This window comes from Coffea arabica, chromosome 4e, assembly GCF_036785885.1.
Source record: "Coffea arabica cultivar ET-39 chromosome 4e, Coffea Arabica ET-39 HiFi, whole genome shotgun sequence".
Classification (NCBI taxonomy): domain Eukaryota; kingdom Viridiplantae; phylum Streptophyta; class Magnoliopsida; order Gentianales; family Rubiaceae; genus Coffea; species Coffea arabica.
In genome coordinates this window covers 5,601,382-5,819,799 of record NC_092317.1, presented here as the reverse complement: position 1 = coordinate 5,819,799, position 218,418 = coordinate 5,601,382, and the positions used below count along the sequence as shown (strand labels likewise).

At 37.9% G+C, this 218,418-nt stretch overlaps 18 protein-coding genes, 3 long non-coding RNA genes and 4 other non-coding genes across 34 annotated transcripts; 12 read left to right on the top strand and 13 right to left on the bottom strand.

The window, feature by feature from the left end:
• Positions 1 to 7,821: 7,821 nt before the first annotated feature.
• On the bottom strand, positions 7,822 to 8,258 carry LOC140005692 (uncharacterized). Its single transcript, XR_011813263.1, has 2 exons — positions 8,041 to 8,258; positions 7,822 to 7,959 (listed from the first exon to the last, which is right to left on the bottom strand). It is a non-coding gene; the product is annotated as an uncharacterized lncRNA (long non-coding RNA).
• Positions 8,259 to 13,944: 5,686 nt separating this feature from the next.
• LOC113742507 (protein CDI) lies at positions 13,945 to 16,689 on the bottom strand. Its single transcript, XM_072046796.1, has 2 exons — positions 16,604 to 16,689; positions 13,945 to 14,863 (listed from the first exon to the last, which is right to left on the bottom strand). Exons 1-2 carry the CDS (start codon positions 16,687 to 16,689, stop codon positions 14,143 to 14,145), a joined length of 807 nt encoding a protein of 268 aa, XP_071902897.1. The 3' UTR covers positions 13,945 to 14,142.
• Positions 16,690 to 20,943: 4,254 nt separating this feature from the next.
• LOC113742593 (protein ASPARTIC PROTEASE IN GUARD CELL 1) lies at positions 20,944 to 88,497 on the top strand. Of its 6 annotated transcripts, none has more exons than XM_027270465.2 (2): positions 20,944 to 22,464; positions 88,107 to 88,497. In XM_027270465.2, exons 1-2 carry the CDS (start codon positions 21,046 to 21,048, stop codon positions 88,164 to 88,166), a joined length of 1,479 nt encoding a protein of 492 aa, XP_027126266.1. In that variant the 5' UTR covers positions 20,944 to 21,045; the 3' UTR covers positions 88,167 to 88,497. The 6 variants fall into 6 exon arrangements, 3 of the variants coding, with proteins under 3 accessions (XP_027126266.1, XP_027126268.1, XP_027126267.1); XM_027270467.2 differs by having other exon boundaries at positions 20,945 to 22,464; positions 88,075 to 88,497; XM_027270466.2 differs by having other exon boundaries at positions 20,945 to 22,464; positions 88,063 to 88,497.
• Positions 25,084 to 28,942, top strand: LOC113742504 (protein FAR1-RELATED SEQUENCE 5-like). Its single transcript, XM_072046722.1, has 2 exons — positions 25,084 to 27,916; positions 28,182 to 28,942. Exons 1-2 carry the CDS (start codon positions 25,683 to 25,685, stop codon positions 28,414 to 28,416), a joined length of 2,469 nt encoding a protein of 822 aa, XP_071902823.1. The 5' UTR covers positions 25,084 to 25,682; the 3' UTR covers positions 28,417 to 28,942.
• LOC113741200 (uncharacterized) lies at positions 58,228 to 61,756 on the top strand. 2 transcript variants are annotated; one of them, XR_011813262.1, is made up of 6 exons: positions 58,228 to 58,308; positions 58,574 to 58,673; positions 58,747 to 58,995; positions 59,406 to 59,468; positions 59,546 to 59,638; positions 61,407 to 61,756. It is a non-coding gene; the product is annotated as an uncharacterized lncRNA (long non-coding RNA). The 2 variants fall into 2 exon arrangements; XR_003460559.2 differs by lacking the exon at positions 58,228 to 58,308 and having other exon boundaries at positions 58,490 to 58,673.
• Positions 65,733 to 65,839, bottom strand: LOC113743124 (small nucleolar RNA R71). The gene has a single exon (XR_003461009.1). It is a non-coding gene; the product is annotated as a small nucleolar RNA R71 (small nucleolar RNA).
• Positions 88,498 to 91,090: 2,593 nt separating the features above from the next.
• Positions 91,091 to 92,663, top strand: LOC113742300 (protein ASPARTIC PROTEASE IN GUARD CELL 1-like). The gene has a single exon (XM_027270113.2). The coding sequence runs from the start codon at positions 91,130 to 91,132 to the stop codon at positions 92,549 to 92,551; it is 1,422 nt and encodes a 473-aa protein (XP_027125914.1). The 5' UTR covers positions 91,091 to 91,129; the 3' UTR covers positions 92,552 to 92,663.
• Positions 92,664 to 100,219: 7,556 nt separating this feature from the next.
• Positions 100,220 to 103,741, top strand: LOC113742298 (uncharacterized). The gene is made up of 5 exons (XM_027270110.2): positions 100,220 to 100,356; positions 100,504 to 100,554; positions 100,953 to 102,184; positions 103,111 to 103,287; positions 103,387 to 103,741. The coding sequence occupies exons 2-5, from the start codon at positions 100,545 to 100,547 to the stop codon at positions 103,597 to 103,599; spliced, it is 1,632 nt and encodes a 543-aa protein (XP_027125911.2). The 5' UTR covers positions 100,220 to 100,356; positions 100,504 to 100,544; the 3' UTR covers positions 103,600 to 103,741.
• Positions 103,742 to 108,292: 4,551 nt separating this feature from the next.
• Positions 108,293 to 110,556, top strand: LOC113741908 (F-box/LRR-repeat protein At3g03360). The gene is made up of 4 exons (XM_027269568.2): positions 108,293 to 109,735; positions 109,908 to 109,937; positions 110,049 to 110,078; positions 110,293 to 110,556. Exons 1-4 carry the CDS (start codon positions 108,293 to 108,295, stop codon positions 110,503 to 110,505), a joined length of 1,716 nt encoding a protein of 571 aa, XP_027125369.2. The 3' UTR covers positions 110,506 to 110,556.
• A 4,984-nt stretch (positions 110,557 to 115,540) lies between these two features.
• LOC113742441 (protein ASPARTIC PROTEASE IN GUARD CELL 1-like) lies at positions 115,541 to 117,235 on the top strand. The gene has a single exon (XM_027270273.2). It carries the CDS (start codon positions 115,600 to 115,602, stop codon positions 117,076 to 117,078), a length of 1,479 nt encoding a protein of 492 aa, XP_027126074.2. The 5' UTR covers positions 115,541 to 115,599; the 3' UTR covers positions 117,079 to 117,235.
• A 2,765-nt stretch (positions 117,236 to 120,000) lies between these two features.
• LOC140006167 (U1 spliceosomal RNA) lies at positions 120,001 to 120,162 on the bottom strand. The gene has a single exon (XR_011813806.1). It is a non-coding gene; the product is annotated as a U1 spliceosomal RNA (small nuclear RNA).
• A 1,228-nt stretch (positions 120,163 to 121,390) lies between these two features.
• On the top strand, positions 121,391 to 125,227 carry LOC113742082 (F-box/LRR-repeat protein At3g03360). Its single transcript, XM_027269785.2, has 6 exons — positions 121,391 to 121,660; positions 122,886 to 122,936; positions 123,041 to 124,374; positions 124,580 to 124,609; positions 124,730 to 124,759; positions 124,858 to 125,227. Exons 2-6 carry the CDS (start codon positions 122,927 to 122,929, stop codon positions 125,044 to 125,046), a joined length of 1,593 nt encoding a protein of 530 aa, XP_027125586.1. The 5' UTR covers positions 121,391 to 121,660; positions 122,886 to 122,926; the 3' UTR covers positions 125,047 to 125,227.
• A 498-nt stretch (positions 125,228 to 125,725) lies between these two features.
• On the bottom strand, positions 125,726 to 125,887 carry LOC113743066 (U1 spliceosomal RNA). Its single transcript, XR_003460956.1, has one exon. It is a non-coding gene; the product is annotated as a U1 spliceosomal RNA (small nuclear RNA).
• A 1,294-nt stretch (positions 125,888 to 127,181) lies between these two features.
• On the bottom strand, positions 127,182 to 129,939 carry LOC113741523 (peptidyl-tRNA hydrolase, mitochondrial). Of its 2 annotated transcripts, XM_027269053.2 has the most exons (8): positions 129,462 to 129,939; positions 129,289 to 129,373; positions 129,032 to 129,099; positions 128,870 to 128,920; positions 128,659 to 128,732; positions 127,821 to 127,879; positions 127,661 to 127,737; positions 127,182 to 127,537 (listed from the first exon to the last, which is right to left on the bottom strand). In XM_027269053.2, the coding sequence occupies exons 1-8, from the start codon at positions 129,792 to 129,794 to the stop codon at positions 127,424 to 127,426; spliced, it is 861 nt and encodes a 286-aa protein (XP_027124854.1). In that variant the 5' UTR covers positions 129,795 to 129,939; the 3' UTR covers positions 127,182 to 127,423. The 2 variants fall into 2 exon arrangements, with proteins under 2 accessions (XP_027124854.1, XP_071903469.1); XM_072047368.1 differs by lacking the exon at positions 128,870 to 128,920.
• Positions 129,940 to 130,092: 153 nt separating this feature from the next.
• On the bottom strand, positions 130,093 to 130,164 carry TRNAD-GUC (transfer RNA aspartic acid (anticodon GUC)). Its single transcript has one exon. It is a non-coding gene; the product is annotated as a tRNA-Asp (tRNA).
• Positions 130,165 to 130,925: 761 nt separating this feature from the next.
• LOC113742695 (protein CASP-like) lies at positions 130,926 to 141,721 on the bottom strand. Of its 2 annotated transcripts, XM_027270603.2 has the most exons (19): positions 141,420 to 141,721; positions 140,259 to 140,369; positions 139,913 to 140,091; positions 138,888 to 139,037; positions 138,098 to 138,186; positions 137,846 to 137,955; positions 137,629 to 137,723; positions 137,005 to 137,060; positions 136,203 to 136,368; positions 135,025 to 135,117; positions 134,340 to 134,468; positions 134,068 to 134,187; positions 133,731 to 133,811; positions 133,061 to 133,168; positions 132,794 to 132,937; positions 132,609 to 132,710; positions 132,074 to 132,153; positions 131,274 to 131,366; positions 130,926 to 131,168 (listed from the first exon to the last, which is right to left on the bottom strand). In XM_027270603.2, the coding sequence occupies exons 1-19, from the start codon at positions 141,505 to 141,507 to the stop codon at positions 131,108 to 131,110; spliced, it is 2,055 nt and encodes a 684-aa protein (XP_027126404.1). In that variant the 5' UTR covers positions 141,508 to 141,721; the 3' UTR covers positions 130,926 to 131,107. The 2 variants fall into 2 exon arrangements, with proteins under 2 accessions (XP_027126404.1, XP_071903468.1); XM_072047367.1 differs by lacking the exon at positions 132,074 to 132,153.
• Positions 141,722 to 143,119: 1,398 nt separating this feature from the next.
• On the bottom strand, positions 143,120 to 144,804 carry LOC113741650 (protein PLANT CADMIUM RESISTANCE 7-like). The gene is made up of 4 exons (XM_027269235.2): positions 144,551 to 144,804; positions 144,372 to 144,443; positions 143,782 to 143,991; positions 143,120 to 143,426 (listed from the first exon to the last, which is right to left on the bottom strand). The coding sequence occupies exons 1-4, from the start codon at positions 144,696 to 144,698 to the stop codon at positions 143,341 to 143,343; spliced, it is 516 nt and encodes a 171-aa protein (XP_027125036.1). The 5' UTR covers positions 144,699 to 144,804; the 3' UTR covers positions 143,120 to 143,340.
• A 2,752-nt stretch (positions 144,805 to 147,556) lies between these two features.
• LOC113741936 (uncharacterized) lies at positions 147,557 to 150,562 on the top strand. The gene is made up of 4 exons (XM_027269606.2): positions 147,557 to 148,475; positions 148,971 to 149,042; positions 149,350 to 149,562; positions 150,267 to 150,562. The coding sequence occupies exons 1-4, from the start codon at positions 147,692 to 147,694 to the stop codon at positions 150,341 to 150,343; spliced, it is 1,146 nt and encodes a 381-aa protein (XP_027125407.2). The 5' UTR covers positions 147,557 to 147,691; the 3' UTR covers positions 150,344 to 150,562.
• A 611-nt stretch (positions 150,563 to 151,173) lies between these two features.
• Positions 151,174 to 167,891, bottom strand: LOC140005969 (DENN domain and WD repeat-containing protein SCD1-like). The gene is made up of 31 exons (XM_072047366.1): positions 167,236 to 167,891; positions 165,221 to 165,314; positions 164,856 to 165,057; positions 163,398 to 163,539; positions 163,177 to 163,277; positions 162,917 to 162,980; positions 162,648 to 162,761; positions 162,126 to 162,346; positions 161,560 to 161,614; positions 161,386 to 161,469; positions 160,968 to 161,163; positions 160,729 to 160,858; positions 160,569 to 160,632; positions 160,438 to 160,482; positions 159,217 to 159,292; positions 159,010 to 159,083; positions 158,877 to 158,927; positions 158,277 to 158,434; positions 157,639 to 157,686; positions 156,638 to 156,695; positions 156,404 to 156,487; positions 155,990 to 156,239; positions 155,718 to 155,908; positions 155,027 to 155,091; positions 154,739 to 154,862; positions 153,355 to 153,536; positions 153,198 to 153,269; positions 152,955 to 153,115; positions 152,834 to 152,875; positions 151,612 to 151,820; positions 151,174 to 151,461 (listed from the first exon to the last, which is right to left on the bottom strand). The coding sequence occupies exons 1-31, from the start codon at positions 167,410 to 167,412 to the stop codon at positions 151,366 to 151,368; spliced, it is 3,630 nt and encodes a 1,209-aa protein (XP_071903467.1). The 5' UTR covers positions 167,413 to 167,891; the 3' UTR covers positions 151,174 to 151,365.
• A 693-nt stretch (positions 167,892 to 168,584) lies between these two features.
• Positions 168,585 to 174,686, top strand: LOC113742350 (aspartyl protease APCB1). The gene is made up of 10 exons (XM_027270180.2): positions 168,585 to 169,337; positions 170,497 to 170,614; positions 170,853 to 171,079; positions 171,162 to 171,401; positions 172,175 to 172,322; positions 172,406 to 172,491; positions 173,279 to 173,393; positions 173,476 to 173,548; positions 174,183 to 174,296; positions 174,388 to 174,686. The coding sequence occupies exons 1-9, from the start codon at positions 168,751 to 168,753 to the stop codon at positions 174,293 to 174,295; spliced, it is 1,707 nt and encodes a 568-aa protein (XP_027125981.2). The 5' UTR covers positions 168,585 to 168,750; the 3' UTR covers position 174,296; positions 174,388 to 174,686.
• Positions 174,687 to 176,495: 1,809 nt separating this feature from the next.
• On the bottom strand, positions 176,496 to 184,003 carry LOC113742556 (uncharacterized). The gene is made up of 12 exons (XM_027270416.2): positions 183,459 to 184,003; positions 181,472 to 181,718; positions 180,786 to 180,898; positions 180,324 to 180,403; positions 180,058 to 180,199; positions 179,826 to 179,906; positions 178,964 to 179,068; positions 178,649 to 178,831; positions 177,751 to 177,843; positions 177,257 to 177,396; positions 177,110 to 177,176; positions 176,496 to 176,742 (listed from the first exon to the last, which is right to left on the bottom strand). Exons 1-12 carry the CDS (start codon positions 183,849 to 183,851, stop codon positions 176,623 to 176,625), a joined length of 1,764 nt encoding a protein of 587 aa, XP_027126217.1. The 5' UTR covers positions 183,852 to 184,003; the 3' UTR covers positions 176,496 to 176,622.
• A 951-nt stretch (positions 184,004 to 184,954) lies between these two features.
• LOC113742619 (aluminum-activated malate transporter 9-like) lies at positions 184,955 to 188,883 on the bottom strand. The gene is made up of 6 exons (XM_027270497.2): positions 188,260 to 188,883; positions 187,364 to 187,501; positions 187,001 to 187,270; positions 186,765 to 186,901; positions 186,529 to 186,675; positions 184,955 to 186,059 (listed from the first exon to the last, which is right to left on the bottom strand). Exons 1-6 carry the CDS (start codon positions 188,654 to 188,656, stop codon positions 185,376 to 185,378), a joined length of 1,773 nt encoding a protein of 590 aa, XP_027126298.1. The 5' UTR covers positions 188,657 to 188,883; the 3' UTR covers positions 184,955 to 185,375.
• A 7,034-nt stretch (positions 188,884 to 195,917) lies between these two features.
• LOC113742501 (non-specific lipid transfer protein GPI-anchored 10-like) lies at positions 195,918 to 196,872 on the top strand (the record flags this gene model as incomplete). Its single annotated transcript, XM_072046794.1, has 3 exons — positions 195,918 to 196,278; positions 196,449 to 196,532; positions 196,787 to 196,872. Coding segments are annotated over exons 1-3 (531 nt in total), but the record flags the coding sequence as incomplete, so codon positions are not given.
• Positions 196,873 to 196,877: 5 nt separating this feature from the next.
• LOC140005968 (uncharacterized) lies at positions 196,878 to 197,779 on the top strand. Its single transcript, XR_011813509.1, has 2 exons — positions 196,878 to 196,966; positions 197,749 to 197,779. It is a non-coding gene; the product is annotated as an uncharacterized lncRNA (long non-coding RNA).
• Positions 197,444 to 200,445, bottom strand: LOC113742600 (uncharacterized). 2 transcript variants are annotated; one of them, XM_027270475.2, is made up of 3 exons: positions 199,979 to 200,445; positions 198,295 to 198,511; positions 197,444 to 197,939 (listed from the first exon to the last, which is right to left on the bottom strand). In XM_027270475.2, exons 1-2 carry the CDS (start codon positions 200,384 to 200,386, stop codon positions 198,338 to 198,340), a joined length of 582 nt encoding a protein of 193 aa, XP_027126276.1. In that variant the 5' UTR covers positions 200,387 to 200,445; the 3' UTR covers positions 197,444 to 197,939; positions 198,295 to 198,337. The 2 variants fall into 2 exon arrangements, with proteins under 2 accessions (XP_027126276.1, XP_071903466.1); XM_072047365.1 differs by lacking the exon at positions 197,444 to 197,939 and adding an exon at positions 197,981 to 198,125.
• Between the last annotated feature and the right edge of the window lie 17,973 nt (positions 200,446 to 218,418).

The following is a 218,418-nucleotide window of genomic DNA, read 5'->3' as shown; positions in this document are numbered from 1 at the left end:
ATGGATAAATTTAATTAAGTGGGTTGATTTGCCACCTCTAGTTAGTAGTTATTTGATAGTAAGAAACTTACAAAGAATTAAAATATAATTTTTGTGCAGGAAAAAAATAGTTATATAATAAAAAATGAAATAGGATAGAAAAAAAAATCATATTGGAAACAAAAAATGTAATAAAGAAAGACCAAAGTTTTCTACTGTAATCGAACATTTGAACTTATCCGAATCCATTAGTTGTATCCTAAAACAAAAGAATGTGAACGCAACTTCATCTTACCAACCCCTCCATGCAGATCGACGTGCATATAAACCCATGCTCATCTCCCAAACTTCTCATCACCAAAACCACAAACATGGCTCGAAAAGCTCAAAGGCCATTTCCTTCCGCTAACCTCTTCATCATCCTCTCCTTCTTCTCCTTCACCCTCAGTCCTTTTTCACCTCAAGTTGTCTCTGCTTCAGCTTTCAAGAGGCTTCAACTCTTCTCAACAGAAAAAACTCAGCCTAGCTCAACCTCCTCCGTCTTGTCACTCTCCCTACATCCTCATTCCTCCATCATAAAGCCACCATACAATAACTACTCCGACCTCGTACTCTCCCGACTCGCGAGTGACCGAGCCCGAGCCAAGCTCATCAACTCCAACATCGAACGGGCTGTCTCCACCTTCAACCGCCGTCATGCTGTTAAATCGGACGTACAAGTCAAGCCGGAGGACCTCGAAACTCCACTGACTCATTCTGAGGGAGGGTACTTAGCTCAGATCGGAGTGGGTCAACCCGTGAAAGAATTCTACCTGGTAGCAGATACGGGTAGCCAAATCAACTGGCTCCAATGTCTGCCCTGCGATGCATGCTTTAACCAATCCGACCCGTTCTTTGACCCATCCGGGTCTTCATCTTATAGTCCTTTATCCTGTGCATCGCAGGAGTGTACCTCCCTGGGCACGAACCAAAATTGCACAGCTGACCCGTGCACGTATGAGGCGTCGTACGGAGATAACTCCAGTACTACGGGAGAATTCGCCACCGAAACGCTGTCGTTTGGAAGTTCGGGTTCGGTTGATAAAGTAGTCATCGGGTGCGGGCATACGAATCAGGGCGGGTTTGGTGGGGCAGCTGGGATACTTGGTCTTGGGGGCACTCCTGTAGGCTTTCCTTCTCAAATTAGAGCCACGTCGTTCTCCTACTGCCTTGTGGATATGGACTCGAACTCGTCCTCGAGTCTTGAGTTTAACTCAGCTCCACCAGGGGACTCAGTCTTCGTTCCCTTGATAATTAACCCAATTATTGAGGTTTATTATTACGTGGAACTCACGGGGGTCACTATTAATGGAGAAAAAGTATCCATTCCGCCATCAGATTATCAGATAGACCACGATGGACTTGGGGGAATCATAATTGACTCGGGCACCACGATAACTGAGTTCCCAACTCAGGTTTATAACTCGTTCCGCGATACGTTTGTTAAGTACGCTCAAGCCTTGCCTCCGACGAGTGGGTTCGACGATGGTCTAGTTAAATTTGACACTTGCTATGATCTATCATCTGAGCCCACAGATGGCTATCCAACGATGTCGTTTGAATTCCACGGGAGCAAAACGCTGTCGCTGAGGCCTGCAAATTATTTGGTTCGTGTTGATAGCAGAGGCAAGCACTGTTTGGCTTTTACCAGCACTTCGGAACGGGTGTCAATAATTGGGAACATACAGCAGCAAGGGATGCGGGTCACTTACGACCTTACCAATATGGTGATTGGTTTTAGTCCGAATCAATGTTAAGACTAAGAGCACCGTCTCTTATTGCTAGTACGAGAATATATTTGATTTGAACCAAAATACTGTCCCTTCCTTCAAGAGGACATCCGAAGATATTGGAACCAAAATATTAAATTCATACTAATGCTGCTTCGTTTCAGATATTACAAAAACAGATTTAAGATTAAAAAAATGAGGATAGAGAATAATGAGAATATTAGTAAAATTTATTTTTTTGATTGATTGTGAATTTTAGTTTTTTTAATATTAAAAATAAAAATTTGTATAATTAAAATAAACAAAACTATCACATGTAAGTCTGTTTGGATTGTGAATTATTAGAGATATTTTTACTGTAGTACTTTTTTGTGATGTGATGTATGTGAGATAAAAAGGTAATTGGGAAGGTAAAAAGGTGTATTGAAAATTGTAATGATGATGTAAGCAAATAAATTTGGGGAAATAAAGCCCAATCCAAACAAACCTCAGAATTCATAATTAGCTAAAGTAATCAATCAAGAATAAGTCTTTAGTGACCTAAGACAAGTCATTATGGGACGAATTTACACTAAATGTAATAAGAATCGTGTAAACTAATTTGTAAGAGACAAAACTCAACTTTGAGATGCCTGGTCTCCGAAATTGTTGGGGCGACAAGGATAATCTACCTATTATATAAGAAGAAAGTAGAGTTACTATAGCAACTCCAATGATTGCCAAGTGGATCCCTCTCATTTTGACACGATTCAGTAAAAAATAAATAAATACAGTAATACAAAAGGAAGAAATTAATTAGATATACAGACCAAGCATAGAGGCAGCCTTTATGTCGCTGCTTAACATGATCGTTGCAGAGGCCCCGTTCCGGGCCCAGACACGTGGCAGCCCAGGAATGGCCGAGCTGGGCCTTGACCCTCAGACCCCTGGGAGCAGCCCCGGGCCGTACCGACTAGGGCTCCCAGGGGAGGCGAAGGTCCATCCCGAAGAGGTCGGGGGAAGTCCCCCCCCGAGTGCGGGACACTATCTATACCGGGCAAGTCCCGCGTCGTGCGGAGGTCGGACTCTCTCGCAGGTATAAATAATAGCACACATCTACTGTACAAAGGAGGGTGATTACTCGGCTAATACACTCTGACTAAGTTAATCCCCGTGAACCCTACTCACCGGAAAACTAACTTGACCGTCGGAGTGCCCTCGGGGACCACCTCAGGGCCCCCTCTGTTAGCTCATCTTCTCTGTTTTGCAGGTCTTGGATCAGCTCTCCCATCGACACCCCGAGCTGATCAGGTCAGCTCTCCTCGGGGAAGCCTCTGCGCTTCTTCAGTTGGCGCCGTCTGTGGGAATCGAACCCACGACCTACAATGTGTTCTTGGGAAGACCCGCCCTGAACGCCCTCCGAGCTGTCTCCTCTACTTTCCACCTCAGCATCAAGTTCCCCACCCCTGGGGGGGTAGCCGAGGTGCGCGGCGACCCAGCGGTAGCCAGGGCATGCTACCTGGCCACGCTTCGGGGGCATGAGAAGGTGGTCGCCCAGACAACCTGTTTGGAACCCTACATCCCAGGGGATGAGGCCCAGCAGCTAAGCACCCAAGATGAGATGGAGGAGTTCCCCCTAAGGGAGGATCGGCCCGATCAGATTCTCCGCATTGGAGCCCTGTTGCCCGCCAAGGAGAAGGAGAGTTTGAAAGCTCTGTTGAGGGAATACTCCCAGGTCTTCGCCTGGTCGGTGGACGACATGCCCGGGATCCCCACGGACCTGGCGGTCCATCACCTCGACGTGGACCCTCACTTCAAGCCAGTAAAGCAAAAGAAAAGGAGTTTCGCCCCCGAGAGAAATGATGTGATCAGGGCGGAGGTCGGCAAGTTGTTGGAGTCCAAGATTATCCTGGAGGTCTACTACCCGACCTGGCTGGCCAACCCCGTCCTGGTCAAGAAGGAGGACCTGACCTGGAGGATGTGTGTAGACTTCACAGACCTTAACAAAGCCTGCCCAAAGGACTGCTTTCCCCTGCCTCGAATTGACAGGTTAGTAGACTCTACTGTGGGCTTTGACGTTTTATGCTTTCTGGATGCCTTTAAGGGGTATCACCAGATAGAGATGGCCGAGGAGGACCGGGACAAGACCTCCTTCATCACCGAGGAGGGAACCTACTGCTACAGGACCATGCCCTTCGGATTGAAGAATGCGGGAGCAACTTACCAGCGCCTGGTGAACAAGCTATTCCGAAACCAGGTCGGCAGGAGCATGGAGGTTTATGTGGACGACATGATCGTCAAAAGTCGAACTGACCAACGCCTCATACCCGACCTGCGGGAGGTCCTGGACATCCTACTGAAGAGCCGGATGCGCTTAAATCCGAAGAAGTGCACTTTTGGGGTCAGATCGGGAAGGTTTCTCGGTTTCCTGGTGTCCCGAGACGGAATCCGGGCCAACCCGGATAAACTCCAGGCCATCATGGACATGGCCCCTCCGAGGAGCGTGAAGGAGGTCCAACGGCTAACGGGAAGGATGGCCGCCCTGAATAGGTTTCTCTCGCGCTCCGCGGTCCGGGGGCTGCCCTTCTTCCGAGTACTGAAAGCGCCGAAAAACTTCCACTGGACTGAGGAGTGCCAGAAGGCCTTCATCGACCTAAAAACATACTTGGCCGAGCTACCATCTCTGACAGCCCCAGAGCCGGGGGAGACCTTATTCCTATACCTATCCGCCTGCAACGAGGCCGTCAGCGCGGTCCTGGTGCGGGAGGATGAGGGGGCTCAGAGGCCGGTGTATTACGTAAGCCGAGCTCTACAGGGGCCAGAGACACGATACTCGCCAGCCGAGAAGTTGGTCCTTGCCTTGGTACATGCGGCACGCAAGCTCCGCCCTTACTTTCAGGCTCACGGCATTGTAGTCCTGACTGACCAGCCCCTGCGTCAGATACTCACCAAGCCAGAGGTCTCGGGCAGAATGACCAAATGGGCTGTCGAGCTAGCCGAGCACGACATCGGCTATCAGCCCCGCAAAGCCATCAAGGCCCAGGCCTTAGCGGATTTCCTTGCTGAAGGGGCTAGCTTGAGTCTAACCGAGCTAAGCCCCCAACACGAGGAGCGGCTGCCGAAGGAGCCCTGGGTGCTGTTCGTGGACGGGGCCTCCAGCAAGGAAGGAAGCGGGGCTGGTCTGCTACTCATTTCACCCACCGGGGAAGAACTGACCTACGCCCTCCGATTGGACTTCCCCGCGTCCAACAATGAGGCCGAGTACGAGGCCCTGCTCACAGGATTGCGGATAGCCCACCAGATGGGAATAACCGCGATCCAGGCCAGGAGCGACTCGCAGCTCGTCGTCCTTCAAGTCCTTGGGGAGTACGAAGCCAAGGACGAGGTTATGAAGAAGTACCTGACCAAAGTACGAGAGGCGGTGGCCTTGTTCCAAACGTTCGAAATCGAGCGGGTGCCAAGGTCCCAGAACAAGCGGGCAGACGCCCTTTCAAAGTTGGCATCCTCCTCATTTGCCCACCTGAGCAAGGAGGTATGGGTGGAGGTGCTAAAGCAGAAAAGTATCGATCAGGTCCAGGTCCTGACTATAGACAGCTCGGCCACCTGGATGACGCCCCTCATTGACTTCCTCAGCTCGGGTGCCCTCCCCGAAAATAAAGCCGAGGCACGCCGAATCCAGCTCCGGGCTGCCAAGTACATGTACATCGGGGGTACCCTCTATAGGAGGTCGTATTTGTCCCCCTGGTTAAAGTGCGTGACTCCCGGGGAAGGTGATTACGTCCTGCGCGAAGTCCACGAAGGAATATGTGCGGCACACGTGGGATCTCGGGTGTTGGCCAAAAAGTGCCTCCTTTTGGGCTACTACTGGCCCTCTGTCTTCCGAGACGCAGCGGACCTGGTCCGGAAATGCCGAGCTTGCCAGGTACACGCCTCGTTGCGTCATCAGCCAGCTCAGGAGATGATTCCCATCCATAGTCCTTGGCCCTTCGCTCAATGGGGGATAGACCTCCTGGGTCCCTTCCCCCGAGCCCCGGGAAGATATGAGCAACTCGTGGTAGCCATAGACTACTTCACAAAATGGGTGGAAGCGGAGCCCCTGGTCTCTATCTCGGGGAAGGCAATTCAGAAATTCTTTTGGAAGAGCATAGTTTGCCGGTTTGGGATTTCGCATGCCCTGATATCCGACAACGGCCGCCAGTTCGCCGAGAACCCTTTCCGCAGCTGGTGCGCTGAGCTCGGAATCAACCAACACTTCACGTCGGTTGGCCACCCCCAGGCCAATGGCCAGGTGGAGAACGCTAACCGAACTGTCCTGCAAGGGTTGAAGGCTAGACTGGAGTCCGCCCAATCAAGCTGGCTGGATGAGCTCCCCAGTGTCCTCTGGGCTTACCGCACTACGCCCAGGACGGCTACTCACGAGACCCCGTTCTCCCTAACATACGGAGTAGAGGCCGTGGTGCCCGCGGAGGTCGGTCTTCCCTCACCCAGAACACAGAACTTCGTGGCAACATCCAACGAGGAAGAGCTTAGGTGCAACCTGGACATGCTCGAAGTCAGGCGGGAGGAAGCGGCTATTCGAATGGCTAAGTATAAAAGCCAGCTCGCTCGCTATCACAACGCCAAAGTAAAGACTATACAGTACCAGCCAGGAGACCTCGTCCTGAGGAAGAACTCGATAAGCCGGGTACACGGCTCCAACAAGCTCGACCCAAATTGGGAGGGCCCCTACAAGGTCCTTGAGGCGAGCCGAGCTGGCTATTGCAAGCTCGCTAAGATGGATGGATCTGAAGTACCTCGGACATGGCATATCTCCAATTTGCGATTGTTTGTAGCGTAGGTAAAATCAGGATGACCAGTTGCTTGTTCTCTAGGTCCGGATTTTTGTTTTCTCATTCAATCACAGCTCGTTTTCATTTTCCATTGTACTTGTTTCATTTTACAATTTTCAAACCTGCACCTTACACTAGCACATTCAGCACTCCCTCGCTCAACGTCCTAGTGGGGGGCTAGGGGTGGTGGGTGAAGTGATGGGTGTGTTCGGCCCAGGAGGTCGGCAGGTGAAGTGTGAAGTGTTCGGCCCAGGAGGTCGGCACGAACGCACTTAATGCTTAAAATACTGAAGTGTGAAGTGTTCGGCCCAGGAGGTCGGCAAGAACGCACTTAATGCTTAAAGTACTCGGTCGGAAGTGCGAATTGCTCGACCTAGGTCGGCAAGGACGCGCTTAATATTTAAAGCACTCAGCCCCAAGGGGGTGAGGTGTGAGGTGTTCGACCCCGGAGGTTGGCACATAGCATTGCGAGTGGGCGAGGAAAGAAGAAAATAACTTCGAAATCTTATGTATACATTGCAAGCCTATCTATTACAGAGCTTTCGAGCTGCCTATCTACCGTAAAACTTCCGAGCTGGTAATCTCCTTCGATGTCTGTTCTACCTGCTGGTGGCCCGACCGGGGTGGAAGCTGAAAGTACACCTCAAGCATGTTGAGAGGCGTATGGTGAAGGCTATTCAGGAGCCCGGAAGCAGGAAACCCATTCCGTCCTGGATGGACCTCCAAGAGCATTTTCAACTGGAGCATGGTCACATCCTTACAAAAAGACAGAAAGGGCTTCTGGAGTGGCCACCGCCCTAGGCCACCGGCTCTTTCCCGGCCGCTCTGCCTGGAGACCCGTCCTCCTCCAGGGGAACCTCCTCTAGGTCTGCTCCTACGTCGGTTCGGCGGACCAGGCTCTTCAAGGCATGCCCCTTCCGGTACCCATCGAAGAGCCAGTCCAGCCTATCCTCGGCCGCAGGATCGTAGTCCTTGAAGTCCGCCACGTTGAAGCCGGGTAGGTTAAGGCCCTGCACCTGGGTCAGGGCCCGCGTAGAGCCAACCTGGAGGATGGGCCGGTTGAGGAGGGCGATGTCCACCTCGAACTGATCGGAGGAGATAAACTCCCGAACAGCCTTCTTCCGCTCTCGGCTGACGGTGCCGGAGAGCTCTACGGCATGTTCCTCCTTCAGCCTGGCCGCACCAGCCCTCTCCTGGTCGAGCTCCGACCTGGTTGAGGCGAGCTGGACCTGGGCGGCATCCATCTCCTTCTCGGCCTTGTCTAATTTGGCCTTAAGGGAGCTGGCCTCCTGGAGGGCCTGGGAAAGCTTCCTCTCCACCTCCAGGTTCTTCTTCCTCAACTTCTCCAGGTCGGGAGACAGCTCGGAGAAGCGGGTAGCCAAGGCGGCACCGGCAGCGTTGGACTGGAAAAGAGAGAGCAGATCAGCATGTCACATCACTTAACCCAGACACGGGGGTGAAATTAACCCAGGGGCGATACTTACTTGGGCCTGGGCGGTGTAGTACGCGTCCAAGAGCTCGGAGGGGCTGGCCAGCTCCATCCACTTCCTGTCCCTAGGAAGGACCGAGCCCACCATCAGCTCGCGAGCCACCTCGGGGAACTGGGCTCGGTCGTTGATGGAGAGTTTCCAGGACGGACAGAAGTGGCGGGGGTCATGCATCGTGGGGGCTTGGCCTGGCTTTAGGGGAGCTACGTGGCGGAAGTGCCACAAGCTCGGGGGAGTCGACTCCTGGACTTGCTCCCCGGCAGAGCCCACGCCCAGGTGGACTGGTCCCCCGGAGACCCGCGCAAGAGAAGGAGGCTGTGCGGAGACCAGGGCGTGCCTCTTCTGCCCAGCCTGAGAGGGCTCGTCCCCTCTGCCCCTCTTCTGTCCGGCCGCCTTCTTTTTGCTGGCGGCCTGCTGGGAGGGGGATGGTTGTGATATCTCCTTCTGGGGGGCTGAGCCGCCCCCCGGGGTGGAAGACCCACCTGGGGACCCCCGAGCAGCTCCGGGCTGGGGGTCGGGAGTGGCCTCCTCGAGAGATGCGCCCAACAGCTGGGAGAGCTTCCTCACTGAAATGAACACCAGGTCAGCCAAACGAAAGACAGTAAAAGGCAAAAAAGGGAAAATCTATACGCTATGAATAAAGACAGGGACAGAGCCAGCGTTACAGGTGTCGAGTTTGGGCTGGGGGGTCGCCACTTCCCCAGAAGATCCGGACAACGTCCCCATCAGCCCTGCTGCGGAGATCTGCTCGGTAGAGATCCTGGTAACATCGAGCTTCACCTTGGAGCCCAACAGCGGGCTGAGGGTCTCGTAGCCCAGGTCCTTTGGGTAGGGGTCGGCCTTGACCCCCCCAACCTTCCACACATTGGGGGGAAAATGTGTGGATCTGACAAAGAAGAAATCCTCCTTCCAATCCTTAACGGAGGAGGGGAGGCCGAAGAACAACTCCTGGGCCCCTTTCCCTCCCTTGGTCTGGGGGCTCCGACGGGAGAAGTAGTACCACCCCGGAAGGGAGGACTTAAGAATGAAGGCGGCTCGGAAAAGGGAGAGAGAGTAGGGGATGTCGCAGAGAAGGTAGTAAATCAGGAATCCGGTGATGATCCTGATGGAGGTAGGGTGAAGTTGGGTGATTCTGAGCCCCTAGTAGGTCAGAATATTGGTCAGAGCTGGATGGATGGGGAGACGGAGCCCTGCGATGAGCTGCTCCCTGTAGATGGTCACGAAGCCTGGGGGAGGTCGGCAGGCTCGGTCGTCGGGCCCGGCCGCCCTCGGCTCGAAGGCCGGAGGGATGGAGTACGACTCGGCCAGCTCGGTCACGTCCTGGGGCAATAGGGTGGCCTCCTGTAGGTCTGGGTAACCGTAGGAGAATTCGGGATCCTCCTCCTGCTTCGAGGTAGAGGTCCCCTCAGAGGGATCCCTGTCTTCCCCAGTTCCGCCCTGGGCCCTGCCAGGGGAATCATGGGGGGACTGGGGAGGGGAGGTGGTTGCGGCCTCTCGCTCGAGGTAGGCGTCGAGCTCAGCCGTTTCCTCTAGAGCGCGGGCAGAAAAAGGATGGGATGAAGGAGACTGGGGTGGAGGAGAGCTCATGGTGTCAGTAGGCTCGAGCAGGTCTGAGGTATGGAAGCTGGGACTAGAAGCAGAAGAAGGGGAAAGAGGGGGAGGAGAAGATGGTGACGAAGATGAGGGAGAAGGCGAGGAAAGGGCGATGATTCGGGGAGCTCTGCGGCGGACTGATACTATAACAACAGAGGAGGAAGAATGATCCGACATAAAAAGTAGGAGGTAGCAGAGGGCAAAAAAAGACACTGCAGAGGGGGAAGATGAATCGCAGAAAGGACTTACTGAGAACGGCAGAAGAAGGACTGAAGGCTCGCCGGAATCTGGGCACAGGACGCCGGAGGTTGCTGGAAAATGGAAATGTGAGTGCACAGGGAGCGTGATAACTTGAAATGCACAAGAAGAAGCGGAAATGGCAAATGGGACAGATGAGAATTTGGCATCCCCTATTTATAGGGGGAAGAGTGGAGGGAAAACGGTTGCGTGAATTTGAACCGACCCCCATGTGAACGCATTTAATGCTGGTACGAAAACCGAAGAGGCGGGACAGCTGAAAGGACGCGGGCACAGCGTCCCTGTGACAGCACTGTACCAGAAGTGACCTCGGCAGAGTAGTGCGCGGTTCTGGCCTTCCACGTGGCGGAGGTAGATTAGGTCTGCCTGACAGTCCTACCTAATCTAGGGGGCTAGTGCAGAGGCCCCGTTCCGGGCCCAGACACGTGGCAGCCCAGGAATGGCCGAGCTGGGCCTTGACCCTCAGACCCCTGGGAGCAGCCCCGTGCCGTACCGACTAGGGCTCCCAGGGGAGGCGAAGGTCCATCCCGAAGAGGTCGGGGGAAGTCCCCCCCCGAGTGCGGGACACTATCTATACCGGGCAAGTCCCGCGTCGTGCGGAGGTCGGACTCCCTCGCAGGTATAAATAATAGCACACATCTACTGTACAAAGGAGGGTGATTACTCGGCTAATACACTCTGACTAAGTTAATCCCCGTGAACCCTACTCACCGGAAAACTAACTTGACCGTCGGAGTGCCCTCGGGGACCACCTCAGGGCCCCCTCTGTTAGCTCATCTTCTCTGTTTTGCAGGTCTTGGATCAGCTCTCCCATCGACACCCCGAGCTGATCAGGTCAGCTCTCCTCGGGGAAGCCTCTGCGCTTCTTCAATCGTAGTAAGACATCTCTTGAGAGACCAGCGGGGCATCCATCTTCAACTAGTTCTACTACTGCTACTGCTACTACTGCTTTTGCTTTCTTATACACAGCAGCTTTTAGCTAGACTGCTTCAGAGTGAAGCTATTATTGCTATCAAATTCTAGTTAAAAGTCATAAGCCAAGCCTGTGCTCTTTAAATTTGTAACGTGTGGGTGCGTTTGATAAAACTGAAATTTGAAATCTAAAACATGAAATCTGAATCCATTAAATTATTAAATTGTTAAGTTTTAAATTTAATATATTTGAGTGCATATCATATTCAGTGATAAGTGAATAACTTATAATTTAATTTTGGGAGCAAGTTTTGCCTAGAAAAATTCAGGGTCATTTAATTAATTCAAATGTTCAATTTTTTTTCATTAAACATAATTTGAATTCATTAAATTTAACTGCTGAATTGAGTTATCAAATAAGATTGAAAATAAAAGACGTGGACTTGGCATATTGGCGCTTAGGGATGGATGCTCTGGCATTTTGGCATATTCCTCTCTTTAGTCTTCACAATCACATCCGCCTGCCTCAGTTTCGTGTTCTGATGAGTTTCTATTATTCCACAGCACAAATAAGTCCTTTACATTGTAGTCCTTTACATTGTGTTGACACAAAAAAAAAAAAAAAAAGTCCTTTACATTGTAGTCGTGGATAAGCCTATTATACACGTGTCTTTGTTCTATCACACAAGCGTGCCGTGTGTCTCCTATCTCACCTTTAATTTAATTTATTTGTGTGTTGTTTAAATATTATAATAGTATATGAAAACTTGTCAAGCTAATTAAGAGAAAGTAGTGTTTTGCACGTTTTTGAGGTTTCATGAATTGAGAGAAATCAATCATCTAAGACCAGTCTAATCATCTAATAGCATTTGTCCTTTCGGCCGGGGCTGTCATTTTCATTACGGCGGATATCATCATATTGATATTATTCTACCTACGGTGATGCTCGGAAATCTATCGCTCAACAGAGTTCAAGAAACAAACCAACAAGAATGGCCCCTCACTTCTTTGCTTCCTCTCCTCCCATGGCGATTTCATTTCACTAACTTAATACAGCAAAGTTGTGCAGTCAAAATAGGAGGAGAGAGAAAGAGGAAGATGATGGCAGCAGCGGAGGAGAGGAGAGGATTGGTGGCTATGGAGGAGAGAGGAGGGGTGGTAGGAAATTTTTTACAAGCTTTTAAAAAATATCTCAATAAAATTTTAAATTTTAAAATACCTCAAAATATATTTAATTCAAATGAATTATCTACAATATAAAATTTTTAATATACACTGTTATAATAAAATTTTTAAAAAATATCCAAAAAAAAACACCTAATCCGTCCCGAGTCGTAATTGTTAAAGTTGTGGCCAAAACAATGGTTGAACCAATCAATTTTTTTTTTTTTTTAAAAAGGCTGGTCATTGACTTTTTAACTGATTTCTTCCTTATTTGGTCCAATTATCAACTCGGTTGGGTTGAGCAGCCAGTTCACTGGCCAACTGACTGACCCGTCACGGCTAGACCGGGGTTCTGTAACTATGCCTCGCAAATACGAACTTGTTTGGCCCCGTCACCACGGTTTATGCAACCGGTGAATGCTGCTGCCGCATCATTTAAAAGCGAACAACTTAAACCAGTCAATTCGCCGTGTTCTATCAGAGCAGATCCTCTGTCCAATATTTTGTGTCCAATTTCCTGTCCAATGTGAAACTACGTAGTTTTACTTATTATATCTGCTGATATGGCAACTAAAAATAGGTGGTTGTTTGGCTGCCTTGTACTTCTTTTTCTTTCTTCTTTTTTGGGTTTCCTTTGTTTACACAACTTTGTTACAATTCTCATCTTTTTAAAACAAAGTATTAAGGATTTCAAATACAAAAGAATATTTAAAAAAGATGAGAATTGTAACAAAGTTGTGTAAACAAAGGAAACCCAAAAAAAAAGAAAGAAAAAGAAGTACAAGGCAGCCAAACAACCACCTATTTTTAGTTGTCATATCAGCAGATATAATAAGTAAAACTACGTAGTTTCACATTGGACAGGAAATTGGACACAATATATTGGACAGAGGATCTGCTCTCGTGTTCTATCATAGCTGTACTGGAACAGAGCAGAGACTTTTCCGTGCGCAATGAGCAATATTATTGACTAAGAATAGCATTATATGATTGAATACTAATGCCGCTGTTAGAAGAAAACATAGATAGGACAGGAACATATAATCAAGAATCAGGACTGTATTAGGTCCTTCCATTAGTTCTAGTTCGTTTCTACAAGTAAAGTCTCGCTCTCACTCTTTTTTGCCAAGCAGAAATTGCATACAAGGAGTGCATTAAGCACGTAAGAACGTGAATGCAATATTGCCATGTATTTATAGCTTCGGCAATATTATTGGCTCTATTTGTTTCCCTTTTGTAAAGCAAACCAGAGTTTGTAAGCCTAGAACAAAAAATTTCTCCGAGGACAAAAAGCAACCAAGATGCCACATAGCGGAATACTGAACATAAAGAGATATAATTCTTAGTCAGGTTGATTGAATTAGATGTCCAATCTTCTTGCTGAGATGAATACTCGAGTAGAATTTGGAACAGCAGGGAAAAGGAATTACAATTGTGGAAGAGGAGTAGATATGCATACATGATGAAACTGCATCTTGTATGGAATTTCTGCCTGACTCTTAAATGTCATGCATCTGATGGGGGAGAAACCAGGTTTTTCTGGGGTTAAGCCTGAGATTGTAGCGCAAAAGTTGAAACACTACAGTTGTCCCTCTTGTAGAAACTACTACCATATATAAGTACCACAGGTGATCTCCAAAAGGCATGCTTGTAGCTCCGCATACGGATGAGAAAACATACTAGTCTAAACACATAAACTCTGCATCCTATTTGATCCAGGAGCAACCACGAAAGCGATGATGTGCCAACAAAGTGCGGTCCTAAAGATCATAACATCAGTTACTTCTCCAGTAAGATCAACTACTCAACCAGGAATCAAGACAAAAACAGTAGTACCTAAAACAGGATGCAATGTGCAAACGGGCAAGCAACCAAAGCAATCTCAAGAGTTCAAGAAAGAGAAAGTGGATAAGCGTCAAATTGTTTCCAACAAATAGCTGGTCAATTGTAAGAAAGAAATATGGAAACTAGTAGTAAATCCGGAGAACTAATAGCATCATTCTTCAATAAGAAACTGCTAGAAATTGAATAATACAACTATTACATCGAAATGACCCCTAAAGGGGAGCAACTCTACAAGCCTAGCAAGAATAATTGGGATAACAAATGGAAACCAAATGGTAATCTCAGTGTGGAATTAAACAGTAATCAAACAATGTTTTGAACTACATTTTAGCTATCTACCTTCTTCTCTTTCGCCTTCTTATACTCCTCAAGCTCCTTCAACCACAAGTCTCCAAACTCACAATCCTTCCATGCCTCGAACCATGGGCCTCCTAATGTATAATGTATTGCCTTAGGGAATGTGCTTGAATCGCCCTCAACAACCCTGTTATGCCCCACAAGAAAATTCCACACGAACGGAATCTCCCCAATCTCATCATCCTCCAACCACTGAAACCTATGCAAAAATGCCCCTGATTCTGTGTTCACCACCTCAGGAGTCAAGATCCTATTTTTAGGGTGACTACAATTGTACAAAACCATGGAAGACCAATTCTTCCTCGGATAAACCGTCTGCACAGCCCCATCCATTTTGGTTGTTTCTTTAGGGGCATAATCATGTTGTACACACATTATAGCAAATTTATCATCAATCAAATCGGTTAATTCCTTTATATCACCAAGGTACAGAAAATCACAATCAACAAACATGGCCCAACCTTCATAATCAGCTAAATGGGGAGTCAAAAACCGCGAAAACGAAAATTCAGTGCTCTCTAGCTTCCCTCTTTCACGCCAATAAAGACCCTTTCCCCTCAATTCAGATTGTTTAATTGGGGTAATCTCAACCGGGATAGAAGATCTTTTCAGCAATGAATAACGGCAAACCTCGTAAGCGATGTCCTCACGGGGATCATACCCAATAAAGATCTTCAATTTGGATATGTAACTGTTTCAGTGTACAATACAATATGTTTTTAAAGTTCTAAAAAGTTTAGGCTAGGGACAAATATGTAGAAGCAATTATACATTTACAGATTTGGCGACTAGACAATTAAAGTTTTTGATAAATGAGTTCAAATGAAGGCCATTTGTTCTTTTTTTTTTTTTAACGTACCAAAAATTTAAAGTTTCTTCTTTTATTTAAAGAACTAGAAAGAGCATTAACGAATGACGACTAGAGTTTCTCTAGGTTAATTCAAATGGACAAGAAGACGAAATGGTCTGATTGGTTGACGAATGGTAAAAGTGCAGCTGTTTTCATGCTGCGTACCGTTGACCGCTAATTAGTCGCCTAATATGCATGCGATACCGAAAGGGAGTTTCTGCATGAATGAAAGACGATTATCTGAATTTTCAACTTTGATTTCAAGTATGGTTTATGTGTCAAGATGAACGTCTACGGTATTTGGTGAATCGCCTCTTTGCAGGATTTTTCTCTGTTCAAAGAAAGTGCCATCGCATTCATTATACAAAAATTGCAATTGTACTGACTCTTCTTCGAGATGGAGCTGGACCACGCAGGTAAAATTGTGGACCGTGTGAGTTTAGAGAGCCACATAATTCCTTGTGTTCCACAACTCTTGGGGAAAGAATTTGCGTGTAAAATCCGCAGCAGGTCTTCTGTCTCATAACCTTTGCCACTCTCTATCTCACTTTTTATTATATTACTATTTCTCCTACATAAACATCATATTTTAGTTCTTGTTTGTTTCCTTAAAATTCAATAGCTATTAATTGAATAAAAAATAAATACAACAGTTCAAAAAAGTAATATATAATAGAAAATTTAAAAATGCATCAAAAAATTCATAAAAATCTTTTTATGCATTTTGATTTTTTGAGTTTGTTAAATTTTGTGTATTATTCAATTAATAGTTATTGGATTTTAAGAAAATAAAAAAGAACTAAAACATGATGTTTATGTAAGAGAAATAACAATATAATAAAAAATAGGATAGAAAGTGGTATAGGGTGTGGGACAGAAGATCCGTTGCATGTAAAACCTTTGAAGACCTTTTTTTTTTTTTTTTTTACGTAAAACCCTTAAAGATTTCTTTACGAAAAATTATTACTTGCATATATTAATCCATAGCACCCACCATTATTACTTGTTTAATTTTCTCTTCATTTCTTCAGGGAAGAAGGGTCTGGTTGTGTCTGATGCTGTTCTTGCGGATTTAACATGAATAAAAATTCCTTATTAAGCTTCAAAGAATTTTTTTTTTGAAAAAAAAAGGTCTCTTCATTCTTCTTCTAGACTCTTGTCTCGTAACAAGGAATATCAGTTATTCTACATTCTCCAAACATATGTCTTCATTTGAAGGACTAGTAAATGTAAATGTACCCTTTGTAAAATAGTGAATGCAGCCATGTCTTACTTAACCACATGCCCTCCATGCAGATCGACGTGTATATAAACCCTTGCTCGTTCCAAACTTCTCATCACTTCTCTTCTGCTCTCAAAGGCCATTTCCTTCCATTAACATCTTCATCATCCTCTTCTTCTTCTTCTTCGCCCTCAGTCCCTTTTCACCTCAAGCAGTCTCTGCTTCAGTTTTCAAAAGACTTCAGCTCTTCTCAACAGAAAAAGCTCAGCCCACCTCGACCTCCTCCGTTTTGTCCCTCTCCTTACATCCTTATTCATCCATCATAAAGCCGCCAAACAACAACTACTCCGACCTCGTACGCTCCCGACTGGCGAGTGACCGAGCCCGAGCCAAGCTCATCAACTCCAAAATTGAGCGGGCTCTCTCCACCTTCAACCGCCCTCATGACGTTAAACCGGACGCCCAAGTCCAACCGGAGGACCTAGAAACTACGCTGACTCCATTTGGAGGAGGGTACATAGCTCAGGTCGGAGTGGGCCAACCAGTAAAAGAATTCTTCCTGCTAGCGGATACGGGTAGCCAAATCAACTGGCTCCAATGCCTACCCTGCGATGGATGTTCTAGCGTGTCCGGTTCGGTCTTTGACCCATCTGGGTCTTCATCTTATAGTCTTTTATCCTGCGCATCCCAGGAATGTGCCTCCCTGGGCGGAAACAAAAATTGCACTGCTGACCCGTGTATGTTTAGAGCGGGCTACGGAGATAGATCCACTGTTGTGGGAGAATTCGCCACTGAAACGGTGTCATTTGGAAGTTCAGGTTCGGTTGATAAAGTAGCCCTGGGTGCGCCCATACAAATCAACGCGCGGGGGCGTCGGGAATACTTGGTCTTGGGGGCACTCCTGTAAGCTTTCCTTCTCTAATTAGAGCGACGTCGTTCTCCTACTGCCTTGTGGATATGGACTCGGGCAGTCCTCCAGTCTCGAGTTTAACTCAGCCCCACCTCCACCTGGTGACTCAGTCCTCGTTCCCTTGATAATTAATCGAAGAAATGAGGTTTTTTACTACGTGGAGCTCACGGGGATTACCATTAATGGAGAACAAGTACCCATTCCGGCATCAGCTTACCAAATAGGCCAAGATGGACGTGGGGGAATTGTAGTTGACTCGGGCACCACCATAACTCAGTTGCCAGATGAGGTTTATAACTCGGTCCGCGATACGTTTGTTAAGAACGCTCAAGCCTTGCCTCGCACGAGCGGGTACGCTAATGACATAGTTAAATTGGACGTTTGCTATGATCTATCCTCAAACCCCACAGATGGCTATCCAACGATGTCGCTTGATTTCTCTGGGGGCAAAACGCTGCCGTTGAGGCCTGCAAATTACTTGTTTCGTGTTGATACCAGTGGCAAGCACTGTTTGGCTTTTACTGTCGCTACGCTGCCTATGTCAATACTTGGGAATATACAGCAGCAAGGGATGAGGGTTAATTACGACCTTGCCAATAAGATGATTGGTTTTAGTTTTGATATTTTGAGGATCTCATCGTCTACCTTTGTTCTAAAGTACTTTCTTTTCTCAACCAAACTAACTTTTGTGATTCTTAGTAATTAGATCCTTTTCTTTTTCCTTTTAGGTCCTTTTCTTTCTTTAATTAGTATGCTAATGACTTCTTTGAGAACGAAAAAGTGGTTGTACCGTGAAAACCAGGGCAGAGCTATACTTGGGCATGTTGCATGTTTACCCTGAAATTGAATTGATTGAAAATGTAATCAATTTATAAGACTTGCATTAATCTACTCGAGAATCACATTTTGGAGTTTCAAAGAAATTTCTCCCATCTATTATATCTATTTCACGTTTTGATGTATTTACTGTCATTAGTTTATTTTTTTTTTTGGGAAAAAAAAAAGATGGCACTTTGCTCCCACTTTTAGGTTTTGATTTAAATTCTAATTTTGATGTTAGACATTTGAACAGACAAGAAAATTTAATGACCGAGCAGCAATTAATTGCTAGCAAAACACTACTTGCATGTAACATAGCAAGGCTGATTGGTTTCAGCCCAAACAAAATTTTTTATGCATTGCTAATTTGTTATTTGGCAGAGTTTTTTAGGCATTGCTATGTGGCGATATTTATGGTCACATGTTCTACAACTTTGTTAGTAGATTGGATCTATCCAAATATTTTCCTTGGCATTTTGTAGGACTCCATGTTCCTAAACATTGTTGATAGCTCGAGAGCTTGCTGTCTTCATTTTAATTTAAAGTAAATTGGCAAAGACTTGTATAGATCCGATCCACCACTGGAAAATAGACCTTGTAGACATAAATAAATCACATCACTCTTTTGCTTTATAATTTTCCACAAAGAATAAATAACGTTACCTTTTTGCTTTATAATCTTTTCACAAAAAAGTGATGTAGCGTTGTTTATGGTCACATGGTCTATAACCTTGTCGGTGAACCAAGTCTATCCAAGTATTTGGCGAGTTATGTTAAGTCTTGATTGTTCTTGTTGATTTAATACTTGAGTTAGCTTTTCTAGCAAAATGAACCACACATACTCGGTCGTGTCAATTAAGGTATATCTACAGGAAGAAAACCTCTCCATTATATTCGTCATAATTTGTCAGTTGCTCGTCAAGGAGAATTATACCCATCAAAACCTCCATAACCCCCGAACTACCGAACTAGAAAGATAATTTTCTTACTATAGAGAGCTCTTTGCATAGAATTTATGGAAGAGACAATTTCTTCTAGTCCTAATTAATCCTAGCTTGGTCTAGAATCCTACCAGTTATTCCTTAGCCTGGAAATATGGCAGTGCAACTAAATCTCGTGCATGAAATTCTTCTGTTGTCACTAGTTATACATTTTTAGATTAGAGATAAAGATTAGTAAAACGTAATCGCAAGCACCACTTATTGTGTAAATAGTTTTTCTTGAAAAAAGTCATTATCCAAATTATCTTTGCAGCAAGCATAAATGATCCTCGGGCAAGATGTTCCCCCGAAGACTACAACTCTACAAACAGCATTTTTTCGTTTCTTTTTCTCAATTTTTTTTTAATTTCAAAACTTTTATGAATAACAATCTTTTGGTCAAAAACTCTATAAACAACCAGAGCTTGTATATAAAAGGAAAAAAAATGAAATTCCAAATTCCTTACATATAAAAGGAAAAGTTTGGTTATGTTATACAAAAGCCTCCCGAATAGGACTGTCAATAGGGCTGGGCCAGCCCGAGCTCGGCTCGCTCGGCCCGACAGAAAGTTCGATGAGTCCGATCATTTAGTGAACCGGTCTGAACCTAAGTCTAAAAAATAGGCCCGAATTAAATGTGAGTCGAGCTTGGGCCTTATTAGGCTCAAACCCGATATAGGTCCGACCCTTTAATTACCCATATATATAATATTTATTTTGATATTATGTATAATTATATATCCAAATATATTATTACTAAATACTAAATATATACATAAATTACCAAACACAAAAATACATCTAAAAACTCTTTAATGAGCTTTCTTGAGAGCCAATATTGGTAATGCATAACTAAATCTCTAATTTTTCTTATCGGTTGAGTAAATTTTTGTATTGGCATAATATTGGTTGATTTTTTTTTGGTCTACAAACACAAAAATCATCAAGCATATTTGGATTTAAATCACAAGATTATAAAAAAAGTTTCAACTTTTAAAGATGTATTGGCTTATGATCGCATGTTTTATTACTATTTTTCATGCATTTTGAATGGATTAAATATAAATATTGTTGAAATTTTTTTTGTTTATATACGTTTTAAGAACTATTATTTGTTCATGTTTAGTTTTAATATTATAGTTTTGTAAATGTTAAATTGGTTTTACAACTTAATAGTTATAGTAATTATATTAAGAAAATTAAGGAGTAATAAGTGAGTTTGGGCTAAACCCAATTAAGGCTCACAACCCGAATATTATGTGAGCTGAGTATGAGATTCAAATTTACGAACCCGAAACTCATAGCTCGAAGCCCAAAAATGATTCAAATTAAATGAGTTGAGTTTGATCTCATCAAAACCCGGCTCATTAGGTCCGATTGACAGGCCTACTCCCGAATATTGCATAGGAAACTTTTTATATGGACCTGGTCCATATGGCTGAACTTGTGAGCTTCAAGAGCCACGTCCTTGTGTCCCGCACCTCTTTAGGGAAAGAATTTGCATGTAAAGCCCTTAAAGAATGCTTTATGAAAAATTATTAGCAATCATATTTAACTTTAGATAACAAAGCCGTGATTGCAGGAAAAAGAAGTCACAGTGACCCTGCAGTCATATTGAGTTGGCCACCACATTAATCGTGCGGTGGGAGGTCAAAGTTTTAAATCTTATCTCCCATCAATGTGCCTCTATATGAGATTTGTTTTAGATTCATACGACTGCATGGTGTATCCGTCTAGTCTGATGTCAGTTCAGTCCCCGTTAGATTTCCCCAACTCAATTGGGCTATTCTATGATGGTGGTTCAGTCCCATTTGGCCCATCTATCTTGAAAAACATTTGTATGTGTTAGTTGTTAATTGAACGTGAGAAAATAAAAAAGAATTAAAATATGATTTTTGTGAAGAAAAAAATAATAATACAATAAAAAATGAAATAGGGTAGAACAGAGTCATACTGCAAACAAAAAATATATAATAAAGAAAGACCAAAGTTTCTACTGTGATCGGACATTTGAACTTATCCGGATCCGTTAGTTGTATCCTAAACCAAAGCAACTTCATCTCCCAAACTTCTCATCACCAAAACCACAAACATGTACATGGCTCGAAAAGCTCAAAGGCCATTTCCATCCGTTAACATCTTCATCATCGGCCTCTCCTTCTTCTCTTTCACCCTCAGTCCTTTTTCACCTCAAGTTGTCTCTGCTTCAGCTTTCAAGAGGCTTCAACTCTTCTCAACCGAAGAAGCTCAGCCTAGCTCAACCTCCTCCGTCTTGTCACTCTCCCTACATCCTCATTCCTCCATCATAAAGCTGCCATACGACAACTACTCTGACCTGGTACTCTCCCGACTCGCGAGTGACCGAGCCCGAGCCAAGCTCATCAACTCCAACATCGAACGGGCTGTCTCCACCTTCAACCGCCGTCATGCTGTTAAACCGGACGTACAAGTCCAGCCGGAGGACCTCAAAACTCCACTGACTCATTCTGAGGGAGGGTACTTAGCTCGGATCGGAGTGGGCCGACCCGTGAAAGAATTCCACCTGATAGCGGATACGGGTAGCCAAATCACCTGGCTCCAATGCCTGCCCTGCGATCCATGCTACGAACAATCCGACCCGATCTTTGACCCATCCGGGTCTTCATCTTTTAGTCCTTTATCCTGTGCATCGCAGGAGTGTACCTCCCTGGGAAAAAACCAAAATTGCAAAGCTGACCCGTGTACGTATAAAGCGTCGTACGGAGATAACTTCAGTAGCATGGGCGAATTCGCCACCGAAACGGTATCGTTTGGAAGTTCGGGCTCGGTTGACAAAGTAGCCATCGGGTGCGGGCATACGAACCAGGGCGGGTTTGGCGGGGCAGATGGGATACTTGGTCTTGGGGGCACTCCTGTAGGCTTCCCTTCTCAAATTACAGCGACGTCGTTCTCCTACTGCCTTGTGGATATGGACTCGAACTCGTCCTCGAGTCTTGAGTTTAACTCAACTCCACCTGGTGACTCAGTCTTCGTTCCCTTGATAATTAACCCAAGAATTGAGGCTTATTACTACGTGGAACTCACGGGGGTCACTATTAATGGAGAAAAAGTATCCATCCCGGCATCAGATTACCAAATAGGCGAAGATGGACGCGGGGGAATCTTAGTTGACTCGGGCACCACGATAACTGAGTTCCCAACTCAGGTTTATTACTCGGTCCGCGATACGTTTGTTAAGTACGCTCGAGCCTTGCCTCCCGCGAGCGGGTTCGACTATGGTCCAGTTAAACTTGACACTTGCTATGATCTATCATCTGAACCCACAGATGGCTATCCAACGATGTCGTTTGAATTCCATGGGGGCCAAACGCTGTCGCTGAGGCCTGCAAATTATTTGATTCGTGTTGATACCAGTGGCAAGCACTGTTTGGCTTTCACCGGCAGTTCGGAACGGGTGTCTTCGGAACGGGTGTCAATAATTGGGAACATACAGCAGCAAGGGATGCGGGTCACTTACGACCTTACCAATAAGGTGATTGGTTTTAGTCCGAATCAATGTTAAGACCACTCTCTCATATTGCTAGTACGAGAGTATATTTGATTTGAACCAAAATATTGTCCCTTCCTTCGAGAGGACATCCGAAGAAATTGGAACCAAAATATTTGTAAATTCATACTAATACTGCTTGGTTTCAGATTTTACAAAATCAGATTAAGATTAAAAAAAATGACTATAGAGAATAATGAGAATTAGTAAAATTTAATTTTTTGAATGATTATGAATTTCAGTTTTTTTAATATTAAAAATAAAAAAATTGTATAATTAAAATAAATAAAAATATCAAAGAAACTGATTATCTAATATTAGAATCCATAATTAGCTAAAGTAATCAATCAAGAATAAGTCTTTGATGACCTAAGACAACTCATTATGGGACGAATTTATATGAATTTCAGTTTTTTTAATATTAAAAATAAAAAAATTGTATAATTAAAATAAATAAAAGTATCAAAGAAACTGATTATCTAACTTCTTTGGATGTCTGATTGATCGACTAGTCGCCATTCACTCATTTGGCTTTACTTGCAGAATGATTCAACACATAACGGAAGAGTACAACGTTAGTTTATGAAACTTGATAATATTTGATAATATCAACGGAAATTTACAACTTCAACTTGATAGTAATTTTCTAGTTGGCCTTTCGTTCTTTCTCTTCTATTGCTTTGGTCTAGGTGTTTTTTTTTTTTTTTTTTTTTTTGCTTAATAGCAAATAGAGCTAATAATTCAAAATGCTAATTAATTAGTTTATGAAACTTGCATTAGTCTACTTGAGAATCACAATTTGGATTGTCTTAATTCTTCGAAACAGAAGAAAATTCCTTCTGTCTGTTGCATTCCTTGCACATTTTGATGTTATTTACTGCTATTAGTGCAATTTTCATTGAATGAAAATTATCTTGCTGTTTATCCCCAAATTAAAAAAGAAAAGAAAAGGCAAAAGGGAGAATTTCTTTTCATTTTAGGTTTTAATTCAATCCTGTTAGACATTTGAGCTAGAAAGAGCATTAACGAATGACGACTAGACTTTCTCTAGGTTAAGTGGAGAAGAAGACGAAATGGTCTGATTGGCTGACGAGTGGACTAAATGGTAAATGTGGAACTATTTTGATTACCTAATCCGCACGGCATGAAAAACGATTATCTGAATTTTAGACTCCACTCCCTTGATTTTATTGTTCAAATCAATAATACTAGCCCTGATGCATGGGATATTACTTTGATTTCAAGTATGGCTTATATGTCAAGATGAACGTCTACGGTATTTGGTGATTGGCCTCTTTGCAGAATTTTTCTCTGTTCAAAGAAAGTGCCATCGCATTCATTATATTATACAAAAAAAAATTACTGAGGTAATTTCTGTAGTGCATTCACAAAGTTGGAAGATACGTGTGGAAAGCAGATAATATGGCAAAGAAGCCTCCACGTTGCAGGCTGACAAGTACGGACCCGAAAGGGAATAATTCCAGAAAAGGAAGTGATGACCTATAACCGCGGTTTGGACATTGGAAATGTAGCGTACTGCACAAGCTGGAAATGCATTGGGGTGAAACGGAATTAACATAAATATAATGGGCTAAGGAGTAAAAATAAACCCGTAACTTTATTAAAACAACCCCAATTTTCAACTCTTTCGTCCATAATAACAACGGAATAACCCATTTTCGTTGAATACAAATGTTAGCGATTGCATTTTAAATGCATTTTAACAACGGAATATCATATTTAAATGCATTTTTGAATAAACAGCCAACTCTTTACGGCTTTCCTGGACTACAACTAAAGATTAAATCCATTTTGAGGACCATTATTATATTCAAACGTGTGTCTCAGTTCAAAAGTTTCATCTCCCCTTGGCTTTTTTCCATTACAACAACATAATACCCAAGGTGCCATAAAGACAGACTGATTTATCGGATGAAATGCAATTAAACCCGTTGGTGAGTAAAAGACCAGCTCTTTGTGCCTTTCAACCATTACAATGACAGAGTACCCAACGTGCCTTAAATACAAATGTTGGGTTATGGGATAAAATGTAGTTAAAACGGTTGTCTTATAAACGACCAGCTCTTTACGGCTTTCGTCCATCACACAGTTAGGAGAACCCAATTTCCTTGAAAAAAAAATAATTTATCGGAAAGCATAAAAATTGCGGTGTCGGTTCTGTTGTATGAAACACCGAAGACGAAGCCTAAGCGGTACTAAACAAAGCCATGGTGGGGCCACCGAAGAGGAAGCGTATTAGGTACTAAACACAGAGCCATGTTGGGGCCCGCGGTGATGCGTGTGTTTGAAGACAGGTGGCGAGGTCGGAATGGTAGGCAAAAATTTGGTAAAGAGGTGGTGTCTACTGGCGTAAATTCAGGCGCAGGCGGTGACGGTAGATACATCTGAGGAAGGCCCTTCCGAAGCTGTGGTGACAGACTGCAGCGGCGTGGAACAGAAGCAGAGAAATCAAAGGTGAGTACTTTTGTCCACAACTTTGAAAAATGGATTAGAATAACGAGTAAAGTACGTCTAGTAGGGTGATTTCTACAGTTGTTGTAAGAGGCAATGATAGAGGAATAAGGAATACGAAATACGGGGTGTAAGACCCTGCGTCTTCGAACAAAGATGAAACGAAACCGGGATATTATCGTAGTTTGTTTGTGCACCGAGCTTTGTGTACGTACGTAAGAAATGTTGGTCCTCTAATTTGTATTAAATTGTGTAAAGGAAATTAAGCAGAAATGAGTGAAGACGTGAAGAAGACGTTGTAACAGGACTAAAGTCTTAAAACAGAGTGATTTGGATGGCCGTGTGGACATGGATAATGGCCCCCATACTGCATTGCGAATGCTTATGTGAAAAGAATTAAAGAAACACACAGTAGAGGTTGAGTTTGTGGGTGTTAATGAAAATGCATGTCGATAGTGGTATTTTATGCTAAAGGTTGATATAATTGCATCAGCCACACTTATAAAAACTGTGTATATGAATGTGAGAGTAATGTTTATCGGGTGCATTTTGTGAAAGTTGTGAGGTAAAGTATGGTTTGTTAACTGAAATGATCGTGTATATATGTTTTGTTCCATTAGTAGACGAGCAGTATTTATGTTACAAACGAAAGCATATGGGGAGGCTGAAAAGAAAATGTTAAGCGACCATGGTTAGAAAAAACATTGAACAACCACACAGGGGTTGTAACTATGGGGCAGGATGGGGCGCTTAAAACTCAACTCATGACATGGTGCAGGAAACAGAGAATTAATCAAATGGCGTTGGATGTTTGCGGCAGGTTAAGGTCATTTGACCTTAACCAAGAACCTGAGTGTGACCGAGACACATTCATTGAAGAAAGCGGTGGTTCAATAGGAGGACACGAAGATGAGGAGGCAGATGAATTGGTGGGCGCAATAGGCGTGGATGACGTAATGAAATTAACATTTGACACGGAAGAAGAAGCTGGGGAATTCTATAATTTGTATGCGAAACTAAGCGGATTTGGGATTCGTAAAAGTAATGCCAAACGAGATGCAGATGGCATTTCAAGATTTAGAAAATGGGTATGTTGCTGTGAAGGTTACAGGAATGAAAAGTGGTTTAATTATGAAGACCGGAAAAGAGAAGCAAAACCAATCACAAGAACCGGGTGTGGGGCTTGCTTTCGCGTGAAATATGACATAGAATCGGTAAAGTATGTGGTGACACGTTTCATTATGGAGCACAATCACCCGCTGGCATCAGAGGCAAGTGTGCAACACATTAGGTCGCATAGAAAAGTGAGCGATGCAGAATATGCGCAGGCAAAAAGTCTAAAGTTGGTTGGGGCCAGAATATGCCAGATAATGAAACATTTTGTTATCAAAGCCGGAGGGTATAGTAACGTGGGATTTTGCATTAAGGATTTGTATAACCGAATGGACGAGGAACGTAGAAAAGATATTTTTAATGGCGATGCAGAAGGGGCACTTGGGTTCTTGGCAGCGAAGAAGGATGCCGATGACATGTTCTTTTATAAATATCATGTAGATAACGAAGGAAGATTGGCAATGTTGTTTTGGGCAGATTCTAAATCTCGTGCGGACTTCAGTGTATTTGGAGATGTATTGGTGTTTGATACAACATACAAAACAAATAAATACCGCAAGCCACTAGTTGTACTTGCAGGGGTAAACAACCATTTGAACAGTACTGTTTTTGGCTGTGCACTGCTATCAGATGAGAGGATTGAAACATATGAATGGGTGCTAAGTACATTTGTAGAGGCTATGAAAGGTAGAAAGCCAGTAGCAGTGATGACAGATGGGGACAGTGCAATGAGAAGAGCTATAAAGAATCTTCTCCCGGATGCTTGTCACAGGCTATGTTCGTGGCACTTGCATAGAAATGCACGGAGTAATATTCGCTGCGAGGAGTTTAATAACAGGTTCTATAACCTGATGGCGAGAAAGTGTAGCACTCTTGAGTTTGAGGATCGGTGGGCTAGGTTGGTTAATGAATGTGGGGTGGTAGAGAATGAGTGGGTGAAGAAATTGTACCGTAGGAGAAGGTTATGGGCAGAGGCCTATTTACGCGGTCATTTTTTTGCAGGTATGAGAAGTACTCAAAGGTGTGAGAAAATGAATGCTTTTTTGAACGAGTACTTGAATGAAAAAATGCGACTATATGAATTCGTTAGAAGTTTTGATTTGGCAATAGCATGGCTTCGACATACCGAGAGCAAAGCAGTTCACACAAGCGAAAACACAAAACCAGTCTTAACCACAATCCTGCCCGAATTAGAGGGGAGCGCAGCGGAGGTGTTTACAAGGAATGTGTTCTTCATGGTGAGGAAGCATTTGAACAGGCAAGGACTTCTAATTTCTGAGGGCTGGAGCGAGGATGGAGGGAATCGTACATATTATTACTCGAAATATGGTGGACACGAAATAAGTTGGAGGGTGGATTATGATAGGTCAATGGAGAAGCTAATCTGCTCTTGCATGAAATTCGAGTCAAAGGGGATTCCTTGTGCTCACATGTTTCGCGTGATGGTGGTAGAAGGAATGAACAGGATCCCAGAAGCATGCATTTCGAAGCGGTGGACAAAGGGAGTTCACTGTAGTAATAATGGAATGAAAGAATTTGTTGCAGACGAACAGCTGACACAAATGGCCAGATATGGCACTTTAAAGTCCAGCTGTAATACTATGTGTTACTATGCCTCCTACATGGATGATGCGTTTAATGACCTGCAACAGATGTTTGACAAGCATTCTGTGGACCTAAAGGAGAAGTGGATTGATAGGGGATATGGGGGAGATGGATTTGCAATGGATTCAAGAGTGAGGAACGATAGAAGTAGAAGAACATTCGGGCTGTTAGATCCTAGGGTGTCCCGGTGTAAAGGTGATCACAAGCATGCAGAAGCAAAGAAGAAAAGAAAGTGTGGTCATTGCAGGTACTATCGGAATTGCATACGTAGTTATACAGTAGTTAATTGATAAAATACATGAAGTGGACAGCGAAGGTAATAATGAAGAAGTGGGTATTTTTCGTTCTTATTAACAACAGTAGTAAATAAACACATAATTAAAAGTGCATACAAAGTATACAAAGTTATTGGCAATGCAAGAAAGTTGAAGTGGTGTAATGTTAGCACTGTGCTCGGTTAACGTGATTACTTGCAGTCACAAATGATTTGACATGTGATATATGGGTTGAAGATTGCAGGCAGGCCACAACCAACGAACATGCCCATACAAAAAGAATTCGCACAACACAGCAGTTGATGATGATTATATGGAAAACTGTTTGGATGACTCGCTGGAAAAATCATTTGAAATTGGTACGGGCTGCAGCGACTCAGGCGAATGGAGAGGACAAGCATTTGTACCACAACCATTCGGTAGCGGTGGAAGGGACACAGGTGGCCAACAAAGAAGTCCAGGAGAAAGATGAGGCACTACTGTTGTGATGCTTCGGTTTGCAGTTACGCAATAAATAAGGCAGGTTTTGGTGAGTCGAGGTGCAAGAGTAGTCTTTCCATGAAACAAGTACGAAATTGTAGAAGGGGAAGGGTTTGTATCTTTCCTTCGCATTAATTTGTCTTGAGCATGAGAAGGCTACAAGGTATTCGTGAATGCGGGGAAAGCTGGGTATATTGTTTAAAAAAATTTGATTCCGTTACCATTGAAGTGTAAATAATGTAAGTTTGAATGTGTCATGGGCCATTGTAAGCTGTTATCACCACAGCCACTGAAAGGTTGTAAACAGTCATTGTACTGATGCAGTACCTGTTGGTAAATGGCTTTGTTGTTCTTATTTCACTGCCGTTGCGTGTGTAAATCCTATTATATATTCTTCTAGGTGTGAAATGCAGAGGTTGAAAGAGATGGTATGGTTGTGCATGGAAGTAGCAGCCGTGACGACAGACAGGTTATAGAGCAACACCGGCTTTAGGGATTGTGTTTTGTTATGTATCGGTGGGGTGAAGATTATTCAAGGTTGCTAGGTGTAGATGGGTAAGTCATTGTAGTTCCACCGAAGGGGTCATGCACAGAAGGATCACAAGATGCATGACTGTCAAGGTTGCGTCGTAAGCACTGCTGTAGCAAATACCGCTACTGCACTTGGTTAATAGGAGAGTAAGTAGTTGACAAATTGTTTATTAGACGAGCCAAACTTGTTCCTTTTTTTGTAAATACGAAATTAAGTGGAAGCGTATGTTGCGCAAAATCTCTTCGTGGGATAGACGTTTTCCGAAGTGGCTACCTGGGAATCAGCTTCAGTTGCCCAGCTTTTGTAAACTGGTGCCGTACGCTGCTGCTATAAACTGCTTTTACGATTGGGCTGTTTGTTCCTCGGCTTGCTATCCTAACCAATGACCATAAGGCCCAACGCCTTTTCTTTTGCCCATCGTTCCATTCATGTGTAGGAACAGTAACTTCTGTTTCTCCCCATCTATTTTCATTGCTCACAATGCTTATGCGTCTCTTCAGTGCACCAATAACAATGGTATTATTAGTTATATGTATTATATATGTACATTAATTTATGTAATATAATTAATATTATGAATTATACTACTAATTATACATATTTACTAATAGAAATTATTAATTAGTTCGAGTAACTTTAGTAATACATTTGTACCAATATATTTAATTAGCCAATAACTATCAATTACAATGTGGTTTGTAATATATTTATTAGGGATAATTTAAGAAACCTCCCCTGAGATTTGTGACACTTTCACTGGCACCCCCTGAAGTTGTCAAAATTTGACTGACCTCCCTTGCCTTTGAGTTATTGGGTCCCTTAGCTGACATCATGAAGGCCAAAATTACAAATATATGGTATGAACTTGGGATTTATTACTGATGTTGGGGTTTATTATTACCGTTTAGTCGGAGAAAAAGGAATGTACAGTGATTAATGAAGCCTAACAACAATAACACAAACTGTGAGAGTAATACATGAAGTAAAGCTGGATTAGGGAGTAAGGCACCTTTTTTGTGCCATTATTGTGGGTGCTGTTTCAGTTAGAAATGTTTTTGAAATGCCATTCAAAAAATGGTACAGTAATTTGTTATGTAAAAAAAAATGGTAGGTTATCTACGTAATATATGTTCAGAATAGTTTAAAAAGGAAATATCCCATAAAGTACCAACTCTTTATGCCTTCTCTGTATTACATGAATGAAGTACCACGTTTTGTATGAACCTTTTATTATAAATCATTTAATTTTCATAAAAATTTGCAAATAAAATTCAAAAGCCGTTACAGAAACATCTTTACGAAAGGAAAACTAGCATTTTTTGAATTATTTAATATAAATGAAATATTTTAAAGTAAACAACAAAAATTGTTTGCTATAATATACCAGTTCTTTACGGGTTTGTTCCATTATATGAATTAAGCAGTAGCTGTTTAAGAGTAGTTGACTTCGAAATAGAAGCGCAACTTTGAAACACGCTATTTTAATTTTAGTAAAAGCTGTTTAAGAGTAGTTGACTTTGAAATAGAAGCGCAACTTTGAAACACGCTATTTTAATTTTAGTAAATTTGTTTATATATGAAAAATTGGTTAACTAGCGCAGTGAATTTTTGACCCTGCTTATGTATCGGGTAAAAAAAGTACTCCAGGTCTGCACTAAAACACCAGCTCTTTATGCCTTTTCTCCATAAATCATCCGTTTTCCCATTTTTCCACAAGCTAATTCAGGGGATGTTTCTGAAATTAGCCCTTACAATATATATGTGTATGTAAGATTAATAATTCATATAATAATAAATATGTTTATTATTATGCATATAAGGTTGCAAAATGATTTAATTTAATCTTATATACGTTATAACTGTGTAAAATATTAGTTAATTAGTAATTATATATATTATGTAATTATAGATAGGGATGTTGCTGCAGTAGGAGCTTAGTCTCGGAAATTTGCAGAGGAAGTTGTTGAAGTGAAAGAAAAAGGGAAATGTGTCTTGTGCACAAAGTAACGAAACAGAGCTGAAAACGATTAATTTTTTTTACACCATTTGTACATTTCGAATGGAGTACAATATTTCAAGTAACTAGTTTGCACAAACTTGAACTCATATTCTTGTGTTGGAGTTGCATTCATACAAAAGGCTTTTCCGTCATTTCATATAAATAAGTTCGAAAATTGTAATGCATTAAATGTGATAGATTTATAATAACAACAACTTCCATTTAAATTGTTTTGTTGTAAATATTTAATTTCACTGCAAACTTGAATTGTAGGTGAAGAACAATCTGGGACAGACGAAAAATAAGAACAGGGCTATAAATTAGTTGTGGGAATTATCTGTCAACTGTTAACATTTTCCGTGTTCAAGTTTAAAATTGTATCAGAATTACGCAACACACGTGGCGATTGCTCACAGCTTAGCTTTGTTGGTGGGCAGTACCAAGAAGTTTGCATACTCATTCCTCCGGCTACACAACCTTGTTTGCGGTTTGGGGCCATGGGTGCTCAGTCTTTGGCATTATGAATTCCCTGACTTTCGTGAGCTTTGGCTCTACCAAGCTCATCCGTAAATGTCTGCGTCCCGGCACTTGTGTTGGGACGCTTACAAACACAGGATTTCCGGCCACCAAGTTCACCGCGAAGGCAGCGTTTCCCTGTCCCCTTTTGGAGCTTCAATGCACTTTCCAAAATTACCTGTATTTGATGTAGCCTTTGGTCCACCACTTGTGTGTTGTCCGACACATTGGATGCCAAACGAAATATTTCTGCACTTTTTTCTAAGACTTTCTTTCTCAGGCCCATGCACTGAACAAGCAGGTCCTCGTACCAGTGTCTAGGCACCTAAGCGGAAACAACACAGATGGCTGTATTAATTGTACACAAATTGCGCAAATTAAATGGCGGGTGAAGTACAGGGCGAAGAATGCCATACCACATCACCAACAGCACATGGAAGAGGCAACCCTATTACATCGCCACCAACTCTGTGAATGCCCTCTTGCTCCAGTGATCCATCAGTTTGTATGCACAACACAGACCAGGGAGGGTAATTAATTGGATGTTTCAGTGACGGTGTTGTGGCCTCACTTAGTGGCAACTGGTCACATATATGAATTACGCACTCCTTCCCACTGGGTGCCAACGTGGAGGAAGTCATTGGTCTCATTAGCCTGCTGCACACAAACTCCTCATACGTAGCATATGGAGGGGGATCTGGGTATAGGCTTGCAATGGGCAGTCCACGAAGCACATCATGTAGCATGTTTCCCGAAATTGTATCAGTGCTGTACATATCTGATGGCCGATGGGGAGGTTGCTTTGCACATACACCTGCATACACCTGCCTAATAACCCTCTCGCCCAGGTAGTAAAATCTTCCCATGGGGCCATCCAAAAGCAATCTCGTTGCAGTTAGTTCCTTGGATTTGAGATACCGACTGGGCAATGCCATTGCAGGGAAGGGCAGCCAGTTCACCTATGACACACAATTAACAAGCGATGTAACATTGGTTTGTTCCACAGGCGGAACAAATTCATAACAACTGTTAACACTTAGGCGGTAGAAACTATTGGATGTTCTAAGTAGGGGAACTAACGTTTTCCGGGTCAATGGTGTCAATTGCGCGGCGAAAATTTTCGACCGTAGACGGTGCTAGTCGATTGGCTCTATTACACGAGCGCCATCGCCACATTCTGGGCAATACGTCCCTCTCGTCCCGTTTCAGTTTATACGGACTTAACTGAAGAATTTCGTAAGCCCACACCTACACGTGGTCGTACAAATTATGTCCACCGTTCGAGATGAACACTAACTGCTAGAAAAGTTTATGTAACGGAACATGGAAATGTCGAATTGACACAAAGTGAAGGCAAATCTGGACTTACCTCCCAAACGAAGCTGTAGCCGCCTAGGCTTTTCGTCAGGCGTCGGGAGACGGCGGACATAAATCTGTACAAGGTTGCCATCCCCGCCCCTCCCCAGTTATAATCCCCTATACGATCTACGTCCTCCAGCGCTGGCAGACAGCACAGGTGAATTGTTTCGGCCGTGTTGCTAAGTAAAGTGCGGCCAAGCATGTATAGAAAGAAAGCTCTAGTCAGATGTGCCAGCTGGACGTCGTCGTTCTCGTCAATCGCCTTGTCTTTGTAGAATGACAATATATCGGTAACTCTGATGGCACCGGCAGAAGCAAAAGCTGGCACCCAACCCAATTGCTCCTTGATGTAATTGGCATTTTCCCTAACATTGTAATCCCACGGAATGGGCAAGCCGCCCACTGCAACACCGGTTATACAGGTGAAGTCCAAGGGTGTCAGTGTCATCTCTCCGAAAGGCAAATGGAAGGAGTTTGTTGAGTCCCACCATCGCTCCGCAAGTGCGACAGGCAACTTCCTATCTCTATCGGCCACGGGCAAGTGGCTCAGAAAATCCCCAAACCCAGCACTAACAACTTTCGCGGCCACCTTACGAGGCAGCCTCTTCCACCACTCCATAATTTCGACTGACGACCCTCTAGGATAAATTGAATAGACTTCCTGTGCATTAATGTAGAACCAATTCAGCCATTTTTATATATGTATAAACCAAATGAGGACTTAGGGCAAAATAAGCACAAGTAATTGTCGACATTGATTCTGCAACATTTACCCCCTGTGCAAGGAAAATGTGTGATATGTGGCTTTTCCGATCAACCAGCAGTTGTTGCGAGTGTTCTTCATCACGCGGAGGCCGGTAGCGATGGAGCCTGCCCATCGCACGGCTGTTGGAGTTGGATTTTGGACGAATATTGTGACGGCGCAGGCTATCACAAAATCCCTGTCGCCCCACCCGCGATTATGAACAGCTTTGCCGTTAAGTGTTGCGGCCTTGTATGTGCGTAGGCATCTTTCTTCGCTCAGAAATTTGAAGTGCAAGACATTTTGGACGGCTGTGGCCAGGTTGGGCGTGCAATGCCCTTGTACCTTCTAAGTAGGGTTGCAAATTGGGAAATTTGTGTTACAGTGACGGTCGGCGCGTGTAAAATATCGTGTTTTCATTGGCCTTTACATACATACCCTTTTCAGTTTTACTTGGACGACTACGGAAACAGTATTGTGGCCAACCTCCGCGTCCTAAGCAATGAAATGTCTCCGAACGTTTCATTATAGCAAGGGGGGAATTGGATTAGAAAAGATGCAAAATTTTGAATTTAAAAACACAAACCGCAATTTCGGGACATTAACAGCTCAAATTGAAAAGCAACTTGGCATGGATGGTCCGGACGATAAACGAATACGGGTTGCCACAACTCCAATGACAGTACTATGTTGACACGGGTTAATATTTCAAAAAAAAAAGTAACATTCCGCATATATTCATACTAGAGGCCAAAACCACCAGCTCTTGGGCTGGTGGCCAGCACCGAGGCCTTGAGGCTTTGGTGGGGTGGGAGGTTTGCTTCCCACAAAAAATGTGTGTTAGTGGCTCTGCTTCAAAGGGATAATTTCAGAAACTAACCTCTCCTGTGATTTGACCAATTACACTGATCTCATTCCATTTGTTACTAATCCTTTACAAATTCAGTCCAAACGATTAAAACATTGTTTTAGAGAGTGAAATTAGGATTTTGTACCTGATTTGTCCTTTCTGCTACAGGTCCAAAGAATGACAAAGTATTTCAAAATAATTAACAATTAATAAACTTTAAAAAGCGTAGTTTATAGGCAAATATGTATTATTTATTTAAAGTACCAACTCTTTACAGGTATTTTACTTTCAAACATTTACTTTATTACAAATATTTATTCTCAAATACAGATTTGTATTTACCCTCAAATATTTAATTTTTGTTAAATACAAAATCTACCAGTTTTTCTTCCATAGAAATATGAATATAACACTTTTTCAATTTGCTGTGAAAAGAAACTTCTGGCTTATAAAAAGTTAACCCCAATTTATTGTACAATGGAAAAAGAATTTTTAACCACTATTATCGAAAAGGAATGATACCAAAAAAGAAAAGAAAGCACATCCATTATGAGTGCATTATCGGTTTAATAGCAGCATAGTTTTAGTTGTAATTAAATAATGAGTAGTGATAATGTTTCTAAAATTTTAATAATTAGAAAAAATATAGAAACCCACAAAAACTTAACTGTCACTATCTGCAACATCAATAAAAAAAATACAGACTTGCATATTTTTCTTTCTTTTTTGAGAGAAATAGCAAGTTAAGCTATCCATTTAAATCATGTCTAATAGCATTACAAATAGATGAAAACATTTCTGGCTGAACTTGTTATAGAATATGTATTGCAAGTTTAAATAAAAACATGAATTGCCATATTTGTAAATCTACATATGCAAATTAAAATCCAACAATTTGTAATATTGCAAAAATGTCTTCTTAAGCAAAATAGAATTTTGTAATAATATTTTGTAGAGTGACACTCTAAGCTAAAAGCCTGAATAATAACTTCCACCACCAAATGCATTGCTTCGAAAACTGCAATTGTTTTAGCTAGTCAAATGAACAAATTATTATTAACTTCTTTAGCCAAATAGTAATGACATGTCCATTTCTATGCCTAACAATCAGCTGAAACTCTAATTACATTATCTATCATTATGGACAATATAAAAGGATAAGAGTAAGTCATGTACAACCAGTTTCAGTAAAAGATGACATTATCTAATTTTGCATTTCTTTTATTTCCAAGCTATCATTTCCTAAAATTAAAACCATGAAAATTTTGCTACCTATCATGGATACAAGCTAGTCATCTACACATTCTAAATTGCTAGCCCCAACATTTATTTTACACGTCATCCACCTTATCCATTTTCTGAGCATTTTTAACAATTAATAAACTTTATATAAATTAAAATATAATTACCTATCCATAAATGAAGAGATTCTGATTATTTTTTAATTTAATAAGCATCATATTTTTGTGACTGATCATCGTTTACCTTCGATTTTCATTTATTAGATTTTTTTGTCCTCTATTGTAGTACTATCACCTCTAGTGCAAGTTTAGATTTTTAATACTGCCATGTTTGTTGATCTTTTAAATGCATGACATTATTTCCCTTTTATTTGCTAGTTAAACTCGCACTCTTATAAAGGTATGTCTATTTCATAAATATGTAGCATAGTTATAACTAAAATTAAGATAAGAAATAACATTTGATTAAATATCTTATAACATCACAAACCACTTAAGTTGCACATAATGAGAAGATGCTCCAATATGTTACCTGTGCAAAAACAAAAAGACGGAGCTGTAATATAAACATAATTATTTTCAATTAAAAAAAGATAAAAGTTATGTTAATATACCTTGAAATTTCATCCTCTTTTATTAAAAATAAATTGAGTTTTACGTTCTTTCATAGAACTAAATTCATCTCTAATTGAATCAATGCTAAATTTCAAGGAAACTTCCTTTTTTTATGTACATTGTTAGGCAATCATTCAAGAAATGATCTTTTATCTTGTTTTGGGGCTTTATTTTGATTGTTTTGATAAGTGAAAATGTCCATTCCATAACTATAACAGGATATATCACTCAATTTCTTGTCTTCACCAAGCCTTCAAGTAATTATTTGTATATTTGTATATGAGTCAACAAGAGGATAGATCACTAAGTTTAAATTTTTGGTTCAATTAGGCTAAGGTGTATATTTGTATATGGACCAATAAAGTAATTATTTTTATTGTAGCCCATTGATAATTATGAATTAAGTCTTTTATTATAATACATCAAATTTGGTAAATATGATACGATGGATCATCAAATTATATAATTTTTTGAATGTTAAATAATTAGTACAATTAAAAATAAATAACTTTTTTTTGAACAAAAAATTATATCAAAAGGTGGTAATTCACACACACAGACACACAGATATATATAATATGTATATTAACTGTCATAATATAAACTAAATTTCTAAAAAATTAGGGGGGGCCAACTTTGACTTATACATATATTTACATATTATGAATTAAATTTTTCAAAACTTAGGGGGGGCCATGGCCCCCCTCTGCCCCCTTGGCTCCATCATTGCAAATAAATAAAATGAACAACCCATTTGCTGAACCCAACTCTTTAATTCTTTCGCTAATCTTCACAAGCCGCGAATTGTGAATTAGTAACACTTAAGTTTATCAAATGTAAAGAAAACTGTGAATTTTGCTGATTTGTCATGATTCTCATGAATGATATCGGCTGCCACTGTTCCGCCCATGGCCTGCAAAGATAACCACAAATTTTTTGGGCGGGAACATGGTCTTGTATCCTTCGCCATACGGGATAGGGAGCCGCCAGTGTTTCCCCCCAGTTTCGCATATGTGAAGGGCCATGGTTCAGTAGTCAATCAAAAGCTTCACACTGATCTTTTCACAACAAGCAAAGGTGGGCTCCCCTCCACGCACGACCGTTCATTATCTGACGAAATTGTACAACTCTTGCATCTTCTCCTGTAAGAAAGACTGGCGCCAGTCTTGTCCGCACCAGATTTACACTCCAACCGAGCAAATGGAGACTCCTCTAACATAAGGTCCCTGTAAAAAAAAAAATCTATTATCTCCCTGTAAACCATGTGAGTCTTATGATTAAGAGAGCCAAATTTTCTGCCGGCTTAAAAAAAAAGCCAGTGTTGTGCCTTACACCAACCTCTCTACCAAGTTGGGTAGTATTAACCGCTTAAAAAATGCAATCTTCTTTTTTATTTATATTTTATCCGTTAAATTAAGTTGTGTATGGAAAAATTTGTACTCTTTTGTTGTAATGGAGGAATGTCTAACAGCTGCAATTTTCTTCGAAAACGGTTGCATTGTTATTCAGGGGACAACTAAATGTATTTGTAGAAGGGGCTCTGAGTACCCAATTTTCCATAAATAAATTTTTTTATACGTTAAATTTTTTTTTTTTACGTTAATTGACCAGCTCTTTATGGTTTTCCGCCACTATAAGTACAGAGTACCCATTTAAGGAGCATAAATAAAGTTTGTATCGGGTAAAAAACTTCCTTATTTATCGATTTACGTTAATTGACCTGATCTTTATGGCTTTACGCCATTATAAGAACAGAGTACCCATTAAGGAGCATAAATAAAATTTTTATCGGGAACAAATTTTATAAAATCAATTTTCCCATTAATTGACCAGCTCTTTACGGCTTTCCTCCATTATAGAAACAGAGTACCCATTTTTCCATTAATAAAATTTTTGGTCGGGTGTCAAAAAAATTACAATCCATTTACGTCAATTGACCAGCTCTTTATGGCTTTCCTCCATTATAAGAACAGAGTACCAATTTTTCCATAAAAAAATTTTTTAATATCGGGTACAAATAAAATTAAAATCGATTTACGTCAATTGACCAGCTCTTTATGGCAATTTTTCCATTATAAGAACATAGTATCCATCGTACCCTTATGTCCTCCTATAAAAGCTTCACACAACTAAACTTCTTCCTTGCATGCCCATTCACCCCGGCGTTGGTTTCGCACAACAGAGAACCCTATTGCATGCCGCTTGAGCTTCATACAACCCCGTTGTATCAGTTTCGCATCTTCCTTTTACCACCCGTAACATGTAAGTACTGGTATATTCTCATAGGGTTCTGTATGTTTATTTCCTGAACCGACCCTTCATTCCTCGTAACATAATCGATTTTCAGACTGACTCATGGCAGGGTATGGACGACTTCCTGAAATGCATGTCCTCAACAACGGAGGCATGGTCGCCTACTTTCAACACGAGCTCTTACCACTTCACCACATTGGCGTGAAGTGGATAGTTGAGGAGGCGCTGGTGCGGTTAGATAGGTTTCCGGGACCGGACTTTCCGCAGTCGATGCTGGTGTCATGCATACCGGTTCGCAACCCCATTGCGAACGAGGAAGTATTCCGTTCGCTGGTCAAGTGGCGCCGTCGTCCACTCCCCCTTATGCAGAACCTGAAGGCGTTTTACATCATGACCTACAATGCCTGGTTTGTGGGCAAGGAGGAATTTGTTGCACATTTCCTCGGTCAAAAACCACTGCTCCATACCGACGTGTGGATCCTCTTCGGCGCCAACTTTGAAGACTGGTCTGTAACACGGTTTCTTGCTGAAGAGGGGTATGCCGCCAGCTTGACACGTAACGTTGCCATTGCGGACAACCTTCACACCGCAACCATTTGCTGGAATCCATCAGCTGTAGAGATCACGTTTGAAGACAGAGATGCTATTGACAGCCTTCTCCTCACTGTGCGGCGCAAGAAATACCGCAGCTTTCTCAGGGTAGCTACCACCGTTGCCTCCTTAAACCCTATGTTTGGTCTTATTGTGGAGCGTTTCGAGTGAACGTTCGCAGTTACAGCGGTGTGCTTTTAATTTTTTTTGTTGAACATCATATTTGGAGGTTGGGCGGTTTTTTGTTCTTGGCCCTTGGTGTTGTTGGGCGTACCATGCATGGTTTTGATTGTAAGCGTACGAAGGGTAGGGGTTAGGGGATGATATTATGCAAGGCCTGAAAATGTAAGCCGTGCACCGTATTGTCGGATATGTAAGCAGTAAGCGGATGTACTTAAATCCAAATATATAAGTAAGAACTTGTTTAGGTCGTTCAACTCCACAAATTTCGCATCCGTAAACCTAACAATGCTGTGCCACATCCCAATTGGTAAGCTTCAACTTGTTCAGTTGGCTGGCTAAGCTGAAGTTCATATTTAACAACGCAGCGGTTGCCATCGCAGTGACTAATGACGTTCATCGATCCATCTACGATCCGTAGTACCTCATCCGCACACACATTGCGGGGGACAAAGGGAACAGGCGTTTCGGAAAAACACATCATGCACAATGTAAACAAAAACCAAATACGGAAACCTAGTATGTTATATAAGGGAAAATCTTAAATTACACAGTATCACTCCGCCGGTTTGGCCAACTCAGTCGCATATGCGGCAACCACCGGTTGACAACGGATGGACAAAAGGCAATGCCACAGCAGTAGCAACCACAAAAATACAAGAGGCTGTAAACGAGCCTAAATGCCCATTCTATCCTTATTGGGACCATACAAACAGTACTGCAACGGGGGGGGCATCGAGGGGATGCAATCAACGGGAACACATTCATTCACGGTTTCAGAACTAGAACAAGGACTACCGCCACCACAGCTACCACAGCAATGTTAAGGATCGTCACGTTTCTTTGCATGCTTCTCAGTTCAGCATTGATGGCAGACACCTCCGCCGCGGGTCTAATGCTGACGGGGGCGGTACTTGACGGGGCGGGATCGGGAACTTCAAACCCCGTTGCTCGAGCAAACTCATCACACCAGCCAATGAACGTTCGACAGGGCCTCTGCAATAGAACCACGTTAGCAATCTGAAATATTTGTTCGGAACAGTTGTACCGTGGAACTTACCAGGGCGTTAGCGCAGCGATAGTAGTGGCGCCCCCTGTTTGCTTCAGACTTCCAGACAACGCGAACTGCACAGCTTCGACCACAATTGCAATATAATGTAGGCCAGACCGTGCTATTGGCCGACCCGGCTGAAGACGAAGAAGCCATTCGCAAAGGTTTATCTCCTCCGGTACACCGCCTAACTTTATCCCTGCCAAACACAAGCTGAAGCGCCGCTCCCACGGTGTCCACGGACACCGCCCTTAACAATAATTTGGGGGTTGGAAGGAAGGAATAGGTTTTACTTCACAGTAGTCAACACATTTGTTTGCTCCTTATGTTGACGTTTCGGAACGAATACAGTAAATATGAATAATGTCACAAATTTGTCCCTGAGGTTTCTGACACTTTCACTGGCAACCCCTGAGCTTGTCAAGATTTCACTGACCTCCCTTAATTTTAAGTTTTTTGTAACAATGCAGTCCAAATCTGATTACAATATTATTTTCATCTGTGAGAAGGTATTTTTATATATTTTGTATGCCCCGTTTGGTCCTTGTATTGGTAGAAGATTGAAAGAAAAATAAATTATTGGAATGATTACTGAAGTTGAGGGGTTATAAGTACAATACAAAAAAATTGTAGAGGTCCGGATGTGGCAGGAAAATTGCCGATTTTCACAAATTTAAAGTCACCTTGTAGGTTACCTATTTACCATAAAATAAGTGACTAATTAGACTAATTAAATGGAAGAAACTCGTAATAGTGGAAACCTATACAAAACGGATATATTACTGGGCAATCACCTTTTTTTTTTTTACTTTCACGTATTTAAATCATGTTAAATACAAAACCTATTACTTTTCCTTTCGTAAAAATATTAGTATATCACCTTTTAAATTTTACTTACGCTAAGTAATTGCCAAAAGTATCTGGCGGTTGGTAATTACATTTAACTAGAATTTTGCAAAATTTAATATCTACTGAAGGTGATTAAAAAATTATTACTCGTAGGCGGCAATAGAAGAAGTAATTTGGCGCCAATTTGTGAAAGTTAAATTTATGTATTTAACATACCAGCTCTTTATGGCTCTTTATTGGTTTTTTATGTGTAAAATACCGGCTTTTTATGGGAAACATACCAGGTCTTTATATCCAAATTTTGGTTACATAGCGGCCAAAGGAAAACTAGTATGTTTTGTACCAACTTTTTATGGGCAACATACTACCTCTTTATAGCAGCAAATACTGGCCAAGACAGAACTAGTATGGTTTTTATTAGGAAACATTGAACATACAACGCATACTATACCAGCGCTGAATGGGAAACTGGCATGTTTTGTAGTACGATTTGTCTCCGCTTTTTTGCTGGCAACATACCAGCTCTTTATAGGGAAAATGGGTTTAATAGCGGGCAAAAGGAAACCCGACGTCTGTTTTCTGTGTAACATAAATCAAATATGTGAAAGTTACATAAAATAAAAAATGTTATGAAACAACAATTTGTGAGTAGAGGTCCCTACGTATTCCCAAGAGGATTAATTCATGAAATATTGCTATAGTATGTATAGAAGTTACAATCCATTATAGGTACAATCCTGTACTCATTTTCTCTCATAATTGAATTGAATTATAGTATTTCATGAATTTTAGTTTATAACAAAAAAAATACATAATCATATTATAATAGAGAAAAGGCTTACAAAGGATAAACACCAGCTCTTTATTACTTTTAACCCACTTGGCGAATAAACACCGGCTCTTTATGCCTCTTCTCAATTAATGGGTGACAGACTCCACAAATACATCCGTGGCAGCATACGAGGAGTCAGGCTTGCGGGAGTATATGCATTCAACATCACCTTTTGCCCTTTCGGTTGCCATTTCACCCGCCGGACCTCTCTGCCAAATCTGTGATAGCGACCATTTCCCATACCAGCTCTGGTTGCCGACCCATTACAGCTACGAACTAAGGCTCCCTGTTTATCACTGTGGAAGCTCCTTTGCTCTGCGATGAACGTCGACCAATTTACGATGTAGGTGTACATCGTGACTGTTCATGGTCCCTTGCTACCGGTGTTTTGTTACGGTGCGTATGAAATAACCGTATTGGAATAATACGTTGGTCGGTTTGTAAAATTGTTTCGGATGACTGTTTTTTGACGACAGAATGTTGCGTCGTTTGCAGGAGAAGTTGTGCCTTTCCAAATTTCTGTTCGTTTATCGCTACGGTTACTCGGTCTCCCACAAACAGGGCTATATATTACACCTTATCAATCATTATTGGATTTGATTAGGAAGTAGGTGTTGTTTGAAGTTTACTCCATTCTTGGGCGTTCGACGGATTCACTCGACTGTGGCCAGTAAAAGAAATTAACCGGACATGGCCAACGAACAAAAAGGGCGTTCAACAACCTGCATCCTGTCCCTTCCGACCGAGGTGCTATCCGAGGTGCTTGCACGTGTCGCATCTTGTTCATCCACTGATCTTTTCCGGGCAAAACTATGGTTCGTTCTGGTATTGGTGATAGAAACAGGAAGAGGCGTTTAAAATATATGACATGTTACAATCGTTTGCGTTTAATGGATCATTTCTCTTATTTTGCAGCTGTAAGTTGTTTTACGAAGTTTCGGAAGCAGACAACATTTACCACCGGGTGTCAATGGATAAGTTTGAAATCGTGCCGTGGTCAAAAAACGACCAAGTGTCGAGGTTCTTGAAGAAGTGTAGAGAAAGCAAAAATCCAGAAGCCTTGTATCGAAAAGGAGTGGTAAGCATTGGGCCGAAGTCCCGTTTGCTCGAAATTTTCTAGACTAAGCTGAGGTCATCTATATCATTTGAACTTGATGATGATTTTGGTCTGCACACTTTACCCCAAAACGTATATATACAACAGGTTACTGCAGCTTTCTGCCCCAGTAAATAATTATTGTCCCGCCGCCTTGGATGTTCACGAAGCACTTTTTTTGATTTTTTCGTTACTATTTCCCCGATGACTTTTACGGAAGAGTGTAATATCAACCTTGCACTGTTTAGGTTGATTATTTTACGGACAAGCATGAGGACTCAGCATTGGAATGCCTGGAAGAAGCTGCCATTTCAGGCCATGCGGATGCGGCATATGCGTTGGGAATAATTTACATCTTTCTTGGTGGGGACGAGTTAAAGCGCAAAGGTATGCGACTGCTGAGCGGGTTGAAGAAATCCAGAATTCTTTATGCCAAACAATTTCATCCTCGTCACAATTTGCGAGCGCTGCTGAGGATGATATGGGTCAAGAACCCTTTGTTTCTAAAGCCAACGCCCATTTGTTGTGCCATGACACACGAGAGGAAAACATCTTCATGGCCTATGGATGCCGATGACGTGGAGGAGGAGAGTACATGTGAAGCCTGCGCTTGCGATGAAGAAATTGGAGCAATTTGTGCTGCCCTACCTTATCGTTAGTGTATAAGATTGAATGTTGACAACTCCTTTTGATGCACAAATTTGTCACCATGGTGTACAAATTAATTATGTTTTTTCAGTAAATTGACCGCTACTTCTTACTCTGTTAATATTACTGGTATGAAAAGCTAAATAGCTTATCTTCAATATGTTCTGTTCTGTAAAGTATCACTTTACGTCAATTGACCAGCTCTTTATGGCTTTCCTCCATTATAAGAACAGAGTATCCATTTTGCCATAAATAAAGTTTTTTATCGGGTAAAAAAAAAAAATCCATTTACGTTAATTGACCAGCTCTTTATGGCTCTACTTCATTATACTTCATTATAAGAACAGAGTACCCAGTTTTTCGTAAAAAAAATTTTTTGTTGGGTTTAAAAAAAAATTCTAAGCGATTTACGTCAATTGACCAGCTCTTTATTTCTTTCCTCCATTATAAGAACAGAGTACCCATTTTTCCATAAATAAAATCCAAACATCGGGTAAAAAAAAAAAAACGATTTACAATAATTGACCAGCTCTTTATGGCTTTCCTCCATTATAAGAACAGAGTACCCATTTTTAGATAAATAAAATTTTGTATCGGGTAAAAATAAAATAAAATCGATTTACATTAATTGACCAGCTCTTTATGCCTTTCCTCCATTATAACAACGGAGTACCCATTTTTCCATAAATAAATTGTTCACTCCGATGAAATAAAAATTTAATCGATTTACGTTGATGTTTCTGAACTCTTTATGGCTTTCCTCCATTATAACAACAGAGTACACTCTCGGACATAACTAAATTTATTTATCGGAAAAAATGTAAAAAATAAACTCGATTTACAATAAAAGACGGACCTTTATATGGCTTTCCTTTACAATAAAGTCGATTTACGTAAACAAATTTATTTATGGGATTAAATGAAAATAAACAAGTTCCTGAATAAAACACGAGCTCTTTTTGGCTATCGTCCATAAAGATAATGTTTCTGATTTTTCCATAAGCTAATTCAGGGGAGGTTTGTGAAAGTATCCCTTATAATATATGTGTATATAATATTAATAAATTATATAAATACATAATTACATTTGTTATTATGAATAGATTGTAATATAACCCCTTGTAATTTGCCTTCCGCATAACCCGCTTCGGAATAGACGCTGGAATACCGAATCGGGTTTATCTTGATTTGACCAAATCGGGTTTGCCTCCCCTCCACGCCCGTCCCCGCCTGATCAATTATCCCACAAAAAGCTCGTCTTTGCTGAACTTCTCATACTTTCTCCTGTTTAGCCCATTAAAAGCTCCGTTGTTGTGTAAACACACTTGAAAAGCTTCGGTTTAAACTTTCCCCCCTCCCCCCCTTCTGAAATTTGGAGCAGTTCAGGCGGCAAGGTCCAAATAAATCGGATTTTTCGCGTTCGGTTCCTCTGTTGCTCAACGTACTCAACAATTGAACCGCAGCCCGAAGCAAGCATAGGCAGTAAAATGGAGGCCTGTATGAGTCTTCCAGTGTATGCAGGCATGTGGGTCGACGTACAAGCTCTCGCTGGTGAGTGTATCGATATCACGGAATATCTTAATGCCCAAAATTTGTTAAATTTGCTGGGAAATAATGACAAGTGCTATGATGCAATGGTTAGGGAATTCTATGCTAACTGTAGGGCAAATAAGCAGAAGTCTGTTCTGCGTTCAGTGGTTAGGAATGTACACATGGAATTGTCTGCTGAGGTTTTGTGTTCAGAGTTTGGGTTGGTTGACAGTGGATACACTGTTGACTATAGACGGATTAGCGCAAAGAATGTAGATAAGGTTGCTGTGAAGGGGTACAATGACCTAGAATTTCTTGGAGAGATTCGGCTAAATGGTTACAGAGTTATGAACTTGGGCAAAAAGAATAAGTTTTATGCGCCGTATATGAAAGTGGTCCCACGGCTGTTACATCTGATAATAACGCATAGCATTGTACCTAAAGCCGGAAGTATCACTTCCGTTAGTGCATTAGAAAGAGTTATACTGTGGCATATGTTACACAAACAACCTGTAAACATAGGCAATTTGATCATTGCAACTATGCTCAACAGGATTAGGAAGATTAAGAGCAGGGAGAATAAGAGAACACATCTCCCTTTTGGTATGTTGCTGACCAGGCTGTTTAGGCGCTTTGATGTGCCATTCTTGGCTGACCATGTTGACAAAGGATTTTACGGCCACAAAATGGGAGTATCGTACATCAAAAGACTGGCAGTCAAAGGTGAAGATGGTGGTTGGATGTGGAAGAAATCCTATACCTCTGATGCTGTCATTGGTCAGAATGGGGACGCGAATAGAAAACTTGTAGAAATAAAAGAGATGGATAAGCAGGGGAAGTGTGCTGGGGTCGAGGTGCGGCCGGTTGTGGGGGAAAAAGCACACCTTGAAGAAGTTGTCATACTATATGAACAGACCAGAAAAGGGGCAACTGTATGTGACATTGTTATTTTACTCCTTGTTTCTTCTTCTCGATGGCAACCCAGGAGGATAACCCAATATTTGTATGACTAGGTTGTGGATAAAGTGAAACAAATTTTACAAGGGGTTGGTGCCATCAAAGTGAAGGACTGCGGATTTGAGACATTGCCATTTCTACGAGATGTAAGACATGCTCCTGCGCTTTCCTGTAATCCCCTTTATATATGCTAATACCTTAATTTATTGTCCAGTGTCTACCACAAACTTCCGGCGTACCACCTGATGAATTGAAAGAAGCCGTATGCTTTCATGTCAGACAACTCGTCCCGCAGATGTATGTTAAACTATCGGTACTGTCAATGGCTAACAATGGTCTCGCTTTCATCTCTTTATTGTAATCATGTCAATCATTGTTCACAGCTGTGCCAGTACACTAGATAGGCAGCATCTCTTTGATATTACTAGAGAAGAACTGGAGCAAGTGATGCTTCAGGAGACATGTCTCAGTGACAAAGTAAGTTTTTATGCGATTGCACAGGCCTACCTTGTTCACTGATCTGGCTTTGTATTTCCACTCTTATTCAATGTTTGAATTTGTTCCATTCTGTGAAGGTTGTGACCCAGTACCTTCACTTACTCCAGAAACAATATAAGCAATTTGTTTTCTTCAATCCTATGTTTTGGGTACGTAATGTTAAATTATTGTATGTGCTGTTGTGCCTTGCAAAATGTGGAACTAATACTTGCTTCTCAATCACTTCGTTGTAGCTGAAATGTGTGTTAGACTATCCATGCATATCTCCCGCAACCAAAAAGCCATTCGTTGATCAAAGCAATGACGACTCCATGACAAATCCTGAAAAGGTAAACATTACCTATCATTCTCGCCTTAACATTCTTATACAATATGAGTAGCAGCTGCATGTTAGTGGAATTGGATTCAGCCTAATATGCCTTAGCTTTTAACACATTCGACATTGCTCGTTGTATGCGATTGCAGATTTTTTTCCCAATCATTTATTCAAATCATTGGTTGCTCATGATTGCACATGTCAAGGACAAAGAAGTGTACATTGTTGATTCTATGGACAATTACAAAAGCTTCTACCAAGGTTTGATGCAATCTGTGGTGAGTAAACATCGAAATCGTACCTTAGCTTCATTTCCGAAGAAGGTAACATATTTCTAACATTCGATACCTGCTGTATTTATTTCCTTCTTAGGAATGGATTTTGATGGAAATTTTCCACCAAAATCAACCCTGGACATTTATTCTTGTAAAACACAAACTAAAACAGACAGACGCGGCGAGTTGCGGGGTTTTCACCTTGAAGTTTGCGCAATGTTGGGCAAAGGGGTGTCGGCCACAATTTGTAAGTGCACAAGTATACAACCCCTTGTGGCAAGCTCACTTTATTGCGTCTGACATCATTTCTGAATGTATGTACAGCTTGATGCTGTCATTGCTAGAAAATTTATTGCCTGGGAGATCGCTTTGGGGAAACTTGCGGACCCGTTCGCTTATGCTGCGTTCCTGATAGAAAATAAACAGGCACATGAGGCTGTAACCAGAGGAGATTTGCAAAATGATGCTACCAACGATGTGGGGCATCAGGAAACAGGGAACGGTACATTATGTCTCGCCTTTACTGTAATTGGTTCGTTGCATATGAAGGCAATATTAAATTTTAAATTCTTTAGGGCATTTGCAAATTATTGGTACGAAATTAATCTTGTATAAAGGAAACCATAAAAAGTGTACGTACCTCTGTTCCGATGCATCTCCCCGTGACCATCGCATTCACAAATTGCTTTTCTACTCCCGCTATTCCATTATTAATTGACTTCTGCTCACGACATTGTAATAAATTCTCGACCCCAGATCTTTGCTTTACACTTTCCAATTCCTCTTGTTTGATTTCGCATTATGACATTCAAATTGGATCTCACATGCAAAATCCATGTGCTGAAAAATTGTATGCCTTCATTTTTTCCCCAGTCGAAGGTACAAGGGTAACAAAAAGCCCGCCAGAACTTGCGTCCGCCAATGATTCAAAGAAGAAGCTTCTTATTGTTGATTTGAATGGAGTGGTTCTGGGCAGTGCATTTCGCCATTCGACCAGAAATCGGGAGTTCAACTTCAGGCCACATTGCTTTGAATTTTTGAAGGTGTGTCTGTCATATTTTGAGGTGGCTGTTTGGTCATCGAAGCTAAGGTATCCGCGAACCTATATTTGAATTACTTCATTAACTGGAACTTCAATACAAGTTTTTGTGTTATCATTCGAATTGAAGACATTTGTGTTTTCTGCAGCCACAATATTCAACCAGTGTTGGACAGTCTATCCAAAAAAATGAATGAACGTTTGGAGCAGAGACTGTTATTTGTTTGGGTGAGATGTAATTCACAAATTACTTCGATTGTGTGTAGTCAGTCCGTGTGCAAGACTTCTGATAAAGGAAAGTCGGGAACAATCAATATTGTGCAGGATCAGTCGCGGTGCACTATGACACAAACCAGCCTTAGGGAAAATCCAAGCAAAACGGTCATGTTTAAGGACCTAAAACATGTGTGGGGAGAATACAAGTCGTACAACAGCTCTAACACGATATTAGTCGATGATTCTCCGTATAAATCATTCCTTAATTCTGTAAGTGCACCATACCCACTGATCGTTATGATGTATATGTTCCGGTATGCACAAATATGTGTATAAGGGCTAACTGTTTCCATATTACTCATTCTTCAGCCGTACAATGCAATCTTCCCCACCTCTTATACATCTTACACTGTAGAAGACAATTATTTGGGTAAAACGCGGTTCGCGATGCTTTGAAATGTGGCTTTTGCTACGGTAAGCACAGCCTGTTCAGCTAGCCTGACACAAAACATATTTGCAGATCCTGAAGGAGATTTTGTACGACACCTGAAGAAATTGGCCAGTGCTGATAATGTACGAGATTTCATTAAGCGAAACCGTTTTGGACAATCACCTGTAACAGAAGGCAGTGTGGATTGGCACTTTTATGTTAATGTTGTCAGCAAGCTTGGACTGCATAACACAACAAAGCAAGTGACGCGCAAACGGGAAGCCCCAAACAGATATTCTCCGGAGGTATCCATTGCATTCATGTTCAGGAATATGTTCACAATAGTTCAACACCTCGTTATGATAGCTAAAATTGCGTCTGATCATATGCACAGAGCAAGAAAAAAAGGAAAATTTGAAAGCATGAGGAAGATCAGTTTATGGACCGTTCACTGTACGGAGGCTTCTCCAAACCATTGGAAGGAGAGAACCTCTCTTCTGATGGGACACACAAGCAAAACTGTTGTGCTTTAGTGAGACACTGGGCCTGTCTAATTCATATATGTTGGTACTACTTTCTTCCCCTACTTCTGTTTTTGTTTGCAAAGGATACAAGCTGAGTTTTTTTTATGCAAATTCTAACACTGCCGGCAGTTGGAAATCACCCTATTGTCTGCAGGTTATTGCATTTGGATGAGCAAAAATTATCAGATAATGGCTGTAATTGCTGTCAAATGCAGGATGCGTCAGCCATATACTCCTGCTACAAACGTTGGCATGTAGTAACTTTAGCCTGTTAGTATTGTAATTGTTTGTTGGCAACTTCTCGTCTAAACATTAAGGATCTAAATGTCACACACTAAATCTGTCCGTCTGCTTAACCTCTCGGATACGTGCAATACTAACAGTTGGTCAGGGAGCAATGGTTCACATTAATTGAGCTAGGCTCCTTGCTTTGCGTCTGTACCAAAATAAAGTCCAGCAATGGAATCTGTTAACCAACACGAAGTCTGTATGAGTTGGAGAGATGTGGAAAGACAGAATTTTATGAGAATGCAACTTTACATATTTGCCCTTTCAATTTTTAAATCAAAGTCCAAAGATTAGTTTTCTTGTTCCAATAAATAGAATATTTGAGCAAGACAAATTTCTAAAACGATTGCATATGCATTCCTACAAGGTGAATAATAATAAGTTGTGTTTCCAAATAATAAGTTGCTATTTTTTTCTTGCATCTTGACCTATTTGCCCAATTTTACTCAAAATGTTAACCTTCAGCTCATTGACATTCCACATATATACTTATAAATGTATATTATATGTGCATATATTTATAATATATATGTGTATGTGGTAATAATATATTATATAATTATACTTATATTTGTTATTATAAATATACTAAAAATTATACTACTTAATATATAATATTCTCTATAATTATAAAAAATATTAGTACAATTACATAATGTATTATATAAATAAATATTATAATTATTTAAATAAATAAATAAACTAATTCTAAATATTTTGGGATAATTTCATAACACAACAATCCCGGTCACTTTCGTAATGTATCACTTTCCCATAAAAGACCAGCTCTTTATGACCTTCCTCCATTATAAGAACAAAGCACCCCTTTTTCCATTAATAGATTTATTTATCGGATAAAATATATTAAAACTCGTTTTCCAATAAAAACCCAGCTCTTTATGGCTTTTGTCCATTATAAGAACAGAGTACCCTTTTCCATAAAAGAATTTATTTATCGAATAAAAATAAATCAGTTGTCTGATAAAACACCAGCTCTTTATGGCTTTCGTTCATAAATTATCCAGTTTCCCATTTTTCCATACGCTAATTCAGGGGAGGTTTGTGAAATTATCCCGTATAATGTATATGTGTATATAATATTAATAAATTATATAATTTTAATTATATAAAATATTAGTTATGGGTGAAGAACGGAACAAGAGAATTACGGGTGAATTATAGGTGAAGAACGTTAAAATTTTAGTTATTGGTGAATTATGGGTGACGAACGGAACAAAGCCCAGTTTTGTGATTCCTCGACTTGCTCGAATTTGAGAAAGTACATGACACAGTGACAGCGCCACCGAGAAAGCTTTGCAGTGCATTTAGAAATTTATTTTAGGATATAGTGGGAAATTTAGGAAATTTCCGAATTTATTAAAGGCGTTGTGTTATAAAAGTCAACCTCTTTATGCCTTTCTTCCTTCATACAGTCACCTAATTACCCAAGTTCCTCAGCTACAAATTCATTTATCGAAAAGCAAAAAAATAGACCCGTTGTTGATTAAAGAATAGCTCTTTAAGGCTTTCTTCCGTTAAACTGACACAGTCCCCGACGTGCATCAAATACAAATGTATTTATCGGACGAAATTGCTGTTAAACCCGTTGTTGAAAACTGTCGATCAGCTCTTTATGGCTTGCGACCCTGTTACACTGACAGAGTAGTATCCAGGTGCCTTAAACACAAATGTATTTACCGGATGAAATATAGTTAAAGCCGTTGTTGAATAAAGATCAGCTCTTTGTAAAAGAGCAGCTCTTTATGGCTTTCTCCGTACTAGGTTACCATTTTCCGTAAAAAAAAAATTCATTTATCGGCTAAATGTAAATTAAACCCCTTTTCCAATAAGCTCTTTAAACAATTTCCTCCGCTATGACAACAGAGTACCAATATCCCATACTTACAATTTTACTTATCGGATAAACTTTAATTCAACACGGTTTGCAATAAAACACCAGCTATGTATGGCCTAATTTATTTGTTCGATAAATCGGATCGATATTATACTTGACTTCCGTTTACCCGTTAGCATAGAATGCAAAGCAAGAAACTAACCTATTGCAGGTTTAAACTCCGTTTTAAGACAAATTGTTTCGGATACGTCAACACACCTAATTCATAAACTCTCGCGAAACATATATTTAAACGCGTTAATTATTAATTACCACAAATCAAATATTTCAATCTTTTTCCATTTCTTTCTAATGAGTGCATACAATGGATCACTGTGCGGTTGTCATAACCAACCACGAATCTTCTCTTAACTCTCCACCACATGAACATTGTGGTACTCGTTATCCCCATTGCAGGGTCTCCCCACACCACCGCCGGCGAGTTTGCTCGGTTGAACTTTGCTTTCCCTTCCTCTAATGAAACTCATACATACACACCAACCGCTTGCCTTACTATGCCAGCTTTTGCACTGTCTCCGTCTTCTACATTTTGGGCTACGACGACGTGCATCCGAGTATGACAACCCCTATTACATGCCCCTTTCCACAAAATGCCGCTACTTTGTCTCTCTATCTTGCCACCTTCATCCAACCTCAACTTTATTCATCTCCAACCGGGTGTGCATGTTCGCTTTCCGCATAATTTGATGACGGACAACGTTGGCATCATCCAGAACCAAAGACAGTGCTACTTTGCGCCGCTCCTGCTCCGAATTGTACTGCACCGATAAATTTGTTACTATCTCCATCGTTCGCAACCAAAGCAAGCAAACACAACTGTTACACCACAGGGCGCCATTCCTTTTTGCTTACCTCATTCCATTTCCAGCTTCCAATTCCACTTGATAACATATCCATGTACTTCAGCATGAATAACCCACAATCCCACCTGCATTACAAACCATAACCGCAAATTTAGACACAACCGTTGCTGAACCATGTCAAAAACTTCCAAACCTATGCACGTGCAACTTACGCATTCCGTTGCTGTGGACATGTGGCTGCAGCTTTTATTTTGTACAGCCAAAGGCATGACGAATACTGCCCCTCCAAACCATAAGTCAGCGCTGCTTCCAACCTTTCAATCTTAGGGCCATACAACAAAAACATATGCGATTTTAAGTATACTGCCACCAATTGTAAAGGTGATGGTCGTGTTCATGAAATGTTTGACAAACCAACTTAGTTTACCATTGTCTCCACGGAGCTGCGCCTATTAATTTCCGTTTCCTCGTGTCCTCTCATTGAATCATAAATTAATACTTCTTCGCTTGCCATGTCCACCACACACATATACCAATGCTCATTGTGCCACATTGGCACGAATATCTGAAGCATAACGGCGGTTAGTTGGTCATCGTCATGGGAATCTGTATCTATTCCATTATGCTACATAACAGGGCAGCTTCTCGTACCTTCTCACACTTTTTTATATTACCTCCTACTTTACATTCCTGTAGATATGTACAGTAGAGCTCGTCTGCTGATTTGTTGAACTCCAAAATCTCTTGCTACAACACGACAGTAAAATATGACATTTTAATATGAATGTACGTACTCACACCCCCCAACTTTGGCCGAACACTTGTACCTGAAACCAAGTTGGCATGAACCACCATCGAATAGACTGATCTACAGCACGCCTTTGCTGCCTTGCTGTTTTCATCGCACAATAGCAATTTATTATCTGCACCAAACTCAAGTCACATCACTTCGTCCTCCATGAAACAGTCCACATAACACCACCCAATTTCAATCCCTCGATTTACTCACATCGCATGCCATGGGTTTTTCAGGAAGCAAGGACCCCATTGCATCCCGGCTTGCTGTCTGCCCCTTAATTGACACCAGTACTTCCCTGTCATTACAACAGGGTACATTAATCTTTTCCCTATTTGTATTACGGTTTCATAATCTACAAACTTGATATCATCATTTTCAATGATGAGAGTTAAAACGGCCAGAGTTGGTTCGCTCTTCCTCACTAATACAACCAGCAATCACGGTTTCAATGACTCAATCAGTCCTTAGGGTCATTGAGTTAGCCTAAGGCGGTTATGTACTCACCATAAGGGTCATTGAGTTATCATTGTAGTTCCATTCTCAAACTTCTTGAATACTCACCTTTTTTTCTATATGTTCACCTAAGTTACCTACCCTTGCTTTTTATATAAGCAGGCATGATTGACAGCACACAAAATGTAAGTTCTATGCTCACTTGTAAACCAATTTTAACTGCTTCCAACATTTTCGTTGCTATGCCCTCTCCCCTATGGGGATAATCATACTACATATTTAGTCAACCTTATAATTGCAAATACTTTTCTGTCCCTTTTGCCATTGCAATTTCAAATAAAGGATAAAACAAAATAGAACTGTTGATTTAACAAATCCAGTACATACCCTTGCGACAGCTGAGTGTCAAACAAGAACTTCAGTATTTTTGCTCGTCCCTCACTCAATTTTTCGCCGATAGATGCCAGCCTCGTTTCCTGCTACCACAAAAATATTTCATCTTTCATTGTCTATATTTTCCCATACTTTATTAATTCTGGAACGTTGGAATACTCACCTTTGCCAATAAAGCAACCATCTTCGTTTGACGCTCGTTCATCCCACTGCTATCCATCTGTACATAAAACTACAATTTATACTTTACTTTTCTAATGCTACGAAATACCTTGCCACAAACCGATGCATACCTTTATTCTTTTACCTTGCCTTCTGTTTTGTTTGTCTTCCCACACAGGCTTCTCCGTATTGTCCATCCTTAGTCTCTTTCTACTCCTCCACTTTGTAATTTTTTATGCACTCTTTTCACCCATTTCAGTACTATTCGTAGTTACTCTATCATTTTCACTCCTGCTTTTGGACCTAACATCTGGCGTTGTAGGACTAATCTTATGTAACTCACTCCCTCTTTTAACATTACCACGCCAATCGTCCTTCTGCCCACCCTCCACACCAAGTGCCCGGTTTGTTTTGCACACCCTTCCACTTTCATACATGCTCCTCAGCCTTTCGAAACGACATTCAATCATTGCTTCCATTCTACCAATACTATCCTTCACATCTTTATTACCACATTCAATTTCAATCAGTCTTCTATCGATGTCTTCTCTACAGCTTATGTTATTGTAAAACTGCACATTGCCCTGTTACTACAAGCCTTCAGTTTTGTACTACTAGTAACGTCACAAAATGCAGCTTGCAATTTCAACAACAATTCACACGAAAGGATTTTACATTACCTGTTCCCCCTCAAATATGTGATTCCTCCTCAATATTCGCACGCTTTCATTAATCTCGTACCTTCCCCAAAACCTTAGCCTCGGCCCTCTCGGCTGGAACTTGCGAAACTCGTTCTCACCCTCGATATAGAATCGTTCCAGATAGTAAATCTGCATGGACAAACACGCCTACCATCATTTACAGGTCCTTTATATCAAACTATAATTTCATTATTCCAGCAATTCCTTTCTCTAATACAAAATGGTGCGTATTTCTTATACCATCAAGAAAAGTGCACATCCCGCTATTCCGTTGCCGTCTCTATCACGGATGCTCTTCACCAAATTGTCTAATATGAATTTCGACCAGTTCAAATTTTTCATATTCTCCTCTGTAGCCACTACAGCCACCAGATCCCGGCTCACTGTGTCATCCAAACTTGGTGCTAACAACCTACCAACAACAAACAGTACGAACTTCACTTTGAATTCTAAGCCTTCGTTATGCAAACTACATATACTGTGCCTCAATTCCTCCACTACAATTTCACCGCTATTTATTCTGATATTCAATTCTCTTTCCAACTCTGTATCCATCTCTTGCCTTCGCTTTTCGCTTTCAATATCTTTCCCACGGCTGCTCAAGCCAAGTACACATTCCACATCCTCGGCTGTCACCTGTAGACAGTACCCATGAACGTTCAGTGTCCTCCGATCTACATCAAAGTTATCCACCAGCCAGTTCAACATCTCTTCGTCAACCTCTACTCCCTTCACATTCAAAATTGGACCGAATCCAAAGTCTCTGACAGCCTGCCGCTGCTCATCCGAGAGCCAATCCACCATATTCTTCACGGAATGAGTTGAGTGGCTTACCATTGTTTCCGCCGTCCGACGAATGCCCTTCCTTTCACTGCTGCAACTTTTATAATTCGAAGGTGTTCCACTCTCATGCATCAGCGATACTACATTTTCGCTTTCTCCTTCGCTATCCCACTGCATATCCGAAGCATCTATTTCGGCCGCCAGCTCCATAACAAATCCCTATCTTCTGCTATTCCTCCTGCTCCGGTTTTGGCGCTTCTTCCTTTCTAATACGCCTGCTCTTGTTAGCTTATCCAGTAAGCTTCGCGCCTACTTTCCCTCCCGTACTTTCGCGTACAAACCCTCACTTTGCCAGTTGCTTAATTTCGCCCCCTCCACATTTCACGTGCGCACATGGAGTCCCCTTCAACGCCCAATAGCTCTTCCGGTTACAAGTCACAAAAGCCCTTTCCACGTGCCCAGCCAACACACTTCCCCTGCCGTTTGTGGCCACAAATGCTTCAATGTCTTTTCCCTTAACTTTCCACACCTCTGTTTTGACATCTAAACATCCATAACCATGATTGTGTTTATAAACTAGGCGATTTACCGCAGCAGTCAAGCCGTATATGATGCAAACGAAATTACAGTCATTGCTGGCCCCTCTACCTTGACAGCCTTTGTCTGGAGAAAAATATATTCCTCACTACAAAGAATCAAACATCGCGAACCCTCCAATGCCTGCCCAGCGATCCATGCTTTAACCAATCCGACCCGATCTTCGACCCATCCGGATCCTCATCTTACAGCCCTTTATCCTGCACATCGCAGCAGTGCACCGGCTTGAGCCCGGATTACAAGTGCGGCCAAAACAACACTTGCATCTACGGAGCGTTGTACGGGGATAATTCCGTCAGTATTGGAGAATTTGCCACTGAAACAGTGTCGTTCGGGAGTTCGGGTTCGGTTCAGAAAGTGGCTATCGGGTGCGGGCTTGAGAATCAAGGCCGATTTGGCAAGGCAGCTGGCATACTTGGCCTTGGGGGCACTGCAGTAGGCTTTCCTTCTCAAATTCAGGCGAAGTCTTTCTCCTACTGCCTCGTGGATTTGGACTCCAGCTCGTCCTCGACTCTCGAGTTTAACTCAGCTCCACCCGGTGACTCAATCCTCGTTCCCTTGATTATGAACCCAAAATCTGAGATTTATTACTACGTGGAACTCAGGGGGATCACTATTAATGGAGAACAAGTGCCCATTCCTGCATCGGATTATCAAATAGGCGAAGATGGGCGTGGGGGAATCATCGTCGACTCGGGTACCACCATCACGGCGTTGCCAGCTCAGGTATATAACTCGGTTCGCGACACCTTTGTTAAGTACGCTAAAAACTTGCCTCCCGCCGCTGGAATCGGTGATCTCGACACTTGTTATGATCTATCCTCTACGCCCACCAGAGATGGCTTCCCAATGATGTCGTTTCAGTTCTCCGGGGGCAAGACGCTGTCGCTGAAACCTCAAAATTACCTGTTTCGTGCTGGTTCCAACGGCACGTTCTGTTTGGCTTTTAAGACCACTTCTCAAAGTGTCTCAATAATCGGCAACACGCAGCAGCAGGGGTTTCGGGTTACTTACGACCTTGCCAACAAGATGTTTGGTTTCAGCCCAAATAAATGTTAAAAAGCATATAGGTGTTGATTTGATTTCAACCCAAATAAAATGCTGTTTATGAAAACATACTTCTAATATTGCTTAAACAATAACATGGGTACTTGGTAATCTCTTTATTAGACGTCTTTGAAGAAATTTTGTTGCTTGGATATCACCTTTGCTGAAAGAGTTGGAATTCAAAAACTTAACATATAGTCTGATCTGATGATGACAACAATATATCGTTAATATAACACATAGACCCCGTTATATTGGAAATACACGATTAAATCTTTTGGCTGCTAATTCAACGTAAAAATGACTTGAGTTATTTCCAAGGGATTAAATCAAGTCACTTATTGATGTTAAAGATTGAATTGAGATTTTTTTTTCAACATATCAACATAAGTAGATAAAGAGCGAAGAGCTCTGATGACCTGGATGGTTTTCGTCGTCCTCTCACGTGCGCTGTGCGTGGTTCCTGACGACGTCGTTTTGTGTTGTTCGCAATGTGTTTCTCGCGCATGACTCTTCGAACTCTAACCCTAGGTCAGACCAAAACGCCGCCTCTCTTCCCTTCCCTTTCTTCTCCTCGTCTCTCTCCTCAACCTTTCTCTCCGATCATTCTTCTTCCTCTCTCTCTCTCTCTCTCACTCGATCTTGACCTCTTTATTTTCTCCTCTGACTTTCTCCACCACACCGTCTCCCTCTCCTCTAAGAGGTGTGTCCATTTTCTTTCTCGGCTTAGGGTTAGCCGCATAAAACACAAGAATCTCTCGGCCGCTTCTTTCTTCCGCCGTCTCTTCTCCAGATCTTTCCACCGTCTTCGTTTCTCTCTCTCTGTTCCTTTAATCATCCTTTTCTTCCACATTTTTTTTGTGCATTCTTGTTCTTGTCAGATCTTACCGTCTCTTCTTGTCAGATCTTGCATTTTTTTTTTTAAAAATAGACAATGAGTACACTATCTGTTCTTGTCGGATATTTTTTTTTTTTTTGCTTTTTTTCCCTTTTCTGATTGCTACTACTATTTTGTTGTTTATGAGGATTATGTTATTCTTTTTAATTTTTAGATTTTTTATTTCTGTAGCTTGGATGAGCCCGTGAGGTGGGGTTTCAAAGATTTCCACTTTATTGATGCAAGAATTGGATGTTGGGTACTAGCACTTGAAGATATATGCTTTAGATTGGTATTTCAATATTTCCTCCGTTTCCCTCTTCTTTTTTTTTTATTTTTTTTTAACAAGCTCCTCTTTTCTGCAGATCCTTTTACGTGCGAGGTCTGATAGGAGTTTCTTCCGTCAAGTAATTTTTTTGTTCTTATTTTTCTTGCAAATTCTATTTGTCTCTGTCTTTCAGTTTTGCTATATTTGTCATTCTTTATTGACTTCCTTTTATTTTGTTTTCTTTTCTGGGTGCTGAGCTGTGTGTTAGGTTGAGCAATGTATAAATGAGGAGAAAGCAAGAGCTTGTCATTTTCTCTGCTCACCTTCAATTGAGAAGATGTTGTGGGTAAGCTTTTCTGTGGCATCGGGAATAATTCTGTTTCATTTTTCTGTTGTTGCATCACGAATCAAGAGCAGTTCAAGTTCCTATTCTGAGATTTTCTTGTGTTGTTTGGTTCTTAGTATTGTAAAAGGTCACTTTTCCATGTTTTAGTCCAAACACCATGATGACAGAATAGTATTCATATTATCATAACAATTGCATCAAGTACAAAACATTTTTTGAGCCAAAACTTCTCAATTTCACTGATTATACACCGAGTTTAGTTCCCTTTTACTCTTCTGTTTTGTGGCACTATTACCTACTGTCATGTTGTTGGTCGAAAGCACTTTAGCCTCAGTTTTTTGCACTTTTTTGGTCTTCCAATTAGTTAGATCATTCTTGATTAATTACAGCTGTTTTGGCCTTTCTTGCAGTAATGCCTACAGTTATAGAAATAATAGTAGATATACCTGAGGATTCACAAGTGACACTTACAGGTAAGTTCATGTTCTAGCCTTCTGCCAATTCTGTTAACACCACCAAAGTGCACCAATTGGAGGACATTTTACTGCAGGGAATATCGACGAACAAGATTTTGGATGCGAGAGAGCTTTTAGCGGTCCATGTTCAGACATGCCATCTAACCAATTACTCCATGTCTCACGTGGTCAGTTCCTTTACCTTCGTACTGCATTCTTCATTCTTCGTACTACGTTTTCTTATTACGTATTACACTAAGAATTGATGGACTCTAAACATAAGATAAGACACAACCTTTCATCTATCATCTATCATCTTCCTGCCCCGAAATGAAAAAGGGTACAGTCAAATCTTAGATACCATGAAGTTAGGATTTGTGGTTAATACCATCTGGTCTACGTGTATGGTGATATGGTTACCTGTGAATGTATTATGTGTAATTTTTATGGGCCTTAATGAAACTAAAGGCCTGAATAAACTTAACAAGTTGTCTGTAGGAGAATGACAAAATAAAATAAAAAAGTTTGGTTTCTATTGACAAACTTAACCACGGATCCTTTTTCGGTGCTTTATGCTAAAAAATATCTTTTGTATTGCTTTATGCCATGGTTTCTATTGTAATAAATAAGAGAGCTCGTTCCTAATTTTTCAGCCTTTGACAATGGATTTCTGGTTTACTGGTTAGTTGTTTTAATCAAGAAATGTTTGGATACTAAGTTTGTGGATATTCATGATTTTGGCATATGATTTGAGCAACTTCACTAACTTCATTAGTTAGATTAAAACCTGAAAAAGGGAGTTTAGACATCAAACTGCTATTTTGTTAAGAATTTCAGTATATTTGATAGCAATTCCATTGAGTGTTTAGCTTTAGCGAAAATCTGGCAGCTAAAGTTAAAAGGTAAAACTTAGTCACCATTAATTTTCTTGGTATTCTCCCATGGTGGACATATTTTCCCTCAAGATTTGTGAAATTTTCGAGCCTTCTGTACCAAAAATTGTATGTTGATTAATTGTCTTGACATTTTTCCAGGAATGAGTTATGTTCAGAGGGGATTTTTATTATGTGCTTAATCTTTTGAATTGTTGCTTTGATCTAGACTTGTTGGTTGTATTTTTTCCCCGGGGAGATTCTTTAATTGGGTGATTTAGCATTTTTTGCTTGGTTTCCTCATCTCTTCTCATTTCTGTGCATGCGAGGCTGTCTTTTTCTTTTTTTTTTGTTATGTTTTGCTTTGGTGCTTAGTGGTTCTGAGGCTTGAAGGATCAGTCATTTGCAATTAATGAGTGGATTCCATCAGAAATTTTGTACTGGTGACTATTGTAATCGGTTAAATTTTGTCATTGCTTTGAGTTGCTTTTGGTGTTTGAGATTGTGATGTGTGAAGGAAATTTTGTGCTTGTTGTCTGTTGATTTTGTGTAAACCTCAAATTCTGTGTGTTTCTCTTCTTTTATTGAAGGAATAGAATTTGGATTACGAAAAAATGACATGAGTTAATGGTTTTTATGGTTTGTATTGTGGGACTAATCCTTTTAGGCAGACTAACAGTTATTTTCTTCTCTAAAAGAGATTTTTCCTGATTTAGGCTTTGTGAATGTTCTGGCTTTTTGCAGCTAAGCCGTGCGATTGATTAGCTTGGCTGCTTTTCATGTTTATGAAGTTAAACATGAGGTATATTAGGATTGTTTTTGTATTTTATATTTTGTTTGATTATTTATGCTTATGTAGTTATGTTTATGTCTCTGTTTTCATCGCTGTAGAATGTTAGACTAAGTGATCTTGTGTTAGGCATTCATCTGGTTTGATTAGGGATGGCTCACTGTTAAATTGGTTATTGTAAGACAGCTAAGGGTTTGGATTTTGACTATGAATAAGTAGTGTGTGCAGACTAGCAATGTATTGTTTGTTCATACTTATGCAGTTTATGACTATGCTTTTGAGTTTTTGCTGCAGAACGTTGAATTGAGTGATCGTGTCACTGGGCGGCTAAGAGGAAAGAATCTGTTGTCCTGCCTGTGTGACACATTCATGTTTTCTGATTAGGAATGCAGCTCAATGTTAAATTGATTATTGTAATCTTTTATTTTTTTTTAGCCTTTTTCTAGATAACAATTTTATTAGACGTTTTTAGTTAATGTCTAATATGTATTTATCATTGTTAAAGAACTTAACTGCAGAAACTTTTGTAGTAGCTAGGTTGCTAATTGATATGGCTCAATTGCCATTTCAGTTTGTACATGGCTTACGTTTTGTATATGTATCTAATTATTTATGGAACATGATGCTTTTCCGTTCTATGACAATTTGTTTTGTGGATGATTATTTGTAACTACCAAATTCTTGGCTGTTTTTTGCAATAAATGAACTATAGCCATATAAATGAACTGTCCATAGTTGACTTTGGCTGGGGAGGTTGCATTACAGTTTTTCCTTTGTTAAAAAAACTGCTTGGAAGTGTTGTGCCCTGTTTCTTTTGCCCTATTCTTCGGCAAATGAAGGGAAAAATGATAGTTTTAAGCATTATGTGTATTTGCAAGAGCATGCTGCGTCAGGTTTTAGAGAAGACAAGGATAAATTGAAGAATTTAGAGCCTAGATTCCTTTGAATGAAAGGGTTTCTTGTTATCTTTGTCTATGTTCCTGTTGAATTCAAGAGGTTTCAACTTTGTGAAATTGACAAGTCTTGTAATATGGGTCTCATGTTGCTCCACATAGCAGATTTTGTACTGTGTTTTTTTGTTCATTTACTTTTTTTATTCTGCACTTCATTAAACCAAGAAATGAAACAAGACAAAACAACTTGGTTTGCTTTTACTCCTTTTTCTCCATTCAAAGCACTAGAAGTTTAATGTTCAACAAGTTATTGCATTTGTTTAGCAATTCAGGCTTTGCTAATGGGTGTTTAGCCACAAAATTGATGTTAACCTACTTGCTGCACTCATCAAGCTTTAGTAGTGAATGTTTGCAAAGTTTCTTTGGTTACTTTGATGTCCTCTCTATCTTTTTAACTAATAATTAGTCATTGCAGTTCCTTTGGGATGAATATGATTTGCAAACACCAAAGGAGCCAAACTTTTTGTCTAAATATTCCTTGGTAATGTGTTTTTGGCTTCATCTGCATGGAAATACCAAAAAAATGTGTGGACAAGAATCAACAGAAAATAAGAGGAAAGTACATCATTGCACCCTCCAGTATGTTAATGGAAACTCTGGACTATCTACACTGAAATTACTACGTAGTAATTCAAAATAATTTACCAAGAAATGAAGAAATATTTTCAACTATAAATATTTTTACTGGATTTGGTGGTCCTTCGTGGCATGAAAATTATTAAGGACACTTTCTGCATCAAAAGAAATTTTATCTGTGAAACGCACTTTATGTATGAAGGATCCCATTAAAATAAAGATAAGAATTACGCCATATGATTACATATGAATTATATCCCTCTTGGCATCTACAGATTTAGAGCACAGGCTCTAACTATCTAAACTTGTGAAATGCCTATACTAAAAATGTACTTTTTCTACATAAATTACAATTTTTATTGCTTCAAAATTGGGCAGGACATTTTACATTTTCATCGCGCGAAGCGCGTTTATCCCTCCTAGTTGAAGTATAACGAGGCAACTTGACTGGTTTAGCCAAAATAATCATGGCAGTTGTCAAACAATTAAGGCCTTCACAATCAAAAGTTTAAAATGCTGACAATCATGATTTAATTCACTTCAAGCTAATTGAGTACATATTTTCCTATAAAATACTAGAATAAAGTCAGTTCTACATGTGATGATTGTTCAAGTTGCATAGCCAAGCGTCCGGATACCTGATTGATAATGTGCATTTGAAGCGTACAAGTGAAACGCCAAATTGCACTAGCCTATCAAACGAGTACTTTAGACTATAATCTTTGTTACCTTCTCATTTTACAATTTCATTACGTATTGCTTTTCTTAAACCAAAATTATGGTTTTTATGAGTAAATAAAATTCTTAACATCATATATTCATATGAAAAGAAGTTATCAATTTTATTGCTTTTTGGCTTTCGAACAACTCCTTCCACTTTTTCCTTTTCTAAAAACAAAAGGAAAAAAATTAGGATTTTGGATTTTTTTTCTTGAAAAATGATAGGTGTTAATTGTTAGTAATTTTATTATTAATTTTTCTCTTTGTCCTTGCCAAATATTGTTTAAATTGTTAATATATACTTATATTTGTTATTTGGACCTATCTACAGGGAAGTTGAACTTAAACATGCTAAAAAGGGGGATCTGTTGAAGAAAATTACTCCACACGTGGGAGACTCCAAAGAGCTTCACAAACCCTGGCCCACAGGGTGCCACAGACGGATTGCATTTCTTTTGCTGATTAGAAAAGTTGCTGACTAGGAGTTTTCCTATGAAGAGGAAACTAAAAACAAGGATTTCGGCAGAGCTCCAATTCTTTGGCCCTTTGACTCTCAATTCGGTGGGGACCACGGAGATAAGAAGGAGGAGTCAATTGTTTTAGAAAAAAAAACGTACAGAGGCTAGGATAGCTTAGGAGCAATAGTTTTAGTTTTCTTTTTTTGGTCTTTAACGCATTCCAGGTGTTCGACAACATTTCCCAACGGGAAGAATATCTTTTACTTCTTACTTTCTAGTGAAAAACGTGATGCCTTTGCAATCAATTAATTTGCGTGGAGATTTATTTATGCGGCGTGGCTAAGCCTTTCATCTAGTCAAGGATCAACTCGACGGCGCAATTCCAAATATCTGTGAGATCTAATTAGTTTTCACGCGTTCCTTAATTTATTAATATTTGCACGTTGTCTATTTGAATTGTCGTGGGATTATTTTGTTAAGTGGATGTCAAGGGCCCGATGTTCAATGCAACTTATTAATCTCTTGCCAAATTGGTCAATTAAATCCGTAATTGTTTGATTGATTAATATTAGTGGCAACTGGAGTGTTTACACACTAGGGGAACGTGCAATCTAATTTAAATAACTCTCGTAGCGTGTTATTGATTGGGATTAGGATTTTCTAGTTCTTAATGCAATTGAAAAATTAATTCCTACGATCGTACCTAGGAGTATTTTCTGGTTAGGGGTAATCAATGGTCGCACCTTGGTTATCAATAAATTAAGGAAAAATTGGTTGTTAGAGTTTGTCGGCGACTATAACTAGCATATTAATAAATTAAGTGAACCTCCCTTGCATCAATGATCGAGTAAGTGGACTGTGTCTGAATAGTTGTATCATTGGTTAGAATTTATCTATCCTTGATTTAATTCATGCCTGTATTCGTGCTAGTTAATTATTTATTTTTAGTTGAATTGCTTAATTATTTTTAGTTGCATTCTGATAAAATTCCCCTTTTACCAATTGGAATCTCAAAGAGACAAATATCCTCAGTCCCTGAGGAGACGACCCTGCTTGCCACTGTCTACTATTTAGTAAATTTTGTCAATTAATTAATTCTGGTATATTGGATTAAGTAAACTCTTCGGAAACAGAGTGAATCAAGTAACCCATTGCACACCTAGAGTCCCTACTCCAGTACCTAGGATTAATTATTGACTGCTTTTAGTGGTAGTTAGATTATTATTATTATTATTGCAGAGATTTGGCACCTGTTAATTTTTAGCGCCGTTGCCGGGGACTGGCATTAATTATTTGTTTCTTTTTAATTTCAATTTTGTTCTAATTTTTTGGTATTTTTCTAATTTATGCATTGTTCTTCTCGTACAGGCGAATTAATTTTCGACTCTGAAGTAGAGAAGATCGCGCGTAGAACGAGGAAAGAAACCAGACAGATCAGAGAGGAGCAGTCCAGTGTTGCATCTCAAGAACTTGATCCAGAGGTTGAGTTGACAAATTTGCGTGTTGATAACTCAAGTAATTCGGACCAAGAGGAAGTCACCATGGCGAATGCACAAACACTAAGGGAGTTGGCTGCTCCTAATTTAAATCAACAACCTTTATGCATTACTTTCTCAAGTTTGAATGATAACACTGCCTTTGAACTAAAATTTGGTCTAATTTATCTCTTGTCATCTTTCCATGGTCTACCAGGTGAGGAATCTTATAAGCATTTGCAGGAGTTTGATATCGTGTGCAACAGTATGAAACCCTTGGAAATTACAGAAGAGCAGATAAAAATGAGGGTCTTTCCCTTCTCTTTGAAGGACTCCGTGAAAGACTGGTTGTACTACCTACCACCAGGTAGTATCACCACGTGGGACCAGCTGAAGAAAAAATTCTTGGACAAGTACTTTTAAGCGTCTCGAGCTGCCAGCCTAAGGAAAGAGATATGTGGTATCAAACAACACCCAAGCGAGTCTCTCTATGAGTACTGGGAGAGGTTTAAGAAACTGTCCATTAAATGCTCTCATCATCAGATAACTGAGCAACTGCTCATCCAATATTTCTATGAGGGGCTACTCTTCACGGACAGGAGTATAATCGATACTGCAAGTGGAGGGGCGTTAGTGAACAAGACTCCTCGGGCATCATGGGAGTTGATTGAGGGGATGGCTGAAAATTCACAGCAGTCTGGTTCAAGAGAGGATATCCCGACCCGTAAGATGAATGAGGTAGAAACATCCTCTATCCAATAGCAACTCTCCGAATTGACGTCTTTCGTACTACAACTAGCTGTGGGAAGTGCCTCACAAGCCAAAGTATGTGGGGTATGCACTGCCGTGGGTCATTCTACAGAGATGTGTCCAATGGTTCAGGAAGAAACTACAGAATAGGTGAATATGGCTAGCCACACGCCCGCGCCAAGAAAGCAGTACTACCCTTACTCAAGCACCTACAATCCTGGCTGGAGAGATCATCCCAACTTCAGTTATGGAGGGAACATGCAGTCCAACTTCGCACCAAATAGGCAGCAAAGGTACCAGCAGCAGTACCAACCTCACCCACCACCACCCCCTTCGAACTCAAGTCCGTCCATGGAAGAGATGATGAAGCAATTACTTGCGAATCAAGAGAAGACGAATTTAGACCTGCAAAGCATGAGGAATCAATTGGGACAAGTGTAATCATTACAAACTCAAGTAAATCAAATGGCCATCACGATCAACCGTTTGGAGTCCCAGGTTCAAGGGAAGCTGCCATCTCAACCTGAGTTGAACCCGAATAATGTGAGTGCAATGACCTTGAGGAGTGGCAAAAAAGTCCAAGAACCTGAACCGGTGATTTCTAAGAACAAGGACGAGAAACGAATCGAAAAAGAATTGGAAGAGGAGGGCAGAGACAACAAAGATCAAAAGATACTCCCGGACCTGATTACTAGAGTGAAAACTAATCCACCTCCCTTTCCTAGCAGGCTAGAAAAATCTAAGAAGCAGAAAAAGGAGAAAGAGGTCCTGGAGATATTCCGCAAGGTGGAGATCAACATTCCCCTACTGGACGCGATTAAACAAGTACCCAGAAACGCCAAGTTTTTGAGGGACTTATGCGTCAATCGAAGGTGGTTGAAAGGAGATGAATGAGTTTTAGTGGGGGAGAATATGTCAGCAATTCTACAACGGAAGGTTCCACCCAAATGTGGGGACTCGGGTATGTTCACTATTCCTTGGAGGATAGGTAATATCTTGATTGGAAAGACTATATTAGATCTAAGAGTCTCAATTAATGTCATGCTAAAGTCTATATATGCTTCTTTGAATTTAGGACCTCTGAAATAAATTGGAATAATAATCCAATTAGCTGACCGAACCAATGCATACCCTGACGGATTGGTTGAAAATATTTTAGTAAAAATTAATGAATTGGTTTTCCAATCCGATTTTTATGTGCTTGACATGGAGGATGAACACTCCCATAACCCATCACCTTTATTGTTAGGTAGACCCTTCTTGAGTACAGCTAGAACTAAAATAAATGTTAACAAGGGTATCTTGTCCATGAAATTTGATGACGATATTGTTCATTTTAACATTTTTGAAACCATGAAGTATCCTTTAAATTCGAATATTAGCTCTGTTTTCTCTATAAATATTATTAACCCTGCGGTACAGGAAATTTTTGAAATTGAAGGCAAGGATTAACTTGAAATCGCCCTGACCAGACACTTAGAATCGGAGATGACCTCTGAGGTGGAATTGAGTGAGGAGCTCAAATGTGTGATTGGAACATTGCAGTCATTGCTGATCACGAAAACAAGGTATGGTCTTGTACCTATTTTTACACCCGAACCTCACCAAAGGTTAATTTCATCTGTGGTGTAGGCGGCCGTCTTGGAGTTGAAACCCCTGCCGACACATTTGAAATATGCATACTTGGGTGAAGGAAAGACACTCTCAGTGATCATCTCCGCGGGTTTATCAACGGTTTAGGAAGACAAATTATTTCGAGTTCTCAGGGAACATAAGTAGGCTATAGGATAGACCAACGCCGATATCAAGGGAATTAGCCCCGCCGTATGTATGCTCCGAATTCGACTCGAGGAGGGTGCTAAGCCTGTGCGGCAGGCTCAGAGGAGACTAAATCCTCTCATAATGGAGGTAGTGAAGAAAGAGATCCTGAAATTGCTAGACGTTGAAATTATATTTGCCATATCAGACAGTCCTTGGGTGAGTCCAGTACAGGTGGTCACGAAGAAGACAGGGGTAACGGTGGAGTCAAACCAAGACGGTGAGCTCGTACCAGTTCGAAAGCCCACCGGGTGGCGGCAGTGTATAGACTATAGGAAGGTAAACGCCGTAACGAAAAAGGATCATTTTCCTCTTCCTTTCATTGATCAGATGGTAGAGAGATTAGCAGGTCGATCTTACTATTGGTTTTTGGATGGATTTTCAGGTTGTTTTCAGATTGTTATCGCACCCGAGAACCAGGAGAAGACCACCTTCACGTGCCCGTTTGGAATATTTGCTTACCGAAGGATGTCATTTGGGTTGTGCAATGCACCTGCTACCTTCCAAAGGTGCATAGTAAGTATTTTCTCGGAATATGTTGAGAAAATTATTGAGATTTTTATGGACGATTTCGGTGCGTATGGTGAAAGTTTTGATAACTGTCTGGACAACCTAAAATTAATTTTGGTAAGGTGTATAGAAGCTAATCTCGTGCTTAATTGGAAAAAATGTCACTTTATGGTCGAATACGGGATAGTTTTGGGTCATGTAGCGTCATCTAGGGGTATTTAGTTAATAAAGTAAAAATAGACGTTATATCTACTTTATCTTACCCCGCGAGTGTGCGGAAAGTGCGTTTCTTCTTGGGTCACGCAGGTTTCTATAGAAGGTTCATCAAAGACTTCTCGAAAATTGGAGCACCCTTGTTCCAACTTCTGCAAAAGGAGATGCCCTTCGAGTTCGTTGAAACATGTAAGGAGGCGTTTAATAGGTTAAAGGAGTTATTGACGTCCTCACCTATTATCCAACCTCCGAACTGGAACCTACCATTCGTGATCATGTGCGATACCAACGATTATGCCGTGGGCGCGTTGCTGGGTCAAAGTGTAGGAAAGACAACCCATGCTATATACTACGCATCTCGAGCCTTGAACGGAGCTCAATTAAACTATTTCACTACTGAAAAGGAGCTTTTGGCGGTAGTTTTTGCTTTAGAAAAATTCTGGTCTTATTTATTAGGTGTTAAAGTTATTATTTTTTCTGATCATGCAGCATTGCGGTATCTGTTGACCAAGAAAGAGGCAAAATCGTGACTTATAAGGTGGATACTATTGCTACAAGAGTTTGACCTGAAAATCAGAGACAAAAAATGGGCGAAAAATCTGGTAACAGATCACTTGAGTCGAGTACAAGTCGCCGAAAACGACCTCCCGTTGAGGGAAGCTTTCCCCGATGAGCATTTATTTTCTGTTAATTTATTCTTGTCTTGGTATGCGGATATTGTTAATTTTCTAGTCACTGACAAGTTTCCTGCAGGATGGCCTAAGATAAAGAGGGATAAGTTAAAGAGTGATGCAAAGTCATATATTTGGGATGATCCTTATCTCTAGAAGCAGGGTGCCGACCAAGTCATCCGTAGATATGTAAGTGAAATTGAATTCCAATCTATTTTAACTTATTGTCACTTTTTTGCGTGTGGAGATCACCTTGGACCAAAGAGAACGGCGCGTAAGGTGCTAGAGAGCGGGTTCTATTGGCCGACCCTCTTCAAAGATGCCTACTCATTTTGTAAGTTCTGTGATAAATGTCAACGAGTAGGTAATATTTCTCGTAAGGATCAAATGATCCAAACCCCAATGATTTTTGTTAAAATTTTTGACGTTTGGGGTATTGATTTTATGGGTTATTTTCCTTCATTTTATAATTTTTTGTATATATTACTTGCCGTGGATTATGTCTCAAAATGGGTAGAAGCAAAAGCCACTCGTACTAATGATTCCAAAGTGGTTGCAGAATTCGTAAGGTCTAATATTTTTGTCCGCTTTGGAATGCCACGAGCGATTGTAAGTGATCGAGATAGCCATTTCTGTAACAAGACGATTGCTGTACTTTTTAGGAGGTACGGCGTCTTACATAAGGTATCCACGTCCTACCATTCTCAAACAAACGGTCAGACGAAAGCATCGAACTGAGAGATCAAGTTGATTCTAGAGAAGATGGTCCGACTCGATAGGAAAGATTGAAGTATTAAACTGGAGGATGCACTATGGGCATATAGGACGACGTACAAGACACTCATTGGAATGTCCCCTTACCGGTTGGTATTTGGGAAACCATGCCACCTCCCGGTCGAGTTCGAACATAGAACATTTTGGACGGCCAAGCAATGCAATATGGACATCGAGGAGGGCGGAGTTCAAAGAAAGTTGCAATTACAAGAATTGGAGGATATCAGAAATAAAGCATACGATAATGCGGTGATTTATAAGAAGAAAAATAAGATTTTTCATGACCAGCAGATCTTAGAAAGACGTTCGACTGCGGGTAAAAAATTCTACTGTACCACTCCAAATTGAAATTATTTCCAGGTAAACTACGTTCTCGTTGGATCGGTCCTTTTTTGTGACTAATGTCTTTCATTATAGTGCAGTAGAGATCCAAAATTTGAAAACGGAGAAGAAATTTGTAGTGAATGGTCACCGTCTCAAGCCGTATTATGAAGGATTTCCAGTTGAACGAGTGGAGATGATGCAACTGGAAGACCCAATTTGCTTAGTTTAAACAAATTTTGAATTGTGTCTAACTAAAAATATTAAAGAAAGGCGCTTTTTGGGAGGCAACCCAAATATTAGTTTTATTGCTTTTCATTGTTCAATTCTTTCGTTTTGTTGTTTCTTATTTGAGTAGTAATCGGTCTTGATATTTTCCTTCACTATGATCAGGATGTGCAATTTTGGCGTGCCCACGCCGTGTTAGTGTCTGCCGAAACCTGTGGACGTTTTATAATTTTGACGTGTCCTTACGGTGTTAGACGACTCAAAACTGACGTTAAAAAATTTTTTTTAAAAATTTTAATTAAAAAAATAAAAAAAAATAAAAAAAAGAAGAAAATTTTTTTATATTCGAAAAATTTTGAAAAAATAAATTAAATAAAAACCCAAAAAAAAATATTTTTTTTCTCTTTTCTTTTTTCTTCTTTCTTTCTTCTTTTCTTCTTTTTCTTTCTTTCTTTTCTTCTTTCGATCGAACCTCCTTACACCGTCGCCAAGTCACGCTTCTCTCTATCTCACTCTCTCTCCGTCGCTGGTCTGCGCCGCTTCTCAAGCCGCACGCCACCCACCTCGTACGATTCCAACCGCGCCTACCTCTATCATCTCCATGCCGTCGCCACCAGCTCCATTATCTTCCTCGCGCCGCCTGGCCACGCCCCCGCCAGTCCGCGTTTGCCGCTGCTGCTGTTCGCCATCGCCACTGCCGCGCGCGAGCTGCCACCGCTCGTCTCTTACTCTCTGCCACCACCTCTTACCACCCACGCTTCTCCATCACGCGCCTCACCTCGCGCTACCACTACGTGCGACGTCTCTCTCTCTCCACGGCTGCAGTGCGACTCCAGGCCAAGCAAGCAGCACGCGCCACCCTGTCTTCCTCTCGCCCATGACCGCGCGCCGTTGCTCAGTCCCACCACTACCTCTGCGGTCATCGAGGTTTAAATCATCTGAGGTCCAATTTCTTTTTTATGATTGCAGTAAATTGCAATGCTTTGTTGGGAATTTGGTGTGTTTAGACTACCTGAACTTTTTATTGCTCCTATAATTGGGTATTTCTGTGATTCTTTATTCAATTGGGAGGCTACTGTGCCACTTGCTTTGCTTATTGAGGGTGGGTACGTCTGGGGCACCTGCCAATTGATTCTCATTTTGATTTCTTCTAGTTTTCGGTACTGTTTGGTAGGGGTTGAGATATCTCAGTGGTTTGGGTTGCCTGTGCGAATTGTTTCTTACTTGTGCGTACGCCAGTGGTCCTGGTTATCGTAGATTGCATACAATTTATTAATTCGATGTGATTGGGCTTCTGTGACTGAGTTGCTAGAATTTTTGGTTGGTTGAGTTGTGTATTCGACTGTCCAATTGGTGACAGTTGTTGAGCTTTTGGAGAGAGCAAAATTTTGTTATTCTCTGTGATTGTTGGAGGTCATCGCTGTGATTTTCTTGTTGGTTCAATTTACTTGCTTTGCCGGGGTTCCTTGCATTGTTGACATTAGCTATATTTATTGGGCATTTGCTTGTTGCTTGGGGGCTGTTGTTCACTCATCTGGAGTGTTGTTTCTGCATCTGTTGGTCGCTTTAGTTTCTTGTCGTTTGGAGTGATAACTGCCACCCATGGTAAAGCCATGAGCCTACTCTAGGTCTAGGACACCTAGAACTTCTCAGCCTCCTCCACCCCAACACTCTATTCCCGCCTCTGACCCCTCGCACGACCCTTCTTCCTTTAGGAGGAGGGCTCGCATTGGAAGGCAAAGAGGCGTCCATGTTTCTGACCCTGCACATTTTGGGTGTAATTTAAACTTCACCAGGGCCACCGACAAGCAGCGATATGCTGCTTGTTGTGAACGGCGGATTATTCCCTGCCGATATCGGGACGCCGCCACCTTGGGCCTTCTAAATATTAGGGTTGACTTTGATCGTTTGATCCAAGCCATAGGGTGGTGTCCCTATATTTATATTGTTGACCTTCCAGCTTTTGTCGAGTTAGTTAGGGAGTTCTATACCACATTCGAGTTCAACCTCCCCACGGGTTACACAGTTTCTACTCCCACTATCATCCGTTTTAGACTAATGGGTCAAGAGTTCCACCACTCCATTACTAATTTCAATCTAGCCTTAGGTTTTATTGATCAAGCCTATGCCGAATCTCGTGAGTATGCCGAGGGTGCATGTGACTATGTACAGCCTTTTTTCTCCCGCTATCGACATCTTTGGGAGGAGATATCCGTAGACCGTGATAATTATGACCATCGTCTATCTAAGGGTTCTTATCTGAAGGACCCGGCGTCTCGCTATTTTTACCGTTTCTTGGCCTATAGTTTCTCGGGTAGGCGTGATAGCTCGGATGTATTGTCTAAACCGAAAATTTTCTTTATTTGGTGCATGCATAATAACATTAAAGTTAACTTGGGGTGTTGGCTCGCTTCTCAGTTCAAATCTGTTTTACCTAAAAAGAAGCGCCCCCTGATTGTTGGGTCATATATTACTCATTTGACTGTTAATTTGCATGTGCTTGATCTTTCTAATCATGATTTGCATGTTACCTGTCAAATTGAGCCCTTTGATATTCCTTGTCTAGAGAAAATGGGTTTGGTTCGGGAAGGTGACAATGGGTTGGAGGTTGTTCCGCCGGGACCGCTTCGTGCTCCCCCTCAGTCATCTTTTGCCCGCTTCCCCGCTGATGGCGGTGATCCCGGCCCATCTACCTCCGATCCTACCCCAGGGGCTGACGACTGGCTCCAACTCCGGATGATGGTTGAGCGACTGGAGACTCGAGTGACCCACATTGACGTCAACTTGCATAACATGGCGTAGAATTTGGCAGCATTTATGCACCATGCAGGTCTTGCTCCTCAGTTTCCACCTGACCCTCTACTGTTTTGACGACTTCAGGGAAGTACCGTTGCCCTTCTCTTTACTTTTGCTGTTGGCTTATCCCATTTAGGGCAATGTGTCATTTAGGTGTGGGAGGGAGGTCAGTTGTGGTGCTAGTTTTCCAGTTTTTAGTTTCTAGAGGTTTTTCCTTTATTTTTAGTTTGTTTTTGCCTATCTTTCTTTTATTTTCTTTTCTTCTTTTTTTTTGTGATCAATTCTTATATGAATACCAAGTTTTGATGTTGGGTTGTTGTTTCTAATTCTGCTATTGTCGAGTTTTAGTAACAAAAGTGTATCTAGCTAATATGGTTAAGTTCAGGAGCATCTCTTTGGTGAATATCAGTAATTGCTTGACTCTTCTACTTTTCGGTTAATTTTTCTAGATATAGGGAATGATTGTTGGCATTTTTCATGTGATTGGGTCCAATTATTAATTTTAGTTCTCCACGTTTGAAAATTTGAGGATGGCTGCTGTTACTTTTGTGTTATTTTTAGTTATTGTGTTGTTTGGCTGTGAATAAAATTGACTGTGCTCCGCTAGATATTACTACTGAGTAATCAGGGATCTTTATCAAAAGTGTCAATTCTCGCGTCAAAAAGTAGTAATTGCTATGAGTACTAGGTCGTATAGCGATAGGAGCTGAGTAACCGGGCTCCTTCATCTGACAAATGTCGGAGTTCGCTTCAAAAGGCTCCAATGGTTAGAGACTAAGCATTTTGTTACGATTGAAAAAAAAGTAGAAAAGAAAAAAAAAGCGTGAAAAAGTGAAGGTTGTGTTAGTAAGTGATAAAAACCAACTTGCCGATTTATGGAGTTAATGTTGAGATTTTGGTTAATAGTTGGACCATTTGCCGATAAATGTTGATCGATCATTCCTTTTTCTTAGATTAGTTTGTCTTAAATTGGTTGAGTCGGTGGTTTTGAAGCTAACCAGGGTAATTTTTCTTTGATCTTGACATGTAATGCTTGATATATATTTTTCTTGGTATCTTGGCAATACGGTAGTTGGAGCAATAGCCATTGTCAAATTTTGGTGTTCAATTGCTGTTCTCATGCTTGAGGGCAAGCATGGTTCAGGTGTGGAGGGAATTGATAGGGTGTTAATTGTTTAAATATTGTTTAAATAATATTTAAACAATATTGTTTAAACAATATTTCCCCCTTTGTCCTTGCCAAATATTGTTTAAATTATTAATATATACTTATATTTGGTATTTGGACCTATCTACAGGGAAGTTGAACTGAAACATGCTAAAAAGAGGGACCTGTTGTAGAAAATTACTCCACACGTGGGAGACTCCAAAGAGCTTCACAAACCCTGACCCACAGGGTGCCACAGACGGATTGCATTTCTTTTACTGATTAGAAAAGTTGCTAACTAGGAGTTTTCCTATGAAGAGGAAACTAAAAACAAGGATTTCGGCAGAGCTCCAATTCTTTGGCCCTTTGACTCTTAATTCGGCGGGGACCACGAAGATAAGAAGGAGGAGTCAATTGTTTTAGAAAAAAAAACGTACAGAGGCTAGGACAGCTTAGGAGCAATAGTTTTAGTTTTCTTTTTTTGGTCTTTAACGTATTCCAGGTGTTCGACAATATTTTCCAACGGGAAGAATATCTTTTATTTCTTGCTTTCTAGTGAAAAACGTGATGCCTTTACAATCAATTAATTTGCGTGGAGATTTATTTATGCGACGTGGCTAAGCCTTTCATCTAGTAAAGGATTAACTCGACGGCGCAGTTCCGAATATCTGTGAGATCTAATTAGTTTTCACGCGTTCCTTAATTTGTTAATATTTGCACGTTGTCTATTTGAATTATCGTGGGATTATTTTGTTAATTGGATGTCAAGAGCCCGATGTTCAATGCAACTTATTAATCTCTTGCCAAATTAGTCAATTAAATCCGTAATTGTTTGATTGATTAATATTAGTGGCAACTGGTATGTTTACACATTAGGGAAATGTGCAATCTAATTTCAGTAACCCTCGTAGCGTGTTATTGATTGGGGTTAGATTTTTCTAGTTCTTAATGCAATTGAAAAATTAATTCCTACGGTTGTACTTAGGAGTATTTTCTGGTTAGGGGTAATCAATGGTCGTACCTTGGTTATCAATAAATTAAGAAAAAATTGGTAGTTAGAGTTCGTCCGCGACTATAACTTACCTATTAATAAATTAAGTGAACCTCCTTGCATCAATGATCGGGTAAGTGGACTGTGTTTGAATAGTTGTATCCTTGGTTAGAATTTATCTATCCTTGATTTAATTTCTGCCTGTATTCGTGCTAGTTAATTATTTATTTTTAGTTGAATTGTTTAATTATTTTTAGTTGCATTCTGATAAAATCCCCCTTTTACCAATTGGAATTTCAAAAGACAAATATCCCCAATCCCTGAGGAAACGACCCTACTTACCACTGTCTACTATTTAGTAAATTTTATCAATTAATTAATTCTGGTATATCGGATTAAGCAAACTCTTCGGGAATAAGGTGAATCAAGTAACCCATTGCACACCTAGAGTCCCTGCTCTAGTACCTAAGATTAATTATTGACTTTTAGTGGTAGTTAGGTTTTTATTATTATTATTGCACAAGTTCGGCACCAATCAAAAAATTCCTTGAAGTTTTTCTGCAGAAATTTTTTTAAATATATTTTTCATGATCATATTTTTCAAACACTTATTTTGATCTCACGTACATCAAATTGACATAGTATATTTTTCTACTAAAAATCCAAAAATCTATTTTTCAAAAACAAAAGGAAAATTTGGCAAATTGGTCCCTAACATTTACACAAAAAAACTTTTTTAGTCCCTAACATTTAAAATTAGTCAGAATAGTCATTAACATATAAATTATGATCCATTTTGATCTTAATATTCGTATTTATTCATTTCTACGACTAAAAATAGCACGCCTCTCTCACGTGGGCCTATTTTCAAGGGCAAAATTGAAAAACACTATTATTTTCAGTGTAAATATGGAATTGAAGCTTCTGTTGCTGCTACTTCAGTATATTCTCCTCAAACTGAAAAGCACCCAGTGTGGCTGCTGCTATTGATCCCCCAAGGAACCACCACCATTAAACCCGGCGAACTTGATTCCGTCACCTTTCCGTTAAAGCTGTGTGATCCGACCGTCAAGGAACCACCACCACCCTCTTTCTAGCAGATTATGTAGGAGGCGAAACCCAAGCATTAAGATTGTCGGTTTTGGTGGGCTGCGGAAGAGAAGAGAAAAGAGATGACGTGGAAGATGATTTGGGTTGAGGAACCGAAGCGAACAAAGATGATGATGGTTTTGGAAGCGATGCCAAAAGTCTCGAACTTTCCTGATTTTTTTAGCAATTGTTGCCCATCCCTCTCTTCTTGAAGTTCATTAGATTTATGTGAATTTAGGGTTGAGGAAGTCGACGAAACGGGGGGCTTTGGGTGGTGGGATTGGGGTGGGGGAAGTGGAAAGGAGATGGGTGAGAAAGAAATGATGATGAAGATTTTGGGGGTGGCAGTGAGGGGAGGAATCCAGTGAATTTGGGCTTTGAGAGCTGTGGTTTATCTTTTTGTTCTTGATCTTGTTCTTCATTGGAAGAGGCGTAGTTCGCTAGCAAAGAGTCTATGACCAGAAGCAAAAAGGGAGAAAAGTCCTAATTTCAGAACAGGAAAACAAATATGCGAAAATGTTGTCCTTGAAAAGAGGAGAAAAACTTGTGTTTTTCAATTTTGCCCTTGAAAATATGCCCACGTGAGAGATGCGTGCTATTTTTAGTCGGAGAAATGAGTAAATACGAGCATTAGGACAAAAATGGAACATAATTTATATGTTAAGGACTATTCTGGATATTTTAAATATTAGGGACTAAAAATTTTTTTATGTAAATGTTAGGGACTAATTTGGTAAATTTCCCAAAACAAAAATTTCAAATATAATGCAAGAATAATACACAAATAAAAACAACTCAAAAACATTTCATCTGTACAATATATCAAAAATAATTCACAAATATAAACAAAAAAATTTTTAAAAATAAATTATATGACATTTTTCACTTATCACCACCACTACCTGTCACCACCACCCACCACCATCCCCGCCCACCACTACTACCCCCTCCCTTTTCTTCCTCCCTCAATTTGTCAGGACCAGATCAAGGCCTCTGGTTGCGACTAGAGGCCGCAATCTAGCCGCTGCCTAGCAACTTTCTGGCTGCGACCAGATTGCAGCCTTTGGTTGTGGCCAGATTGAGGGGGACGGAGGGAGGGAAAGGGAAGAGAGAGGAGGAAGAGAAAGGATGAAGGAGGGGGTGATGGAGGTGGTGTTGGTGGTTATTTGTGGTTGTGGGTGATAGTATTAATTTTTAAGAAATATCTTTAAAATATTTTAATTTTAAAAGGTACCCCAAAATATATTTCAAAACTTTCTTCAAAAACATCACAAAAAAATTTACAATAAAAGTTTTTCATATACGCTGTTACATTAAAATATTTCAAAAACAGTTAATTCAAACGGAGTCACAAATATTTTATCAAGGAAAACTAATGGAAGAAACTAATAGTCTACTACCTAACTGCGTATATTCACAGTTTCATGCTATCTAGTATCTCTGGATGAGGGGCAGGAGCGGTCATCAGATGGACCACTCTTGAGCTGTTCACAGCCAAGATTTGGCCAAAAAAAATTGTACGGTCCAGATTTTATCTTGTATCTCGATTTTAACAACATGTGTGGGACCCAAAAAATTTTGTTTTAAAGTTACACGTTGTTGAAAGTAAGTTACACCATCTACAAATAAAGTTACGCGCTGTGCAAAATGCACATAATTGCCAGGAACGATTGCACGTGCCTGTGGTCCAGTATCTCTATTCTCTCACTCGCCCCCGTTGTCTACATGTTCCGGGAATTGGGGCTAAATTACAGAGGCTATTAATTATTTTCAAGTACTTTTGTTTATCCTTATGATCATGCTTTATTTTCTGCTCAACATTTTAATTCACAAAGTCAGCTGGAATTTGCAGTCTTCTTCTGGCCTGCGTAATTTAAATTGATTTCCTCGCTAACTTTATAACATTTACTGATATAATCTGGTTCGCCTTTTCAAAGTCTTTGCCGGCTTGCCCTTCATGGAATCAGGTACTCTTTGTAAACTTTCTTTCTGTAAATGCTTCAGTTGCTTAATTGTAATAATCCTGCACTATTTAGTCTGATTACTTTATGATAGAGCGGTTATTTGGCACATTTTGCACTGTTATTTTGTCCTAATTTTGGCTACTTACTGTGCTAAGTATTGAGGTTTTGCTCATATTTCATATTTGTATGAATTATAGGTTATTGGCGTTAAAAGTAATCTCTTGAGGCAAATTTTCAGAAGACCCTTCATCTCAGGGCGTGGCCACGCCAGAAAAAGTAGATGTTGCCGAAAAGCCGAATCCGCGGGACCAATAGCAGGAGACCCAATTAAGAAAACCGGTCTACGTGGACCAGATGCGTAAGATCAGAGCCCTTGGACAAAAAGTCTTGTTCCTAATGCTTTTCTCCTACGGCGGCTATAAAAGAATAGAAAAAGCCAGATTCAGGGGGAATCAATACCTTAGCTTTAGTTTACTTTCTGTAAGATCTGTCAGACGCTTTTGGTCTTTTTCTCTTTAGCCGCAATTAGGAAAAAAGTGAGATTGACGTCTAATCAATTAGTTAAGCGTCAATTTCCCTTTGCCCATCGGTCAGAAGAGGAAGATTTCTTCAGTGCTTTTTGGGCTTTGTATGAACGAGACTCCTTTCGCTCGACTTTGGCTCTGAACAATTTCTATTAGTTTTTGTTCTTGCACTCGCAGCTCCAAAACAAAAGCGAAGGCAGGGCCTTCTCTGTCGTTACTGCAATTAATTCCCTTTCCCCAATTCTTCGGCAAATAATTGAATGAATTCAATTAAGTCACGCGGGATTGACACGATAAGGAGCGGCTAATTTTCTCCTCTACCCAAAGGTTGACGCGAAAGCGCGGTCCATAATATCTGTGAGATCTAATCGAATCTTCATTATTTCTTCCAATTTGTTGCTATTCGTGCGTTTCCTGAATTAATTATTTTTGGGTAATTTATTAATTGAATATCAACGGCCGGGTATTTGATTTAATTTAATAGCCTACTGTCACATTAACTGAATTGAATCCGTAATTGTTCGTTTAGTTGATACCTAGTGACAACCACCATAATTGGCTTTATGTTGGGGAAACGTAAGATCTAGTTTAAATAAACCCTCTTAGCTTGTTTATTAGTTAGGGTTGGGTTCTTCTAGCGTTAATGCAATTGGGTAATTAAATTCCTACGGTCGTACATAGGGTTGTTATCTGGTTAGGGAAGCAGTCAATGGTCGTATCTTGACTGTCGAAAAAGTAAGGAAGAACTGGTTATCAGAGCTTGTTGATAGCTATAACCAACCTAGTGATGAATGGACGAAATATCTTTGCATCAATGATCATTTAGTTGGACCGTACCTGAGCAGTTGATCCTTTGGATAGAATTTTATTAATTGCTACTTTTAGTAACTTGTGCTTTGTGAATTAGTTTTGAATTTAGTTTGCTTTATTTTTATTCTTATTTTTTTTATTTGCCTCCCATTAAAAATCCCCCAATTTTATTCTATTGACTTGGAAAGAAATAATTTCCTACCCGCTTCCTGTGGAATCGACCCTACTTGCCATTGTACGCAAAGTTAATATTTGTATAGACAAACCTGGTATATCGGATCAAGCAAACTCTTCGTGAACAGGGTGAATCAAGTAACCCATTGCACACCTAAGGTCCCTGCTCCAGTACTTGGATTTGTTCTATAATTAATTGTGGTGGTAATTAGGACTTTTTAGTAATTATTATTGCTCCAGGACTTTTTATACACTAATTATTATTTTATAATCATGAGTGGATGAAGACTTTTGATTTTGATTAGCATATAATTGTAGTGAATCAGCACGTTGGAGTTCGAATTTGCGTATGATCGTCAATAAATAAGGAACTGTTTGAGTTTCAAATTAGCGCATAACTTTGATAATCCAGCACGTTTCAGTTCATATTAGTGTATAATTATGAATGAATGATGAACGTTTGAGTTCTAATTGGTTCTGTTTTGATTATCAAGCATATTTGAGTTGGAATTAGTTTGTAAATGAGTGAATGATGAAATTTGAGTTCTAACTGGTCAATGACCGCTTTTGTTGGTTAATAATAGAGGACTGTGAGCAGGAGAGGTCTGGTTTGGAGATTGCCCCTTTGGACTTCATCTCGCGGCTGCCTGATTTCGTGATTCATCACATTTTATCTTGTCTGCATGCCAGAGATTTTACCTCTACTGCAATATTGTCAAAGACTTGGAATCGCACCTGGTCCACTTATCCTTGTCTTGTATTCCACTTTTTCTATGATAATTCAGTCACAGAACGAGAGCAAGTTGTTGGTGACGTTCATATAAAAAGGCGAAAACATGATTTCTTGATTCTTGCTGGAAATTCCATCTGTCGGCGCTTGCAACTAGATTTTTGCGTACAAAGATTTCACTTGTATATTGACTTCCCTGATATGGAGTTGTTGATGCCTAATATGGACCAATGGATTGGTATAGCAGTAGACAGGACTGCTCCAGAACTTGCTGTTTGTATTGATAGTTTGTCGGGCTCAGATAGATATTTTTATAGCGTTCCGCAATCGATTTTGCTCGCTAGCTCGCTAAAAGTTTTAAGCTTACGTGGCTGTAGATTTGAGAGTGGATTGGATATCAAACTTCCACATCTACAGAAGCTTTCTTTATCTCATTCTTGTTTCACCGACAAGTTTTTATTTCACCAAATTCTCTCTGGGTTCCCCGTGATTGAGTATGTGAAAGTGTCATTTTGTATATGGATGGACACACTTCTCTCAGTTTCAAGTTTATCTCACTTGAAGTATTTTGAGTTCCTGTACTGTGATGGGATTGATAATGTTCAGAATAGAAGTAGCAAAATAAATAAATGGTTGATAAATGATTTTTGTTTAATGGATAATGGATAAAATTAATCCAATCCAATTACAATCATTTAAAAATGGATATAAATGGATAGGCTTTAAATGGATAATGGAAAACCATAATCCATCCATTTAAGCAGCTAGTAGAGTAGACTAGTACTGTATTTTTTTTTTTTGGGTATGCGTACGGATTCTCGTTGTCTATATTATTACGTGGAACTCACGGGGGTCACTATTAATGGGGAAAAAGTATCCATCCCAGCATCAGATTACTAAATAGGCGAAGATGGACGCGGGGAATCGTAGTTGACTCGGGCACCAGGATAACTCCAACTCAGGTTTATAACTCGGTCGGCGATACGTTTGTTAAGTACGCTCGAGCCTTGCCTCCCGTGAGCGGGTTCGACTATGGTCCAGTTAAATTTGACACTTGCTATGATCTATCATCTGAGCCCACATATGGCTATCCAACGATGTCGCTTGAATTCCATGGGGGCAAAACGCTGTCGCTGAGGCCTGCAAATTATTTGATTTGTGTTGATACCTCTGTTTTTAAACTCGGATCGGATCGCCGGTCGAACCGGGAGCCGACCAGTTGGCTGGTCCGAGTTAATCCTAAAAATCGAAAAATCAAAAATTCGGTCAAATAAGATCAAAACCCGGGTTTGACCGGAAAAATGAACCCGGTCTCTTTTTTTTTTCTTTTTACTTTTTTTGAAAGGTCAAAATATTTTTAATATGATGTTTTGATCCTTAAGTTGCTAAAAATTATTAACATATCTCAAATATTTCATACTTTATAAATGATGTCTTAAAGTTTGGTGTTATTTTTCAATTAAGTCCATAATTTTAATTCTAAACTTGTTAATACTTATTATATAATATAAATTGCTACTTGATTGCTCTAATTTATTTGTATTTTCTTATTAAATATATTTGAAATATCAAATATATATGAATATACCTTTATTAATATTAACATGTTATTAAGTATTTTACATATAATATTTTAATTTTTAAATAAATTTTATTTATGACGTCATCCGGTTCAACCCCTATCGAAACGGGTGTCAATAATTGGGAACATACAGCAGCAAGGGATGCGGGTCACTTACGACCTTACCAATAAGGTGATTGGTTTTAGTCCGAATCAATGTTAAGACCACTCTCTCATATTGCTAGTAGGAGAGTATATTTGATTTGAACCAAAATATTGTCCCTTCCTTCGAGAGGACATCCGAAGAAATTGGAACCAAAATATTTGTAAATTCATACTAATACTGCTTGGTTTCAGATTTTACAAAATCAGATTAAGATTAAAAAAAATGACTATAGAGAATAATGAGAATTAGTAAAATTTAATTTTTTGATTGATTATGAATTTCAGTTTTTTTAATATTAAAAATAAAAAAATTGTATAATTAAAATAAATAAAAATATCAAAGAAACTGATTATCTAACATTAGAATCCATAATTAGCTAAAGTAATCAATCAAGAATAAGTCTATATGAGTCATGCATCTATATGTGATCAGATATACATTATATAGGAAAAATAATCCCTCTTTCGATTAGTAAATATGGTATATATGATGTACTTTGTTGATATATAGTCCACATCGTTTGGGGGGAACTGTCAGGAAATCAATTACTTGGCAAGGAGGGAATTGTACAACCATTCGATTGCCCGTTTCATTATCCACATAAATGCATGCAAAATATTACTTGTGTGGAACATAACAAGGCTGATTGGTTTCAGCCCTGCTGTCTTCATTTTAATTTAAAAGCAAGTTATGTGAAGTCTTTCATTGTTTTTGCTGGATTAATCCTTGAGCTAGCTTTTCTAACAAAACGAACCACACATATTCGATCATGTCAATTAAGGTATATCTACAAGAAAAATCCTCTCCGTTTTCGGTGTAATGATTTATCAATTGCTCGTTGCACGATCGAGCTGGAACTCGTAAGGTCTTCCGATCTGATGACCTGCAACCAGGAGTAGGAGAATCAGGGTTAAGTCCCTTGATTTGTCTCCGACAATCAAGTTACACATATCGGAGTTAAGTTGTGAAGAAGTAATGGAAGAAACGTTTTCCTTCTTCTAGTCCTACTCCTGGCTTGACCTAATAAAACTATAAAAGGGAAATTTTTCTTTTTCTTTTCCATCTTTAATGCTTTGTTTTGCTGCTGGACGTTTGGCCTTAAAAATTTAATATTGGCAAGAAAAAAGACCTGGTCTTTGTAGGCTCTAATTAATGGATATCAAAGAAGGTTAACTTCTTTGGTTGCCTAATTGATGACTAGTCGCCATTGACTCGGTTGGCTTTACTTGCAGAATGATTCAACACATAAAACAAATCGTTAGATCGACAGCCTGATTGATATTGTCTTTGCCATCGCCACTTTGATTATAATCTGCCAATAGAAATAACGGAAGCGCACAACGTTAGTTTATGAAACTTGATAATATTTGATAATATCAACGGAAATTTACAACTTTAAGGGTCCGTTTGTTTCGGGTGAAAATATTTTCCAGGAAAATATTTTCCCAATTTCCCGTGTTTGGTTGCACAAAAGTTACTGAAAACATTTTCCTATGTAAAATATTTTCATTCATCTTATGGAAAACAACTTCCCTTCCAAACTTACTGAAATTGTTTTCCGAAATGCATGCATTCCGCCTGTAGTATGTTCCAAACTTACTGAAAACATCTTGTAGTATGTTCTTTTTTTTTTAATGTAAACAGGAGGACTCGAACCCAATACCTCTTCCTTACACTCCCTCCCCCGTACCACCCAACCCTCCCCATAGTATATTCAAAAAAAAAAAAAAAAAAAAACCTCATCCTGCTCATCCTATGCTAGTAATTGATTATGTATAATAAGGACATTTTTTTCTAGAGAAACTTTCAGCAGTGAGAGTGCAAGATATATGTCACAATAAGCATTGCATGTGATTGATATTTGACACTAAATGACCAGCAATTTGTTTATTGCTTAAGGAGATATTTTTTATTCATATATACATTTCTCCAAGATTTTTTAAAGTTAAACAATGAGATAAATTTTCTTATTTTGTATGGGAAAAAGTATGTAGTTATAATGTGTAGAAAATAAAGATAGAGATAAAAGTGAAAATATTTCAAAAGTTAAACAAACACCAAAAAAATGAAGTAAGAAAATATTTTCAATAAGCTAACCAAACACCTGAAAATGATGAAAGGAAAATGATTTTCATGGAAAATTACTTCCACGAAAAATATTTTCCCAAGGAAAACATTTTACTTCCAACCAAACAGACCCTAATTTGATAATAATTTTCTAGTTGACCTTTTGTTCTTTCTCTTCTATTGCTTTGGTCTAGGTGCTTTTTTGTTTTTTGTTTTACTAGCAAATAGAGCTAATAATTCAAAATGCTAACTAATTAGTTTATGAAACTTGCATTAGTCTACTTGAGAATAACAATTTGGATTCTCTTAATTCTTCGAAACAGAAGAAAATTCCTTCTGTCTGTTGCATTCCTTGCACATTTTGATGTTATTTACTGCTATTAGTGCAATTTTCATTGAATGAAATTATCCCCAAATTAAAAAAAAAAAAAAAGCAAAAGGTACAATTTCTTTTCATTTTAGGTTTAATTCAATCCTGTTAGACATTTTTGATCTAGAAAGAGCATTAACGAATGACGAAATGGTCTGATTGGTTGACGAGTGGACTAAATAAAAATGTGCAACTGTTTTGAATGTTGCGTACCGTTGACCGCTAATTAATCGCCTAATGACCTAATCTGCAATGCATGCGATACCGAAAGAGAGTTTCTGCATGAAAAACGATTACCTGAATTTTACACTCCACTCCCTTGATTTTTTTTTTTTACGTAAACCCTTAAACATTTCTTTACGAAAAATTGTTACTTGAATCTATTAATCCATAGCACCCACCATTTAACTATAGATAACGAAGGCATGACTATCGGAAACAAGGAAGTCACAGTAATCAGTGTGATTGGCAGATAGCAATTTTCTGTGGGTTTTTTTTATTTTTTATATTAACCCTAATTATTTCTAATTAGGCATAACTCTGCAGTCGAGCCAATATATATTTGCTCATCATGAAAGATCAAACTGAGTTGTTGAAAGCCTTCTTGTTCCCTAGCTACTGCAATTCCAATTTGCCATCATATTCAATGCCATTAATATGCATGTGTAGAGGAAAGTTATTCCACATTGCAAAGAATAAAACATTTCTAGATAATTATTGTGACCAATGCCCACCAGAAGGACCAACTGTCGTGGACGCTCCTCTAAGTCTTCGCTCTTAAAAAGTTGAGAGGATGGTTAATACGGTGATATTTGTGAGGGGCCATTTTTCAAACTGCTTCTCCATATATACGCAGCATCTGAATTACTATACGTGCTATCTTTAAGCAACTTCTAGTTTAATTTTCTCTTCATTTCTTCAGGAAAGAAGCGTGTGGTTGTGTCTGATCAACGTTTTCTACCGTAATTGAATTTGAACTTATCCTAAACAAAAAACTAAATAAATAAATAAAATGTGAGTGCAGCCATGTCTTAATTAACCACATGCCCTCCATGCAGATCGACGTCTATATATATAAACCCTTGCTCCTTCCAAACTTCTCATCCCTTCTCTCCTGTCTTCTCTTCTGCTCCAAAACCACAAACATGGCTCGAGAAGCTCAAAGGCCATTTCCTTCCATTAACATCCTCATCATCCTCTTCTTCTTCTTCTCCTTCACCCTCAGTCCATTTTCACCTCAAGCAGTCTCTGCTTCAGTTTTCAAAAGACTTCAGCTCTTCTCAACAGAAAAAGCTCACCCCACCTCGACCTCCTCCGTTTTGTCCCTCTCCCTACATCCTTATTCATCCATCATAAAGCCGCCAAACAACAACTACTCCGACCTCGTACGCTCCCGACTGGCGAGTGACCGAGCCCGAGCCAAGCTCATCAACTCCAAAATTGAGCGGGCTCTCTCCACCTTCAACCGCCCTCATGATATTAAACCGGACGCCCAAGTCCAACCGGAGGACCTGGAAACTACGCTGACTCCATTTGGAGGAGCGTACTTAGCTCAGGTCGGAGTGGGCCAACCAGTAAAAGATTTCTTCCTGCTAGCGGATACGGGTAGCGAAATCAACTGGCTCCAATGCCTACCCTGCGATGGATGTTCTAGCGTGTCCGGTTCGGTCTTTGACCCATCTGGGTCTTCATCTTACAGTCTTTTATCCTGTGCATCCCAGGAATGTGCCTCACTGGGCGAAAACCGAAATTGCCAAGCTGACCCGTGTATGTTTATAACGAGCTACGGAGATAGATCCACTGTTGAGGGAGAATTCGCCACTGAAACGGTGTCGTTTGGAAGTTCAGGTTCGGTTGATAAAGTAGCCATCGGGTGCGGCCATAATCAACGCGGGGGGGCGTCTGGGATACTTGGTCTTGGGGGCACTCCTGTAAGCTTTCCTTCTCAAATTCAAGCGACGTCCTTCTCCTACTGTCTCGTGGATAGAGACTCGGGCAAGTCCTCGACTCTTGAGTTTAACTCAGCTCCACCTGGTGACTCAGTCCTCGTTCCCTTGATAATCAATCGAAGAATTGAGGTTTTTTACTACGTGGAGCTCACGGGGATTACCATTAATGGAGAACAAGTACCCATTCCCGCATCAGCTTACCAAATAGGCCAAGATGGAAGTGGGGGAATTGTAGTTGACTCGGGCACCACCATAACGGCGTTGCCAGATGAGGTTTATAACTCGGTCCGTGATACGTTTGTTAAGTACGCTAAAGCCTTGACTCGCACGAGCGGCTACGATGGTGGTCTAGTTAAATTTGACACTTGCTATGATCTATCGTCAAACCCCACAGATGGCTATCCAACGATGTCGCTTGATTTCTCTGGGGGCAAAACGCTGCCGTTGAGGCCTGCAAATTACTGGTTTCGTGTTGGTGATAGTGCCAAGAATTGTTTGGCTTTTACTGTCACTACGCAATCTGTCTCAATACTTGGGAATATACAGCAGCAAGGGATGAGGGTTAATTACGACCTTGCCAATAAGATGATTGGTTTTAGTCCGAATCAATGTTAGAGCACTCCCTCCCTCCAGTGCTACTACTAGAATATATACAGTTGATTTCAACCTAAATAAATGTTGTTCTTCATATATATAAATATATGCTAAATGTTTTCATAGTTATGATATTTTGAGGATCTCATCGTCTACCTTTGCTCTAAAGTATTTGGTTTTCTTAACCAAACTAACTTTTGTGATTCTTATTCTTTAGGGTCCTTTTCTTTCTATAGTATGCTAATGACTTCTTTGAATGAAGAAGTGGTTGTACCGTGAAAACCAGGGCAGGGCTATACTTGGGCATATTGCATGTTTACCCTGAAATTGAATTGATTGAAAATGTAATCAATTTATAAGACTTGCATTAATCTAGTCGAGAATCACATTTTTGGAGTTTCAAATTAGGAGGAAATTTCTCCCATCTATTAGATCTGTTTTACGTTTTGATGTATTTACTGTCATTAGTTTATTTTGTTTTTTTGAAAAACAAAAGATGACACTTTGTTTCCACTTTAAGGTTTTGATTAAAATTCTAATTTTGATGTTAGACATTTGAACAGACAAGAAAATTTAACGACTGAGCTTTCTCTAGAGGTTCAGTGGAGAAGTAGATGAAATGGAAACTGAAGAAAATAAATCAAGACCGGAGTAGTCTGATTGGTTGCCTAGTACTACTGGTGGGCCAAATGCGCAACTGTTTTGATGTTGCCTTGTGTTGACCGCTTAGTCGCCCCAATGCCTAATGGCGCACTATGCACGTCAAATGTGAAGGAGAACCTCTAGAGATCCAAGTTAGTCCATGCATGAAGGTGCTCCCTCCAAAAAAAAAAAAAAGGTACTAATATAGGTTATAGAGAATTGAATTGATTTTGGTCATTGTATTTCATTTTTCTTTTCTTTAGTGAACATAAATGAAGAAAAAACATAAAAAATAGTACTCCTATAAATTAAGGAGTGTGTTTGGATTGTAAATAATTACACTTTATTTATAACTTATTTACACATACTGAATGATTTGCATCATTAATACATCTTTCAATCACATGCATCATATCAAAAAAGTGCTACAATACTTTTTTCATAAAATTATTTCAAATAATTTACAATCCAAACTCACCAGCATCCCGTTTGCAGGGACTAAAAAAATTTTGGCAAATGAAAGTGCAATTAATTACGTTTGCAGGGTGTTTTTCTTGAAAAATCAATTCATTACCCAAAACATCTTTGCGGCAAGCGCAAGTTGGAAGGTCTAGTCCAGAAATCCTTGCACAAGAGACGTTCCCACCCGGATTAATGGCACCTCACAAACAGCAACTTGGTCCATCAGTTTCAGTACGTGTCTTTAGAATGTCTGGAGGAAAGTTATTCCGCATTACGAAGAATCAAACATATCGAAATAATTATTGTGACCAAAAGACCAACTAGTAATTATATCATGGACTATCAATATCATGGACTCCTTTTAAGTCTATTTACACTCGTCTACATTTGAAGGAGTACTAGTAATTATATATCTACCCTTGGAATTCAAAGGTACCAATTTCTTAATTTTTTTTAATTTATGGAAATTGAGTTAATCCGGGCATTTAGTTATATCCCACTATAATGGAAAGGCCAAAATTTTGTTTCCAAAACTCAGCTCAATTGGCACCGATGCTTTTAGGTGACCGACCGTAAGGTCTTGACCCTTAAAACTCTCTTATTTTTCCTTCTCCTTGTAAAAGTTGGAACCTCTATGAACCAAATATTCAAAAAAAAAAAAAATGAAAGAAAGAACCAAGGAAGACCAAACTTTCCTACCGTAATAAAAAAGAGAAAAAAGAAGAAGAAGAAGAAGAAAAAGATAGATGCAGTAAAGTAATATCTCTAAGTTTCTTCCTTTTGTTGGTAGATTGCGATTTTCTGTTGGATTTTTTTTTTTCTTGTTAACCATGATTGTGTTTATAAACTAGGCGATTTACCGCAGCAGTCAAGCCGTATATGATGCAAACGAAATTACAGTCATTGCTGGCCCCTCTACCTTGACAGCCTTTGTCTGGAGAAAAATATATTCCTCACTACAAAGAATCAAACATCGCGAACCACGTTCGAGAAGACCGACTCGGCAACTATCGAAGTCTTCTCTCCTTCAAGTCTTTCCTCTCAAAAGGTCCTTTTTTTTTTTTTTTTGAAGACCCTCTCCAAAGGTCAAGCAGATGATCAATATAGGAATTTATGAATGGCCAAATCTGCGTGTGAGATGGAAAGGAATGATGCCCTATGAGTAACGATTATTTGCATGTTACATGCCAGTGTTTGGATAGCTTAAATCAATAATTGATAGGTCAAGATTTATTTTGATTTAAAGTTTTTTTTTTTTTTAAAATTTGCATTGTATAACATCAAGCCTACTATATATCTCTGTTTTCAAACTCGGACCGGACCGGCCGGTCGAACCGGTCGAACCGGGAACCGGCCAGGTAGCCGGTCCGAGTCAACTTAGAAAACCGGAAATTTTAAAACTCGGTCAAAGCCGGTCAAAATCCGGGTTTGACCGGGTTTGACCGGGAAAAACCCGGTTTTTCCGGTTCAACAGTAATTTTTTAAAAAAAAAATTCAAACTTTATAATATTATGTTTTGGCCCCCTAAATTGTTAAAACTTATTCGTATACCTCAAATATTTGATACTTTATAAATATTGTCCTACAATTTGATGTTATTTTTCAATTAAATTCATAATTTTAATTCTAAACTTGTTAATATTTATTAAATAATATAAATTGCTACTTGATTGTTCTAATTTCTTTGTATTTTCTTGTTAAATATATTTGAAACATCAAATATGTATGAATATACCTTTATTAATATCAATATATTATTAGATATGATATATATAATATTTTAATTTTTAAATAATTTTTATTTATGACGTCATCCGGTTCGACCCCTATCGACCCCCGGTCGAACCCATTGACCCCTGACCCCTGACCTTGGCCGAGTCGCTATCCGGTCCGGTTCTGAAAACATAGCTATATATCCAATGGCATGGATGCTCCAAAATTTCCCCAGTCTGTATCATGAAAATGAAACACCAGCTGCCGTTGGCGCATCTACCTTGTTTCCACCGTAAATTCCAATTTGATTCCTTTTTTATATGCCTGTATCAGAAAGACCAACTATCGCGATGTGGCGGACGCCTGCAAGACTCTAAAAAGTCTTCCCTCCCAGGACTCAAAATTTCCACTAAGAAGCCTATTAAAGGTTGTTAAAATCTTCTCGTTCTTTCCCTTTCTTTCATACGGTAACGACGCTCGTAGTCGAAAATTGAACATTCTCAGTTGTACATTCTCACTTACACATTGAACATATCTTGATTTGAAGGACTGGTGATTAATTGTGTATGTACTCTCTTTCTTGTATGTTATGGTACCAAACTTTTACTTTTCTATGGAATTTAAATTGATATGGATCTTTGTGATATGTACCTTCAATAAATAATAGTAATACGCTACTGATGCCCTGCATGCAGATCGACGTACGTGTAAGTGTATATAAACCCAAGCTCATCTCCCAAACTTCTCATCACTTGTCTTCTTTGTTTGTTGTCTGCTGCGACAAAAACCACAAACATTTACATGGCTCGAAAAGCTCCAAGCCCATTTCCGTCCATTAACATCTTCATCATCCTCTTCTTCTTCTTCTCCTTCACCCTCAGTCCTTTTTCACCTCAAGTGGTGTCTGCTTCAGTTTTCAAGAGACTTCGACTCTTGTCAACAGAAGAAACTCAGCCCACCTCCACCTCCTCCGTTTTGTCCCTCTCCCTGCATCCGCATTCATCCGTCATAAAGCCGCCATACGACAGCTACTCCGACCTCGTTCTCTCCCGGCTCGCAAGTGACCGGGCCCGAGCCGAGGTCATCAACTCCAACATTGAGCGGGCTCTCTCCGCCTTCAACCGCCCTCATGGCATCAAACCCGACGTCCAAGTCCAACCGGAGGACCTCGAAGCTCCCCTGACTCCATCTGGCGGAGCGTACGCAGCTCGCGTCGGAGTGGGCCAACCCGTGAAAGAATACTACCTGATAGCGGATACGGGTAGCCAAATCAACTGGCTCCAATGCCTGCCCTGCGATCCATGCTTTAACCAATCCGACCCGATCTTCGACCCATCCGGATCCTCATCTTACAGCCCTTTATCCTGCACATCGCAGCAGTGCACCGCCTTGAGCCCGGATTACAAGTGCGGCCAAAACAACACTTGCATCTACAGAGCGTTGTACGGGGATAATTCCGTCAGTATTGGAGAATTTGCCACTGAAACGGTGTCGTTCGGGAGTTCGGGTTCAGTTCAGAAAGTGGCTATCGGGTGCGGGCTTGAGAATCAAGGCCGATTTGGCAAGGCAGCTGGCATACTTGGCCTTGGGGGCACTGCAGTAGGCTTTCCTTCTCAAATTCAGGCGAAGTCTTTCTCCTACTGCCTCGTGGATTTGGACTCCAGCTCGTCCTCGACTCTCGAGTTTAACTCAGTTCCACCCGGTGACTCAATCCTCGTTCCCTTGATTATGAACCCAAAATCTGAGATTTATTACTACGTGGAACTCACGGGGATCACTATTAATGGAGAACAAGTGCCCATTCCTGCATCGGATTATCAAATAGGCGAAGATGGGCGTGGGGGAATCATCGTCGACTCGGGTACCACCATCACGGCGTTGCCAGCTCAGGTATATAACTCGGTCCGCGACACCTTTGTTAAGTACGCTAAAAACTTGCCTCCCGCCGCTGGAATCGGTGATCTCGACACTTGTTATGATCTATCCTCTACGCCCACCAGAGATGGCTTCCCAATGATGTCGTTTCAGTTCTCCGGGGGCAAGACGCTGCCGCTGAAACCTCAAAATTACCTGTTTCGTGCTGATTCCGACGGCACGTTCTGTTTGGCTTTTAAGACCACTTCTCAAAGTGTCTCAATAATCGGCAACACGCAGCAGCAGGGGTTTCGGGTTACTTACGACCTTGCCAACAAGATGTTTGGTTTCAGCCCAAATAAATGTTAAAAAGCATATAGGTGTTGATTTGATTTCAACCCAAATAAAATGCTGTTTATGAAAACGTACTTCTAATAGTGCTTAAACAATAACATGGGTACTTGGTAATCTCTTTATTAGACGTCTTTGAAGAAATTTTGTTGCTTGGATATCACCTTTGCTGAAAGAGTTGGAATTCAAAAACTTAACATATAGTCTGATCTGATGATGACAACAATATATCGTTAATATAACACATAGACCCCGTTATATTGGAAATACACGATTAAATCTTTTGGCTGCTAATTCAACGTAAAAATTACTTGAGTTATTTCCAAGGGCCGGATTAAATCAAGTCACTTCTTAGTGTTAAAGATTGAATTGAGATTTTTTTTTTTTTGGAAGTATAACGAGGCAACTTGACTGGTTTAGCCAAAATAATCATGGGAGTTGTCAAACAATTAAGGCCTTCACAATCAAAAGTTTAAAATGCTGACAATCATGATTTAATTCACTTCAGGCTAATTGAGTACATATTTTCCTATAGAATACTAGAATAAAGTCAGTTCTACATGTAATGATTGTTCAAGTTGCATAGCCAAGCGTCCGGATACCTGATTGATAATGTGCATTTGAAGCGTACAAGTGAAACGCCAAATTGCACTAGCCTATCAAACGAGTACTTTAGACTATAATCTTTGTTACCGTTCTCATTTTACCATTTCATTAGGTATTGCTTTTCTTAAACCAAAATATGGGTTTTATGAGTAAATAAAGTACTTAACATCATATATTCATATGCAAAGAAGTTATCCATTTTATTGCAAAGAAGAAATCCAAGTACCTTTTTATTCCCAAGATGACACTTTGTTCTCACTTTAATGTTTTGATTTAAATTTAAATTTTGATGTTAGACATTTGAACAGACTAGAAAATTTAACGACTGAGCTTTCTCTAGAGGATCAGTAGTGGAGAAGTAGATGAAATGGAAACTGTAGAAAATAAATCAAGACCGGAGTAGTTTGATTGGTTGCCTAGTACTGGTGGGCCAAATGCGTAGCTGTTTTGATGTTGCCTTGTGTTGACCGCTCAGTCGCCCGAATTGCCTAATGGCGTAATCTGCACGTCAAATGTGAAGGAGAACCTCTAGAGATCCAAGTTAGTCCATGCATGAAGGTGCTCCCTCTAAACAAATACTACTAATATATATTATAGAGAATTGAATTGAACATAAATGAAGAAAAACATACAAACATTTGTTTTTGTAAATAGTGTTTTTCTTGAAAGATCAATTCATTACCCAAAAATCCTTGCGCAAGAGACGATCCGACCTCACAAACAGCAACTTGGTCCATCATGTTTCTTTAGAATGTCTGGAGGAAAGTTATTCCACATTACGAAGAATCAAACATCTCGAAATAATTATTGTGACCAAAAGATCAACTATCAATATCATGGACTCCTTTTAAGTCTACTTACACTCGTCTACATTTGAAGGACTAATAATTATATTATATATCTACCCTTGGAATTGATCAGAGGTACCAATTTCTTACTCTTTTTTTTTTTTAATTTATGGAAACTGAGTTAATCCGGGCATTTAGTTATATCCTACTATAGTGGAAAGGCCAAGATTTTGTTTCCAAAACTCAACTCAATTGGCACGGATGCTTTTAGGTGACTGACCGTAAGGTCTTGACCCTTAAACTCTCCTATTTTTCCTTCTCCTTGTAAAAGTTGGAACCTCTATGAACCAAATATTCAAAAAAAAAAAAAAAAAAAAAAAAGATAGAAAGAACCACCAATGGACTAATCTGCGTGTGAGACGGAAAGGAATGATGCCCTATAAGCAACGATTATTTGCATGTTACATGCCAATGTTTTGATAGCTTAAATCAATAATTGATAGGTTAAGATTTATTTTGATTTAAAGTTTTTCTTTTTTAAGAAAATTTGCATTGTATAACATCAAGCCTACTATATATCCAATGGCATGGATGCATAATGCTTCATGTCTTTTTTTTTTTTTCCGACACAAAAGGGTGTCTGGAACCATTGGGCCCGATTAATCCCCTGCGGCTGTGAGAGCCCCGTCCCAAGGTTCACAGCGTGTTAGCTCCCCGGGGTCGAACCAGTGACCTGCCCCTTATAAGGGGACTACGGAAACCAGTCGATCTGCTGGGGGAGGGCGGTTGTTAAAATCTTCTTGTTTTTTCCGTTTCTTTCATACGGTAACGACACTCGTAGACTAGGAATATCAGTTGTACATTCTCACTTACACATTGAACATATCTTGATTTGAAGGACTGGTGATTAATTGTGTATGTACTCTCTTTTTTGTATGATAAGGTACCAAACTTTTACTTTTCTATGGAAATTAAATTGATATGGACGTACCTTTAATAATAATAGTAACACGCTACTGATGCCCTGCATGCAGATCGACGTACGTGTATATAAACCCATGCTCATCTCCCAAACTTCTCATCACTTCTCTTCTTTGTTTGTTGTCTGCTGCGGCAAAAACCACAAACATTTACATGGCTCGAAAAGCTCCAAGCCCATTTCCTTCCGTTAACATCTTCATCATCCTCTTCTTCCTCTTCTCCTTCACCCTCAGTCCTTTTTCACCTCAAGCGGTATCTGCTTCAGTTTTCAAGAGACTTGACTCTTCTCAACAGAAGAAACTCAGCCCACCTCCACCTCCTCCGTTTTGTCCCTCTCCCTACATCCTCATTCATCCGTCATAGAACGCTGTTTATGAAATGCATATAGGTGTTGATTTGATTTCAACCCAAATAAAATGCTGTTTATGAAAACATACTTACTAATATTGCTTAAACAATAACATGGGTACTTGGTAATCTCTTTATTAGATGTCTTTGAAGAAATTTTGTTGTTTGGATATCACCTTTGCTGAAAGAATTGGAATTCATATAGTCTGATCATCAACAATGTATCGTTGATATAACACATAGACCCCGTTATATTGGAAATGCACGATTAAATCTTTTGACTACTAATTCAACATAAAAATGACATGAGTTATTTCCAAGGGATTAAATCAAGTCACTTCTTAGTGTTAAAGATTGAATTGAGATTTTTTTTTTTAAGTATAACGAGGCAACTTGAGTAGTTTAGCCAAAATAATCATGGGAGTTGTCAAACAATTAAGGCCTTCACAATCAAAAGTTTAAAATGCTGACAATCATGATTTAATTCACTTCAAGCTAATTGAGTACATATTTTCCTATAAAATACTAGAATAAAGTCAGTTCTACATGTGATGATTGTTCAAGTTGCATAGCCAAGGCCCAAGCGTCCGGATACCTGATTGATAGTGTGCATTTGAAGCGTGCCAATGAAGCGCCAAATTGCTCTAGTCTATCAAACGAGTACTTTAGACTACTAGCAGAAATATACCGTGCTTGCGCACGGTGAAGAATTTATGTAATGCCCACAATGAAATTTGGTAACCGGCGGATTGCAATTATAAACTAACGATATGGAGAACATTTGTAGGCAAAATAATTTGGTGTAATTAATAGAATTAAAGAACATTTATTACAATTCATATATTTACATATTATTTGGCTTTTTACGGGTGAAAACTTTTTTGAGTTTGGATATGATGTCACAGTAATAAAGGTCACGTTTCAAAGTCACGAAATTACATAGGCTCGACTCCTCACACTATCAGTTACCAATTTGGTCAACATGTATGGAAGGACTTTTTATACACACACTTGTTGATTTTAATGTATTTCATGTTTTGGTGTGTGTCATGTAATTGTGAGCATCTATTGGAACAGCTTAACTTAATTTTTTTATTAACGCATTTTTTTGTTTGATAGCTTTCTTGGTTTATGCTACAATATATTTGAATTGTATCATAGTCATATTAAGTATACCGTTCTTAATAAAAGGTATAAGTTTAAAGATAAGATGTTATTTTGGTTTTTTCAAGAAGCATCGTAAAATTGCATATTATATGAGAATAATGAAGCGTTGAAAGTTGAAGTTGTAGATTTATTCAAAGCTTTTTACAAAAAATCAAGCACGGTCCTGAATGGTTGAAAATAATTCTGCAGCATGTTGTCGATAAATTGCTAAGTTAAATTGATATGGAAAAAGAATGGACAATAAAATCTGGCATTCATATGTTTATTGAACATATAAGAAGAACAACGTTTCTTGCAGAATAAATTTAAAAGAAAGGTCTAAGTTCTACCGGTTGGTGCATCAGAGAAGATGTAGAACTTATTGTACCAAGGGAATAGTTTTTCGACTCCATGTTTGTTGAAGATTAGGACAGTATAGCAGGACTTTGATTTAGGGATAAATACTAAAGCGTCGTCAAATTGTAGTTGATGCTCAAACTTAAATGTGTTCCAATTATTTGTAAACTATCTCTGACGCATTCCAAGAGTGACTGTTTTGTTTCCAGTTCTCAGCGTGATCAGAGTAGTTTTGTCACCATGCATGAAGAAGGATACAAACTTGGGCACTTTCTGTTGTTCATCGACAAAAAAAAATTATTAGTGGGAAAGAAAATAATGAATGATAAAATAAAACAGGATATAGCCAGAGCTCACAAAATTATGCTGGTTTTGCTGAGTAAAGATGTCATAGAATGATAGCCCATCAGAGATGTCTTGAATGAAATTCGGTTTCATTGATGATGCTACTTTCTGGCACAACATTCTTTGTTCTGTATTTCATACACAAAAAAGTTAAGTGTACGAACTATGAAGGTGAGAAATAAAACAAGAAATATGGTTATTTTTTTAAGTGTTTAAGCATGAGAAAACAAACTTTTTAGGATAATATACGAAAAATGGAGAAAAAAAGTAGCTAATAAGCGTTTGATCAAAGGAGAAGAACAAAGATGAATGAACTATTAAAGATAATGCTTCAATTCCAATAAAAAAAAAAGCAAGTACCTTTTGCCGCAGCAAGAAAAATAAGCAGCAGCTCGTAGTCAGCAAAACAGCCAAAACTTGGAGGAAATTAAGAGGGCCATGCAAAAATGGATAATAGGAAAATGTCATTGTCAGATAGGAACAAATACAAAAAATAAAGAATATTAATAAATGCCACTAAACTGCAAAGCGTAGAAACAGTAGCAGTAAATAAATGAATATGACCAAGAAAGCACACGAAGCATACAAGCGCGGGAGAAAAAATAGGAGAAAAGAGTCTCTAACAAAAGCAAAAGCAATGTTTCAGCAGGAAAGCTGAAAAAAAAAATAGAGGCAACAAAAAAATTGGGCAAAAGGAAAGTGAAAAATCGAACTTCAAACAATAAGAGACAACAATGCAATGAGAATAAAAAATGATAGAACAAAGAGAATCATAAAACAAAAAAAATGCAAAAGGAATATTAATAATAGTGACAGGTAAAAAAAAAGCAGTAAGCATGGGAAGTAGAAGAATATGAAAAACAAAATAATGGAAGGGGAAAAAATATAAATACTATTACAAGAACAGGGGGAGGGAAAATAGAGCATCATTTACAATAGATGTAATAGCAGACAACAGAAAACACTAATAACAGTGAATGAAGAAAGACGCACAACGAAACGGAGGGAAGGAAAAGCTCGAGGAAGAAGAAGCGGAAGCAATACATAAAATGAAGCAAAACAAGAAATGCAAGCTGAAATGCAAGGGAAAGAAATTTACATGATTACCTGTCTTCTATTCGGTGCATGAAAACCCGGGAAAGCATGTTTAAAGATGTGCAAATCTTGCATGGAGACGCCAACATTTAATGAATTGCAGATTGTGTAGGGTGAGAGGTGAATCCACCGACCAATAGAAAGAACGGGCAAGGCGGCTGCTTATTTTGTATAGCAGAGGGATTAGAAGATGGGCTGTGCAGGGGCATGATGATGACGAAGGAGCAAAAGACAGCAACCCACTTAAGATGTCATTTCCAGCACACGGGCCACATGAGTTCCACATGAGAAGGACGAAAGACCAGCAAACAATTGAAGTACCATTCCCACTTTATATATAAAGTTCTTTAGTATACAATACTTCCAAAGTTAATAATCTTTGTTACCGTTCTCATTTTACAATTTTATTAGGTATTGCTTCTCTTAAACCAAAATTATAGTTTTTGTGAGTAAATAAAATACTTAACATCATATATTCATATGCAAAGAAGTTATCAATTTAATTGCCTTTTGGCTTTCGTACAACTCCTTTCACTTTTTCCTTTTCTAAAAACAGGATTTTGGATTTCTTTTTTTACAGAAATTCCTTGAAGTTTTTCTGCAGAATTTTTTTTTAATATTTTTCATGATCATATTTTTCAAATACTTATTTTTATCTCACATACATCAAATTAATATAGTATATCTTTTCTACTAAAAATCCAAAAATCTATTTTTCAAAAGAGGTTATTAAATATAATGCCAGAATAATATACAAATAAAAATAATTCAAAAACATTTCATCCATATAATATATCAAAAATAACTCACAAATATACACACAAAATTTTAAAAAATAAATTATATAACATTTTCCACCCATCACCACTACCTACCATCGCCACCATCCCTGCCCACCACCACTATCCCTATTCCTCTCCCCCCCCTTCCTTCTCCCCTTCCCCCTTCCTCCTCCCCTTCCCCCTTCCCACTTCCTTTTCCCCTCTCCTTTCCCGGCACCCCCCTCCCATTTCTTCCTCCCTCAATTTCTCGAGACCAGATTAAGGCGTCTGGTTGCGAGTGCCTGTGTTTTAAAACTCGGACCGGACTGGTCGGTTCGACAGATCGAACTGGGAACCGGCCAAGTGTCCGGTCCGAGTTATGCTTAAAAACCAGGTAAGTAAAAACCCGGTCAAATCCGGTAAAAAATCGGGTTTGACAGGAAAGAAACCGGATTTTCCGGTTCAATTAGCATTTAAAAAAAAATTAAAACTTTTTCAATATTATGTTTTGACCCCTAGATTGTTAAAAATTATTAATATATCTCAAATATTTCATACTTTATCAATATTTTCTTAAAGTTTGGTATTATTTTTCAATTAAAGTCCATAATTCTAATTCTAAACTTGTTAATGCGCATTAAATAATATAATTTGTTACTTGATTGTTCTAATTTGTTTGTATTTTCTTATTAAATATATTTAAAAGATTAAATATATATGAATATACCTTTATTAATATTAACATGTTATTACGTATTTTACATATAATATTTTAATTTTTAAATAATTTTTATTTATGACGTCATCCGGTTCAACCCCTATCGAACCCGATTGAATCCACTGATCCCTGACCCCTGAGTTTGACCGAATCGATACCCTGGTTCGGTTCGGAAAAACATAGGTTTCGGGCTGCGACCAGATCGCAGCCTTTGGCCACGGCTAGATTGAGGGAGGGAGGGAAGGGGGAAGAGGGAAAGAGAAGAGAAAGGAGAAAGGAGGAAGGAGTGGGTAGTGGCAATGGTGGGTGGAGGTGGTGTTGGTGATTGTGAGTGATAGTATTAATTTTTAAAAGACACCTTAAAAATATTTTAATTTTAAAAGGTACCTTAGAATATATTTCAAAACTCCCTCGAAAACATTACAAAAAAAATTTATCATAACAATTTTTTATATACACTGTTGTAGTAAAATATTTCAAAAATATTCCCAAAATAGTAAATCCAAACAGAGCCAAAAATATTTTGTTAAGGAAAACTAATGAAAGAAACTAGTAGCCTACTACTTAACTGCGTATATTCACAGTTTCACGCTATCTAGTATCTCTATTCTCTCGCTGCCGTCGTCTACATGTTCCGGGAATTGGGGCTAAATTACAGAGGCTATTAATTATTTTCAGGTACTTTTGGTTATCCTTTTGATCATGCTTTATTTTCTGCTCAACCTTTTAATTCACAAAGTCAGCTGGAATTTGCAATCTTCTTATGGCCTGCTTAATTTAAATTGATTTCCTCGCTAACTTTATAACATTTACTGATATAATCAGGTTCGCCTTCGGGATTCAAAGTCTTTGCCGGCTTGCCCTTCATGGAATCAGGTACTCTTTGTAAACTTTCTTTCTGTAAATGCTTCATTTGCTTAATTGTAATAATCCTACACCATTTAGTCTGATTACTTTATAATCATGAATGGATGAAGACTTTTGATTTTGATTAGCATATAATTGTAGTGAATCAGCACGTTGGAGTTCGAATTTGTGTATGATCGTCAATAAATAAGGAACTGTTTGAGTTTCAAATTAGCGCATAGCTTTGATAATCCAGCACGTTTAAGTTCATACTAGTGTACAATTATGAATGAATGATGAACGTTTGAGTTCTAATTAGTTCTGTTTTGATTATCAAGCATATTTGAGTTGGAATTAGTTTGTAAATGAGTGAATGATGAAATTTGAGTTCTAACTGGTCAATGTACGCTTTTGTTGGTTAATAATAGAGGAACGTGAACAGGAGAGATCTGGTTTGGAGATTGCCCCTTTGGACTTCATCTCACGGTTGCCTGATTCCGTGATTCATCACATTTTATCTTATCTGCGTGCCAGAGATGTTACCTCTACTGCAATATTGTCAAAGACTTGGAATCGCACCTGGTCCACTTATCCTTATCTTGTATTCCACTTTTTCTATGATAATTCAGTCACAGAACAACAGCAATTTCTTCGTGACGTGCATATAAAAAGGCGAAAACATGATTTCTTGATTCTTGCTGGAAATTCCATCTGTCGGCGCTTGCAACTAGATTTTTGCGTACAAAGATTTCAATTGTATATTGACTTCCCTGATATGGAGTTGTTGACGCCTAATATGGACCAATGGATTGGTATAGCAGTAGACAGGACTGCTCCAGAACTTGCTGTTTGTATTGATAGTTTGTCGGGCTCAGATAGATATTTTTATAGCGTTCCGCAATCGGTTTTGCTTGCTAGCTCGCTAAAAGTTTTAAGCTTATGTGGCTGTAGATTTGAGAGTGGATTGGATATCAAACTTCCACATCTACAGAAGCTTTCTTTATCTCATTCTTGTTTCACTGACAAGTTTTTATTTCACCAAATTCTCTCTGGGTGTCCCGTGATAGAGTATGTGAAAGTGTCATTTTGTAAATGGATGGACACACTTCTCTCAGTTTCAAGTTTATCTCACTTGAAGTATTTTGAGTTCCTGTACTGTGATGGGATTGATAATGTTCAGATGGATGTGTCTGATCTTCATACTTTTTCGTTTGCACCATCCTTGGGAAACTGGCCCAGAAGTATTAACCTGGCTACTTGCAATGCACTGAAGGAGTTGAAACTCAGTGGGGCAGGTGACACAGCTAACTTTTGGCACCAGGCGCTGACATTTCAAATCCAGGCCCTTGAAGTCTTAGAGTTTCGAAGTTGCCATGGGTTGGGGAGTATCAGAATTTCAAGCCAAAGGCTTAAGAGACTGGCCTTTAGAGATTGTCGTCACTTTTCAGGTGCTGAAATTGACACTCCAAATTTAGAGTTTTTTGAATGCTGCAACTGTGACAATCCTTTCATTCCCATCAAAGCCTCAGATGATATCAAGATACACTTAAGATTTTCCCTTAGTGGAAAAACGGTTGATTGGGTGGTTAAACTGAATCAATTTTTGTCGAAGTTAAGGTTTTTTCAGGATCTCAAGTTTATCGTCTATCATCGTTCTAAGGTACACTCTTTTCTATTCCTATTCAGCTTTTGTGATCTTTAGTAGTTTTATCCTCTTCTTTCCTTAGAATGCTATTGACTTCTTGAGAATGAAGAAGTGCATGTGCACAGCTATGCTTTTAAGGGCATATTGCATTTTCATTTTTGGAGCCTATTTTCATAGGTTTCTGGAGATCAGATACCTCCAGTCACATGTTCCGGCATGGATCTCTGCATAACAGATATGTTATACCAGTTTGGTAGTATTTGAGTCTCTCTTGGATGCAAAAGAAAAAAGATGAATACATACTGCTATGTACTTTCTAATTGCCTTGAATCCATCTGTACAGATGAGAAAAGTATGTTATTCACCTTTAACATTCTTAGACTTGAACTTCAGACAAATGTGTCCTTTTTGAAACATTAAATTATTCCTAGTTTATTGTCTTTGATCTCGATTTTTCAACTTGATGCTTAGTTCCTTAAAGGCAATTTTTAAGTAGGGACCATTGTGGTCATCTTGCATCAGTAGGCTGACTCCTGGAAACAATTAATACTCCTTCAGAATTATGTTAGGCAGCGTTACAAGTGCGTTCAACTGCAGAATTATTGAGAAATTCATTGGAGAATTTCATCAAAATACAGAAAAAATGGAAAATGGGAACTTAACCTACCGTCCATTAAATTTTATGAAGCTCATAGGTTTCATATTCCTAATAAGAGAAACTCATGTAAAACAAACAAATTGGTATCTTGTATGTGTTAATTGGCCCTCCTATTTGTGTAAGAAGGCAATTGAATAAATTAATCTGGAATATGCAATGAAAATCAAGGCGGAGCTTATTTTTTGATGCATATGATACCCTATTTGTTATCCAATTTGTGCATTTTTTCTGGATTGTTTCTCTTATTTATTCTTGACATGTTTAACTCTTAATGCTTCTGCAGAACATGATTATTCACGAAAAACTGAGTGAGATCCGCTTTTCTTCTCTCTGCCATTTAATGCGTCCGAAATGTATATGCATATCATCGAAGAGCTACAAGGATCTTTTGGATGAATTGTTTCCGTCAGTGTGCCCTAAATCGTTATTTGCCATGTACTGTAGCACCAAAGTGATTGAGGTACGTCAGCTTGCATTACCCTTTGGTGTTGCTTATATGCAAATTTGCCAATTGCTTTTGCATCAGTTTGGTCATGTATTTGCCTTACGTGCATCTCAGATATTGTCACAGAAGATGAAGGATCTTAGAAAAGACTCAACTTTGCTCCACAAATTAGTTGGTTTTGAGGTGATTTTGTCTAAAGATGCAAAGCATCCAAGTGATCCTGCCACAGAATACTTCATACAAGCACACTCAACTGCTCGGTTCGAGATTGCCACAATTATATTAAACTGGAAGTATAATGTCTACAGACACAGCGTGACATTATAGGCTTGAGTAGTATTGCATGATTTACTGCATTGGTGTGTTGTACTATTAAATGTATGTTCTGCAATACACTGATGATTTAACTTTTTTTTTTCTTTTGTAAAAGATTAATCTATAGAATTGTACTGCTGATAACTTGATGACAGATGATGATTAAAGAGGGACTATCTTTAGGTGCTTGCAAGTAGGGCTGTTCACGAATCGAGCCGCTCGTGAGCCGATCGCGAGTGGTTCGAATACGAGTTCGACTTGAGCTCGGTCAATCGGGTCGCGAGAGGCTCGAATACGTTGACTCGAGCTCGGTCAATATCGAACTCGAGTCGAATTTGAGCTCGAGCTCAAGTTCAAAAACATTAAACTCTTTGGCTCGCGAGGTCGATTATATATATATTTTTTATTTTTTATTTTAATAGTAAAATTGCATATATATTCCTAATATTTTATTATTTGTTAAAAAAATTATTATTTTATTCATTTTTAAAAATAAAATAATTATTATTTTTTATATTTTTTAAGCTCGAGTTCGAGTTTTATGAAATTAACTGGAGACTCGACTCGATTTGACTCGACTCGTTTGCACCCCTACTTGAAAGCGCTTATAAGATTGGTGGTAACCATTCCTGTTTATAGTAAAATGGGAATGACTTCTCTAATAATGATATCCTCCTCTTTAGCTTCCCTTATAATCTCTAGGTAGTTCCTGTTTGATAATTCAGTTCAGCACTTAAATTTCATGAATTCAGATTTTAACATATTCAAACTGTTTGATAATAAAAAATTGAACATCTGAATTAATTAAATGACACTGAATTTTTTAGGCAAAATTTGTTTTCAAAATTACGTGATAAGTTATTCACTTATCACTGAATGTGATATGCACTCAAATATATTAAATTTAATATTTAACAATTCAATAATTTAATAAATTCATACTTCAGATTTCAGATTTTATGTGGGAAACTAAGGAACATATGGCGCTAGTAACTCTTAGCCATAGCATGATGAAGTCGGATCGTTCTTTGAATCTAAATCCACGCATTGCTGTCCTTGTGATGCACTCTTCTTTTTAGATATGATTTCAAGTGCTTCGCCGTCCTTTTGAACGTTAAATCCAACTCTAATAGGATTTGAACGTGTTTGCATGAAAATTAGACTAACAACGAGGCTTATTAATTCCGCTAAAAACTAAGTAACGTCCAAAGAAAATTCAATTCTAAATCCAATGCCACCAGATAAAGGCACTTGCAACTATATAATTAGTGTGTTGTTGCATCTTTTTGGACATTATGTGTTCATGTTATGCACTCAGGAGGAGCATTAATAGACAAATCATATTAAGTTGAAATTAGAGTTTCAGCAACAACAAAAGCCGCAAAAAATAAATACTCTTTCTCCACACGTATATACCGTCACACAAAAACAAGGGATATAATTATGAACTTTGAGAAAAACTGAAACTAGAATAAGAATTAGGGATTCAAACACTATTAGATCCTCTGAGCATTCCTTCAATTCAACATGCAATTTACATGAAATTGAAAAGGCAAAAACATAAAAATTCATTGAACGGGTCAAGAATTTTTAGTTATTAACCAAAAAAGTAAATTTTTTTTTTTAAAAACTCGAAAAGAGCAAGAAAAATCAATTTGATAGTAGCCGTTAACGTTTCGAAATATAACTTTAAACTTTCAAAGTCTAACCAGGATACTCATGAACTTGTGAGTGCCTGCTGACTATTATGCTATTACAACTTCAGCTTAATGCAAAATAATGTAGAGAAAATGATGATTCGGCTTAATTGCATAAACCTAGGAAGAACAGTCGAATGTAACTCAACCTGCGTTTTGTCGAAATAAACCTGGGATGCAGCATATACAAGCTTGAAGATTTTTTGTTACCTTCCATTGTCCTTTTCGTCAAAACCCAAGTAATTTTCTTCCAGTTGGAATAAATTTCTCTAGAACTCTAAGCTGTTCAGCAATTTTGACAAAAGAAAATGAGAGACAAAGTATGAACCAAAAGGAGGCCACCATTAGATTTGAAGGCAGGTTCAGAACTCCCAGAGAAAGGGAACAGCCTGTAAAATACATTTTTGCCCGAAATTTTTTTTTCATTTTATCTCATATATATCAAATTATTATAATATATTTTTTTTATAAAATTCCAGAAAGTAACAATCCAAACGGCCTCTAAAAGTCCCACTCACCAAATTTTCAGCTCTACCTAAACTGACCACAAGCATTTTTTCATGTACAACGTATGTGCATGGGGAAAACACCGAAAAAAAATTTATGCCAAAAATCCATCTTTGCTTTAAAATAAAAAATGGGAAAAATGGTGTGCAAGTGTAATATGGTGAAAAAGAATAGATGTTACTCAACAAAATCTGATTGTTGTTGGCCTCCAATAAAAAGACAGCATGGCAAGCTCAATGGAAGGTCAAAGATTGTCACCCAAAAGCAATATTCATCATGTAACATTGTAACCCTCTCATTTACAAGTGAACAAAAGATAGCTTATGCCCAAAAAAAAAAAAAACTTATGCATTGTTTTTTCTTTTGAAGAAAAAAAAAATGAAAAGCCAGGATTACAATTTAGAATTCAAACATAATTAAGAGTTTTAATCATTGCTTACAGTCAACAAGCAATTTACATGAAAGTGACAAGGCCAAATGTCAAAATAAAAAAATTCATTAAACGGATAAAGAATTTTTGACTATCAAGTGATCTAATATGACTCATTATTTTAAAAAAAAAAAAGAAAAAACAATTTGTCGGGAAGTAGCCGTTAAAGTCTGAAAATAGGACTTCAAAATTTTCACACTGTAACACATTTGTGAGCCTATGCTGGCATTTTTGCGGGATCTCTGAATACAAATCACGAGTTAGAACTATTTTTCATCAATTTCGTCCACTGTTAACTTATTTCATGTTAGAGAAAAAAAAATGAAAATAGCATGAGTAATTAAATTTGGTCTTGACTTCCAAGTGTATTTAAGGGATCCACTCATGCACCATTTACTCTTTCTCCCATTCCCAAACAATTCACATCTCCCTGAGCCCAACCCCCCGCTGCCGCTGGTCATAAGTTTGCAGGTATTCATCCTCTTCTACATGGAAATTTTTCTTAAGGAAAGAGATTAATCACAAAGAAAAAAAAAATACCCAGTCTGACATTGGATTGGAGCAAATGTCTCAATTTTATTCAAATGTTGCAGTTGAATTTCTTGATTTTTTGAGATTCCACCTCGATTGTACTTAGGTTGCCCTGCATGCCATCCCCATTTGGTAAGATTAGAATTGATTTTGAGGAATTTATCTTGATTGTTTAGGGGTTACAGACTTATATGACAAAATCCTAATTGGATTTTGATTGAAATCCAATTCCCACTGTTTGAAATACATTTCTGCGCATGATTTTTTTCATAGGATCTATTTATCTTCATCTGTTTGTGATTGTTTCTGCACATGATTTCTTATAGAATCTATTTATCTTCATCTGTTATGTTGATCATCCTGGCAGAGGATCATGGTTTTGCTAAATCAAGACTCCTGTTTCATTATTCAAACACTTTTTTTTAAGCCAAGTTTGACTTGTTCCATTTTTTTTCCCTCCTCCATTTTTTCCCGTCATCATGCTGTAATCTGCAACTGTACCTGCCCTGGTCTAAATGTTGTCGTTGTCTTGGGAGTTTCGCTGCACAAGAATTGAAGAGGAGAAATGGAGGGATTTCTAAAGATCCTTTGTCATCAGAGAATAAATAATTTATTTGTTTATTTTTGTCGAGCCCTTGAAAAATGCGGGAAAAAAGATCGTTAGTTTAAACTTGCGGATTTCCCAACTTTGCCCTTGCGGAACTATTGGAATATGATGCAACAAAATAAAGGGAAAATCGAGTAACTTCTTCTTTTCTTTTCACTGCCAAACTAACGAAAGGGACTTGAATTTGTTCTCTATCCTAGAATTCCCAAATAGATGAATTTTGATTAGATGGGAAGGGGTAACGAACAATTAACAAACTCAACAAATGAACAGTGGTATAGATTGACATCTAATGACGCAGTTTTTCTCATTTTTGAATGATCATGAATAATTGTAAAAAATCAGTTTACATTCTTGAAAAATGACTAGTGATAAGGGCACACCCGAAGTGTGTAATTTAGGAACAATCATTTTTTATATGAAATAATTTAGTATAAAATTTTTATAAACAAAAAAAATAAACTTTGATCTTTTAAAAATTTTTTGAATGAAATTTTAATTAATTTGGTGATTACAATATTTGTAAATGGTTATGGGTGAAAATTAGTGTGATTGCATTGGTTGGTAATATGTAATTAGATGGTAAAGTTATAATTCAATGATTGTAAAAAGTTAAAAATCTAAAAAGTGACCCAAAAAAAAAATTTACTGCAAATTCAATGCTCTCCCTTTATATATAATATATAGTATAGATAGTTTTGAAGTTTACATGATTATCCAAGTCGTGATTGCGCCATTCTACACTACTATTCCGACTAGATGTGGATAATTTTATTTTTTTTAGAACACTTTTCTCGCTTTAATTTCAATTTTGCTTTTTTTTTTGAAGAAAAAAAAAAGTATATCTAAACTTGAATTTTGAAGATCTTATTCTAACGTTATTCTTTCTACTGCAGGAAGTGTTACTAAGGTTTCTTTTGATATTTGTCCATCATGGAACCAGGTAGTCTCTACGAATTCACTAAGCTCTTCAATCAGTACCCTTTGACACGGACTACTAATGAAATATCAATGATTTCATTTTGTTGGTCATTGACAGGGAACGAAGTGCAACCTAAGACAACTCGGAAGGATGCGAACCTTAATCACTTCTCCCGGCTGTCTGATTCGATCATTCATCACATCTATTCGTTTTTACCTACCCGAGATGTTGCCTGCACCTCCATCCTGTCCAAGTCCTGGTATCGTATCTGGACCCTTTATTCATTTGTTGTCTACCATTTTATCTGCACTTCGTCGGACCAGGTCGAAGAACAAGAAGAAAAAGGAGTAGGATGGGTTCAAGAACGTGGTGCAGAGGTTCCTGGTCCAACGTTTGACTGTACTGGCAGTGGCAGCAGAAGAGGCGATTTCCTGTCAATGGCAGGAAAATTCATCAGACGGCGCTTTATAGAAAACTTAAATATACAGAGATTCCAATTGTACATTGACTGCCCTAAGATGGGCTCACTGGCTCGAAGATTGGATCTATGGATTGATTATGCAATGATGAGGTCTGTGCCAGAGCTTGTTCTTCGCATTGACTGCTTCACCAGTGGTAAAGATGTTGGTCATCGCGTTAACGCTTTTTCGAATCGTCAAAGGCTCCATTATGCTATACCTCAATTTGTTGTTGAAGCTAGGTGGCTAAAAATTTTGGGCTTGAGCGGTTGTAGATTTACGACTTGTTTGGACATCAAACTTCCCCAGCTTCAGAGCCTTTCATTATGTCATTCCTGCTTTGATGATAAGTCTCTATTGGAAAGGTTTCTCCTTGGATGCCCACTGGTTGAGTATGTGAAGATATCATACTGCAGTTGGATGGACAAACTTCTCTCTGTCCCGAACTTACCTGAATTGAAGGATTTTGAGTGTTTGTTCTGTGATATGGTTGACATTATTCAAATCAATGCAGCTAAGCTTCGTACTTTCTCATTTGCGACATTGAAAGAAGTCAAAGAACTTTGGCCATTGACCATTGACTGGACAGCCTGTGCTACAGCACTGAAGGAGTTGAAGATATATGCGAATGGTGCCGCTGACATAGATATGTTAGAGACACCGATATCTCAGCTTCTCTTTCTTGAAACATTGGATATACGCGGCTGCAAAAGTTATGCGGGTTTCAAGATCTCAAACCAAAATCTCAAGAGATTGATCTTTAGAGATTGCAGTCACATGTCAGCTACTCAACTTGATGCTCCAAAGTTAGAGTTGCTTGAATTCAACAACTGCGATAAACCTTTTCTTCCTTGCAATGCCTCGAACAAACTTCAGATTCACTTTAGTTTGTTCTTTAGAGGACATTCAATTGAGTGGCTTTTGCGATTGAAGTATTTTCACAGGACGTTAGAGCATTGGGAAGATTTGAAACTGATCGTCTATCCTGAACATCAGGTACTACACTTCTTTCTTAACCACTTAGCTAAGGTTCCGTGAATATGTTTTTGTTGCTTTACTTGGTTTGAGAGTTGTATGTGATGCTATTCGACAATGGACGTAAAAATCTTACCCCCTCCCTTTTCTCTCTTCTCTATGCATGGGTTCCTGAGTTTCAATTCTTTTGCAGATGAAGATTACGGATGAGCTGCCAATCAAGGTTTGGTCTTCTATCCATCATCTAGCTCATTAAATATTCTTTTGAATCTATAATCTCCCCTTTAATTTTTCTTTTCAAACTATACTTCCTAATGGAATTATTCTTGTGCAGGACATGGCTATTCATGACAGACTGAGTAGGGTAAGCTGTTCTTACCTTTTAATATATAAATTTAGATTAGTGATGCCCTCTTTATCGATGTATTCATGTGAACGTATGATTTGTAGCATGCAAATTAAATAACTTTTGTACACACTAAAAAAAAAATTGTTTCATTGCGTCGCATATTTCCTCAGATTAGCTCGACCTTTGTACTAACCTTCCTTTGCTGATCATTTTCTTACCTACATGTCAGTTTGTACTAGAAAAGGCCAGGGAACTTAGCAGTAGTCCGGGCAAAGACCAGAGGCTAATCAGTTGCGAGCTGGATACCTCTGAAGCAGTTGACTATCCACCGGATCCAAGCGCAGAAGTCTTTAATGTGAAACACTCGAGTCCTGGCAGCAAGGCTTCTAAAATAACATTCTTGTGGAAGTATGATGCTTCCCAACAAAGGTTTATACTGTAGTCCAAAACTTTGGCTTAGAATTTCTGGGATTTGAACTTCATTTTTCAGCTTGTTTTGATGTTTCATCTTTAACTTGTGTATTTAAGTTTTCTGGATTGGTACATCACTTTTCATACTATCTTTTTCTTTTTTTTTTGATGTTTCATATTTGACTTGTATCAACTATTTAGATATAAGCACGTACAATTCTTCATTTCAAAGTGGTATGTGTTGGTATTGATGGCTGAAAAGAAAGAATAAATTCTTGAATTATGATGAAAAAAAAAGAAGAGTTTCTACAGGCAAGGTTATCGGCGAAGGCATTTCTAAAACGAGGTTGTTCGCATTCATTGAATGCGAACTTACATAGCTCGCATTCTCGCATTTGTCGAATGCGAGCTAGGATACATTTAAAAAAAAAAAAAAAATACCTCGCATTTCTCAGTCTCTTTCACCTAAACCCAAAAACAGAGCTCCGTTCTTTACATCAAACATTCGGCATTCAAATCCATAAGCAGAGGGGCAGAAATTGGAACGAAACTTTGCACATCCAGCTCACTCTCTCGTCTTTTGCTTAGCTAGACACCAGTCCAAGCTTCCAAGAGGAAATTGCCCAAAATCCCTCAATCTCTTTCTTTCTCGTCGGTTGTTGTCCACCATTTTTGAGCTTCCACCAGACGCCATTTGCACGCCAACCAGCTGCCATTTCTGCCTCAGCAGTCATCCCCAACCAATTTTGTGACCCTTTGCGCTGCACATTTTCTTTTCCCTTCGCAAATGGCTTTCAAATTCGTGGCTGTGCTCTGTAGCTCACAAACAGCATAAAAGGTATGAACTTTTGTTGCAAAGCCTGATTTTTATGCGTTTTATATTTATTTAATACTTTAATCCGATGTAAAGTTCAGATTTGATGTCAAATTTGGATGTAAATATCATGTGGGTTGTGCTGCTTTTTCCATTTTTTTCTGTCGAGGCTGAGGAAATATCTTCTGGGAGGGGAAATCCTTGGGTCAAATGACCCACTGCACCCCAGAGCCAGAGTAAAATGCAGAAAGAAAACCACAGAGACAGATGTAGATAAAATTAGTGGTATTTGCATATAACTTCACAGCTAGTCCTGCATCATTTTCTTTTGAGTTACCGATAACTTTGACTTGGTTCTAGTGTTCATGTGACCAGCCATTTGGCATTTTTGCCTGATACCAGTAAGTTGGATTTCGTAATTAGCATCCACGGTATTGGCATTGCTATTTATAACTTGGCAATTTTGAAAGTTTACTAGCTGGCTGCTTAATATACGGTTAATGCTTAAAATATGCTGAATCAATTAGGATTCTCTTAGTGAATAGTCTGTTTGTGGCATTCTAGTGGCTAAGTTAAGTTGTCCATCTTTTAGTTTTGTTGTATTGCTGTTTCTTCAGTACCTTGATGGGTTGTAATGCTACCAGACCAGTAAGGTTTTCAGGTTCTAGTTCATGCTTTTGTAACCCCCTCCCCCCCCCCCCCCTCCCCCCAACAAAAAAAACTGCTATTAGCTACTTACTATTAAACGATGCAATTTGTTTTTCCTTTTTAAGTAGTGGTATGTATTAGCTACTTGTTTTGAAGTTTTGCTTCTTATTGAGAAACTATGTATAGTTTTGAGATGCAGGAAAAACCTGTAGGTCCTTGCACCATATATCTAGTCTTACAATTCTGAGTTATCACTGTTAACAATTCTAGATCATCAACATTTGCATAATGAGGCTCGCTTAGGTGATACACCTAAATAACTGTTTTGCATGGCTAGAAACCTTGAGGCACCCAGTCCATTTGCTATTTCAAGACACACTGCTGGCACAGTGGTCTTTCTTTCTGCAACATTCAACCTTCTTCCATCTTAAATCTGATAATTGAGTATAGTCAGTAGGGTCCATCTAATATGATTAGATTTTGAAGAAACTAAATATTTTGTACTTGCATGTAGGCTTATGAATGCATGGAAGTTTTGATCCCAATCTTAGTTAATTGTGAGGGCAACTGTGAATTTTTCTTGGTTGAGGAGCTAGAATGAATATACCCATTCCGGACTGTACAACTCCTCTGTTTTTATTTTTATTTTTTAAGTCTGTTCATACAATCAGCCATGGAAAAAATTGCAAGCTTGGTAGAAGCAAGAGTTGGGGATTGGGGCATACAACCTGTATAAGGGTCACTTTTTTGAAGAAATTCTAATGCCGTGAAGTTTGAGTTTGACAATGGCATATTAGTTTCTAAAAAGCAAAAGAAACAGTGGCATAATTTCTAGTTGTTGACGATGGCATATGGAGAATATTCTAGAAACCAACTTAACCTCTAGGACTTCTTAGCATATGGAGAATATGCTAGAAACGAACTTAACCTCTTGGACTTCTTAGCATTCTATTCATTTTTGGTCTCACTTGCGTAGTTAGCCTTTTAATTCTGCCACCTAGTTAAATTATTGCAGAATGCCTTGCTTTATGTTACCTTAGCAACAGGGGTTAAAATGATCTTGGTACATCATGGACGCCAGTCCAATCCAAAATTCTTGAACCAAATTGAAGAGTTTATTTCTTATAGCTGTCATGAATTTTCTGGTGTTTGAAGCAAGTGATTGTAAATTGTATGCTTAAAGTGTTTGACTTTTCCTTATTAAGGAATTTATGGTTGGATAAGCATCTAGAAATATATTAACTTGATCAGAAATTTCACAAGGCTTGTAGGTGGAAGTTTATGTTGGTTTTTGAGATAATTGAGCTGATCACTTCCTGTACATATATCAGGAAATTGATCAAGGCTGTGTTGTTTTGTGTACATCAATGTTTGAACAGAACTTATAGCAGGTTCCACATACAGCTTGACTCGCTTTGGTTAACACTCTGCTTAGCAAGTTGTCATATCCATATTGTTGGAGATGGAGGAGCAACGGCAACTCTCCCAAGCATTTATATCAATTTCACATTGTTTCCGGGAGCTAATCATGTCACGGATCATTTATCTAAGAGGGCTTCTCATAGCTAAGCCTTTCAAATTTCATGGATTTTGGATGTCTCACAATGATTTCCCTCGGCTACTTCATAAGGCATGGCGTACTGAATTTCAAGGTGACCCTATGAGGACTTTCTGTTTGAAACTGAAAGAGGTAAAGACGGCATTAAAAGAGTTAAATAAGAAAGAATTCTGGGATATCTCTGCCAAAACTATTCATGCACAAGAGGCTCTATAGTCTGCTTAATTGGAGTTTAGTTCATTGTAGTAGTACTATTGTATTGCTTAATTGGTTGTAGAAGTACTTTTGTGTTGCAGATTCCTCTGCTCTTGTGTACATTCATGTTCTATTCAATAAAATCCCTTTTTACGTAAAAAAAAAAAAATCTTCTCATAGCTGATACACACTTCCTTGGACTCTCTTCTAGCTCTAGCTCGATGATCATTTTCTTTAGATAGAGCATAGATGACTTCTTTCAGAAAGCGTGCTATTAGATGGTACATATGTGTTTACATAGATTCTTTTTAGCTAGCCATTTCGTAGTAGTTGTCATGATTATATTCAGGTCACGTATTCTCATTCCAAACTCTTGTAATGTTTATTTACTTTATGGTTTAATAAAATAAAAGGTTAGCATCCCTCATCTATGAATGGAGTTTGCCATTAAAAAAAAAAAAAGCAGAGAGAGAGAGAGAGAGAGAGAGAGAAAATGTCCCTTTCTGTTTAACCGTGGAAAAAGAAAACAATTTAGTGAAGATTGATAAGAAAAGCAATGACTTCTTCAGTGATTGTTAGTCGTATTTTATGCGATATTGAGGATGATACCTAGTTCAAAGTTTAAAAAAAAAAAATCCTCCATGAAGGAAAATTTGAACTCCGAAATTTCTTTTAAGAAAGCTTGGTATGATAAGAGGAGCTATTGAGCTTGTTTATGGCATTTGGGGTACCAATTTTGTTGAATTACTGAAGTATGTGGAAGCATCTGTCCAATTAAGTAATATTAGTGCTTAGTTAATATCTTCTTTAAACATTGCATAAATGCTAAAATAATGATTTACTCTTGATTACATCAATAATCATTCAGTATGGTTTTAACGTGAAACTCAAGATTAATGGATTTTTTTTGGCAATCGCTTAATAACCTACAAATTCGTCCTCCATAATTTTACAAAACAAAAAACAAAATCCACACTCTGAAAAAAACAGCCTGCTTAATTTTGCAAAAAAGAAAAGAAAAGAAAAGAAACGCATGAGCCTTGGATTGAAATATAAAGGGTTCCTGCCTCGCATAGGTTAAATGCGAGGTTACTTGACCTCGCATTTGCCAAATGCGAGGTCTGAAGTAATTCTTTTTTTTTTTTTCCTTTTTGTGGATTGAAAATTCTAGGGGACATCGCATTTGTCAAATGCGAATTCATTCAGTTTACATTTTACAATTGTGAAGACCCTTGACGAAAGTCTACACTTAAAATACTCCTTTTGCAGAAACTTTTTAAAATTCATCATCAAATTGGAAATTTCTTGAAAAGAAACAGTTTTAACATTTGGGGATTAGCTGCAGTAAGGCATGCTTTGCTCCATAAGTACAAATACTTGTCATATATTTTGTCCATCCTAACAGTTATTGTGCTACGGCACCATCAACTCAAGTAGTTGGACCTTCACAATCAGCTCTAAGTTGGCGCCTAATAACACACAAGTTGTGGCATGGGCTGTAATTCATTTAGGTTTTGTCTAGACCTTAGATGAGGCACCATTCCAAATTTTGCTTTGTACCTCACCAACTTTGGTCCCTGATTGCCCCTAATGTGGTTACTTTTAGGTTGGATGTCTGCGGCATGTGAATCTTTTGCATCTGTCGCTTATGTCTGTTTATAAAGGATATTTTGACATATCATACAAGAATTTTACTACTACCACTATCAGGATAGAAATTTTACAGGAGCCATGCAATAATTTGTTTTGCTCCAGAGGCCAGTGCCTTACTATTCTTGTGCTTTACTTGCATATTGTGAATTATCATACATGCATGTCTAGTTGCCTATAAAGCAAGTCCATTTCTCATTGCTTCCCTCCTGTGCATTCTGTCCCAAGGAAACCAGAAACCTCCCCCCCACAAACCCACAATGGCTCCAACTAAAACACCCTCCACTTTCAATGCCTTGTTCTTCTTCCTCTTCTTCATTTTAATCCTCTTCTCCATCTGCCACTCGTCTCTTGTTTATTCTCTTCCTCAAAAACAAGAAGAAAACCAACAGTTTCAAGTCCTTAACGTGGCTGCGTCCATTCATAAAACTCTTCAAGTCTTCTCAAAAACGACTCCTCCGTCCCCCACCATTACCGCCGCCGCCTCCGCTGCTAATTCATCCGTATTCTCAGTTTCTCTCCATCCACGCATTTCTGTGGTGAAACCCCACCACCAAAACTATTCTGCACTCACAATATCCCGACTAGCCTACGACTCAGCTCGAGTCAACTCCATCAACCACAAGCTTCAACTCTCTATTTCTCAAACCGTTCATCAAAGGCTCATCCAACCCGAGGACCTGCAATCCCCAGTAACCTCAGGGGAAAGCCAGGGAACCTTTGAGTACTTAGCCAGGGTCGGGTTGGGCCGACCCGTTAAAGAATTCTTCATGTCCATAGACACTGGAAGCGACGTTAGCTGGCTCCAGTGCCAGCCTTGTGACTTTTGTTACCAACAGTCCGACCCGATTTTTAACCCGTCCGGATCATCCACTTTTAATACCCTATCATGCTCTTCCCGAGAGTGTAATTCCCTTAAAATCAACGGTTGCACTGATGACATGTGTCATTATTACGTGTCTTATGGGGATGGGTCATTTACGCATGGGGACTTTGGCACGGAAACGGTGACGTTTGGGAGGTCCGGTTCAGTTAGCAATGTTGCTGTCGGATGCGGGCATGATAATGAGGGGTTATTTTCTGGATCAGCCGGTTTAATCGGGTTAGGAGTTGGATCGCTGTCATTTCCTTCACAAATTAAAGCCACGTCGTTTTCGTATTGTCTCGTGGATATGGACTCCCATTCATCTTCAACTCTCGAGTTCAACTCAACTCCACCTAGTGGCTCAATCATTATTCCAATGGTTTATAACCCGAAATTCGATATATACTTTTATGTAGATCTCGTGGGAATTAGTGTCGCTGGAGCAAAATTGCCGATTCAACCCTCGGTTTTTCAGGTTGGAAGTGACGGAACCGGGGGAGTTATGGTTGACTCGGGAACAATAGTGACTCGACTAGTGCCTCCGGCATACGAGTCCCTGCGTGACACTTTCGCTAAGCATGCTAAGAACCTACATCCCACGAGTGGTTATTCTCTGTTTGATACATGTTATGATTTGTCCTCTATCCCTGATGAAGTGGAGGTTCCAACTGTGTCGTTTCATTTTTCGGGTGGGAAAACGTGGTTGTTGAAGTCGAAAAATTGCCTAATCCCAGTTGATTCCAGGGGCAAGTTCTGCTTCGCTTTCGCTCCTTCAGACTCAATTTCCATCATTGGTAGTATACAGCAGCAAGAGACGCGCATCAGTTATGATTTGGCCAAGAAACTAATTGGTGTCAGCCCGGATAAATGCTAAGGCTATATATAGCTGTTTCTTGGAATTAAAATTCAATTAGGATTTAATACTGATAAAACTAGAATCTCAAATAACTTGGATTCTATTATTTATATGAATTGTACATTTATATTATACTAATAGATTAAGAGTGATATTCAAAACGTTGAAGAGCTTAGATCGAGTCCTTATTTTTATCAAATTAGCAACGGAATGTCAGCACGACAATGCACAGTATTTAGTGTCGATGTTTATTTATTTCAAAAAAGGGTTTAAAATTATGGAAGATTTGTGATAACTAATTTTAGGCAAATGATAATTGTACTAATTTTTGATATACTGATAAATTGTACACCAGTGAATCTCATGTATACATTAATTAACCTAAAACATGTATCAACAGTTGATGTAATAAAGATTAATTCATCAAAGTTCTTCCAAAAAAAAAAAAAAAGTGTAAGCTTAGAACTTTCAAACATACGTAACAGGTAACGCTGCTCTCATCAATCCTTGGAACAAATTTCTAACGATCACGTGAAGAAACTTTGGACCCTACTGAAAACTGAGGATTGAAGGGAAGAAAATATGTGGATTCTGTCTCCCTTGTATAAGCGATTGCGACTTGCCATGTTACTGATGCGTTTCTGCAACTTTTTCATGCATGTTCCATCGACACAAAAAGTAGTAATTGTTGATTTGATAATCACTATAGCTTAATAGACCGAACAAGAATGTAACAGCCACTGGCTCTGGCCTACATCACAATAATGTCTGTTTCTCGAGGATTACACTGTATATTTTGATCTCTATTTAGATTATTCAAAACAAGACCGCAGTCCATAGCTACCACAATAGGTGAAAGTTCTGATGCAACCACACCATGTGGTTTTCGGTTTGGGAGTCGTTTTCTTGTGTTGTGATGTGATGTTACATGGATTCTTGATCATTTTGGAACCATTCTCGTCATTTGTTTGGGTGGCAACTTGCATGGCTGGCTATTGTAAACTTGTATCCCTTTCCATCGACTTGCTTTCCAGTTGATTTCCCTTTTGCTATCAAATGCTATTGATTTTCAGTGGATATTCAACTTGCCGGAGTAGACGAGCCTGGCTAAATCGGGTCTTCGTTCACAAAATATTGGCCACTTTTACGTAATCAAAGGTCAGAAAATTATTAGTCAAAAAAGTTCAAGATATTAAGCCATTATGTCAGTTCAAACACAAGGAGGGGGATAGGCATATCAATAGGTAGGATTTGGATTGGATCCCTTTGATCCAAATCCAAACATATTAAATTTAGTTACACTCAAACCCAAATTTTGAAATCCTTATAGGTTTGAAAAATAAATTCGAACCCAAATCCTCATGGGTTTAGGTATCTAATGGGTATCTGTAGGTATTTTTCTAAACATACAGTAAAGAACTAAAGCAAAAATATTTTAAAAATATATACAGTTCAAAAATAACATAAATGCCATCTAATTTTTGTTTTTAAATAATGAAATTAACATTCAATAAGTTGAAATGAGATAGAGTGGGAGTCAAAGGCGAGAGGCGCGCAATAGATAGGTGAGATTAGATGGTGTTTTCTTAGATTAAGAGCATATTATTTAATCTAATAGTTATGAATTCTTCCTATATTCGATCCAATTGCCATAGGATATTTGATTATTATATATATATATATACGTGGCTCTAGGTAAAATCTGATTTAGATCTAAATCACAAAATATTCGATTGACATGTTTTAGAGGTAAGTATGAATTAAGTTAATTCTGAGTTCGAATGCCTTTTGATCCTATTTTATTTTGGAGTTGGATTGATTAATGCTGGGTGCCTGATTGCCTACTAATTGAATTTGAAGGCTGGAACTGGACCAAATGATGGACTACGATGCATATCCACTTCATTTAAGAACAGTTCCTTCTTCATCTTAGTCGTGATTCCATCCACCAACTCCTTCATAACTTAAATGAAAGATTTGAGAATCCACCAGAGCCGCTGAGACCTTTATTAGGGGTTGGATGTCATGGGCGTGATTATTTCTACATTTGTAGCTATTCAATTTAAATGGGACCTGCGTTTCTTGTAGTTTGTATTAAGGACCAATGGATTTCAAACCTTTACCATATTCTGTCTCATCATTACGTGATCCGAGTGTTAAAAAGGTACCACATGCATTCTCTTTGGGATCTCCAGTAAGCATCAGAAGGGGATTGATTATTCCTAAACTTTAACTCTACCATGCAAAGAAACAAAGGTCTTTACATTACCAGCATATTTTGATTTTTTTTTTATTTAATATATCATTGCCTTGATGAAATCATATTGAATAAGTTATGGCACATAGATTGTTACTTGATTGAATAATTGACAAAATAGAATAATGACATTGGTTTTTTCTTGTTAAAGCTGCCTTCTATGTGTGCTCTCCGAGTCCGACATTGAAACTCACATAATTTCTTCCAACAAGAAATTGATATTTATACTGCCTCCGTACCATTTTGACAGTTTTTTTTTTTTTTTTTTTACAGCCATCTCAAATTATAATCCAATCTTCAATTGAAAAATGTTGATATATTTAATTTGTAATTTCTCTAAAATGCCCCAGACTTGTTTTATAAACTTGTTTTCCTTCTTCATCTATCTTAAATTGTAGTCCACTTTCCAATTATGAATGTATATGTAGTTAATTTGTAATTTCTCTAAAATGCCCTTATTTACTGTAAGTTATTATTGAATATAACCTAATTTATTTATTGTAAAGCTAAGTAGTTACACTCCATTTAATGTAATTCATTTGTTGTAAAGCTAATTAATCGCTGTATTTAATGTATTAGTCATACTCCATTTAATAGAAGGATTTTTTAGGAGGGAGCATCCGGCAATTAAGAGCCTCAAAGCCCACACAGTTACAAGAAAATGGTTTACAATTAAGAATTGGACAGGGGCCGCGCGAACGCAGGCCCCCACCATAACAAATTATGACGTAGGCTCAACCAACTTGGGCTGACCTTAGGCGGGCACCCCTCCTAAGTGCAATGGAGGTCACCAACCTAGGCTATGGACCTTCTTGATCACCCATTGACCCCGTCCAGGTAAGTATGTTTCCCAGTAGCTTCCATAAACATTTAAGTATGCGTTACAAGGTTTGCCGTCTCTTGTGTGTTCCGATGTGGGATAATGCTTTCATCACTGCTTTTGTCATTCTATTCTTTATTGTGGGCCCTAACTCCTAGCTAGTAACAAGTATTGTTACGTTTCGAATAAAAAAAATCAAATTAATAATCAATAAATATAAATGAGTTGCAATTTTTTGGAGATTCTACGGTGTCTTTTGGGTATCACACTCACGAGTGAAGTTTCCCGTTGGATGATGACAAAAGTGTTATAGACCATTAAATTAAGCATGGTTAAATATTTAAATTATTTTATTTAATGAGAGATACAAACTAAAGAAATGGTACCCAAAAGGGATCATAGGATTTTTTGAAGTCTATCTTTAAGTGTCTTAAGATGTCTCTCATTGCAATGGCCTTTTTTGTTTCTCCTTTTTCATTTTTGTCTTATAATATGGTGCAATGAACTTTAGAAGAGGACAGTTTCATTTTAGTAATTATTATCCCAATTAAAACATATGAACTTGGATATGAGAAGTGAGGGTATCATGGAAATAACAAAAAACTAAGAGCCAAATAATGGTGTCACTTGAAAAGGGGAGAAACTATATAGATATACACAGATTGGATTGAAATACAGATAGTTTCAATGGTTAAAGAGGGTATATCGATATACATAGATTAGATTGGATACAAATCATATAGTTCTAAAGAGGGTATATCGATATACGCAGATTAGATTGGATACAGATAGTTTCAATGGTTAAATTGTCTTTTTCAAGAGTTTGCTTTTCTCTTTACCTTCATGAAACTAATTTGACTCTCAGCATAATCTGACTAGAGTAACCATCAAACACCACCAGATAAAAGCACTCACAAATCACACAAACATCTACACAATGACCTTTTTAGTTCTTTGGGCATGGCTTCTTCTTAAGAAGCAATTTACGTGAAATTGTAAAAAAAAATATATATATATATATTAGTGGACCAAGAAATTTTTTTTTGCACAAACCATTTCTAATTTATAAGGAAAAAGAATAGGTGACCAAAAGAAGAAAAGGGAAACAAAAGAAGAAAACTAGAAATCAGGACTCAAAAAAATATTTGCAGCAAGTAACCGTTAAAGTTTCTAGATAGGACTTTAAACAAAGTTGGCTGTGCATTACTGCATGGTGAAAGAAAAGTCCAAAGCCATCAACCTTTTACACCCTGAAATACAAAGAAAAAGTTAGCACAATTTTTCTTCAATTTCTGCTGCTCTTCACACCTCTCAGATTTTTGCCAAAGAAATAAAAAGTTGTCGTGATCAATCAATCAAATTCAGAATGTAATTTGTAAACTTTCAAGTATATTTCTAAAGCTTTCACTCTCACTGCATATTCTCTCCTCCTCTAATTTCTCCCATCTGATCAGAAAGACAATTCACACCTCCTCTCTTGGGCCACCCACCGCTTCCTCTGGTCACCACATCAGTTCTTGCAGGTATTCTCTTCTTCATCTGGATTTAGAAAACTTTTGGTTTTTATTACAGAAATTAATCCACGACCAAATGCAACCTAAGGTCATAACGTAGTTTGCAGCTAACTATATGTTGATCATCTTGATTCGGATTGGAAAACTTGTTTTTAATTACAGAAATTAATCCATAAACAATTCCAATGGGAACTTGCATTAGAATTGATCATAGAAGCATTTGAGAGAAGCTGATCATAGAAGCTTCAACATGCATGTAATTTAATGTATGGTTCAATTCAATCTTAAGTTTATAGCATTAGAATTGATATTTCCAACATATTTGTGTAATTTGGATCACAAAATTCTTGGATTATTTCTTTAAATTCCTTTGATCCAACAAACTGCAAGTTTCATAATTGCCGAACTTGCATGTGTTAGAATTACTCTAAATCTGTTTCAAATTGTTACAAATGGTAGTTTCTTGTGTTCTTTTTCTATATTTCTGCATCTGTTTTTTATGTTCAAGTTTGATTTAAGATTAATTGTTCCTCCCCCACAAAAAGAACAACCCCTTGCCTCAAAAACTCCCAACCCTTTTCTCCTAGGATCATGATTTTGATAAACACTTCCTCTCATTCATTCTTCAACCACATGCCAAAGCCAAATTTTGCTCTTTCCATGTCTTTAATTTTTTTTCCTCCAATTTCTTTTTTTTCTTGTCATTATGCTATAATCTCTAAATGCTCCAATAGGAGTTGTTGTGTCAGTTTGGGAACTGGGAGTATCACTGGAGAAGAATTGAGAGGAAGAAATCCTTCTATACAGAAAAAAACAATACTAATTTATTTTGCCGTTCCTAAGAAAACGCGGGAATGAAAGTCGTTGATGATTTAGTTTGCGTTCCTAAGAAAACTCGCGGGAAAGAAAGTCGTTGGTTTAAACTTGTTAATATGCCAGCTTTGCCCTCGCGGAACCGGTTTTTTTTCTTTTTTCCAAATAACCGTTAACGGAGGCCTTGGTGTTTGTCGCAAAATGAAGGGCAGAATTAATTTTTATTTTTAAAATTTCTTTTCTTTTTTCAGTCAAAATAACTAAAGGATGTAATCAAATAACTTTTTATTAACTTCCGAAACATATATTGGACGGAACGCATGAAATAAAATAACATTGAAACTGGATAGCATATATACTGTTAATGTATATAAAATTAATTCATATTTTTTTTCACTTAAAGTTATTCTTACTGATGCAGGAGGTTTGAGTGGCTGAAGTTTCTATTGATATCTGTCCATCATGGAATCAGGTACTCACTAGGAACCTAGTGAAATCTTAAAACGTGACCCTATTTCTTGGACCTAGTATTAATTGTTGAAATATGTATCTATCATTTTTGCTGGTTTTTGATAGGAAACGAGGTGCAAACAAGAACAACTCTGGATGATGTGAGCCTTGGCAACTTCTCCCGGTTGCCTGAATCGATGATCCATCATATTTGCTCGTTTCTATCTGCTCGAGATGTTGCTCGCACCTCTATCCTGTCCAAGGCTTGGTATTGCATCTCCGCCATTTATTCCTACATTACCTTGCATTTTACTTACGAAAAGTCGGATTCGGAAGATTTATTCGGACATGGTCTTCCTGATGAAAGGTTTAGTCAACAAGTTGAACGCGAACATCTCGATTTCCTGTTTATGATAGAAGAATCCGTTCGAGAATGCCTCGAAATGGAGTCTAATGTACTCAGAGTTGATCTACATATAGACTTCCCTGATATAAATCTGTTGGCTCCAAGACTAGATGGATGGATTTCTCTTGTATTGAAGAAGAATATTAAAGATCTTCTTCTTTGCGTTGACACTTTAAATCGCACTAGTGCTCACTCTGCTTGGTCTCATTATAATCGCATTAGAGGTCTCTCTGCTCGGTCTTCTTATAATGGCAGTAGCGGTCGCTCTGCTCGGTCTTATTACAGTGTTCCTCAATTTCTTGTACTTGCTAGCTGTTTAAAAGTGTTGAGCTTGAGTTATTGTGCATTTGAGAGTAGTTTGGAGATTAAACTTCCCCAGCTACAGAGGCTTTCTTTCCGTGACTCTTGTTTCGTGGGTAGATCTTTATTTGAAAGGTTTCTCTGCGGATGTCCTGTGATTGAGTGTGTGAAAATGTGGTCCTGCAAAATAGACAAGCTCCTCTCTATCCCAAATTTACCTCGACTGGAGTATTTTGAGTGTGTGAACTGTGCTATTGTTGACATTATCAGAATGGATGCGGCTAATCTGCAGAAATTCTATTTTGGAGCACCCCAAAGTGGCTGGCCTAAAACTATTGATTGGGCAACTTGTAATCCAGCCTTGAAGGAAGTGATATTTAATGGAAAGAGTAGCGCATGCATCGATGTCTTATCAACCGTATTATCTCAGCTTCCGTTCATTGAGACATTAGAATTACATGACTGCATGAGCTATGGGAAGTTCAAGATTTCGAGCCAGACTCTTAAGAGGCTGGTCTTTAAAGACTGCAGTAACCTGTCATTTGCTCAAATTGATGCTCCAAACTTGGAGTTATTGGAATGCGTTAATTGCGACGAGCCTTTTCTTCCAATCAGTGCCTCACATCATCTCCAAGTTCACTTCAGCTTTGTGTTTGGAGCACACTCTGTTGAGTGGCTTTTGACATTGAAGGCTTTTGTTAAGAAGCTGAAGCATTGGGAAGATTTGAAGCTGATCGTCTATCCTGAGCATCAGGTACGGTTCTTTGGATATCTTTCTGTTTCTCCCCTTCATATATAACTATTCTTTCTCTGAAATGGATCTCTGAAATGAATTGGAGATAACAAACTGCATTATTTTTTTTTTTGTTTGATTTTCTCTAAACGTTAAAATGTTGGAATTATAGGCTCCCCTCTTCTCTCTTCTCCATGCTTACATTTCTGTTTCGATTCTTGTGCAGAACAAGATTACTGATGAGCTGCAAATTGAGGTCTGGTTTTCTGTCCATTAATTATTTAGACATTCATTTTTTTTTGGGGGGTCTATAATTGCCAGACTTCTCGCTCTTTCCAATGCATTCTTCTTAACATAGATGTTAATTCTTGTTCAGGGAATGATAATTCATGACAAACTGAGCAAGGTCAGGTTTTCTTTATCTTAAAGATTTTATACACTACTGGTTGACTGTCTAGGAATTTTATCCAAAATGTACCCGTTTTGGTCATTGTCTTACCTCAGTTGGCATTGGAAAAGCTGGAGGGACTTGGCAGTAATGCAGGTCCAGAAAACCAGCTAATCCGTTGCGAGGTAGGCACATCTGAAGCAGTTGAAAATTCGAAGGATCAAGCCTCAAGTTCTCGCAGCAGGACTTCCAGGATTACTTTCAAATGGAAATATGATGCCTCGCAACAGAGGTTTATACTCTAGACTTGCTTCAGATGAGCACATTGGTACGTGAATGCTGCTGCTTTCCTTTTGGTGATGCCAAGCACATACTTGAATACTGTGCTGGACATATTGAGTATTGTAGTATGTATTTCAACCATATATTTTTCAGTTCAGGAGTCATTTTCTTCAATTAAGATGATGTTGTATGGGTTCTTGATCATTTATCATTGTTTGATATTTGTTTTGCCCTGGTGGAATCATATGGTGCCAAATGACCTTGAGATGTACTACTAGTATTTAATTGAATTGTGGGGGGGGGGGGGGGGGGGGGGGGGGGGGGGGCGCAAGGCAGAAGAACTGACCTTGGATTTTACATACTTTATTCTCGTCATTTGTTTATTAGGTCAGGGTTAAAAGAAAATTGACATAAAATTCATAATTTTGTTAATAGAAAACCAGGTACTGGAATCAAATTAGAGGGAAGTAATTCAATTGTCAACCTTCCCAAACTAACACAAGCTGCATTCTTTTATTTTGCTAGAATAACCATCTGAAGGCATTAGAGCCTGACACATAGCTAATTTAATTAGGGATTTGAAATAATAAAATACTAGAGGCACCAGGCCAAAGATGTACGAATTGTATAATAAGATTTTAGAGTGAGAGACCAAGTCTCTAAAACCAACGAAAAAACAAAGATTTGAGACATTAGTCTTGGGCAGGGGCCGCGCGGACGCAGGCCCCCACTGTCACAAATTATGACGCAGGCTCAACCAACTTGGGCTGACCTTAGGCGGGCACCCCTCCCGAGTGCAATGGAGGTCACCAACCTAGGCCATGGGCCTTCTTGATCGCCCATTGACCCCGTCCAGGTAAGTATGTTTCAACGTTGCTACCCCGCTTACTTAAATATCTCACGCAAGCCTTGCCTTCTGCTGTGTGTTTCGATGTGGGATGACGTTTATACATCGTTGCACTTCGAAGCGTCCAAAGATGGCTGATTCTACCATCCCTCTGCCCGGGGATCCATAAATAAAATCAAAATATGAAACAATTCCAATTTGAAGAGTCCAAGATGGCTAAGTTCAATGAATTTTCGTCTAAGATAATACAAGTTTAACTTTTCAAATTCTCTTTTTCCGAGGCCTTTTTTTTTTCCTTTACCATTATTTGATGTATTTTATTATTAGTGATATAACCTATCTTATTCATTAATTGCTTTGATTCATTGCCTTGAATGGTGTAACTTTTCATCAATATTGTTGTTGTAATTAATGTAAAGATATAATGGCTAATTATACTACTAATATTAATGTGAGGGTATATTAAAAAAATAGTAGGCTAGATTTACTATTTCCATAAAGTTAACTAAATTTTCTTAAATTGTGTGAAAAATTCAAAACTATCAAAGTAGGACGGAGGGGGTATATGGTTATGGTTTAATTTCTTAATATTTCACAATGAAATTATACTAGTTTATCAAGTCAATTTTAAAAGTAAATCTACATCAGTGAATATTCTTAATATCGCTAATAAATTTTTGGTCTATCTAATGGAATTTTTGGTTTGTCTTACAGGTATTCATTGGACACGCTTTAAAATGTACTTCATGTGTTAGATTTTTTAAAAAGATTAATATTTCCTACACTGGCAGTGTATACACTGTCAATATTGAATGAATGACAACGATACAAAATTGAATTTGAAATTCAATTTTTGCACATGTGTCATGGATCCAACGGTAATAGTGTATGCACTGTCAGTGTATATAAAATTTACTCTTTTTAAAATATAAAATTAATTAGAAAAAGTACATAAATATAAGGATGGGTAACAATCATCGGTGTATATATAAATGATGGATTGGGTAAAATTTAAGTGTATTAACGAGCACTTATTGAGCACCTCTTAAAAAACCTGTAATATTTTAGACATACAGTTTGCTTTCTAAATTTGGTTAGTGGTTAAGGCTTTTTCTTTCCCTTTTTTTTTTTAAGTGTAAGTAAGAGGTCTCTTTTAGTGTAAGTTAGGGGCTAAGTTCATTATTATTTGTCCAAACAATTTTTTGCTGAATTTCAACTTTGAGGGTTTGCTGCTAAGTCAGAAGGTGGGAATTCCTGAATCATTTAGAAACAACAGAAGCTAAACTACATCAATGAGACCAAAAAGTAAGATAGCCGTAAGATCAATTGTCATTTAACCAACGTATACATACTCCCTCAAGGAATTAAGATGTAAGAATGATATTAAAGGGAAAAGAACAAGAAATCGCCTTTGGGTGTCGAATAGCCTTCTATTATAGTTCTCCAACAAAGTTCCATACTAGCTGGATTTCTGCACTTTCCAGAGCTTCCTCCACTTGCAAACTTGCATGACGTTGTTACCACTTCAAAAAAGAACGTAGGAAAGCAGCTAGTTACTGAAGCTGTTCCAATGACTTGGCACTATTAACAAAAGTAGCACTTCTGTTGATTCCCTCGAGCAAAAGAATTCGCACTGCTTCCAAGCCAGTCTGAAACGTAAAATCCAACTGGAGAAAGGAAACAAGCAATTGTTAACCTCTTACATAATCTTCACTATAACTCCCTTCTTTTGATTAACCATTATCCCTTGATTATATGACGTTTAACAGTGCATTAAACTTGAATATTACCTCTTCACGTTCTTGTTTGGTGAATGGGCGCATAACGAAATTCATGGGATCCATTTTCCCGGGGGGCCGGCCAATGCCTACATGTATTTCATGAAAATGGTAAATGACAAGGACCTGAAGAGACACTTTCACAAGAAAGCAAAATAAGTTCAGGATGTACCAATCCTTAGACGAGGAAAGTCCCGGCTACCTTTAAAGTGATTAATAATATTCTTCATCCTGAAAAGAAAATGGCATCAATCTTCCTTTGCAAAACCACAAAAATAAATTCTGTTGAGACAAAACTTGTCGATATGCTTGAGAAACGAAGGTGTTATTTTTAGATGGTCCTTGCTCTTGGCAACCATTGGCAGACCACTGGTGAATTGAGATCTTCAGTTAGCCAGAGACACGAAGTACATAATTTTTAAAGCTTTTACAGAAAACTTACATAAACCTTAATGGATTATGAATGACATTATGTCATCATAACCCAAATTTTTTTAGTCTGTCTTCCTTATAACAGTACAAGAAGGGCTTAATATCTATCTAAAGAAGACAGATTTTGTTCAGCATTAATCATCTAATGTTGCTTACAAATAAAAAAAATTGGCAGAGAACCAAGAGAGCTTTGTCACATTGCAGAAAGTCATCTGCTCTCCATCTTTCAAGAAACAATTATCAGAGCTGGCACGGTCTTAATCTCCAATCCACAACATAACTAAAATCTTTAGCAGTGAGAAGCATTTCTAAGTCAACATCAGATCCTTCTGCTTAGATGCATGATTGCATTTATTGGTCTACTAAGAGTTTTAACTCACTGAATTTCCCTGAATTGGTAATTTAGATATCTGCCTACATATATGTCTATGGACTTGTTTAAACAATATAATTATATCAATTTTGCCATTTTTAAATCACCAATTTAACTTTACAGCAGAGGGAAGATGCAATGGGATAAAAACCAGTAGATGTTGAATGGAAGCAATACAAAAGCTAATTTTCAGACTGATATGTACCCGTTATGCCCTCCATGTCCACCCTTTGGCAGTAACCGCAGCTTTGCAAATGGAAGATCCATATCATCAAAAATCTACAAAGCATAAAATCTTTACGCCCTTAAGCCAACCAAGATTGTAAGGAACTTTTTTTTTTCTCTCTCTCTTTTTTTTTTAAAGCAGATTGAAAGAAAGTTATTCATTGGCTTTTAATCAAAACACACATAATTACCACTAGGACTTGCGCCAATGGGATCCTATAATACGAGGCAATTGCCCCAACCTATTACAGAGTCGAGGAACAAGAAACAAGTTAACCATTGCTACAGACATTAGTTAGTATCATGCAGTGCATAGCAAAGAAAAATTGCGAGAGCAGAGGAAACAAACTTACAGACTCACCACTTGCATTCATGAAAGTCTGTGGTTTAGCTAGCATCACAGGCACATTTGCAATATGACCTACAATGGAAATTCAATACAACTTCAACAACTATCCATTACCCAAAAAAGGGGAAAAAAAGTCCCAGAAATCAACAAAGTTTAAATCTTTCCTTTTTTTTTTAACCTAAACAAAATGTCCATTCAACATCTACCTCAAGATTCAAGCGTCAACAGTAGCAAAAGTAAAAGAACAAAAAAAAAATTAACCTTTTCCAAACAGGGCCTTGAAGGAAATACTACCCATTGAAATGCCCTCTGCTTGAGCAATGTAATCCACCATCTCAAAACCCACCTATCAATCAAAAACTTTTATTAATCAAGATTTTCCAATAAAATTACTTTAAACGACTATGAAGAAGAAGGGAGGAGAAAGTACGGACGTTATGGCGGGTCCCATTGTACCGCTTCCCCGGGTTACCGAGCCCTACGATAAGCCAGGTCTGAGTTTTCGGCTTATCAGTAGGCGCCGCTGCTGACGCTGACGCTGCTGCAGAAGAGGAAAAAGAGGCTGCGGCGGAGACTGAGGAAGGGGATAGGTCATTATTATGAGTATTATGCACCATTCTTAATCTTGGGGTAAATTGGGTAAGAGTAGAAGAATGCCTTGTCCAAGAATAAAATGGGATAAGGGTTTTAGGGTGGTCACAAGAGGAGAAGAGGAGGCGGAGAGCGGCGGCTGCGGTGGTGGTAGAAAATGCAGCAGATACTCTCATTATCACGAAGTTTAACTAAGCAGGCATAAACAAAACTGGGGCAAAATTTGGTTTAGGAAATTTTCTAATGATTTATGAAAATTAAGCTGAAAATGGGCAAACTCTTTGGTCGAATGGAAGCGCCGCCAGCGCTGCCACCGACTATGCGGAGAAAGGCAGAGGACGGCCATTGCTGCTGTTACCAGAACATTTTGTACAGAAGAATTATGGACTGCTAGACCTCAAACTCAAATTAAGCATCACGACGCCGTTTTGGCACAAATCCAATAAAGCAAAAAACATAAAAGATAAAAGATAACGCCGTTGCCGGGGATCGAACCCGGGTCACCCGCGTGACAGGCGGGTATACTCACCACTATACTACAACGACTTCGTTGTGATGAGGCTCGAAAGTTAGCTAATCTCCTAGTAAGGATGGTTACGCTTCGAGTCCCAAATTTCCATTCGAGGACCTGTCTTTAGTGCTTAAATTTGAGCTGCTCTCTCCTCTTTATTCCAGCATAAACCATTTTACACTTTTTTGAGTAGTTAATGTCGCGGTCTTCACTCCAATTTCGGTCGATATAAATACGAGTTCTGGTAATTAAATTTTGTAAAGCTCAGTTTTGTAATGCTCTAGCTACGGAAAATCTGTAACCATGGTAATCAACTGAATGTGTTGGCTTGGCTGTTTCTCTTGTACTACTTCCTAGATCAATTGTGCATTTCACACACACATTTAGACTAACAATTGACGCCTTTTTGTTTGATCTTCGGTTTCATGCGTATGATCTTGACTGCCAAAAGTGTTCTATTATTGTGATAAAGATTTTATTTTGTGCTATTACATTGGATTCTACCCCTGAATGCACACGCATGAGAACATGAAAATTTGTGATGCTCTCTATGCTCACAGATAAATGAGAAAATTTTACGGTACTCAAATTTCATTAAGTTTTAACCAGCATTGTGGCGTGATTATTCAGACGTCTTGGCAGATCCTTTGGGTGCTCGGATTAAAGAGTTTGTTCCTGAGGACTCAACCTAAGTGTTAGTAGTTCTTGATGGACTCATCATACACAGTGTATCTCCATGATGAACTTTAAGCTAATCACTAGACCATTCAATGGAGCAAAATGAAAGACTTGGGACTGGAAAGGGGAAAATGTACTCTTACCCAATGCGGGAGAATAAAAGTGCCGTCTCAGTATCCCTATTTACACCGCGTAAAAATACTTACATCAACCAGCTTTCTATGTCTACAATTGAATTTAAACAAAAAAAGAACCATCCAACAAGGCAATAAGAGAATCGAGAACAAGTATAAAAAAGGACTATAATGCGTGAGGAAGATTTATGTTTTTATCTCCAAGCAGTGATTCCTCAGGACCATTGCTGCATAAACATAGGAGACGACGGACAGTTAATAACCAACCATTGGGATTATGAAGAATTATGATATTCAGCAAAGGAGAGAGAAATCAGAACCGGTTGGAGTACCTCAGGTGGCTATATGCTGACATCCTATACAGACAAGTGAAGACTAATACGTGCAACCCAATCGTATAGAAGAATGCAAAGGTTCGAGCATATCTGCAAGGCATTCAATTGTTTCCCTTTAGCATTATCAGTGTGAATAACTCAAATGGTTGACTAGAGGATGAAGGATTTGTATGTGCTGGCACCCAAAAAAGAGAAGGTAAATGAGAAAGAAAATAGCTTGTTTATGAAACAATTAGCAGTAACCATTACTCAGGTTATGTACTTATAGCCAGCTATTCAAAATGGTCAGGCTGGCTTTAGGCAGTCGCAGACACGATACAATAACCGAGCCTCTTTGAACATAGACTTTAGGTTGTAGTAAAAAGTCATAGACTCAAATGCAATATTTATTGCCGAGAAAATATTTTAGTCTAAGCCTCCATCAACACTAAGGAACTTCTAGCTGCATTTGCCAATGTGCTGGGGGTTGTGAAGATAAACAATTACTTCTTTCTTTCTTTTTTCAATCCCTCTCCACACCCTCCCAACCCCAACTACCAGGCCCAAGATTCAAACCCTGGACCTAACAGCACCGAGGACTCTTAGCACCATCCCCTGGCCAGCCAGCGGTCCAACAATTACATTAAGCAAGATCTATGGTTAGATGCAAATTAGATAATCAAAGGCCAAAATATACAGCAACTGAACTGGAAAGGATTTGCATTGCACCTGAAATTTCTAAATGCAAGGGACCATTTTAGAGCATTTAGCATATTTTATTTACATTTAAAAAACAGAAAAGGACCATCGAAGCATACTTGTTACCGAGAAGAAACCGTCCGCTGCTAAGAGTAATTTTATCCCTTAAGCCCAGTTCCTTGTACCTTTGATCTCTTTCCTAAGCATGGTTTAAAAGGAAGCAACAGAAAGAAGAAAAGAAAAGAAACTAGGTAAATGATTTATGACAAGGAAAACAGAAGCAAATTAGGAGAATAGAATTAACACATTGCGTAAGGCCATATTGACACATTTTCTTCTGTGAAGATGTACGGTTGAATAGTTTGACGAAGTTTCAGAAATAAAATATAAATATCACAACTGCAAAACAGGACATAAGCAAGTTAAAAGTGACACTGTTTACGAACCCAACTTCTAAAGACGAAATCCTGCAATAGAACCGCTGAACATAACACAAAAAGAAGACTTTTTCCCTCTTTGATTCTAGACTTGAAAGGAAATCAAAGCTAAGCTCCAAACACAACATTATCCTCCATCGCAAATAGAGAAGACGGTATATACACACACACACATATATATATAAATGAACCAAGGAAAAGAGAGAAGTCAAAAAACCTTCTTTGAGAATGCTGCAAAAGGATTTATATCGTCTTCATAAATCTTCTTATACTTCGATTCCACATCAGAGCTGAAACCACTTTCTAAATCCTCGGCATACTGAGAATTTCAAGTTATTTTAGATTTTTTTTTTAATAAGACTAGAAGCAAGGTATATAGATAGATGAGTTGCAAAAAAGCACCTTCTTTGATCCTCTTGAAATTACTTTTTCAGAATTATAATCCTGAACATAACGAATTTTCCCATAGAGTTTAACATTATCTGCTTTTGTTTTCTCAAGTTCAGCATTTAGCATCCCTATCTTCTCCTTCAGCTGTCTTATTTCCTGCAAATGTCAAAAGTTTAGGAGACCAGAGGATATGCAAACGTGAACAAATTACACTGCTTGCTAAAAGATAAAGGTGGTAAAATATAGGAGTTGAAATACAAAGAGAAGCAACTAAGCAACCTCTTCAGTCTCTCTCAAGCGTGCCCGGAAACGGTCTCGTTGATTGCAGATCACCTTAAGCATCGAACTTTGATCTTGATCTGAGGAAACATGTCTTTGTTCCGTGTTCTGTTAGACAGAGTTAAATTACTGAAAATTGTCATATTCAAACGCCCAGAAGCAGAACAGTTGAGATCAATAAATTGTTAAATTAACAAAGAATAAAACAATGAACATCTGGGTGTATTAGTTGAGTTTGTTCTGCCAAAGAATCTGAAGAGATGATCTTTACTTTTTCCCTGAGGAAGTGGGACCAATAATTGGAACCATTCAGATAAATTGCAGGTTGACTAGCCACTGCTGGCACTGATGTACTTCATGCAATTTTACAAATTGTCAGAGATAGGCTTAATGCTAGCCACTTAGCCATTTTTAAAAGTTTAACAAGTATTAATGCATGCCAGATGAATCAAATAAATGCCAAACTCACTGCACCTGTAGAAAAGACTATTTTAAACTAGCTTTATTAGAGAGAACTTCATACAGGAAGCAGGAAAAATGTACTTATAATCCATCTATGCTGCGCAGTTTAGAGAATTGCACAACATACTTTTCCTCAGTAATACTTTCTATTTTATTTTGCAGGGATCAAAATTAAGGGAGAAATTGATAAAAGAGGTACAAATATAACCTCAGATGGTTGTGACCCTCCAGATTCCGATAGATCCCAATCTTCAAATAAAGTTCCCTTTGTATCTTTTGAACCATAACCCTGCATTATATGTAAGAGAAATAAAATTTAGATAGGAAGTGATTAAAAATGTCAAAGTCATGGTATTTTATTCCCCAATATGCAAACCAACCAAACAAGTTTAAATTTCGTGAGATTCTGCTTAGTACACAAAAAAAACCATGATTTTATCCCAAAAACAAGAGACTTCTGATACGACATACGACAGCATGTAAAGTCCTGTTTATATTAACCATACCATCACTATTCACTTATTTCAGTAAAAATTTGCCCTAACCTTTAGTATATCATCCTCTAATTTCTGTATTAGCCGTTGTTGTTCATTGACCTTTGCAGTTAATTCTTCTCTCTCGGCTTCAGCTGCTTCCAACAAAGATGTCTTTTCTGAAAGCTTGACCTGACAGTTAATAGGTAAAAGATAGAAGTCATTCTCTGATAAGTTTTCTTTTGTTCAAGTGCAAGCACATATAGATCACAATGATGTTTAGCAATTAAAAAGATACTGGGACCATTAAAAATTTCAATATCATCCATTTTGGAACTTCATACCTTCAACTGAGTAAGTTCGTGCTCCATTTTCCGGTTCTTGTCAAGCAGTAGCGACTCGAGTTTGCTCATCTCTTCTCCAGTGGTAGCTACTTCCCAATCTTCAGCCTCAATAGAATTATAGCCCACAGCCTTAAATTTAAAATGAAATTGTTGATAAATGAATGAAAGAATTTATCAAGCAACAACCTCAGTTGTAATCATGAGAGCTAAGATGGACAAAGCAACTGATGGAGAGAGTCAGAGAACATAGTTGGACCACTGATGCCTTTAAATCTTCCAAGTGATGTCAAAAGCCATAAAAACTAACACAACATGCTGCAATCAGATCTAACAGTCATTTCATTTTTCTGAAAACAAGTTATTAATCATCATTTCCAAATTAGAACTTTTTGGAAGCAAATTAAAGGAAAATCTGAAAATCATTCATACTGACGTTGACAAAAATGTCCAGTCTTTGATAGGGTCAATGCCTTATTATCCAAATTTCAATTGCTTACATGAAGCAGTGGAGCAAGACGAGAAAATCAAAGCACATCGACTATGTCATGCTCAATTTACTCGTATTCCTTCCTTCTATTTTAAGAGTTCTCTACCCTATCATTTTCCTGCCTGTCTTTCAACTGAAAATGTTCTAATTACAATTACCTGAAAGGATGACACAGAGTTGTAAGAGTGAGTTAGGTACCTGCAAGATTTTGACCTTTTTCCGCAAGTCATCAACTAACTTTTCTGTTGGCCTTGCCTGAAGCTCCTTTTTCATCTCCTCCAAAATAGTTTCCTTAGGTTCAAAAGAGAAAAGATGTATGAAGGCAAGGAAGATATACAAAAATTAATACCAACATAATTATAACACTAAGGTGGTTAGAGTGCAGAAAAAATAGAAGAACTACCACAGGACTCCAATTTGGAAATTTTGACAAATATAGGTCAACAAGGCCTAAGTCTAAAACTTTTATGGCACAGAACCAATTAGAAACTATTTAGAAGGAAATGAAACAGTTTAAGACAAGGAAGAATAATCTATGCAGGGATAAGAGCATATATAGCAATAAGGACAGATCTAAGATTGTGTATGACAACCTTGAATTCTACTAAGACCAGGCTAAATTATTGAATCTTGGATCTCAGTTTCTCACAGAGGACGGTGATACAATTTCCTCAACTTCCAGCTCGAAAAACATGAAAAGAAAACCAATCCTCATTAAAAATTAAAAAAAAAAAAAGAAAGAAAAAAAACTCCAACCACTTCTATTATATTTGTTCCGATAGTTGATAATAAGTCTGGCCAACAAAGAACTAGGTATAACCCAAAGGGTATGGATTTGATTCCCCCATCTTAAGAAGGGGATCAAATCTTGCCACGCCTCATTCCCTAGGGGCTTTCCAGCTTCCAACCTCCCATCCCTTCTAAAAGGAAAATTCTTGCCAAAAGCAAAAGTGTACTTATAGTATGTCATAGAACTAGCATTATAAAATTTCTCATCATATTTTTCCAAGGGAAAGTTATAGTACCCTTCCAAATCTTCCATAAGTATCAAGAAATATATTTCTCCCATGCATTAGACTACACTCAAATTCATCATCAACAGAGTTAATCCTTTTCTAGACCGATTAGTTATAATCAAGCCAAAGGAGGATGCAGAAATCATGTCCTCTTTTATCTCTTAAAGAATTCTTGGAAGCAATATTACATCAGCTACTAGACCTCAAATTAAGGAACTATCTGTAACTTATTGGGTTACTTGACAATTGCAGTTCTGTATATCATCAAAGACTTCAAAATTTCAGTCAGGAACAAGACCACATAAGGAAACATTGTTGGATAGCCCCAGGGATGGGATGGGTCAAGAAGAACAGGCATACCTTCTCATTAAGCTTAGTATTCAATCTCTTCATTTCATTTATGTGCTGCTCTCGCTCATTTGCTAAGGTGGTTTCAAGGTTGTGAAGTTCCATATTTAATTCAGAGATTATCTTTTCCTTGGCACTAAGAGAATTCTCAAGCATGCTATGCACGTCCAGACTGTCACTGCAAAGAGGCAAAAGACGATATTAGACCAGGTCTTAGTGAAACAATTGTTTACTCAACAACATACAGGTATGGATTGAGCAGAGAAGCAATATATCTTCACCAAGCACTTCAAAAATAAGAGAGTGTTAAATATTTTCACAACTGATAGGTACTTTAAAGTCCTTACTCAACCAGTGCGTTCCATTCTGACTATGGCCTAACTAACATCAAGTTTTACACCTACAAAATTATGCATCATGGCATAATTCAAGCTTATATTCTTAACAACACTTTTGCTCCATTTCCACATTTCTCTGGCAATCACCTCTTTAACGAAAAAAATAATCTGTATGCATTCTGTGACTTTGATAAATGGAAGCTTTTGTTATAATCCAACTTGCACATAAATCTCAGTAAGTACAACAAGGATGAGACAGTATTGAAACGTAACAAATCTTCCCTGATTAGCAAAATAATTTACGTCTGTTTTTCTGTACTCAGATAATCTTCAAATCAAAAAATAGAAAGGAAGAACAATTCCAGTTCTCTGACACAGTAGTTATACATCATTGGAAGGCCCGCATTAATAACATAAAAAGAATTACATAACTCTCAAAAAAACAAAAGAAAGATACTTCAAGGAAAACTATTCACCTTTTCTTCTGCTCATTATCTTCATTTGATGTTTGTAACTGTGACTGTAACAATCCCTGCAGCAAATTCCAGTATAAGAGAATGTAAACTGACCAATTTAAATTGCAGGAACATAAGAATTCTGTCAGATGATGACAAAGCTGAGAATATGTAATGCCAGCTGAGTAAACCCCTTTTAAGACCATATCAGCTCTCTGACTAAGATAACTTCCTAACGAACTGGAAGATGAGTGGTAAGGAAACAGCTATAAGAGTGTCAAATATGAAGGACCAAGTATGGTAACCACAGAAAGCAACTCTGGATACATTCACGAGGATCCTCGGTCATGTTATTGATTTTCTACTGTTCTTCAGGGAATTTATATGGGATAAATGTGGGTTCAATTACTATAATGATATATGGTGTAATATGGCATCACAAAACATTTTACAGCATTCCCCTACTATGAACAGAAAATGAATAACTGATGATAACTGTGGTCAATCTTCAAACAAGCCCAGACTGACCCAAATTTTGATAAAAGAACAATCTCCAACCAAACACACATGCCATATTAGTGGCTGAAACTAACATAAAAGGATGTCTTATCTTTTTCAAAACAAAGAGGGGATCCTGTCACACACCTTCTCCCTCTCAAGACTAAGAAGCCGAGATTGTGCACGTTCAACTTCGTCCATCAAGAGATTGACTTCTGATTGTTTTGCTGCTCTCTCTTCCTCTGAAATGGACAATCTTCAACATTAGGAACAGTATATTCACGGATTTTCCAAAACAATCTTCCAACTTTCAATCTCTCATTCTGTTACATTTGATTAATGAATTGTGACAGGCCAGTAAAACCTGATTGTGCACGAACTTCAAACAACTGGCTCTGTGCAAGTTCATGCAACTTTTGCATGGTAGAGACACTGTCTTGGGCTTGGCGTAATTGATCTTGCAACATCCGCTCCCTGCATCAAGGGATAAAGCAGTAATACACTTTTTTTTGGGGGGGGGGGGGATACAGTCCCTTGACATGACATAAAAACTAACATCAACTAATGCATTAATACACTAGCTGCTTGCGATTCTATGACACCAGGATGATAATACCTTTCCTTCAAAACCTCCATAATTTTTTGATTCTCTTCTGCCAAACTACGTTGCTTGATCTCCACGATTTCTTTTACTTTTTCTTCCATCTAAATTTATAGCAGAAAAAGACGATCAGGACAAAAACATCTATATTAGGCACCAAAAAAAAAACACACACACACACACAAAAAAAAAGCCAAATTAAACTAGACTACACACCCCGTGATGAAGTGTAAAAACCTGCCATATTATCCACTAGCATAGATCCTCTATTAGTCAGGAGCTTATGTATCAAGTCTTGATCACAGGAATAATGAAAAAGGAATTTACTGTAGATTAAAATAAATATGGAAGCTAACAGTACAGGGAGATATTGAATGCTGTGAAAGATAGAAGAAAATCCTGGACGCAGCCAAAAAGTATCACAAGCAGAAATAGAAGCAGAAATTGAACTGGTTTACTCTAGAAAGCTCTCCTCCAGACACTTCAATTGCTTACTAGATACTTGTGACAAGAAGAAAAAACTACCACTGTATGAACAACTAAGCATAATAGGAATTTCCACCCATAATTAGATATCCTAGATCATATCACAAAAAGTAGAAAGTCCACAGAAAGAAGTCAAAAGATGGACTGAAGAAAGGAACATAAAAGTAAATTGCACAAAGAGGAGGAAGAGTCTGATTTGTCAACCTCAATTTACACCACCAATTGCTCAATAATAAAAAACCTAAAGCAGACCAATGCACATATTGCTCCAAAAAGCATAAAATGGAACATATGCCACATTATATAAAAAGATTCCAACCTGTTGTTCTAACTGGCGGGTCCGCTCTTCAAGTCTTCGTATGGTTGCCTGTTGGTTTTTCAGATGAGTTGCCTCTGTGCGGAATTCCTCAAGCTCAACCTTCATCTTTCGGTTCTCTGATTCTAGTTCAGACAGCTTTGAGTCTTTCTCCTGCAGAATGATCACAACAATCACTAATCCATTAGAAAATGAGTCTTTGAAGACTGCTAGGTTATGACACAAGCTCATCATCAGTTCCATCGGTTCCACAGTCATGCAAAGACCTCATCAATTCTATGAAGGATATAGTATGCAGTAGCTTTTGTTTCCTGGTGCTTCTAATACAAATAACATACATTGAGATGAAATAGAACTTTCATGGTACATGATTCTAATTAGCTAAAAGGAAGAACAGCTTAACTTTGTTAAAGTATGCAGCAGAGCTTTGGTGTACAAAGCTTGTATCCCAACTTCTAGAAGTTAATTAGGAAGCTAATTTTAGTCCTTTTACTAGTAAACTTCCATATTGATTGGATAAGTGTTCAAAAGTTACTAATCTTGCAGACAAAGAAAGCTTTCAAAAATCACATCTTTTACGAAGCCTTCTGTGAGAATATTAAGGTATTTCATGCACTCTACGATGTCCATATGATTTCCATGACAGCTGTTGAAAAGGTGTAGTAGTTATCAGGAGTTAAATTTCTTGCACCGTAAATCCAACTGCTATTTTGGCGGCTTATCTATTACTCTGCCATAGGGAAGCCAGCGAAGTAAGAAAAATAATAAGATATGAAGCATGAATTTTATGCAACATAATCATGAGATCGTTATTCCGTCTCTCATTATCCGCAAGGCACACAAATTTGACAAACTGATTTTAATTTCAAATTCTACGTTCTTTTCCATGTTGAGAGACAATCAAGTATCTTCTGCACTCAACTTCAAAGACAAATGGACTTCAGCTACATGGGAAAGCAGAATGATACTTCACAAAATCTCAAGGAAAAAGACAAACAAGGAAAAGTGAACAGACAACTTGTACTTACTGCTATTGAAGCAAGAACTGGATAAGGATCTGGTGCTTCATAAAGCTTCTGATAAATGTTAAGAAATGAATTTTCTCCAAATTTCGCCCTCTTGGTAAGATTATCAACTTCTTCTTGATATCCCTTGAGTAAAGAGTTAAACAAACTCAACTTTTCTTCATTTGAAGCTTTCTTGAAGTCTGTCAACAGTATATGAAGAGAATTTCAGAAAAGGTCATCAAAAAAGATATATTAGCAGCACCAACAATTTACACCGATCAAGCGATAGGAGCAAGGATCTCCTACCATTCACATAAGTTAAAACTGAACATCAGGGACTACAATAGTGACCTGGCAAGTATAATACCTCTAGTACTCTCAGCGAGCTTTCGACGATTTTTCTGACTGTTCTCCTGATTCTCAGCAATCCTAAGCCCTTGTTCATCCAGAATGGCTCGTTCTTTCTCCAGATCAAAATCTGCATGATCAAATGATTTATAAGTGTAAAGTTTTTCCAATCAACCCAGCCAATACAGATCCATAAAAGTGAATCTTTACTTCAAATTCAAATACAAACATCCAAATCTTTTTAACTCTGTAATTTCACATGCAAGGAACTAGAAACATTTTTTTCATTCATACATTAACCATGGAGTGTCTGAAATAGGAAAATATGACATATCAAGTGAGGCAAGAAAATAGCAACACCAATGAAGCAGAACATATTGTCCGATACTACCTCATTAGGTTGTAAGGTAAAAAAAGTGGCTAGGCATGTTTAACAAAATTCTTGCAAATATTTCCTTATTCTCTAATTAAATTCCTACCAATTAGAGCAAAACTAAGTTAAAGCACAAATCTTTCATACACCAAAAATGTAAAGATTATTTTACATGGGATGGTATACATGTATGTCACATTTAACAGGAGATTTAACACAAATTTTCACACTCTAAGAGCATAAAAGACTACCCCATTGCTAAGTTCCTGCTGGTGACACTTCATCATCTTCTGAAACTAATAATGCAGAGAGGTATTACCCAACATAGCAGACACATGCCACATACTTTGCTTACTGAACTAGATCCAGAAATACAAAACACAAAACTTACACGCGGCTCAAACCAAATACTAGCTAATAATGAAGCACATGCTTGCTCCTTTATCAAGGCACTGTTGATACTAGCTTGATTCGCCTCCGCTAACTTGTCCAATTTCCAATGATACTCAATCATTTCAAACTTATACCTAGGAGTTAAATTTCTAACTGAAAAATCCCCCAGGTTTGAATAGAACTTATTCCAATAAGAAAAACTACAGGATTTAACTAACATTACCAATCTATTCTCGAACTAATATCCAAACTCACACAAATCTTAAAACTCAGTGAATGATAACAAAATTCACTAAAAAAAATGATATCCCAAAATTCTGATTAAATCAACTATACAAGTAATTGCATTTAACTAAAAACAAGAGCTGCTAAGAAAAGAGGATTATATAGTACTCCTGCATTAGAATGTTGTACCTTTCCAGAAGCTGGCGACAGCGGGAACGGGAGCCGAAGAAGCCGAGTTGGATTTCTCTCTCTCCGTTCCACCTTGCGTGGTTTCCATTGCTGATCCGCCTCAAAGCTAAGCTGTTTGCTCCAATTAATATCTGACTCTCTCTATATAATTAGATTTTCAGGGATGATTTTTTCCCCTTTTTCAGTGTATAATATAAGGATTTTGCGTGAAATTTTGAGTCTTCAATTGGAGAGAGTAAATATTTGAAGAAGAGTTAACCAGATTTAGTTTGAAGAGCAGAAATCCGTCTGATTAGTTTGGCTATTAAGATCTCGAGTTCTGATGATATAAATGAGATGGTGAGTTTTGTTTCTTCAGAATTAATCTTCCTCTTTGCTAACCGGCAAGAGAGGAACTGGACCTTCGTGGTGGGGAAAGTGAGATTGGGGCCATTGGGCCAACCACAAGGTGGATGGGCTTCCTGTTGCCCGGGTTCCAATTGTCAGCCTTTTATCCAACTTTTTTTTTTTTTTTTTTGCTTTTTTGTGAATTATAAATACTTTGCAATAATTTTTTTCCTCAATTAAAAAAATGTTCATATTCTAATTTCCTTTCACTTTGAGTCCTTCATCGCTGTGGTTTAAGCATTGGGATATAAGGTTTAAATCCCCCAATGAGTTTAATTAGTAAAATTAAAAAGGTCTTTGAGAATCAAATATCAATTGATGAGGGGTGACGGATTTTTGTTTTTTGCCTTAAAATTGATCAAAGGCAATATATCTTTATTCACCGTCAGACTCCTTGCTTTCCTCTTTCTCAGTCTTTGAACAATAATGTAAAATAGCGTTTGCATTTCTCCATCTTGATGACAACTTTCTTGATTTCTTTTCCTTTTTAAAAATTATGTAATGTTGCCTTTGTATTTCTGCATTTTGTTGACAAATTTCTTGATTTTTTTTTGGTTTAGTTTATGCCTCACATTATTGCCCAATTGATTGAGTTGCACTAGCTGGCTTAAATTAAATGGAAATGCATTGGGGTTTAGCAAAAAACAAATGGGTCTAAATGGGAAAATGTTTTGAGTAAATCTTATATACACTGATAGTGTCTACACAATCACGGTTGGATGCACGACACATATGTAAAATTTGGTTTTCAAATTCAAATTCAAATTATATGTCATACATCCAATAATGCAAGTGTATACACTGTCAGTGTATAGAAAATTAATTTAATGTTTTTTTCACCCAATTTTTCTCATTTGGCTAAAGAGTTTCTCATCTCGTTTAATATTTAAATTTTGTCGTCTTCATTTTTTTTTAACCCAGTTTAGTTGTTAGATTTTGCAATTGAATAGGCACGAAAAGACTCAACGTTAATAGCGTAATGATGAACCAAAATGTAAATTGTAAAGTTCAGTGGATTTATTTTCAGTTTTTTTGTGTACGATTAAAATACGTAACATGGCATCATCTACAATTTTTATTTTCAAATATAATTTCATAACCCCATTTACGTTAATCTAGTGATCCTCAAATTTTAAGATTAAAATGTGATGGATTTTATGCTTAGTAAAGTAGTGTACAGAGTTGAAGCTTAAGAACTAAAGTGAGATATGAATTTCAAGAAAATTTAGACAACAAAGCCATAATCTTTAGGGTATTCCTTACTCAAAGTGAGTAAACTAAAGATCATGCAAGCAAAAGAATTTGGACTGAGATTTGTTGAAGCTAATTAAAGCGAACATACTTCAATATAACATTCTTTCTTTTTCTTGATAAACAAATGGATATAAATACAATCAAAGCACAGTCAAAACACAAACTAGTAATGAACGAGAAAGCAATCGTGTTAATGCAATTGCTAGAATCCTTGATGGTAATCATACTAGTTAAGCACACAAAAGCAGAAGGATCCCGTGCTTGAAGGCCTGAAAGCTGGCTAACGATACATCCCGGCTTCAAAAGTTGGGGGCACAGTTGTCCTGACCGCGAGTTGGTTCCATCTCTCAACATTTGCTATCCATCCTTCATATTTGTTAATCAACAACATAAATTACATAAAGAAATCGCTCCGTATACTTTTATATAAAAAATAATAATAATGTCGGGAGAATCATTCCTGAAAAAAGGTAGGACAGTGCTCGACTCTAAATTAGTCGGAACATAATCCAGCCACAAAATATCGAAGGATTTAAACCAAGAAAGAAAAAAAAAAAACAGCTATATATAGGAGTGTTATGATCGAACGAAAGACAATCTTGATCATATATATATATAGGTTGGACTTTAATCTGAAGAATGTATAATTCAATTGTTAATTCAGTCTATAATATCAGAGACTAGATAGTGTGGTAAGGATGATGATGTATGGGTTGTATACCGTGGGAAGGGTCGAGGCCGCGATTCTTGAGCTCTCTATATTCTTGGCAGACAGCACAAGGGAGGCAGAAGCAGTGAACAAGGCAATCGTTGCAAGGGTCTTCGGAGAGATTGAAGTAAGCCCTTAGTTTGGTACGATAGGTGCATGAGTAACATGATGCGCACCCAACATGCGCCAGGCAGTAGTATATGATCCCAGCTTGAGCACAGGCTGCCCGTAATTAAGCCCCCACAGGCACGTCGTAAGTGAAAATAAGGATCAGAAAACTGATCAATAATAGTACAATCGGGGAACATTACCCTATCCTATATATGGCTAAATTACATCCAGAAATTAATACCTCTGAATAATGTGTTGTTAACAGTTAAAAAGATTACTCTTTCTTTTACTGACAGTGTCAGTGTATACACTGTCAGTACTGGATGAATAACAATTATATAAAATTTGAATTTGAACTTCAACTTTTACACATGTGTCATGGATTCAACGGTGATAGTGTATACACTGTCAGTAGTTAAATCTTTCAATCTCATTGATTTTTACAAAAAAGTGAGATGATAAATAAACTCTAGGGATGTTCAAGAACTTACATGTGGTTCCCTTGTCAATTATTTCGACATTCCTACCGAAAGTGATGCAGGGACAGCAACAGGTCACGCAGCCTACGAACAAATCATACAACGGTTAAACAACATTTGAAGCTCACAAATATACTGTATTGTAGGTTTAGAACTTGTATCTTCGAGGGAATATTGATGATTGGGCTTACAATTGGAGGTATCTTCAAAGCAACCACATAAACCAGTTGACCACGGCCCGAGTGCACTAAATACGGCAGCCACCGGAGCTGCATGCGCAGGCTGCTGCCCCATGTTCACGGCGGATTTTCCATTGCTCTCAATGTTATTCGCAGACATTGCTCGCAGCCTCGCGCTTGATTGATTCCCAGAGGAACTGTAGAAAATTAGGTTGAGTTGAGACGAAGGTTAAAAGAGCCCTTGACCAAAAATATGAAGGGACATTAATTAGGAGTGTTGATCACAAGGGCAAGTAAGATAAGGTGATTATATAAACAGCAGCTAAGCTCAAACATCAACGTTTTGAACTGATTAGAACGTTAATCTTGGACTGGTGGAGGTTCATGTGATATGCAAATACAATTAAGAATTGTAGATCGTGCTTGAGAGATGATCTTTCTTTTTTTTCTTAAAAAAAAAAAGTAAGAGAGATTGTCCTGTCATTTTATAAATTCTTCCATATCATTGTGGAGTTCATTAATCAATTTGCATGGATGATATTGGTTGTCTACCATAACCAAGTTGAGTTTGAACAAGTCCAATGAACTTAAATGGGAAACATATTTTCTTGGTCAATGGAACATTTTTGGGGTCAATCGGCTAAAGAGATTATACAAATTTGCTCCATTACCAAGATATAAATAATAAAGGAAGCCTGAGAATTAGATACATGGAAGGCATCGATATGCTCCCAATTCAAAGTTGCCAAAGATGCTTTCCTACTTAACATCGCCATGCAAAATTTCAATTTTAGAAAAGCTTTGAGACAAGACGACATCAGAGTTTCAAATTTTGCGACAAAAGAGTCCATAAAATCTGCCACTTCTGCATTTTGTTTGCAATCCTTGTTTCTCTCTGGTTAAATTTAAGGTATCAAAATGCGAAGCTTGCAAAATTTCTTCTCTCCACAATTTGAAGTTGCAAGAGCAATAGTCTTTGAGTCGTCTATACATGTAGGCCCTGATTGAACCTTTTTTACACCAGATTTCGGCGAGTAAAAGTAAGTGAAAGAAACATGCAAGAATTTATCATAACAGAACCATGGAATGAAAATGCACCTGGGTATATATAGGTTTTTACTTGGAAACCAATTAAGGAAAAATATTTTGATTAATTTTTGATAACTTGCTGCATCTTGTATAGATACAGAAAGATTACAGAGCATAGGAATTTCATTTTTGGTTTGGTTGCCAAAAAATAAAAAAGAAAGAACTAAACTGCATCCAAGTTCCAATAAAGACAGTGAGTGAAAAGAAAGTCTTTCGGTTGCTTCTGCACGATATACAGGAGCATGAAACGAGGCAGAAGAACTGAAGAAGTAAGGGTTGTCACTAAGCTGGAAGCTGCGTGGAAGAACATGGATGATTGGATGGAGTGAGTGAAAATATAGCGAAGACGATCCCTTGATTGTAGCCACTTTCTTTGCCAGACTACTATCTTCACAGCTTACCTCAAAAGTCAAAAGTAATCGTTGGCAAGGCAGCAGGTACAACGTACTTTGTCTTTGGGCCTTGCGACAGAATTTTAGGAATGCCCAGATATTCTTTTGGAATAACTGCTGGGCACCAAATCAGAACCAGGAACAATTGATTCATAATTTTTGAAAGGATTTGTCTAAAAAGGCATATACGCTGAAGGCTCGTTAAAATGTTTTTCAAGTTTTAATTTTTTGAGAATGTAAAATCAACTATAGAAAGCATATAAATATAAGATCGAGTAATAATTGTAAATATATACACGCACGCATGTGATAAATTAGGTATGATTTAAGTACATTCATAAGCATCCATTAATATCCCTCATTTTTAAAAATCAGGTATGAAGGATCATTAATTGTCAATAATAATATCTTTTCACTTGATTAACACCAAATTCATTTATGTACCTTCTTTTCGTTTTCTTGGCCAACCATATGATGATTGGACCAAAGAAAATGCTTGCTCTACTCATGGGATACACAGTAACAATAGTACTAAAAGTCAAGAACAAGTTAGAACTTAAAAACGTGTTTGGCACATGGGATTGTCATTCACTAAGCTAATAATATCGAACAGTGAATGGAATGGAATCAACCGCGGCCCAAGTCAACGTCAACCCTTCTTGTACGTTAATTTTAAGTCAGTCAAAGTCGTCCCTTGATCGGCAACTATACCAAAAAAATGCAGCTATTATCCACGAAGAAAGTCATTCAATAAGCAAGTCTACTCTGAGATTATCCAAAAAAAAAAAAAAATACTAGTTCACACGACATATTAATCATCATTTAAGTAGACAAAGTCTCATAATTTAATATTATTACTAATTATTATTATTATTATGACTACTGGCAACTTGTTAAGGCCATGTACTATAAGAGCTCGTCCAGCTCTATTTCTATTAGCCACTTGTTAGTTGACTTTTTAAGTAATAACAAACAGCCCCAACTCGAAAATCAAAAGATAATTCCTCTCCCCACCAACTTCTTTTAGCCTATTGTAATCGTGGCATGGTTCAAACTCGCGGTCGCGGTCCGGATCGTTCTATATTGATCTCGACATATCGGTTATGATTTCGGTGAGACGCAAATTTTGAAACATTTAATATTCTAAAAATTGTGAATAATATTCAAAAATATGCTAAACAAAAATAATAAAAAAATCAGCAAAAGAAGATCTGTAAAATGTAAATTTGTGAGTTGATTCGGGATAACTCGGACCGACTCGATCGAGACTATCTGTATCGAAAACTTTTCGACCGAGTTCTCAGTGACTCAACTGAGTTCTCGACGAGTCAAATATTTTGAAATTATCTCGTCCAAATATCGTATTGGAGGGATCCGTTTCGGTGACGATTCGGCCAAGTCGTCTCAGTTTCGACGGAGAATTTGAACCATGATTGTAATTTCTTCCCCGTTGCCAAAGCAATAGTGCAGAAGGAATATATTGCTTTAATTCTTCTTAATTTATGACAGACTAGCAACAATTCAACATTCACACTAGGTCCTTTACTGGAGCGACTTAGCATTAGCTATCAAGAACTAGCAAGAATATCTACTAATCGAGCTATACTTCAAGCTTCTCCACCACCTTTAAAACCTCTTTCTCTGCATAAGGAAAGAGAGCGTCGAGCTAATTATGGGACGTCCAGATGCAAATTCAGGTCCTTCTCAGCGAGGTGGACAACACCAACAGCCTCAAGAATATCATTTTCAGCCTGCAACTCAGAGTCCTGAAACCATTGATGATGCACCTCCTCCATTTGAAACATCCAATGATGAAATTCATCAGGAAAATTATGAACATGAGCAAACCCAGAAAGAAGAAATTGCCGGCCAGCAAAACCAACATGCACAATCCCATCCAACGCCATCAAGAGGACCAATGGCATTCCCACCGCAAAACACCCAAATGAGGTCATCTCCAACTGGTCATCAACCACAAGCATTTCCTCCAACTCAAGATCAAACCCAAGCCTTTCCTCCACCTCAAGGCAAACCTCAAGCCTTCCCTCCATCTCAAGATCATCAACCAGAAGCATTTCCTCCATCTCAGGGTCATCAACCGCAGGCCTTTCCTCCACCTCAAGATCATCAGCCACAAGCATTTCCACCGGCTCAAGGTCATCAACCGCAAGCATTTCCTCCACCTCAGGGCCAGCCACAGGCATTTCCTCCGCAACAGAGTGCATTTCAGCAACCAAACATGGCGCAATTTCCACAAGCTGCAACCTTTTCTCAGCCAGCAATGGGTGTAGGTGGACAGGTTCCAATACATCAGGCGATGCCGAATTCTCCATTAGTTCATCCCCATGCTCAGGTCATCAATAATACCCCTATGACTGGCTTTCCAGTGGCTCAAGTTCTTCCTACTCAGCCTTGGAAGACAGCCTTGTTCGCGTGCATGGATGATCCAACAAATGGTATTTAATCTCTTTCTCCCTTTCCCCGGGCATTTGAAGTAGAGTAGCATAAAATCTTCAATATTGGTTAAGCCAAAATTGCTTTTTTTTTTTTTTAATGTTACAGGTGAATTAAAATTCATATGTTGAATGTGTAAAAGCTAGGAAATGGACAGGTTGTTAAATTTGAAATTGATCCAATCTTATGGATTTCTTTCTTTTGTTATTGCTAAGGAGAAGAGAAATGGTAACTTCAACCATTAACCCTTCTCTAGTTGATATTACCTCTTTCAAAAAGTATAAAATTAGAAGAAGAAAAAAATCCATAATATTGAAAACATGCATGAAGATGGACCATCTTGGCATTTCTTTAATTCATATTGTTTCAAGACGCGTATTTATGCTATTCTTTTCTTTTTCCAAGCAGTACTTAATTTGTTCAAGAGTGTATGTCTCAAAAATCATGAAACTGATGTTGAAGAGAAGGAACTAATGAGTGAAATATTTGCCTTTCAGCTCTTATAACAGCCTGCTTTCCTTGCGTGACATTCGGGCAAATAGCTGAGATTGTCGACTCTGGCCAAACCTGTGAGTATACCAATTTTCATCTGTGTATATACTCTCCACATTCATAGCTTAGTAATAATGCTACGTTGAATTATTTCGTGGATCGATTTACATATGGAGTAATTTTTCCTCCACCAACAATATATACACACTGGCTGGTTGGATGTACAACACAATATATATGAAGTTTGATTTTGAAGTCAAAGTATTGTATGTGTCACATGCATATAAGCCCTCAAGTGTATATAATATTGGTGTAGTAAATTTTTATCCTTTAGACAGATGTCTCGTAAAATATACTCATGTATGTTGGGTACATCATTTTCAGCTTGTGGTACCAGTGGAATGCTGTATGGCTTGATTGCCTGCTTCATAGCCATGCCATGCTTATTGTCATGCACCTACAGAACAAAGCTCAGGAATCGATATGGGCTAATGGAAGCACCCGCACCTGACTGGATGATTCACTGCTTTTGTGAATGGTGTGCCCTTTGTCAAGAATACAGGGAGCTTAAAGAAAGAAATCTTGATCCTTCTATTGGTAAGTCATCAACATCAAAAGTTTCAATCTTTCAATGGCCTAAAATCAAGTTATAGACTCTGGTTCGTTGGTAATAGTTTGCAATGAGAAAGTTGAAGTTGATTGTCCCACATTGAAAGAGAACACCTTAGACGACCTTGGGGCTTTCTGATTAGGGTAGGGTGTTAATTAATTGTCTAAAATATTTATTTTAGATAATTAATTAGAGGTGGTTAATGACAGTTACATTTGACAGGCACACCTATTAAATGGTTAACTACCTATATACCTATTCAATAAGGATTGTATCCTTTGACAGTGTCTTGGACAGGTGTTTCAATTCTTTAAAATAGTAGGACTTTGACAGAATTAAATCACTTTTTGATTGATGGTTCTTAGACTTTGTTGTACCCTAGAGGTAATTTATCTAATACAGAGGCAAATAACACCTTAAGGAAAGTGTTTTCACGCCTCAAGGTGTTTGCATTTGTCTAGTTTAGATTAGTTATTTACTATATTTCCAACATGGTTTTCTGGAAATCTCAATTTTTAACCATTTGGGTACTTGAACGATACTCAATCAAGTCATATGCTGGCAAGCAAGAATATGCAACCTTATGAAATTAATTAACTGTTTTTAAGTACATACAAATTAAATTCTTTTAGCAAGTTGAGACGAATACTTAAACATATAAATTAATTAACTTGGTTAACGCACTTGTTAGGCTGGCTAGGAAATGTGGCAAAAAGTCGGCAGATAGCAGCTATGACGCCTCCAGCGAAGCAGACCATGATGGGCTAAATCAAGTTTTCAAGTCTCAGATTTCAAAGGATACAATGAATAATTTCTTCTTATTCTTCTTCTTCTTTTTTCCCTTTTCTTTCGTCTTTTATGTGAAATATTGATTTCTTTATCTCAATTTCTTTATGCCAGTTGTATTGCTTATAAGGTGCCATTATGGGACGAAGCAAAATGAATGTACTTGCTTCTGGCTTTTACGATAAATGGAAAACAAGCCTACTTTCTTAAAAGAATGGATTTTGAAGATTGTGTCTTGAGACCATTTTAAACAAATATGGCTGAGCTTGCAAGGAAGTAAAATTCAAATAACTCTCTCTCAATTGTAGAATTTCTTATAGGTGATAGTCCAATAGTTGGTCATTGACTATATAATAAAAGTAACTTGCCAGTATAATCAATGATGATGCGGTCTACAGATTTCCAGCTTCATAGTTGTTGTTGGTTAGTCAATTGGATCGAATGATAACACTAACAAAAAGGTCCAGCACTATATATTTTGATAACACTAACAACACTACAATGCCATCAATGCTGGTAACAGATTCCCAGTCTGGTTAGAATGCACAATCAATGCATATTCTGTGAGACTAGAGAAACCGGCTTCTGGTGCAAAAACCCATTATGCATTTCGTATTGCAACATCTTATCATAGCAATAAAAGTTCTAACGTCTAGTTTTAAGTGGTGATGCAAGGAGCTCGCTTAGAATTACTCAATTGTGGAATTGGCCATATGCAGTGAGGTTTTTGAATGAAAAATAGATAATAACAAAGTAGTCAGTCAGTCAAACTGGGAATAATCAACAGCAGCAAGGGCTTCAAACTATCCCTATTGAGTGCAAAATATGTTTGCATTATAGTGCAATACAAAGTCAATCATTATCCAAATTGAGTGAGTCACGCACAACTACTATCTAAAATCAACAAATCAATCTATTAGTTGAATGTGATGTAGTTCCTTTATACAAAATTTTATGCACATCGAACTTACAACACAGAAGAATCAGAGGCAAATACTAAGCTTTTATATGTTGATGGTAGCATCCCACAACCTAAGCAACCCATTTCGGCCACCACTACAAATCCTTTTCCTTTCAAGATCTGAAGAAACACATCTTACCTGAAAACATGAAAAGAGATTCTCTAATCACGAATGACCACAAAGAAGAAAAAACAACCATAAAGAAGCTCCGACACCTTAGGCAATATTTGAAAAAAAAAAAACAAAAAAAAGGAGGAAGAAAAGCTACTTTTGAGATTAAGAACAAACCATTGCAACCGTTTTCTGTGGGGTTCTGTAAAGCTGCCACCCAGCTATCTTTGCACCTGTGCTAGAGAAACCACCAAGTCTCTCTTGAGGCCGATGAAAGAGTGACATTGAATTATCAGCTGCCCCCACTCCAAGCCAGTGTTCCCCAGCATTTATAGACAATATTGAAGAAGTATGGAGAGTAACATTCTTTGTACATTTAAGACCACCTAAAAAGTATGATCAGGCAAAATAGTTTTAGATAGGTGGTCAACGATGGGAGAATTAAAAATGTGTACGTGTCTGCCCAAAATACACCCTCAGAGAACAGTCCCCCTCCCAACATAATCCGACCAACATGACCATATAACAAAACATCTGAAAAAGGCACCTCCAGAATGCACTGCATGCCTATGGAAATGAGAAATTTTTCCACACAGTCATAAGTAACACCACTAGTGCTATTGGTATTAGTCCTAATATACAAGAACAAGCAGCAACATTCTGGACAATCGAAGGGGAAATATGCACATTCTTTACAGTCAAAATTATAAAAATTTATATTAGATATTCTGTACCATCTCCAAATGAAATTCAAATAGTGTGTATACAAAAACATACAGCCAAATTACAGATTAAACCACATAAATTGAGTTCATGTAAAAAAAAAAAAAAAATTTAATGGCGAAAGAAAAAACACAGAATATAAAACCAATTTTATAGTGACAGTATTGCATGGATCTGAGCATGAATATCAGGTGCTGATTGCCCACTGTCATATTTGTCTTATGCCAGACCTTAAAGATCCAGGGATGGGGAAAAACTTTCGGTATTTCAAACTTAGCTAATTGCCCAATATTCAGAATCTGCAAAAGGTCTTAGAAGTGATTCCCTGTCACACAAGATGAATCCTGTTTGTCTTATAAAGTATTATTGGAAACTTAAATAGTAGAAAAATGCTCATGCTGTTTCTCGTGCCAAAAGTACACAGTTTATGTGATCATCAAGTCTCAACTGTCCAATGTATGTAATTTTATCTTACAAAATTGTACACAAGTATACCTAAAGAGATTAAGTAAAGGAAATTCACTTGCATGATTAACAAACAAGTAAGCTATTCCTTAGATTATTTTCACAAGTCCAACGGGGAGGACATGGAGGGTAAGTTTGTCATAGAAAAGAGTTAAATGCTTCTGAAAGAAGGGTTTCTTTTGAATTTAAGCTGAAAGATTTTTATTCTCACCATTATCATTTTCCCAGAAGCGCAGCAGTCCATCAGTTGAGCCTGAAAATTTAGGCATTTCAGAATGTAATAGAATGGTAAAGTAAAGAAAAAACAAACACCAAGAAGGATGATTTCAAACCTGTTATTATGCCTTTATCTGAGATTGAATACTCTACACAGAGGATTGGACCTCCATGGCAAGCTAGAACAGCATCACATGTTCCTCGAGAAACAGACCACATCCGTGCTGTCCAATCATCACTCCCAGTAATTACAGCATCTCCAACCATTCTAATTGACCTGTACATTAAGCCTCCTGTTGACAGTACCTTCATAGCCATATACACCAAGGAGTATGAAAGAATTTGTAACCATTACCCACCTAATCCAACTTGTGTGCCCTAAAAGCTTGTGCATCTGCCTTCCAGCTCGTATGTCCCAAATATTTGCGACCCTTCAATGCCAAAGAAAAAACACAGAATAAGGTCCATTTCAAAGGCATACAACTATACCAAACTCAAAATCCATCAAAGACATACGAATCTCTGCCACCGGCAGCTAAGATCCCAGTTGAGTCATCATATTCAACACAAAGAACAGCACTAGAGCAACGACCCACTGTAGCAACACAGGTATCTGTTCTTACATCCCACATTTTTACAGTCCCATCATGGGCAGCAGTAAGGACACGTTCACCTGACAGCATTCGCACATAGCTGACCTGCCAGCAAGAAATGGACAAGGGGTGTAAGCTTGAAAAACATCCAATGAAAAGGGAATAACATACGGAATGTTTATAACTCAGGAAAGGAGGTTCACAATCCTAAGAAGAGTGAATTTTTGAAGCAGGGTATATAGGCAAGGTATATACTACAATAAATATCATTTGATACAGCACATTTTCAGTCGCATTTACTTAATTATCCAAAAGCTAAACAAAATTGTAATTAATATTTAGCTACACTAGTTTTCCCGAAGGTATCACAATACAATCGCCTTTCACTAAAACAAAGTATCGAACAAAATTTGTTCCTGTTTTACATTTGAATTATGTCTAGGTTTATGTTGGGACCATATTTCTCAAGATCCAGGTAAACCCCAACCATGAAGCACCTAGCATTACAAGGTTGGTGAGAGTTTCTGTTCCCATGCACAAATAACTAATAAATTCAACCAGGCACAAATGCTGATACTTAAATTTACATCAGATAAGGCAGAAGTCCAATGTTCAACTCCAAATTTACATGAAAATGTAAAAGCTGAAACAATAAATCAGAGTCTATCTTTCTTTTCCCAGTTCAATTTGTCAGAGGCAAACCTAAAAAATCAAAAACTTTGTTTTCTTTTGAATTGCAGGTATCAAGAAAAAAGAATTGTAGTACCAAGCCATACTCATGATGTCAACCAGAGTTCACATTTATGTTGTTAGTCTTCCAGATTCTAACACTTCGTTTTGTACACCAGCACGATTGGCATCCCTGTCAAATAGTAACTCCCAACAATCCGCACATAATATCACTATGTCACCTACTATAAAGGCAAATTATTATTTCTTTAGCACCTTAATCTGCTTGGCTCCCTTGGCCGTCAGCACACACTCTTTAACTGAAACTTCATGTGAAAGAAAAAGATTCTTCTCATGGTTAATTTACTAATCTACTACGACATTCAACAGCTAGAGGCTTAGTTGAATTGAGTTCTAGAATTATAAGAGCCAACTGTTTTCCACACCCAATGTTTAGTTGTACGGTCCCCCCCCCCCCCCGCCCTCGCAAGCACAGAGAAGTAGTTGTTTCTCCTGGAGAAGTAGTTGTTCCTCCTGGACATTGGTTGAATTCCTCACAGTTGGAACTTGGAACTACAAACACAAAACTGGCTAAAGATGCAAGACATAGAAGCTGAGATACAATGCTCTAACCGAACCTGTGCATCATGGCCCTTTAGCTCTTCAAGAAGCTGAGTAGTCCGCTTATCCCATACAAGAACAGTCTGATCATCAGATCCAGATACAACCTTTCCTCTATCAGAACTTATTGCCCTAACTGTTCTGCACAAACAGAAAGCAAACATATCAAATGTTAGCCATGAAGCGGCACTGGCAAAGAAACAAGCAGTTAACTACAATGTAGACCATCAGCATTACAGGAGATCAAAAACATCAGTTAACAAAAGAGAGCTTTTTGGGAAGAAATATAATGTCATGTAAAATACCTAGTATGCCCCTTTAAAGTTGCTCTAAGTTCAGAACCACGAAGACTTGGATCCCAGATCTTAATCTGCATCATTTCAAAAAGAGGAATACTATTGATTACATGGAACTCAAACTGCCGGAGTAAGATTGCACACATAACATCTTATCCAAAGGAGACTTTAGATATGTGTGTGTGTGTGTGTGTGTGTGCAGATATATACACACAAATATACATATATATTCACCCACTCATTTTTTCTACTTTATCCAAGATCCAGGCCCAATCCTTAATCTTTCTCCAAATATCCAATCTATGGCTAAAACTTAAGAGGATCAACAATTCCAGCTTAACATGCAAGTACTAAGTAGTAGCATATGATATTTGTCCAAGGCCATGAGACCTCACAGAACATAGACTCAAGGGCATGCTTGGCAAACACGTTTTTAGGGTGTCTGTCTAAAACTTTAGCTTAGTGTAGAAGTCTTATGAACAATTGGTGTTTGTCCAAAACGCCCAAATTACCACTTCCCCCATCACCCACCACCAGTACCCCACTTCTGCCACCCACCACTGGCCCCCCCTCCCCCATCCCTTCCCCCTCCCCACAAACTGGCAGAAAAGATACCAAAGAAATTTGAAGTTAAAAATGTTAACCAATGTTAATGATGCTCATCCAAAATATCTTAAAAAGGAAGCCATGTGATCATCACCGTGCAGTCTGTGCTACCACTGATAAAGAAACCTGCATCTTCACGGTCACCAATTAGGTCCCATACTTCTCTACTTGTTACACAATGCAAAGCAGTGACCGCTCCTGTATGACCTCTAAGAGTGCGAACACTAGTCTGTATTTTCTTTTGCCCAGCAGCAGATGGTTCTTGCTTACCATTCTCACTTACTCCTATATTCACATATGAATAATATAATCATGAAACAGCAAACTTGGAAGGTATTGCCAAAGAGATCTATAGACCTATATTACCAGTATCAGAAGTCCACTTGCGAACACGGCTAAACGAGTTGGCTCTCAATGTGGTGTCCCTGCTAAACATGCTTTGGACCCAGCTTCGTCCAACACCAGATGCCTCAGCTGGTTGCTCAACTTCATTAGCAGCATCAGGGCGTGGAGAAGCCAATCCATACAATGGCACTGCCTGGGACTTGCTAGAATAGATTCCCCAATAACCAATACATATTTGCCGAATATGAGCCAGAAATCCCCTAAGTTTTATCTGGTGAAATGAGAAAAAGGAACAAATTTAGCAGTCAAACAATTATCAATTTTACAAGAAAGATTCAGAAGGACATAAAGATCCAGAAAGATCTTAAAGATGCAAAAATTGAAAACATGCTAAAAATAGGAATCAAAGAGAGAGAGAGAGTAAGCATAACTCACCATGTGATTATAACCGATGTTGTTCTTCCCGGCAATTGTTTCAATCAAAGACCAAGCATCAGTGTCAGCAAGTCCTAGCCCAGCCTTCAATGATAAGAGAAGATGACTTAGAGCTCAAGCATTTTGCACAAAAGATTTTCTTTTCTTAGTTTTTCCCTTTTTTTCCTTTTTGATGTCATTTTTTGGGCTTCAGGTAGGTATGAATTAAAAAATGAGGTAAAGCAAAAAAGGTACCATGTGTGTAGCCATAACGATTAGCTGAGTTGTCACCAGGGTTGCATAATTCGCAGATCTGACAAATCAATATTAGAAATTTAAAATTGGAACTTTTTATAACTAATCCTCTTTCAAAAAGCGACCTAAAAAGAGACTTGCAACTCTCAAGTAATTAATGAGGTTAAACCTTCAGTGATACAAAGGATAGAGTTTCAGAACTTGAAGTTTTATATGAAGCAGCAATGAGGACATGATAATGAGCAGAAGGTCGAACTTGGGAGGAAAACAACCCACACACTTAAGTAACAACTCATCTAAAAGCTCAAGTTAACAGAAAAAGCTTATTTAATCAACTATTCGGTAATATAATAGCCCATTAATAATGCTAACTGGTATCAAATTTTGATCTTTTTTCCTTTTCGCAGATCTGGTGGGGAAAGGCAATTAAAACATTACAGGCAAGCGTTACACAGGTGATCAAGATTGATTTTCCAATAGGTATCAAATTAATTTGCAACCCAGAGATTTCGAGTTGTTAGTAATATTTATTATATTGATGAGTAATAACATAGTTACAGCATTATATTTAGGAGATTGAGACATTATACTACAATACTTGTCAACCCAGAAGAAGCACAAGCATGTAGAATGACAAGATTAGACGAAAAGAAAAGGCAGCTGGACCATCTGGTGTAGGCTCAACCAAAATTGTCTGGGTAGTAACATTCTAAAAAATGCCAGAAGCAAATAAAAAACACACCACAATGTCACATGCACGGAGTGAGTTGCCAAGTGCATCAAAAGGAAGCATTTCATGAGAAAGTGTAAAAGGAAAACACATTAAAACATTAAAGCACATGTAAAGTGTTTCTGGTAGCCCATCAGAACCAACAACACAAGAAGCAGATAGAATGACCACAATGAAGCAGCTATACGCACTATCATTAATGCAAACCTACAACACAGAGAGAGAGAGAGAGAAGGTGGGGGGGAAGGGAGGTATTGGCATGACTTCTTACTTGCTGGAGAAGCGGTCCAACAGATAGTCAAAATACCCTTCCCAGAAACTGAAATATAACCACAAAGAGAAAGTTAAAATTTGGCAGAACAATTGACTAAAAGAACTGTAAAACTTGGATAGTAATGGTTCATTTTGTCTGAGAGTGGTATTAGCTTTGGACAAAGTTACATCACTTTTCCTGAGTTTTAAAGCTGCAACAAGAATGAGGTCACAGGAATAAAATTAATGACCATGGAATTTATATGGGTATATAGATCAGCAAATCAACCTACTCTAACATATCATAGGATCAGATCTCCACAGATCATGCCAAGGCATCTCACATATGTTTGCTATGTATTTGGATTTGCAAGCCAATTTGCCTGGAAATCCTTGGCCTTTTTCCAACAATTGATGAAAATTAAAAAATGCATAAACAAACAGTCATTCCTTCGTTTTAAAAAAAATATTATCAACGTGTATGTGTCAGTGGAAACATGCCTACGAAAGATAGACAATGCACTTACAAGTCATAATCATATAGGATGGAAAAAGAGGCTACATGACAAATATACACGATCTCATATATTAAAGTGTACTTACCTAGCTTTTACACTAACCCTATTAAAAAAGAATGTGAGACGGTGTCATACTTACCGTAAATCGTCCCACACAGGAAGAGAACGAAGATGTCGCTGGACATAGTCCGAAACATTGTTCACATCCTTCTTGTATATTTCAGCTGAAACTTCAAGGGCATCTCTGATGGTAGCCATGTCATTCCGAGAAGTAGCACGAGTAATTGCTGTTTTGAGCTGAAATTTTGCAAAATAACTCACGGTAAGAAATCTTATCCAAAGATGCCACGTTGACCTATAATTTGTTAGTCTTCTCATGAAAGCTTTGCCCTATGAGAGTTTTCTGTAATTTGGGGAGCTCTAGAAATTAGTCCTCTAGTTATCATGGTTGATGAGAGTTCTGAATCATTAATTGCACTAAAGAAAAGGACTGATGGGCTCTACCCCTAATCATAATAAATTTTGAAGTTCAAAAACACTCAAAATGAAAGGGGAGTAGAGAATCAAAACTTTGAAAGATAAAAGACATCTCTGAAGTCTGAACTTGGGAAGTATATAAAAGCAGCAATAACTCTTAATTAACCAAGTGTTTTGGTAAGTAAATCAAATCATAACCGCTAAGACATTATTTCTCACTAAGCTCTTGGCTATCAGATCAATAGCATGAAGCTAAACACACCAGTTCCTTCACGGCAATAAACTGCTCCTCAGTCAATTGACAGGTCCACCCCTGCGCAAAAACCAGATAAAAGTGAGTTCCACGAGACTTGCAGAATACCATTCAATCAATCTCTCCTAGTTGCACCACAAACCGAGTGAATGTGCTCCCTTATACATTCAACAAAGCCACTACCACCAATGCCCTCAGCATCCGACTCGATCAAAGCTGAGAGGATTATAAAGATAAACCAGAAAAATCAAAGATGGCTTTCATACATTTAAAACTACACGAACAAAGAAAATGATATCTGACAAATCCACCCCTCCCCCAAAAAAAATATAAATGCTTAAAAACATACCAAGGATTGTTCCATATTCAAATGATGAAAGTGGATCATCAGTGCTTCCCAGTTTGAGAAGACGTAGCCATAACCCCTAGTTGCAAAGAAAATTTTCCAGGTTAAAGTTTGAAATAAGACCACAACAGAACTTTTAGGCTAAAAAAGCCAAACATGTTCAGCTAAAGACTTTTTAAGAAAAGAAGAAACTTCTGTATGGCAAAAATACAATTACCCTGATCTTCAGTAAAACTATATCCTATTCATCAATGAGGCCATGAGAAATAGTTTGCATATGTAAGAGTAACAACCCTTTCTAAAGAAAATGTTAAACCATTCCCATTTCTTTGGGGTTTCCTGAACTCATGCCTGGAAAGATAATTGAAACAAATAACCACATGCGTATACATATTTTACAATCATGTTAAATCCATGAAACAACTTTAAAAGCTAACAGCTTCTATCTTTTTGCATTAACTGATTTCTAGTGCACATCTGATTGACAAACATGGTAAAGTAACATGTGCATGAATATTGAAAAACATAAATAAAAACATGAAAGCACTGCAACTAGTTAAAGAAGCTGGTAACTGCAGGCAGAATAGCTCAATTTGTTCCAGAACTATTGCTAACAAAGCAGGATTACTTAAACCCAATAACTTCTAACTACGAACATTTTTAAATAAAACCAAAAGGATGAATTTTGACCTGATGTAGAAAGAAAATACAAATGGAAACCATAGATCAAGAAAAACCAGTAATAGAAATATATACCAGCTCAAATAAAGGAAAAAGAGTTGAACAGCACTGTATTGTGAAATTACTTGAATGTCCTCTTTAAGGCAATTCTTGCCAACCGAGACAAGCATTTTTGTTTTATTAAAATTTTCAAAATTTACAGAGATTTTCATTTTCAAGGAACTTGTTACTTTGCTAATATTCAATTTCCATCAGAACACCAATGAACAGAAAAGGTAACCAAAACTTATTTATTCCAGAATGTAAATTCCATCTTGTACTAAGTTCGAAAAATCAAGAACTAACAGTTTCCTTGAGAAATTCTTTCCACCAGAAACTACTGTTCCAGAAAAGGGAAAGGAAACGGGATTATTATTATTTAATTCAGAATTCCTTTTTCCAAATGTCTTCGGAAAAAAGGCTATAATCACAGGGTACAGCCAAAAGGTGCTACAAAGTGAAAATTCTGGTAGAATAAAGTTTATAAAAAGAAAACCAGTTTACCTGCAACTTGACTTTGATGTCCAAAACCATGCGCTCTCTTTCAGCCTGTAAGACAGAATATTTTTGGTATCTTTAAGACAAGGGATAGCCTTGTCACTTATGAACCGGAAGCAACAGTTTAGAACACTTACTGCCCTCTCCCTTGGACTGAGACTTTCAGCCTTAGAATCTTGACCAGCAAAGATTGAAGGTGAGCTGAAAAAAGAAGGAAAACAAAATAATGAAATAAAAAAGCATCTGCACAATCATGTTAATATCAGTAAATAACATTAATTTGTCAGATGAAACTACCCAGGAGCATGCTTTCCAGAGTACTCAAGGGCCCCACTTGCAGTAGCTAGAATCTGTTTTCTCTTTACTTCCTCTTCTTCGCTTAAGATGTTTGAAGGGAATCTATCATAACAGTATTTGGCATCCGAGCCTGATAACCAGAGTTTCAAATAATATATCCAGCATGAATTACTCTTTTGGTATTTTCAAACTCATAACGCAGTGGTAAGATCCCAGTAATTAATTACACAAAAAAATACCTGATGATCCTGCACGATAGTCAGATATAGTTACAATCTCAGGCTCTCCCATAATAGATGGAAGGATTGAGAGAGGACTTTGACCCCTCCCAATTGCATCTTGTAACTTATCAAGCAAATTAATATTGCTTTCTTCAAACCCTACGCCTCTCCCCAGATAATCTAAGAACCCTTGAGAATCTAAAAATTGGGAGATCTGTTAAACAAACCAATAGAAAAACATTTTAGTCCATCAACGAGTTGAGTTCACTTTAACAAGCAAAACTCTCTCATGATTCTGCAAAGTGCGTACTGTTTCTCTCAATTGAAGCTAAAAAACCTGACTTTATCACAGAGCAAAATTGCAAAGATGTAGGATTCCAAATAGACCACAACCACTAAAATTATCTTATTGAAAGTCAAGAACGTTCTGGATTACCATCGGATCTGGCGGCTGGTTTGTTGACCGGGAACGCTTCTTCAAGAAAGCCTGAGTGTTGAAGACAAGAGTTGTGGTACTTTCCTGATTAAAAAGGGTGCAGCAAAAGGTTATTAGTCACAATGCTAAATGTAAATCTAAATCAAGTACCCACACAAGGTAAAAGTTTCATACTATAAAGTTGCGGTAGCCACCTAATATTGATGCGAAGAACTTTAGAAATATAATCCTGCAAATAAGAAAAGAGACCAATTTATTTTGAAACATATCCACAGAACAGTTTGCTACACAATATGGATGTGAGCAGAGATTTGGAAATTCAGTAAATAAATAAGTACAACATTCACAAAGAAATGCTTATGCAAGAAAACTCAATAAAAAGGATAAACTGATGGATAAGAACCACAAACCATTGAACATACACCATCTGAGTCCTTAAACTCAATTGCTCATTAGTTCAGATTGAAACAACCTAAACCCTAATGCTGGATCAATCGTTGTTTTACTACCATAAATTGGATCATTAATTATCAAGAAAATATCAGGAAAAGAAAAAGATTTCAAACAGCAAGTTGCAATAAGATCATAAAAGAACTAGATCTGAAGATGCAAAAAGAGAAGGAAAAGTACAGCAACCAAAATACCAAGCCTAAAACATTAAAAAAAAAAAAAAAAAACTGTCAGCCCCAGGAAATCAATTCGTATTTCATAAAAGCTTACAGTTGGCTTTCAAAAATCACCTCAGTTGAAGGTCACGATCTTCTCCCCATGGCTTGCTACTACCTCTAAGAAACTCCTCCTTGCAGTTACTTAGAGTGGCCTTCATTTGGTCTATGCCAACAACATTCGGATGCAACAATTTCGTTATGTCCCCCCGCAAAGAGCTATACTCTGGCTCTGGTATGGGAGGAATATCCTCAGATGTGGTAATGCAATTGTGCTCAAGGTCTACAACAACTACCTACGACATCAAAATGTGAAAAAGATCAGAGTTAAAAAACTTTAAATTTCTGGAAGTAGATGAGATCAGCAAGCCTAATTAAAACACAAAGTAAAAAATCAGGTGAAAGAAAGAACAGCTTTTCAGAGCCTCCAAAAGCATGCACTAAAAAAGATTAGCCACTTCCAAAACTTACCCTTCTCTAGATCCACCTATTCACAGACCCATTAACAGTTGCAACAAATGGTAAAGATAAAAAGGAGAACAAGGACGGAGAGTAGTTTAAAATTCTTATTGTTAACAATCCAAGTATAGAACTTACGCCATCCATTGTTAGCCCAAAAGTATCAACACCAGAATGAAGACCCATCATATACGGCGTAGGAGCATCAATATAATCGACTCCACTGAAGAAAAGCAATGGAATGTAGACATGCTTCAGCACAAAAAAGAAACAGCAAAACAATTTAATGTTAGTCGGTCAGGAAATCAAAAGGATGGAATGAGCAATTCAAATTGTGCAATTTGTATCTTAGGCCTACAATTGATTTCTCTAATGAGTGAAACTATGTTGCTTTTTGCAAAAATTACCTGCCAACGAAATGGATAAATAAGATGGCATATAGCCTCCGAAACCAGAGTTAGAAGAGAATACCTGCATCAGTAAAGTGAAAGGATATAACTTAGAAATGTTCATTCAAATTTTCAATTTTTTAGCGCACTGGCGGGGAGGGGAATGAGGACGATGGCAATTAAAATCCCACTAAATGATGAAGAATAAAGACTTGACTATATTCAGTCCATTAGTTATCAACTGAACTAATTCCAACAACTAAATCACAAAGAATTACTTGTTTGATCGAAGTAAAATCCTCCTCTCAAGCAACACAGCTGTAAATAATTTGATAAAATTGTCAACATCAAGACACTGGATCAAGGGTTGAAATGATATCTGGCATCAAGCAACAGGCTGTGATTATCAAAAACATGACAACTTTAAAATTCTAAATAAATAAAAAAAAACAAGCAAAAGTAGCCGGAAACTAAAGTTGAACAACAGACTAACACATACATCAGCATGAGGAAGCCCATCCTTTGGTGGAACCTCAACTGCAAGGAGGCTATCCTCAATTGCAAACAGAACTCGATCCTTTCCAGGAGTAGGCAAAGGTACACTGGAGACCAGATATGCTATAACATCCCATAATGGCTTGCTGAAATTGTTGCAGAATTCAGCTCATTAAATGCATTAGAAGAAATAAAAGGGAAACGATCCTCCTTTATTGGAAAGGAATGGAATCATAGACTATTATCACGAGAAGGAAAGAACCAAAACAATAATATTTATCGGTTATTTTTACTGGAATACAACCAACAAACTTGTAAATATACATGATGCAATTAAATCAGATCGTCGAGAGGTTTTATCAACTCTAGACAACAACATTGCTCTTTTATTGAATAACACTTCTGCAGTTAGTGGAAAATGGGTCATGACTGAAAAATACAGCCTGTGGCTAGAATTTCTATGTTATAGAGCTCGAAGTTGATCCCCAAGCTTCCTTGTACTTCACACTTTTCGCTTCAAAGCTCATGACCATCCACTAAGAATGACTAGACTTGTGAATTTAGAAATGCTACCCGAAACAAAAGTCATAGTACTGCAGTAATTTTTAGTAAGGTTAAAGAAACGTGTTTATTGACAAAAATATAACTGATGTCATGATATTCTAGAGACAATGCTATAGTTATTGCTTTATCTCTTAACTTCTGCCACATTATACTACTACTATTCTTAAGCTTTGGTATTAAGCGCCTCAGACAATGAGACCAGGGCTTTCAATGCCTAAATAAAGAATAAGCCATTAACTTTAGGAATGAATGTTTGTGCACATATTCGACATCATTGACCATCCTAAACAACATTTCCTTTTTAATTGCAACATCATTCTATGCATTTGAGAGAACCAAAAGGAAAAAAGTGTATTTCCTTGTCAATGAGCTGGGGCACACTGACTGACACGAGAAGAACAAACATGCACACCAAACCACATTTGGAACTTTTTCCTCACTCTTGATATTTGACAGTAGATCTTCAAGATAAACTTTTCCTTTAGTAATAATTGGAAAGTGCTTTTTCATTTTCTCTGAAAAAGCAAATTCATGTAAAAACATTGCCGGGTGGGAGGGGGGCTTGGGAAAGGGGAAAAGAAGCAGAGAGGCAACAAAATTGCCTAAGTAGTAATGTCATTGAGAAACCCTTGCAAAGGGAGGAGGGCCATTTCTTTGATGCAAACATACAGGCCTTTCTTAGTTAAATACAGAAAACTAAGATCAATGCTAAGGTAAATGGTCATTCAATGCCCTCAAATTCAGGAGCAGCCCATCAACCTTACCTTTTCAAGGCAGAAAAGTACATTATTGACACAAATAGGCACTATGTACAAATGATCCTAAATTCATCATTCAAGCAACATCTTTGTATCCTAACTGCAAAAATATCAAGAAAAAGTACATGATTGCATCATACCTACTTCCAGAAGAAGAGAAACAAAGCAAAAAAATTTCCTCCAATGCATCTCGTAGTATATGAAAACTAGGTGAACGAGAAACAAGGCAGATGCATTTATCAGCAAAAGAATTTGCAGCAACGCGATAAGCTTCAACAATATCCTCGCAAACAGGATCCCGGAAAGCAATGCAACTAACATAAATTTTAGACCCATCTCCCTCTGCAAGAACAATCACATCCAAGATAAAAGATAGTGAACAACTTTAGTACTTGAAGAATTATCACAAATTGTATTTAAAAAAAAATGGTGAAAATGTGGTGAAAAACCAGCCCTTTCATCTTTTGTAGGGGAGAACACTCATGGCATGAATGAGACTTCTTACCAGTTAAAACAATAGGATAGTTCCGCGGAAAGGTTGAAGGATCTTTAGAATCAAAGCCAGATGCATGGAATTGAACACCAGCAGGTAAAACGCACTGCCATGCAACAGAATCATTTTATCCAAATGCGGAATATATCTAATTTTGAATATAATAACTTGGAATTAATGGTTCAAACTTCCTCATCATTTCCTCAGTGTCCTTGTTCACATCACAGTAGGACTAAACGTCTTATCAAAAATGAAATTCCAATTGAAAAGGATTTACCATTCAACGGAAACAAAATTAATAGCTTTGACTGACATGATCTCCAAACTTTTCACGTTTCACGAATGAAAATCATATTACCAGTACTCAGAAGTTTAAATTTTCACAAAAGTTGTATTTGGTTAGTTATAATAGCAGAAATTCGCATAAAAAGCATATATTCCTCCATTTCACTTTTCAAGATAAAGTCAACTTTCTGCAATAGATACCTCTCTTCAATATAATTGCCCAAAAACCAATTTGACCCCAGTTATCCAATTTCTCATACTTAAAGTAGCTAAGAAGGAATTTCTTCCAATTTTATCTTTGAATACTACAATTTTTTAATGCTAACATAATACTTCATGTAAGCTACATCTCAAGAGGTTGCGAAAAACACAAAGCATATTTAGCTGCCAAGCCTTTTGGGGCTCAGGTAATACCCCGATCTACATTGCATTGAGGCCAGGCACTACGTAAAACTCTGAATACTCTATTCATCCTTTGCATTTGTTTGCAAGCCTCATAGCTTTTCTTATGCAATCCCAACTCAAATAAACCATGTTAATTACTAATACCAACCAAAAAATTATGACAGGTCAAGGAAAAAAATGCGTGCCTCAGACAATAACAACTTATTCAAACTGAAATTCATTGTAAACATACAAATACGCATAGAATGAGTGACTTATCATTAACATTTAAACTTGTCTTTTCGGGATCTGTTGTTACATGTTAATAAATCATACCAACATTCATTATTAATTGTTATGCACAAGCTTTTTTCCTCCAAATATTTTTTCCATCTTAGATGTATACAAGTTTTAAAACTTTTCAGCAGTGATGGCCCAAATTAAGCATTTTCTTAAACACATGGCTATCATGAGAACAAAACTCAGCAACAGGGCTGTTCATAATCATGTCTTTTTCTTTGCACACTCTCCTTTTTCAAAATTACAACAGAAGGTGACATTAACTTTCTGATTACTGCAATTGAAACTTCCCATCATAAGAAATCGACTCTCTTATTCCTTCAACTAAGTTTCCACAATATTGTCTTAAGCCAATAAAGACTGTCTATGCTTCTTTCGAGATACTAAAATTTTTTTTATACATGTCACCAATAATTTACAATTCTCTGAATTCATTCACAGGCTATTTCTTCAAATCCACCCATATTTGTTGTCAGTTTTTCCAGGCACTCCTACTAATCTTCGCGTGTAGCCAAGTCTATACATCCACATTATGTCTTTCAGATACTTATCTGAAGTCCTGGGATCTATTTAAAATACGTAGATAAAAAACAACCCAAACCTATAACTAAAATTCTCCCTTGAAGCATTTGCCAAGTCCTACGAGACAGAATCCCAGAACAGAACTTCCCAAAAAGAACGAAACTTTAAATAACCAACTATGCAGACTTCAAAAAGCTGCACAACTAGCACCTCATCATCCAAGTCACCTCACCTCATGCGCCTCCAACACAAGATGCGCACTTTACCAACCAAGGCATGAACAATGAATCTAAACTGGATGAACCAGTTCTTAAACTTGTTTTACTTCGCAGACACACTTACCATGTAGATTTACAATGTCACGCCATTCATATGGCCGATGTTACATTGTCTTGCTCAATTTGATTATTTAGTAATAATGCTTTAAAAGTATTTGAACAGCACTCAAATGCGCATATTTAAAAGAAAAAAATTGCACCAAAAATTAATCAAATAAGCAGAATTTCGGGAAGAATTTTGGGAATGGATAAACTTACAGTTGGGAGCTGAGGGGGAGGAGGGGGATAGAGAGTGTGATCGGTGGGAGGATACTGATCGAGAAGCGAGGGCAAATAAATGAACTCGCTCCCGTGGTAACCTCTTTCTCCATCCAAAGTCCGAATCTCAGGCCCAATTCCGCATACCACGAAGTACTCGAAGATCCGATTCGCCATTTCTTCAATCCTAATTTCAAACTAACAATGCCTCCCTGATTTCTCTCTCCCTCAATTGGAAATGAGGGAGAACTTGGGGTTTTTTTCTTTTTTCGGTTATTTTAGAGCAGATCTGGGTTTATGCATGCCGTGATAAGTTCAGATGCATTTCAAGTTCAACGGCAATACTTTTTCTCTTTTTTTGGATGGATTTAGAATATTATGCTGCAAAATTTTGCGAGATTGAACTGATTATTGCGTTCATATTACTATTTTAGATTGAAATGATTTGCAAAATTTTGCTCAGACCTGCAAACAAGAATTTCATGACATAGCTATCGATGGAGATTCGTAGAAAGCGTCGCAGCAGCCACGAGTTTAAGGTAGCTGACGAACCTTCAACACGTTTTCGGTGCAGTGGACCCTCTTTCGTCCTTTAACCATTTGAGCGTAGGAATATTTCTCTGGTGCGCCTGTAATGCAGGCCAATGTTCGATTTTGCCCCTCGAAAAAAGTTGTATTCGTTATTTGATCTTGACAAACAACTAGCTGATGGTCCTTAACGGTACAAAGGAAACTAGAGAACATTTTGATTGATAAATAAATATTTCGGAGAAATATTTACCTCCACAATAGGCCTTTAGAACAATAGGCTTCTCTCTTTTTTTTTTAATAGGTTAGACATAATTAATAAATAACCATTTGGGAGAAATACGTACAGTCTTGTTTGGATTGAAATTTTCCACACAAAAAAATTATTTATGTTTTTCATCACCGTATTTTTCAAATATTTTTAATCTAACATAAATTAATGGTTTTGTTTAGATTGCATTTTTCTATATTTTTTATAAAAAAATTTTTATAACGATTTGATATATATAAGATAAATAGTAATTGTTAAATATATTCACAAAACATGTAATATTTTCAAAAAAAAATTACAATCCAAATACACGCTAAAATTACATGTATAAACGAACCTCATCAAAGCTACTAATATATGACATTGCTAATAAAGCCAAATTCTAAAAAGTACAAAACCATGAAGACACCCTTCCCTGTATCATTACCGACTCTGCAAGTTTTGACTTGGTAAACCATTATCCCAGTTGACTGGAACACTACTGGTATTAGTTTAGAAAAAGACTGTCAAGTTACTCTGCACATTACTAAAGAAAGCAGAAGACTTTACTTAGAGTCCTCGTCACGCTTCGGCCTTCGGGGATATGGAAGAGTAGATTCATAGCCAGAAGCCTCTTCCTTCCCTCGGTCTTCTTCATCCTATCATCTTCTCTGCAGTTTTCACTCTCCTACAAGTCCTAATATACTTCTTCTTCCAAAAAAACACAGGAAAAAAGTATGGAAGAGACCGAGGAGTCTCCACGACTGAAAGGGATTGTTATAATCACACTACCTCCTGCAGATAATCCATCTTTAGGCAAAACTATAACTGCTTTTACACTGACTGATGAATCACAATTTCAACCACCATCGAACCACCACCAAAACCAAATAGAGCCGCCATCACAGCCTTCACAATCACAAGAGGACAGCCAGAGCACTCATGCTCAGATACCTTTTTCATTGAAAAGATTTCTCTTTTATATTCCAATACCACTTTTTGGGCTTGTATTTATGTCTTTGATTGCTTTATCTTATTGGGTTTCTTTCTCTCAAGAGACCCTTTACGAATTACGTGAAATAGATGACGATCAGAAGTCAAACACTATTATATTCCCTTTGTTTCCTAAGGGGGGAATTGGTGGTAGTTTGCAGGGAGAATTTGAGATTAAGCTTGGGAGATTTGTTGGATCGAATTCCAAGATTGGTAAAATAAGATTGAGTGATGGTTTGAGTCAAAGAAAGTCTCTAAAATCTATGATTGCTGAGTCTAAGATTGATTCGACTGCTGTTTTGCCTCTCAAGGGCAACATTTATCCGGATGGGTAACATTCTTTTTCTACTGAAAGCTTAATTCCACTAGATATGTTCCTTCTTCATTCTATTTTGTATGAGATTATCTTATCGAGTGCATAATGTGTACGCACATCTGATGCTCTTTAAGGTGATTTCTGATTTTGTTATTATGAAGTTTTTGGTGTTAAGGTCCTTAAGTCTGTCTTGCTTATCTGGTCACATAGTTGAAGGACATTTACGTTAGACAAATTAGAGATTGGAGATCAAACATACAGTTGGCTAGGCTACCTTGTCAGTGACTCGAGAATTATGGAAGGGGAGCTGGTTGACCACCTTAGATTAACTTTCGTTGGTATTGATGCTTACTAGAATTAAGAGATTTGATTGAGGCAAGTTGTCATAATGGATGCAAGCCAATAAAGAAAACATTACCACAAGTCAATTTAAGGTACTTATTGTTTGTAAATAACTCCCCAAGAATTAGTTTTTTTCCTCCTTTTATAGGTTCCCCGAAGATTTACATGTTGAATGATATTATTGTATACCTTGCTCAAGGAGTCAAGGAGGTGTGTGTATTTGTTAAATGCAATTGGTGTTACTAGTAAAGCGTGGAGTTTAAGATAGATTTTATTCTCAATTTGAAACTAGCTTCTTATGCTTACATGTGCTTTTAATGTGTTGAGTGCCATTAGTCTACTAGGACATGTTTGTCCATAAATAACTTTTGTCGTTTTTTTTTTGTCTGGGTGAAGGCCTTAGTCTTATCATTGCAGCCCCTGTGGCATATGCATATAAAAGCAATTATACTGTCAAGAGAAGCTCTTGGATTCTGGGATCTGAGTTATTAGTTTTAGCAGATAAACACGTTGGTGAAATTCTCCACATTGTTGCACTCTTTCTGCACATGAATAGTTACTTACCTTTTCCTATTGTCCTGAACAATTGCAACTGACAATACTTGATTATTTAATAGGATAAAGTTCTTTAGTAAATATAGGGGAATGATAATTGATGTTTAAGTAACTAAGTGAGTTGCTGAATTTTTAGGATGACTGCTATGAGTTCAATATTGTTAATGTGCATGTGGCTTCTCCCGCTGTCGGAAGATATCTCAGTACTTTGTTTATAACCCCATGTGCTTGGCAAGTTTGTGTGTCAGATGTCAGTGACTTAGGTTTATTTGTACAGGTTATACTACACATATGTACTTGTGGGGACTCCCCCAAGGCCCTATTTTCTAGATATGGATACAGGCAGTGACCTGACGTGGATTCAGTGTGATGCTCCATGTACCAGTTGTGCAAAGGTGATGCTCAATATACTGCTTAATTTGGTTGAGATAATTTTCTTAGCGTCTTTGCATCTTTCATCAGGGGATGTTTTTGTGGCATTGGTGTGGGGCGGGGGGGAGGGGGGGAATTGAAGTTGCAGTTCAATAGCATCTTAGTTTCAAATCAGTAACCTCCTGAGGGCGGTGGAAAATCTGATTTTTGTCAAAACTTGGGACTAAATTCATAGGATGGTGATTATGATGATTTTTCCAGGGAGCACATCCATTTTACAAGCCCGCAGCAAACACAATCATCCGTTCAGATGACTCATACTGTGCTGAAGTTCAAATCAATCAACGAACCAACTGTGCAACTTGTCATCAATGTGATTATGAAATAGAATATGCTGATCATAGCTCCTCTATAGGTGTTCTTGCCAGGGATAAGTTTCACATGAGGAATTCAAATGGATCCATTGTCAGCTCAAATTTTGTGTTTGGGTAAAATTTTTCTCGCATCACTCTTTGACTTTTAAACTTATGTACTTATTTTATAATGGTGTATTTGTATTATGTTTCTCAGCTGTGCTTATGATCAGCAAGGCTTGCTTCTGAACTCACTCATAAAGACAGATGGAATCATAGGACTTAGCAGGGGGAAAATCAGCCTTCCTTCCCAGTTGGCTAACCAGGGTAATGTAAGAAATGTAGTAGCACATTGCCTTGCTGCTGAAGCTGGTGGTGGTGGATATATGTTCCTGGGCAATGACTTTGTGCCATACCAGCAGATAGCATGGGTGCCAATGCTTAATATCCCTTTTATGTAAGTATAAGATCTCAGAAGTACCAATCATTTTATTTATATATTTATTTTGGTTATATTTTTTGGGTCTTGATTTTGGACTCAAGACATAGTTGCTAGGATTGGTCACCATTATAGATGCACAGGAATTTACAATTAGGGTTTAGGGGTTTGAGCAATAGCAGGTCTAGTTGTATCAGTGAGAAGAGGAAAAGGAGAGGCGAAGTAAAGAGTCCATTAAAAGCATAATAATGAACAAAAAATTTGCAGTATGATCTCAGTTGAACTCTCGATTGTTCGCAAAGTTACATTGTCTTTGACAAATGAATGCTTTCTGATTGATTGAACATGAGAAAGTTAAAACTTTGAGTCATATATGCAATCAGGTCTTTGCAACCACATGTTTCATATCTCTCGATCTCACCATGTCACTGGATGTACATTAGGACTTTTTCTGATATATTTTCTCCCGTTTTTGGTTTATCAATTGTGAAACTAAAAGAAGCAGAACATTAAGCAAGATAACAAATGAAGAGAAAACACATTGTTTGTCAATGACAATGGGGAACGTGATTGTTGATAGATGGAAGAAGAGGAATCACAAAGGTAAATCCCGTTAACCTGGGATAATGGAAACATGGGTTGACATAAACATAACATTGGTTTGACAAATTACCTCTTAAGTGCCCTTAGAGTTTTGTAATGATTATTTTTACATTTCAGCTTCTTGATTCTTCATAATTCTTAAGAGGCATTTTTTTATTCTATCCTAATACTTGCCTTTTCATGTTCAGAACTTCTTATCACACAGCACTGACAAAAATTACCTATGGAGGCAAAGGGCTTAGCTCAGGTGGTATCAATGATGAAGTTGTACTTTTTGACAGTGGTAGTTCGTATACATACTTCCCAAAACGAGCATACAATGAATTAGTTGCCGAAGTAAGTTGCATGAAAATTGATTCATGTAAGCTTGCTCTCTGCATGTTACTATAGCTGTTTTGTAACAAATTTCTTTATTGTAGCTTGAAGGTACTTTTGGTGAAAGCCTCATCCAGGATGCATCAGATAATACATTACCCGTTTGTTGGCACATTAAGTTCCCAGTAAGGTATGGTAGCAGAAAAGTAATTGTTCTGGGCTGAATTTATCATGGATTCCTTATCAGAGGTATTATTTGAAAATGGAATTTATTGTTGTGAAGAATTTTTACTGTGGTGAAGATGGCAAGCAAAATGGATGCCACCTATCAATTTAGCTCTTCCTCATTGACAGCAAGAGAAGGGGTCATCCATCCCAAATTTTCTTCTATTGCTTACCACTGTTGACATTTATGGCTTAATGGATAGACTCAAATAGGTAAAATATTTAGAAATTGCACTGGTGTAAAGATGGAAAACTAGAAATATAACTAGATGGAACCCATTGAAGCTTGAACTGAAGCATGGGGCTAGGGTATGGGTAGTGATGAAGTATTTTCAGCCTTTATAGCTGATCTACTATATCTGCTTTTCTCCTGCATGTAGGATAAATACAAATAGCAATAGAAAAGGATTTGGTCTTACTTCAGGCACAGAATGCTGCAATCTGCATGTTACTATGTTACAAGTTTTTGTATGCTATTTGTCATTTCTTTACTTTTCATCAAAAGTGAAGAAAGTGTATATAATCACATTTGGATAATATTCTTGGTTTAGATGTCCGTTTGTTTAAACTAGCATGAGCATGATTAAAAAGTTCCTGTGGAATTCGTATGTACATAAGAAGACCAATACATTTTTCAGCTGTGGACATGACTAATAGGGAAACGTGTGGTTTATTGGGCATATTAGGGGTACCTGTAGGATGATTCACATTCACGAAGATGCTACATACTCTTTGTTAATCTTTTCTTACAGCTCTGTGGCAGATATAAGACATATTGTCAAACCTCTAGGCCTTCATTTTCGAAGCAAGTGGTGGATTAAATCCACAAAACTTCAGATTCCTCCAGAAGGTTACTTGGTCATAAATGTAAGGGCTTCAAATCAAATTTTGTTGTCCTGTTTTCTCTCTAGATGACATTTAATGAAATATAAGCAAATTTCCGTTGTAGAACAAAGGTAACATATGCTTGGGTATTCTTGATGGAAGTGAGGTACAGCATGGATCTTCTCTAATACTTGGAGGTAAGTTTCATTCGTACATAAGCTCTTATGGTAATTTTGTTCTCTACAACTGAGGTTAGCCTGAAGCTAGATTTGAAGAATAGAAACAGGGGATAATTCTTGGACAGGAAAAAGGATGGCTTTGGTTTCTAATATTGGTTTGATTTATTTGTTACAATGACTGAATGACCTACGACCGCAGTCATTAGGTCTGTTTGGATTGTGAATTATTAGAAATTTTTTTACTGTAGCACAGCAAATAAATTTGGGAAAATAAAGCCCAATCCAAACAAACCCATTGAAACTGGAACCTACAGAATGTCAAATACTAAAGCCTGTTTGTCTAAGTTGGCATATCTGTCTATTTTTGTTTTCAGTTGTAATGCAGGGAGGACTTCTAGTAAGGCAATTGAAAGTCTGAGTTAGTTAGTAAGGGGCGATGTCAAATACTAAAGCCTTTTGTTCTAAGCTGGCATATCTGTCTATTTTTGTTTTCAGTTGGAATGGGGGTAGGACTCCTAGTAAGGCAATTGAAAGTCTGAGTTAGTTAGTAAAGGGCTCTTTATTCTCTGCTTAAAATCATTCAATTTTCTTGTTTGTTGTCTCTTATCCCTTTATTCTGTCAACAAATGAAATTCTTTCTTGGTCTATGCAGATATCTCCTTACGCGGTCAATTGTTTGTATATGACAATGTGAATCAGAAAATTGGGTGGATAAAGTCAGATTGTTCCAGGCCAAAAAGATTTGAAAGACTACCATTTTCTTGAGGTATGATCCCTAGTTCATTTCTATTGTTTCCTTTCAAAATTTTTTGCATTGTTGTCTCAAGTAGATTTTGATTTTCCTTTTTCTTTTGCAGAGATATGTAGAGAGCAGGTGTCTGAGCATGGAGCTTGTGTTTAATAATCATGACTCTTTTTGTCAATTTTTGCTGAATCTTTACCACTGTATAGCAGCATCCCATTCCCTTAATTTGTTTGTATGCAATGTTGTTGAGCAATGTGTAGTCAGTCTTATATGAGGAGGTAGGAGAATGTTTAGGTGTTAACGTTAACCTCACCAGGGTGTAATGTATCAGCGCAAGAGAGGTGGTGGGCATCCTGGATAGCATGAAATAGAGATTGCCTCTGTAAGGTAAAATATGGAAACTTTTACTCATATTTTATATATATATATATATATTCTGTGTGTGTGTTTTCAAAAGAATTTTTTGTTTGTATCATAAACATTTTTTTCAATTCACTTTTTTATAATTCGAGCCATCTTTTTATCTGATATATATCACATCATAAAAAATGCTACAGTAATTTATACATTACATCACAAAACGTGCTACAATGATTTAATAGTATCACGCCATGTGTTTTATATTCATACACACTTCTAAGTTCACTAGGAGAGATGATGAAATTTCTGTTTAAGAACTAGGGTTTCTTCCATCTCCACCTACAAGAGTGGAACCTCTTGTTGTGGATGAATTTTATCAGCTAACCTGCGCCTTCGTTATTGGTGAAGAAGAACCTCGAGCAATCAAATTTTTTTTTGCCTGTGCAGTAAATTTGACTGGAATCGTGAAACTCAAAATCATGGTCCGAGGATGTTTTTATCAAAAGATGGAACCAAATTATTTGATACAATATGTTCTCAAGTTGTGTTTAATCAATTTAAAACTAGTTCAAATCTACTATCTCAAACAAATATGATTTACGTAAGAAAGCTAGGTATTTCAAATTTGGAGAGTTTGAACAAAATTATCTCTCTAAAACATTCAAAGCACTGAAGAATCTATATATGTCTAAATTAAATTAGGAAACCGGTATTTTCAAATTTTAGAAACTAAAATGTGCCTTGGATGGAAAACTTTTGCCTATGTGCCTTCAACAGAGAAAATGGGGTTGAATTAAGTATTCCAACTTTTTATGCACATTGCAATTTCTCTCCGATACAAAGGCAGAAAAACTTTGTCCCTTCCTTTGTCGATAGGGACAAAGTAGATGGTTATATAATCGAGCGCACAAACAATTCATTCTTCTTTTTCTTCAAGTACGAATTTACAATTATTAGTTTCCTGAACGACAATGTGTGGTTTTGAGATTCAAGCTTTTGAGCTCAAGTTAATTCTAAATATAGACAAATGTATAAATACATTAGATATTATTAAATGTAGGGGTATATATATATATATATCTTGTATTTTTCTCAAAAAGACAAATATAAATAAAATTAGTACTGTCTATATTCTAAAACAAAGAAATATAATTAATAAATTTATTCTAAATCATGTATGAATTTTAAAAAACAAAGAAATATAATTAAATTATTCTAAATTTTTAAATTCAAATTCAAATTCAAGTTAGCTTTCAAACCCTTAATTCACAAGATTTTAGAATTCAAGCTCTAAGTCCAACCTCCTCGATTTGCTCGAACTTAAACCCAATCGCCCAACCGAATAAACTCATGAACTCATAAAATATTTATAACTCCAAATCTCGCACCCGTAGCTCCTAAACCGTGTTCAAGGAAGTTAGAAATGAAGGCTGTCAATCCAACAACAGTCGCAATGTCTAATTTCTTGCTTCTGCCATACTAAAAAATAACACACTAGGAGCTAAGAGGAGGTCTAATAGTTCCCACTAAAAGAAAAATTCTCCTGACCGAATTTCACTAATAATAACAGGTCACCCGATCTCTCTTTTCCGACGGGGATGGGGGATGTATAGCACTTCGGGTTAATTGCATAAAACCCCACCGACTATTACCCCAGGATTTGCCCCCCTCAAAAATCACATACGCACTTCACACACTAGGCTGCAAAATTAACTCCGTCTATATCATTTAATAAGTGATCGGTATATCCTCCACCACAAAACTCATATGTGACAAAATCATCAAAAGTAGCTAAAGAGGAGAGATTCAAGATCCAAGGAAAGGAAAAACAAAAAGATTACATCAAACCACAACAGACTATTTGGAAACTGCTGCCTATAAAAATAAAAAAGAAACCCGCTAAATCTTGAAATTCAAATACAATCCCATATCTAACAAACTAATCACAGCACTAGGGTGACAAAAAATGGAACCTGGCCATGTTGCTTTAACTCGACATCATAACCTGTTCGATTGCCTGTAGTCCTTGGTTGGCGAAATACCTCACGTCAACATCTGGGTCTTCACTTAACTCAACCAGACATGGTCGGATTGTCTTCTCTACAACCTGCGTTTAAGCATTCACAATTAGATGGGAGTCACCAAGTGCAACAAGCATTAATGTGATGTTTCCTGTCTGAATTTGGCAAATTCAAGCCTCGGTTCAGTGCAAAGATAGCAAAAGAATTAGTATTAGTGATACAAAAAGCTGCTCTATGAACGGAAAAGCAGACAAATGAAGACTCTCAAACTTTCCAAAGCATTACAGGAAACCCCAATTTCAGCATAACAACATCATCAAGACGTCTCTTTCCAAAGCGCTTTCCTTTGGATATACAATAAACAAAGTAATATACTCAAAATTTCATAGCAAGAAGGCCACTGAACGTTCTGGAATCACTTAAATTAACTACAGAAGAAGAAAAACTACGTACCGGCTGATCAACTATTGGAACAAGAGACTGCAACACCTTTGCAACATTGAACTTGATATTTGGAACCCTGATATGTGATCACTTCTGAGAAGATTGACAGGAAAGTGCGTACTGTCCCTAACCAAGAATGATAATTTGAAAACTGACCTGTCCTTTGCTGTTTCCACAATCACAGGTAGGAGCTTAGAGCATGTAACTTCAGAACCCATTACAGGAGCAAGAAGCGAAATGGCATGAAGAATGGTCATTCGGTAAAGGTAATGTGGGTCATTAATCATATCCAAAACCTGATCCAAAACAGCCAAGTTAATAAGTAATACTTGTGGGAAAGTCCACCAAAAAAAAAAGAAGAAACAGGAAAAAGCTTTCATAAATAACAGCAGATAGTGAATACTCAAATAACTAGGCTTCATATCTATTCAGATGCTCTATCGCACAAAGATGTACCCTGAATATGTTGTGCTTAAACTGTGCATAGTTTCCAGAAAAAAAAAAAAGCACACACACACACACACGTGAACGCGCACACAGAGAGACAACGAGCTTACTAGCAGCTTTTGCCTCCTTTCGAAATATACAAGATATCAAGCTCTGTGCAACTTCATCAAGAAATGAATATGCAAAAATATCATAAAAGCAACCTGTGGAATAATGTGCTGCATTGCCCATTCTGGACCAAATTCTTCAGCAAGGCGCTTCACATTAGTTGCTGCTGCATCTCGAATTGAGAAAACCTATGAAGTATTAACAGCAAATCATTAATGAGTGAGAACTTCACAACAATAAGCCTCCCATACACTACATGAACAGAGAAGATCCAAATGCCACTTTTAATTTACAGCCCAGGTTGTAGAGTTTTTGAGGTTCATGCAGGGGAAGCTTAGGAAAACCTATGGACAGAATCATTGCAAATCCAGAACTAATGCTCATATAGCATCACCTAATGTAAAGAGCTAAAATTATGTACTGTGCTGAACAATCAACTAACCCTGAAGCAGGAAATAGGCAGCCTATCTCTGTTGGTTATAATAGAAAAGGTAGTGCTTGCACTAATGTGCCTAAATGATGCCTTTGAAGTTGCATTAAGTGACAAAATAATTCAAGATTCTACAGGCTTCTAATAAGCCAACTATAGAAACTAAATGTGCAATCCTACCATGTAGGGTAAATGTGCCGTAGCAGATTGCAGAGTAGTTGTCACTTCTACTAACAAGAAAAATTTTACTCTGAAGTCACATTTTCTTTAGTATACATCACTTCCCACACTGTAAATGTACCTAGGAGTCCCCAATCCGTTGTCAAAAATAAAATAAAAGTTGGCAAACAAGAAGATAACTGTCTATAGCAATAGCTAAACTAACCCTTTATTTGATCCAGGGATGGCAAAATACGACAGGAAGGGTCCTCACAAAGTACTCAAAATTTTCAGAAACATTGACAAAGAACAATACAAATGCAAGAAATACTCAAAGCTATAGATCTTTACACCAGCAACTCTTCCCATTAACATTCTCACTGGCAAAAAAGAACTCTACACACCTTGTCTTTCAACCATTGCATGCACAGTGCACCAAGCTTATCATCAAAAAAGCCAACACCCAACTGACTAGCCAATAAAGGTATGTACTCGATAATTGCAAGTCGAACTCTCCAATGTCTATCTTCGGCAAGCTCAACAATAGCCGGTAGGAGGGACTGGGAAAGCAGATCTATTCCAATAACCTGCATCATTAGGCAATTTGCACTTCTAATTGAAATTGAACTCGTCAAGGACAAGAACTAGAAACGCGAAACTTGGGAAGGACTTGCAGCAAAAGTTATAAACAGATAATAATTGTAAGCAAGCAACTAGACCTGGTTCACTTGATCAAGCTTGCTAATAATGTTTAGTCGAACATCAGGGAACTCATCCTTCAGAAGTGAAAGAAATATAGGCAGAAGCTGCTCTATAGTTGCATCCTGAAACAATCAAAAGAGAGAAGACACATATTGAAGGGTAAGTGAGAAGAGAAATTAAATACAGTCAAAAAGTTTATTTGAAGAAAATTGTAACAGTAATCATTACAAACAAATTTGTAGATTGTCGAACATCTAGTGCATATTATGAACAAGCTATCCACAGGAGATACAGGATAAACAAAAACTAGAAACACTGGCAGGATTAGATACTTTTCCACAATCCTTGAGTGCTCAGGAAGATAAACCGACAAGGTACTTAAACAGTTTGATTGTCCACAGCGCTAAAATGGAACTTTAAGGATCTATGAGGCTCAACTAGTATCACATATGGTCATATCTTGATAAGCAAAGAGAGTCCCTTGACAAACTCGTTGTGAGAAGCCAACTAAATAAGCATCGATGACTTCCATGAATCACCATTTTCGTTAAAATAGTTACACACAAGGATAAAATAAGACTTGAATAGAGTCGTTTAAACAACAATAATTGAAACTGAAAGTATTAATTGATATGAACTGATCAAGATGATTTTAAAAGTTGCACTGGAAATCAGAAACTCTTAACAAGTTTTCATCCCAGAAAGGCAATAATGTATTGTAAATAAATTTATTAATCATGTGATAAGAATATAAATTACCAAACACATAAACATACAAACGTTTTGGATTAGCCCTAAAAAATTGGAACTTTCAAGCTAACAATAGCAACACAGGAAACCAAAACGATGCAAACATTTTAGAGCGAAAACAAATTCTACCTTTCCTAAAACAGGAGCCATTCCCATTATGACTGAGGCCAAAGCAGAACGAACATGCTGGGATGAGTCTGAAGATAATTCCTGCAAACGAAAGAAAAAGTTAATTGCTCATTCTCCAGTCTTTAGATACAGAAATAAATTGCTATAAAAAGCTACATAGTCCAGCCAAAAAATTTAACAGCAGCACAGAAATGGAGGGAAAGCAAAATTAGAATTCCAGTAACTTCTATACCTTCACACAGGGTAAGACATGCTGAACTGCAAGCTCAGGGCTTAATATTCGGCAGAATTTTGTTACTTTTCCAGCAGCAGCTATGCGAACTTCAGCCTCATTGTCACGAAGTAACCGAACATATGCAGGAACCAAATCCGTTCTTAACAATAACAGAGATCACAGATGAGCAAGAATAAAAAAACCATATCACTTAACTGCAAGATAGAGAATATAGCAACAATGTTTTAACGATTTGTATAATGGCTAATGTAAGCAACTTCTACCTTGTGGCCTCTGGCCCCACTGCTTCGCAGAGCTCATAGAGTTGGTTGGCAACCATGTAACGAACTCGCCAAGACTTGTCCTGTTATTGAAGTAGCTAGAAAATCAATTAGAACAAATCCAATAATAGGTTGTGATACTATAAAAAATGCTACTACAAAGATCCAATCACATTAAAAACAACTATTACCACCAAAGATGAGTAGGAAAGAAAATGAACAAAATTTCATTAGCAATAAAAACAGTAACCAGGAATTGATATACTTAGTACCAACTTAAGGCAAAAGTGAATAACTTTAGAAACTTGTCAAATTTCACTGAAAGTAAATAACACATTTCAAAGCCACCCAAAAACTAAAATAGTATGGATAAACATCCATAAGGTAAGGACCTAATAAAACACTATAAGCAAGCTTAGACTAGCAAAGGCTTTTTGTAGAATATATATTTAAAACTGGACCTACCTGTGAGAAATTAACTATAACCGGAAGAATATGTGCCACACAATCTTGAGGCTCCAGGTGCTTCCCAAGAGCTGCACAATCTTCAACAGCCAATAATCGCACAGAATCTTGATCTGAAATAGAAAAAATGACCTTCTTAGCTGGGTAATATTCGTTAAAGAACAGATTTATTTGTTTACACTGATATTTTATTCATAGCGAGAATGGTCCAATAAGCAACCACAGGCACAATGACTGCTTTACCTTAAGAGTATATCAGTCATTACCTTAAGAGTATATCAGTATATTAGCCAACAAATTCATTGATCCATTAGACCTCCAAACTAATGGTAAACATTGAAAAGGGCCAGACATAGGTTACTCATTGTATTTACGTCCAAATATCAACTATTGGCGGTCACTTTCAAATACAAAGTGAAACATGGCTCCAACTGTATAAACTTTTTGTTAAGATAAAAATCAAAGTCAAATTACTGAAGCATGTTACACCGGCATAGGATTTGATGGGCAGTTATTTTTTCCTTAAGAGTATGTCATACTTCAAATAACGATAAGAGCAAAGAAAAGAGAGAAGGAAAAGCGGCACATACAACTAAACCAAAGAAACAAATTTTATTGTTAAATGGCAAGTGTGTCACAATCAAATTAGCATCTATCTGATAGAAAAGTTGTAGATAAAAAAATACCATCTTGAGTCAGATCCTCGAACATTGACATTATGTCAGTCTTCAAATGAGCTGGTTCAACGGTAGCAGCAAACTTTCCTAGATTTGTTGCAGCTGCTCTCCTCACCATGGGCATGTCATCTTGACACAACTGACTGTATATAGTCCTTAATTCATTTCTCAATGTCTCTGAGGCTGAGGGATAAGCAATATGGAACAATCCACAAGAAGAAACTCGAGCTGTAAACCACTCACCCGCAGCTAGTCTCTATATGCGGAATTATATCAGCAAAGGTATATCATATATCATTTTGATTACATATGCTCAAATTTTTCATACATATAAGTTAATATGACTACATGGTACAAGTATTACAAAGAAAATAAAAATAAAGAAATTCAAGCAACAGAGAAGCTACATACTGTGTGGTAAAACTAAAAGGAAAACTCAAATAGGCTTTATTTAGCGGATGCTACATGGCAACAAAAACGTGTAAAAGCAAAATGCCGAACAATTTCACATGACACATGCAGAAAACAGGTGTGCCATCCAACGTTCACGACATCCACAACTGCAAGTCTCTGAAAACTCAGCAGGCACTAAGAGGATAAGAACAGACTACTGTTCACTCTGCACCAAGTTTCAAGGAAGCAAATGCTTTAACACGTCAAACCATGAGATTACCTCAGTTTGCATTTTTTGGTCATCAGAAGCTCCAAAATAACTAAATTTTCCAGAATCTATGCTTTAGTTAATTTTTTTCCTCGTAAGTCAAACTATATTATCGATTACCCAGTTTGTCATCACACAGTCTAAAGGTAAGCAAAATATGAAAGTACTATAACTGATATCCATCCACAGAACTACACAATCTGAAGTAGATTGCCTACTCAAATAAACCTATCAGTATCATCATCCAATTTTATTAAGTAACTTCTAATATTGAGGGAGAGATAACCGTGACTAATTGGTAGCCAAGAAACCATTATTCATATTCAAATACTAAATAAACACATTTCAGCACCTACTATCCATGCTTATCAGTGGGCAGTGGGCAGAGGACAGTGCAATAGCTTTCATATCAGCTTACACCCAAAGATAAATACCCAATATAGCATAACGTTCATTGAAGTAAATTTTAACTTCAATTCTAGTTAGAAAATGTAAATGAGTCAAGTTAAAACAGTTCAAGTGGCACTATATCAGTTTCGTTCATTTGAAGCTATGTAAAACATGATCCATCAAGTGTACATTCTATGCAGCAAAGAAATGGAAATGTATCCATACATAACATCCCGAACTTATACAAGTGAGAAGAATCTCGAATGCAGTACTTCACATTTCAAACACTCCAAGTAACGCTCACTCCAACATCTCTCTATGAACCTGAGAATAAATCTAATATAATCTCTTCTATGTCTCCCCCAGCACACGAATAACATGATCTAAAACGCCATTGCTGATATCTGTCCAAGTTATAATTGTAAACCGGTCATGTGTTAAAGATTTTGTATGCACCATCTCCAGATGCTAAATGCATTAAATTACCAGATACATGGCAACTTTTCATGCATGTAGGAAATAAATGCTCATTAACTAGTACTTGCAAACCAACCAAAATACTAAACTAAATGACAACGGAACATTTTAATGCACATATCAAAGAAATATGTATTTCATTAACACTCAAATGAGTCCAAATTAAGCCGTGATGCTTGCAAAATCAGCTGATACCATACACCTCACTTTCTATTTCCTACCTTCAATTTGCAGTGCATCATATTAATCTGTCAAACAACAAATCACATTTTCCCAGCCAAATCACATTCAGAATCTATGCCTATCAACCAAATTTGCAGCTTTTTAAATCTTATGGTGCTAACATTAACTTTTCCAAGCACAATTCCTCCTAGCTCAAATTTCGCAAGCAACAAATAGGAAGAATCCAAATCTATCCTTTTTTTTTTTCCTCTTTTGATAAAAAAGAGATACTTGATCGGAGCTTACCTTCACGAGAGGAATAAAAAACTCGAGCAAATCAGCTTCCCTCATTTGAGATCCAATTCGACACAAAGATTCCACAGCTTTATCCCTGACACACGTCTCTTCAACGCTACAAAGCCCTTCCAGAGGCGGAAGCAACACATTAGCATGCTCTACACCGCCAACGTACGGTACAAAAACTCCTAATTCTTCCGCCATGGCCAGCAACACCTCGTCGTCATCGTCATTATTCTCGCTGAGAAACGGAATCAACTCTTTCCGCGTCCTCTCCTCTCCGAGGGCTCGCGCAATCGTCGAGAGTCGGCGGATCGAGTTTAACCGGAGCTGAATGTCTTCGTTCTTCAATTCGTCGATTAATACCGCAATTGGATACAATGGCTCGTCGATCATCGCCATGGTAATTCTGATTCCAATTCCAATTCCACTTCTGTGTTGGAAATGCACAAATTGTTAACGAGATTAGATCAAAGTTTCGACTTTGGAAGAAATGAATTAGGGTTTATGGGAAACGTGAAAAGTCAAAATTGAAATATGAAGGCTCAAAATTTTCTAATTTTTGTGAGTTTTGAACTTTTCTGGAGCACAATTGGGGCTGAAGAAATGAAGAATTTTACTGAGAAGTGCTTAGGGCGTGTTTGGCTCTGTCAGGTATTTCGCGGTTTTTCCTTTTTCTTTTCTTTGTTTTTGTTTGAAAAGGAGACTCTCTGTTGCTATCCAAAAAAAAAAAAAAAAAAATTCAATCCGTTAATAATTTGATTAATAGTAATTTTATATTAATTAACCTGTCTTCATATTTTTCCGATTTTTTTGCAAAAAAATTGTAAGTTAAAATTCAAAAAGCTGTTATTTAGCAGCATCTGAATTTAACTTATTTTCAGCTTTAAAATTTTAAAAAGTGAATAAAAAAGTAACAATAAAAGCATGAGATCAGAGTTCAGAACAGGTTGCACTTGAAAATTGGAGTCAGCTTTATTGCTTTGGTCTTCAACACAAGAAGACTTGAAAACTTGCCATGAAATTTCTTGAAAGTAAAAAGTATTTTTGATTTGAACCAAGATTCACTACTTTTGGTCTTCTTTAATAATATGTTTTTCAGTGCACTTTTTAATAGTCCTTAGATTGTTTCCACTATCCCCATTATATTTTTGACTTTCGAGCATAAATGTCTTCTTCATTCTTTGTCGTAAAAGAAAACAAAATTCCAATCCATACAACATTCTTTTAAGACATAATAATCTCCTTCCACATTCTCCTAATTTTAGCATAGAAAATTTTGAGCTATTAACCAAAGCAGGATGAAGATTAAATCATTTGTGCCCACTGTCCCTCTCAAATAAACTGATCAGTTCTTTAAGCATAGTTCTGCAAGCAGGGACTCGTAGGATTTGCTTTTGTAAATAATGCAGGGCTAATATTCCACAAAGCAAATAACTCGACCATATTTCATAGTGAGAACTTAGAATGGAGCTTCTGAAAAGAAAAGCTAAGAAGAACGAAGGTAAAAGGATTCAAAATGAAGCTTTTTACTAGACAAATTTCCTTCAGTGCTACCACATTTCTTCAAACCAAGATCCAGTTCCCGGTTGGTCAGTTCCATTTCACCACAATGGTAGGCACTATGAAATTCTACCAACTACTCTATATAAGGCATCAACATAAGTGTGTTTGGATAGCAAGTTATTTGGCCAAATATATTTGCTTACATCACCATTACAATTTCCAATACACCTTTTTATCTTCCCAATTACCTTTTTATCTCACATACATCACATCATAAAAAGTGCTACAGTAAAAATATCTCAAATGTTATTTTCAAAGGATGCTAGCCTCTACTCAAATGTTGCTATATGCTGGTGTTTACTATGATTTGTTATTGACTGTAATAGTCGCAATTCAATTCATTGCATCCCTGTTTGAGCGCTACAGACATCTGCATAATCTGGTCCACAAGCCCACTTCTTCAGCTGCTGCTTCTGACGAGTTGACAGGCTCCCTGAACTTTGCTTTCTCGCTTAACTCTTCAAATGAGTCAACAAGATTTTGAAGCCTAGCTACGAATTCAATGAGAAGAGATGCAAATGTTGCTAAAGACAAGGCACTGGCACTTTCGTACGTCTTCGATTCATCATTTTCAGGTATTTGATTTGCTTCAGGCAACACAGCTATAGGCCGTGACTTCTGTTTCTCAGTTTCATTCTCTGATGCAACTGCTGCAGGAGGGTTGAAGTTAACATTTGCGTTAAAATTTCTGTCATCCCAACTTTTCGAGAGATGAAGTGCTCTTATGTCAATAGCTGTTTCATGGAAGTTATTATTTCCATTTAAATAGTTTCCATCATCAGTCATATCCAGAGATTCCTGTGGAACCTTTATTCCCTCAGGTTTTCCGATTTCCCAGCTTTCTGAATTGACAAGGAGGTAAGATTTTCGATCGACCTTTTTCTGCAACTCTTCCGCAGCCTCATGCACCTCATACAGCATATCATGTGAACCCAGTTTCTCCATATTTTTCACCTTCTGGCCAAGCTCCCGCAACACTTTTGCACTGGCTGTACTAACCCTCTGGAGTTCATTGCGAAACACCTGTCTTCTTTCGGCAGGAGCCTAGAAACAAGACAATAAAATCTTAAGTTGTGCACTCTTTAGCATTAAAAAAGATTGTAAATTTATCAACTAATGTAACGGAAAAGTGACACAATATGGTCAGACAATTATGATTGCTTACCACGGTCATATTATAACTTGGGGTGATTAAAGGTTACACATGTTTCTCTAATATATTTCACCCACACAAATATAGAAATTATGTCAGTTCAAATCAGACTGCCAGAAAGCATAATGTTTGGCACTTGAGTTAGAAGATAAAAGAAAACTTGATAGCGAGGGGGGGCATTAGATGAGGTTTACTTTTTGGTCAAAATCTGTCTATGACAGAACGTCTGAAATATCTTTTTGTTGGAGGCAAGTGAAATTACTATAGAAATCATCATAGCCACTTGTGTTACAGTAGAAAAAATCATCCAACACATGCATAAATTAGAACAGCGCTGAAGATATGTAAGCATAACATTACCTGTATCTCTGAAAGTACACATCCATGTAATGCCATGACCATGAATGCACAATGCCTTAAAGCACCACTGACTTTCACATAGTTTCGCCATGGATAGTTGAACATTTTGTAACGACCATGAGGTGGCTCCCAGACGGCAAAACTCACCTAAAACCATAACATTTTTAAGTCAGAAAAATAAACTAATATATCTTGCAGGTAATCAACCCATGTAGGTCAACAAAAAGAAAGCTTGCCAGAGCATCCTCCTGGCTTGTGGATTCCATGGCTGATCTGTATCCACTGTACACTGGATCATCCGATGCTTGGTAAGTAAGAATTTTTGAAGGGACCCTTTCATATTCAACGCAGTTAAGGTATCCACTGATGCAACCTAAAAGGATGTTTTGCAAAGCAACCTTAGCATGCAGTCATACAGAATACATAACAAAACCTGAAGAAGTAATGGATGTAATTTGCAAAATCAGCTAACCTTCCAAGGAATTAGCAACACTAGTGAAATTTTTGGCAACCAAATTGTGAAGATCCTCACCAGCCCAGATGGGATAAATACATATATTCACTGCCAAAGAAACACTGGCACCTAAAGCAATGAGCACAAACCGGGTGACTGCTGTATCCATGAAATTTTTCGTCCGATACCCAGACACCATTACAAAACAATATGTTATCAGGAATACTCGAAATCCATATTCATAGGGCTTCATTGTGGGATAGAACTTTGCACAGGTGATGCAAAAACCTAAACACAACAAGAACATCATAATCAGTTCAGTTATAAACCAAAAGGAAAGCAAGGTTACACTAGGTTGGAACACTGACCCGAATATCAGACCTGTGATTAATATCCCAAAGATTACAATAACTTCTTCCCATTCTCCGGCCAGTTTGGACAATTCTCCCATTGCAAGGGCAAGCCCTCCAGCTGACAGTGTTCCTAATCCACGATTAAATCCTTTGCTCAGAGTGGCTCCTGCAATAAAAGGAAAACAAAGAAAATTCATCAACCCAACAATCAGGAGATCGAAAAGGCTGAGAAAGGAAAAATTTTATGATGTAGAATACCAAGATTCATGACAAGGTGGAATTTATATTGTTAGATGCTATTCAGAATTAGAGTGACGGTTCCTCAAGAGCACATAAAATGAAATAACTCAACCAACTCTAAACCAGACTGTCACCACCGCGTACTCTTAACTCTTGGATTTGCTTAGCTTACGGATACTAGAGAATGATAAGTAACTGTTACTCCATATTATAGCAACTTATACTTGCCTAAATGCCTCAAGATTTTCTAAAACAAAATATAATTTGAACGCAAATGTTTCTTACTTCTTCCCCCACAACTTAGACAACAATAAATTGCTGGAATTCTTTAGGCCATGAATTCAAAATGATCACTAAAATTACACTCTTGGCTGATTTCCACCATATTTTAAGAGCCTACAGATTCCAAACTCCTCGCTGCTGTCAAACTTCATCATCTGAAAAGATATCTTTCACACCTTCCACTGAAGTCCTCACAACCATGATAATAAACCTCACAGAACACTGAAAATTAAGGCCTTCCCCACCGACACTTCTCTAGGTATCTCTGTAGCAACCATGGCAACAAACATATAGTCTAAACAAAAAAAAATCCCAGAAAAACCCCACAAAAATTCAAAGAAATTTTTAAAAAATAAAGATTTAAAAAAAACTGAACAGAGAATGTCTGAAAAGCATTCGTACCTATACTGAACTCAAAGACAACAACAACGGTTAAAATAGCCCAAACAGAGTATCTGCTAAGATCTTTCATGGCAGTTGGCTGCTTCAAGAAAATCAACAAAGATATAAGCATCATAGCCAATCCCATCTTTGCAGAGAATACAACCACTCTGGGGTCGGCTTTTCCCGTGTCCCATGCCCTGATAGCCACACTCATCAATTTTTTCCATAACTCCAAGAACTTGTCTTTCATTGACGAACAACATCCACAACCAAACCGTTCCTCAGCCCCATCATCCCAAGAACGTGAGAATCGAGGCAGCTCCGAAAAATCTCCTGACCTATGTGATGATAAAAGCCTCTCCCTTTCTCTTTTCTCAGCAAAACTCTGCCTAAACGAGCCCGTTCTTCCTACCATTCTTCTTCCTGTTATTTCAAGAATGATTCTTTTACTTTTGTTTATTACACATCAGTGCATGTACGATGCAGATGGGAAAAGAGGAATGAAGGAAGGAAGGCGAGGAAGAGAGTTCGAAGAGAAAAGGTTTTGGGAGTCGTGGAGACTGGAGAGGCCTGACTCTTCTGCTCTTGACCACTTCTTGCGGGAGAATCTGACGGAATCAGGAGTCTTTTTATTCTGTTGGGCGTCTCGGGAGGTAAAGGAATGATGTCGTTTTGTCGAACTTAGGGGTGAGCCAATTTAGATCTAAGGAAGGCCAATCGTGTTCGTACAAGTGGGATGTGTGGGGTTCGTGGTAGGGCCAGGTGCAATGTGACTTCTGAATTTATTTATTTTTCTTTTGAGGGTTCAGTACTGGTCAATGAACTGGTAAATTGGGAAGGATATGATCTGTATGGATGAGGCCGCACTAAAGCGTAAAGGGCCGCGGAGAAAAGTTGAAGGAATTATCTTATACTGCTATTATAGTAAACAAAGGGCAAAAGTAAAAACATGTTAAAACCTTTATAACGTCAACTCCCATTTAGCTACTGTGTAATGGGCCCTAGGCCCTCCAAATCACCGAATATTATTCCAAAGGGTTGTACTTTTTTGGGTTCCATATGTGATGTTGACATCTGCGGTATTGTATTCAATTCAGAATTTGATTCATATGAACACAGATATATGAGGTAGCTAGTTAACTGTGAACATATCCCATGTGTCAAAAACAATTTTTAATCATTTTTTTCTTTGAAAATTTTGTTCAAAATGTTCCTCACATTTTATCAAATAAATTTTTTCATCTTTAACTTTTAAAATATCAATTTTACGTTTCTCATAAATTTAAATTAACAAAATTTAGTCTCAATCTAAGCTTTTGACAATTTTTTAAGCTGAAATCATAATGTGACTAATGGATCCAAACAAATAAACATACATAAATTCACAGGAACAGAAAAAAAAATGATATAAAGGCCAAGAAATCTCTTCAACTGTTAATCAAATGAGGCTGCAGTCTTTTTGTTTACATACAGACAAAAAAAAATAATGTGGAAGCAGTGGCGGAGCCAGAAAAAAATCTTAGTGGGGGCAAAAATAACACTAAAATTTTTTATCTACTCTTTTCCTAATTTTTAAGAAAAAAAATTACCAACAAGTACAAATGATATGTATATTCCATGAAAAACATAAAAAGACAAACTCAAAATTATTAATGTAATAATAATTTTATTTCAAAAACAAACTAAACTATTTATAATTGTTCACGACGAGTTTTCATATTTTGATAACGGTTTACAACTTTCTCATTTTCAACTTCACGAAGTATATTTTTCTCAATATAAAGGACTAAACAATCATTCATCCAAGTGTCTCCCATTCTATTTCGTCATTACATTAACTCCAATATAAGAAACTAATCAAGGAAAATAAATTATAAATTATAAATCCATAAAATCACCATTTCACAAGTTAAAACATTTATCAAATAACCCACTTATTAGTTATTACATTAACTAATCAATTTTCAAATTTCTTTAAAACAGTAATAGTCTCATGCTCTAGAAATATATTTGCAAACAAATTTAAATAATAATAATAAGAAATAATTGTTTAGAACCTGATTTTGATGGTCTCCCAAAGTTGGTGAAAAGAGCTGCAAATCAGTGGCAGACCCAAGTCCCAGAATATCAATTGATTTTGGTCAATCTATAAATGGGATGAAGTGATCAAGAGAGAGTAACAAGCTTTGGTTGTGGAAGAAAAATTGGCTCTCATATGTTGGGGAGTGGGGACAACCAAGAGCCAAATGAGGAAAGGAAAATTGGGGAGTGGGGACAAAAGAAGTAAATGATTAATGATAATTGGATGAAGTGATAAATAAAAAGAGTTGTTAGTTGGGTGTGGAAGAGAAGGGGCCATCGGTTGTGAAGGGAAATGGGGGACCAAAAGAGTAAATGGATCTTAGGGAGTGTAAATAGAACTTGGAGAGTGGGGACCAAAAGGAATGACTAATATAATTGATATGGGACCAGAGGAGTAAGGTGAATGATATAAATTTTGTGATCATTCTTTCATGATTTTTCTTAAAAAAAAAATCTGGGGGCACCTTTAAAATTATGTCAAAATTATAGAAGTATTATAGGAATTTAAGGGGGTAGCGGGGCGGTGCCCCCAATGTCCCCCCTTTAAATCCGCCCCTGTGCGGAGGCTACCAACTATTTTATATCCCAAAAACTCTTATATGTTCTATAAATGGCCTTCTACCACTCCAAATTTCTTCAAGAGTTTTTTCAAGAATACTTTTAGTGGGACACCTGTTTAATAAATAAATTGCACAAGGAACTGCTTCTACTTCTACCCAAAAAGATTTTGACATATTTTTCAACTTCAACATATACCTTACTAGATTCATAATTGTCATATTCTTCTTCTCTGCCACCCCATTTTGTTTATGGGGTGTATTTAATAATCAATTGATATTGTATCCCATTTTTTTCAAGAAAATCATCATAAACCAAATATTTCCTGACTCCTGTATGTTCTCAAAATTTTATTCTGACAGCTACTTTGTCACTCAACAAAAGTCTTAAAATTTATAAAAGTGTCATGGGCATTAGATTTCTACTTCAAAAAACACACCCAAGACTCTAAAAATATGTATTGATTTTTTAGTTTGAAATCATAACGTGACCCATATACAATCATCTTTATGTACAAAAAGATTAGATCCAACATTTAAAGGAGCAAAAATGAATATGGATTGGATAAAATCTCATTTTTTGTTATTTCAAGAATGATTCTTTTACTTTTGTTTATTACACATCAGTGCATGTACGATGCAGATGGGAAAAGATATATTACATGCTATTCATACTGTTCAAGTGAAATCAAATAGATATATACATGGATTTTAAAAAAACTATTCGCACAAATGGTCAATGAGGGATGAAAAAATTCATTTTGTGAAATGTGAGGAACGAAATAATTCATTTTGTGAAATGTAAAGGACTATAGATTAGATTATATAAATTTTGATTTGATAATTTTGCCCCTAAAAAATGATCACATACAAGGCACATGATGAATTTCGACCAAAAATTAGTCGAAAATTTAAGTAGGGATCAAATTTGACCAATGTGAAATTTTAAGGGACGTAAGATTACACTTTTAAAAATGAGATACGAAAAAAATCATTTTATAAAATATGAGGGACGTTTTGAACGATTTTCCCTTTTTTTTCTTTTGATACATGGGCTTGATGTCCTGATTATATTGATCTCCAAGCCAATATGTAGTATTTAAAATACTCAAATTTCGAGCAGGTGATTATGGAGTTTTAAGAATGAAAGAGAGTAGTTGTGACAACCACACAAATTTCATGGTAGATGTGATATTTGCTTTAATTGATGATTGAACCCAAACTAGAAATTCAGCGACAGTGGCCGAATAGCATGTTTCCGAGACATCATCGAGTCGTACAAGTTTAGCAGCAATTATTTTGCTTGCCTGTTTTTTCACTTACACCGCAAATTTGTTTTGTGGCAACTTGCCAAAAGGTACATTATCAAGTGGCAGCAGCAGCAATCAATCAGACACTAACCCGTTATATTTGTCAGCAAGAAAATGGGAAAAAGGCCTGAGGGTCTGAATTTAAAGCAATTGGCTGCACAATAAGTTCCACGACACTTGAAAATTTTTATCTGAGCATATATTACTTCAGTTGTACATTTTAATTGATTGCAACATTTGATAGTGACAAACATACATAACTTTTTCCAAGGAGACGTGTTTCTCTTCTCTTTAGCAGATGGGAAAGTTTTGATGCAAAGGTAATAATAAAAGCTCAAGGAAAGCAGCATGTGAAGTGGAGGTAATAATGCATTCCAACTAAGTACGTGTCAAAGGTCGTTTTCCCAGGACCATTGCCATTGTTGACGGTTCAAAATTCCAGGCTCTGGTGGCATAGACTCGCTGCGAACGTGCCTCCTTGTCTGCTATACGCATCTCCAACTCTTAATATCTTAATATCATCAAGAACAAACATTTAAATGCATCAATCAATATGACCTTATCATGTTGGAAGAAAGGTTTCAGCAAGGGATCATTTAAGGAGTGATATGGACATATGGGCAATCAAATAGTATATGATTTGATTAGATAGGAGGTTATTTGGAATTTTTTTTATATTTATTGTAGCACTTTTTTTTCAACCTGACATAATACGAGATAAAAAAAATTAATTAGAAACGTATTTTGTGAATAGTAAAATTTGTTTCCGTATTATATGTGAAATAAAGTGTGATTTTGTGAATAAAAAGTATTTCATACAAGTGTAACTACTACTACTACTTCACACATAAGGGATACACGCTTACTTGATTGTCAGGTCAATTGATTTTTTTCAATTTTACAAGATATACATTCATGTTTTTAAGGGAAGGTATAAATATTGAACAAACTTTTTGGATCCCATATCATACATGACATTAAAGATAGATTTGAGTCATGCATTTTTTTTTTATCAATCATGACCGTGAACTGTTAAGAACAGTCATCAGAATAATCGTCCTGCCCCATTTCCTGACATCTCAACCATCATTTGATTTATACCTTCTACGCTAGATGCACTTCATAATTCAAAAGTTGGTATCACTCCAAGAGAGGAATTGAATGTCCTAGCATTAGCAAGAAGCAATCATACATGCACAAAAAGACACAATGTCAAATCAAACTTTTTGCATATGGATTACAAAGCCCTAGATCAAGAGATTAAGATCATTTGCACTTGGAAATGTAGATGGAACGGACAACGCTTCTTGAGAATCATTTGACCGCAGTTTTACGAGTAAGCGTGACCCTCTTCTCTGATACATGAAACACCACAGACTCCACATCTGCAGCACAAATCATGTGTGTGATCAGAGTCATAGAAACAAAAATGTCAATCTATAAACTCAACTAATCAATGGTTTGGTCAAATTTCAAAGCATATTAAGCTATTGCAAATCTTGATTAATTGGGACATTCGATCAGGTGGTTTAATTAGTGTCTCCATTGGTTTGACACACAAAAGTATACCATCGATTTTGGAGAGTATGCCAGCAACCCTTCTTTCACATTCCCCACACCTTAAATCAGCTGCTATAATCACCTCTTGAACCTGCTTTTATCATCAAAGAAAAGAACCTCAGTTGAGTCCATACAGAAATACTCTTGAAGCATTGCTTTCAGAAATTGTGTACGACTACCACACAAAATGAGAGAAAGGGTGAACTTGAGTAGCAACTCCAAAAATGAAACAAAAAAAAATAATAAAGGAATAAATAGGAAACAAAAAACTCAGAAAAATTGTGTACGACTAACTGGTGGCAAGGGTAAGCATTTTGCAGTAGTGGCTGAGCTGCTTGGAGGAAGTAATCTTCTCTGCTTCTGTAGTCTAAGTCGAGCGTACTCCTTCTTGGCCCAAGAAAGAGGATTCATATCTTGTACCAGGAGGCACTCAAATTATGAAAAAATTGTTCTGATCTTGGTGTTAAAGCAATGGTAGCTAAGCAAACAGCTCCACAATAATGACTTCCAACTTGATAGTTGAATCAGCTTTACCTATACTTGGATTAACTTGAAAGTGAGCCAACGAAGAGAAAGAGAAACAAGGGATGATTTTTGATGCAATATTCCGCATTTTGGGTTGAGAAGTCTCATCTTTTTGAACTGCGTAAGTATAGCCACAGCAAAGAGATGGAGATGGAACTTCTGCAGCCCACATGTTAAAGAAGGCAGCTATAATTATAACTTGACAAAGACTTTTCAGCATTCAGGCCTAATTTTCTGATCTTTTATGGCCTTTTAGCCACCCCTCGGCCCCTCTTTTCTTCTTAACTATTCTTCAACACCTTGCACCAAATATTCCCTTGGCCTGTGGCTCCGGGCAGTTGATTAAACAAATTTGTCGACCAGCTTGTGATGTCGTGACTAGCATCAATGTTTTGTAATAAGATAATGCAGACATGGGGAGAGATGTTTATTTTATTTTTATCGCCATTCATTCATTATCATCATCATGGCTTTCTTTAGGGAGGAAACAATTGCTATAACAACAAAACTGAACATTTGGGACCAATGGATCACCAAACTTGGACTGTTGCGCTTTGATTAATTTGAATTGTTAAGGTAAAGTTGGATGCTTAAGAAAAGAGAAGGTTCATTGAAAAGGCTACCGCGGCTTTGATCATTGATAGGACAGCGAAACAGAATCAAGACTTGACATCTCAATGAAGACGTGAAATCTGTTCTGTGACAAGAAAACTGTTCTAGATCCTGTGAAAAGAAAACGAATGGCAATCGCAACAAATAGCAGTCGGCTGCATTCAACGAGAAATTCCTGACTTGGTTAAGAATTGATTTATTTGCACTCTATATAGTGAATTGTAAAGGCATAAATTCTTGAGAAAAGATGGTGAAAACAATTATGTGCACTCTATCGTTGGAACAATTATGTGCACTCACTTCCATTGTGCCGAAAACTTGATGGTAAACAAATCTTGAGTGTTGAAAATGTCAGAGCACCATCTCACTCAGGAACATATCTCAGTGTGTGGGACATGTTATTCTTATGGCTCCACTCCCAATTGAAGGTTGGTGGCACCAATTTTTTTTTTTTTTTTTTGCAATATTAGTCCAATAAGAAGGAAGATGTTTTAACTTCCATCTGTAACGTTAGTCAATCGTCTTCAGTGAGTTCATCCAGAAATTTTCAATCCTTTAAACGTGGTGTTTAATAAATATGTGTTTGATCAGACATCTAAGCTTCATGAATTTATTAACTCCAAGGACAACAACAGTAACGAAAGAAAATTTTCTGTATTACGATGCTTAGAAATCATGCACAGTTGGAAACCTTTGTGTCATAAGCCCTTGATGAACGATTACTTGTATGAGCTTGGCTTAGCCGCTGTCCTGGTGGGACTTCATTCAGGCAATAGAACATGCAGGCCCTCTCATGCATGCTGCATTTTTGAACTTTCTAAGACCAGAATGATCATGCTGAAGGTAGAAGAATGAAGCAGATGTGTTGACTGTTGATTATGGACTCAAACTAGCACATGCATCGTGCATGCTGCAGCCCATACTAAACTAATGCAAGTTCATCTATTTATGAAACCCCCTTCAGCATGGAAAAATCCATCTCAGAAAAATCAAACACAATCGGCCTCATTCACCTAATTTTGATAGACAAATGGCAGCTTCTCATCTCATGCTTCCTTGTGTCACTGCTTCTCTAGTTCTGTTGTTCGTCCCTCGCTTCTTACCAATTGTCCAGCCACAAACCATTGGAAATTCACAAACAGGTCCTACTGTTAGCGAATGTGTGCCTCGCCTGCTGTCGTTGGCTCCCTGTGAAGCATTTGTGCAAGGCACATCGGCATCACCTCCTCAGACATGTTGCTACAACCTCAGACAAGTCTACAACCAGGAACTTAGCTGCCTCTGTCTCATGGTGAATGACTCTTCCATAAGTGCTTTTCCTATCAATAGAACACTAGCCCTTCAGTTGCCAGTCCTCTGTAATCTTCAAGGAGGCTTATCTGCTTGTTCAGGTACTACATAACATCTCATTATGCCCAAAAGGACGAGGTTCTAAACATGACTAATTGTTTCTTGACATTTTGATTTTTCTTCATCAGTTTTAAAATTTTGCTTTGGAAGCAAGATAACCCTTTATGCATTTCTGACAAATGTCACTTATCTGTGTTTCGCTCTTGTCTAGCTGGAGACATAGCTGTACCCTTCCCTCCTAGTTCACCAACTTCTCAAGTTTCATTCGGGACAAAAACAAATGCTACTGTTGCTGGTATGCAAACTAATCTAGCCTTATGTATGCTTTACAGACTAACTTAAATCTGTGTGCTAGCTAGTATATCAAACTAAAATACCGGAACCAGCTAAATACTGATGCAGCCAGAAATTAATCACAGAGAACTTGAGTTAAAAGCTTAACTAAATTATCAAAGTTTACAAAAATAGATTAGTACTTCTGATAGGGTTTAGTTTCTTTGTTGTCATACACGCAAGCTCTAACAATCTTAACTTGTTTCTTGATTTCAGCCTCTCCAATGATCACAGTATCGCCAACGACTGGCATCCTGGGATCCATCCCGCATAGTGTAGCAAATTTGAATGCAATAAATCACTTGGTGGTTGCATTGATAGCTGAAATGCTCTTGCTTGGGATGACATACACTTTAGAGGCTTGGAATATCATGTTTCTTACATTCTAAGCCTTGGGTCAGTTCATAGTAATTAGTTACTATATGTCGTATATCCATTGCTAAAATAAGTTCAGCACAGTTTAATCTCAATTAGCTTGTTGTTGTGGAACTTATTAGCAGTTTGATGTTGTAGCTTAATTCTGTAGCTCTATAAATTCTTTATAAGTATCAAACTGCAAAATCTTGTACATTAAAGAAGCTCTTACCTCCTATGCCATCATGCTATGTATAACTACCGAAAGCAAAACATTGCATATTAAAGAAGCCCCAGGTTCAGACAGCATTTTTCTCTGTAGGGTCATCCCTTATAACTGGATTTGTCCCAAAACAATAAAAGATCTGGATACAACAGCTTTCAAAGCAAAGTTGCTATTTAATTACTTGAAAGAAGAACTGATCTTTTAAAGCTTGTGATATGGCACTAATCCAGAATAGCTATCACTGACCAGTTGCACAACTAGTTCAGAGATAGACGGACAACTAGATGGAAAAATTAGATAAAGGACAGTTTGCAACCATGTATAATTCTGAGGTAATGTTGGCAGCAACAAACCTGAAATATATGTTATGTTCTCGTTTAGGATGTATCTTGAGAATAATATGGGTGCTTGATTTGGTGATGCACCTATCATTGTATGCACAAGAGAAACACTCTGCTTGTTTATTAACAGACTATGGCATAAATGCACCTTCAGCTTGAATTGGTAGTTTTTAGCCTTATGCACTCAGATGACAAACTAAAATTCTGATACTTCTTTCAAGCCATTGAATCAACCACATCTTTTGGTTTTTGGCCAGGAGAAGATCAAGTCTTTGTGGGAGGCTTAAGCTTCATCAGCCAAAAACATAGGGCAGAAGTCATTATCAGTCCCCTCAATCGGGTATGGCTCGGCTTCACAAGAACTTCAGATAACCAACAGTGTGATAGGCTTATTTTTGTTATTACGAAATTGCATCAAAACTCCAAATTTTAGCTAGAAACTGTTGACCTGTCAATGAAACAATACCCATACCAATAAATATTCTTCAGTGAACCAAAAAGATGCCTCTTTCTCCAATATCTGGCAAACTTGCAATTAGACAGAGAAGATACCAAATATGCAATGTACAACTATTTGCAGTTGAAACACAAACTTCTTCCATGATCTCATTGCAACTCCTTGAGATCAGTTGAACTGAGAGATGCAAAGGCAGCATACAGGTATAAATTGGAGCAGAAATAATGTGTATTTCCTCATTGAAGCTACTGAATTCTTTAAGTTTCACAACTTCAGTGCATATCATTTCTATACCAATGTAATCCAAAAGAAAACAAATAGAAGATAGACACAGAATTCAAGATACCTTAGAATTTATCACAATTTCATGTCAGCCAAAGCCAGAATAGTTATTCCAAACTAGGCGCTTCCTCAGTCGGATTAGACTCAAAAACATCTGAGCCAGAGGCCTCTGGTTCTTCTAAAAGCTCTCTAGATTGGATTGATTCCTTGTATGCTGGTGTGTCTTTGAAATCTGTTGCTCCCTCATTATATGTAGCCACAGCAATGCCACAAGCAATTAACTGCAAACAAAAGAAGACAAATTCATCATGAATTCCTTCAAACTTGTTAGGCAGTGCAAATCTACAAGAAGAAAAACCTGTATAAGATGAATCTCCAATAAGACTGATGCCATTAATAAATAAGCCAGAATCAACCCTATCTTTAGATGTAATACGGCTTTTCCAGGTCCTGTGAGCTCTTGCGATATTCTTCTCACCAAATTTCACATTGAAACTATTATGAAACTGTACTATGAAACTATGAGTGCAATCTTTTTGTGTTCCAGATTCTATAATTATATGAAGTTCATCCTATATGTTTTGTATCGAGGCTCTAGAGACAAGATATTGGGTGCTTTATTGTTCTCTTTGCTGTCTTTCCACACGAGCAGTCGGATATGGTGCTAATAACTATCAGAAGTAGTGATACATGCAAAATGTAAAGAATCTATCCTGGCCTTTGACTGGGATAACTTTTTCTTGGCCAGTGTGAAACATCCACTCAGAATCCCTGCATTCTTAGGGAACAATAGAGTGATAATTTTAGGGGGCCATCTTCTCCTTCAACTGCCTAATCACACGAGAAACAAGCACATGAATTGCGACATCATGACCTGTATAACTTGGCGCCCGGATATGACTTCGAAAACCATTTTCAGCTAATTAGTAACCTTAGTTCGCTATCAGTGTCTTTATTCTTGAGCATCCTTATAAACATGACCACGTTGACAACTTTTTCTAACTATACTTCATCAAAGTTGGTTTCTATTCTCCATCCCCATAACGTGATATCATTGAAGAGCAGCTATAAATTGACAGACCTGACTTAATAGGAATCTAATCCACTTGATGCATTTCTTTAGTTGCTGCAGTTGACGAGGAGGGAAAATCTTTTCTCAAATGGGTTAACAATAAAAACTGGAACAAGAAAAAGAAAAGAAAAGAGACCTAGGCATCCCACTATATGGGAGCTAAATTATTCGTCCATAAACAAAACTAGAAATATCAAATATTGCACAATATGTAGGGAACACAATAGTCCTAAAAGTTTATTGGCAAATACAATATTCTTGCTTTTCCTTTAGATGTGTTTTTCTTTGTATTCCTTTCCATTCTGTGGTGGAATGAGTTTATTTTTGAAGCAAGTAGAACTGAATCCACCTAACTTCCTATTTCCAACTACCTCAGCTCACCATCTCTTCCCTTCCTCGTCATGAGTTGAACAGAACAACCACCATTTTAATACAAGAAAGAACAATGAACAAGAAAAGCTAGCTTTCTCCCAAACAAACATTACTTTAATCAAGCTTTCTCGTTACCAACCCACCTAGTACAATAAATTGTGCTAATGTAAATCTATTACTTTTGCTTAATTTCATCTCACTTTCGATTGTTCAGTACTCGAACCAATCAAATTAACATTTGAGCATAAATTGAGTAAATTAACAAAAAAAAAATGTACAGACAAGAAAGAATCAACTAAATTACCGCGAAAACAATGCCAAAGGCCCACAAGTACTGGATGACGAATCCAAGAGTATCCCATTGAGGACCTTCCCAAAAATCAGGCTTTTCACCAGGAAGCTCCGGCATCACAAACCCATCATCAACGGTTACAGTTGAGCCACTACCATCAATATCAGCCGTCCGATCAAGTTCTTTAAGCTTTGGCGCTTCTTCAGCTTCTTCTGTAGTTGAAACCGAGCTTCTTCTCTTCTTGCTGTCAAACTTGCCTGTTCTTGATGAAGACAGCTTCTTTGAAGCTGAGACTACGGTCAGATGATGGGTTCTTGGAGATGACAATGGTGGTAGTAGAATCGTACGGCGGAGAGGGCCGTTGGTGCATGGCGTCCTGGCGGGGGTGTTGTAGAGGATTTGATTAGTGTTGAGTGCCATTTTTGAGTGGCTAAGAGAGTCTGAGCAGAGGACAGCATATGAGCGGATAAAACGAATTAACTGTTTTTCAAAGAAGATTAAACCGGTGAAACGACAGCATTTGCGTTGTTCTTTTATTGGGCTCTATTGGGCCTTGGATCAGCCCAAGGAATTGCTCTGCATTGGACTGGCATTATTTCGTTGCATCTCTGGATAGATTTTTTTTTGGTTTTCATCTTTTTAAGACTGATTTTTGTTATACAAAATTAATACTTTTCTACATTTTTGTTTTATTGAAATTATAAATTCAAGAGAGAAACATTTTTTTTTACTATGATTATCGCGGGAGATTAAAGAGCCAAGGGGTTTAGTCTACTAGTAAAGTTAAGATCTACACAAATACTTGGTGTGGGCATTCAAGGTCATAGGCCTTCCTATTTTGAGATCATTAGGTTTCTGAAAGAAATGAATTATAACAAAGCTTAAACTGTGTAGATTGTATTCTTTTTTTCGGGATTTTTTTTTTAGAAAATAAATAACATAATGCATTTTTGAGATGCAATATATGTGAAATAATAAAGTAGTTCGGAGATGTGTATTGAATATCTTCCTAAAACTCAAGAAAACTTTCCAAAAAGAGTATCCAAAAATTATATTACTAACATTTGAACGCGTTAAGTAGCAACTTAGTGACAACCTATTTTTAAGAAAAAAAATGATTTTTACTGAATAAAAATTTCCATATAAGAATCTTAAACGTAAATATGTAACCTTTCACGTACGTTACTTTATTAGTTTTTGACAGCTTTGTATATTCATGTTTGCAAATGTTATATATTTTGTCGTTAGTTTTAATATGATAGAGAGCTTGTTCTCGTTTAATCATTCCAGATGAGGAGAAGGGTTGGGTTGAATGATAAGATGGAAATGTTTGTAAGTATGAAATCTTAACTTCAAGACCACCCACTCATTTAACAAAAAAAAAAAAAACAACTTAGTTACAAGAAAATTTGATGTAGCCACAGCATTTCCAACTTCAATGTAGCTTCAAGACTTCAAGATTCATCTTTGTTACAGCAATAGAAGAGGGGGAAGGGAGGGAATGTAGCTGATTGCTAGATGATATTTTTAACATTGATTGAGTGACGAATTAGCTACAAGACAAGTACGATATGCAGAATTGAGTTGGAAAATACGTTTCGTAGTTCTCGCATGTGTCAAAAGTCTTGATATTTGTAAGTTCACTGAAGTTTCGTAGCTCATTCTCAATTGGACTGAATAATAAACGTTCCAAACTTGGAAAAAGAGAGCCCCAGGTCAACACCGAAGTTACACGCCTGAGTTTCAAGGTACATAATTGAGTTGTTTTCTAAGACGAATTCGACTTTTCTGGTAATGATTATTCAGTACAAATGGAGAGGAAACTTTATCCTAGCACAATTTGCTTCAAGTTGACGTACAAGACTCTCGTAAATTTCCCAACCACTCTCCTAGAATTTTTGAAAAATCGCCCTCGTGAGTGCTGATCTATTTCAAGAAACATTAGGAAACTACTTGGAAAGTTTAACGAGTAAAGCAACTTGGTGAGAAAAGTCTAGGCTTGATTTGTGGCGTAGTAACAAGACTTTACAAAGGTCTCGTTTGGATTGCATTTTCCGTCATTTTTCATGAAAAAATTATTGTAGCGATTTGATGTATGTGAGGAAAAAAGGTAATGGGGAAATGTGTTCACGGAAACTCGTTTGGATTGCATTTTCCGTCATTTTTCATGGAAAAATTATTGTAGCGATTTGATGTATGTGAGGAAAAAAGGTAATGGGGAAATGTGTTCACGGAAAATGACGAAATTTTTCTACGGAAACAGCAATCCAAGCAAGGCCACTCGGACCATGCAAAGTCTATACTAAAATTTTACCTTGTCAAGTTTGTCTTACTCAAATTGGACCGCACTCCTAATTGTAACATATAATTAGAGGTGTCAATTACAATCTAATTATATTGATAGGTACACCAATAACCTGTCCATTTATTTTTAATGGGTTTAAATGAGTTTTCAATTAAACCCATTTAAATGTTAAGTAGCGGGTTGACTTAACTTACCCATTCATACTCATTTAAAAATAATTATATATTTTAACTCAACTTTTAAAGAGTGTTAAGCAAATAAAATTGAATTTATTCCTAATCTAATAATAATAAAATACTGTTATTTCTTGTCAAACGACATGCAAAAAAAAAATTGAAAAAATAAAGTAGAATTTTAAGTGACTTATAAATGGGTGGGTATAAATCGGTATTCATTTATTTAAATTGGTATAAATGGATTAATCCAATTATATTCATTATCCAGTTACGATCCACCTAAACCCGTCTGATTCACCTGTTTTTACACCTCTACATATTATATCTGAATAAATATTTTATACATTATCAATATATATTAGTCAGTTTAGATACATACATTAGGTAGTCTAAATACACGCAAATATATAAAAGTTTGGTGTTTAAGTTTAAATTGAGATGATATGATATGCATTTACACCCGTTAATGTATACAGTGATAATGTAGAAAAGATTAATCCATAATATAAAAGTACAATAGAAATTACGTGCCCTAGCGTGACAAAAATATAGAGCACCCTCCTAATTGTAACATGAGAATAGGAAGTAAGTGCCTTAACATGATAATTGCAAGGTACACTTCTAATTCCCATACACAATAAGATGCAAAAATAGCTCACAGAAAAAACTCAATCAATTTACTATTTCACCCACCTCATTTCTTTTTTTTTTTTTTCGGAAACGATCACCCACCTCATTTCAAATTACCTTTTTTTTTTTTTTTTTGTCTAATTTGCCTTTTTACCCTTTTTTACTGTCTCTCTCTCCGTGAAAGCGACGGAAGCTAGTGGGCTGGACCTCATCGATGACACAGCCGATGTTGACCCAAGGCCCGCTAATATCTTGATTGATGCATGTAGACAATCTGCAGCTACTTTGTAGTTTTCTTTCTTTTCCTTCTTTCACACTGGAGAGAGCAGTAAAATGTCAGATCAAGTAGTCTAATGAATCACGCCTTGTTTCACAATACCATGCATTAAAAAAAAAAAAAAAAAAGGCCATAGAGACGTGAGATTTAAGAAATGGGAAAGCATAAAGGAAAATACTCAAACTTGTTAAAAACTCTCTCAGGTTATTCGATTGATTGCCCTCATACTTGGCATGAGATGATAGAAATTTCAATAGTGAGTGTGTTTAGATAGTAGATTATTTGAAATAATTTTTTTAAAAAAATTCTGTGATACACTTTTTTGTTCTGATATATATGACATAAAAAGGTGATTGAAAAATGTGTTGACGATACAAATAAATAAAAATTAAAAAATAAATTACAACCCAAACAAATCCACAAGTGTCTTTTAATATATTAAGCTCGATTTAATAGGCATAATCCTCATCTGTTTAAAAGAAAAAAATCTACTACAAAAGCTTGAAAACTACAATTAGATATTCAAAAATAAACCACGCTCCCGCAATAATTTTTCAAACTTTTTTGTAATCAAACAATTAAACTAAGCCGAAGAGAGAGTTGATCAAGTGTGTTTGGATTGAGATGATTTGAAAAAAAAAATAATAATAATTTACTTCATAAATTTCAACCACCTTTTTATCTCACATATATCAAATTATATTATAAAAAATACTACAGTGATTATTTGAAATAAATCATCTAAATAAGCTCCTATCCAAACTTCATTTTTACGGCCTCCCACTTAAAAAAAAAAAAAATCAAAAGGTAACCTCCTATACAAACTTCATTTTTACGGCCTCCCACTTAAAAAAAAAAAAAAATCAAAAGGTAAGTAGGTTAGGTTCCATTGCATTACACCCTAAAATAAATGACAACAAATTTGAAGCAACCCTACACCTGAAGTACCGCACATGCGGGCCAAACTATTGAGGCTTAGGATTCTCAAGACGGTAAGGTGGTCATTTTGCTTTGCCGTTGTCTTTTGCCATAAATGGACGGACCATTAAGGAAGTTTCCCCCAAAATATGGCGAAACCTTTCTATCTTTTGAATTTCAACTGTGCCAATATCTCTATGGAAGCAAAAAGGACAGACAGACGTGAAATTACAAATTATGATAGCCAGAAGACAAAAATTTTAAAAAAAAAAGATGGCTTTTTTTTCAGTTAATGCATGGACATTTTTGCTTCTAACAAATTCTAGATTTTGTGAACGATACTAATCAAAGCTGCCCGGTCTGTGACACAATCCAGCAATTTATTTCAATTTGGTATTCCTTTCTTAAATTTCCAATAAAAATAAACTAATAAAAGAAATTAAATTCTGCTTTTCATGCATAACATTCCATGCATAACATATCCATTGAATTTCAGTATCAATTTTCTGACAAATCCTTTTGTTCTAGTTTCCTTTTTCGTTTGGGCATCTACCAGATTTACACCCTACGCTACCATCCACACCTACTAACATCCTCCCTCTAGCCCGGCCCGAATATTCCAAGCTTTTACACAGCAGGCAAGGACTCGGGCCGCCAGCCAAAGTCCGAATAATCGAACAGCCCATCAACCGTCACGAAATCTCCGTTGCCGTTGGCACCGTGATTGTTCTCACCGAGTCCCAACTCGAACGAGTCGTAATTCGGCAGCTCATGCTCAAACCCAACCATGTTCCCTAGCCCGTCCACGTCTTGCTCATTTCCATCTGGCATGTTTATGGGCTGATTCTGGGCTTGGGACTCGGAGACGGTGGGAGGAAGGCCCAGCTCATCGTCGGAGGCTTCCAGGAGGTACCCCAGGTCCGGCCGAGAATCGCCGGAATCCGAGTTGAACTCGCCGGCCGGTGGGTGAACTAGGGAAGGTGATGACTGGATTATCTCTTCCTCGAAGCTTCTGATGACCGAATCAAGGTCCTGAATCCCCGTAGCAATCTCCGGTTCATCAAGGATGTCCAAAATGTCTTCCCGGAACGTCATCACCCCGGGAGGGTCCAACTCGTTGTCAGCTCGGTCAGACTCGGTCGAGTTATCCTCTGAGTCGTGCTGACTATTGTTGGGCTCGTTCGAGTCGGGCTTCTTGTCCGTGTCAACTCGGTCTGACTCGGGTGGGTTAGGATCTGAATCCGTACCGACTTGAACCCGCTTGGACTCGGGTGAGTCGGACTCCAACTCGCCTGAGTCATATCGGGCTCTTTTTTTGCTACTCTTATTCTCGCCTGCGCACTCTTCCATTTCCATTTCGCTACGGCACAAAGAAAGAAGATTCCTACAGGCGCGTTTGGCTAAGAGCAGAATGAGGACCGCGGGACCAACAAAAATAATGGAAGACAGACGACAAAGTGGGGTGGAGTTTGTAGTTTGGACACTGTGAGGACAGAAGAAATGAGCCCTCAATATATAATGCAAAAAGATTGTAGAGACAAACAAGACCTAAAGATATGGGTTTTGGGAGAGGATCTTAGACAAACAAATAAATTGTGGGATGTAGTTGGATGAGATGTGGAAAGGAAAATCAATCAATCCATATAGCCAAGTCACAAGAGAGAGGAAAAGAGATGAATAAAAATTACTACTAGTTGAAAAAAAAAAGGGGTTTTGGGAGAGAGAGAGGGAAAGGGGAGGGGGCTGTGTTTGGGGTTGGGTTGGAAACAAGAAATCAAAAGGGCTAATGACTAATTGTTGGTTTGTTGGTTGATAGAGAGAAAGGTGTGTCCACTTGAGATTGCAGTGAGGGGGAAAATGAAGTGTAGATGGCTTATATAGTGGGGAAATGGAAGGTGGAGAGGTGAGAGATTTCCAGAGAGAGAGAAGACCAAAAGTTTGAGCTGTTGGTTGAGATGAAAGATAAGGAAAAATAGGGGCGGATGGGATGGGTTTACTTTTGGTCAAGATGGAAGGATTTCAGGAAAATTGCAAGAGAGAGAAAATTGTACCCAGTGGATGGATGGATGGATGGGAGGAGGGAGATGAAATGGGAATGGAGGAGGATTTATATAGTGAGTAGGGTAAGAGAGAGATTGTTTAAATTTCTGGGGGCGGATTTGTTAATTTTGTTTAATAATTGCGGGGGTGTGTTGGGTTGGATTAGAAATGGAAAGATGTCGACAGGCGCGTGTTTGGCGGATTCTTAAAGTCCCCTCCCATCACGTTTCACGGACATCTTGCCTTTTTCATTTCTTTTCCTTTCTTTAGTTGGATTTTATTTCTCTTTTCCCTCTTTTTCCTGTCCCTTCTATTTTAGATGTCCCTCATTTTAAACTGCATTTGAATTCCGCATTTCAAGTCCGCTTCCCCGGGCCCACTGGTTTCGGAGAAAAGTGCGGCTCCACTTTGGACTAAGGCTTCTTCTCTTGCTCTACACTATTCGGCTAAGCCGGCTATAGTTGGGTTCAGATTTCACACGGCTCCTCCATTTTTTTTGCCCTTTTTTATCTGACGTCTTTTTCTCGCTTCGTGTAGGTTTGTACCTCTCTATCCGGAATGTGTACTGTCACTAAAATATTTCTATTCAGGACCACATCCGCTCTACTGTTCTTTTGGCTACACATCCCCAATTGGCACTCTTTGGAGGCTGGAGTTAATGTATGTAAATAATATTAATAGTGTGTTTGGATTGTAAGTTATTTGAAATATTTTTACTATAGCACTTTTTGTGATGTGATATATGTGAGATAAAAAAGTAATTGGGAAGATAAAAAGGTGTATTGAAAATTGTAATGGTGATGTCAGCAAATATATTTGGCCAAATAATTGGCTGTCCAAACATATTCATTAATATTATTAATTAGTGTGTTTGGATTGTAAGTTATTTGAGATATTTTTACTGTAGCACTTTTTGTGATGTGATGTATGTGAGATAAAAAGGTAATTGGGAAGATAAAAAAGTCATCTATCGTTTCCGGAAAAAAAAAAAAAAAAGCAAGATAAAAAGGTATATTGGAAATTGTAATAGTGATGTAAGCAAATATATTTGGACAAATAACTTGCAATCCAAACACAATATAAGGTGCAAATCAAACAATTTTATTTTTAGTGAGTGAATTAGAATGCAAGAGGTTAATTAAGGAGTGCAAATATTATTTTTTGAAATTATTTGTCAAAAATTATTTACTTACATCACAAATATATTTTTTAATGTATTTTTCTATCTGATATACTTTATATCGTAAAAGGTGCTTTCGTAATTATTTCAAATAATCTACTATTCAAACATTGGATTAGACATAAAATCAAGATTTTTTTTTTGTCTGGAAGCGGTTTAAGATTTTACCAAACTGTGCATATCAAAAGTTTGCTCTTATTATTCTTCAACATTTTCGCCGCCAATATATTCAACACACAATCTTCTAGAGTTTCTTTAGGAGTAATTAACAGCCACAATAATTAATCCTTTGATTTAGTTGACAACAATAAGTTTGAAAATTAGGGACTTGGGAGTTTATCTTTATTTTTATTGTTCCATAAAAAAAAAAAGATTTTCACTTTGTTTGACCCTCAAATTTGAATATTACTATTGGAAATTCAATAATTTTAAGGGACTCAGTAAGTAAAATGTAATATACTTGGTATCTGCAAGTCTTTTCTGAAGGGCCTTTTGACCCTGAGTCGTACAATTTTTGTTTATCAAAACGAAGAAATAACTCATGAACCAGGCTAATTTTGTTCTAGTCCCGTACTTTGTAATATTGGCCAAATTCTATCCAACTTTAATAATCCCTACCTTTGCTGGAGAAAAATAATCATCAATATCCTGAACTTTAATAATCCCAATCCTTGTTGCAGAAAACTAGGCCATGCTTTGATTGCTTGTTTCTGTCAGAAAATATTATTATTTTTCGTGATCACATTTTCCTATCACCTTTTTTCCTCACATATATCAAATCGCTACAGTAATTTTTCCATGAAAAATGACGGAAAATGCAATCCAAACACAACCTAATCATCAATATATCCTTCAATTGTATCTGAAGTGTCTCACATCCAAGAAATTAAATTGAATGCTAGTTTCTACACGGAAGAAAATTCATTGTGAACTATAGAGGCAGCAAATCAAGTCACGACACGTGTCCGACCTGCTAACTTGTCAGGTCAAGGATTGAACAAAGCATTGAATTTAAGGAAGGATAACTCCGTAAATCCCTAAGATAAGTCCAATTCCTTTTGTTTATTATCCATAGTAACCTAATAAATTCCATAATTGTTTGGTAGAATGTTATTATGAATAGAAAAGATAAGTCCTACCTCTCTCTCTCTCTCTCTGATGCTTATCTCATAAGAACCTATAAATATCATATTGTTTGATTGGATTGTCAACTATAAGCAAATGAAAACATCAGCAAATTTTTTAATCATTTTTTATATGTCAAATCAAAAAGTGTTACAGTACTTAAAAAAATTATCACACACTCATAGAATAAAAAATTATTCCAAATAATCTACCACCCAAACACACTCATCCAAGGTAAAGAGGCCCAAAAAATGAAATGATCAATTATTCTTTTCTTATTCTCCTTCGAAAATTCTTTGTTGACTTGAGCATCGAAATTAATACGGGAAATTAGTCCCATATTTATTCTGTGCAGGTTAGTCCCATATTTATTCAATTTGGATTTAGTCTTTGTTCAAGTGTATAACTCCTTTTTTCTTATCCCGGACTCGTCATTTGAGAAGGTGTTGTCGAGTCTCCCCCATTTCGCCAAAGTAAGATGGCATGTTTTAATGAAAATATATTCTGAAATTTTTTTTGTAACTTATCACGTGCAATGGACCGACAGTTTCCCTTTTTTTTTTTTTTTTGTCAACACAGGGATGTCCGGGTCAAGACCCGAAGGCAGCCCGACTAATCCCCTGCGCCTGGAGTACAGCGCCACCCCAACCGCACCCAGGCGTTAGGTGAAGTTCGATCCCACGACCTTGCGAGTGGTTTTTCAGCCACAAACCGGGTGATCTAACCCCGGGGGGCGACAGTTTCCCTTATAGGACTTTTACTATTTGGTATGAAATTGAGAGCTCATTAGAGAAAACAAGAGGCAACAAATCATTTGCTAAATCACCTTATTAAAAGAGAACGATTTTGGTTAATTATGGTACAGATCGATTTATCTTGCCAGCTAGTGAGGGCTACTACACTATCAATTAAGTTACGGTGCAGAATTGGAAAGCAAATTATTCAACTAGGGTTTGTCACGCCAACTTAAAAGAGTGTCTATCCTGTCCATAAGAATAAGATCCACCATACTAGTTGCCGAAGCAAAAGAGGTTGTTTGAATCGCATTTCTTTTTTTCTTTTTTTTATGACAAGACCCATCATGCCAGTTATTAAAGCAGAAGAGGTTGTTCGAATTGTGCTTCTTAAAGAAAGAGTTCTTGAGAAAGATTTTAGCACCTTTTAAGACGTCATATATGACGGAAAAATGTGTAAAAAAAATGTTCACAGAAGAATATAAAATTATTATTCCCCAAAAAAAAAATATTTGCCCTTGAGGTGGGCAAAAGAAAGGGTCTCACGCGTCTTTGATCCTTATAAGATGTTAAGTTTGGAATTTGCCATTCTCACAAGCATATGGGGATTAACTTTCACATTTTTGGTCATCGAGAAGAAAAGAAGAAGAAAGCAGGGCGTCTTAAAATGGAACCAACGTGATATCTTTGACTAGCATGATGCTTTTGGCTTAGGGGAGAAGAAAGGTTTCAAGTCATGATGGGCATCATATCACATCATGACTGTAGGCACCCATCATGACCCGTTACACTTCCATCCCTTCAAAAAAAAAAAATCCCATCAACCTTTTTATCCTCTGATTAAGCTACGAAACTCCTGTGTCCCACATCGGTTCGGGGGGGTTTGGGATTTGGGTTTATTAAGGTCTGCGGGAGCCTTCAAAAGTTGCCGGCTTTTGAAGGTTTCTCGCAGGTCAACTTTAGTAACGAAAAAGTCTGAGTTTCTCAGTCATCGGAAAAAGACAGAAACCTCGGGGAGGTGATCTCTCCATTTCAGTGGGTGTCTGGGGGGTCTTTACTTCTTAGCAGCGGGGCACCCCTGTGGGGTTTCTATCCCACATCGGTTCGGGGGGGTTTGGGGTTTGGGTTTATTAAGGTCTGCGGGAGCCTTCAAAAGTTGCCGGCTTTTGAAGGTTTCTCGCAGGTCAACTTTAGTAACGAAAAAGTCTGAGTTTCTCAGTCATCGGAAAAAGACAGAAACCTCGGGGAGGTGATCTCTCCATTTCAGTGGGTGTCTGGGGGTCTTTACTTCTTAGCAGCGGGGCACCCCTGTGGGGTTTCTATCCCACATCGGTTCGGGGGGGTTTGGGGTTTGGGTTTATTAAGGTCTGCGGGAGCCTTCAAAAGTTGCCGGCTTTTGAAGGTTTCTCGCAGGTCAACTTTAGTAACGAAAAAGTCTGAGTTTCTCAGTCATCGAAAAGAGATTAAGCTACGAAACTCCTATTGCTCTAATTGGACATGCCACGTTTTGCATACAATATATATATATATATTTTGATCATCAAATGTAATTTATTAATACTCCTATCAAACATTAATCATCATGTTTGGTTCACAACTCAAGGGCCCCATTTGATAATACATATAGTTTTTGAGATTTTGATCAGATGATCAGATAATGTTGGGTAATGAATGACATTTGTCCAGTTTGACAATGAATATATTATAGATGGCAGCCACAGTTGAACATTGTAAGAGTTTGATCAGTGGCTAATTATTTGTGTGTGTGTGTGTGTGTTTTTAATACGTGCATGCTGCTTAAATGAAATTCTTAGGTAGAAGATTCTCAACAACTTGACTCGAGAAAAGACTGATATATACTAATAATACACGCACTTGGAATTATATTATGCATTTGTATAGCAGTACTTTTTTTATTAAACGATAGCATTTAATTTAACCTACTTCTATTTTATCCTACATACACTGGGTTCTAAAGAAATCAACGAGAACTAAATTATCATCAAAACAAACCGGTGGGTGTACTATGCACGTCTAAAAGAAACTACATATAATGACACATTTGATTTAGACCATTTGTTTAGCAGTAATTGATTTAGACCATTTGGAGATTACGGAGCATGGAGGGAGATCTTACTTACTGCATATACCTAGCATGCTTTCAAAATTCATCTTTCTTTATTTGTGAAAACTGGAAAGAAGTCGGCTTAGTCCAATACAAGCAAACTGCAAAAAATGGTAGTAATACCTAATGCACAGGAGGAACGAGCAAAGAGAGATCTGTGGTAGGTTTTTGCTTTTGTGTGTCGAAGGAAAGAAACACACTACTGCTAGTACTATCATAATCGTAGATACTCCTCTCCTCTTTTTCTTTGCTTTTCTTTTCTTGGCCAGAATTACGTTAACCTCTTTTTATTTTTTGTTATTTGAAGTAGTATAAAACTTCTTATAGATGTTGATGTCTACCAAAGTATCTTTTTTTTTTTTAATGAACAAGGCAACTTGTTGAATCTCCGGCCACATTATGTCACTGTGGACGGAAGCCAATTATTCTACGGGAGGAGGAATGAGCGGTTAAATCAGGCGCGTTGTATAATTAATTTGTTCTAAATGATTTATATACCGTGTAACAATCACTTATATTTAATTTATACAGGTCCACTCATGATTTGTCAGTTATAGATAAAACCTGTTATTATTTAAGTTTCGCTTCGTTATTGTTAGTCGTACATGTTAATTATAGTCTATAATTAATTATTCATGTATGTTAATTGTATTGGAGCTACGAAGCATTATTATTGTTTGAATTTTTTACATTTTCAAAATTTTGAATCGCTATCGAACAAATAATTGCCATGGACGTATTGCACCGCATCACAACCGTCCCAGCTTCTTGTCGCTACTTACCACCGCCGAGTGCCACCCAGTTAGGTGGTGAGCACGCAGGCGAGATAAAAGTCATAAAGATAAGCTGACGAATGCATTATACTCCTGAGCCGGCCTTAAATTAAGGGCGGCGCGGAGCCGTCCAAGTGGGGAAATAGCGTCCAATACTATCCAATAGAAGTAGTAACGTATGGAAAAAGGAGAGGTTGAGCCGAGTCAGCCTACAGCGGCAGGCATGCACGGCGCCACGTCTTGGGACTCTAATAACCACGTGGCGTAGCCTCCATAAAAGCAGCCCTCTGAGCCGCACGCCGCACCCCTTCCCTTCCCAACGGATGAGACCAGCTCACCCTAACAGCTCTTAGCTGCTACGGAGTTTGGTGACGCAGGCCTCCGTTTCATTTGAATCTTAGCTGCATGGTTCCCACCGCATTTTCCATGACCGGTTTTTCCGGTGAACCGATCAACGGCTAGTCAATTCTTTGGCCCCCGCCGCGGGTTTTTTACAGTGATCCTATCTAACGTCTTTTTCTTAACATTTATTTTTCTAACGACAGAAACATGAGATTTTTTTTTTTCACTTAGAGGCGTCCTAGTCTTTATTTGAACGGACTAATCCCTAAAACTAACAGACTTGTCCAAAAAATATCAGCGAATTATCTTATGAAAATCGAATCCAAGACCTTATAGTAAAGACTAACGACTAATCTCGAACGAGCTATCCATAGAGGGGTGACAGAAACGTAAGATTTAAGAGTGGAGATGAAAAAGAGAAATCAAAAACCTCAATATCAGAACTTCTAAGTAAATGCTGGAGTCTCTCAATCTCAAACGTTAGATCAAAACATCAACCACAATTGTACTGTATCTAACATCTTCTTTTCTTTTTTGTTTTTTAATTTTCTTGATAGTCAAAAAGGAATTGGGGTTAGTACTAATAATTTGAATTTAAGAACCAAAAATTTTTTTAGTTCTTCGGACCATTTTAAGGATTTTCCCTCGTTAGTTGTTTTTCTCTTATTTGGTAATGACAACAATTCACCACTTCATTGTTCTTCTTCGATTGGATGTGGAACTGTTCTTTTTATGACGAAAGTTAAGGGTTCAAAATTGTTTGGATTGTGTTTTATTTCCCCAATTTTATCTGCTTACATCATTATTACAATTTCCAATACACATTTTTATCTTCCCAATTACCTTTTTATCTCACACACATCACATCACAAAAAAGTGCTACAGTAAAAATATTCCAAATAAAACACAATCCAAACAATCATTAAGTTTATTCGTGATTGACATACCACTAGGTGTAATTTGTTTTTCTTGACTCCAAAGGAAAAAAAGGAAATTAAAACATAAGGATTTAAAAGGTAAGTGATGCTGAACATAAGGATTTAAAATGCTGCTAGATAAAAGTACTTTAACAAAATATTACTTCCTCTGTTTCATTAAAAATGTCATACTTTTTATTTTTTATTTTTCAAAATATTTATCATGTTAAGAAAGTCAAAGTACTTTTTAATCTTTTTTTCTATTATGGTCCTTCCTGTTAATCATATGTATAGTACCATTCAAATTCAAATTTTAAATTTATAAGAATAAAATTAAAAGAGAAGTATAAACATCACAATCAAACCATTACTTTTAAAAAGTTGAATTCTCCAAATATGGTAAAATAATTAGAACAGACGAATAATAAAACAACCAACAGCTCATATGGTTGGTGTCTATAAAATGAGACCATTGTATTATCCGTCCCACCTATAACGATTTGTGGACCTACCACGTTTAAGATTTGTTAACCAAAAAATCTGTTTGGATTGTTGAATTTTTCAAAAACTAGTTTTTTAAATAAATTTTTTTAAAAATACTCTAAAACATACTTTAACAAATAGTTTACATTTTTTTTAATGTTTAAAAAATATTTCAAAAAATATTTTAAAAATTCTTCTACTTTTAAATATTCTAAAATATTTTCTAAAAATATCCTAAAATATACTATAAAAACTCTGTTACAATAAATTTTTTTAAAAATATTTCAAAAAACAGCGAATTCAGACGGAACCTTAAATTCACAATAAAATGCTTATGGCCTTCTAACTTATCACCTCCCCATAAAGAAACGCCGTTTAGAGCAAAACAAGAACCATTCAACGCTCGCAACTTAAAAAGTCTTCAAAGCAAAAATAGAGTACTGAGTTTTGTTCCTCTGCTAATTCATGCAGAAGTGGCAAAAGTCACACCTTACACGCTACCGATAATGCTCCATGTATTATCAGATTCAAAACTCATATCGGATTTGACCATCGAAGACGTGAACAAATTGTCGACTAGACTGCAGCGATTGATTAATTTGAATTTAGAAAATATTTTAGAATTTTAATATTATCTTTGTTGATTTTTTTTTAATTTGTTTGTATGTATTACACGTTCGATGAATTTTCTATTATTAGTCAAATTTATTACTATAATAAAATCATGTCGTTTGTATAGGGAAAAAAAAAACTTAATATATGATTCGAAGAATTTTAGATGAAAAGATGGGCATTTAGCATCACATGCATTTCTCAATCAATGGGGTCGACAGGTTAAAAACCCAGAAATTTCAGCCGCACCTACCAAAATAATTAGCAAAGCAATCAAACCAATTCAACAACTTGAAATATTTCCGTCCATCCATCCAGAACGTCGGTGTACGACGTATGTGTGATCTACGAAAGAGAACCGGACAAACGAGTTTGGACTGGACGGATTGATGCACCGTACAAACCGCTAGTGGAGCTTCTGTCAGAGACCGGGTGACCCGGTAAAAAGTCCAGGGAGAAATTTGGTTGAGAAGGGACACGTAAGTAAATCTCTGACATAGGTTGGACCAATCACGTGCAGAAGGTGTAATTGACTTGTCAGTTTTATAGGTGAGTGTGATGTCACGTGCTCTGTGTCGTGGGTTTCACGACTGTACCGGTGATGCGATCTATACCACCCATTGATGAAGATATTTTTTTGGTTCCTTGGATTGGATCTGTTCGAACCACACTACTATATGATTATTACTACTGCTGCTTATTTATTAGTAATTGACTTCAACCAATTGACGAAGTGTACGTTTCACTGTAGATCATGAATTTAAATCTGTGTACCGTACTTGTGACTAATAGATTCCTCTTGGTACTTTTGGCAAAACTCCAAAATTAATAAGTTTAGGCTTCGTCTCTCAGTCCTTTTGGTGGCTAAGTCTATATTTGTTAATTCAATTTAACATTTTAAATTTAATGGATTCGGATCTTAATATGTTCAGATACTTTCGATAACAAAAAAAATGAAATATTTGAATTAATTAAATGACACTAATTTTCTAGACAAGACTTCTCCAGAAAATAAGCAGTAAGTTATTTATTTATCATTTAATGTAATACACACTCAAATGTATTAGATTTAGTACTTAACAATTTTAATAATTTAACGGATTCAGATTTCAAATTTTAAATTTCAGACTCCAGTTTTTATCATACGCATCCTAAGGAGGACAAAGAGTAAGAAATATTTTTATCTTATTAGCTAGTTGTAATGCTTTGTTAACTATTACTATCTTTTTTTAGAATTAGTTACATGATAGGAGAAATTTGAAGAAGACAAGTTCATTGGGGCTTCTTTAGCAACTATTATATGGTGTTCGCTCACAACTAAACTTGGTTTAATTCTTTATTTTTTTTTTAAACTTGGCTTAATTTTTGAATGTTCAAAAACTTGGCTAAATTTCTTTCTTTCTTTCTTTCTTTTTTGGGGTGAGATAGAAGTTATTTGATATTATAGTTGACAATGTGGAATCTAACTCGTTTTAACTGCGATATAAAGGGATGATCCAAAAAGTTATGGGGTGAATCACCTGTACCATGCATTAAATATTTTTTCCGATATGATCCCTACATTCAACTACTTTCAATTACATTACATCCATGGCAGCAAATCTCATTATCAAGCAATAATCACATGAATTGGTGTGTGCAAAAATCACCAACTCCATCCCTTTTCTTTTTTTTTTTTTTTTTTTTTTTTTGGGGAGCAAACCAATTTCATCAAGTTAAACAAAAGTAGTTAAAAGCTACGACGTTTGCATCCCCCAGTAGGGGTGGGCGCGGGTCGGGTACCCGCCCCATTCACCATTTGGCTGACCCGACCCACACCTTGCGGGTCAACCATTTTTGACCCTTACCCGCCCCGCATATTAGTGGGTACCCTATAATCGGGTACCCGCTGAGATAGGGTCGGATCAACGGGTACCCGCCCCGCCCCATTTATCATTTAATTTTTAAAAAAATAATTTATACCAATTTAATTTTATATTTTACACATTCATCTAAGATTTAAGAAATATTTTTTTTCTAAAAAAAGGTTTCCCACCAAGAAACAAGCATGTGAAGAAAATATAAGATAAAAGAAAAAAATTAAAAGAATTCGAAATCAATAAAAGTTTGAAATAAGTAGCACATTTTTTAATATATATGTTCGACATTAATTAAACTTTTTTCTATAAAATATAAGATCATGACATCTATAAATGAATCTTATAAATAAACTATAGTCTCTCATATTTGTAATACAATTTATTCAATAAAATTACTTATTTAGTTCTTATTATTTTATAGTGTGTGTATAAAAATAAAAATAAAATAAAAATATATATATGCTGGGCGGATCGGGTACCCGCGGGTTTTTAATTATGTGACCCTAACCCGCCTCGCATCTTAGCGGGTACCCGACCCTCTTTTGACCCGATCAAATAATAAAAATCGGATATCCTAATTTTCGGATCGGATCGGATCGGATATGACGGGTTTTCGGATTAGCGGATAATTTTGCCCACCCGTATCCCCCAGCATCTGTAGATTAAGAGTTGCTATCAAGTCCCATAATGATAATTAGACCAATTAATTAAAAGGGTTACAAAATGTTTTGTTTCTTCATTTTGGGTCATGATATATACTTACTTTCATGTCTGCGGGAAGCATCTCGTTGAAGTTGTTAAGCAAACAAGATGCTTTAAGCGAGTACGTGTCTAGTAAAAGAGACACCTTAGAAGATTTTCAGAAATATATAAATAAATATATATATATATATATATATATATATATATATATATATATATATATGGAGAAGATGACTGAAGATAATGAAATTTAAGGTGCAGATTAGAGACATTTGCTAATATCTGCCCATTAAACCATTAAACACGCCATTATATTTTCAGGAGAATGGAGAAGATTCTCCATCCCGAGAGGAAGTGTGGAAACAAGAAAGATTCCTTCCAAACTTCCAAATTCATGTCATAATTCATATGATGCAAGACAAAAACCAATTCATCGAACTTTAAATCCGAGGCGCACTTATTTGAAGGTCAAATTCTGCATTCCTTTCACATTGTGAAAAGCAAAGGTATATAATTTCTTTTATTTTTAAGAAATATTTGAGCGGAAGAAAATATTGGATGGACCTCTGCAGTTGTCAACAAAAAATGATGCAGAAATGAAATGGGCCTTTTCCACGAGGACGATTGATGAATCTTCCAGGCATATGCCACTAATGACTTGCCCAAGAATTTTGGCCACAGGACTGAGGCCTGTGGCTTGAGTCCTGAAGGTTAAAATTATGCAACGTTGCTCCTCTGGAAATCTTTCAAGATTTTGATTTTTTTCTTTAAAATAATTCTTGAACTTTTTTTTTCTCTCATTAATTATTATTCTGAAAGTTGCTTAATAAAATTTTATTTTGACCACGACTCCCGTGAGATCACTAGAGTTTCTCAATCTCTGGGATGAAGAAGAAAGTTTTTTAAGTAAAAGACAGAAAAGGGAAGCAGCAACTCGCTAAGGTTAGACAGAAAAGGGTGGTTGTGTGAGTTCTAGTCCCACATCGGGGAAGGGGTTGGGGTTTGCTGGGTAGATAAGTTTCCTGGGGCTGCTCCAAGAGTTGCCGGCTTTTGGAGTATGCTCTGGGATTTAGGTTTGTTGAGTCAGTAAGAGTCAATTGACTTCTTGACAGAAAAAAAAAAACTCGCTAAGGTTAGACGTCTCGTAGCAGGGTGCTGATATTTTACCCCAATCAGTCATGTTTCTAGTTGGTTCCAGACTGGGCATGCCAAAGAATAAGGATGAAAGATTTTTTAGGGTAAAAACATGGCTTA

What these genes read in the sequence shown, in the direction of transcription:
- LOC113742300 (XM_027270113.2), top strand. Translation starts at nt 91,130, where the DNA reads ATGGCTCGAAAAGCTCCAAGCCCATTTCCGTCCATTAACATCTTCATC.
- LOC140005969 (XM_072047366.1), bottom strand. Translation starts at nt 167,412, where the DNA reads ATGGCGAATCGGATCTTCGAGTACTTCGTGGTATGCGGAATTGGGCCT. An exon ending in ACATCGGTTATAATCACATG is followed by an intron (nt 156,240 to 156,403) that starts GTGAGTTATGCT and finishes TCATTTCACCAG; the next exon opens with ATAAAACTTAGGGGATTTCT. An exon ending in GCTGCCGGTGGCAGAGATTC is followed by an intron (nt 153,270 to 153,354) that starts GTATGTCTTTGA and finishes TTGGCATTGAAG; the next exon opens with GGTCGCAAATATTTGGGACA.
- LOC113742556 (XM_027270416.2), bottom strand. Translation starts at nt 183,851, where the DNA reads ATGGCGATGATCGACGAGCCATTGTATCCAATTGCGGTATTAATCGAC. An exon ending in TTTTTATTCCTCTCGTGAAG is followed by an intron (nt 181,719 to 183,458) that starts GTAAGCTCCGAT and finishes TTCCGCATATAG; the next exon opens with AGACTAGCTGCGGGTGAGTG. An exon ending in TGCAGCACATTATTCCACAG is followed by an intron (nt 177,397 to 177,750) that starts GTTGCTTTTATG and finishes GTTTTGGATCAG; the next exon opens with GTTTTGGATATGATTAATGA.
- LOC113741523 (XM_027269053.2), bottom strand. Translation starts at nt 129,794, where the DNA reads ATGAGAGTATCTGCTGCATTTTCTACCACCACCGCAGCCGCCGCTCTC. An exon ending in TGAATGCAAGTGGTGAGTCT is followed by an intron (nt 128,921 to 129,031) that starts GTAAGTTTGTTT and finishes ACTCTGTAATAG; the next exon opens with GTTGGGGCAATTGCCTCGTA. An exon ending in CATTGGCGCAAGTCCTAGTG is followed by an intron (nt 128,733 to 128,869) that starts GTAATTATGTGT and finishes TATGCTTTGTAG; the next exon opens with ATTTTTGATGATATGGATCT.
- LOC113742298 (XM_027270110.2), top strand. An exon ending in TCGTCTATCATCGTTCTAAG is followed by an intron (nt 102,185 to 103,110) that starts GTACACTCTTTT and finishes ATGCTTCTGCAG; the next exon opens with AACATGATTATTCACGAAAA. An exon ending in GTAGCACCAAAGTGATTGAG is followed by an intron (nt 103,288 to 103,386) that starts GTACGTCAGCTT and finishes CGTGCATCTCAG; the next exon opens with ATATTGTCACAGAAGATGAA.
- LOC113742619 (XM_027270497.2), bottom strand. Translation starts at nt 188,656, where the DNA reads ATGGTAGGAAGAACGGGCTCGTTTAGGCAGAGTTTTGCTGAGAAAAGA. An exon ending in TGTCTTTGAGTTCAGTATAG is followed by an intron (nt 187,502 to 188,259) that starts GTACGAATGCTT and finishes CTTTTATTGCAG; the next exon opens with GAGCCACTCTGAGCAAAGGA. An exon ending in TGTTGCTAATTCCTTGGAAG is followed by an intron (nt 186,902 to 187,000) that starts GTTAGCTGATTT and finishes ACATCCTTTTAG; the next exon opens with GTTGCATCAGTGGATACCTT.
- LOC113741936 (XM_027269606.2), top strand. Translation starts at nt 147,692, where the DNA reads ATGGGACGTCCAGATGCAAATTCAGGTCCTTCTCAGCGAGGTGGACAA. An exon ending in CATGGATGATCCAACAAATG is followed by an intron (nt 148,476 to 148,970) that starts GTATTTAATCTC and finishes TTTGCCTTTCAG; the next exon opens with CTCTTATAACAGCCTGCTTT. An exon ending in AAATCTTGATCCTTCTATTG is followed by an intron (nt 149,563 to 150,266) that starts GTAAGTCATCAA and finishes CGCACTTGTTAG; the next exon opens with GCTGGCTAGGAAATGTGGCA.
- LOC113741908 (XM_027269568.2), top strand. Translation starts at nt 108,293, where the DNA reads ATGGAACCAGGTAGTCTCTACGAATTCACTAAGCTCTTCAATCAGTAC. An exon ending in TCGTCTATCCTGAACATCAG is followed by an intron (nt 109,736 to 109,907) that starts GTACTACACTTC and finishes ATTCTTTTGCAG; the next exon opens with ATGAAGATTACGGATGAGCT. An exon ending in CGGATGAGCTGCCAATCAAG is followed by an intron (nt 109,938 to 110,048) that starts GTTTGGTCTTCT and finishes ATTCTTGTGCAG; the next exon opens with GACATGGCTATTCATGACAG.
- LOC113742441 (XM_027270273.2), top strand. Translation starts at nt 115,600, where the DNA reads ATGGCTCCAACTAAAACACCCTCCACTTTCAATGCCTTGTTCTTCTTC.
- LOC113742507 (XM_072046796.1), bottom strand. Translation starts at nt 16,689, where the DNA reads ATGAGGGCGGTTGAAGGTGGAGAGAGCCCGCTCAATTTTGGAGTTGAT. An exon ending in GTCACTCGCCAGTCGGGAGC is followed by an intron (nt 14,864 to 16,603) that starts GTACGAGGTCGG and finishes ACACTGAAACAG; the next exon opens with TTACATATCCAAATTGAAGA.
- LOC113742082 (XM_027269785.2), top strand. An exon ending in TCGTCTATCCTGAGCATCAG is followed by an intron (nt 124,375 to 124,579) that starts GTACGGTTCTTT and finishes ATTCTTGTGCAG; the next exon opens with AACAAGATTACTGATGAGCT. An exon ending in TTCATGACAAACTGAGCAAG is followed by an intron (nt 124,760 to 124,857) that starts GTCAGGTTTTCT and finishes GTCTTACCTCAG; the next exon opens with TTGGCATTGGAAAAGCTGGA.
- LOC113742504 (XM_072046722.1), top strand. Translation starts at nt 25,683, where the DNA reads ATGGGGCAGGATGGGGCGCTTAAAACTCAACTCATGACATGGTGCAGG. An exon ending in AGAAAGTGTGGTCATTGCAG is followed by an intron (nt 27,917 to 28,181) that starts GTACTATCGGAA and finishes TATGGGTTGAAG; the next exon opens with ATTGCAGGCAGGCCACAACC.
- LOC113742695 (XM_027270603.2), bottom strand. Translation starts at nt 141,507, where the DNA reads ATGGAAACCACGCAAGGTGGAACGGAGAGAGAGAAATCCAACTCGGCT. An exon ending in TTAGTCTTGAGAGGGAGAAG is followed by an intron (nt 137,061 to 137,628) that starts GTGTGTGACAGG and finishes AATTTGCTGCAG; the next exon opens with GGATTGTTACAGTCACAGTT. An exon ending in GATAATGAGCAGAAGAAAAG is followed by an intron (nt 136,369 to 137,004) that starts GTGAATAGTTTT and finishes GCCTCTTTGCAG; the next exon opens with TGACAGTCTGGACGTGCATA.
- LOC113741650 (XM_027269235.2), bottom strand. Translation starts at nt 144,698, where the DNA reads ATGTCTGCGAATAACATTGAGAGCAATGGAAAATCCGCCGTGAACATG. An exon ending in CTTTGAAGATACCTCCAATT is followed by an intron (nt 144,444 to 144,550) that starts GTAAGCCCAATC and finishes ATTTGTTCGTAG; the next exon opens with GCTGCGTGACCTGTTGCTGT. An exon ending in CGGCCTCGACCCTTCCCACG is followed by an intron (nt 143,427 to 143,781) that starts GTATACAACCCA and finishes ACAAATATGAAG; the next exon opens with GATGGATAGCAAATGTTGAG.
- LOC113742593 (XM_027270465.2), top strand. Translation starts at nt 21,046, where the DNA reads ATGTACATGGCTCGAAAAGCTCAAAGGCCATTTCCATCCGTTAACATC. An exon ending in CTTACGACCTTACCAATAAG is followed by an intron (nt 22,465 to 88,106) that starts GTGATTGGTTTT and finishes AGCTTTCTCTAG; the next exon opens with AGGTTCAGTGGAGAAGTAGA.
- LOC113742600 (XM_027270475.2), bottom strand. Translation starts at nt 200,386, where the DNA reads ATGGCACTCAACACTAATCAAATCCTCTACAACACCCCCGCCAGGACG. An exon ending in CCTTTGGCATTGTTTTCGCG is followed by an intron (nt 198,512 to 199,978) that starts GTAATTTAGTTG and finishes TTTTGTTTGCAG; the next exon opens with TTAATTGCTTGTGGCATTGC.
- LOC113742350 (XM_027270180.2), top strand. Translation starts at nt 168,751, where the DNA reads ATGGAAGAGACCGAGGAGTCTCCACGACTGAAAGGGATTGTTATAATC. An exon ending in GGCAACATTTATCCGGATGG is followed by an intron (nt 169,338 to 170,496) that starts GTAACATTCTTT and finishes TTATTTGTACAG; the next exon opens with GTTATACTACACATATGTAC. An exon ending in ATCTTCTCTAATACTTGGAG is followed by an intron (nt 173,549 to 174,182) that starts GTAAGTTTCATT and finishes TGGTCTATGCAG; the next exon opens with ATATCTCCTTACGCGGTCAA.